Source organism: Bufo bufo, chromosome 4 (genome assembly GCF_905171765.1).
Source record: "Bufo bufo chromosome 4, aBufBuf1.1, whole genome shotgun sequence".
Lineage (NCBI taxonomy): Eukaryota > Metazoa > Chordata > Amphibia > Anura > Bufonidae > Bufo > Bufo bufo.
The window spans coordinates 54,535,800-54,824,157 of NC_053392.1; the positions used below are offsets into that span (position 1 = coordinate 54,535,800).

At 45.7% G+C, this 288,358-nt stretch overlaps 1 protein-coding gene across 1 annotated transcript; it reads right to left on the minus strand.

Moving 5' to 3' along the window:
• Positions 1 to 20,614: 20,614 nt before the first annotated feature.
• On the minus strand, positions 20,615 to 140,646 carry LOC120997248 (cytochrome P450 2K6-like). The gene is made up of 9 exons (XM_040427253.1): positions 140,473 to 140,646; positions 103,926 to 104,088; positions 82,720 to 82,869; positions 80,806 to 80,966; positions 80,440 to 80,616; positions 24,411 to 24,552; positions 22,601 to 22,782; positions 22,182 to 22,323; positions 20,615 to 20,904 (listed from the first exon to the last, which is right to left on the minus strand). Exons 1-9 carry the CDS (start codon positions 140,644 to 140,646, stop codon positions 20,726 to 20,728), a joined length of 1,470 nt encoding a protein of 489 aa, XP_040283187.1. The 3' UTR covers positions 20,615 to 20,725.
• Between the last annotated feature and the right edge of the window lie 147,712 nt (positions 140,647 to 288,358).

Sequence of the window (288,358 nt, forward strand, 5' to 3'; positions counted from 1 at the left end):
CCTTACATCTGGTGGCATTAGAGGCAGAGCTTGTTAAGAACTCATTTGCATCCCTTCTCTCCCAGAATTCCAGAGGAGCATGGATGGCCTATAAGTCTACTAACACTGATTAAGGTGCTCTCTCACTAAGGAGAGTTAGTTCCCCCCTGACTCGGACACAGGTCTCTCGCCCAGTTAAGCCAATACTCTCTGCTCTGCACTGATGAGGGGGCAATCACCCTGAAACAGCTGCCTGCAGATGAGGTGCTGGCTTATTTATTATCCAAGTCATGTCAAAAGGCTTATTTTAAGAGCTGAACATTCACTTAGAGGATAGCTGCATTTCATCTGGTGATATTAGAGGCAGAGCTTGTTAAGAACTCATTTGCATCCCTTTCCTCCCACATTGTGCCCCCTTCACAGTAGTTATGACCATACTGTGTCTACTTACAGTAGTTATAACCCTACTGTGTCTGCTTACAGTAGTTATAACCCCACTATACCTCTTTCACAATAGTTATGCCTACATTATGCCCCCTTACAGTAGTTATAACCATACTATACCTCTTTCACAGTAGTCATGTCCACATTGTGACCCCTTTACAGTAGGTATACCCACACTATGACTCTTTCACAGTAGTTATATCCACATTATGCCCCTTTACAGTAGTTATGTCCACATTGTGCCCCCTTCACAGTACAGTAGTTATCTCCACATTGTGTCCCCTTCACAGTAGTTATGCCCCCCTTACAGTAGTTATACCCACACTATACCTCTTTAACAGGAGTTATGTCCACATCGTGCCCCCTTCACAGTAGTTATGCCCCCTTACAGTAGTTATACCCACACTATACCTCTTTGACAGTAGTTATGCCCACATGATGCCCCCAAACAGCAGTTATGCCCACATTGTGCCCTATTCTGGCAAAATTAACAGATATGCTATTTGCACCCTTGCTAGTAATTTTAGATCTCTCTAATAGGGATGAGCAGACCCGTGGATGTTTGGGTTCACCAGGTTCGGCCGAACTTCGGGTCAAAATTCGGGTTTGGGACCCGAACTTGACCTGAACTCTAACCCAAACCCGGACCCCATTGAAGTCAATGGGGACCTGAACTTTAGTGCACTAAAATGGCTGTAAAATAGTCATAGTAAGGTTTAGAGGGCTGCGAAAGGAAGAAAAATGGGGGTAAGAGCAGGACAGATGCCCTGCAAACAAATGGGGATAGGGAAATGACTTAAAATAACAGAATAGAAAATAATAAAAAATAATAATCTTGAACTAGGAGGCGGAGGTCAAAGTGTAGTAGGAGGTTGAGGAGGCTGTGGACGTGGCAGTGTAGGTGAAAGCGGTGGTGGAGGAGGAGGTAGCCAACACTGTTTTTGTTGTTTTTTATTAGTTTTTTTATAAATTTAGGGAGGCCCAAAACCATTGGGAAATGAAAAAGAGAACGCAAAGAAAAAGTGCGCTGGAGTACAACAATGGCTGGGTGAGGCCGGTATACTTATCTACTCAGCACAAGGTATGGACAAATCCCTTGGGATCTATGCCTGGTGCATTTTAAAAAACGTGAGCTTGTCCACATTGGCTGTGGACAGGCGGCTGCGCTTGTCTGTGATCACCCCTCCTGCTGTGCTAAACACACGTTCTGACAATACACTGGCCACATGGAGACCCAGAAGTTGAATGGGGCAGACCCATCAGTCAGTACGTGTAGGCATGTGCACAAGTACTGTTCCACCATGTTGCTGAAATGCTGCCTTCTGCTAAGACATTCCGTATCAGCTGGTGGTGCTGGTTGTTGTGGCGTGCTGACAAAGCTTTTCCACATTTTGGCCATGCTAACCCTCCCTTCTGAGGTGCTGGCGGTGCCCCAGCTGCATTGACGACTTCCTCCTCCTCCTCAGCCTTCGCCTTGTGCTTCCACTGAGCCCCCGCTGTCAGGTGGGAATGCCATTAGAAGCTCGTCTACCAGAGTGTGCTTGTACTTGCACATCTTCCGATCACACTCCAGTGACGGAATTAAGGACAGTACGTTGTCCTTGTAGAGGGTTTCCAGCAGGGTGGCCACCCAGTAATCAGCACTCGTTAGAATGTGGGCAACTCGACGGTTGGCACTGGAGCATGTAGTCGCTCATGTGCGACCAGGCTGCCCAGAGGCAACAACAAGCTGTCCTCTGTGGGAGGTGTATCGTCTGTGTCCTCTGTATCCCCCCATCCACGCTCCATTGATGCCCATAAGCTGCTCTGGGTGCAACCCTGCTATGAACACGGTTCCTCCTCTTCATCATCTTCCTCCTCCTGCAGAACTATGCGCTGGCTGGACAGTTGTGTAACTGGCCTCTGTTGTTGCAGGAACCCACTCTCCGAGCCACTTGTGAATGACTGGCCTGATAACCGTGGAAATGAAATGATCCCTCTTCCTTCTCCTCTTGCTCCTGTGCCACATCCTCTTCCATAATCGCCCAAAGTGTTTTTTCAAGGAGACATAGAAATGGGATAGTAACGCTGAGGACGGAATCATCGGCACTGGCCATGTTGGTGGAGTAATCGAAACAGCGCAACACTGCACATACGTCCCGCATGGAGGCCTACTCATTGGTGGTGAAGTGGTGCTGTTCTGCAGAGCGACTCCCCCTTACATGCTGCAGCTGAAACTCCACTATCGCCTGCTTCTGCTCGCACAGTCTCTCCAGCATGTGCAAGGTGGAGTTCCACATTGTGGGTTCTTCTCATATAAGGCAGTGAGCTGGAAGGCTGAAGTTACACTGCAGCGCAGACAGGCGAGCAGCAGACTGCCGGTATTCAGGGAAACATGGGAAGGGGAAAAAACCTTTAATCACCTCTGGCCCCTTAAACCGTAATCATCAGAGCGGTATGCCCACCACTGGACTCCCAGCAGGCAAGTTAAACCGTAATCATCAGAGCAGTATGCCCACAGCTGGACTCCCAGCGGGCAAGCACGCCATCTGCTCCCACCATATCTCCGCTGTACTCAAATGCCGCCAGCTGTGACTTCATAAATAGGGATGAGCGAACCCGAACTGTATAGTTCGGATTCGTACCGAATTTTGGGGTGTCCGTGACACGGACCCGAACCCGAACATTTTCGTAAAAGTTCGGGTTCGGTGTTCGGCGCTTTCTTGGCGCTTTTTGAAAGGCTGCAAAGCAGCCAATCAACAAGCGTCATACTACTTGCCCCAAGAGGCCATCACAGCCTTCCCTTTTATTGGCATGGCTGTGATTGGCCAGTGCAGCATGTGACCCAGCCTCTATATAAGCTTGGGTCACATAGCGCTGCACGTCACTTTGCTATGATCAGTATAGGGAGAGGTTGCAGCTGCGACGTTAGGGCGAGATTAGGCAAATTAACTCCTCCAAAAGACTTCATTCTGTGATCGATCTGCAGCTGTGGATCATTGAAGTGCTATTATTGACTTGCTCACTTTTTTGAGGCTGCCCAGAGCGTTTTTAGATCACTTTTTTTCTGGGGTCATCGGCGGCCATTTTGTGACTTGTGGTGCGCCAGCACAAGCTATCACCAAGTGTATTTAACCATCGATAGTGTGGTTATTTTGTGCTATATCCTACATCAGCTGCAGGCTGAGCCTGTGTCACCGAAGTGCATTTAACCATCAACAGTCTGGTTATTTTTTGCCCATATACTACATCAGCTGTAGGCTGAGCCTGTGTCACCAAAGTGCATTTAACCATCGACAGTCTGATTATTTTTGGCCATATACTACATCTGGTGCAGGCTGAGCCTGTGTCACCCAAGTGCATTTAACCATCAACAGTGTGGTTATTTTTTGGCCATATATTACATCAGGGGCAAGTTGAGCCTGTCACCGAGCGCCTAAAAAATAGACCTGATATTTCTATTCAACCAAATCTGTACTGTTTTAGCTGGTCAAGTTATTTGTAGTGACCGTAAAAGCACACTTTTTTTTCTGGGTTGAAAAACCATTCCCAAATTTGCCATTCTCAAAATAACTAGTTTGTGGTATTTGAGGCCTACTTGAAATCTATCCCAAAAAGAATATCTTACATTGAAGCTAGTGATAGTGTCATTCAGAAAAACCTAAGACACACGCTAGCGTGCTGATAGAAATCTGATTCTGTGATTAAACCTATACCTGTCACACAGCGCAAAAAAAAACAGGCCTCACATCTCTATTTAACCAAATCTGTACTGTTTTAGCTGGTCAAGTTATTTGTAGTGACCGTAAAAGCACACTTTTTTTTCTGGGTTGAAAAACCATTCCCAAATTTGCCATTCTCAAAATTGTGGTGAACGGGAACAATGAGGAAAACATCTAATAAGGGACGCGGACGCGGACGTGGACATGGTCGTGGTGGTGTTAGTGGACCCTCTGGTGCTGGGAGAGGACGTGGCCGTTCTGCCACAGCCACACGTCCTAGTGAACCAACTACCTCAGGTCCCAGTAGCCAGCAGAATTTACAGCGATATTTGGTGGGGCCCAATGCCGTTCTAAGGATGGTAAGGCCTGAGCAGGTGCAGGCATTAGTCAATTGGGTGGCCGACAGTGGATCCAGCACGTTCACATTATCTCCCACCCAGTCTTCTGCAGAAAGCGCACAGATGGCGCATGAAAACCAAGCCCATCGGTCTGTCACATCACCCCCATGCATATCAGGGAAACTGTCTGAGCCTCAAGTTATGCAGCAGTCTCTTATGCTGTTTGAAGACTCTGCTGCCAGGGTTTCCCAAGGGCATCCACCTAGCCCTTCCCCAGGGGTGGAAGAGATAGAATGCACTAACGCACAACCACTTATTTTTCCTGCTGATGAGGACATGGGAATACCACCTCAGCACGTCTCTGATGATGACGAAACACAGGTGCCAACTGCTGCGTCTTTCTGCAGTGTGCAGACTGAACAGGAGGTCAGGGATCAAGACTGGGTGGAAGACGATGCAGGGGACGATGAGGTCCTAGACCCCACATGGAATGAAGGTCGTGCCACTGACTTTCACAGTTCGGAGGAAGAGGCAGTGGTGAGACCGAGCCAACAGCGTAGCAAAAGAGGGAGCAGTGGGCAAAATCAGAACACCCGCCGCCAAGAGACTCCGCCTGCTACTGACCGCCGCCATCTGGGACCGAGCACCCCAAAGGCAGCTTCAAGGAGTTCCCTGGCATGGCACTTCTTTAAACAATGTGCTGACGACAAGACCCGAGTGGTTTGCACGCTGTGCCATCAGAGCCTGAAGCGAGGCATTAACGTTCTGAACCTTAGCACAACCTGCATGACCAGGCACCTGCATGCAAAGCATGAACTGCAGTGGAGTACACACCTTAAAAACAAAGAAGTCAGTCAGGCTCCCCCTGCTACCTCTTCTGCTGCTGCTGCCTCGGCCTCTTCTGCTGCTGCCGCCGCCTCGGCCTCTTTCTCCGCCTCTGGAGGAACGTTGGCACCTGCCGCCCAGCAAACATGGGATGTACCACCAACACCACCACCTGTGTCACCAAGCATCTCAACCATGTCACACGGCAGCGTTCAGCTCTCCATCTCACAAACATTTGAGAGAAAGCGTAAATTCCCACCTAGCCACCCTCGATCCCTGGCCCTGAATGCCAGCATTTCTAAACTACTGGCCTATGAAATGCTGTCATTTAGGCTGGTGGACACACACAGCTTCAAACAGCTCATGTCACTTGCTGTCCCACAGTATGTTGTTCCCAGCCGCCACTACTTCTCCAAGAGAGCCGTGCCTTCCCTGCACAAACAAGTGTCCAGTAAAATCAAGTGTGCACTGCGCAACGCCATCTGTGGCAAGGTCCACCTAACCACAGATACGTGGACCAGTAAGCACGGCCAGGGACGCTATATCTCCCTAACTGCACACTGGGTAAATGTAGTGGCGGCTGGGCCCCAGGCGGAGAGCTGTTTGGCGCACGTCCTTCCGCCGCCAAGGATCGCAGGGCAACATTCTTTGCCTCCTGTCTCCTCCTCCTCCTACTCAGCTTCCTCCTCCTCTTCTTCCACCTGCTCATCCAGTCAGTCACACACCTTCACCACCAACTTCAGCACAGCCCGGGGTAAACATCAGCAGGCCATTCTGAAACTTATATGTTTGGGGGACAGGCCCCACACCGCACAGGAGTTGTGGCGGGGTATAGAACAACAGACCGACGAGTGGTTGCTGCCGGTGAGCCTCAAGCCCGGCCTGGTGGTATGCGATAATGGGCGAAATCTCGTTGCAGCTCTGGGACTAGCCGGTTTGACGCACATCCCTTGCCTGGCGCATGTGCTGAATTTGGTGGTGCAGAAGTTCATTCACAACTACCCCGACATGTCAGAGCTGCTGCATAAAGTGCGGGCCGTCTGTTCGCGCTTCCGGCGTTCACACCCTGCCGCTGCTCGCCTGTCTGCGCTACAGCGTAACTTCGGACTTCCTGCTCACCGCCTCATATGCGACGTACCCAGCAGGTGGAACTCCACCTTGCATATGCTGGACAGACTGTGCGAGCAGCAGCAGGCCATAGTGGAGTTTCAGCTGCAGCACGCACGGGTCAGTCGCACTGCGGATCAGCCCCACTTCACCACCAATGACTGGGCCTCCATGCGAGACCTGTGTGCCCTGTTGCGCTGTTTTGAGTACTCCACCAACATGGCCAGTGGCGATGACGCCGTTATCAGCGTTACAATACCACTTCTATGTCTCCTTGAGAAAAAGGGCGATGATGGAAGAGGAGGTGGCCGAGGAGGAAGAGGGGTCATTTTTAGCACTTTCAGGCCAGTCTCTTCAAAGTGACTCAGAGGGAGGTTTTTTGCAACACCAGAGGCCAGGTACAAATGTGGCCAGACAGGGCCCACTACTGGAGGACGAGGAGGACGAGGATGAGGAGGAGGTGGAGGAGGATGAGGATGAAGCATGTTCACAGCGGGGTGGCACCCAAAGCAGCTCGGGCCCATCACTGGTGCGTGGCTGGGGGGAAACACAGGACGATGACGATACGCCTCCCACAGAGGACAGCTTGTCCTTACCTCTGGGCAGCCTGGCACACATGAGCGACTACATGCTGCAGTGCCTGCGCAACGACAGCAGAGTTGCCCACATTTTAACGTGTGCGGAATACTGGGTTGCCACCCTGCGGGATCCCCGGTACAAAGACAATGTGCCCACCTTACTTCCTACACTGGAGCGTGATAGGAAGATGCGCGAGTACAAGCGCACGTTGGTAGACGCGCTACTGAGAGCATTCCCAAATGTCACAGGGGAACCAGTGGAAGCCCAAGGCGAAGGCAGAGGAGGAGCAAGAGGTCGCCAACGCAGCTATGTCACGGCCAGCTCCTCTGAGGGCAGGGTTAGCATGGCAGAGATGTGGAAAAGTTTTGTCACCACGCCACAGCTAACTGCACCACCACCTGATACGGAACGTGTTAGCAGGAGGCAACATTTCACTAACATGGTGGAACAGTACCTGTGCACACCCCTCCACGTACTGACTGATGGTTCGGCCCCATTCAACTTCTGGGTCTCCAAATTGTCCACGTGGCCAGAGCTAGCCTTTTATGCCTTGGAGGTGCTGGCCTGCCCGGCGGCCAGCGTTTTGTCTGAACGTGTATTCAGCACGGCAGGGGGCGTCATTACAGACAAACGCAGCTGCCTGTCTACAGCCAATGTGGACAAAAATTGTCCCTCCCTCCCTTTTGCGGTTATCATTGAGAGGCGGGTCGAGGTGCGCGGTTATGATCAGTTATGGATACTTGGTTATTCTGTGTTGCTTTTTCTATTTCTTCAGATCCCCCACTGGGAGTCCAGCAGTTTGGATATCGCTCCGATGATTTTGGCTTTGGAGAGCTGCAAATTCTGGTTGAGTTTATGAATAGAGTTGAGCGAACACCTGGATGTTCGGGTTCGAGAAGTTCGGCCGAACTTCCCGGAAATGTTCGGGTTCGGGATCCGAACCCGATCCGAACTTCGTCCCGAAACCGAACCCCATTGAAGTCAATGGGGACCCGAACTTTTGGGCACTAAAAAGGCTGTAAAACAGCCCAGGAAAGAGCTAGAGGGCTGCAAAAGGCAGCAACATGTAGGTAAATCCCCTGCAAACAAATGTGGATAGGGAAATGAATTAAAATAAAAATTAAAATAAATAAAAATGAACCAATATCAATTGGACAGAGGTCCCATAGCAGAGAATCTGGCTTCACGTCAGCAGAGAATCAGTCTCTTCATGCAATAGCAAAGAATCTGGCTTCATGTCAGCAGAGAATCAGTCTCTTCATGCCAAAGCAGAGAATCTGGCTTCATGTCAGCGCAGAATCAGTCTTCATGTCATAGCAGAGAATCAGGCTTCACGTCACCCACCACTGGAACAGGCCACTGTCACACATTTAGGCCCAGGCACCTAGGCAGAGGAGAGAGGTCCTGTAACAGAGAATCTGGCCTTATGTCAGCACAGAATCAGTCTTCATGTCATAGCAGAGAATCAGGCTTCACGTCACCCACCACTGGAACAGGCCACTGTCACACATTTAGGCCCCGGCACCCAGGCAGAGGAGAGAGGTCCTGTAACAGAGAATCTGGCCTTATGTCAGCACAGAATCTGTCTTCATGTCATAGCAGAGAATCAGGCATCACGTCACCCACCACTGGAACAGGCCACTGTCACACATTTAGGCCCCGGCACACAGGCAGAGGAGAGAGGTCCCGTAACAGAGAATCTGGCCTTATGTCAGCACAGAATCAGTCTTCATGTCATAGCAGAGAATCAGGCATCACGTCACCCACCACTGGAACAGGCCACTGTCACACATTTAGGCCCAGGCACCCAGGCAGAGGAGAGAGGTCCCGTAACAGAGAATCTGGCCTTATGTCAGCACAGAATCTCAGAATCTGTCTTCATGTCATAGCAGAGAATCAGGCTTCACGTCACCCACCACTGGAACAGGCCACTGTCACATATTTAGGCCCAGGCACCCAGGCAGAGGAGAGAGGTCCCGTAACAGAGAATCTGGCCTTATGTCAGCGCAGAATCAGTATTCATGTCATAGCAGAGAATCAGGCTTCACGTCACCCACCACTGGAACAGGCCACTGTCACACATTTAGGCCCCGGCACCCAGGCAGAGGAGAGAGGTCCCGTAACAGAGAATCTGGCCTTATGTCAGCGCAGAATCAGTCTTCATGCCATAGCAGAGAATCAGGCTTCACGTCACCCACCACTGGAACAGGCCACTGTCACACATTTAGGCCCCGGCACCCAGGCAGAGGAGAGAGGTCCCGTAACAGAGAATCTGGCCTTATGTCAGCGCAGAATCAGTCTTCATGTCATAGCAGAGAATCAGGCTTCACGTCACCCACCACTGGAACAGGCCACTGTCACACATTTAGGCCCAGGCACCCAGACAGAGGAGAGAGGTCCCGTAACAGAGAATCTGGCTTCATGTCAGCGCAGAATCAGTCTTCATGTCATAGCAGAGAATCAGGCATCACGTCACCCACCACTGGAACAGGCCACTGTCACACATTTAGGCCCCGGCACCCAGACAGAGGAGAGGTTCATTCAACTTTGGGTTGCCCCGCAATATAATGGTAAAATGAAAAAAAAAATAGTATTGAATGAGGAAGTGCCCTGGAGTAGAATAATATATTGTTAAGGGGAGGTAGTTAATATCTAATCTGCACAAGGGATGGACAGGTCCTGTGGGATCCATGCCTGGTTCATTTTCATGAACGTCAGCTTGTCCACATTGGCTGTAGACAGGCGGCTGCGTTTGTCTGTAATGACGCCCCCTGCCGTGCTGAATACACGTTCAGACAAAACGCTGGCCGCCGGGCAGGCCAGCACCTCCAAGGCATAAAAGGCTAGCTCTGGCCACGTGGACAATTTGGAGACCCAGAAGTTGAATGGGGCCGTACCATCAGTCAGTACGTGGAGGGGTGTGCACAGGTACTGTTCCACCATGTTAGTGAAATGTTGCCTCCTGCTAACACGTTCCGTATCAGGTGGTGGTGCAGTTAGCTGTGGCGTGGTGACAAAACTTTTCCACATCTCTGCCATGCTAACCCTGCCCTCAGAGGAGCTGGCCGTGACACAGCTGCATTGGCGACCTCTTGCTCCTCCTCTGCCTTCGCCTTGGGCTTCCACTGGTTCCCCTGTGACATTTGGGAATGCTCTCAGTAGCGCGTCTACCAACGTGCGCTTGTACTCGCGCATCTTCCTATCACGCTCCAGTGTAGGAAGTAAGGTGGGTACATTGTCTTTGTACCGGGGATCCAGCAGGGTGGCAACCCAGTAGTCCGCACACGTTAAAATGTGGGCAACTCTGCTGTCGTTGCGCAGGCACTGCAGCATGTAGTCGCTCATGTGTGCCAGGCTGCCCAGAGGTAAGGACAAGCTGTCCTCTGTGGGAGGCGTATCGTCATCGTCCTGTGTTTCCCCCCAGCCACGCACCAGTGATGGGCCCGAGCTGCTTTGGGTGCCACCCCGCTGTGAACATGCTTCATCCTCATCCTCCTCCACCTCCTCCTCATCCTCATCCTCCTCCACCTCCTCCTCATCCTCGTCCTCCTCGTCCTCCAGTAGTGGGCCCTGTCTGGCCACATTTGTACCTGGCCTCTGCTGTTGCAAAAAACCTCCCTCTGAGTCACTTCGAAGAGACTGGCCTGAAAGTGCTAAAAATGACCCCTCTTCCTCCTCTTCCTCCTGGGCCACCTCCTCTTCCATCATCGCCCTAAGTGTTTTTTCAAGGAGACATAGAAGTGGTATTGTAACGCTGATAACTGCGTCATCGCCACTGGCCATGTTGGTGGAGTACTCGAAACAGCGCAACAGGGCACACAGGTCTCGCATGGAGGCCCAGTCATTGGTGGTGAAGTGTGTCTGATCCGCAGTGCGACTGACCCGTGCGTGCTGCAGCTGAAACTCCACTATGGCCTGCTGCTGCTCGCACAGTCTCTCCAGCATGTGCAAGGTGGAGTTCCACCTGGTGGGCACGTCGCATATGAGGCGGTGAGCGGGAAGGCCGAAGTTACGCTGTAGCGCAGACAGGCAAGCAGCGGCAGGGTGTGAACGCCGGAAGCGCGAACAGACGGCCCGCACTTTATGCAGCAGCTCTGACATGTCGGGGTAGTTGCGAATGAACTTCTGCACCACCAAATTCAGCACATGCACCAGGCAAGGGATGTGCGTCAAACCGGCTAGTCCCAGAGCTGCAACGAGATTTCGCCCATTATCGCACACCACCAGGTCGGGCTTGAGGCTCACCGGCAGCAACCACTCGTCGGTCTGTTGTTCTATACCCCGCCACAACTCCTGTGCGGTGTGGGGCCTGTCCCCCAAACATATGAGTTTCAGAACGGCCTGCTGACGTTTACCCCGGGCTGTGCTGAAGTTGGTGGTAAAGGTGTGTGGCTGACTGGATGAGCAGGTGGAAGAAGAGGAGGAGGAAGCTGAGTAGGAGGAGGAGGAGACAGGAGGCAAAGAATGTTGCTCTGCGATCCCTGGCGGCGGAAGGACGTGCGCCAAACAGCTCTCCGCCTGGGGCCCAGCCGCCACTACATTTACCCAGTGTGCAGTTAGGGAGATATAGCGTCCCTGGCCGTGCTTACTGGTCCATGTATCTGTGGTTAGGTGGACCTTGCCACAGATGGCGTTGTGCAGTGCACACTTGATTTTATTGGACACTTGGTTGTGCAGGGAAGGCACGGCTCTCTTGGAGAAGTAGTGCCGGCTGGGAACAACATACTGTGGGACAGCAAGCGACATGAGCTGTTTGAAGCTGTCTGTGTCCACCAGCCTAAATGACAGCATTTCATAGGCCAGTAGTTTAGAAATGCTGGCATTCAGGGCCAGGGATCGAGGGTGGCTAGGTGGGAATTTACGCTTTATCTCAAATGTTTGTGAGATGGAGAGCTGAACGCTGCCATGTGACATGGTTGAGATACTTGGTGACGCAGGTGGTGGTGTTGGTGGTACATCCCATGTTTGCTGGGCGGCAGGTGCCAACGTTCCTCCAGAGGCGGAGGAAGAGGCCGAGGCGGCGGCAGCAGCAGAAGAGGCCGAGGCAGCAGCAGCAGAAGAGGTAGCAGGGGGAGCCTGAGTGACTTCTTTGTTTTTAAGGTGTTTACTCCACTGCAGTTCATGCTTTGCATGCAGGTGCCTGGTCATGCAGGTTGTGCTAAGGTTCAGAACGTTAATGCCTCGCTTCAGGCTCTGATGGCACAGCGTGCAAACCACTCGGGTCTTGTCGTCAGCACATTGTTTAAAGAAGTGCCATGCCAGGGAACTCCTTGAAGCTGCCTTTGGGGTGCTCGGTCCCAGATGGCGGCGGTCAGTAGCAGGCGGAGTCTCTTGGCGGCGGGTGTTCTGATTTTGCCCACTGCTCCCTCTTTATCTTTTGCTACGCTGTTGGCTCGGTATCACCACTGCCTCTTCCTCCGAACTGTGAAAGTCAGTGGCACGACCTTCATTCCATGTGGGGTCTAGGACCTCATCGTCCCCTGCATCGTCTTCCACCCAGTCTTGATCCCTGACCTCCTGTTCAGTCTGCACACTGCAGAAATACGCAGCAGTTGGCACCTGTGTTTTGTCATCATCAGAGACGTGCTGAGGTGGTATTCCCATGTCCTCATCATCAGGAAACATAAGTGGTTGTGCTTTAGTGCATTCTATCTCTTCCACCCCTGGGGAAGGGCTAGGTGGATGCCCTTGGGAAACCCTGGAAGCAGAGTCTTCAAACAGCATAAGAGACTGCTGCATAACTTGAGGCTCAGACAGTTTCCCTGATATGCATGGGGGTGATGTGACAGACTGATGGGCTTGGTTTTCATGCGCCATCTGTGCGCTTTCTGCAGAAGACTGGGTGGGAGATAATGTGAACGTGCTGGATGCACTGTCGGCCACCCAATTGACTAATGCCTGTACCTCCTCAGGCCTTACCATCCTTAGAACGGCATTGGGCCCCACCAAATATCCCTGTAAATTCTGGCGGCTACTGGGACCTGAGGTAGTTGGTACACTAGGACGTGTGGCTGTGGCAGAACGGCTACGTCCTCTCCCAGCACCAGAGGGTCCACTAACACCACCACGACCATGTCCACGTCCGCGTCCCTTACTAGTTGTTTTCCTCATTGTTACCGTTCACCACAATAAGAAAAATATTATTCGGGCCAATGTATTGAATTAAAATTCAGGCCTTTTTTTACAGACACCTAACACTGTCTGGCTATCTATTTAGGTACCATATTACACTAATACAGGCACAGAAGTAATGACAGATTTGGTTGAATATAAATGTGAGGCTTATTTTTTACGCGCTGTGTGACAGATATACCTTTAATCACAGAATTAGACTTGTATCTGCACTGTAGCGTGTGTGTTAAGTTTTTCAGAATGACACTATCAGCACTTTGAATCTAAGATATCCTTTTTGGGATAGATTTAAAGTAGGCCTGATATAGCAGAAACTACTTATTTTGAGAATGGCAAATTTGGGAATAGTTTTTCAACCCAGAACAAAAACTGTGCTTTTACGGTCACTAAATATAACTTTACCAGCTAAAACTGTACTGATTTGGAGGAATAGAAATGTCAGGCCTATTTTTTAGGCGCTGGGTGACAGGCTCAACTTGCCCCTGATGTAGTATATGGCCAAAAAATAACCACACTATTGATGGTTAAATGCACTTGGGTGACACAGGCTCAGCCTGCACCTAATGTAGTATATGGCCAAAAAATAACCACACTATTGATGGTTAAATGCACTTGATGAAAGCTTGACCCTGATGTAGGATATAGCAAAAAATAACCACACTATTGATGGTTAAATGCACTTGGGTGACACAGGCTTAGCCTGCACCTGATGTAGTATATGGCCAAAAAATAACCACACTATTGATGGTTAAATGCACTTGGGTGACACAGGCTCAGCCTGCACCTGATGTAGGATATATTGCAAAAAATAACCACTCTATTGATGGTTAAATGCACTTGGTGCTAGCTTGTGCTGGCGCACCACAAGCCGCAAAATGGCCGCAGATCACCCCAGAAAAAAGTGATATAAAAACGCTCTGGGCAGCCTAAAAAAAGTGAGCAATTCAATACCAGCACTTCAATGATCCACAGCTGGAGATCGATCACTGAATTAAGTCTTTTGGAGGAGTTAATCACTGCCTAATCTCGCCCTAACATCGCAGCAGCAACCTCTCCCTACGCTTGTATCAGCAGAGTGACGTGCAGCGCTACGTGACCCAAGCTTATATAGAGGCTGGGTCACATGCTGCACTGGCCAATCACAGCCATGCCAATAGTAGGCAAGGCTGTGATGGCCTCTTGGGGCAAGTAGTATGACGCTTGTTGATTGGCTGCTTTGCAGCCTTTCAAAAAGCGCCAAGAAAGCGCCGAACACCGAACCCGAACCCAGACTTTTACGAAAACTATACAGTTCGAGTTCGCTCATCCCTAGTCATAGGGTCTCAATACCGGAAAAAAACGCTTCCATTTTCTCCCCATTCATTGTCAAAGGGGACAAAACGTAACTGAACAGAACTGAATCCACCAAAATGCATTCCGTTCCATTTTCATACGTTTTTGCTGAACTCTGCCGGATCCAGCAAAAACACTAGTGTGAAAGAAGCCTAACAGAGGCTTGTTATCTGAAGTTACATCTGTTCAAAGTACTGTTCTTTTGCTTGCAGAATGCATCGCTTTGTGTGCTGTAAGTGTCAAGAACTTTTGTGTCTCCTTTACTGACAGTAGAAACTTAAGGCTACTTTCACACTAGCGTTGTTTAAATCCAGCGTTTAATTCCGACACCGGAACTGCCCGCCGGATCCGGAAAAACGTGTGAAAACTGATTACATTTGAATCCTGAGCAGGATTTTTATCACAATGAAAAATTGCATTGGAAAAAACGGATCCGCCATTTATGGACTTTACCTTTTTTTTCTAATTTTTCGGGTTTAACATGCAAAAGCCGGATCCAGTTTGACGGAACACACGGCGCCGGATCCGGCGTTAATGCAAGTCAATGGGAAAAAGGCCGGATCTGGCGTTCAGTCAAAGTGTTCAGGATTTTTGGCCAGAGGTAAAAATACAAAATGCTACGGTTTTCTGAAAAGCCTGATCAGTCAAAAATACTGAACTGAAGACATCCTGATGCATCCTGAACGGATTGCTCTCCATTCAGAATGCATGGGGATAAAACTGATCAGTTCTTTTCCGGATTTGAGCCCCTAGGACGGAACTCAGCGCCGGAAAAGAAAAAAGCTAGTGTGAAAGTACCCTAAGCATTGTGTACCTTTGTACACGGTAGTTGTGTTAGTGGTGTTTAGCTGTTTCAATTTCTTAGGTCTCTTATTTTTCTCCTTAAATGGAAACCTCACAAGAGAAGATACCATCTATCAAATTACAGATATATAAAGATGTAGAGAAATAGCAAGACATTTCAGTAACAAACAAATTAAACATTAAAGTGCTCAAATTAAATTAAAAAAAAGTTTCAGATTAGTTTTTTTTATTCATGTTTCTTAAAAATTCTGCCACCTAAAACATTACAACACCACGTTTTTTAAATAACTTTTCTTGATTTTCTTGATTAGACATAGTACATGTAGTACTCATAACCATGTAGTATCCTCATAACCATAACAGCCCATTCAATACACTTATCACATTAGTTGTTGTGACTAGTAAATGCATAAAAGAGTGTATTACTTTCTTGTTCTTCAGGTTTCCCATGGATATGCATTAAACTGAACAAAGATGTCTTACATGACATGTATTCATTCAAATAGATATATCTGAAATATTGGATATATTCGTGATAAGTGGATCGGTTCATCCTGCTATGGAGAAACCTGATTCGTTCATTATACACTGCTCAAAAAAATAAAGGGAACACAAAAATAACACATCCTAGATCTGAATTAATTAAATATTCTTCTGAAATACTTTGTTCTTTCCATAGTTGAATGTGCTGACAACAAAATCACACAAAAATTAAAAAATGGAAATCAAATTTTTCAACCCATGGAGGTCTGGATTTGGAGTCGCACTCAAAATCCGGTGGGACCACAAAGATATCGCGTTGTGGTTAAAGGTTACGGCGCCGGTTAGGGGGGGTCAGTCCTTTCGAGGGGAGGTGGGGGCAGGAGGCCAGTCAGGTTTTGCGTCAGCATCCGCGAAAGGGCTGTGCTTCCTGTTTAATGAGGGGGGATGCAAGTTCGGGGCAAAGTGCAAGTTTAAGCACGAGTGCTCAGCTTGCGGGGGGGCGCTTGAAGCGGCGAGGTGCTTTAAAGGGGGGAAGCATAGGGGAGGGGATAATTCTGGAAAAGGGGGAGACGCCGGTGCGGCTAGTAAGGATGGGTCCGTACCTCGATAGGTACCCGGATAGGGGAGCTGCAGAGTTGTTGAGGATTGGGTTTGCGTTTGGTTTTCGGATTCCGTTCGTTCCGTCCGAAGCTGTTTTGGTTAGGAAGAATTTGCGGTCGGCTATGGAGCACCCGGAGGTAGTCACGGAAAAACTGGAGAAAGAGGTTAGGTTGGGTAGGATGGCTGGCCCCTTTTTGGAGCCTCCTTTAGCGGGGTTGCGTTTGTCGCCCCTGGGGGTGGTTCCAAAGAAGGAGGTTAATAAATTTAGGCTGATTCACCATTTGTCCTTCCCTAAGGGAACGTCGGTTAATGATGGGATCGACCCGGCGATGTGTTCCGTGGTCTATACTTCATTTGATGCGGCAGTGGCATTGGTGAAGGGGTATGGGCAGGGAGCCTTGATGGCAAAGACTGACATTGAGGCGGCATTTAGGTTGTTGCCAGTACATCCAGATAGTCTGCATCTGTTGGGGTGTTTTTGGAACGGGGGTTTTTTCGTGGACCGTTGTTTACCAATGGGGTGCTCCTTATCGTGTGCTTACTTTGAGGCGTTTAGTTCATTTTTAGAGTGGGCAGTTCGGGACGCGTCAGGGTGCGAGTCGTCATCCATTATCTGGATGATTTCCTTTGTGTGGGTCCGGCCCGGTCCCGGGTGTGTTCAGTTTTGTTGAACACGTTGTTTGCGTTGTTTGAGGCGTTTGGGGTTCCGTTGGCGGGGGAAAAAACGATGGGCCCGGTTACGGAATTGAGCTTCCTAGGGATAGTAATAGACTCTGGGAGGATGGAGTGCAGGTTGCCATTGGATAAGGTGGAGGACCTTAGACAAGAAGTGGCGAGGGCGGGGAGATTGTCAAAAATCAAATTGAGGGATTTGCAGTCTCTTAATTTTGCATGCCGGGTAATGCCGATGGGGAGGATTTTCTGTAGGAGGCTGGCGGGCGCCACGGGGGGGGGTGCAAGCTCCTCATCATTTTGTTCGGTTGGGTCGGGAGTTGAAGGCTGATCTGAGGGTTTGGGGTATGTTTTTGGAGCAGTACAATGGGCGTTCTTTGTTCATGGAAGAGGTTAGTTCGTTTGATTTTGATTTGTTTTCGGATGCGGCGGGGGGTTGTGGTTTTGGGGTCTATTTGGGAGGCCAGTGGTGCGCGGGTAGGTGGCCGGACAGTTGGGTTAGGAAGGGATGGGTGCGCAACCTAGCGTTATTGGAGCTGTTTCCGATTGTCGTGGCGGTGTTGTTGTGGGGGGACCTTTTTCGCAATAGGACGGTTCGGTTCCACTGCGACAATTTGGGGGTAGTGCAAGCAATTAACAGTTTGTCGGCTTCCTCACCATTGGTTGTGCGGCTGCTACAGAAGTTGGTGCTGGAATGCCTGCTACTTAATGCGTGGGTCGTGGCGGTGCATGTGCCCGGTGTGGATAACTGTATTGCTGATGTCCTCTCTCGTTCGCAGTGGGACCGTTTTGGCCAGCTGGCTCCTGGAGTAGCGGAGGTGGGCCTGGAGTGTCCGGCGGGGATTTGGGAAGTCCTGGAACCACGGTGATGGGTTTGATTCGGTCATCCTTGGCGCCTGGGACGTGGGATAAGTATGCTGCAGCTTGGCGGGGGTGGGAAGAGTGGAAAGTGAGGTTGGGGGTGGGGGAGCGGAAGGATTTGGAGATCCCCCTGTTGTTGTTTATTGGACATTGTAGGGAGGAAGGATGGTCTGTCACCAGGATAAATGGCTGGATCGCGGGCGTGGCTTTTGGGTTTCGCTTGCGGGGTATGGTCGACGTGACTAAGGCTTTTTTGGTGAAGAGGGCATTGAAAGGGTTGGCGTAGGGATGGTACAGGGAAGGATTCTCGCCGCCCGGTGTCATTTTTGTTGTTGTTGCAGTTAGGGAGGACGTTGGCGGATGTATGCACATCGCCTTGGGAGGTGCGTTTGTTTCGCTTAGCGTTTTCATTGGCATTTTTCGGGGCGTTGAGAGTGGGGGAGCTGGTCTGCCCGGCAACAGATAGGTTGGGGGGCCTGTTGTGTGATGATGTAGATGTTTTTCTGGACCGGATGGAAATAGTTTTGCGGCGATCCAAGACAGATGTGGAAGGAAGAGGCAGGCGGCTGGTGTTGTTTAGTGTCCCGGATTGTGAGATGTGTCCTGTTCGCTGTTGGCGGGATTACGGTTGTGAAAGGGGTAGGGTGGCTACCCCCCTGTTGGTGCATGCGGATGGGGCTTTTCTGTCTAGGTTCCAGTTCACGGCAGTTTTCAGACGGTGCTTGGTTCAGTTGGGTCTGGGGGAAGCGGGATATGCGAGTCATTCTTTTCGGATAGGTGCGGCAACAGAGGCGGCCAGATGGGGTTTGGGAGAGGAGGTCATCAAGAGGATTGGGAGATGGGAGTCAGTGCGGTTTAGGTCCTATGTGCGCTTGGAGGGGCTTGGGGGGTGGTGACTTGTCGTGAAGTAAGTCTTGTTAGGATGTGGGGAGTTTGCCAATTGATTTTGTTTTCTGTTATGTTTTCGTTTCTTTGCAGGTTCCGGTCCGGCGTTGGTTTGGGTGCTAGGGCACTCCTACGTTTTCTGGGGAGCTCTCCGGGCGGCGGTTCGGCCTAATGGCCAGCAGCTCGGTTTGGCGCGGGATGTGGCAGTGGTAAGGTGGATAGGCAGGCGGGGCATGATGTGGAAGGGTATGTTGCCGGAATTTCATCAGTTTGTAAAGCAGGGTAGGGCTCCGGATGTGCTTGTATTGCATGTGGGGGGCAATGATCTGTGTGCGCGTCCTTCACGGGAGTTGGTGAAGGATGTTAAATTTGACCTGCTCAGATTGTGGTCCCTATACCCGGGCATTGTGACGGTCTGGTCGGACATGGTGCCACGGACGGTTTGGAGGGGGGCCCGCTCAGTGGAGGGGGTGAACAGGGCGAGGGTGAAGGCAAACAGGGCAATAGGTAGGTTTATGGCTAGGAATGGGGCATTGGCGGTCAGGCACCGAGAGCTGGAGAAGGGTGTTGGTGGCTATTGGCGCAGTGATGGGGTTCACCTGAATGCGCTAGGGATAGACATGTGGTCTTTGGTTTTGCAGGAAGGCATCGAGGTTGCGGTGCGGGTGTGGAGGGACGCCAAGGCTTAAGAGGTCAAGCCTAGACTTCTGTGGCGGTGGGAGGTCCTTGGAGTCGGTGGGTTATCAGAGGACGAGGATGGGAGGGCCCCACGGTGGGGGCTGGACTCCCATGGTTGCTTGGCGGCTGTGGCGGGATTGTTGGGGTGTGTCAACCGTGGTGCTTCCGAGCTAAGGTGCAACGGCTGGAGGTAAGGTTGGCCACCCCGGCATGGTTTCCAAGTTTTTCAGGGCTTCAAGGACCTCCCCCTGGGTTAGGTTAATGTTTATATATGTATGTTTGTTTAATAAAAGGCTGCTGTGGCCAATTTATCCATCCAGGTGTCAGTGTTTTTATTTGAAGGGAAGAAGGTTGGAGAGAGAAGTAGAGGAGGGATGGTGTGGAGGGCAGCCTGAGAAGAGGGGGTCGAATGTAAGTAACCAGTACCCTGTCAAGAAGGAGCCGGACTGAGGGCGCAGCATAGGGGGAGGCGAACATGACAGGGGGTGGTTTAAGGAGACCCCTCCCTGGTCATGGTTAGGGATTGGTGGGTTTGAGTTAGTGGGAGGGGTTAAAAGGGATTCGAGGCAGGAGACAGGGGCCATTTTGTGTGCACTGACCCCCACCCACCCACCCCTGTGTTGGGAGAGGGATGAGGGGCTGTGCTCTTTGGGAAATAGCTGTCGGTATGGGATTTTGGGTTGTGTGTTGTTATGCATAATGAGGGTTCTATATAAAAAAAAAAAAAAAAAAGGAAAAGGCGAAGAATGAAGAAGGATGAAGAAAGAAGGTTATTGTCGCGGCGGCTTAGATTGGCGGTGGGAGGTCCTTGGAGTCGGTGGGTTATCAGAGGACGAGGATGGGAGGGCCCCACGGTGGGGGCTGGACTCCCATGGTTGCTTGGCGGCTGTGGCGCGATTGTTGGGGTGTGTCAACCGTGGTGCTTCCGAGCTAAGGTGCAACGGCTGGAGGTAAGGTTGGCCACCCCGGCATGGTTTCCAAGTTTTTCAGGGCTTCAAGGACCTCCCCCTGGGTTAGGTTAATGTTTATATATGTATGTTTGTTTAATAAAAGGCTGCTGTGGCCAATTTATCCATCCAGGTGTCGGTGTTTTTATTTGAAGGGAAGAAGGTTGGAGGAGAAGTAGAGGAGGGATGGTGTGGAGGGCAGCCTGAGAAGAGGGGGTCGAATGTAAGTAACCAGTACCCTGTCATGGTTTCCTGACATCTACTCTAGATATCTGGCTAAAAGTTTGTCAAAAACATATTTTTTTTTTTTGAATGTTTGTAAAAGACTATGGCATGAAGGATTGATGTAAACCAAAGTCTATCTACGTGGTACAGCACACATTGTATAAGGCTTGGGGCCATTAGTAAACCCAAGTCCTGGAGTAAGGTCCAGTTCTGCTCCTGGTGGTGAATGGAATATGAAATTTTGCAACAGTGACGTAAAGAAGATAAATAGCTCCATCTCAGCCAAGCTCTTTCCAATACAACTTCTTTTTCCTAGAAAGTAATACAAATAAATACAAGAATAAATAATGAAAATAATTTTTGCTTTGCTTTTTTAAACTTTTTTCTAATTTGGTTCCATTTCAACCAGGCATGCTATACCTGCAGCCCTCCAGCTGTTGCAAAACTACAACTCCCAGCATGCCCGAACAGCCTACAGCTATCAGCCTACAGAAGGGCATTGTGGGAGTTGTAGTTTTACAACAGCTGGAGGGCCGCAGGTTGAGCATGCCTGATCTAAACCAATGGGTCAAAAAGAAGCAATTCCACAGAAGTTTTTATAATTTTCTTTTTTTATTATCTGTGTTAATTATGATTGTAATTAATTGAACAGGTTGGTACTGATAAGAAACTATTCTAAGGCTACATTCACACGTCCGTGTTGTGTTGCGGACCCGCAAATCGGGGCCGCGCTCCGCAATTGCGGCTGCAGACAGCACACTGTGTGCTGTCCGCATCCATTCCGTCCCCATAGAGAATGAATGGGTCCGCACCCTTTCCGCAAAATTGCGGAAAGGATGCGGACCCATTTTGCGGACGTGTGAATGGACCCTAAGGTTGAGTTCACACTTTAGTTTTTTGGTCAGTTATTTCCATCAGTGATTGTGAGCCAAAACCAGGAGTGAAGCCTATTCAGGGATAAGGTATAATGGAAAGATCTGCACCTGTTCTGTGTTTCTGACTCGCACCTGGTTTTGACTCACAATAACTAATCAAAATAACCAATTGAATAACTGAAGCCTCATGCACACGACTGTGTGCCGGCAAGCCCTGTGCTGCGGCCGCAATTTGCACAGGCACAGACAGTAGGGCAGATGCATGCGGACGCCGACCCGTTCACTTGAATGGGGTCCGGAATCCACATCCGACGGTCCGCACCATAGAAAAGTAGTGCATGCACTACTTTTTTCCAGGGCGGAGGAACAGACAGAAACCCCACGGAAGCACTCCTTAGTGCTTCTGTAGGGTTCAGTACCTCCGTTCTGCACTGACCTTCCGGAATGGGTCCGCATCCGTGATGCCGGGTGCATACAGGCGGTTCCTGTGTATTGTGGACCTGCTGTTTACGGGCCGCAATACGGCCAAGGCTGGGCAATGGCCGTGTGCAAGAGGCCTAAGTCTGTAATAGTTATCAAGGCATTACATCCGTTAGTGCCCACACATGCCTTTGAATACTCCTGTCCTAACAATATTTTATAGTTTAATGATAAGTCTAAAGCAATACAGGGACCTGATCCCTCTGAAGCAAAAGTCAATTTTATTGAAGTTACCCAGTGAGAATGGTATGAAGGCATCTTTCTTTGTAAGTTTTCCATTGGAGTCAAGAAAATGTTCTGGATAAAATTCGTCTGGTTTCTCAAAGAACGCTTTATCTCTGAGAGCCGAATGAAGGAGCGTAATCACAGTTGTTCCCTGAAAGCAAAAATGAGCAAAAATAATAATAGTAAGACATTTTGGAATAGAATAATTTAAATCTAAGCATTATATTGTCAGTGTCCACAGAGTTAGTTCTGCTTAGCATTGTACAACCTATAGGCCACTGCCTTCCAGGTTCCTACCACCAATTACCCATTAGTCTCCTCACATTTTTTTCCAGACAGTCTAACCAGGGACTATGGCTGAAATGACCATACTGTAATTTGACTTTTGAAAAGCCTAAGAGGAAAAAAAAATGATAGAGCTACAGTACCTCTGGAATAAAATAGCCTCTAAATGTAAAGTCTTCAGTAACTGAACGGAAAGTAATTGGTGAGAGATCCGCAAATCTGAGAATTTCATGGATGACGGCATCTGTATACGGCATTTGTTTTCTATGCTCCATTTGAGGGCAGGCTGATCCGATCACTCGTTCAATTTCATTTTGCACTTTTTCTGTCAACGCATAGATGTATAAATATGTGCACCTTAAAATGCATGTTAACACATTTATATAATTTATGGAATTACACGGAGAATACTATCACATCCAGAGCACTCTGCATCCGTTGCTCTGGTCCGTGGCCCCGCAAAAATTATGAGTTCTGTCCTATTCTTGTCCGTTTTGCGGACAAGAATAGGCATTTCTATAATGAGCCTCCTGTTCCGTTCCGCAAATTGCGGAAGGCATATGGGCGGCATCCGTTTTTTGCGGATCTGCAATTTGCGGACCGCAAAAAATGGCATGGTCGTGTGAACAAGCCCTTACACCGAGAATACTATCAATCACTGATAACACCTCCCCATGTACAACTATTAGTGACTGACAGCTATCTGTATAGACACTTACACAGAGAATGCTATCAATCATTGATAGCACCTCCCAGTTTACAACTATCAGTGACTGACAGCTATTTCTGTATACACACTTACACAGAGAATGCTATGAATCTCTGATAACACCTTTCCCATCTACAGCTATCAGTGACTGACAGCTATCTCTGTATACACACTTACATAGAAAATGCTATCAATCACGGATAACCCCTCCCCATGTACAACTATTATTGACTGAAAGCTATCTCTGTATACACACTTACACAGATAACACTATGCATTATGGAAGCGCTCATTAGTACAGTAGGACCAGGGAGCGATGAATACAGCACTCCTTGTGATGGTTCTGTACTCACCACTCCCTGGTCTTCTGCTAACACCGCATGCTGTCCTGTGTCCTGCACACAGCGTGAGGACGCAGGCACACTCTGTGACTTAATGCTGTGTAATGTTGGGTCACAGAACAGCAAAGCAGGAAGAAAGCAGAATCTCAGGGAAGGTTGAGCCAACTGGAACAGGAGAGATGTTTTAATATTTTTTTTCCCTTTGATCTGTGGACTAATCTAAGGTCTGATTGGGGTCAAATTTACATTGGGGTCTGATCTGAGGTCTGATTGGGGATCAAATTTACATTAGGGGTCTGATCTAAAGACTGACTTATCATTGGGGCCCTGATCTGAGGTCTGATTGGCGGTCTGATTAACTTTGGGGTTCTGAGCTGGGGTCTAATTACCATTTGGGGTCTGAGTTTGGGACTAATTCACATTATGGGGTTTGGCTTGTGGTCTAATTAACATTGGGGGTCTGAGTTGAGGTCTAATTAATATTGGTAGTCTGGGCCAGGGTCTAATTACTGTAACATTGGGGGTCTGAGGTCTGGTCTGAGGTCTGATTAACATTGGGGGTCTGATCTGAAGTCAGATTGGGGGTCTAATTTACATTGATCTGAAATCTGATTGAGGGTCTAATTATCATTGATGGTCTGATTGGGGTCTGATTAAAATAGGGAGTCTGAGCTAGGGTCTAATTAACATTGGTTGTCTGAGCTGGGGTCTAATTAACATTGCAGGTCTGAGGTCTGATTAGAGGTCTGAGCTGAGGTCTAATTAACATTGGAGGCCTGATCTGAGGTTTGAATAACACTGGGGGTCTTATCTGAAGTCTGATGCTAAATTCCCCCCCCCCCCCTAATTTTCCTCCTCTAAAACATGCGTCTTATAGGACGAAAAATATGGTATATTTCTTACTCTGAATTTCCGGGTATTTCATCATGAGCAGAATAGCCCATCTCAGTGTGGTTGCCGTGGATTCCACTCCAGCTGAAAACATATCTACCATCAAACCAGTCAGATTATCATTGTGGTAATACTGTGTGGATTCTGGATTTCCCTGTAAAATAAGAGAAACATCACAAATACAGAATACTAAAGACCAGCATTTGACATGCAGCTCTTAATAGAAACCCTGGTGAAGGAAGATCCAACTAATTTATTAAGAGGTGCATGCCTATTAATAAATGTGTCACACATTTTCCTGCTTGTGTGCCGGAACAGAAATCTACTCCAGCCAAGAGATGAAGTACATTTCTGGTGTAATTTGCTCCAGCTTTCTGACACACATGTATATAAATGAAGAAGACCATGGGACTCCTGCCAAAGCCTGCCTCTTCCCACTCATACCGCACCGTCCTTTTGGAAAAGAGGTGAGGGCATCAGTAAAAGAAAAAGGTCGTACATTTTTATAAGAAACAACACTTGCACCAGAATTTATGACTTTTCTATGCCAGAAAAGTAGCCTAGATTGTGAGGGCATGAACCTTATTGTCTTCAAACTAGACTTTTTTAACTGGAATGTTCATTTATATAACAGGGAATAATCTATGGGTTTGCTCACTTTGGTTGGTTTGGTGTTTGCCGGCACCTTTTTCAAAAAGTAAGTATTAGGAACTAGAGATGTCCCGAACTATTCGCCGGCGAACAGTTCCCGGCGAACATCGCTTGTTCGCGTTCGCCGAGGACGGCGAACATATGCGATGTTGGGTCCGCCCCCTATACGTCATCATTGAGCAAACTTTGACCCTCTACCTCACAGTCAGCAGACACATTCCAGCCAATTAGCAGCATACCCTCCCTCCCAGACCCTCGCACCTCCTATCAAAAAGCAAGGACAGCATCCATCTTAGATTCCTTCGGAAGCTGCAGTGTTAGTGAGAGGAGGGACAGTGCAGCTGCTGCTGATTTAATAGGGAAATCGATAGTTAGGCTAGTGTATTCGGTGTCCACTCCAGTCCTCAAAGACTCATCTGATCTGCTGTAAGGACAGCGTCCTGACAGCACCCCAAAAAGCCCTTTTTAGGGCTAGTACATCAGTCTGCTTTATTTTTTTCATTGTAATCTAATTGCAGTTGCCTGCCAGCGTGTGTGTCAGGCCTACAGCGTGTACTGTGCCCACTACTGCCAGTGCCCAGTGCCACCACTCATATCTGGTGTCACAGTAGCTTGCATTAACCACTTCCCATCTGGGCCCTTTGCCCCCTTCCTGACCAGGCCAAATTTTGCAAAACGGACATATCTCACTTTATGTGGTAATAACTTTGGAACGCCTTTATTTATCCAAGTCATTCAGAGATTGTTTTCTCGTGACACATTGTACTTCATGATAGTCATAAATTTGAGTCAAAATATTTCACCTTTATTTATGAAAAAATCCCAAATTTACCCAAAAATTTAAAAAAATCGCAATTTTCTAAATTTCAATTTCTCTGCTTTTAAAACAGAAAGTGATACCTCATAAAATATTTATTATTTAACATTCCCCATATGTCTACTTTATGTTAGCATCATTTTGGAAATGTCATTTTATTTTTTTAGGACGTTAGAAGGCTTAGAAGTTTAGAAGCAATTCTTCAAATTTTTAAGAAAATTGCCAAAACCCACTTTATAAGGACCAGTTCAGGTCTGAAGTCACTTTGTGGGGCCTACATAGTGGATACCCCCATAAATGACCCCATTGTAGAAACTACACCCCTCAAGGTATTCAAAACCGATTTTACAAACTTTGTTAACCCTTTAGGCGTTCCACAAGAATTAAAGGAAAATGGAGATCAAATTTTTACATTTCACTTTTTTGGCAGATTTTCCATTTTAATCAATTTTTTTCTCTAACACATCGATGGTTAACAGCCAAACAAAACTCAATATTTATTACCCAGATTCTGCGGTTTACAGAAACACCCCACATGTGGTCGTAAACTGCTGTATGGGCACACGGCAGGGCGCAGAAGGAAAGGAACTCCACATGGTTTTTAGATGCCATGTCCCATTTGAAGCCCCCTGATGCACCCTTACAGTAGAAACTCCCAAGAAGTGACCCCATTTTGGAAACTAGGGGATAAGGTGCCAGTTTTATTAGTACTATTTTTGGGTACATATGATTTTTTGATCATTCAATATAACACTTTATGGGGCAAGGTGACCAAAAAATTGGTTGTTTTAGCACAGTTTCTATTTATTTATTTTTACAGCGTTCACCTTAGGGGTTCAGTCAAGTGACATTTTTATAGAGCAGATTGTTACGGACGTGGCGATACCTAATATGTATACTTTTTCTCATTTATTAAAGTTTTACACAATAATAGCATTTTTGAAACCAAAAAATTATGTTTTAATGTGTCCATGTTCTGAGAGCTATAGTTTTTTTATTTTTTGAGAGATTTTCTTATGTAGGGGCTCATTTTTTGCGAGATGAGGTGACGGTTTTATTGGTACCATTTTGTGGGACATACACGTTTTTGATCACTTGGTGTTGCACCTTTTGTGATGCAAGGTGACAAAAATTGCTTGTTTTGACACAGTTTTTTTTTTTTTTTTTTTACGGTGTTCACCCGAGGGGTTAGGTCATGTGATATTTTTATAGAGCTGGTTTTTACGGACGCGGCAATACCTAATATGTATACTTTTTTTTATTTGTTTCACTTTAACACAATAATAGCATTTTTGAAACCAAAAAAATGATGTTTTAGTGTCTCCATGTTCTAAGAGCTATAGTTTTTTTATTTTTTGAGAGATTTTCTTATGTAGGGGCTCATTTTTTGCGGGATGAGGTGACGGTTTTATTGGTACCATTTTGTGGGACATACGCGTTTTTGATCACTTGGTGTTGCACCTTTTGTGATGCAAGGTGACAAAAATTGCTTGTTTTGACACAGTTTTTTTAATTTATTTTTTACGGTGTTCATCCGAGGGGTTAGGTCATGTGATATTTTTATAGAGCTGGTTTTTACGGACGCGGCAATACTAAATATGTCTATTTTACTTTATTTTTTCAATTTTTAATTTTTTTTTTTATTCCTAACTTGGGAACTTTTTTTTTTTTTACATGTGAAACTTTATTTTATTTGATTTTTTCAACCCTTTATTTTTTTTTTTTTTTTTTACACTTTTCGTCCCCCATAAGGTCATACAAGACCTCTGGGGGACATTTGCTTCACTTTTTCTTTTTTTTTTCACAGTTGATTTCTCCTGTAACTGGGGCTGAGATAGTAGCCCCAGTTACAGGACAAATGCACCCCTATAGAGGCTGTACAGCAGCAATCCAGCGCTGTACAGCCTCAGTGCAGGGCTGATCGAGGTCTCTGAGAGACCTCACACAGCTCCTGCACTCTCCGGTCCCGGCGGTCACATGACCGCCGGGCCGGAACAGGAAGCGCAAAGCGCTTCCTGCTCTGCAGACACAGCGCTCGGTGAGCGCTGTGTCTGCAGCGATCGTGAAGGCAGGGACACCTGGGCACTGTCCCTGCCTTGTCTTAGGGTTGCCCTGCTGTCACTGACAGCGGGCAACCCGATCAGCAGCTGCACGATTAGCGTGCAGCTGCTATTTCTGACAGGACGTTTTAAAACGTGCTGTCAGAAATAGACATAGAAACATAGAAACATAGAATGTGTCGGCAGATAAGAACCATTTGGCCCATCTAGTCTGCCCAATATACTGAATACTATGGATAGCCCCCGGCCCTATCTTATATGAAGGATGGCCTTATGCCTATCCCATGCATGCTTAAACCCCTTCACTGTATTTGCAGCTACCACTTCTGCAGGAAGGCTATTCCATGCATCCACTACTCTCTCAGTAAAGTAATACTTCCATATATTACTTTTAAACCTTTGCCCCTCTAATTTAAAACTGTGTCCTCTTGTGGTAGTTTTTCTTCTTTTAAATATGCTCTCTTCCTTTACCGAGTTGATTCCCTTTATGTATTTAAAAGTTTCTATCATATCCCCTCTGTCTCTTCTTTCTTCCAAGCTATACATATTAAGGTCCTTTAACCTTTCCTGGTAAGTTTTATCCTGCAATCCATGTACTAGTTTAGTAGCTCTTCTCTGAACTCTCTCTAGAGTATCTATATCCTTCTGGAGATATGGCCTCCAGTACTGCGCACAATACTCCAAGTGAGGTCTCACCAGTGTTCTGTACAGCGGCATAAGCACTTCACTCTTTCTACTGCTTATACCTCTCCCTATACATCCAAGCATTCTGCTGGCATTTCGTGCTGCTCTATTACATTGTCTTCCCACCTTTAAGTCTTCTGAAATAATTACTCCTAAATCCCTTTCCTCAGATACTGAGGTCAGGACTGTGTCAAATATTCTATATTCTGCCCTTGGGTTTTTAGGCCCCAGGTGCATTATCTTGCACTTATCCACATTAAATTTCAGTTTCCAGAGTTCTGACCATTCTTCTAGTTTTCCTAAATCCTTTTCCATTTGGCGTTTCCCTCCAGGAACATCAACCCTGTTACATATCTTTGTGTCATCAGCAAAAAGACAAACCTTACCAGCGAGGACTTTTGCAATATCACTTATGAAGATATTAAACAAAATCGGTCCCAGTACAGATCCCTGTGGAACCCCACTGGTAACATTACCTTGTTTTGAATGTTCTCCATTGACTACAACCCTCTGTTGTCTGTCACTCAGCCACTGCCTAATCCACTCAACAATATGGGAGTCCATGCTCAATGACTGCAGTTTATTGATAAGTCTTCTATGTGGGACAGTGTCAAAAGCCTTACTAAAATCTAGATATGCGATGTCTACTGCACCTCCACCGTCTATTATTTTATTCACCCAGTCAAAAAAATCTATAAGATTTGTTTGACATGATCTCCCTGAAGTAAACCCATGTTGTTTTTCATCTTGCAATCCATGGGATTTTAGATGTTCCACAATCCTATCCTTTAATAGGGTTTCCATTAATTTGCCTACTATTGATGTCAGACTCACTGGTCTATAGTTGCTCGATTCCTCCCTACTACCTTTCTTGTGAATGGGCACGACATTAGCCAATTTCCAATCTTCCGGGACGACTCCTGTTACTAATGATTGGTTAAATAAATCTGTTAACGGTTTTGCCAGCTCACCACTAAGCTCTTTTAATAATTTTGGGTGTATCTCATCAGGCCCCTGTGACTTATCTGTCTTCACCTTAGACAGCAAACTTAGAACATCTTCCTCTGTAAAGATACATGCATCAAACGATTTAATAGTCATTCTTTCTAGTGGAGGTCCTTCTCCTTTTTCTTTTGTAAAAACTGAACAGAAGTATTCATTAAGGCAGTCGGCTAGCCCTTTATTCTCTTCTACATACCTTCCGTCCTTTGTTTTTAATTTAGTTATTCCTTGTTTTAATTTCCTTTTTTCATTTATATATCTGAAGAATGTCTTATCCCCTTTTTTCATAGACTGAGCTAGTTTTTCTTCTGCCTGCGCTTTAGAAGTTCTTATAACTTGCTTGGCCTCTCTCTGCCTAATCTTGTAGATTTCCTTATCTTCATTGCTCTGGGTTTTTTTATAATTACAAAATGCTAGCTTTTTATTTTTAATGATTTGGGCCACTTCTGCTGAGTACCACATTGGTCTCCTCCTTTTTTTGCTTTTACTGACGAGTCTAATGCAATTTTCTGTTGCCTTCAATAATGCACCTTTTAAGTAGTCCCATTTCTCCTGGACTCCATGTAATCCGTTCCAGTCTGATAAGGACTCATTTATGACTAATTTCATTTTTGAAAAGTCTGTTTTTCTAAAATCTAAAACTTTTGTTTTTGTGTGGTGGGACTCTTTCACAGTTCTTATATTAAACCACACTGACTGGTGATCACTAGATCCCAAGGTTTCGCCTACAATGACATCATATACCGAATCCCCGTTTGTGAATACCAAATCCAAAATGGCCTCCCTCCGGGTTGGCTCCTCAACCACTTGTTGTAGAGATAACCCCAGTAGGGAATTTAGAATATCTGTACTCCTGGTAGAACTTGCTATTTTGGTTTTCCAGTTTATATCTGGAAGATTGAAATCTCCCATAATGATAACTTCTCCTTTCATTGTCATTTTAGCTATTTCTTCAACTAGTAGATCATCTAGTTCTTTAACTTGACCAGGTGGTCTATATATCACACCTACACGAGTTACTGCATGGTTAGCAAACTGCAACGTAACCCAAACTGACTCTATGTTGGCCTCACCAACTTGTATTAGATTAGATTTAATGCTATCCTTCACATACAGGGCCACTCCTCCTCCTTTCTTGCCTTCTCTGTCTCTTCTGTATAAAGAGTACCCTGGTATGGTTATGTCCCAGTCATTTCTTTCATTAAACCATGTCTCCGTAACAGCCACTAAATCTACATTCTCAGATGCCATTATTGACCCAAGTTCATTGATTTTTTTACCTAAACTGCGAGCATTTGTAGACAGGACTCTGAGCTTATCATTTCTTAACCTCAGTGCTTCTGGCCTGTTCTGGCATTGTTTCGGGGGGCAATTGGACTCTTTTATTTTCACTCTTTTGCCCCCCCCTTCCTAGTTTAAATACTCTTTCGCAAATTCTTGGAGTTGTTCACTAAGTACATTTGTTCCTTTGAGAGAAAGATGCAAACCATCTTTTTTGTACAGTTCCTTTCTATTCCAAGTAGAGCTATCATGAGAAACAAAGCCAAATCCTTGCTCTTGACACCATTTACCAAGCCATATGTTGAACTCCTTTATGCGCCTCTGCCTATCATTCTGAACATTATGCACAGGCAGAACTTCAGAAAATGAAATGGTGGATGCAAAATCCTGTACGTCATTACCAAGTGTGATAAAAGATTTTTTCACCTCTGACACTTCATTGCAAGCCAGGTCATTTGTCCCTAGATGGACAAGAACATCCACGTCCCCTTCCTGCTTTGCTTGCTTAACAATATTAATAATACGTCTATCTCTTCTAGCAGTAGCCCCAGGGAGACATCTCACAAAACCATTTTCTTTAAGCTCCACACTTCTTATGATTGAATCACCCAGCAACAGCTGCATCCTTTGAGACTTCACTTTATCTTTTTTGTTGCATACATTAGACATAGGAGTCGATGGTTTCTCACCCTCTGTGCTTGAGTCCATATCCATGTTGTCCTTACATTCTGAGAGTGCTGCAAATGAATTATGGAGAACCACCGACTGTGGGACATGTCTTCTATCCACCACTCTAAGACTTCCAGAACCTACATTAACCCATCTGCCATTTCTGGGGGTCCTCTGTGGCAGTGGCATTGCAGCAGTCCTAGCTGGAGTTTGTTTAACAGATAATTTAAATATTTCAGCTTTCAAAAATGCAATTTCCTGCTGCAGTAAGGAGAACTGTCTACAGATCTGACAGCATCCGAATCTCCAAAGAGTGGAACATGAAATAAATGCACAACAATTCCTGCACTGAACCAAGTCTGCCATTTTAAAGAGGAGAAAAAAATAAAAAAATAAATTTGTAACTTTAAATCAAACAAATCTTACCTTTTTTTTTTTGTATTGTTTCCACCTTCCAGCCTACCTCCTGACTATCTCCTGCAATATCTCTTCACTGTACTTAATGTAGTACTTGAAGCTAGTACTTTCAGCTAATGAATTAGGCCAGCTAATGAGTCTGTCTCTATATATACACACACTCCTTCCCAAACTCCTCCCCCAGCAACAAATGTAACACCTTAGTGAGCTAGGCTCATTAGCAAACGCACAATAGCAAACAGCTGACCGAATTCCTTACCTCTTCTCAAGCAATGATCAGCAAAAACAACACAGATGAGCCAGTTGGAGACTCTAAGCCAATCTCTTGCAGTATCTCTTGAATCTCTTCAGTCTGCTGCAATATCTCTTTACTAGTACTTAATGTAGTACTTGAAGCTAGTACTTTCAGCTAATGAATTAGGCCAGCTAATGAGTCTGTCTCTATATATACACACACTCCTTCCCAAACTCCTCCCCCAGCAACAAATGTAACACCTTAGTGAGCTAGGCTCATTAGCAAACGCACAATAGCAAACAGCTGACCGAATTCCTTACCTCTTCTCAATCAATGATCAGCAAAAACAACACAGATGAGCCAGTTGGAGACTCTAAGCCAATCTCTTGCAGTATCTCTTGAATCTCTTCAGTCTGCTGCAATATCTCTTCACTGTACTTAATGTAGTACTTGAAGCTAGTACTTTCAGCTAATGAATTAGGCCAGCTAATGAGTCTGTCTCTATATATACACACACTCCTTCCCAAACTCCTCCCCCAGCAACAAATGTAACACCTTAGTGAGCTAGGCTCATTAGCAAACGCACAATAGCAAACAGCTGACCGAATTCCTTACCTCTTCTCAAGCAATGATCAGCAAAAACAACACAGATGAGCCAGTTGGAGACTCTAAGCCAATCTCTTGCAGTATCTCTTGAATCTCTTCAGTCTGCTGCAATATCTCTTTACTAGTACTTAATGTAGTACTTGAAGCTAGTACTTTCAGCTAATGAATTAGGCCAGCTAATGAGTCTGTCTCTATATATACACACACTCCTTCCCAAACTCCTCCCCCAGCAACAAATGTAACACCTTAGTGAGCTAGGCTCATTAGCAAACGCACAATAGCAAACAGCTGACCGAATTCCTTACCTCTTCTCAATCAATGATCAGCAAAAACAACACAGATGAGCCAGTTGGAGACTCTAAGCCAATCTCTTGCAGTATCTCTTGAATCTCTTCAGTCTGCTGCAATATCTCTTTACTAGTACTTAATGTAGTACTTGAAGCTAGTACTTTCAGCTAATGAATTAGGCCAGCTAATGAGTCTGTCTCTATATATACACACACTCCTTCCCAAACTCCTCCCCCAGCAACAAATGTAACACCTTAGTGAGCTAGGCTCATTAGCAAACGCACAATAGCAAACAGCTGACCGAATTCCTTACCTCTTCTCAAGCAATGATCAGCAAAAAAAAAAAAAAAAAACGTCCACCCATAGACGTCCACCCATAGGACGTTTATATCCTATGGGCGGACGTGAGGCGGTTAAAAAAAACAAAAAAAAACTTTTTTCACTGTAATCTAATTGCAGTTGCCTGCAAGCGTGTGTGTCAGGCCTACAGCATGTACTATGCCCACTACTGCCAGTGCCCAGTGCCACCACTCATATCTGGTGTCACAGTATCTTGCATAAAAAAAAAAAAAAATAATTTCACTGTAATCTAATTGCAGTTGCCTGCAAGCGTGTGTCAGGCCTACAGCGTGTACTGTGCCCACTACTGCCAGTGCCCAGTGCCACCACTCATATCTGGTGTTACAGTAGCTTGCATTAAAAAAAATATATATATACTTTTTTCACTGTAATCTAATTGCAGTTGCCTGCCAGCGTGTGTGTCAGGCCTACAGCGTGTACTGTGCCCACTACTGCCAGTGCCCAGTGCTCATATCTGGTGTCACAGTAGCTGTTTTTTTTCACTGTAAGATAATTGCAGTTGCCTGCAAGCGTGTGTCAGGTCTACAGCGTGTACTGTGCCCACTACTGCCAGTGCCCAGTGCCACACTCATATCTGGTGTCACAGTAGCTTGCATTTAAAAAATAAATAAAAATTTCTTCACTTTAATCTAATTGCAGTTGCCTGCAAGCGTGTGTGTCAGGCCTACAGCGTGTACTGTGCCCACTACTGCCAGTGCCCAGTGCTACCAGACATATCTGGTGTCACAGTAGCGTGCATTTAAAAAAACAATTTTTTTTTTCACTGTAATATAATTACAGTTGCCTGCAAGCGTGTGTGTCAGGCCTACAGCGTGTACTGTGCCCACTACTGCCAGTGCCCAGTTGCACCTCTCATATGTGGTGTCACAGTAGCTTGCACGCATAGTACAACTAATCAAAAAAAAAACGACAGGCAGAGGCAGGCCACCCGCAGGGGTCGTCGTGGTGCTGTGAATTCCTTTGGCCCTAGAATAATGCCCAGTGTTCAGAGGCCACATACCCTGAACTCGAAAAGTTCTGAGGACATAGTTGACTGGCTTACACAGGACACCCACAGCTTCCGCTCGGAAACCTTGACGCACCATCCTCCTCCAGCTCAGCTTCGGGCACCTCTCAAGTTACCACTTGCCCGCCTGCCGCCACCACCAACACTAGCACCACAGCTGCTTCACTTGAACTGTCAGAGGAGTTATTTGCACATCAGTTGGAAGAAATGAGTGATGCTCAACCATTATTGCCAGAGGATGTAGATAACAGGGATATGTCTCAGTCAGGCAGCATTGCACACATGGACGTACAGTGTGATGATGATGATGTTGTACCCGCTGCTGCTTCCTTTGCTGAGTTGTCAGATGCAAGTGAAGCGGTTGATGATGACGATGTGTCCGTGGATGTCACGTGGGTGCCCGCTCGAAGAGAAGAAGAACAGGGGGAAAGTTCAGATGGGGAGACAGAGAGGAGGAGGAGATGAGTTGGAAGCAGGGGGAGGTCGTCGCAAGGAGCTAGTGGCACAGTCAGACAGCATGTATCGGCACCCAGGGTCAGCCAGACAGCACGCCACTCAACGCATGCTGTTGCCACCACCATAATGCCGTCATTGCAAAGCTCAGCAGTGTGGCATTTTTTTGGTGTGTCTGCCTCTGATAACAGCGATGCCATTTGCAACCTGTGCCAAAAGAAACTGAGTCGTGGGAAGTCCAACACCCACCTAGGTACAACTGCTTTGCGAAGGCACATGATCTCAGATCACAAACGCCTATGGGATCAACACATGATGAGTACAAGCAGCACACAAACTCAAAGCCACCATCCTCCTCCTGGTCCAGCATGTCTCAGCCACGTCAACCACTGCTGTCCTCCTTGCCCCCTCTCAAACATCCGCCACTCCGCCTCACCTTCAGCAGTTCCTGCTCATCTGCCTACAGTCAGGTGTCTGTCAAGGAAATGTTTGAGCGTAAGAAGCCAATGTCACAGAGTCACCCCCTTGCCCGGCGTCTGACAGCTGGCTTGTCGGAACTCTTAGCCCGCCAGCTTTTACCATACAAGCTGGTGGAGTCTGAGGCCTTCAAAAAATTTGTAGCTATTGGGATACCGCAGTGGAAGGTACCCGGCCGAAATTTCTTTTCACTAAATGCAATCCCAAACCTGTACTCTATTGTGGAAAAGGAAATCATGGCATGTCTGGCACACAGTGTTGGGGCAAGGGTCCATCTGACCACTGATACCTGGTCTGCAAAGCACAGTCAGGGCAGGTATATCACGTACACTGCGCATTGGGTAAACCTGCTGACGGCTGCCAAGCATGGAATGCGTGGCTTTGCAGAGGAGTTGGTGACACCGCCACGACTTGCAGGCAGGCATGCTGCCACCTCCTCTACTTCTCCTACTCCCTCCTCTTCGCTAACCTCCTCGGCTGAGTCCTCTTCTGCTGCTGCGTCTTGCTCCACATCAACTGCACCCCCCCAGCTCCCCAGGGGCTATTCCACATCCCGGATACGACAGTGTCACACCGTCTCGGGGTTGACTTGCCTGAAAGCGGAGAGTCACACCGGACCAGCACTCCTGTCCGCCCTGAACGCACAGGTGGATCAGTGGCTGACTCCGCACCAACTGGAGATCGGCAAAGTGGTGTGTGACAACGGAAGCAATTTGTTGGCGGCATTGAATTTGGGCAAGTTGACACATGTGCCGTGCATGGCACATGTGTTGAATCTGATCGTACAACGCTTTGTGCATAAGTACGCAGGCTTACAGGATGTCCTGAAGCAGGCCAGGATGGTGTGTGGCCATTTCAGGCATTCCTACACGGCCATGGCCCACTTTTCAGATATTCAGCGACGAAACAACATGCCAGTGAGGCGCTTGATTTGCGACAGCCCGACACGTTGGAATTCAACACTCCTAATGTTCGACCGCCTGCTCCAACAAGAAAAAGCCGTCAACGAGTATTTGCATGACCGGGGTGCTAGGACAGCCTCTGCGGAGCTGGGTATTTTTTTGCCACGTTACTGGACGCTCATGCGCAATGCCTGTAGGCTCATGCATCCTTTTGAGGAGGTGACAAACCTAGTCAGTCGCACCGAAGGCACCATCAGCGACCTCATCCCATTTGTTTTCTTCCTGGAGCGTGCCCTGCGAAGAGTGCTGGATCAGGCCGTTGATGAGCGTGAAGAGGAAGAGTTGTGGTCATCATCACTACCAGAAACAGCCTTATCAGCATCGCTTGCTGGACCTGTAGCAACGCTGGAAGAGGAGTCTGAGGAAGAGGAGTCAGAGGGGGAATGTGGCTTTGAGGAGGAGGACGACCAACCACGTTGTCACCTATCTGGTACCCGTGGTGTTGTACGTGGCTGGGGGGAAGAACAGACCTTCAATGACATCAGTGAGGACGAGGAACGGGACATGAGTAGCTCAGCATCCAACCTTTTGCAAATGGGGTCTTTCATGCTGTCATGCCTGTTGAGGGACCCTCGTATAAAACAAGTAAAAAAAATATGCTTTAGGCCTCATGCACACGATCGTATTTGAGTTAGATCGTGAAACTCAGATCCGACAGTATATTCTAACACAGAGGCGTTCCCATGGTGATGGGGACGCTTCAGGTTAGAATATACTAAAAGAACTGTGTACATGACTGCCCCCTGCAGACCCCCCCTCCCTCCCCCCTGTATTTAACCCATTAGTGGCTAGTGCGGCCGGCCCCACCTCCCTCCCTTGTATTTAACACATTGATGGCCAGTGCAGCCGGCCCCCCCTCCCTCCCTTGTATTTAACACATTGGTGGCCAGTGCGGCCGCCCCCCCCCCCTCCCCCCCTAATTAAAATGACCGACCCCCCATCATTGGTGGCAGCGGAGAGTTGCGATCGGAGTCCCAGTTTAATCGCTGGGACTCCGATCGGTAACCATGGCAACCAGGACGCTACTGCAGTCCTGGCTGCCATGGTTACTTAGCAATTTTATAAGCATTATACTTATCTGCGATGTTTGTGACTGGCCGGGCGCTCCTCCTACTGGTAAGTGAAAGGTCTGTGCTATAAGCAATGCGCCGCACAGACCTTTCACTTACCAGTAGGAGGAGCGCCCGGCCGGTCACAGACATCGCAGATAAGTATAATGCTTCTAAAATTGCTAAGTAACCATGGCAGCCAGGACTGCAGTAGCGTCTTGGCGGCCATGGTAACCGATCGGAGCCCCAGCGATTAAACTGGGACTCCGATCGGAACTCTCCACTGCCACCAATGTGGGGGTCGGTCATTTTAATTAGGGGGGGAGGGAGGGAGGGGGGGCCGGCCGCACTGGCCACCAATGTGTTAAATACAAGGGTGGGAGGGAGGGGGGGAAGGCCGCACTGGCCACCAATGTTTTAAATACAAGGGAGGGAGGGGGGGCGGCCGCACTGGCCACCAATGTGTTAAATACAAGGGAGGGGGGGCCGGCCGCACTGGCCACCAATGAGTGAAATACAGGGGAGGGAGGGGGCTCCGCACTGGCCACCAATGAGTTAAATACAGGGGGGGAGGGGGGGGTCTGCCCCCCAACGCCTCTGTGTTAGAATATACTGTCGGATCTGAGTTTTCACAAAGTGAAAAATCAGATCTAAAAAGCTTTTATGCAGATGGATCAGCAGCCTACGGACAAGGATAACGGACGCAGATGGCAATCTTGTGTGCATCCGTGTTTTTTCACGGACCCATTGACTTGAATGGGTCCGTGAACCGTTGTCCATCAAAAAAATAGGACAGGTCATATTTTTTTGATGGACAGGAAACAGATCACGAATGCGGCTGCAAAACGGTGCATTTTCCGATTTTTCCACAGACCCATTGAAAGTCAATGGGTCAGCGAAAAAAAATGGAAAACGGAACAACGGCGGCGGATGCACACAACGGTCGTGTGCATGAGGCCTTACACAGCGTATAAGGGTGATGTCACAGCACAACGGGAATCTAACAGGGGAAGAGGTGAAAGTAATCCTCCTCCTACCACGACCACGCCGGCAATGACAGGACGCTTTACAGATGTGTTGTTGATGGAGGACATGCAGAGCTTTTTAAGTCCTACGCATCGCCACAGCCCTTCGGGGTTCTCCCTCAGAGAATGACTCCTCCGACAGGTAGCAGACTACCTCGCCTTAACTGCAGATATCGACACTCTGAGGAGCGATGAACACCTTGACTAATGGGTGTGCCGGCATGACCTGTGGCCTGAGCTATCCCAATTTGCGATAGAACTTCTGGCCTTCCCTGCTTCAAGTGTCCTGTCAGAAAGGACCTTTAACGCAGCAGGAGGTATTGTCACTGAGAAGAGAAGTCGCCTAGGTCAAAAAAGTCTAGATTACCTCACCTTTATTAAGATGAATGAGGCATGGATCCCGAAGGGACTGACAGTGGGGGATGCATTTGCCTAAGAAAGGCCTGATGAGATGCCTTGGGCTATAAAATGGTCCACACGCTGCTGTATTTAATCTCTGCATGCCGTATGACTTGCGTGACTTCTCCGCCACCAACTAGGGTTCAAGCCGCAATGTTTTAGTGCACTTTCTGCCTGGAAAACATAAATTTTTCCGGCCGCTGCTACAGCAAAGAGTTGTCAATAGTTGACACACTCATGACATAAATTTTATTCCTCTATGCGTCAATCTTGGTGTAGTGATGACTGTGCTCGTGCGCACGTTTGAGAGATTGCAATCGATGGCAATCGAAAGGTCTGTGCGGCGCATGGCTGCAACATTACCTAATTTTTCAGGCATGGGTACATGCCTAATTTTTCTGGTGCTGCACTGTGGCTGCAAAAACAAAACAACAAAAAAAAGGCACATACATGTGTCAATCCCCCTTCGTGATCGTTACCTTGTTGTGGTGAAGGGGCTTGCGTATCACAATGAAGCGATCACCTCTATGAGTGTGTTGGCAATGGCAATGTTGGCACACCCCAGATGATAAGGTCGTTGCTTCATTGTGAACAGACCAAAAGCGATCGGCTGGATAATTTTGCATAGAAAAAACATTAATTTTCTTTGTGATCATCTAAGGTGATCATTAAAGCCTACTAGGCCAACAATGGGCCCACACTGCAGAATCATTGTTTTTTGGGTCACTTAACTGTCACTGAACTACCTCAGCACGACCATAGGCTTTGAAAAACCGCCATCGATTGCAATCTCCCAAACGTGCGCACGAGCACAGTCATCACTACATCAAGATTGCCGCATAGAGGAATAAAATTTATGTCATGAGTGTGTCAACTATTGACAACTCTTTCCGGTTGTCTAAACTCTATTCCATACACGTCCCCTGATAGGGGACGTAACAGGGATTAAACTGATAGGAATAGTACTACTTAACATACCACTTATATTGGGATTGCATAGTACATTGCACGGCGCACGCGCAGTGCCCCAAATTGGAAGTAAGAGGACCAACCAAGCATCTTTTTCCATCTCCCAGTTCCTAAAATCTATTCCATACACGTCCCCTGATAGGGGATGTAACAGGGATTAAACTGATAGGAATAGTACTACTTAACATACCACTCATATCTGGTAGCACAATAAATTGCACGGCGCATGCACAGTGCCCCAAATTGGAAGTAAGAGGACCGACCAAGCACCTTTTTCTATCTCCCGGTTCCTAAAATCGATTCCATACACCGGCCCCTGATAGGGGACGTAACAGGGATTAAACTGATAGGAATAGTACTACTTAACATACCACTCATATCTGATAGCACAGTAAATTGCACGGCGCACGCGCAGTGCTCGAAGTTGGAAGTAAGAGGACCGACCAAGCATCTTTTTCCATCTTCCGATTCCTAAAATCTTTTCCATACACGTCCCCTGATAGGGGACGTAACAGGGATTAAACTGATAGGAATAGTACTACTTAAACACACCACTCATATCTGGTAGCACAGTAAATTGCACGGCACACACACAGTGCCCCAAATTGGAAGTAAGAGGACCGACCAAGCATCTTTTTCCATCTCCCGGTTCCTAAAATCGATTCCATACACCGGCCCCTGATAGGGGACGTACCAGGGATTAAACTGATAGGAATAGTACTACTTAACATACCACTCATATCGGGTAGCACAGTACATTGCACGCGCGGTGCCCCAAATTGGAAGTAAGAGAACCGACCAAGCATCTTTTTCCATCTCCCGGTTCCTAAAATCTATTCTATACACCACACCGGCCCCTGATAGGGGACAAAACAGAGATTAAACTGGTAAGAACAGATTTTTTTAATAAAAAAAAAAGAGCACAGCCTCTGCGGAGCTGGGTATTTATGCCCTTTATGGATTAAAACCCGAATCTGCGTCAACTATGCAATTTTCCATGGCAGTTTTGCCATGGATCCCCCTCCGGCATGCCACAGTCCAGGTGTTAGTCCCCTTGAAACAACATTTCCATCACTATTTTGGCCAGAAAGAGTCCCTGTGGGCTTTAAAATTCGCCTGCCTATTGAAGTCTATGGCGGTTCGCCCGTTCGCAAACATTTGCGAAAATTCACCGTTCGCGAACGGAAAATTTTATGTTTGCGACATCTCTATTAGGAACGAGAGCTTGTAAATGCTTAGTTATCAAAAAAAGTAAGAATAACTTTTTGTTGAGGTTCTTGGATGAGCCGGCGATCAATTCCAGCACTGCTTCCTCTTCATTACACTGCCTGTTGTCTCGGAAGTGCAGCATAATTACATGTACTCGCTCCATTCACTTGAATGGAGAGAGTACTTGTAATTGCACTATGCCACCGCTACCGGGGAAACAACCTGTAGTGTAATGAAGAGGAAGCAGCTGCCTGGAGCACCGCCTCCTCTTCAAACAACCACTGTCGATCAGATATTGATGACTAGAGATGAGCGAATTTCTCAAAAATGTGATTCTCAAAAATTAGATTTGATCGGAATTTATTTGCGGCGAATCGCGTTAAAAAACTGCTTTTTCCTGGCTGCAGAGAGCCTGTATAGTGGTGTAGAACACTGTGCCTTGCAGTAACACGCATAGGGAGTCTGCTGTGGTAGTGAAACAATACTATGAGTCAGTATGAAACACACATGACAGGCGTCGCTCTTAGAATCACTGCACACTTCACTTATTTGGGCAGTTACGGGGTCAAAACTGACCAAATTACTCAAGTGTCAACTCAGCCTTACAGGTCAATGTTAGCGCCAGTTATAAAGAACTGTGCAGAGGCCCAAAATCCCACTGTAGTGTGAAAGAGCGTACTCCTTGTACACCGTCTTCAGCTGATTCCACACAGATGTCTATAGAACCTGTTCGATGAAACGCTTATACAAGTAGAGCCCCCCTGACAGAGTGGAGAGGGTGTCAGCAGTAACTTTGTGTTGACATCACTAATTATTTTGCCCTTCCTCTGATCCATCAAAACAATACCCCACAAAAAACGGATCCTTTCTGTTGAACATCCGCATTCACTTGGTCAGCAATTGGTCAGTAATCCATCAGTATTGCTAAAGCCAAAGAGAAACAGAAGTGGATCCAAAACAGAGATGACATATGAATGGAATATTTGCATGTCTTCTGTGTTTTGTACCCACTTCTGCTTTTGGATACCAAATCATAACCCAATTCTGATGGGACCATACAGGGGCCATACAGCTGCTAGATAGGACACTATACAGGATCTGTTGTGCGTCTCATTTTTCCATCCTTCTGAGAGATCAGAAGAAGGGTCAAATAAATGATGATGTCAACCAGGCCAAAAGGCAAAATAGTGGTCATGGAGTGGGGAGAACAGCTTGAGAAGTCTAAGAAGTAGCCCAATGACATAGTGTAGCAGCAGCATGAGGAGACTACAAAGTGGCCCAGTGACATAGCGGGGAGGTGGCAGAAGCAGCAGCATTAGGAGACCACAGAGTGGTCCATTTACATAGTGTTGAGGTGGCAGCAGCATGAGGAAGCCACAGAGTGGCCCAGTGACATAGTGTTGAGTAATCAGCAGCATGAGGAGGCCACTGAATGGCACGGTGACATAGTGTGGAGATGGCAGAATCAGCAGCATGAAGAGGCTACAGAGTGTCCTAGTGACATAGTGTTGAGTTAGCAGCAGCATAAGGAGGCCACAGAGTGGCCTAGTGACATAGTGTAGAGTTAGCAGCAGCATGAGGAGGCCACAGAGTGGCCCAGTGACATAGTGTTGAGTTAGTAGCAGCATGAGGAGACCCCAGAGTGGCAAGGTGACAGTGTGGAGGTGGCTGCAGTAGCATGAGGAGTAGAGATGGCCTTGAGGTTTGCCCGGCAGTTGTTTTCCGGCGAACTTTGCGTGTTCGCGATTCGCAGAACATGCGAACATATGGAGATATTCACGCCCGCCATATTCTTTTACATTGTGAAGGACTTTGACCCATGACACATCCATCAGGTGGTATAGGACAGCCAATTGAGACGTTTCAGCACATGGACACACCCCCTACCTTATAAATAAACCTGATCTGACCGCCATTTTACATTCATTGTTTTGCCAGTGTAGGGAGAGGTTGCTGTGTGGAGCAGGGACAGGCTGTTAGGGACAACAAACGCTAGCTAATTGGGTCATAAAAGTCCTTTTAAGGACTGGTATAGGTGTGCTATCGATAGGTGTAATACACAGAGGGGTGCAATATACTTATAATATACTTTTATAATGAGTCAAAAACACAGATCTATATAGTGATCACCTGGAAGTCAGGGGCCTAGGGGCTTACCATGGCCATTTTTATATAGGGTAAGGTCCCGGATGGGGTCGCTCTTATCAGGGCGGGTGGTCTGTGGTTAGGCTATCAGGGCCAGAATAGCACCCCCTATAGGGCAATATCATGGACAGTTCTTTGCCCACCCTCTCCTTCAATACCACATCATCATCTAGCCCAGGGATAGATGTGTTTTGCTTTCCTTCTGGGATTCATGGATGTGCACTGGAACCCCCCGGATTGTGGTAGGACATATGATTTCTGATTTAGTGCTGCCGAGCACTTGTTATTGCCTACCACATCTATGCTTTTTGCTAAACTTTAATAATTTTATTTATTTTCATTTTGAGGAATATCTTTTCCATTCACACGTCCGCAAAATGGGTCCGTATTTTTCGGAAAGGGTGCAGACCCATTTATTTTCATTGGGGCCGGAATTTGCTGTCCGCATCTGCATTTGCTGATTCGCATCCGCATTTGCGGATCCGCACTTCCGCATCCGTGCTTCCGTTTCCGCCAAAAAATAGAACATGTCCTATTCTTGTCCACAATTGCAGACAAGATTAGGCATTTTCTATTATAGTGCCGGCGATGTGCGGTCCGCAAATTGCGGAATGCACATTGCCGGTGTCCACGTTTTGCGGATCCGCAAAACATTTACGGACGTGTGAATTGACCTTCATAGTAACATTATTAACCCCTTTAATACACAGACATATTTCACCTTAACCCCTTTGGGACACAGCCTTATTTCACCTTAAGGACCAGGCCGTTTTTTGCAAATCTTACCAATGTCAATTTAAGTGGTGATAACTTTAAAACGCTTGGACTTATCCAAGCCATTCTAAGACAGTTTTTACGTCACATATTGTACTTCATGACACTGGTAAAATGAAGTCAAAAAAATAAAATTAATTTTTATTTATAAAAAAAATACAAAATTTAGCAAAAATTTTTTAAAAATGGCAAATTTCCAAGTTTCAATTTCTCTACTTCTATAATACATAGTAATACCTTCAAAAATAGTTATTACTGTCACGAGGGTGTCAAGAGCCACGCCTGACTCCATTATACCCGGGGTCAGGAAGTCGCAGCGGGTGGCTGCGCGCTCTATGTCTAAAAACAGTGCTGTTTATTAATGGTAGCTTTCTGGGTTTGCCTTGCAATCCTTTTTGGCTCACTCAGGGATCCGTAGCTTCTCCTCCTCAGCTGTTTCTTGTCCAGCAATCCCAACCTCCTTATATTCCCATCTCCCACTTCTCTGGTTGCCAGATATAGAGCTTCCTGCCTGGACTTCTATACTGACCCACTGGAGCTGTGTAGCTGTGTTCCCTGGTTGTTGTTCCAGAACGTTACCCTCCGGATCCCTGTTGGCCCTTGGTGGTCTGCTGTTGTCGCCCACCTGGGATTAAATGTTTGTCTGTATTGTCTGTCCTCTCCTTGGTGTTTTCCTCTTAGTGTCAGTGGTGCGGACTAGTGATCCCACCGCCCCGTTCACTACACAGGGCTCATCTTAGGGAAAGCCAGGGTTTAGGCACGTGATCGGCATACGGGTGAGGAACCCGTCTAGGGACGTCAGGGCAGTCAGGTGCCAGCCGCAAGGTGAGTCAGGGGTCACCATCTTTCCCTCTCCCTTGGACAGGGCTTTCCCATTTCCCTCCCTTTGCGTGACGCCGGTCATTACAATTACTTTACATTCCCCATATGTCTACTTCATGTTTGTATCATTTTGGGAATGATATTTTATTTTTTGGGGATGTTACAAGGCTCAGAAGTTTAGAAGCAAATCTTGAAATTTTTCAGAAATTTTCAAAAACCCAATTTTTTTATACCAGTTCAGGTCTGAAGTCACTTTGCGAGGCTTACATAATAGAAACCACCCAAAAATGACCCCATTCTAGAAACTACACCCCTCAAGGTATTCAAAACTGATTTTACAAACTTTGTTAACCCTTTAGGTGTTGCACAAGAGTTATTGGCAAATGGGGATTAAATTTGAGAATACATTTTTTTTGCCAAATTTTCAATTTTAACCCATTTTTTCCACTAACAAAGCAAGGGTTAATAGCCAAACAAGACTGTATCTTTATTGCCCTGACTCTGCCGTTTACAGAAACACCCCATATTTGGTCATACACTACTGTACGGCCACACAGTAGGGGGTAGAGGGAAAGGTGCGCCATATGGTTTTTGAAAGGCAGATTTTCTGGACTGGATTATTTACACCATGTCCCATTTGAAGACCCCCTGATGCACCTCTAGAGTAGAAACTCCCTAAAATTGACCCCATCTAAGAAACTACACCCCTCAAGGTATTCTAAACTGATTTTACAAATGTCGTTAACCCTTTAGGTGTTGCACAAGAGTTATTGGCAAATGGGGATGACTGTATCTTTATTGCCCTGACTCTGCTGTTTACAGAAACACCCCATATGTGGTCGTACACTACTGTACGAACACACGGCGGGGCATAGAGGAAAAGGAGCGCCGTGTGGTTTTTGGAGGGCTGATTTTTATGGACCGGTTTATTTACACCGTGTCCTGTTTCAACTCCCCTGATGCACCCCTGGAGTATAAACTCCCTAAAAGTGATCCCATTTTGGAAACTACGGTATAAGGTGGCGGTTTTGTTGGCACTATTTTTAGGGTACATATGATTTTTGGTTGCTCTATATGACATTTTTGTGAGGCAAGGTTCCCAAAAATTGAAATTCTGAAATTTCATCTCCATTTGCCATTGACTGTTGAGGAACACCTAAAGGGTTAATAAAGTTTGTAAAATCAGTTTTGAATACCTTGAGGGGTGTAGTTTCTTAGATGGGGTCACTTTTAGGGAGTTTTTACTCTAGAGGGGCATCAGGGGGGCTTCAAAAGGGACATGGTGTCAATAAAAAAGGCCATCAAAATCGGCCTTCCAGAAACCATGTCGGTCCTTTCCTTTTGCGCCCTGCCTTTTACTGATACAGCAGTTTACGACCACAAATGTGGCATTTCTGTAAACTGCAGTATCAGGGTAATAAATATTAAGTTTTGTTTGGTTGTTAACCCTTGCTTTGTTACCGGAAAAAACGGATTGAAATGGAAAAGTGCCAAAAAATAGCTGTTTTGGCACTGTTTTTAATAATTTTTTTTGACCGTGTTAATCTGGGGGGTTAGGTCATGCAGTATTTTTATAGAGGAGATTCTTACAGATGCGGCGATACCTAATAAGTCTACTTTTTTAACAATTATTTAGGTTTTAGACTATATTATCCTTTTTGATACAATTTATTTTTTTTGATATCCCTAAAGTGAGCAGGCACCTTGTTCCGACCACTGCCCGCCGCGCGGCGGTGATCGGAAATACATAGGACGTACCGGTTCGTCCTGTGTCCTTAAGGATCGGGACATTAGGGCGTACCGGTACGCCCTATGTCCTAAACAGGTTAAAGGTTACGTTTTATCTTTATGTGCCTTCCTTGTACAATGTTATAATATACTTTCTATGTTAGAAAGTATATTGTAGTGCATTTGTATTGTGCGGCAGTTGTGTGCGGTTCTGCTGCAATGCTGCAGGTATATAGAGGGACAAGCGTTATTGGAACAAATAATTTCTACTGGTGTGATATACCAGTCGCCCCCCAAAAAAACTGATTGAAGCGGGGTGTTATATACCAATATACTTTCTTTATAGTGCATTTGGGTACTGTATAGTGCATTTGCGCATGCGCGTACGCAAAAATAATATTGACGATATTTTGCATTGAAAAAAATTATGAATGGAGATCGCAAATTCGAATAAAACATCTGGTATGTCACTGTCCATGTTGTGGGACTATTTGTGCATGTCTAGTAATTATTACTTGGCTGCAAATATGAGCTGAAGGTTTTTCAGGTTCGCCTGAAATTAAAATGAATGGGACCCGCCGCAAGCTGGCCCAGAGATAGAGATGTCCCGAATAGTTTGCCGGCGAATAGTTCCCGGCGAACATAGATTGTTCGCGTTCGCCGGGGCGGGCGAACATATGTGATGTTCGGTCCGCCCCTATACATCATCATTGAGTAAACTTTGACCCTGTACCTCACAGTCAGCAGACACATTCCAGCCAATCAGCAGCAGACCCTCCCTCCCAGACCCTCCCACCTCCCGGACAGCATCCATTTTAGATTCATTCTGAAGCTGCATTCTCAGTGAGAGGAAGGACAGTGCTGCTGCTGCTGATTCAATAGGGAAAGCGTTAGCTAGGGCAGTGTTCTGTGTCCACAGACTCATCTGCTGTAAGGACAGTGTCCTGACAGCACCCCAAAAAGCCCTTTTCAGGACTGGTACATCAGTCTGCTTTTTTTTAATATATATATATATATATATATATATATATATATATATTGCAGTTGCCTGCCCGTGTGTGAGAGGCTGCAGGCTCAGTCACAGACAGTACTGTGTGCACACCATTCATACAGGGTGTGACAGAAAATACCTTGCAGATAAAAAAAAAATTATATTTAATATTTTTCTGTGATATAATCACAGTTGCAAGCCAGTGTGTGTCAGGCCCACACAGACTGTATTGTGGCCACTGGCTAGTGGCTAGGCTTCCACTCATACCGTTACAGGGTGTCACTCACTCACAAATACCTTGCAGATAAAAAAATATTCTATTTAATCTTTTTCTGTGATATAATCACAGTTGCAAGCCAGTGTGTGTCAGGCCCACACAGACTGTACTGTGCCCACTGCCCACCACTTATATAGGGTGGCACAGTACCTTGCACGCATAGTAACACTTATCTAATAAAAAATGACAGGCAGAGGCAGGCCACCCCGCAGGGGCCGTCGTGGTCGTGGTGCTGTGATTTCCACTGACCCTGGAATAATGCCCAGTGTTTAGAGGCCACGTACCCTGAACCCAAAAAATTCGGAGAAAATAGTTGACTGGCTTACACAGGACACCCAATCTTCAACAGCTTCCGCTAAGAACCTTGACGCACCATCCTCCTCCAGCTCATCTTTGGTCACCTGCTCTCAAGTTACCACTCTCCCGCCCGCCGCCATCACCACCACTACCACCAAGGCCACCACAGCCGCTTCACTTGATCCCTCAGAGGAGTTATTTACACATCAGTTGGATGAAATTAGTGATGCGCAACCATTATTGCCAGAGGATGGAGATAACAGGGATATGTCTCAGTCAGGCAGCATTACACACATGGACGTACAGTGTGATGATGATGATGATGATGTTGTACCCGCTGCTGCTTCCTTTGCTGAGGTGTCAGATACAAGTGAAGTGGTTGATGATGACGATGTGTCCGTGGATGCCACGTGGGTGCCTGCTCGAAGAGAAGAAGAAGAGGGGGAAAGTTCAGAAGGGGAGACAGAGAGAAGGAGGAGACGAGTTGGAAGCAGGGGGAGGTTGTCGCAAGGAGCTAGTGGCACAGTTAGACAGCATGTATCGGCACCCGGGGTCAGCCAGACAGCACACCAATCAACGCATGCTGTTGCCACCACCAGAATGCTGTCATTGCAAAGCTCAGCAGTGTGGCAATTTTTTTGTGTGTCTGCCTCTGACAACAGCGTTGCCATTTGCAACCTGTGCCAAAAGAAACTGAGTCGTGGGCAATCCAACACCCACCTAGGTACAACTGCTTTGCGAAGGCACATGATCTCACATCACAAACGCCTATGGGATCAACACATGATGACGAGTAGAAGCAGCACATAAGCTCAAAGCCACCATCCTCCTCCTGGTCCAGCATCTTCAGCCACGTCAACCACTGCTGTCCTCCTTGCCCCCTCTCAACCACCCGCCACTCCGCCTCTCACCTTCAGCAGTTCCATCTCATCTGCCCACAGTCAGGTGTCTGTAAAGGAAATGTTTGAGCGTAGGAAGCCAATGTCACAGAGTCACCCCCTTGCCCGGAGTCTGACAGCTGGCTTGACGGAACTCTTAGCCCGCCAGCTTTTACCATACCAGCTGGTGGAGTCTGAGGCCTTCAAAAAATTTGTCGCTATTGGGACACTACAGTGGAAGGTACCCGGACGATTTATTTTTTTCAAAAAAGGCAATCCCAAACCTCTACTCAGTGATTGAAAAGGAAGTCATGGCATCTCTGGCATACAGTGTTGGGGCAAGGGTCCATCTGACCACTGATACCTGGTCTGCAAAGCACGGTCAGGGCAGGTATATCACCTACACTGCGCATTGGGTCAACCTGCTGATGGCTGCCAAGCATGGAATGCGTGGCTCTGCAGCGGAGTTGGTGACACCGCAACGACTTGCAGGCAGGCCTACTGCCACCTCCTCTACTCCTCCTACTCCATCCTCTTCGATAACCTCCTCAGCTGAGTCCTTTTCTGCTGCGGCGTCTGGCTGCACATCAACTGAATCCCCCCAGCTCCCCAGGGGCTATTCCACATCCCGGATACGACAGTGTCACGCTGTCTTGGGGTTGACTTGCCTGAAAGCATAGAGCCACAACGGACTAGCACTCCTGTCCTCCCTGAACGCACAGGTGGATCAGTGGCTGACCCCGCACCTACTGGAGATCGGAAAAGTGGTGGTGTGTGACAATGGAAGCAATTTGTTGGCGGCATTGAATTTGGGCAAGTTATCACTTGTGCCGTGCATGGCACATGTGTTGAATCTCATCGTACAAGCTTTGTGTCTAAGTATCCAGGCTTACAGGACGTCCTCAAGCAGGCCAGGAAGGTGTGTGGCCATTTCAGGCGTTCCTACACGGCCATGGCGCACTTTTCAGACATTCAGCGCCGAAACAACATGCCAGTGAGGCGCTTGATTTGCGACAGCCCGACACGTTGGAATTCAACACTCCTAATGTTCGACCGCCTGCTCCAACAAGAAAAAGCCATCAACGAGCATTTGTATGACCGGGGTGCTAGGACAGCCTCTGCGGAGCTGGGAATTGTTTTGCCACGTTTCTGGACGCTCATGCGCAATGCCTGTAGGCTTATGCGTCCTTTTGAGGAGGTGACAAACCTAGTCAGTCACACCGAAGGCACCATCAGCGACCTCATCCCATTTGTTTTCTTCCTGGAGCGTGCCCTGCGAAGAGTGTTGGATCAGGCTGTAGATGAGCGTAAATAGGAAGAGGAAGAGTTATGGTCACCATCACCACCAGAAACAGCCTTGTCATAATCGCTTGCCGGACCTGCGGCAACGCTGCAAGAGGAGTATGAGGAAGAGGAGTCAGAGGAGGAATGTGGCTTTGAGGAGGAGGAAGACCAACCACAGCAGGCATCCCAGGGTGCTCATTGTTGTCACCTATCTGGGACCCGTGGTGTTGTACGTGGCTGGGGTGAAGAACAGACCGTCAATGACATCAGTGAGAACGAGGAACGGGAAATGAGTAGCTCGGCATCCAACCTTGTGCAAATGGGGTCTTTCATACTGTCATGTCTGTTGAGGGACCCTCGTATAAAAAGGATGAAGGAGAACGACCTGTACTGGGTGGTCACGCAACTAGACCCCCGGTATAAGCAGAAAGTGGCGGAAATGTTACCAAATTACCGAATGTCAGAAAGGATGCCTCAGTTCAAAACAAAACAAAAAAATATGCTTTACACAGCTTATAAGGGGGATGTCACAGCACAACGGGAATCTAACAGGGGAAGAGGTGAAAGTAATCCTCCTCCTACCACGACCACTGCGGTAAGGACAGGACGCTTTACAGATGTGTTGTTGATGGAGGACATGCAGAGCTTTTTCAGTCCTACACATCGCCACAGCCCTTCGGGATCCAGCCTTAGAGAACGACTCGACCGACAGGTAGCAGACTACCTCGCCTTAACTGCAGATATCAAAACTCTGAGGAGTGATGAACCCCTTGACTACTGGGTATGCAGGCTTGACCTGTGGCCTGAGCTATCCCAGTTTGCGATAGAACTTCTGGCCTGCCCCGCTTCAAGTGTCCTGTCAGAAAGGACCTTCAGTGCAGCAGGAAGCATTGTCACTGACAAAAGAAGTCGCCTCGGTCAAAAAAGTGTTGATTACCTCACCTTCATTAAGATGAATGAGGCATGAATCCCGAAGGGACTGACAGTGGGGGATACGTTTGACTAACAAAAGGCCTGATGACATGCCTTGGCCTCAAAATGGTCCCCACGCTGCTGTATTTAATGTCTGCATACCGGATGACTTTCTTGAATTCTCCGCCACCAACTAGGGTTCAAGCCGCAATGTTTTAGTCACCTTTCTGCCTTGAAAACATAAATTTTTCCGGCAGCTGCTACAACAGCGGCTGCAACAATAACATTATTTTTTTAGGCATGTGTACATGCCTAATTTTTCTGGCCTCTGATGCTGCACTGTGGCTGCAAAAACAAAACAAAAAAAAAGTGTCAATTTCCTTTTGTGATCGTTACCTTGTCATGGTGAAGGGGCTTGCATATCACAATGAAGCGATCAACACCTCTATGAGTGTGTTGGCAATGTTGCCACACCCCAGATGATAAGGCCGTTGCTTCATTATGATCAGACCAAAAGCGATCGGCTGGATAATTTTTCATAGAAAAAACATAAATTATTATTATTTTGTTGTATGGGTGGGTTTTTAATACATAAAATAAAAAAATCATAATAAAGTCTCTTAATAGTTTATTAGAAATAATGCAGACAATTTAAAAAATCCCCATCACTTCCAATACAAAGCAAGTACAAAGCTCAGAACTAAATTATTGCAGGATGTCGTAATGGTTCGTTAATTCGACAATGGTTAATCAATTCGACACATGTGCCCGGATAGGGGACGTAACAGGGATTAAACTGATAGGAATAGTACTAGTTAAGACACCACTCATATAGTGTGTCACAGCACATTGCTCCGTGCACGCGCAGTGCCCCAACTTGGGAGTAAGAGGACCGACCAAGCTTCTTTTTCCATCTCCCGGGTTCCTAAAATCAATTCAGTTTGGTGTATCAGAGTTTGGTCTGTCACTGTGAAGGCAGTCGAAGGTACCTGGCCTAAATTTTTTTTCACAAAAGGCAATCCCTGATATGGGACGTAACAGAGATTAAACTGATGAGAATAGTACCACAGAAAATACCACTCATATCGGGTGTGACAGTAAATTGCACGGCGCAGACGCAGTGACCGTGGCATGGATTCAAACAAAGGGGAGGGAGCCAGCCTTTTTTTAACCATCTCCCCGTTCGAAAAATCCATTTAATAAATGGATCCCAGATTGGGGACCATACAGGGATTAAACTGATGAGAATAGTACTACAGAAAATACCACTCACGGGTGTGACAGTAAATTGCACGGTGCAGACGCAGTGACCGTGGCGTGGATTCAAACAAAGGGTAGGGAGCCAGCGTTTTTTTAACCATCTCCCCGTTCGAAAAATCTATTTAATAAATGGACCCCAGATTGGGGACGTAACAGGGATTAAACTGATGAGAAGAGAGAACTACAGAAAATAACACTTATATCGGGTGTGACTGTAAATTGCACGGCTCAAACGCAGTGACCGTGGAGTGGATTCAAACAAAGGGGAGGGAGCCAGCGTTTTTTAACCATCTCCCCGTTCGAAAAATCAATTTAAGAAATGGATCCCAGATTGGGGACCATACAGGGATTAAACTGATGAGAATAGTACTACAGAAAATACCACTCACGGGTGTGACAGTAAATTGCACAGTGCAGACGCAGTGACCGTGGTATGGATTCAAACAAAGTGGAGGGAGCCAGCGTTTTTTAACCATCTCCCCGTTCAAAAAATCAATTTAATAAATGGACCCCAGATTGGGGACGTAACAGGGATTAAACTGATGAGAATAATACTACAGAAAATACCACTCATATCGGGTGTGACAGTAAATTGCACGGCGCAGACGCAGTGACCGTGGCGTGGATTCAAACAAAGGGGAGGGAGCCAGCGTTTTTTTAACCATCTCCCCGTTCGAAAAATCTATTCAATTCACCTTTCAGGGACCCTTGGTGTTGTACGTGGCTGGGTGGAGGAAGAAACCTTCAATGACATCAACGGGACATGGCTAGCTTGGTATCCAACCTTGTGCAAATGGGAAGTTTGCGGTTGGGCAAATGGACTGTTAGTGGTTGTTTGCAGTGCATTAAAAGGGGAGTTTGGTCTGTCAATGTCTGTGAAGCGGGTGTAACCCTTACACTACCTGATCGATACAACATCATTCCTGATCGTATACACACACTGGATGTTTTAAACCACGTTGTTCAAAAAAAATTTGATTGTTAGGTGATTTATGCCCTTTATGGATTAAAATCCAACTCTGCATCAACTATGTAATTTTCCATGGAAGTTTTGCCATGGATCCCCCTCCGGCATGCCACAGTCCAGGTGTTAGTCCCCTTGAAACAACTTTTCCATCACTACTGTGGCTAGAAAGAGTCCCTGTGGGTTTTAAAATTTGCCTGCCTATTGAAGTCTATGGCGGTTCGCCCGGTTCGCCCGTTCGCGAACATTTGCAGAAATTCACGTTCGCCGTTCGCGACATCTCTACCCAGAGACAGAGTTGTGAGTTGGCAGCAGCATGAGGAGACCACAGAGTAGCCCAGTGACATAGTGTTGAGGTAGCAGCAGAATGAGGAGACCACAGAGTGGTGATTTGGTAGCAGCATGAGGAGACCACAAGTGGTAAAGTGGCAGCAGCATAAAATGACCACAGAGTGGCACAATGACATAGTGTGAAGGTGGCAGCAGCTGGAGGAGACCACAGAGTGGCCTAGAGACAGAGTTGTGAGTTGGCAGCAGCATGAGGAGATCACAGAGTGGCAAGGTGACATAGTGTGGAGGTGGCAGCAGCATAAAGATTCCACAGAGTGGCACAATGACAGAGTGTGGAGGTGACAGCAGCATCATGAGGAGACCACAGACTGACCCAGAGACAAAGTTGTGAGTTGGCAGCAGCATGAGGAGACCACAGAGTGGCACAGTGACATAGTGTGGAGGTGGCAACAGCAGTGTGGGCTTTTTTTTATGTGTCAGCTGCTGACAATAGTGTTGCCATCTGCAGCCTGTGGTGTTAACGCATAAGTGGCGGTAAGCCCAACACTCCAGCAATAAGAAGGCACCTAGCCTTTAATCACCAAGCCCAGTGGGAGCAACTCCGTCAGAACCCACAAAGCCACACTCCCGGCGCTCCATGTCCTGCCTCTTCTCCTTCTTCTCTCTCCTCCCATTTGTCCTCCACCTTCCACCGTGCCGTCGTCGTGTTCATCAGGCAGAAGGCAGGCTTCTGTGGCACCAAATGTACAAACATAAAAATTTGATGATGCCAGATAACCCTCTTGCCAAACGGCTGACCGCTGGCTTGTCTGAACTGCTAGCCTGCCATCTACTGCCATATAAACAGATGGACTCGGAGGCCTTTATAAAATTTGTGGCCATTGGCACACTGCAATTGAAGGTCCCTGGACGGAAATATTTCTCCCAGAAGGGCATCCCAGAGCTATTTTGCCACGTTCAGCGGCAAGTGAATATATCTCTGGCACACAGTGTCGGTGTCAAGATACATCAGACTACAGACACGTGGTCTAGCAAACACGGGCAGGGAAGGTGCATAACTTACTGCCCACTGGGTGAACCTTCTGACAGCCGTCAAGGCTCTCGTGTGGATTTGGTTTTACCGCCAAGGATTGCATGCAGGCCTGCCTCTTCTTCTCCTCCACCTACTCCACCCTCCGTCTCCTCCTCAGCTGACTCCTTCTTTTCCACTGCTACCGCCTCTTCCCCCAAGCTCCCGAGAACCTATTTGACGTCCCAGCTGAGACGTTGCCATGCTGTGCTGCGGCTGTTGTGCCTGGAAGCCAAGAGCCACACCGGTCCTGCACTGCTTTCGGCATTGCAATCATAGGCCGATCAGTGGCTAACCCTGCTCAATTTGACAGTTGGTAAAGTGGTGTGCGACAACGGTGCAAATCTGCTGAGCGCGCTGAAACAGGGAAAAATTAAACACGTGCCGTGTATGGCACACATCCTGAACTTAGTCATGCAGCGATTCATTGCCAAATACCCCGGGGTTCAGGACGTCTTGCGGCAGGCCAGAAAAATCTCTGGCCATTATAGAAGATCTTACACGGCCATGGCTCGCCTTGCTGACATTTATTGGTGACACCACTTGCCCGTCAGACGTCTTATTTGTGACAGCCCGACGCGCTGGAACTCCACCTTGTGTATGCTTGATAGGCTGCTCCAGCAGAAACTTACTATTAACTACTACCTGTACGAACTCTGATGCAGGACAGGTTCTGGGGAGCTTGGTTTTTTTCACGGCCCCAGTCACATCATACCTTACGCCTTCTTTCTGGAGCGTGCATTGCATTGTGTCATTGATCAAGCTGTCGAGGAGCAGGAGCTTTAAGATGAGAAAGTCGCAATGCTGAATGAATTCCCAGGGGGGCTACTCCATCTGAGTCAGCAGGAGTCTGAAGAGGAGTCAGAGGAGGATAGTGGCTGGGGGGAGGAGAACCAAGAAGAGCAGGCTTTGAGTGGGACTTTGGTGTTGTCCGTGGCTGGGGAGAGGAGACTGAGGACGACATTCTCCTGGGCGTTGAGCAGAAGCCAGGGTGCTCCACTGCTTCCAGTTTACTGCAAATGGGGTCCTTCATGCTCCAGTGTTTGAAGAGGGACCCCCGTATAAAAAGCATAAAGGGCAAGGACCAGTACTGGGTGGCAACGTACTTAGACCTCCTGTATAAACACAAAATAGTGGACATGTAAACAGCATCACAGAGGGCTAGCAGAATGCAGCATTTCCAGGCCTTGCTGCGAGAGATGCTGCATTCTGCTGTTGCAGGCGCTGGCAGAGGAATTTCCACCCAAAGAGAAACAGGTGCGGGTACCAATCATAACGCACCTGCAAGAAGAGGGCGGTTTGAAGATGTGTTGGTCACTTTGGATATGAGATGATTTTTGCAGCCAACCCATCGACAGCCGACCTCCAGATCCAGCCCCAGGGAACGCCTAGACCGACAGGTGTCCGACTACATCGGCTTAACGTTCTATGTGGATGCTCTGAGAAGCGAGGAACCCCTGGACTACTGGGTGTGTAGGCTTGACCTGTGGCCAGAGCTGGCACAATTTGCCATGGAACTCTTGGCCTGCCCCTCGTCGAGTGTCCTGTCCGAAAGGACATTCAGTGCAGCAGGAAGGATTGTGACCTATAAGCGCACTCGCCTAGCTCACGACAGTGTGGACTACCTCACATTTCTAAAAATGAATGAGGCATGGATCTCGGAGGAACACCTGTGACGGCCACGTGTAATTGAATTTCCTCATGCCAGCTGTGACACAGTGAAAGGTTTGGTCTGGGAAAACAAGTATTTTTCTCCCAGCATGTGCTGCTGGGCTGATATACAGCCAGGTGAGCTAAAAAATACCGGACCATTTTTTTAATACCGGTGCGGGTTTTGGCAGCACTTGGCTATCCTTAAATAGGAAGAAGCTAGGTCTCTGTGTTGGGATATGGGAGCCTTTTGTCTGGATGAAGACTTGCTATCAGCAAGGTCTCTTTGAGGCAGAATTGCCGCATCGTGTGAATTACCACCAACACCGCAAGGTGACTTTTTGTTTGAATATGAATGCTTGTATTGTCACTTGCCTAAAGTGTGAATAAAACACTGAACTGTTTGATCCAAAGAACTTGTTGTTCCCTCTATATTGCGTCCGCAAATCCTGTCTACCAGAGCGAGTCCCCACAATTGGTGGAGGATGCGGGCAAGAGCAGTGAGGCTGGCGTGAACGCCAATATTTTTGGTTTCTGCATTTTTCAGGCACGGTTGTATGTTGCACATTAAACCAGCTATGTTACAACCAGTGCCCCACGACAAAATGGAGGCTGTTCTGAAGGCCCTCATGGAGGCTAATCTGCAGCAGCGAGAGACAAACCTGCTGCAACGTGAGGCTAATAAACAGCAGCAGGAGACTAACCAGCTGCTGCGACACGTGATGGCTTTGCAGACAGCAGGAGCAACATCGAGGATCCACAATGCCCGGAAAGCAGTCCGTGCCGCGATTCCTAAGATGATCCCCGCAGACGACATCAAATCCTACCTGGCGATGTACGAGAAAATGGTCATCAGGGAAAAGCTACCCCGTGACCAGTGGGCTGAGGTCGTCGGTTCATTCCTGGCATCCGAATTCCCAGCGGGTGTATTTCGACATGCCGGACAATCAAGCGGCCGACTACCAAAAAGTAAAGGGTGAGATTTTGGCAAGACTGGGGGTGAATGTGTTGGTCCGGGCCCAGCGGGTACATCAGTGGGGGTTTAAGCCGGGTGATCCTGCGAGGACCTAGTATTATGACTTACTCCACCTCTTGCAAAAGTGGCTACAGCCTGATGTGCTGAGTCCCCCGGCTATGCTGGATAGACTATTAGCCGATATGTTCTGGAGGTGTCACGGCTGAGGATGGGGGAAATCCACAGCCGTGCGATGACAGAAGATGTTAGGCGGCTCGGCCAGGACGACAGGATTAGGGAGCAGGTCACCTCCTAACACATCCCTAACCTGACCCTAACTCCTAGCTGCATGGGCCGACCTTGAAGGTAGGAGGGCCCATGCTCAGGAACCTCGGATCCCTAACTCACCCTCCGTCCGGTCCCTTAACTAGGAGTCAGGGTAAGACAGCCTGTTCCTTCTCAACACGGAGGAAGAGGGGTCTCACTGGCCAAGCTGCAAGGAATGGAGGATCACATACAACATACAGATATGACCGGCGAACTAAAGAAGTTCCACACGTACCTGTCACAGCCACGCTGACTGGAACCCATGCATGCACTACTCATGTCTACAGAACACAAAGGGACATAACACAGATAACACACAGGTAACCAGGAAATCCATAGTTGCACTAAACAGGAAACAAAGGGAAACATCAACTGAACATCAAGACAAACTTCACAGATAAACCTATGACCACAAGGGTGGCCCCCACTGGCAGGTGATATACACAGGAGGCTGCTCCAGCTACACATGGCTGAAGCAACCCACTGAGACATGCCAAACACTGAGGCTATATTGGCCTAAGAGGCCACACCCAACAGTCAGACACACCCCGTGACTCACACACACTGAAAGGGAGTTAACCCTTCCAGCACCAGGGAAGGGAAACATAAAACTTAAAGGAACAGTGTCCAACACAACAAACACACTGTGGTTGTTGCCGCAGGCAACGACATGGGTGACAGCCATGTCCTGGGAGTCAGCCCCAAAGGCCAGGACACTGCCACCACATGTACACATAACCAAACGTTGCCACGGGCAACCACAGTGCAGGAAAGGTGTCCGTGCACACCACACACTACACAGAGTGCACACAGACAAACGACAGTGCATACATACACGCACACAAACTCCAAAGGGACCGCACACATACCTGTTGTCCGCAGCAACCGCACTTGAGGCCAACAACATCAAGCCTCAAGCTGCGGTTGAAACAACAACCCAAACCGCGGGCAACAGTATGCGGCTCCCAAGGAGTCACGGCCAAAACCGTGGCCGTGACACTCCCACCCCTCAAAGCCCCCCCACCAAAAAAAAAAAAACACGTGAGGGACTCACACAAGGGGATGGGAGAAGGGGACGTCCACTCTCAGACACGGTTCCCAAAAAGTCGCTGTCAGCTGCATCCTCTCCCAGCACACAACTCAGCCAGTCCGACGAGGCCTGCAGCCCGCACCAGCGACAAAGGGGGGAGAACCACAGAGAGATGAACGAGGGGACTCTCCACACACGTCCCCACTCCAGTCGCTGCCAGCAGACACTCCAAACCAGCACGCAGCCGGACCATTTACGGAGTGCTGCCAGCAAACGACCAGAGATGGGAACATGGATAGGGACGAGGGATCACCAACACGGACACGGAAGGTAAGGTGGCGGGGAATAAGCCACCAACCGTGCCGTTAACGGTGATCCCCCCGGAACGCTCTCCCTCCGGAGAACGCGCATGCAGGCCACACCCAACAGTCAGACACACCCCGTGACTCACACACACTGAAAGGGAGTTAACCCTTCCAGCACCAGGGAAGGGAAACATAAAACTTAAAGGAACAGTGTCCAACACAACAAACACACTGTGGTTGTTGCCGCAGGCAACGACATGGGTGACAGCCGTGTCCTGGGAGTCAGCCCCAAAGGCCAGGACACTGCCACCACATGTACACATAACCAAACGTTGCCACGGGCAACCACAGTGCAGGAAAGGTGTCCGTGCACACCACACAATACACAGAGTGCACACAGACAAACAACAGTGCATACATACACGCACACAAACTCCAAAGGGACCGCACACATACCTGTTGTCCGCGGCAACCGCACTTGAGGCATACAACATCAAGCCTCAAGCTGCGGTTGAAACAACAACCCAAACCGCGGGCAACTGTATGCGGCTCCCAAGGAGTCACGGCCAAAACCGTGGCCGTGACACTCCCACCCCTCAAAGCCCCCCCCCCCACCAAAAAAAAAAAAAACGTGAGGGACTCACACAAGGGGATGGGAGAAGGGGACGTCCACTCTCAGACACGGTTCCCAAAAAGTCGCTGTCAGCTGCATCCTCTCCCAGCACACAACACAGCCAGTCCGACGAGGACTGCAGCCCGCACCAGCGACACAGGGGGGAGAACCACAGAGAGATGAACGAGGGGACTCTCCACACACGTCCCCACTCCAGTCGCTGCCAGCAGACACTCCTAACCAGCACGCAGCCGGACCACTTACGGAGTGCTGCCAGCAAACGACCAGAGATGGGAACATGGAGAGGGACGAGGGATCCCCAACACGGACACGGAAGGTAAGGTGGCGGGGAATAAGCCACCAACCGTGCCGTTAACGGTGATCCCCCCGGAACGCTCTCCCTCCGGAGAACGCGCATGCAGGCCACAAGAGGATGGCACTGCATGCTGCACCCTCTTTCGAAGGTGTGCACCCGCACACCAAACAAACACACCGGTGCCAAAAAATCAGGGGGACGCCAAACGAGGCAACGGTGAAGGGATGGCGGGGAAACGCCACTCCCCGCGCCGTCAGAGGCGAAACCCCCAGAACGCTCTCCCTCCGAAGAGCGCGCATGCACCCCAAAAGCATATGGCGATGCATGCTTTACCCTCTTTCGAGGGAACGCCAAATGAGGAGCCTTTGTGGTCATACTGTCACGGCTGAGGATGGGGAAAATCCCCAGCCGTGCGATGCCAGAAGAAGTTAGGCGGCTCAGCCAGGACGACAGGATTAGGGAGCAGGTCACCTCCTAACACATCCCTAACCTGACCCTAACTCCTAGCTGCATGGGCCGACCTTGAAGGTAGGAGGGCCCATGCTCAGAAGGAACAGGCCGTCTTACCCTGACTCCTAGTTCAGGGACCGGACGGAGGGTGAGTTAGGGATCCGAGGTTCCTGAGCATGGGCCCTCCTACCTTCAAGGTCGGCCCATGCTGCTAGGAGTTAGGGTCAGGTTAGGGATGTGTTAGGAGGTGACCCGCTCCCTAATCCTGTCGTCCTGGCCGAGCCGCCTAACTTCTTCTGGCATCGCACGGCTGGGGATTTTCCCCATCCTCAGCCGTGACAGGAGGGCTTTGCCATACCCTCTCCAGCACTGGATCGGTGAGGTGTCTCCTGGCAATACCCTTGAGATGGTGGACCTGGTGGAACGCTATGAAGCTACCAGGAATCAAAAGGAGGGTTCTGTTGGGAGGGGGTTCGGCAAACCCCAGAAATCTCCACCCCAGGCCCGGAGATTTGAGCCGATAAAACCCACCCAGGATGTACCCACGGCGGACCTGGCTCAGATAGTCTTGCTGGTGGTGTCAGGAGCCTGGCCATGTAAGGGCTGACTGTCCCCATCGGGTTGAGCCCATGGACACTAACTATGGCTACCATCAGTCACTATATACCAGGAGGCTGTGTGCAACAGGTACACCAGAGTCTCTAGATCACTGGAAGTGGGAGACATTCCGGCGGAGGCTCTACTGGACTCAGAGAGTCTGGTAAGGGCTACCCTGGTGCGGTCCACTGAGTATACTGGCTGGAAATTTGGAGTGATGCGCATCCACGTAAACTTAAAAGACTACCCCACCGCGCTGGTGTCTCTAACCACGGTGGCCGGTAGATGGACCCACGAGGTGGCTGTCGCCACAAATGTACATTATGAACTCATAATAGGGAGAGACTTCCCGGGCTTCTCGGCACTGTTGACTGCTATGAGAGTGACTGATAGCCATGAGACAGGGGTAACCCTAGCAGAGTGGCCTAGCTCAAGGGGGAGACCAGAACTCTGGGAACCTGAGACCGAAGGGCCAGCGGTATGGGTGACCGCCACTTCGGTGGAAGCGGGGGAGACAACCCTGCTAAGTGTGGTGGTGGGAAACATCGAGGACTTACCGCCGGTTCATGAATTGGCAGACCTCAATGTCTCCGGGGATAATTTTGGTACCATCCAACATCGGGACCCAACTCTATCCCGCGCCTGGAAAAATGAGTTAATAGTAGATGGTGAACCACAACAACCTGGGGCAGAGTCAGTGTTTCCCCGTTTTGTGGTTCATCAAGATATGTTGTATCAGGTAAAACAACTATGGGGTGAGCCTATTGAACATTTGGTGGTCCCCAAGGCTTACTGCAAGCTTGTGTTAGATCTAGGCCACCAACACATTCTCGGGGGTCACTTGGGGCTGCAGAAAACTCAGGATCGTGTTTGACAGCGGTTTTACTGGCCCAGCATATTCAAAGAAGTGGAAGAGTTTTGTAAGTCTTGCCCGACCTGCCAGAAAACTAGCCCCCAGCCACATTTCCGTAGTCCTCGAAACTCTCCCGATTATCCCGAAGTACTGTTTGACCGAATAGCTATGGACCTCATAGGCCCAGTACTGAAGTCCGCAAGAGGGCATCAACACATCTTAGTCATTCTAGACTACATCACTCGGTACCGGAGGCGGTGCCATGGCGACATACCTCGGCCAAACTCATAGCTAAGGAGTTAATGGAGATGTTTTCAGGAGTAGGACTACCAAAAGAGGTTCAGTCTGGTAGAACGGTTTAACCGAACATTAAAAAATATGTTGAAAAAGGTAGTGTCTAAAGATGGGAAGGACTGGGACCTCCTTCTGTCCTATCTCATGTTTGCAGTGCGAGAGGTACCCCAGGCCTCTACTGGGTTGTCCCCCTTCGAACTGCTATATGGCAGACACCCTCTCGGTCTCCTGGACGTGGCCAAAGAGGTGTGGGAACAACAACCCACTCCACATAAAAGTGTCATTGAGTATGATGCAAGATCAGATAGACACAGTGTTTCCTCTTGTTAGGGAGCATATGGAGGAAGCTCAGCGAGCACAGAGTCGGGTCTATAATCAGCAGGCTCGGGTCCGGATATTTAACCCGGGTGATCGGGTTTTGGTTCTGGTGCCGGCCGTGGACAGTAAGTTCTTGGCTAGGTGGCAGGGGCCCTATAAGGTACTCGAAAAAATTGGTGATGTAAACTACAAGGTACACCAGCCAGGGCGGCGAAAGCCGGAGCAGGTTTACCATGTGAATTTACTCAAACCGTGGAAAGATAGGGAAACCGGTACAGAAGACAGCCCGTGGCTGGGTTTTCTAGGAGAAGTACCGGCCCCTCTGTCTGATGCAAGAGAGGCGGCTGCCACAGTAAAAATTGCTAACAGCCTCTCCTCTAAGCAGACTCAGGAGGCCAGGGAGTTCATTAGTCGGAACACGGATGTGTTCTCGGGCCTCCCTGGACGCACTTCCATAATCCAGCATGACATTGTCACTGAGCCTCAGGCAAAAGTCGGAATAAAATCATACCGGGTGCACGAGGCTCAGTGACAAGCCATATCGGAGGAGGTGCAGCTGATGTTGCAGTTAGACGTCATTGAGGAGTCAAAAAGTGAGTGGGCCAGTCCTATAGTATTGATACCCAAGCCGGACGGGACGCTGCAGTTTTGTAACGAATTTTGAAAACTTAACGAGGTTTCCAAATTCGATGCGTATGCCCCGGGTGGATGAGCTCATGGAGAGGTTAGGACAAGCCCAGTATTTTTCTGTTTTGGACCTCACGAAAGGGTAATGGCAGGTGCCCTTAATGGAGGTTAAAAAGAGAAAACTGCCTTCATCACGCCTGAGGGGCTGTATCAATATAAGGTATTACCCTTTGGTCTACAATGCGCCCTCCGCCACTTTTCAGCGACTAATAGACATTGTGCTTCGTCCACATCATCGGTACGCTTCGGCTTACCTGAATGATATTGTCATCCACAGTACCGACTGGGAAAGTCACCTACCCAAAGTGCAGGCTTTAGTGGACTCCCTTCGGAAAGCTGGCCTAACCGCTAACCCAAAAAAATGTGCGATAGGGTTAGAAGAGACTAAGCACCTGGGGTATGTCATTTGGCGCGGAGTCATCAAACCCCAAGTGAACAAAATAGAGGCGATACGGAATTGGCCCTGGAATACCATGCAATTTCACGATATTAATAACAAATAGAGGGGCACTCCGTATAAGGGAACAGGAGACGGCAGTATAAAGTATTAGTATTTAATATACATAGCATCAAACAATCATAAAAACATCCATATCATAGTAAAATGAAAAACCAACAGACAAGGTGGAAAAGGGTCCTGGAAATGGCCAAAGATGGTAGAAGTTCAAAAAGTTCATGAACAATGAACACTCCCCACAGTGACAGTCATTCACAGCGGATCTTAATGCTCTGTACAAGGATCCAAGCAGCACAATCTGGCAGCTTCAATTAGATGGTTACAATGTAATGTACTGCCCAATTTCGGAGCTCCAATGTAGAGGGACAAACAGTAATGTCCAATCCTGGGAGGATTCTCTATTCAGATGGATAGAAGATAGCAAAAATTCTCTTACCCCACTCCGTCACTGGGCTCAGCGTAGTGTATCAGAGAAACAGCCGGTCACAGCTACAAACGCGGTGTCCCACGTGGTATAGAGTCTAACCGTGACGTCTCACGTGACTCCTCGGCTGAGGCGGTGGTGACGTAATCAGTCTTTCTCAAAGATGCAGTCTCAATGCAAGACAGATTGTATAGGTGAACTCGACCGCCGTTGTTTCTTCTTGATCACTTGTGGTTACTTGGGGGGAACGGCTCACTGTCCCAACTGGCCCAAACGCGTTTCAGGGTATACACCCCTTCCTCAGTGGTGAAGACAGTGAGTACTATGCAGCATTTTATATCATCCCAAGAGACCAGCCATAGGTGGGGCTGATCTAATTGGGACATCACAAAAACCCGATATGGATTCAATTAGATACGGTTTCTCAGACCCTATACCTCCACAGCAACTAGTCCTGCACAATGGTATCATAACTAATATCAAAAACCATATATAAAATAATATGGATGTCAGAATCGTACACATGATAAAAATGCACAAGAGACGCATATGTCATAATATGTACTTACAATGCACCTAAAATGCGTTCCATCAAACAATAATAAAAACCTTTATTAAAAAAATATATAGATTGGTGTTCCATACTTTATACTGCCGTCTCCTGTTCCCTTATACGGAGTGCCCCTCTATTTGTTATTACTATTTTTGTCCCACCTAGACCGTACGGTCTGGGTGGACCGAGAGGTGAGCACCCACATCCATTCAGTCTATAGGTTGAGTCGCTGATTTATATCACTTTTTATTCGTCTTATCCACCCTCCAGTTGTGCTCCCTATAGACCGCAATGGATATTTGGGAACATATTAATAGCAAATTTAAGAAAATATTTTTAATGATGAAGGAAATGCTGGATCAAATTATTTGAGATCTAATAGTGATGTTTTTAGAGATTTGGAGAAACTTCTCCAGAGACAGTTACGCAACAAGTGGGAGGTGACCTCACTCTCCTACTTTCTGCAAAAGGGGATTATTCCAAAAGGTCTAGCCCTAAATAAAACCCCAGCAAGTGATCTAGTGAATGATATGTTTAGAGAGGAGTGGGACACCTTTCTGAAAGCCCAGTCAGTCTGCTTGATACAAATGATAATCAAGCGACGGCAAGAGATATCTAGTGAACTGGGCGAACAGATTACTAAGATTAAAAAAGAACTGGAACAGTTCCCTACTGGGGAAGATACTAAGGGCTGGCATGACAGAATTTGTAAAAATTTGGATACCCTTGAAAAAGAAATTATATATAAAAAAAACTAGAAAATTGAAAAATCAGTATGGGAGTGTCGCCAATGGCAACAATGGTTATGTTCAGGAAAGAATCAATGGCAATACAGAGACACATAGATCCACGAATGATATTAATGATATTACACAACAGGAATCACTGATTGCAGTCACCAATAGATATGAGGCACTGTCATCGCCTCTTTTTTTAGATGGGACTCCTCCACACCATCGTCCCAAAATGAAACATATACGGACACCCTCCCCACCAAAGAGACACGGGATTTCACAAAGAGATGTAGATCACAAACACGACTACAACTTAAGACATCGGTACCCGGAATATCGGGACAACCAGATAAGGACACCAGGAGTGAGATACAATCACAACCAGACACGATATCCTCAATCACACAATCAACAAGACGAATTATATCACAGGGGTCAACAAACACGCAGACACGCGGAAAGATACGAAGAGGCAGACATGCCAAAAAGAAAAAATTATCACAATCCACCGAGGAAACATCAAACATAATTAACATTAGTTCTATCACACTCACAGAGGCACAGACACTTCTTCTGAATAAGGGTCTGAAGTTTTCTCCGACCAGAGCCTTGGACAAATTCTCCACATATGTGGGCATTGAGAAGTTCATACGTAGGCTCTGCTTGAAGAAATACTTCCTTAAGAACCCGGCTATTGATACGGCCCTGGATGTTCCTAGTGTCGGGAGATATTCCCATACTGACCTAAGAGTAAGATCTAAAAAATATCCAAGGCAGGAAATGAGTGGGGAAATGGTCACCTTTAAGACTAATATAGAAAAAGAGCTAAGATCATTGAAGGGTCGCACTCGGAATCCAAATTTGACTAAAATGGAACGCGATGCGATCCAAGAACTACAGGATACAAAAGAGATCACTATTAGACCTGCCGACAAAGGTGGAGCGGTAGTTATTTTAGATACAGAAGCATACAGGGAAGAATGTTTTAGACAGTTGAGAGATGGTACTACATATCATAAACTCAAAGGTGATCCCACAGAGGAATACCATAGGAAATTGAAGACACTTTGTGAAAAGGGAATAACGGCGGGATTCCTGCAGGACCATGAGGCCAGATATATTCTAGAAACACAAAAAAGAATTCCCGTATTCTATTGTCTTCCTAAGATCTATAAAGATCTAAAATGTCCCCCAGGAAGACCAATAGTATCGGGAATTGAATCTATCTCATCTAATCTGTTGCGGTATATTGACCGCTGGCTTCAGCCTCTGGTCAGGACCACTGCTTCCTACATTAAAGATACTACGGATATTGTTAAATCACTTGAATCTCTGGAATGGAATGAGGGCTGGCTGTTGGGCACACTTGATGTGAGCTCCCTTTACACCGTGATTGAACACAAAATGGGCATTGACGCCCTAATGAAACAGTTTCAAAGGGACAATACTTTGAAGAATGAACAACTAATGTTCATCCTGGAAGGAGTAGAATATATTCTCTCACACAACTATTTTGCATTTGAACGGGATTTTTATCTCCAGCTGACCGGGACCGCCATGGGCACCAGATTCGCCCCCAGCTATGCCAATCTCTTCCTGGCCCAATGGGAGTATGAGACCATCGGGCCTAGGTTGGGGGGGAGTCTGGTGCTGTGGCGTAGGTATATTGACGACATCGTGTTCATTTGGAAAGACACACAGGAGTCTTTGGATGACTTTCTGGTAGAAATCAATGCGAATGAGAGAAATTTAATATTTACCCCCAGGATTAGTCAAAAAGAAGTTGAGTTCCTAGACATTAGGGTAGTGACAGAGGGATGCACTATTAAATGTAGTACTTTTGTGAAGGAGGTAGCTAGGAACAGCTTCATACGCTTTTCCAGCTGCCATCTACCTAAGTGGCTATTGAATATACCAGTCAGCCAATTTAGGCGATTGAAGTGTAATTGTACTGACCAAAGACAATTTGAAGAAGAAGCCACTACCCTCAGCCAACAGTTTTTGGATAGAGAATACCCCGACCAGACAGTTAAAAAAGCCTTGGAAAAAGTCAGGAATATGAATAGACAGGATTTTTTTGTCCAGAAATGTACATCTCCAACCGATGAGGTATTAAGGATGATTCTACCCTATCACTCACAGTACCGACAGGTAGAAAAAATCATTGGGAAACACTGGTATCTCCTCTTAGATGACAAGATTATAGGGTCATCGCTCACCCGAGATCCAAGAATTACCTATACAAGAGCCACTACTTTGGCAGCAAAGGTAGCACCCACATTGAAAAATATCAAGAAAGGTTTAACTGAAGGCCATAACTGGTTAACCACTGGAGGTTTCCATAGATGTGGGCGGTGTGGAAATTGCAAGGTGACAAATTTTGCGAGGAAAACTACCAGTGTTACCTCTACTCAAAATTCCTTCAGGTTTGACATTAATGATTGCCTGACTTGTGATTCGACCGACGTCATCTACCTGTTACAATGTGGATGCCGTAAACAATACATAGGGAGGACCAAGAGGACACTAAAGAAGAGAGTGGCAGAACACATGGCTAATATTAGAAAAGGTTATGTATTACACTCCCTCTCGAAACATTTCAAGGACATACATAATTGTGATACTTCGTCCTTGACTTTTTTCGCATTGGAGAAAGTCAAGAAACCGTGGAGAGGTGGCAACCATGTGGCCGCTATGTCCAGACAGGAGTCCCGCCGTATTTTCGAATTCGAATCCCTGATTCCCAGGGGCCTCAATGCTGAATGGGAGTTGTTTGGACTCCTTTGAGGGATGGGGGGTGAGCCGGGTGGTGATGGAGATTCAGAGTTTGGCTGTTCCTCATCACTCTGTTCCTTCCTCCCTGCCCTGCTCCCCTCCCTTTTTCGACCTATACAAACCTTCTGTAGGAATTAGACAGAGATCTATGCCCTCAATCCTGATTTGATGAAAGGAAATCTCCCTGTATGCTTCTGGACCTCCTAAAGGGTGGTTTTTATCGTTTTTTAGTGTTTTTGAAGAAATCGCATCAAAAACGCATCGAAAACGCACCTGACCGCATGTGCGTTTTTTGTGCGTTTTTTAGTATTTTCACGATTATTACATCCGTAGTGCCATCTATATGTTTTGGATATGTGTATATTATTTTGATACTTATATAATTCAATACTTTATGGTGACATGATTTGGAACACCAATCTATATATTTTTTTAATAAAGGTTTTTATTATTGTTTGATGGAACGCATTTTAGGTGCATTGTAAGTACATATTATCACATATGCGTCTCTTGTGCGTTTTTATCATGTGTACGATTCTGACATCCATATTATTTTATATATGTTTTTTGATATTAGTTATGATACCACTGTGCAGGACTAGTTGCTGTGGAGGTATAGGGTCTGAGAAACCGTATCTAATTGAATCCATATCGGGTTTTTGTGATGTCCCAATTAGATCAGCCCCACCTATGGCTGGTCTCTTGGGATGATATAAAATGCTGCAAAGTGCTCACTGTCTTCACCACTGAGGAAGGGGTGTATACCCTGAAACGCGTTTGGACCAGTTGGGACAGTGAGCCGTTCCCCCCAAGTAACCACAAGTGATCAAGAAGAAACAACGGCGGTCGAGTTCACCTATACAATCTGTCTCGCATTGAGACTGCATCTTTGAGAAAGACTGATTACGTCACCACCGCCTCAGCCGAGGAGTCACGTGAGATGTCACGGTTAGACTCTATACCACGTGGGACGCCGCGTTTGTAGCTGTGACCGGCTGTTTCTCTGATACACTACGCTGAGCCCAGTGACGGAGTGGGGTAAGAGACTTTTTGCTATCTTCTATCCATCTGAATAGAGAGTCCTCCCAGGATTGGACATTACTGTTTGTCCCTCTACATTGGAGCTCCGAAATTGGGCAGTACATTACATTGTAACCATCTAATTGAAGCTGCCAGATTGTGCTGCTTGGATCCTTGTACAGAGCATTAAGATCCGCTGTGAATGACTGTCACTGTGGGGAGTGTTCATTGTTCATGAACTTTTTGAACTTCTACCATCTTTGGCCATTTCCAGGACCCTTTTCAGGTAAGCCAAATTCTTATGATCTGTATAAACAGTAACGGGGTGAGAAGCCCCCTCCAACCAGTGACGCCATTTCTCAAAGGCCAACTTTATAGCCAGCAACTCTCTATCTCCCACATCATAGTTCCTCTCGGCGACCGAGAGCTTCTTAGAAAAAAAAGCACACAGGACCCACTTGCCAGGAGAAGAACCCTGCGACAGCACCGCTCCCACCCCCACCTCTGATGCATCCACCTCCACCACGAATTGCTGAGACACATCGGGCTGCACCAGAATGGGAGCAGACGCAAAACACTCCTTAATAGTCGGAAAGGCCTGTAATGCCTCCTCCGACCAAACAGAGACGTCAGTGCCCTTCTTTGTCATATCAGTCAGAGGTTTAAAAATGGTGGAATAGTTCAGAATAAATTTTCTATAATAGTTAGTAAACCCCCAAAACCACATCAAAGCTTTCTGATTCTCTGGTCGGTCCCATTCCAGAACCGCCCGGACCTTTTCGGGGTCCATACGGAAACCAGAGTCGGAAAGCAGATATCCCAAAAACGGAAGCTCCTGCACCGAAAACACAAATTTTTCCAATTTGGCATATAATTTATTCTCCTAAAGGATCGTCAAAACCTGTCTCACATGATCCTGATGGGTCTTCAGATCAGGAGAGTAAATTAAAATGTCATCTAAGTAAACTACCACGAACCTCCCCACCAAGTGATGAAAAATGTCATTGACGAATCTCTGAAATACCGCTGGCGCGTTCGTCAACCCAAAAGGCATAACCAGATTCTCAAAATGACCCTCGTTCGTATTGAAGGCTGTCTTCCACTCATCCCCTTCCTTGATTCTGATCAGATTGTAGGCCCCTCTCAAATCCAACTTGGAGAACACCCTGGCACCAACAATCTGATCAAAAAGGTCGGAGATCAAAAGAAAGGGGATACGGATCCCGGACCGTAATACAGTTCAATTCCCGAAAATCCAAACACGGTCTCAGTGATCCATCCTTTTTCTTAACAAAGAAAAAACCTACTGCCACCGGAGACTTAGATGGCCTAATATGACCTTTTGCCAAACTCTCGGCGATATACTTTCGCATGAGCTCTCTTTCAGGTTGGGAAAGATTGTAAAGGCGAGACTTTGGCAATTTAGCTCCTGGGATGAGATTAACAGGACAATCAGTCACGATGAGGGGGCAATTCCTAAGTCCCACCCTCCGAAAAGACATCCGCAAAGTTTGAGAGATATTGTGGTAGAACCGCAGTGGACACCCCAGAGATAGATGTGCCAAGACAGTTCTCCGAACAAAACTCTCCCCAACCAATAATTTGTCTTGCCTGCCAATCAATAATTGGATTATGTTTTGTCAACCACAGTAAACCTAGGACTATAGGAGCAGGCAAATTCCTCATGACAAAACAAGAAATAAGCTCTACATGTGAATCACCCACCCTCAACTGAATACCATGTGCAATATGAGTGAGACTCCTTTGAGAAAGAGGTGAAGAATCTATTGCAAACACCGGAATCTCCCTTTCTAAAGTGCACGTACTTAGACCCAGATTTTGAAGGAAAAGAAAGTCAATAAGGTTTAGCCCAGCACCACAGTCAATGAATACCTCAACAAAAATTTTTCTTGAGTCTAGCGCCACCATAGTTGGAAGGAGAAAACGAGAATTACAGGGAGCTTGTATGTTTGCTTGTTCCACTACTCCATTCACGCTACCAAGAGTCAGGACGGGTTTTTTTTTTCTTTCATATCATCACGCGGTTTAACAAAAGGACAAGCAAAAACAAAATGGTCACTTTTACCACAGTAGTAACATAATTTATGTAATCTCCTAAAGTTTCTCCTACCAGAACGAAAAGATATCTGACCCAACTGCATGGGTTCCTCCCCTACCCCAGAGTTATAAGTAATATCACCCTGGGCAGCAGGTGAGACAAAACCACACGCAGAAGGGATCCCTTGCACGGAGGGACCCTTACACCTCTCTCTGATACGTCTATCCAACCGTATAGCCAAAGACATAGCATTCTCTAGAGTATCCGGGTAAAAGCCAGGGCATCTTTCAACCTCTCAGATAACCCCTGACAAAACTGACTACGTAACGCGGGGTCGTTCCACCCCGACCTAGTAGCCCATCTCCTAAACTCTATGCAGTAAACCTCTGCAGTATGTTCACCCTATAATAAGTTAAATCAATCCCAGGGCTTTGAAAAATTCCTCCACCGACCGGAGGGCCAGAGAACCGGGCGGCAGAGAAAAAGCCCAGGATTGAGCGTCCCCTTTAAGCAGAGACATGATTATACCAACCCTCTGACTTTCATCACCTGACGAAAATGGACGCAGTCGAAAATACAATTTGCATGACTCTTTAAAGCGAAAAAAATAATCTGCACCCCCTGTAAATTTCTCGGGAAGAGCGACTTTAGGCTCCCCACCAATTTGACCTGCACCTGATGCCAGAACACTCTGACACTGTGTGACCGAACTACGCAGATCCGCAACCTCTAGGGATAATCCCTGCATGCGGTCAACCAGTGCATCAATTGACACCATCACAAAACCGCTAAATAATGGCAGTCACAGTATGGCGGGTTATAATGTCACGGCGGACAGTATCCCAGATATACAGACAACCAAATAAACAAGTGTCTAGGCAAGATGCTGGGCAATGGTCACCTCCTAGCATATCCCTGACTTCTGTCCCTACACTGCTAAGCCCACATTCAGACCTTGATGGTAGGAATAATGTGTCCTCGTGCCTGGACTGCAAACACCCTAGAATCCCTGAGATGGTGAAAGGGGAGAAGGGGCAGAAGACACACAAACAGCCTAGACCGCAAATAAAAACAGAAACCAAACTTATCTGAGCTGGAACAGACAATCCTTCCTTCCTTGAATCCAAGGCCAGACTGAATTCTATAACCCGCGCGGCCCTCTGGGAGTGAAGGCAATTTAAGCCAATGACCCCACCCAGAGCACCTGAAGGAAGGCTGATCCAGCATGATTCCAAAACAAAACAAAACAAATGGTTAGACACGTGCTGCCAATCTGACAGACCTCCGCACACCGTCCGAGCAGGGCATGACAACAAGTCAATGATGGTTCGTTGGGATGATCGGGCAGTAGAGACTTTCTCCGCTATGAAGTCGGCCCTGTGCGGGTCCCCGGTTTTGGTGACACCCGACTTCAAAAGGGAGTTTATAGTACAGACTGATGCCTCCGAAGTAGGCCTCGGTGCTGTACTGTATCAGGAAGTCAACGGGGAGGAGCATCCCATTGTCTTCCTCAGCCGTAAGCTCACCCCGGCCGGGACTCGGTATAGTGTAGTGGAGAGTGAGAGCCTGGCTGCCAAGTGGGCACTAGAATCTCTCCACTATTATTTATTGGGGAGAAAATTCTGCCTGGTGACTCTCAAGTGGATGAGCCAGGCCAAGGACAGAAATGCCCGTGTCACCCGATGGTTTCTCTCCCTACAAAACTTTAAGTTTTTCAGTGGAACACAGGGCAGGCCAGTTACAGGGAAACGCGGATGCCCTGTCCCGGGTACACTGTCTGGTATGTGTTCACGACCGCAGGGTTGAACAAAGGGGGGGGTATGTGACAGAGTGAGAGGTTTGGTCTTGGAAAACAGGTATTTTCCTCCCGACATGTGGTGCTGGGCTGATTTTTCAGCCAGGTGAGGTCAAATAACGGACCGGATTTTAAATGCCGATCTGGGTTTTGGCAGCACCTGGCTGTCCTTAAATAGGCAGCTGGGCTCAGAAACCAGGTCTCTGTGTTGGGATCTGGGAGCCTTGTGTCTGGATGAAGGTTTGCTACCTGTTTGGCGTGAAAACAGGTTGGTGCTTCTATCAGCAAGGACTCTGAGGCAGAATTGCCACAAAGTGTTAATTACCACCAACTCTGCAACGTGACTTTTTGTTTGAATATGACTGTTTGTTTTGTCACTTGCCAAAAGTGTGACTAAAACACTGAACTTTTTGATCCAAAGAACTTGTTGTTGCCTCTATACTGCGTCCGCTAATCCTGTCTACCAGAGCGAGTCCCCACACAGCCCACACATATCCGCCACCACCCAGAACAAAGAATGGTCCTTGTCTTATGTATATACAGTGGCATAAAAGACCTTTTCTGTCAGGTGAATGCCTAATTTTTGGGGCCTGTACTGGCCGACAGTAAAATTTTTATCCAGTGACCGCCTAATGTACCTCCAGCCACATCATCACAAGTTCTTTTCAGTCAGGTGAATGCCTAATCTTTGGGGCCTGTACTCCCATGGCCAAAAATAAAATTTTTCTATGCTCCAGCAAGGCACATTTTTAAGAGTTTCCCTTTAAGACGCATAAAAATGGCCCCTGATTAAAATATATATTTTTGCAAATGATCCCCCTCTGGTCTGTCACTGTCCATGTTGTGGGACTATTTGTGCACTTCTAATAAGTATTTGGTGCCTGCAAATATGACCTGAAGGTTTTTCAGGTTCGCCTGCCATTAAAGTCAATGGGGCCCGCCGCGAATGCGCGGTTAGCGAACACGCGTCAGCGAACCGTCCCGGCCGATGTCACTATTTCCTAGCACTTTCTCTGGCGCCTGCTAACGTCTCTCCCTGCACTAAATACACTGGCAAATGGCTGAGGCTATTTATAGGGCTGTGACATCACAGGGTTGGCTGGCTGCTGATTGGCTGCATGCATGACATTGTGGGTGATTCCTCGTTTCTAGAGTTCTTTGCTCCATGTTCTAATATGTGCAGTAGCCATTTCTGGAAAAAATGTGATTCATTACCACGAAGCGTCAGTAAATTCGGATTCGGTGCAAATCTAATTTTTCCTGAAATTTGGATTGAATTCCACTTCGTCAACTTCGATTCGCTCATCTCTGATGATATGACCTATACTGAGGATAGGTCATCAATAGAGTTGAGCAAACACCTGGATGTTCGGGTTCGAGAAGTTCAGCCGAACTTCCCGGAAATGTTCGGGTTCGGGATCCGAACCCGACCCGAACTTCGTCCCGAACCCCATTGAAGTCAATGGGGACCCGAACTTTTGGGCACTAAAAAGGCTGTAAAACAGCCCAGGAAAGAGCTAGAGGGCTGCAAAAGGCAGCAACATGTAGGTAAATCCCCTGCAAACAAATGTGGATAGGGAAATTAATTAAAATAAAAAAAATAAAAATTAACCAATATCAATTGGACAGAGGTCCCATAGCAGAGAATCTGGCTTCACGTCAGCAGAGAATCAGTCTCTTCATGCCATAGCAGAGAATCTGGCTTCATGTCAGCACAGAATCAGTCTTCATGTCATAGCAGAGAATCAGGCTTCACGTCACCCACCACTGGAACAGGCCACTGTCACACATTTAGGCCCCGGCACTCAGAAAGAGGAGAGAGGTCCCGTAACAGAGAATCTGGCCTTATGTCAGCACAGAATCAGTCTTCATGTCATAGCAGAGAATCAGGCTTCACGTCACCCACCACTCGAACAGGCCACTGTCACACATTTAGGCCCCGGCACCCAGACAGAGGAGAGAGGTCCCGTAACAGAGAATCAGGCGTTATGTCAGCACAGAATCAGTCTTCATGTCATAGCAGAGAATCAGGCTTCACGTCACCCACCACTGGAACAGGCCACTGTCACACATTTAGGCCCCGGCACCCAGACAGAGGAGAGGTTCATTCAACTTTGGGTTGCCCCGCAATATAATGGTAAAATAAAAATAAAAATAGGATTGAATGAGGAAGTGCCCTGGAGTAGAATAATATATTGTTAAGGGGAGGTAGTTAATATCTAATCTGCACAAGGGATGGACAGGTCCTGTGGGATCCATGCCTGGTTCATATTTATGAACGTCAGCTTGTCCACATGGCTGTAGACAGGCGGCTGCGTTTGTCTGTAATGACGCCCCCTGCCGTGCTGAATACACGTTCAGACAAAACGCTGGCCGCCGGACAGGCCAGCACCTCCAAGGCATAAAAGGCTAGCTCTGGCCACGTGGACAATTTGGAGACCCAGAAGTTAAATGGGGCCGAACCATCAGTCAGTACGTGGAGGGGTGTGCACAGGTACTGTTCCACCATGTTAGTGAAATGTTGCCTCCTGCTAACACGTTCCGTATCAGGTGGTGGTGCAGTTAGCTGTGGCGTGGTGACAAAACTTTTCCACATCTCTGCCATGCTAACCCTGCCCTCAGAGGAGCTGGCCGTGACACAGCTGCGTTGGCGACCTCTTGCTCCTCCTCTGCCTTCGCCTTGGGCTTCCACTGGTTCCCCTGTGACATTTGGGAATGCTCTCAGTAGCGCGTCTACCAACGTGCGCTTGTACTCGCGCATCTTCCTATCACGCTCCAGTGTAGGAAGTAAGGTGGGCACATTGTCTTTGTACCGGGGATCCAGCAGGGTGGCAACCCAGTAGTCCGCACACGTTAAAATGTGGGCAACTCTGCTGTCGTTGCGCAGGCACTGCAGCATGTAGTCGCTCATGTGTGCCAGACTGCCCAGAGGTAAGGACAAGCTGTCCTCTGTGGGAGGCGTATAGTCATCGTCCTGTGTTTCCCCCCAGCCACGCACCAGTGATGGGCCCGAGCTGCTTTGGGTGCCACCCCGCTGTGAACATGCTTCATCCTCATCCTCCTCCACCTCCTCCTCATCCTCGTCCTCCTCGTCCTCCAGTAGTGAACCCTGTCTGGCCACATTTGTACCTGGCCTCTGCTGTTGCAAAAAACCTCCCTCTGAGTCACTTCGAAGAGACTGGCCTGAAAGTGCTAAAAATGACTCCTTTTCCTCCTCTTCCTCCTGGGCCACCTCCTCTTCCATCATCGCCAAGTGTTTTCTCAAGGAGACATAGAAGTGGTATTGTAACGCTGATAACGGCGTCATCGCCACTGGCCATGTTGGTAGAGTACTCGAAACAGCGCAACAGGGAACACAGGTCTCGCATGGAGGCCCAGTCATTGGTGGTGAAGTGGGGCTGATCCGCAGTGCGACTGACCCGTGCGTGCTGCAGCTGAAACTCCACTATGGCCTGCTGCTGCTCGCACAGTCTGTCCAGCATATGCAAGGTGGAGTTCCACCTGGTGGGCACGTCGCATATGAGGCGGTGAGCGGGAAGGCCGAAGTTACGCTCTAGTGCAGACAGGCGAGCAGCGGCAGGGTGTGAACGCCGGAAGCGCGAACAGACGGCCCGCACTTTATGCAGCAGCTCTGACATGTCGGGGTAGTTGCGAATGAACTTCTGCACCACCAAATTCAGCACATGCGCCAGGCAAGGAATGTGCGTTAAACCGGCTAGTCCCAGAGCTGCAACGAGATTTCGCCCATTATCGCACACCACCAGGCCGGGCTTGAGGCTCACTGGCAGCAACCACTCGTCGGTCTGTTGTTCTATACCCCCCCACAACTCCTGTGCGGTGTGGGGCCTGTCCCCCAAACATATGAGTTTCAGAACGGCCTGCTGACGTTTACCCCGGGCTGTGCTGAAGTTGGTGGTGAAGGTGTGTGGCTGACTGGATGAGCAGGTGGAAGAAGAGGAGGAGGAAGCTGAGTAGGAGGAGGAGGAGACAGGAGGCAAAGAATGTTGCCCTGCGATCCTTGGCTGCGGAAGGACGTGCGCCAAACAGCTCTCCGCCTGGGGCTCAGCCGCCACTACATTTACCCAGTGTGCAGTTAGGGAGATATAGCATCCCTGGCCGTGCTTACTGGTCCACGTATCTGTGGTTAGGTGGACCTTGCCACAGATGGCGTTGCGCAGTGCACACTTGATTTTATCGGACACTTGGTTTTGCAGGGAAGGCACGGCTCTCTTGGAGAAGTAGTGCCGGCTGGGAACAACATACTGTGGGACAGCAAGCGACATGAGCTGTTTGAAGCTGTCTGTGTCCACCAGCCTAAATGACAGCATTTCATAGGCCATTAGTTTAGAAATGCTGGCATTCAGGGCCAGGGATCGAGGGTGGCTAGGTGGGAATTTACGCTTTCTCTCAAATGTTTGTGAGATGGAGAGCTGAACGCTGCCGTGTGACATGGTTGAGATGCTTGGTGACGCAGGTGGTGGTGTTGGTGGAACATCCCATGTTTGCTGGGCTGCAGCAGAAGAGGTAGCAGGGGGAGCCTGAGTGACTTCCTTGTTTTTAAGGTGTTTACTCCACTGCAGTTCATGCTTTGCATGCAGGTGCCTGGTCATGCAGGTTGTGCTAAGGTTCAGAACGTTAATGCCTCGCTTCAGGCTCTGATGGCACAGCGTGCAAACCACTCGGGTCTTGTCGTCAGCACATTGTTTGAAGAAGTGCCATGCCAGGGAACTCCTTGAAGCTGCCTTTGGGGTGCTCGGTCCCAGATGGTGGCGGTCAGTAGCAGGCGGAGTCTCTTGGCGGCGGGTGTTCTGATTTTGCCCACTGCTCCCTCTTTTGCTACGCTGTTGGCTCGGTCTCACCACTGCCTCTTCCTCCGAACTGTGAAAGTCAGTGGCACGACCTTCATTCCATGTGGGGTCTAGGACCTCATCGTCCCCTGCATCGTCTTCCACCCAGTCTTGATCCCTGACCTCCTGTTCAGTCTGCACACTGCAGAAAGACGCAGCAGTTGGCACCTGTGTTTCGTCATCATCAGAGACGTGCTGAGGTGGTATTCCCATGTCCTCATCATCAGGAAACATAAGTGGTTGTGCGTTAGTGCATTCTATTTCTTCCACCCCTGGGGAAGGGCTAGGTGGATGCCCTTGGGAAACCCTGGCAGCAGAGTCTTCAAACAGCATAAGAGACTGCTGCATAACTTGAGGCTCAGACAGTTTCCCTGATATGCATGGGGGTGATGTGACAGACTGATGGGCTTGGTTTTCATGCGCCATCTGTGCGCTTTCTGCAGAAGACTGGGTGGGAGATAATGTGAACGTGCTGGATCCACTGTCGGCCACCCAATTGACTAATGCCTGTACCTGCTCAGGCCTTACCATCCTTAGAACGGCATTGGGCCCCACCAAATATCGCAGTAAATTCTGCTGGCTACTGGGACCTGAGGTAGTTGGTTCACTAGGACGTGTGGCTGTGGCAGAACGGCCACATCCTCTACCAGCACCAGAGGGTCCACTAGCACCACCACGACCATGTCCACGTCCGCGTCCCTTATTAGATGTTTTCCTCATTGTTCCCGTTCACCACAATTTTGAAAATGGCAAATTTGGGAATGGTTTTTCAACCCAGAACAAAAACTGTGCTTTTACGGTCACTACAAATAATTTGACCAGCTAAAACAGTACAGATTTGGTTGAATAGAAATGTGAGCCCTATTTTTTTTGCGCTGTGTGACAGGTATACGTTTAATCACAGAATTAGACTTGTATCTGCACGGTAGCCTGTGTGTTAAGTTTTTCTGAATGACACTATCAGAACCTTGAATCTAAGATATCCTTTTTGGGATAGATTTAAAGTAGGCCTGATATAGCATAAACTACTTATTTTGAGAATTGCAAATTTTGGAATAGTTTTTCAACCCAGAACAAAAACTGTGCTTTTACGGTCACTACAAATAATTTGACCAGCTAAAACAGTATAGATTTGGTTGAATAGAAATGTGAGGCCTATTTTTATTGCGCTGTGTGACAGGTATTCGTTTAATCACAGAATTAGACTTGTATCTGCACGATAGCGTGTGTGTTAAGTTTTTCTGAATGACACTATCAGCACCTTGAATCTAAGATATCCTTTTTGGGATAGATTTAAAGTAGGCCTGATATAGCAGAAACTACTTATTTTGAGAATGGCAAATTTGGGAATAGTTTTTCAACCCAGAACAAAAACTGTGCTTTTACGGTCACTACAAATAACTTGACCAACTAAAACAGTACTGATTTGGAGGAATATAAATGTCAGGTCTATTTTTTAGGCGCTGGGTGACAGGCTCAACTTGCCCCTGATGTAGTATATGGCCAAAAAATAACCACACTGTTGATGGTTAAATGCACTTGGGTGACAAAGGCTCAGCCTGCACCTGATGTAGTATATGGCCAAAAATTAACCACACTGTTGATGGTTAAATGCACTTAGGTGACACAGGCTCAGCCTGCACCTGATGTAGTATATGGCCAAAAATTAACCACACTGTTGATGGTTAAATGCACTTGGGTGACACAGGCTCAGCCTGCACCTGATGTAGTATATGGCCAAAAAATAACCACACTGTTGATGGTTAAATGCACTTCGGTGACACAGGCTCAGCCTGCAGCTGATGTAGGTTATAGCAAAAAATAACCACACTATTGATGGTTAAAAGCACTTGGTGGTAGCTTGTGCTGGCGCACCACAAGCCACAAAATGGCCGCCGATCACCCCAGAAAAAAGTAATATAAAAACGCTCTGGGCAGCCTAAAAAAAGTGAGCAATTCGATATTAGCACTTCAATGATCCACAGCTGGAGATCGATCACAGAATGAAGTCTTTTGGAGGAGTTAATCTGCCTAATCTCGCCCTAACGTCGCAGCTGCAACCTCTCCCTATGCTTGTATCAGCAGAGTGACGTGCAGCGCAACGTGACCCAAGCTTATATAGAGGCTGGGTCACATGCTGCACTGGCCAATCACAGCCATGACAATAGTAGGCAAGGCTGTGATGGCCTCTTGGGGCAAGTAGTATGACGCTTGTTGATTGGCTGCTTTGCAGCCTTTCAAAAAGCGCCAAGAAAGCGCCGAACACCGAACCCGGACTTTTACGAAAATGTTCGGGTCCGTGTCACGGACACCCCAAAATTCGGTACGAACCCGAACTATACAGTTCGGGTTCGCTCATCCCTAGTCATCAATATAAACAGGCTGCACAATCCTTTTAATTTTTATGGCAAGGAATGACTCTCCAATTAATTGCAATTCATCTGATCACCGTCATAACAATCTAAAATTAATGTAATGTAATGTAATGCAGCAAACCTTGTAAATACCAAAATTTGTGTCTTTCTCAAAATGTTGGGTCACGACTGTAGAGTACTGAATCCACACTTTTTCTTTAGTCAAGCGATTTGCATAATTAATTAAAAAGATTGTGGTATGTTTTGATAATTTGTTTTATTGCTGCATTTGTTTGCTGATGCATAATTTATCATACCTCTTGTTGCTTGGCTAAGAAGGTATCAACAAGGTTCCGTTGGTCATTTACGTCCAGTTCTTTCCTCTGTTTTCTAAAGGTTTTTCTTACAAAGCTCTTAAGCTCCTTCATATTTTCACTCATTGTTCTGTGAGGTCCGGGCAGCCATTTAAACAGAAATGGATAACTATTGTACAGCTACAACATACATGAAATACAAATACATATTTTACAAATTGAACTAAATGAGATAGAGACATATTGAATGCAAAGTCATGAAACAGATATAAGACAGACAGGCAGACGACAGATAGACAGATCGATAGATAGACAGATAGAGAGAAATATACAAAGATAGATAGACAATAAACTGTAAGAACCACTTACCATGACCCAGGGACTGTTGAGAAGTTTTGTATTTTCAGTGACTATAGCCAAAAGCCTCAGTATGGTTGGATCTTCATAATCATATCTTTTATTCAGCAGTATAGTCACAATTATATTGGTTACAGCAGCTTTAAAAATCGCCTGATTATCACAGGGCTTTCCTGAAAAAGAAAAAAAAAAAAACATGATTTTCATTTTTTAACAGATTTTCTTTGCATTTGTTTCACACACCAGATTACATGATGTTGATACCCAGAATGTGCACCTGAGAAGTCACCTCAAATAATAGGTGCATGTTACTCTATCTTATATCCATGGAATGTTATAAATGTCTAATAGGTGCTGGTGGTGATAGGTCTTATAGATGACTCCCCTTTGCAACATTAGGTGGCTGTCTGCAAAGAGAGGTAGTAGCTAAAGGAATTGTTTCAGTAAGTCCCATATACTTCATAGGCATGGGCATAGCTATACGGGGTGCAGAGGTAGCAGTAGCTACCGGGCCCAGGAGACTGAGGGGGCCCAAAGACCCTTCTGCCACATAAGAAGACATCAGTGCTATAGATAGTGCATGCTGGTCAAGTTACACCTCTGGCTTTAGGGAAGGGGTTAGGTCAAGAATTTGGCATGGGGGGTGGGGGTGCCATTAAAATTTTTGCCTCAGGCAGCACAAGGGCTATGTGCTTCCCTGCCCCTGGCCACAGAGCACTAAGGGAAGGGGGCCCCAAGCTGAACTCTTGCACCAGGGCCCATCAGAGTTTAGCTACGCCCCTGTTCATAGGGGAGAGACAGGTTCATTCGTAACCAGTTCTACATAATAGACAGACCCTTGTTACATTTAAAGGAATGGAAGGTGTGCCAGAGAAGTATATTAAATGTGTATTCCAGTGGTGAACAATAATTGTCATGGCGGGAGCAGTGTACCCTGAATTACCTGTTCCCAGAAATGGACAAAATCAATACAATACCAAGCCAGAGTCCAAACCAGGAAGAAACATCAAGTTTTGAGTTCAAATCATCAGACAAAGGTCAAGGTCCAAATCAGAGGTTGAGAATCCAGTAGGTAATAACGCACAATGAAGGTGCACTTACACCAACAGATTATCTGACCAATTTCAGTCCAATCAGACCAAAAGTTGGTGTGTATAACAAAAGATCTGTGTGTGTAAATGGCCATCTGACCAATGATTGGTCAGAAAATATGTCAGATAATCTGTTGGTGTGAATGCACCCTAAGTCTAGTGAGGCAATCCAGGAAGATAACACCAATCACAGACAACGTGTGGCCAGCAGGCTGCCTGCTTAAACTTCTGTCCAGTATCACATGACTGATGACATCAGCGTACCTCTTATTGGCTGTCGCCTCCTGAACCAGAAAGCCCAACTTTGTTGTCTTGATAACTGTATGCAGACGGAACTGCCTGATGAGGAGCGCGCGGCAGGAAGAACATGACTGTTATCCTCTATACACAGGATAGAACTGTGGGGGCTTTCCGCTGGCACCCCTATCGATCAGGAGAACAGGGAACCTGTACCCCATGGAGCGGCCACTCCGTCAACTTTCATTTGTTATTTTTGTAATGGAAAATTCTTAATTTGTTTCACAACTTGTATTTATTGAATAGAGTGCTTGGTTTTAATCCTTTTATGTGAAACATGTAACCGTTGACCCCTACAACCAGGGAGGCCCCAAAATAGGTTGCATTTTGAACATTGAAGCTATTAATCTGAAACATTCCATGAATATTATCCTTGATGACAGAACCAGCAAGCAAGATCCTATTTTCTAACTGTTAACTATATAACAGAGATGACTTTGCCAAATATGTCTTTAGGCAGAAAACCCCTTTAACGACCATAGGCACCATATTTTATGGGGTGATGAACTACTAAGGAAGTGATGAATTATCCACTCACCTTCATACAATCTTATTTTCTGAGTTAGGAATTCCGACTCTTCAATGATCTTATCTTGAATGGTTTTTTTCCCCATTCCATAATCTCGTAAGGTTGAGAGTGTAAATCTTCTCATCGCTTTCCAGTTGTCTCCATTGGAGAAGACAACACCTGAATGAAATGGATATGTAGAATGTGATACATAATGTCTACAAAAGAGCATAGTTAGGGGATGGCAAACCCCATTTCATAAGGAGCCCCTTAGGATGGGAACCCTGAAAGCAGACTGAAGCTATTCACTATTTAATATTGTGGTATTATTTGGGACTTGAATGGCAGTACTATGTGGAAACTATATGACAGTGTTAGGCTACTTTCACACTAGCGGTACGGACCTCCGGCAGGCTGTTCCGTCGGGTGATCAGCCTGTCAGATCCGCCCTGCCGTTAGTGAAAGTGTGCCCCCGGACTGCCGCTCCATCCCCATTGACTATAATGGGGACGGGGTTGGAGTTCCGGCGGAGGCACGGCAGCGCACGGCGAGAGGCTGCCGGAATAAATGTCAGACATGTCGTAGTTTTATTCCGGCAGCCTCTCGCCGTGCGCTGCCGTGCCTCCGCCCCACCCCCATTATAGTCAATGAGGACAGAGCGGCAGTCCGGGGGCACACGTTCAGTAGCGGCAGGACGGATCCGACAGGCTGTTTACCCGACGGTAAAGCTAGAGTGAAAGTAGCCTTATATAGGATCTTTAAGGTTTAATTATTTTAGAGATTGAACAAACATTTTGAGATTCGTTTTGCTTCAGGTTCACCAAATTTTTCAAAATGTTCGGTTAAGTCCTAATTTGATTCTACCTGAACTAAAATAAGTCCAATAACCTGAAAATTGGAATATGACACCCTCCCATCTCCTATGATGTTTCCCTTTTCATACATTTTTTAAGACTTTTTCTCTGCTCCTTCCCTAGAACATAATGACACCAATAGCAAATAATGTCACGGTGACACTAACATATATCTAAACACATGGTAAACACATAGCTGATGGTTTTTAAAATCACCTCACCGTCATGTGCTTTTTCATTCCATTGCTGCTAAAAATAGCTTTTTACATAAGTCGATTGTGTTTAAACACACACAATGCTATTGGAAAGAAGACAATGTCTTGTTTGAGAACCAAGCTTCCATATATTATGCCAAGGGGGCAGAATGTCTGCCCATACGACACGCACAACTGTTACTTGTCAGAGAAAAGAGTGGCTCATTGGGTCCAAGCTTCCAAAAATGATATGTTCAAGGGGCATTCCGAGATTGCTCTTTTATATTTCACTAGCAGAGGGACCCGACTTTGCATGGGTATATTTCATCTATACCATCTATATATTCATCTATAATTCAGTGACATCTACAGTACCCCTCCCCTTTAATAGTGACCTCCTCAATGGCCTGCCCTCCTAACAGTAACATCCACAGCGCCCTCCCCTTTAACAGGGACCTCCACAGCGACCGCCCATTTATTAGTGACCTCCACAGTACCCCGTCTCATTAACAGTGATTTCCACAACAACCCGCCCCCTTAACAGTGACCTCTACAGTACCCCACCCCTTAACATTGACCTCCATAGCGGAACATCCCCTTAACTGTGACCTCCACTGCTGCAGGGAGAAAGTCAACCCTCCCTCCCACCCATGCAGCTGACAGAAGTTGATTTTTTAAATCCCTGCCGGCTGCAGAGTGGGAGAGGGCGTGGCCTAACTGGATCGTGGGTATGGCTTAGCGGGACCCGGGAATGGGGTTATTAAGTACGTCTTTTGCCTGCCCCCTTAACTGTGACCTCCACAGCACTCCGCTTCTTTAACAGTGTCATCCACAGCGCCCTGCTCCTTAAAAAGCTGACTTACAGCAGTGAAAAAAAATGGCTGGGTAGTTATGGAAACCTGGTGTAAAACTGTGTGTATGTGGAGACTAAGGGCCTGCGAGCTTCTATTGGCTGATAAGGGTCATGTGACCAGGCTTCTATTGGCTAATGCATTTTTTGGGAATATCTCAGGAACAATATGTGCTAGAGAGCTGAGATCTGGTCTAAATCCTCCCCGGACACCTGATGAACGCGTGTGCCAAATTTTGTGATTTTAAATTCGATGGTGCAGATGCCTTTAGCTGACATACACACACACATACAAACACTCAGATTTATATATTAGATGGTTTCCCACCTTGCAGTGGCGTACATAGAAAAGTAAGGGCCACATAGCAAGGATCAAACCAGGCCCCTCACACAGGACAGAAGGGTTTCTGCCTAAACCCCATTCAATGACAATTGGGCCATTTTTCCACTGCTTCATTTGCTAAAAGATGTTCCTTTAGAGGGTAGAGTCCTGACCAAGTTTTTTCATCCAGTAGAGGAGGAGATAATCCCAACTAAGACTGGGCCCCCTCTTGCCCTGGGCCCCATAGCAGTTGCATGGTCTGCCGCTATGGTAGTTACACCCCTGCCACCTTGCTATGTATTGTACCTTCGTAATATACATTTAAGTTTCTTTTGGGCTTGAGATCGTCAGCTGAGCCACATGGTATGCCCTCTGCACATCGTCCTTGCTCCCAGAACAAGTGTCATTCATTGTGCACGTGTTTCAGGTGCTCGATTTCTACCCACCATGGACATGTCAATCAGCGGTGATGACGCTTTCATGAAATGCCCCCTTGCCCTCCTTGACCACTACCACCACCAAGCCAGCAACGCTTGATATCAGCAGTCAGTACCAGTGGCTGCCTGACTGTACTTATATATTATGTTGTGACAGCTTCTGCACAGATTCAATACTTGCTATTCTGCCATCAGGGACACTCAACACTGCCACCATCCACTGCATCTACTGGACTGCATCATAACAGACCATATAGTTTTACTTTGGTGAAAGGAACAGAGCTCAATATGTTGCAGGGTCTATTTATTTCTCTAAAGTAAAATTTTATGGCATCCAAGTGGGCAGACAGCCTTACCTCTTCTTCTGAAGCATGACATTGTATGTGTGTGTGCAGTGGAGTAGCATGGGGTGGGCGGTTGCTAATAATAAGCATGGGGTGGGCGGTTGCTAATAATAATAATAATAATATAATAATAATAATAATACAGAGGGGGTTATTATAATATACAGGGGGGAAATATTATGGGGAATGGGGGACTATCTGTATGGCTCTAGCACAGTATTGGGGGGCAGCAGGATGACAGTGTTGAGAGGAGAGGATGATAGTAAAGTGAGGAATCAAAAAAAAATTCTGTGAAACTCTGCAGAGACGAGAAGCGGCTGAAAGAAGGTATCATGGTGGTCTTATCTCCGTATGAGGATGTTGAGGAAAGAGTCTACATCCCAGAAGACGTCATTGGATGTAACAGGTATGGTGCTGTATTCTACTGTATATTTAATAGCGATGTATGTAACGTGCATCCAAATATCTGTTTCATGGTAGGGTCGTAGGGAGGAGATTGAGAATTTGGCCCGCACTGCCGCAGACTGGCCCCAGACTTCAGGTCACACTGTGTGTGTTCTGAATTCTGGGTCCTCACACCCATCTACCACATTATCTGTACTCAGAAAGTGTTATCTGAGGAGTTACGTAGGACTGCAAGTTACATCTACTACATTATCTGTTAAAAGGGGCGTGCCCAGTGGCTAGGGGGGGTGCAATTTTTGGCTTGTGCCGGGTGCTGGAAACCTACACTACGCCACTGCGTAGGAGGCAACAGGAGATCATGGAAATTGCCTGGCAGAGATCCCACACTTCTGATACTGTGCCTGAAGTATAACTTTGTCTTTGTGTCTTCATGTATTGGTCTTCCTAGTCTACACAGCAGCCACGGGGTTAGTTACTGGAGCAGGATGGCTGCTGCTTATCACCTATCTGTGTTCCAGACAGACAACAACTTCAGGGCAATGTTTTGTGTCCTCCATCGCCCTTGCCCCGTCACAGACTTCTGCACACCTACTGTCTCTCTTCTAGTTTACACAAGCTATGTCTCCCCAATAACTCCTGATATCAGTGACATATGATGTAAATGTCTCAGGAGGTTATATCAGTACTGGAAAGTTATTATATGATATATGATGTAAATGTCTCTGGAGGTTATATCCAGGGGCGCACTGCCTCAGATGGCATGATCCCAGACTCAAGTGGGGTCGTGTCACGGCTGAGGATGGGGAAAACCCTCAGCCGTGCGGTGCCACGAGATGTTAGTGGCTGCTCGGCCAGGACCACAGAATTAGGGAGCAGGTCACCTCCTAATGCATCCCTAATCTGACCCTGACTCCTAGCTGCATGAGCCGACCTTGAAGGTAGGAGGGCTCATGCTCAGGAACCTCGGATCCCTACTCACCCTCCGCCGATCCCTGTACTAGGAGCTGGGTAGACCACCTGTTCCTCCTGGATACAGAGAAACAGGAGTCTAAACTGGCCAAGCTATAAAGACAGGGGAAACAGAAACAGACATATGGCAATGGCAGGTAAGTGAGACAAGTACCACACCTACCTGCCACCGACACAGAGCCTGGAACCCATGTATAAGTGCTGCTGTCCACAACAACACAAGAGACACAGCACACAACACACATCAGACGGGAGACCAGGAAACCATATGCTGCAATAAATAAAGACCAAAGAAACATCTACTTAACACCATACATAAAGCTTATGACCACAAGGGTGGCCCCCACTGGCAGATGGTATAACAGGAGGATGTCTCCAGCAACCATGGCTGAAGAACCCCTCAGCTAACTGAAAACAGCAGAGGCTTTATAGCCCAAAGTAGCCACACCCACACTCAGACACACCAGGTGATCACACACACAAAAGGGAGTTAACCCTTCCAACACAAGGCAAGGGAAGACGGCCACTTAAAGGGGAAGTACACACATAAACACACACTTCACCTGTTGCCGCGGGCAACGGCATGCATGGCAACCATGTCCTGGGGATCAGCCATAGGGCTGAGACACTACCACCACATGCACACAACACCACACGTCGCCATGGGCAACCAAGTGAAGGAAAGTGTCACAAAACACACAATAGGCCGTGACAGGTCGGCAGCAGGGCCGTGGGAAATGAGCGCTTCCATTGTGAAAGTGCTCTTCTTTCTATATTCAACTGTATCGCCAACCTCTGGACAGCGATACTTTCTAATGCTGTTGTGGGGCATTGCATCAATGTCTCCCTGCCCTGTTCCCTCTGATAGACTTCAGACCTAGTGCCTGCAGCCTATCAGAGGCTGGTGCAGGTGACCTGATGATGTCTCAGCTGGCAAGCATATACCACAGGACCCGCATCGCTAGCAGCCACATGGAGGTAATTAATTTAGTTAATTTTTTTCATTTGGCAGCATGTTGTTGGGCTACTATAGGGAAGCTGAGGAGAGGAGCACTATGGGCACACTAAATTGGGGCACTATGGGGACATTGGCTCTACTGGAGGCACTAAGAGTTGGTAATTTTGTACTGGCACACAGAAGGGGACATTGGCTCTACTGTGGCACTATGGGGACATTGGCTCTATTGTGGGCACTCAGAGGAGGTATTGTTTGTACTCTAATGTGGGGGGGGGATTTTTGTACTAGCACAAACTATAAAAGGTCTTTTTTTTCTACAGGCACACATTATAAGGGCGTGATTTTTGTACTCACACACATTATAAGAATTATTACTAGTGGGGGCTATGGGGAACATGATTACTATTATGGGCACTATTGGGGCATTATTATTTCTGGGGCACAGTGTGGACATTATTACTATTGGGGCTCTTTAAGGACACTGTTACTACAAAATGCACTCTGGCAGAGAATTATTACTATTTGGGGACAATATTACTGTGAGGTGCACCCTGGCACAGTATCAGCATTGCTAAATTATTTTTGGGGGACACTATGTTTGCAACGCTATTACTGTCAGGAGCACTATTTGCTGAGTGAAGTTACTTTTTAGGGTAATGTGTACCAATAAATATTGCAGGGGGTTAGGGCTGCAGTAAACAATTATTTTAGTAATCGAGTATTCTATCAATTATTTTTTACTAGAGTTGAGCGAACCCGAACTGTAAAGTTCGGGTTCGAACCGAACTTTAGGGTTTTCGGCACCCGGACCCGAACATTTACGTAAAAGTTCGGGTTTGGTGTTCGGCGATTTTTATGGCGCTTTTTGAAAGGATGCAAAGCAGCCAATCAACAAGCGTCATACTACTTGCCCCAAAAGGCCATCACAGCCATGCCTACTATTGGTATGGCTGTGATTGGCCAACTGCAGCATGTGACCCAGCCTCTATTTAAGCTGGAGTCACGTAGCGCCGCCCGTCACTCTGCTCGGATTAGTGTAGGGAGAGGCTGCAGCTGCTGTGAGGGAGAGATCTGGGAGAAATCTTATCAAGAACTGGTTTATGTACTCAGCGATCTACAGAAAAAGTGTTTTGTGGGTGCAGTGCACAATTTTTTAAATCCTGCCTTGAGCCAACTACTGCTTTTTTTTCTTCAGTTAGTCAATATCAATACATGATCGGCAGCCATTTTATGCAACGATAGTGCACCAGCATAGGCTATCTGCAAGTCCAGAAATACAGCTTTGGCATACTGGGGTGAAAAACCCCTCCAATATACTGCACATCTGGGATTAGACAAGCATACAGTGGGATGCGAAAGTTTGGGCAACCTTGTTAATCGTCATGATTTTCCTGTATAAATCGTTGGTTGTTACGATAAAAAATGTCAGTTAAATATATCATATAGGAGACACACACAGTGATATTTGAGAAGTGAAATGAAGTTTATTGGATTTACAGAAAGTGTGCTATAATTGTTTAAACAAAATTTGGCAGGTACATAAATTTGGGCACCACAAAAAAGAAATGAAATCAATATTTAGTAGATCCTCCTTTTGCAGAAATTACAGCCTCAAAACGCTTCCTGTAGGTTCCAATGAGAGTCTGGATTCTGGTTGAAGGTATTTTGGACCATTCCTCTTTACAAAACATCTTTAGTTCATTCAGGTTTGATGGCTTCCGAGCATGGACAGCTCTCTTTAAGTCACACCACAGATTTTCAATTATATTCAGGTCTGGGGACTGAGATGTTTATTCCAGAACATTGTACTTGTTCCTCTGCATAAATGCCTTAGTGGATTTTGAGCAGTGTTTAGGGTCATTGTCTTGTTGAAAGATCCAGCCCCGGCGCAGCTTCAGCTTTGTCACTGATTCCTGGACATTGGTCTCCAGAATCTGCTGATACTGAGTGGAATCCATGCGTCCCTCAACTTTGACAAGATTCCCAGTCCCTGCACTGGCCACACAGCCCCACAGCATGATGGAACCACCACCATATTTTACTGTAGGTAGCAGGTGTTTTTCTTGGAATGCTGTGTTCTTTTTCCTCCATGCATAACACCCCTTGTTATGGCCAAATAACTAAATTTTAGTTTCATCAGTCCACAGCACCTTATTCCAAAATGAAGCTGGCTTGTCCAAATGTGCTTTAGCCCACCTCAAGCTGCACTTTTTGTGCTGTGGGCGGAGAAAAGGCTTCCTCTGCATCACTCTCGCATACAGCATCTCCTTGTGTAAAGTGCGCCGAATGGTTGAATGATGCACAGTGACTCCATCTGCAGCAAGATGATGTTGTAGGTCTTTGGTGCTGGTCTGTTGGTTGACTCTGACTGTTCTCACCATTCGTCGCTTCTGTCTATCCGAGATTTTTCTTGGTCTGCCACTTCGAGCCTTAACTTGAACTGAGCCTGTGGTCTTCCATTTCCTCAATATGTTCCTAACTGTGGAAACAGACAGCTGAAATCTCTGAGACAGCTTTCTGTATCCTTCCCCTAAACCATGATGGTGAACAATCTTTGTCTTCAGGTCATTTGAGAGTTGTTTTGAGACCCCCATGTTGCTACTCTTCAGAGAAAATTAAAAGAGGAGGGAAACTTACAATTGACCCCCGTAAATACTCTTTCTCATAATTGTATTCACCTGTGTATGTAGTTCAGGGGTCACTGAGCTTACCAAGCCAATTTGAGTTCCAATAATTAGTTCTAAAGGTTTTTGAATCAATAAAATGACAACAGTGCCCAAATTTATGCACCTGCCTAATTTTGTTTAAACAATTATAGCACACTTTCTGTATATCCAATAAACTTCATTTCACTTCTCAAATATCACTGTGTGTGTCTCCTATATGATATATTTAACTGACATTTTTTATCGTAACAACCAACGATTTATACAGGAAAATCATGACGATTAACAAGGTTGCCCAAACTTTCGCATCCCACTGTGGGCGACTGTCACATTTAGGACAGAAATACAGCTTTTTGGTTAGGGTGAAAAAACCCTCTAATATACTGCACATCTGGTATTAGACAAGCATAAGTGACTTTCACATTTAGGCCATAAATACGGCTTTTGCATACTGGGGTAAAAAAGCCTCTCATATACTGCACATCTGGGATTACACGCGCATAAGTGACTGTCACATTTAGGACATAAATACGGCTTTGGCATACTGGGGTAAAAAACCCTCTAATATACTGCACATCTGGGATTACACGTGCATAAGTGACTGTCACATTTAGGACAGAAATACAGCTTTTTGGTTAGGGTGAAAAAAGCCTCAAATATACTGCACATCTGGGATAAGACGTGCATAAGTGAGTGTCATATTTAGGCCACAAATACCGCTGTCATATAGAGTTTAAAAAAAGAAAAATAGAGTGCAATACCCTACATCAGGGTTTATAATTGCGATTAATTATTTTTAACATACTTAACCACTTTTTACTTTGCTTTGTAAACGCTCACTATGAGACAAACATCTAATAAGGGACGTGGTCATGGTCGTGCTGGTGGTGTTGGTGGAGCCTCTGGTGCAGGGAGAGGACGTGGCCGTTCTGCCACAGCTACACGTCCTACTGAACCTACTACCTCAGGTCCCAGTAGCCGCCAGAATCTACAGCGATATTTGGTCGGGCCTAATGCCGTTCTAAGGATGGTAAGGCCTGAGCAAGTACAGGTGCTAGTCAATTGGGTGGCCGACAGTGGATCCAGCACGTTCACATTATCTCCCACCCAGTCTTCTGCAGAAAGTGCACAGGTGGCGCCTGAAACCCATGCCCATCAGTCTGTCACATCACCCCCGTGCATATCGGGGAACCTGTCTGAGCCTCAAGTCATGCAGCAGTCTCTTATGCTGTTTGAAGACTCTGCTGGCAGGGTTTCCCAAGGGCATCCACTTAGCCCTTCCCCAGGGGTGGAAGACATAGAATGCACTGACACACAACCACTTATGTTTCCTGATGAGGACATGGGAATACCACCTCAGCACGTCTCTGATGATGACGAAACACAGGTGCCAACTGCTGCGTCTTTCTGCAGTGTGCAGACCGAAAAGGAGGTCAGGGAGGAAGACTGGGTGGAAGACGATGCAGGGGACAATGAGGTCCTAGACCCCACATGGATTGAAGGTCGTGCCACTGACTTTCAGAGTTCGGAGGAAGAGACAGTGGTGAGACCGAGCCAACAACGTAGCAAAAACGGGAACAGGGTGCAAAAGCAGAGCAGCCGTCGCCAAAACAGTTCGCCTGCTACTGGCCACCGTCACCAGGGACCGAGCACACCAAAGGCAGCTTCAAGGAGTTCCATGGCATGGCACTTCTTCACACAATGTGCTGATGACAAGACCCGAGTGATTTGCACGCTGTGCCATCAGAGCCTGAAGCGAGGCATTAACGTTCTAAACCTTAGCAAAACCTGCATGACCAGGCATCTACATGCGAGACACGGGCTGCAGTGGAGTAAGCACCTTCAAAACCAAGAAAGGGCTCAGGCCCCTCCTGCTCCCTCTTCTGCTGCTGCCTCAGCCTCTTCCTCGGCCTCTGGAGGAACGTTGGCACCTGCCACCAACAACACCACCTCCGTCACCAAGCATCTTCACCATGTCACACGGAAGCGTTCAGCTCTCCATCTCACAAGCCTTTGAGAGAAAGCGTAAATTCCCACCTAGCCACCCTCGATCCCTGGCCCTGAATGCCAGCATTTCTAAACTGCTGGCCTTTGAAATGCTGTCATTCAGGCTGGTGGAGACGGACAGCTTCAAACAGCTTATGTCGCTTGCAGTCCCACAGTACGTCGTTCCCAGCCGCCACTACTTCTCCAGGAGAGCCGTGCCCTCCCTGCACAACCAAGTATCGGATAAAATCAAGTGTGCACTGCGCAACGCCATCTGTGGCAAGGTCCACCTAACCACAGATACGTGGACCAGTAAGCATGGCCAGGGACGCTATATCTCCCTAACTGCACACTGGGTAAATGTAGTGGAGGCTGGGCCCCAGGCGGAGAGCTATTTGGCGCACGTCCTTCCGCTGCCAAGGATCGCAGGGCATCATCCTTTGCCTCCTGTTGCCTCCTCTTCCTACTCGGCTTCCTCCTCCTTTTCTACCACCTCCTCATCTGGTCAGCGACAGACCTTCACCACCAACTTCAGCACAGCCCGGGGTAAACGTCAGCAGGCCATTCTGAAACTGATGTGTTTGGGGGACAGGCCCCACACCGCCCAGGAGTTGTGGCGGGGTATAGAACAACAGACCGACTAGTGGTTTCTGCCAGTGGGCCTAAAGCCCGGCCTGGAGGTGTGCGATAATGGGCGAAATCTCGTAGCAGCTCTGGGACTAGCCGGTTTGACGCACATCCCTTGCCTGGCGCATGTGCTGAATTTGGTGGTGCAGAAATTCATTCACAACTACCCCAACATGTCTGAGCTGCTGCATAAAGTGCGGGCCGTCTGTGCGCGCTTCCGACGTTCTCATCCTGCCGCCGCTCGGCTGTCTGCTCTACAGCGTAACTTCGGCCTTCCCGCTCACCGCCTCATATGCGACGTGCCCACCAGGTGGAACTCCACCTTGCACATGCTGGAGAGACTGTGCGAGTTGCAGCAGGCCATAGTGGAGTTTCAGCTGCAGCACGCACGGGTGAGTCGCACTGCGGAACAGCAGTATTTCACCACCAATGACTGGGCCTCCATGCGAGACCTGTGTGCCCTGTTGCGCTGTTTCGAGTACTCCACCAACATGGCCAGTGGCAATGACGCCATTATCAGCGTTATAATACCACTTCTATGTCTCCTTGAGAAAACACTAAGGCCCCTTTCACACGGGCGAGTATTGCGCGCGGATGCAATGCGTGAGGTGAACGCATTGCACCCGCACTGAATACCGACCCATTCATTTCTATGGGGCTGTTCACATGAGCGGTGATTTTCACGCATCACTTGTGCGTTTTGTGAAAATCGCAGCATGCGCTATATTCTGCGTTTTTCACGCAACGCAGGCCCCATAGAAGTGAATGGGGTTGCGTGAAAATCGCAAGCATCCGCAAGCAAGTGCGGAAGCGGTGCGATTTTCACGCACGGTTGCTAGGAGACGATCGGGATGGAGACCTGATCATTATTTTTTTCCCTTATAACATATAAGGGAAAATAATAGCATTCTGAATACAGAATGCATAGTAAAACAGCGCTGGAGGGGTTAAGAAAATAATAATAATTTAACTCACCTTAGTCCACTTGATCGCGTAGCCCGGCATCTCCTTCTGTCTCCTTTGTTGAATAGGACCTGTGGTGAGCATTAATTACAGGAACAGGACCTTTGATGACGTCACTCCGGTCATCACATGGTACGTCACATGATCTTTTACCATGGTGACGTACCATGTGATGACCGGAGTGACGTCATCAACGGTCCTTTTCCTGTAATTAATGTTCACCACATGTCCTATTCAACAAAGGAGACAGAAGGAGATTCCGGCTGCGCGATCAAGTGGACTAAGGTGAGCTAAATTATTATTATTTTTTTTTTTAACCCCTCCAGCGCTAGTTTACTATGCAGTCTGTATTCAGAATGCTATTATTTTCCCTTATAGCTATGTTATAAGGGGAAATAATACAATCTACAGAACACCGATCCCAAGCCCGAATTTCTGTGAAGAAGTTCGGGTTTGGGTACCAAACATGCGCGATTTTTCTCACACGAGTGCAAAACGCATTACAATGTTTTGCACTCGCGCGGAAAAATCGCGGGTGTTCCAGCAAAGCACCCGCACATTTTCCCGCAACGCCCGTGTGAAAGAGGCCTTAGGGCGATGATGGAAGAGGATGTTGCCCAGGACGAGGAGGAGGAAGAGGTGTCATCTCTAACACTTTCAGGCCAGTCTTTTAGAAGTGGCTCAGAAAGAGGATTTTTGCAACAGCAGAGGCCAGGTACAAATTTGGCCAGCCAGGGCCCACTACTGGAGGACGAAGAGGAGGAGGATGAGGAGGAGGATGGGGATGAAGCATGTTCACAGCGGGGTGGTATCCAATGCAGCTCGGGCCCATCACTGGTGCGTGGCTGGGGGGATACGGAGGACACAGACGATACGCCTCCCACAGAGGACAGCTTGTCCTTACCTCTGGGCAGCCTGGCACACATGAGTGACTACATGCTGCAGTGCCTTTGCAACGACTGCAGAGTTGCCCATATTTTAACATGTGCTGACTACTGGGTGGCCACCCTGCTGGATCCCCGTTACAAAGACAATGTGCCATCCTTAATTCCCTCACTTGAGCGTGATAGGAAGATGCGTGACTACAGGCACACGCTGGTAGATGCGCTCCTGAGAGCATTCCCGACTGACGCCGGGGGACAAGTGGAAGCACAAGGCGAAGGCAGGGGAGGAGGAAGAGGTCTCCAATGCAGCTGTGTCAGCACCAGCACCTCAGAAGGCAGGGTTAGCATGGCCGACATGTGGAAAAGCTTTGTCACCTTGCCGCAACAACCGGCCCCAACTGCTGATATGGAGCGTGTTAGCAGGAGGCAGCATTTGAACAACATGGTGGAACAGTACCTGTGCACACGCCTACACGTACTGACTGATGGTTCTGCCCCATTCAAGTTCTGGGTCTCCAAATTGTCTACATGGCCAGAGCTTGCACTGTACGCCTTGGAAGTGCTGGCCTGCCCTGCAGCCAGTGTACTCTCTGAACGTGTATTTAGCACGGCAGGAGGCGTCATTACAGACAGGCGCAGTCGCCTGTCCACAGCCAACGTGGACAAGCTCACGTTCATTAAAATGAACCAGGCTTGGATCCCACAAGACTTGTCTGTACCTTGTGCAGAATAGACATTTATACCATCATCAAACATACATTCTTGTACTCAAGTCAAGTGCAATGATTCTTTGTTTTCTTTTTTTTTATTTGTCCCAATATTTTGGGGGCTACCTACCCCAATAAAAAATAAAAAAAAACATTGTTGGCTACCTCCTCCTCCTCCATTGCTGCCTCCACCTACAACACCACATTCACCGCCTCCTCAACCTCCGACTCCATATCCACCTCCTTCTCTGAGTTGCAGGTTAATAATTTGTAATTTTTTGTTATTTTACTTCATTTTAACTTATTTCCCTATCCACATTTGTTTTCAGAGCAGTTGCCATGCTCTTAAGCACATTTTACTGCCTTTTACATCCCTCTAGCCTTTTCAAGGACTATTTTAGAGCCATTTTAATTTTAAAAAAGTGCCAATTTTAGTGCCCTAAATTGAAAAAAATCTTATTTTTAATTGTCGGGTGACATTTTACCATTTTTGCCGTATACAAACCCCTGCTGTGACTGGGTGACAGGGGCCTAAATCTCTCAAAATCCTCTGTTCTATTGCTGGGTGACAAGATCCCCCTTTTGCCGTGAATGAACCCCTGCTCTGCATTGCTGACAGGGAACAAAATCTCTCAAAATCCTCTGTTCTATTGCTGGGTGACATGAACCCCCTTTTGCCGTGAATGAACCCCTGCTGTGCCTGGCTGACAGGGGCCTAAATCTCTCAAAATCCTCTGTTCTATTGCTGGGTGACATTGTAACATCCTGAAGTATGTCACTAAACTTCTGTTTCCCCGCTGCATTATGTTAGGTGTGTATGTATTTCCATCTGGTGTAATTTAACTGTGCATTTCCATTATGTGTATTTTCCAAGCCTGTTATATACATATTTTCTGTAATTTCCATGTGCACCAGCAGGTGGCAGCAATGTGTTTAGTTCAGTTTAGTATAGCTAGACTGGAATAGTTCGTTCCAGTGTTTAGCTCCCCCTCTTCTAGGAGCAGGAGTGGGCTGGTCCCACGCCCTGCAGCAAGGGAGGGAAGAAACCAGTTAGATCCAGTGTGTACCAGCCACCCCGGCTAGGGGAAGGCTGTGTTAGTAGGAGCCCCCAGAAACAGGGATCCCAAGACAGGATCGAGCCTCGGCTGGGGCCAAGATCACTCTTCCCAGCCTGAGCCATCAGCCTCAGCTGGTTGACAAGAAAAACAGCCATCTCCAGCCTCCAGGAAGAAGCATTCCCTGTGAGCCAAGCTGTGAGTACATATCCAGAGACCAGGAGAAGCCAAATTCCTCCTCAGCTAGTCAGGCCCATATCAAGCAGAAGACAGACAGAGCAGAAGATAGATTCCTGCCATATTGTCCAGGCATATGATAAGAAGCCGCTGTGCGGCTGCTGGGTCCCATTGCCTGCTGGAGCGGTGTGGAGGCGCGGTGGTCGCCGCACGGAGCCGCGCCATGGTTAGAGTAGGTTCCCACTTAAACAAGAGGCAACCTTGTCGCGGTAAGTGGGCCTATGCTCTTTGATCAAACTGTATACTAATTGCCTCTTTTAGTGCACAGCAAATGATTGATAACAGTGCTGTATAGCCATGTTTTATCATAAGAAATGCTGATATTTGTAAACAATGGTCATATCAGAAGCATAGGAATGAGGATGTGCGATTTAGATTCACTCTACACATTAACAATATGATAAGAAGCAGAAGAGATATTGATCCCTGCCACATATTGCCAATACCTGCTGGGACCTAAAGGACTATTGCTGTAACTTGTATGGATTTATGCTGCCATTCAGTAACGACAAGTTGAATTATATCACAAGTCTGGATCTCATTTACTGCTACCAAGTTCCTCAATTACTCCTATTAACAACACTCTATTTATTGCAAGTGAGCCAGGATCCAGGAGTGCAGCCCTACCAAGGTAGAAGACACCGTTGACACTACACAGAGACATTATCCCCCTCTGGCATTCCTCACCTAGTACGTGAGTTATAACATTTTAAAGGGTCTCATCCAGCATGGAGGCAGGGCAGAGGGCTGGATGTAGTGTGCGATCACATTTGCATTTTCCGTTTGTATATGTATTTCGCCATAGTGATGTGCACCTACATACGGGTTGTGCGGACTCAACCCCCCACATTTTTTTCTTTGTAGTATATATTGGAGGCGTGGCGATCTCCTTGGAGTCATTGCACACCTGACCAGTCAATCTGTCCTGGAGGCTGGTTTTAAAGTCAGTATAAAACTGAGTCTGCTTATATAGAACCTACTAGTAGCCATTTGGCTCCAGGAGAAGTATATGGTGGGCTCAGCATGCATGTTGGTACTTGCATCCCTGGATCCGATGAAAGCTGTAATGGCACCGGACGGGGTTAAAAGTAGATTGTGCTTGGCTTGCATGCTGACCTGCATTCCCTGGATTTTATGTGGCTGTCATGGCCCATAAACAGGTAGGAACAAGTTTTAGGGACCTTTCAAATGAGACGACCTTGACGCGGTGAGTGGCTTATTACGCTTTGGCCAAAATGTACACCAATGTCTCATCCAGCATGGAGGCAGGGCAGAGGGCTGGATGTAGTGTGCGATCACATTTGAATTTTAACATTTTAAAGGGCCCTGAGACTATAACCTGCGCACATTGCAATTGGCGTCACAAACTAAAAACTATTAATATTGCGCCAGTGTGCATTAGTTACAATTCGGCTTACTGCAACATGAAACCCCTTTTGCCGCGAATGAACCCCTGCTCTGCATTGCTGGCAGGGGCCTAAATCTCTCAAAATCCTCTGTTCTATTGCTGGGTGACATGAACCCCCTTTTGCCGTGAATGAACCCCTGCTCTGCATTGCTGACAGGGAACTAAATCTCTCAAAATCCTCTGCTCTATTGCTGGGTGACATGAACCCCCTTTTGCCATGAATGAACCCCTGCTGTTCCTGGCTGACAGGGGCCTAAATCTCTCAAAATCCTCTGGTCTATTGCTGGGTGACATGATCCCCCTTTTGCCGTGAATGAACCCCTGCTGTGCCTGGGTGACAGGGCCGAAATCTCTCAAAATCCTCTGTTCTATTGCTGGGTGACATGAACCCCCTTTTGCCGTGAATGAACCCCTGCTCTGCATTGCTGACAGGGAACAAAATTTAGTGAAAACATCTGTTACTGATCCGAAGATGCGCGACTACAAGCGCACGCTGATGATAGCATTCCCACCTGACAGCGGGGGCACAGTGGAAGCACAAGGCGAAGGTAGAGGAGGAGGAAGAGGTCGCCAACGCAGCTGGGGCACCGCCAGCACCTGAAAAAGCAGGGTTAGCATGGCCAAAATGTGGAAAATCTTTGTCAGCCTTGGAGGTGCTGACCTGCCCTGCAGCCAGTGTATAGTGTGAACGTGTGTTTAGCACGGCAGAGAGCATTATCACAGGCCGCAGCCAATGTGGACAAGCTTACGTTTATTAAAATGAACCAGGCATGGATCCCACAGGACTTGTCCGTACCTTGTGCAGAATAGACATTTATACCAGCCTCAACAATCCATTCTTGTACTCAAGTGCACTTATTCTTTGTTTTATTTTGTTATATGTCCCAAAAATAAAAAATAGCACAAATCAGTGTTGGCTACTTATTCCTCCTTCACCGCCGCTTCCACCTAAACCGCCACGTCAACCTACACTGCCACATCCACCCATCCACCGCCTCCTCAACCTCCTACTTCTAGATCCAGATTGTTACTTTTAATTTTTCTGTATTTTCTGTTATTTTAAGTCATTTCCCTATCCACATTTGTTTGCAGAACAATTGTCATGCTCTTAAGCACATGTTGATGCCTTTTGCAGCCCTCTAGCGCTTTCCAGGACTATTCTAGAGCCATTTTAGTGCCCAAAAGTTCGGGTCCCCATTGACTTCAATGGGGTTCGGGTTCGGGGTCAAGTTCGGGTCACGTTCGGGTCCCGAACCCGAACTTTTTTTTCAAGTTCGGCCGAACCTGCCGAACCCGAACATCCAGGTGTCCGCTCAACTCAAATTTTTATGATTAATCGAGTACTCAAATAATAAAAAATTTATTAATAGACTGTTTTCCTTTATAAAAACTCATCAGACCCCCTGCCATCAGTCCTCAACACCCTTTTTTTCCCCCTGTGCGATCAGCCCAAGTGCATCAGTTCCCCCAGTGCCATCAGCTCCACTATCCCCCCAGTGCCATAAGCCCCCCCCCACCCCAGTGCCTTCAGCTCCACTCCCCCAGTGCCATCAGCCCCTTCATGCCATCCATTGCCATGTCCCCCACTCCCCCAGTGCCATCAGATCAGCCCCTCCATGTCCCCCACTGCCATCAGATCAGCCCCTCCATGTCCCCCAGTGCCATCAGATCAGCCCTTCCAAGTCCCCCAGTGCCATTAGATCAGCCCCTCCATGTCCCCCAGTGCCATCAGATGAGCCCCTCCATGTCCCCCACTCCCATCTGCCCCTCAATGTCATCCATTGCCGGCTGTCCCCCTTCAGTGCCATGTCCCCAGCGCCAGTAAAATAAAATACTTTCCTTTCCTGTAGGAGCGCCACTCCACAGCTCCTTCCTATTCTTCTCCGTGCGCTGCACTGGACCCTGCCATCACACAGCGTCGGGTCATAGTGTGCACTTACGTGCACTATGACCTGACAATGTGTCAGGATCCAGTGCAGCGCGGAAATGGCCGGCGGGTGACCACAGATCAGTAAGTAATAGCAAGCGCTTCACTCCTGCTCCGTGGTCACATGACACAAACCAATCCTCGATGCATGATTTTTTTTGTATCAAATTACTCGATTCAATCGAGTAATCGTTTCAGCCCTACAGGGGGCCCTATCTGTGTTCTACTAGTATTTCCAGGGGATTATCAGTTTCTGCAGTTTAGTTTCGGGGAGCACAGCGAGAACAGTATTAGGGTGGCAAGATGATGTGTTCAGAAGGTGGGAGGATGATGGAAAAGTAGGACTCTAAGATGTCTGTTTGTCAAACTCTTCTGCATAGTTGTATTTTGTAGCACTGTATGTAATGTTAGGAGGGAAAGGGCAAGGTTGAGAATTTTCTACTATGGAGGGGGCACAGAGGGCATTACTACTGCAAAGGAGCATAGAGGGCATTACTACTACAAAGGGGCACAGAAGGCATTACTACTATTAAGAGGGTACAATGGACATTACTACTATGAAGGGGGGACTATGGGCATTACTACTGTGAAGGGGGCACAATGGGCATCACTACTGTTGAGGCAGCACAATGGATAGTACTACTTTGGAGGTGGCACAATGGACATTACTACTGTAGAGGGGGTACAATGGACATTATTACTATGGAGGTGGCACAATGTACATTACTACTGTAGAGGGGGCACAATGGACATTACTACTGTGAAGAAGGCACAATGGGCAATACTACTGTGAAGGAGGCACAATGGGCATTACTACTATGAAGGGGGCACAATGGGCATTACTATTATGAAGGGGGCACAATGGACATTATTATTATTAAGGGGGCACAATGGGCATTATTATAATAAAGGGGACACAATGGGCATTATTACTATGAAGGGGGCACAGAGAGCATTACTACTGTGAAAGGGGGTGTGCATAACTGTTATGGGGAACAGAGTGTGCATTATTACTGTGAAGGGGCACAATGGGCATTACTACTGTGAAGGGGCACAGGGAGTGCATTACAAGTGTGCAGGGGGCACAGATAGGGCATTACTACTGTGAAAGGGCCACAAGGAGGGCATTACAACTGTGAAAGTGGCATAGATAGGGCATTTTTACTGTGAAAGGGGCAAAGAGAGGGCATAACTACTGTGAGGGGGGCATAATGAGGGCATAACTGCTGTGAAGGGGGCAAAATGAAGGGATAAGTACCGTGAGGGGGCACATATCTGGACAAAACTACTGTGAAGGTTGTACAATGAGGGCAATGGAGTACAATTTTTTTAAAGTATTGCAGGAAAAGTGTTCCAGAGCAAGGACCCGCCCCGTGTGCCAAACACCCTAGGCACGCCACTGTTAGAGTGTTATAACAGGAGCAGCTTATATCAGTCATATATGATTTAAATGTATCAGGATGTAACTGGAATATGATGTGGTAGTAGACCTATAAGTTGGCGCTGTGGGTGGCTGCCCTTATTTCACACATTCTGGCATGATAATAACATTGCAGCAGGGCCACTGTCTGACGTGATGTTTGTTGCAGTGAATGAGTATGGTATTATGTGTGTGTGTATATATATATATATATTTACTGTATATATAAAGGCTGATAACAGCAAACAGGAGTGAATGAGCACTGTGTTATGCATACTGTGCCTTGAAAAAGTATTCATACCCATTGAATTTTACCACTTTTTTTTTAATGTTATACCCGCAAACCTAAATGTATTTTATTGGGATTTTATGTTATAGACCAACACAAAGTAGCAAGTATGTGTATCTGTAATAAATAAAAATCTGAAAAGTGTGGAGTGCTTTTTTACTTAACCCCCTGTACTCAGATACCCCTAAATAAAATCCAGTGTGACCAATTTTCTTCAGAAGTCACCTAATCAGTAAATAGAGTCTATCTGTGTGTAATTTATTCTCAGTATAACTACAGCTGTTCTGTGAATGCCTCAACATTAGTGATACAAATAGCATCATGAAAACCAAGGAAACCATCAGACAGGTCAGGGATAAAGTTGTGGTGAAGTGTATAGCAGGGTTAGGTTATAAAAAATATCCCAAGCTCTCAACATCTCACGGAGGACTGTTCAATCCATCATCTGAAAATGTATTGCACAGCTGTAAACCTACCAAGACATAGCCTCCAACTAAACTGACAGCTCAGGCAAGTAGATCACTAATTTGAAAAGCAGCCAAGAGGCCCATGGTCACTGTGGAGGAACTGCAGCGATCCACAGCTTAGGTGGGGCTATGTGTGTACTCCACATATCTGGCCTTTATGGAAGAGTGGGAAGAAAAAAGCCATTTTACAAAGCAAGCCATAACAAGTACTGTTTGCAGTTTGCCACGAGCAATTTAGGGATCACGGCAAACATATGGAAGAAGGTGCTCTGGTCAAATAAGACCAAAGTTGAACATTTTGGCCTATATGCAAAACGCTATGTGTGGTGGAAAACTAACACTGCACATCTTCCTGAACACACCATCTGCACTGTGAAACATGGAGGTGCCAGCAATATTCTGTGGGGATGCTATTCTTCAACAAGGATAGGGAAGCTGGTAAGAGTTGATGGGAAGGAGGATAGAGCTAAATACAGGGCAATCCTGGAGGAAAACCTGGTAGAGGCTGCAAAAGACTTGAGCCTGGGGCAGAGGGCAACAACCCTAAACATGCAGCCAGAGCTACAATGGAACGGTTTAGATCTAAGCATGTTCATGTGTTAGAATGGCCCAGTCACAGTCCAAACCTACTGTAAATCCCATCAAGAATCTGTGGCAAGACTTGAAAATTGCTGTTCACAGATGTCTTCTATCCAATCTGACTGATCTTGAGCTATTTTGCTAAAATTTTCAGCATCTTGATGTGCAAAGCTGGTAGAGACAAACCCCAAAAAGACTTACAGCTGTGATTGCAATGATAGCACTTTCCAGATTTTTTGTTATTAAAAATTTTGAAAACCATGTATCATTTTCTTTTCTCTTCTCACATACACTGCTTACTACTTTTTGTTGATCTATCACATACAATCCCAACAAAATACATTTAAGTCTGTGGGTGTAACAAGAAAAAAATATTGAAACGTTCAAGGGGTATGAATACTTTTTTAAGGCACTGTACAGGTAAGATCTACCCCATCAGCATTTCAGTGCAACAGACAGCCTTGCAGAAGGAAAAAAAGCCCATGGTGTACCCACTATACATAACAGAGCCACACTCTTGTACATATTCTCTAGACACATCCACAAATTGCATATAAGCTTATTACTTATTTTGCCCTAGTCTGCAGGAAGTAAACAGAGGAGCACAACCCTGAATGATGGATCTTGAAGGCAGCAGCTTAAAGCATAATGGGAAGGCAGAACTCACAAGTTCAGGGCACAGACTCACCAATGTCTTGTGTAAAGAATGAAAATATTGGAATATGTGGTTTTGTGGTCAATATTTCAGCATGGTTGGTGAAAGCATCTTTAATGGTGTCATAACCACTTAGGACGATTGATTTTGATGGTCCAAGCTTGATACTGAAGACTTGACCATATTCCTTAGACAACTGTGAAAACAGGAATGATTATATAGTTACCAAATGAGCTAAGATATTATTTGCAGCATTCTATGTACGTCTATAACTAGAGATGAGTGAAGTTTAAAAAAAATTCAATTCGGCAGCTTCGCCAAAGTCCGACAAGAAATTTGATTCATTCCAAATTCATTTGTCACAAATTGCTAAAAATTAGGTATACCCAAGCCACTCTACCTTAGGTTTTGTCCACAAGGAGCGGCTATGCTGCAGGCGGATTACCGTCATGCTGCGGTGAAGAACCATGTGGCCAATTAGCCCACAGCTGCCTTTCATTTAATGATGAAGACCAAACGATATAGTAGGTCTTCATTGTCAATGGCTATGTGGCACCTTTAATACATCTTTAAACAGGGGCTGTACCCATTTCTCCAACCACAGCGCTCTCCTGCCCTACAGGTGGGGGCCCTTCTTCTGCCTTCTGCTTTCCTCCTTTTCCACATCATCTAATATTGATGACAATATGTCATCACGAACATCCAGAAACTCCTCTCTCTAGGACATGGAGACTTTGAAAGATGATTTGGAAGAAGTAAAGCCAGCACAAGATGTGGATGTTTATCATTTAGACCTTACCCCCAAGGGGTGCAGACTGGATAGAACTGGTTGGCACACTGGCACTGGAATAACAAAGATTTCCATCTTATTGGTATTGGATTACATATATTAGTTTACATCTGATGTAGGAATAAGTAAATGTAGCAAAAAATAAGCTAAACTGATGCAGAATAAGTGCACACTCCCTGCAGTCTCCCCGCAGTCTTACTGGACTCTCCGTCTCCAATAATCTTCTATTAATAGTTTTCAACAACACTGTCACTAGCGCGTGAGCACTTGCCACTTGCCTCTCCCTATGCTCAGCTCACAGGAAAATGGCCAGAGACCATGCGGGATGAAGGTTTTATAGGGCTGTGACATCACAGAGGATGACTATCTGTGGATGACTGGCTGTAGGGCTTTATGGGTGATATTGCATTCCCGTGCTTGTCTCCTCTATTCTTAAAGTTTTGCTTTGTAACACCTGCAGCCGCCATTTTAGGAAAACCTGATTCGTTACCCAAAATTTTCCTAAACTTTGGACTGAATTCCGCTTTGAATGCTTTGCTTCACTTAATACTATCTAGAACATGTGGCTGGTTAATACTATTTCATGAATTCTTCCAAACCTTATGGTCAGGATCTTACCCAGCCAGGTTCCTCTGAAAGTCTGTTTTAGAAGGATTACCATGTCTGAAAATTTCCAAACTATTAAAATATGAAAATATTTTTCCTATGCACTGTATGTCAAAACGGAAAAAGAAATACACTAATTTAACATTTTTTGTTACCTTGTCCCCCCCAAAAAATGAATAAAGATAAAGAGTGATTAAAATTTTGTCATCACCCAAAAATGGCACTGATAAGGAAATTAGCACTCTAGTATTCTGATGGGAATACTTTTCTAATTTTCAAGTGTTAAAGGTTGGGTACTCCACCCAACTTTGGATTAATGACCTCCCAGAGGCCATAGAAATCACACTGTGCCAATCACAAAAATAAGAGAGAAATCCCAAATAGTGACACTGAGGTCCTGTGAGCTACCAGTGGATGAGACTGATTTATCATGTGGTAGTTAGTATACTATGAAGCTGTAGTGCTCACTGACATCTTGGGAATGCCTAAGACCATGTGCCTAAACACAGCCATAGGACACTTTACTGCCTGTCCTAGGAAGCCACAATGTGTGAGGGATGTCCCAACCCCATACTTTGCAACCAGTTACCGTGACAAAACAGTGCGCTGGTAATTTATAACAATTATAAGGAAAGAAATAGAGTCACCTGTAAGAGAGGGATTTGCTATGTCTCTTGCAGCCTAAGTCCCCCGAAGCAAGACCCAGTGAGGAGGAGAAGATTAGGAAGGTATGGGGTTATACTGTATATCTGGGAGAAATAGAAAGTGGTGTATGTCTAGAACTATGGCCGAAGATGCCATAGGTGTAATACAGTTGTACTGCCTTAAGGATGAGAGAGATGTTTGCAGACTATATCCTGTTATGCAAAAATGTAACCTGGACCTTAACACTGATAATAGGAGAACATGTAAAAACACCAAAAGGGAAAGATTAGGGAATGGCGGAAAAGGTCCTGTTAGTCAAATTTCTATATCTCTTCCAGCATCATTGAAACTTAGGCAGGGTACTGGCTGTCTTTAGAGAGACCACCCTGTATGAAGAGTCACTGGAAGTGCTCCACAGTATGGAGACTTACTGGCAACTCTCCACAGGAAAACAATATGCAAGAGGTATCTCTCAATTAAAGAGAACCATTACACTACTGCCATCTTGTGGAAGTGGCTCCCTATGAGTATAAAATCTAATTTTGTTTTCCCATAGAGCATTGCCAAGAAGTCTCCATACCATAAACTTCTGATAATACACACACACACATGTGCCTGGAGGTGGTTTGGACGGCGAGGTAAGACTACTTTCACACTTGCATTTGTAATTCCGGTATTGAGACCCGGCAGAAGATCTCAATAACGCAATTAAACAGTTCTGTTTAAAAATTATGATTTTGGGGGGGAACGTGGCCTATAGCTGGATGGTGTAGACGTGATTCGTCACGGCTCCTGCGGATGGGATCTAATCCTACCCCATCCACCGCATTAACATCGCCACAGTGCCCCAATTCCTGCAGTCCTGCGCTCCACTCATCACCCAACACCGTTTGAACCAAGTGGGGAGCTTCTACGACCCAGGCGGCCCGAGATACATTTGCGGCCTAACCAACCAGACAGATCCCCGGCCTCGATTTTGAGCCGCGGTGCGGCCCGAGTGCCAGCGCTCCATGCCAGAGACCCTCTGATCCATCTTTGGACCCCAGCGGGGCTCGGAGGGGATTGAGCGGAGACCAAGCACCATCAGGTCAGTGCTCTCCCCCTGCCTCCCCTCACTCACCGGGTCAGACGAGGAACATCGCCATAGCGGCGGCGCCATCTTGGAGATCGCGTTATTCTTCTCCAGCATCCTCCCACGAGGGAGCAGAAGTTCTCTGTGCCCGCCGTCTACCGGATCCACGTTAGGGGTGAGTGATTCACAGTGAGAGCCCCTAGCTAAGTGCCCTGGGCTGGAACCCACTCCACATCCCCAGCCAGCTAATATATCATAGGGCTTCAGCCCTCAAAAGCTTCTGCCAATCACAGCAGAGTTTGCAAAAATCAGTACAGCAGCAGCACTGCTACATTTCCTTAAAGGCACAGCCTTCATTTTTTACAGTACCCTTTCCTGAGAAGGAGAGATCCACACAGGATCACCATATACCTGATAGAAGGCACAGCCTTGATTTTTTTCTGAAACATCTCCTGGAAAGCTAAGGAATGGATGTATAACACCACACCAATCTGGAGGGAAAGATAACCTGTTTTCATGTAAATCCTCTAAAATAGCATTACCCTGGGGCGCATGCACGAAGTTCACGGGGGCGGATGTGTGCTGAGTGAGCTCTGTGCCTGCCACTGCTGGAGTGCTGTGAAGCGATGCCTAGCAGCTCCATGAGCATTGACCAGAGCTTCTAGCCTACCAAGACGATGACTAAAACCAAGAAATCGGGTGCCCAGCCAACTTCCCAGCCTCTATGCCAGTCCGCTTCCAAAATGGCGACCCCGTCCACCCCAGATTCTAATGAGGACTCTAATCAGGGAGTACCGGGATCCCAATCGCCGGCCCCAGCCTCACCCCCTGCATCTCCACCGAGAGACCACTTTGAAAACATCAGACAAATGTTCCAGGATGGACTAGCCCAAGCAGGAACTGAGTTTTCCGGCCAAATTCACAACCTAGGCCAACGTGTCGCTGATGTTGAAGCGAAGGCCGAAAGCATGATGCTATAGCAGCGGACCGGCATGATATTGATGCCCACGCAGCGCAAATAGAGGCCTTGGAGCTTAAATTGGAAGATCTAGAAAACCGCTTCAGGATGGCGAACCTTCGTATCCAAGGGGTACCGGAGAGTCTCATCTCATTGCATCAAACAGCATCAGAGCTCTTTAAGACTCTGCTGCCCCAACAGGACGTTTCACTGTTCCTTATTGACAGAATACACAGGGCTCTGGGCACTCCAAAGAATCCCCATCCCCAGGGACATTGTGCTGAAACTCCACTATATGGAAGCCCGCAACAAGATTCTTCTAACGGCCCACAATCTCCAGGCCTTCCTCCCACAGCAAAGTTGTTTTCTGATTTAGCACCCTCAACTCTAGGTCGCCGCAGAAATATGAATCATCACATTGGCCATCCAACAAGCCCAAGTACGCTACCGATGGGGCTTTCCTTTTTCTCTGACTTTTACCCACAGCTCCAGGACCTATTTGGTCCGCTCTTTGGAGGAAGGTAAAGAAGCCCTATTCATAGCGGGAATCCCTACGGAGACGCAAGCGCCTCTACCTCAGAGGACCCCGAGACCAACGAGATTTTGGTCCAACAAAGCACGCCCATCGATGAGATCCAGAGTGGGACCCCAGAACTGATCATATTACATCTCCCACTTCTCCTGGGACTGCACTTATCTGATGGGTAGGATCTGAGCCAATGGCTCCTAACAGTCCTCCCACACCCTAAGAAGGTTCATGGCCGGGCCTCTCGAGGTGGTGAATCCATGTTTTGGTCACTATCCTCTATATACCCTCTGGTCAATGTTGTTAGAAAAATATGGTAGCCCTGTAGTGGCAGGATTATCATGTTGCCTTATATTTCCTAGTCTGGGGGACCAACGCCTTGGTACCCCCACTCCAGACCTACTGAGTTGTTTTGGTTCTTCATTTTTTTTTTGTTCTCTGCTCTGTTCTAGTTATAACAGTGTTTTTGCATGGTATCCTTTGATGCTTTCCATTATGCTACATGGGGATTTGATTATGTGGATTCGGGGGAGAAATGGCAGTGGGGGTGGGAGGGGGTGGTGTGAGAGTGAGTACTCCCGTACTTGCTCTTCTCCTGCGATTATCAGTTCTTTATCATGTGTCGCATAATCTCACATAATGTTAGGGGGTTTAATTCACCCCACAAGCATAAAAAATCTTTTTTCGACTATCTAAAACACTGCCCTGATATTGTTTGTCTGCAGAAGTCTCACTTCTCCACCACCTCGTCCCCCTCTTATATTCATTCTCAGTACTCTACCTTCTGTACTGCTTTATCTACATACAAGACAAAGGGTGTGGTTACTCTCTTTAAGAATAATTTCCCCTTTCAGGTTAAACAGACCAATTCAGACTCTGATGGTATATACCTGATTATTATAGGCACCCTTCATGATACATCCATTTGTGTCGTAAACTCTTACTCCCCTAATGAGCACCCCATTCATTTTTTCAAGAATTTAGCTGAAATAATTGAACCTCTAGAATACCAATATCTTGTATGGTGTGGGGATTTCAACTTTGTACTGAACACCACTCTGGACAGGTCACACACATCGGACTCACACCACACATGAGAGCAAAAACAGATCATTAGCGACACTATGCACCAACTCTCTCTCTCTCAGACACTTGGAGAGAGCACAATGGATCAGCTAGGGGATACACTTTCTAATCATCAGCTCACAATTCCCATACTTGAATTGACTTAATTATTTCCTCAGCTAATGCACTCCATCTTCTCCTATATAGTAGACACATTGTCTTAGCTTGGTCTGACCACGATGTTGTTTTTTCTGTTTTTGACTTCACGCCTAGAAGGTCGCTTCCTTTTTCTTGGTGCCTCAATGAAGCCCTGCTTTCAGACCTTGCAGTCGTCCAGACTCAGATTGCCACTGACTTGACCAATTTCTTCACTGAGAACACAGTGCCTGATTTCTCTCCACACTGGGTATGGTTAGCCCATAAGGCTTTTATCAGAGATAAATGAATAGCTATTGGGTCAAAAAAGAAAAAAGATAGAGGACAGGCACAGTCCCAATTAGAGTCTAAGCTAGCTAGACTAGTCCACGCTCACCAACAACACTCATCCTTATACCTCCAACAGGCCATCAAAGCCACTAAGTTGCAACTAGACTCCATCTTGTCACATAGGACTGAAAAAGCCTTACGCTGGACCAAAGCTAAGTACTATAAATGGGCCAATAAACCTGATAAATTATTGGCTAGGAAGCTCAAATCCCAGCAACCTATTAACCAAGTCCTGCGGATTCAAACAAAAGAAGGCCAAGTCACTAGTAACCCTAACCATATATATAAGACCTTCAATGATTTTTATCAAGCCCTTTATAAACACCGAAACCCTCAAATGCCTGCACTAACTAACGCCTTCTTCTCCAAAGCCAACCTCTCTAAACTTACCTCTGACGCTCTTCTACAGCTCAATAGGGAGGTATCAGCTGAAGAAGTTGAGATGACCCTTAAAAACCTGAAATTAGGAAAGGCCCCTGGGCCAGATGGTCTGACTGCACTTTACTTTAAGAAATTCTCCCCAATCCTTATTCTGCACACAAGAACCTACTGTAATCATCTCCTCCAGGGTAATGCAATGCCGGATAAATTCCTGAACTCTCTTATAACAGTTATCCCCAAGCCTAACAAGAATCCTTTGTCCCCAGCTAATTATAGACCGATCTCTTTATTAAACCTTGATGCAAAGATCTTCACATCAATTCTAGCTAGCAGATTAAACCTTTTACTTCCACTCTTGATCCATCCCGATCAAGTTGTATTTATCCCTCAAAGAGAAGCCCCTGATAATGTTCGCAAAATTCTCAATGTAATCTCTTGGTCACATCTGCATTAACATCCTCTAACCTTACTTTCATTGGACCTAGAAAAAGCATTTGATTGCCTTGAAGACGTGCATGATTGCCCCATTTTCCTGGCCTGCATTGTTTTGGGATACAAATCCTATCCCTACTGACCTTAAATACAAGGTCCTATTGCCTTTCTACGCTATCCAACTATGGCGATCAGTCCGTTTTAAGGCTGGCCTCCAATCCAGGCCCGCTCCCCTCACTTCTCTACTGACTAACCCGGCCTTCCCACCTGGGATGGACTTGAGTGGTTTCTCATGGTGGTCCGCCAATCGCTTGACAAAACTGCATGACTTCCTTATTGCTGGTAAATTACCATCTGCAGATCAGTTAAGGTCTAAATATTCTATTCCCACATCTGAAAGCTATAGACTGATTTTGTCATTTTGGCGGTCCATTGTGGGGACTATCTCATCCATTTCCTGATCTCCTTTTGAACGTTTTATCTTACATTCTTTTAGAAGAGTAGGACTGATATATATTCTCTATTGTTGGTTTAATACTCCATCCAGTGATATCAAGCTGCCCTATATGTTAAACTGGGAGGAGGACATCCATTGCTCAATGTCTTTAGCTAGATGGCACACGTGTTGTGAAACTATCGCCAGGGGCAGCTGGCAAATATCCCTGGTGGAAACTTCTCTTAAGGTCCTCCACAGGACCTATTTAGTACCCAAAAGGCTACATCATATATATCCATCGGTCTCACCTCTTTGTTTCCGAGGCTGCAGCGCTACTGGATCAATGTACCATATATGGTGGGCATGCCCTGTAGCTAGCTCGTTTTGGTCAGGAGTTTGCGCAGTCTTGTCGGACGTTTTAGGCATCAATTTCCATAAGACCCCATCGGTTTGTCTCCTTGGAGATAAGCCTGTAAGCTTAAAATATGCCCCATTTAAATTGGCCCAACACTTTCTGCTCGCGGAGCGCATTCACATAGTGGCCAAATGCCGATCCAACACCCTCTGTCTTTCTGAGGTTGTGCAGCGGATGGATAGAGAGGCCATATATGAAAAAATTGCAGCCACTATGGGGGATACGATAGAATAATACTCAAAACTCTGGCAGTCGTGGCTGACCTCCTCCCACACTTTTAACAGGATACCCTACTTGTCATTATAAAGTTGGTTAGAGGTTCTTGACCCCCCCATATGGTACACTCTGCCTGCAACACCTGCCCCCTCTATGTGGCTAAGAATTCCAAAAAGCCTTACTTTTAACAGGATACCATGTTTTTGTTATCTGTTGTATGTGAATCTATTGATTTTATTGTTATTGTTATTATTATTATTTTGTTGTTCTCTTGCTCACCAATCCCTGGTTGCTTGATACTACATGCATAAAACTATACGCTTATCATTAACCGCCTCCTGCGTGAGGTGCAATTCTGTAATATTTATTTTGGTTGTGTAACCGTACCTTTAATAGAGTTGAGCGGACACCTGGATGTTCAGGTTCGACGGGTTCGGCCGAACTTCACAAAAAAGTTCGAGTTCGGGACCCGAACTTGACCCCGAACCCCATTGAAGTCAATGGGGACCCAAACTTTTGAGCACTAAAATGGTTTTAAAAATGTAATGGAAAGGGCTAGAGGGCTGCAAATGGCATCAAAATGTGGTTAAGAGCATGGCAAGTGCTCTGCAAACAAATGTGGATAGGGAAATGACTTTAAATAATATAAAATACGTAAAAATAAAAAATAATAATCTTGATCTAGGAGGACGAGGTCCATATGGATTAGGAGGTTGAGGAGGCGGTGGATGTGGCGGTGTAGGTGGAAGCGGCGGTGGAGGAGGAGGAGGTAGCCTACACTGCTTTTTGGTTTAAAATTTATTTTAATTTTTTTAAATTAGGGTACACCCCAAAACATTGGGAAATATAACCTATGATAACCCCCTCCAGTCGTGCTAAACACACGTTCAGACAATACACTGGCTGCAGGGCAGGCCAGCACCTCCAAGGCGTAAAGGGCAAGCTCAGGCCATGTGCCCAATTTGGAGACCCAGAAGTTGCAGGGGGCAGAACCATCAGTCAGTTCGTGTAGGCGTGTGCAAACATACTGCCCCACCATATCGCACGTCCCCGTGATGTTCACGATCCAATTGGATATCTGCTCTATCAACTTTCAATGTTCTTTTCTGCGCCTACCATGTTGATCATGGTTAGCGGCGAATCAGGATTCCACCCCGGAGAGAGAGCGTGAGAAAGAGAGACCACATCCAAGGGAGATCAATGGATGAAATGTAATTGTGATCGAGCGGAAATGTGGGAGAAGATATTAAAATGGAAGAATTGAAGGAAAGGAGGGGGCGCGCGGCAATTACCCACTCCCAACTCGGGGAGGTAGTGACGATAAATAACAATACAGGACTCTTAAGATGCCCTGTTATTCCCTATAATTTTTTATTAATCATTCAAATGTCACTGGGGTAATTTGGATTTGGAAACGTTAGCCAGGAGAGGCTCTGCTGCCGCTTTGTTCACTCTAGATAACTTCTGCCTGGTTGCACGTTCCTGTGACGTCCACCATCCATTTGGATATCTTCTCTATAAACTTTCGATGTTCTTTTCTGAGCCTACCATGTTGATCACGGTTATCGGCGAATCAGGGTTCCATGCCAGATAGGCAGCGTGAGAAAGGGAGACCTCATCCAAGGGAGGTCAATGGCTGCAATGGGTTGAAGCGGAAATGTGGGACAAATTATTAAAGCAGAAGGATCGAAGGAAAGGGCCTGGATGCTCCTGCTCCTCCTCTCCTGTCACCTGTGTAAAAAAAATAAATTCTCTACGCATTGCTTGTGTTTAAAAGTCCTCCTCCTCTAGCTCAGCCCCCACAGGGCTCATGTGGCCGTGAGATGTAGTCACCAAGTCAGATTACGCAGCATGTGCTCCAGGACATGAATCAGTGGAATGACGTTGTTAATTTCATAGTCCTGGCAACTGACAAATAAAATGGCCTTCTTAAAGGGCCCAAGCAAACGGCAGGTGTCACGCATAATCTGCCACTGGCTAACATCGAAGTTACAAAGGGGAGTACCTCTGTCCGACTGTATTATCAAGAAATCGTACAGGGACTTTCCCTGTTCATATAATCGGTCCAACATATTGTCACCGCCAGCTCTCTGAGAAGCTGTGGCAGACGTTCTTCTGTACCTCTTGCATGATGTTTTTTGTTTTGGTTTCACTTTGTCATCTCTTTTCCTTCTCCCAGCTGTCATCTATTTACACTGATTGCCTCCCTTTATATTCCCTCCCATACTGCTTCACTTTGCGGTTTATACTACTTCCTGGATTGTGTTCACTGCAAGAGGCTGCAACTGCTGGTTCCTCAGATAAGTCTTTTCCTTTATTTGTGTTTCCGTGCTGGCTTGATTCTAGGTGACACTGACTCCCTCCGTATTAAGTGCAGGGAGCCGGTGGTCGTGTCCCCTCACTATTATAGGGTTTTCAGGTGTCACTCAGTCTAGGTACGAGGGCATGCAATTTTCTATCATAAAGATCATTGCATGAGCAAAGCAGTCAGGGAGAGCTCTAGGGGGTTTATAGGGCTCACCCATATGTTCCTTAGTTTGGGATCAATTCAGTCGGATGTTTATTTATAACTTCCAGTTTTCTGCAACATCATCCGTGACACTTATGGAGGGTGGAATTCCAACGTGTGGAAATGTCGCATATCAACCTATGTTGGGAGACGCCGGTGTGCCGTTGCAGCTCAACGAGGGTGTGCTTTGCGGTGTATGAGTGGCTGAAGTGCATGCAAAGTTTTCTGGCCATATTCAGGATGTCTTGCAGATGGGGTGAAGACTTCAGGAACCGCTTTACAACCAGATTGAACATTTGTGCATTGCAGGGCACAAGGCTCAGCCCTCCTTGACACTATGCCGACACCATGTTCTTCCCGTTGTCGGTCACCATGATTCCGATTTTGAGTTGTCGAGGAGAAAGTCAGGATTCGATTTCACAGAGTAGTTCCTCCCCTGTGAGACTCCTTGCCCTGCACATGTGGTATGCTGGAGGAGCACTGTGAATTGTAACTGCAGTGGAGGCTGAGGACATGGTGGAGGATGAGGAGGCATAAGCGGACATTGTCGCAGGACCAACGGCGTGACAACGTGGAGGCGGAAACATAGAAACATAGAATGTGTCGGCAGATAAGAACCATTTGGCCCATCTAGTCTGCCCAATATACTAAATACTATGGATAGCCCCTGGCTTTATCTTATATGAAGGATGGCCTTATGCCTATCCCATGCATGCTTAAACTCCTCCACTGTATTTGCAGCTGCCACTTCTGCAGGAAGGCTATTCCATGCATCTACTACTCTCTCAGTAAAGTAATACTTCCTGATATTACTTTTAAACCTTTGCCCCTCTAATTTAAAACTATGTCCTCTTGTAGCAGTTTTTCTTCTTTTAAATATTCTTTCCTCTTTTACCTTGTTGATTCCCTTTATGTATTTAAAAGTTTCTATCATATCCCCTCTGTCTCGTCTTTCTTCCAAGCTATACATGTTAAGGTCCTTTAATCTTTCCTGGTAAGTTTTATCCTGCAATCCATGTACCAGTTTAGTAGCTTTTCTCTGAACTCTCTCCAAAGTATCAATATCCTTCTGGAGATATGGTCTCCAGTACTGAGCACAATACTCCAAATGAGGTCTCACTAGTGCTCTGTAGAGCGGCATGAGCACCTCCCTCTTTCTACTGGTAATTCCTCTTGCTATACACCCAAGCATTCTGCTAGCATTTCCTGCTGCTCTGTGACATTGTCCGCCTACCTTTAAGTCTTCTGAAATAATGATCCCTAAATCCCTTTCCTCAGATACTGAGGTTAGGACTATATCACTGATTTTATATTCTGCTCTTGGGTTTTTACGTCCCAGGTGCATTATCTTGCACTTATCAACATTAAATTTTAGTTGCCAGATTTTTGACCATTCCTCTAGTTTTCCTAAGTCCTTTTCCATTTGGTGTATTCCTCCAGGAACATCAACCCTGTTACAAATCTTTGTGTCATCAGCAAAAAGACACACCTTACCATTGAGGCCTTCTGCAATTTCGCTGACAAAGATATTAAACAATATGGGTCCCAGAACAGATCCCTGAGGTACCCCACTGGTAACAAGACCTTGGTCTGAATATACTCCATTGACTACAACCCTCTGTTGCCTGTCCCTCAGCCACTGCCTAATCCATTCAACAATATGGGAGTCCAAGCCCAATGACTGCACTTTATTGATAAGCCTTCTATGTGGGACAGTATCAAAAGCCTTACTAAAGTCTAGATAAGCGATGTCTACTGCACCTCCTCCATCTATTATTTTAGTCACCCAATCAAAAAAATCAATAAGATTAGTTTGACATGATCTCCCTGAAGTAAACCCATGCTGTTTTTCATCTTTCAATCCATGGGATTTTAGATGGTCCACAATCCTCTCCTTAAGTATGGTTTCCATTAATTTCCCCACTATTGATGTCAGGCTTACTGGCCTATAGTTGCCTGATTCCTCCCTACTACCTTTCTTGTGAATGGGCACAACATTTGCTAATTTCCAATCTTCTGGGATGACTCCTGTTGCCAGTGATTGGTTAAATAAATCTGTTAATGGTTTTGCTAGTTCACCGCTGAGCTCTTTTAATAGCTTTGGGTGTATCCCATCAGGCCCCTGTGACTTATTTGTATTAATTTTAGACAGTTGACTTAGAACCTCTTCCTCTGTAAAGACACATGCGTCAAAAGATTCATTAGTCTTCTTTCCCAACTGAGGTCCTTCTCCTTCATTTTCCTTTGTAAAAACTGAACAGAAGTATTCATTGAGGCAGTCAGCTAGTTCTTTATCTTCTTCCATATACCTTCCTTCTTTTGTTTTTAATTTGGTAATTCCTTGTTTTAGTTTCCTTTTTTCATTTATGTATCTGAAGAATGCCTTATCGCCTTTTTTCCCTGACTGAGCTAATTTCTCTTCTGCCTGTGCTTTAGAAGCTCTTAGAACTTGTTTGGCCTCTCTCTGCCTAATCTTATAAATTTGTCTGTCATCCTCGTTTTTTAATTCCTAAATGCTATCTTTTTGTTTTTAATGATTTTGGCCACTTCTGCTGAGTACCACAGTGGTCTCTTCCTTTTTTTGCTTTTTCTGACAAGCCTAATGCAATCTTCTGTTGCCTTCAATAGTGCCACTTTTAAGTAGTCCCATTTCTCCTGGACTCCAATGAAACTGTTCCAGTCTGATAGGGACTCGTATACCACTAATCTAATTTTAGAAAAGTCAGTTTTTCTAAAATCTAAAACTTTTGTTTTTGTGTGGTGTGACTCAGTCACTGTACTTATAGTAAACCACACTGACTGGTGATCATTAGATCCCAAGCTTTCCCCTGCAGTAATATCAGATACCAAATTCCCATTTGTGAATACTAAATCTAAAATGGCCTCCTTCCGGGTTGGCTCCTCCACTACTTGCTGTAGAGATAATCCCAGTAGGGAATTTAGAATATCTGTACTCTTGGCAGAACTAGCTATTTTGGTTTTCCAGTTTACATCTGGAAGATTGAAGTCTCCCATAATGATAACTTCCCCCTTCAATGTCATTTTAGCTATTTCCTCAACTAGTAGATCATCTAATTCTTTGACTTGGGTAGGTGGTCTATATATAACACCTACACGAGTTACCTTATGATTATCAAGCTGCAAGGTAACCCAAACTGACTCTAAATTGTTCTCGCTAACTTGTATCAAATTCGATTTTATGCTATCTTTCACATACAGGGCCACCCCTCCCCCTTCTTGCCTTCTCTGTCTTTCCTGTATAGAGAGAACCCTGGTATTGATATATCCCAGTCATTACTCCCCTTGAACCACGTCTCAGTAACAGCCACTACATCTATATTCTCAGATGCCATTATAGCCTCAAGCTCATTGATCTTATTCCCTAGACTGCGAGCATTTGTAGACAAGACTCTGAGCTTGTCATTTCTTAACCTTTGTGCTACTGGCCTCTTCTGGCATTGTTCCGGGGGGCAGTCGGACTGCTGGATTATCACTCTTTTGCCCCCCTTTCCTAGTTTAAATGCTTCTTAGCAAATACTTGGAACTGTTCACCGAGGACATTCGTTTCCTTGAGAGAAAGATGCAAACCATCTTTCTTGTACAGTTCTTTTCCATTCCAACAAGAGCTATCATGAGACACAAAGCCAAACCCTTGGTTCAGACACCATTCACCAAGCCATACATTAAATTCCTTAATGCGCATCTTCTTGTCATGCTGAAGGTTATGCACAGGCAAAACTGCAGAGAATGAAACAGTTGATGCAACCTCCCGTATATCCTTTCCAAGTGTATGAAAAGCTTCTTTCACCTTTGAAACCTCATTGCAAGCCAGATCGTTTGTCCCAAGATGGAGAATAACATCCACTTCCCTTTCCTGCTTTGCTTGCCTAACTATATTTAAGATCCGTCGTCTATCCCTGCTAGCGGTAGCACCAGGGAGACATCTCACAAAACCATTCTCCTCAAACTTCACACCTCTTATGATGGAATCGCCCACCAACAGCTGCCTACTATAAATCCTCACCTTCTCCTTTTTGTCTTTGGCTGCAGTCTTGCATACTTTAGGCATGGGAGATGATTGTTTCTCACCCACTGTGCTTGAGCCATCCTCCATGTTGCTCTTGCACTCTGAAAGTGCTGCAAATGAATTATGGAGAGCCACAGACTGTGGGACATGCCTTCTATCCACATCTCTCAGTCTACCTGAACCTACAGTAACCCATCTTCCATTTCTAGGGGGCCTCTGTGGCAGTGGCATTGCAATGTTCTCAGCCTGAGTTCTTTTAGTGGTTAATTTAAAAATCTCGTATTTCAAAAAGGTAATTTCCTGCTGCATTATGGAGAGCTGTCTACAGATCAGACAGTATCCAAACCTTTGAAGAGTGGATCCTGAAATAAAAGCACAACAATTCCTGCACAGAACCAGATCTGCCATTGTAAAGAGGGGAAAGATTTTAAACAAACAAATCTTACTTGTTTAGATTGTATCCACCTCCAGATTACCTCCTGAGTATCTCCTGAATATCTCCAATGCACTTATACAGCAGCACTTGAACTAGCAGCCTTGGAAAAGCAGCAAGCGAGAGACGTCAGCAGACGCTAGGGACAGTGCTAGGGAAAACGTCATTGTGCTGAAAAAACTATTTACAAGTTCAGGGAAAGATTATTCAAGGTGTAGGGGAAGGATAGGGAGGCATTATCTACACTATAAAAGGAGAACAGGGTCCAATAGGAGAGTAAAGCCTGGGTAATAGGAGCAATTACTATTACACCTTGCTGAACTAATTGGGGATCCTAGTTGCAGTTATACTGCTTCTTTTAGGTTGTTTGCACTATATGATACATCCCTAATTCCAGCAAACCTTGCTTGTGATTGGAGTGCAAGTTCTGTGTGATACAGCCATTTTAGGGTGTATTAATAGGAAAGATACGTACGTCCTATTAGCTGTTCTGCTGTGATTTTATATTGTTTTACATTTTTTGGGGGGGTGTATTAATAGGAATAAAAAGGAAAAAATATATGTCATAATTGCCGTTCAGCTGTGAAGTTACATTGTACTACAGCCATTTAAGGATGTAATAATAGGAAACATACATCCCATTAGCTGTTCTGCGGTGAATTGTGATTGTTATATTTCTTTTTTTGGGGTGTAGTAATAGGAGAAAGAATATGTCTTAATTGCCGTTAATTGTGGTGAAGTTACATTGTACTACAGCCTTTTTTGTGGGGTATTATCTTAGTTTTAATTTAATTATTTTATAATGCAGTATGTCAGACAGACAGGTGACAGGCCCTTCAAAGGGAATGGGCAGTGGCCAAAATGTTTCTGTCACAGGCAGCAGAAGAAGGGGGGGTTGCATCAGGATTCGTAGCGAGAGGCCTGAGCTCCCGGTGTCATCTAGTGGTCGTGTCTAGACCAGCAATCCAGTGGTGCTAAAATGGTTGACTCGGTCTTTAACTTCATCTCAAGTGACATCAGACAACCCCAGTCAAGAGTCGGTCGGTTCCTCTGACACGACTCTTAGTTGGCATGGCCAGGGAGCCTGCCCTGTGCCCCCACCTCTCATAAACCTTCCCTTGTCATTTTCAGTCCCCTCAGTGCGAGAATTATTATATGCTGATGGCTCGGCTCCACTTTTTAGCGAGGACAAGCTACTAGAGGACAGTCAGCAGCTGCTGCCCAGCCAAGATTTGGAGGAGACATCCGCCCCTACCTCCGGTAGGCAGGCAAGTAGTGATGATAAGAGTCGCATGGAAGCAGGTGTTGCGAGCGGTCAGGCTCCTGGCCCTGAGACCGTTGAGGGGGACATCAGTGACGTGCAGACAGTAGCGGATGATGATGATTTAGCCGATCGCACTTGGGAGCCAGGTAAAGAAGGGGCTTCATTATTATCATCAGGAGAAGAGGATGGCAGCTTGCGCATGAGGCAGCGGCTAAGCCAGCAGGGTGGTAGCGTGGCTGTGGGTCAGCAGGGTGGCAGCAGTGGGAGGTCGGGAGCCAAACGTGCCCGGGGTAGACCAGCTGTTTCGCAGGAGCCTACCGGCCTAGAAAGGTATGGGTGCAGGGGTTCACGGAGGCAACAATAGCAGGCATAGGTCACGGACAGATCTAAATTCCCCTCGGAAACAGGGAAACAGAGAAAAAACAGAGCGCACAATAGGGTAGTATGTTCAACCGGATGAAAATAACAGAGTGAGAAATATCCAAACTCACCTTATAGGGGTGTGCTCCGGCAGGCACAACTCTACTGTAGATTTAGTGGAAATAAGACCTTTGAACCAGGATTGCAGCTGCAGATTTTGTAGTCTCTTGGATGGGATGTCCAGTCCCCCAAAAGAAATTCGTAGGTAAAGAATAAGAAGTTCTGCATCGGCGCAAAATCACTAGTGGAAGCGGTCTTAATAGATGGATTCTTCTTGTTTTAATAGGAAACAACGCGTTTCGGGGATCAGAGACTCCCCTTCATCAGGTTTCACAAGCATATAACAATTACTACAATATTTATAGATAAATTCTTTCTAAAAACCTACAAAAGGATGCACCTGGGTGACGCCCCTTGTGGGAGGAGCCATCACCAGGTGTCATCCACAATTACAAACTTTCATGGCATTGATAATATTAGGTGGAAATGGTTATCTATAGACAATTCAATACCTTATAGCTAGAATCGCATCTTTATTCTATTGTAATTCCCAGCTGATCGTTTTTTATATACAAGATATAACATGTAGCTCCCGGTCATGTGATCGCTAGTGTAAGTGTCACATGACTCGGGAGTCCGGAAGTGCTGATTTCCTCAACGCCGCTCTCATCTAGCTGAAGGGAGAGAGGGCGGAAGTAGCGATACTTAGATCGCTCAGGCGGCGCATGCCCACATGAGCCGGCAGCTGGGATGTCACATGATCGCAGATGTGCGATCATGTGACCCGTTGTCTTGCAGCACAGACTTTAGTACATACTGGGGATCTATATATTTTTTTATAGAGATGAGACTAGTTTTAAGCTTGTTTAGGAGTATATATATATATAAAACATTTAAAGGAGGAGAATATATTTAATAGCCAGTATTATAGTTCATAAGATGTTTGTACAACTCAAATGAATTATCTAAAGTTATAATTATAAAAAAAAGGGGGGGGTGAGTTCATATATATCTGCGGTTCGAACGATATAGGGTAAAGTTATGATAAATATAAATATATATATATAAAATTGAATACAGACATATATATATAAAATAAATATATATATAAAATATGCATAAAAATCATACATAAAAATATATATAAAAAATTATATATAAAAAAACACATATAAAAAAGATAATAATAATAATAATAATAAAAAAAAATAATAACTATTAGTATCCTTTCCCTTTATAAGTTAATTTCAAAGGCCTCATTGAGCCTATACGGATTAAGGCTATTAATTTTAAAAATCCAATACATCTCTCGGCGTCTAATGTATTGGACGTCTGTTTGGAGATGTATTGGAATGAGTTCAATCGGTGTTATAGTGCGGAATGTTGGGGGGAAAATGCCATACTTGGTGGTGTGGCAATTTTTTGTTAGGCCACCGGAGGAGGTGAACATGGCCATTTGCACAATTTGTGGCCAGAAGATGAAGCATGTCAAGGGTGTCAATGTTGGCACCACGGATCTGCATCAACACATGCAGTTTCACCATAAAGTGGCCTTGCAGAAATGTGGCTCCGATGTGGTGGTCCTGCCTGCCGCAGCAACTGCTGCATCACCCAGTGGCACGCAACCAAATTCATGCAGTCAATGCTCCACCACCTCAGCTGAAGGCAGCTGTCTGGCCTTCCTATCATCTGTTAATCATAAAGCTCCTGCTCCTCATCCTCCCACTCCTCGTCAGTCATTCTGTCAGCAATCGATCACCGAAGCGATTGCCAAGAGACAACAGTATGCGTGCACTCATCCAACGGCGCAGAAGCTGAACGCGGTCCTGGCCAAGTTGCTGGTGCTGCAGTGCCTCCCTTTCCAAGTGATGGACTTGCAGAAATGTGGCTCCGATGTGGTGGTCCTGCCTGCCGCAGCAACTGCTGCATCACCCAGTGGCACGCAACCAAATTCATGCAGTCAATGCTCCACCACCTCAGCTGAAGGCAGCTGTCTGGCCTTCCTATCATCTGTTAATCATAATGCTCCACCACCTCAGCTGAAGGCAGCTGTCTGGCCTTCCTATCATCTGTTAATCATAAAGCTCCTGCTCCTCATCCTCCACTCCTCGTCAGTCATTCTGTCAGCAATCGATCACCGAAGCGATTGCCAAGAGACAACAGTATGCGTGCACTCATCCAACGGCGCAGAAGCTGAATGCGGTCCTGGCCAAGTTGCTGGTGCTGCAGTGCCTCCCTTTCCAAGTGATGGACTGCACCTTTGAGAGAACTGATGGCTTGTGCCGAGCCGAGGTGGAGAGTCCCAAGCCGTTATTTCTTTGCGAAAAAGGTAGTACCAGCCCTGCACTCATATATAGAACAGATGGTGGGCCAGTCATTGAGCCTGTCGGTGTCTACCAATGTGCACAGCTGCGCCAACATGTGGAGCTGTAACTACGGTCAAGGACAATATACAGATGTAGCAGGGTTAACACACAAACTCTTAACTCAAATTTTTTAACTCATCACGTTATCTTAAAACAAAAGCCATTAAAAAACAATTGAAGGTGTTTGCATAACTCATTTAGTTTAGATAACACGTCTCATAAAGCATGTGTGTCAACTCTATTACATATGTATGTCCTTTACGGCCCACTGGATAAATGTGTTTCCTACACAGTCACACCAGCAACTTGGCCAGGTGACGCCGCTTGACAGGAAGATGCGCATTAAGGAATTCAATGTATGGCTTGGTGAATGGTGTCTGAACCAAGGGTTTGGCTTTGTGTCTCATGATAGCTCTTGTTGGAATGGAAAAGAACTGTACAAGAAAGATGGTTTGCATCTTTCTCTCAAGGGAACGAATGTCCTCGGTGAACAGTTCCAAGTATTTGCTAAGAAGCATTTAAACTAGGAAAGGGGGGCAAAAGAGTGATAATCCAGCAGTCCGACTGCCCCCCGGAACAATGCCAGAAGAGGCCAGTAGCACAAAGGTTAAGAAATGACAAGCTCAGAGTCTTGTCTACAAATGCTCGCAGTCTAGGGAATAAGATCAATGAGCTTGAGGCTATAATGGCATCTGAGAATATAGATGTAGTGGCTGTTACTGAGACGTGGTTCAAGGAGAGTAATGACTGGGATATATCAATACCAGGGTTCTCTCCATACAGGAAAGACAGAGAAGGCAAGAAGGGGGAGGGGTGGCCCTGTATGTGAAAGATAGCATAAAATCGAATTTGATGCAAGTTAGCGAGAACAATTTAGAGTCAGTTTGGGTTACCTTGCAGCTTGATAATCATAAGGTAACTCGTGTAGGTGTTATATATAGACCACCTACCCAAGTCAAAGAATTAGATGATCTACTAGTTGAGGAAATAGCTAAAATGACATTGAAGGGGGAAGTTATCATTATGGGAGACTTCAATCTTCCAGATGTAAACTGGAAAACCAAAATAGCTAGTTCTGCCAAGAGTACAGATATTCTAAATTCCCTACTGGGATTATCTCTACAGCAAGTAGTGGAGGAGCCAACCCGGAAGGAGGCCATTTTAGATTTAGTATTCACAAATGGGAATTTGGTATCTGATATTACTGTAGGGGAAAGCTTGGGATCTAGTGATCACCAGTCAGTGTGGTTTACTATAAGTACAGTGACTGAGTCACACCACACAAAAACAAAAGTTTTAGATTTTAGAAAAACTGACTTTTCTAAAATTAGATTAGTGGTATACGAGTCCCTATCAGACTGGAACAGTTTCATTGGAGTCCAGGAGAAATGGGGCTACTTAAAAGTGGCACTATTGAAGGCAACAGAAGATTGCATTAGGCTTGTCAGTAAAAGCAAAAAAAGGAAGAGACCACTGTGGTACTCAGCAGAAGTGGCCAAAATCATTAAAAACAAAAAGATAGCATTTAGGAATTATAAAAAAAAACAAAACGAGGATGACAGACAAATTTATAAGATTAGGCAGAGAGAGGCCAAACAAGTTCTAAGAGCTTCTAAAGCACAGGCAGAAGAGAAATTAGCTCAGTCAGGGAAAAAAGGCGATAAGGCATTCTTCAGATACATAAATGAAAAAAGGAAACTAAAACAAGGAATTACCAAATTAAAAACAAAAGAAGGAAGGTATATGGAAGAAGATAAAGAACTAGCTGACTGCCTCAATGAATACTTCTGTTCAGTTTTTACAAAGGAAAATGAAGGAGAAGGACCTCAGTTGGGAAAGAAGACTAATGAATCTTTTGACGCATGTGTCTTTACAGAGGAAGAGGTTCTAAGTCAACTGTCTAAAATTAATACAAATAAGTCACAGGGGCCTGATGGGATACACCCAAAGCTATTAAAAGAGCTCAGCGGTGAACTAGCAAAACCATTAACAGATTTATTTAACCAATCACTGGCAACAGGAGTCATCCCAGAAGATTGGAAATTAGCAAATGTTGTGCCCATTCACAAGAAAGGTAGTAGGGAGGAATCGGGCAACTATAGGCCAGTAAGCCTGACATCAATAGTGGGGAAATTAATGGAAACCATACTTAAGGAGAGGATTGTGGACCATCTAAAATCCCATGGATTGAAAGATGAAAAACAGCATGGGTTTACTTCAGGGAGATCATGTCAAACTAATCTTATTGATTTTTTTGATTGGGTGACTAAAATAATAGATGGAGGAGGTGCAGTAGACATCGCTTATCTAGACTTTAGTAAGGCTTTTGATACTGTCCCACATAGAAGGCTTATCAATAAAGTGCAGTCATTGGGCTTGGACTCCCATATTGTTGAATGGATTAGGCAGTGGCTGAGGGACAGGCAACAGAGGGTTGTAGTCAATGGAGTATATTCAGACCAAGGTCTTGTTACCAGTGGGGTACCTCAGGGATCTGTTCTGGGACCCATATTGTTTAATATCTTTGTCAGCGAAATTGCAGAAGGCCTCAATGGTAAGGTGTGTCTTTTTGCTGATGACACAAAGATTTGTAACAGGGTTGATGTTCCTGGAGGAATACACCAAATGGAAAAGGACTTAGGAAAACTAGAGGAATGGTCAAAAATCTGGCAACTAAAATTGAATGTTGATAAGTGCAAGATAATGCACCTGGGACGTAAAAACCCAAGAGCAGAATATAAAATCAGTGATATAGTCCTAACCTCAGTATCTGAGGAAAGGGATTTAGGGATCATTATTTCAGAAGACTTAAAGGTAGGCAGACAATGTCACAGAGCAGCAGGAAATGCTAGCAGAATGCTTGGGTGTATAGCAAGAGGAATTACCAGTAGAAAGAGGGAGGTGCTCATGCCGCTCTACAGAGCACTAGTGAGACCTCATTTGGAGTATTGTGCTCAGTACTGGAGACCATATCTCCAGAAGGATATTGATACTTTGGAGAGAGTTCAGAGAAGAGCTACTAAACTAGTACATGGATTGCAGGATAAAACTTACCAGGAAAGATTAAAGGACCTTAACATGTATAGCTTGGAAGAAAGACGAGACAGAGGGGATATGATAGAAACTTTTAAATACATAAAGGGAATCAACAAGGTAAAAGAGGAAAGAATATTTAAAAGAAGAAAAACTGCTACAAGAGGACATAGTTTTAAACTAGAGGGGCAAAGGTTTAAAAGTAATATCAGGAAGTATTACTTTACTGAGAGAGTAGTGGATGCATGGAATAGCCTTCCTGCAGAAGTGGCAGCTGCAAATACAGTGGAGGAGTTTAAGCATGCATGGGATAGGCATAAGGCCATCCTTCATATAAGATAAAGCCAGGGGCTATCCATAGTATTTAGTATATTGGGCAGACTAGATGGGCCAAATGGTTCTTATCTGCCGACACATTCTATGTTTCTATGTTTCTATGTTTCCTTGCACTAAGCACACTGGAAAATAGCAGAATCCAAGATGGCTGAGGCTATTAGTAGGGCTATGACATCACAGTGGCTGGCTGACTGCTGATTGGCTGCATGCATGGCATTGTAGGTGATCCTTTTTTCCCAGAGTTCTTTGCTCCATGCCCTAACATGTGCAGCAGCCATTTTAGTAAAATAATTTGATTCGTTACCACGAAGCGTGAGGAAATTCAGCTTTGATGCAAATCAAATTTTTCCTGAAATTCGGATCGATTTCCACTTCATCAACTTCAATTCACTCATCTCTAGTTATAGTATTCAGGTTATTCACGGCCTAATGGAATTGCTTATCTATTAAACTAAGTGGGCAACCGAATAAAGGTTATATTACACAGTTTATTCACCCTAATTTGAGAATAAAGACGTAATAGAATTGCTCATCTATTAAATAAGGTGGCCACCTAAATAAAGGTTAGATTACACAATTTATTCACTCCAATTTGAGAATAAAGACGTAAAAGAATTGAACCAGTCAAAATGGGGGCATTTAGACCTTCCGAGAGGGAGAAAAAAATGGGCTTCTATAGAGACATGCTGTGCAGTAATTTGGTTGTTGCGTATGAGTGTCATCCCCCATTCCCAGGAAGGTCAGACCAGGGGGACCCTCTGTGCGGACACTCCACTGTCATGACGGTGAGGGGGGCAGGAGCAGCACCAGCTCTATATGCAACAACTTCAGTCCAGAGTCTATGATCAGCAGTTTTCTTCAGCCACCTACTGAAGAAACCATCCAGCAGCAGCAGGACATGCAGCAGAACCTCAATCAGCAGGTGGTGGCATACTTGGACTGCACCCTGTCAACCATGATCCAAAATTCCCTGGGCCTTCAAACTTGAAGTGTGGCCGCAAGTGGCCAAGTTTGCCATGGGCATGCTTTTCTGCCCAGCCAGTAGTGTGCAGCAGGGTCATAGTTACCCCTAAGAGAACTCACCTTTCCTCCCAAAATGTTGAGAGCCTAACCTTCATAAAGATGAATAAGGGGTGGATCAGGATTTCCAGATACCAGTGCCTGATGCAACAGAATAGATCATTCTGCCACTAATGATCATACTGTAGTGTGCTGCCACACCAGAATATTCTGCAAAATGGGCAAATATTTCTATCACATTTTATTGCTGTTTTGGACCAAAAATACTGACCAAATACTGACCGTGTAAAAGAGGTCTAATGCTCAATTCGCATCCATTTTGGCCATTTACATCTAAAATCAGATTTTTTAACAAGGAAAAAAGTCCTGCAGGACTTTAATGGCCTCTTTCACGCATTCAGTATTTGGTCTGTATTTGTTTAGTAATTGTAAGCCAAAAGCAGGAGTGGGTCCAAAACCCGGAAGAGCTACAAATATTTCTATTATATTTTATCTCTGTTTTGGACCCACTCCTGATTTTGGCTTAGAATTACTGATCAAATAATGACCGTCTGAAAAGGCTTTATGGATGCTCAAAATACAGGCTTTTTGTTTCTGTTCTTTGGATGGATCAGAAGAATGGAAAAATAAGCAGTGATGTGAAAACAGCCTTACTGACACTGCTGCCCCCACCCACCTATTGTCACTGTGACTGCCGCTGCTTCCATCATCCCCACTCAGTTATGGCACCGCCATTTGAATTTTGGGGCACTGCACAGCTAAGTCCACGGCGATTAATTAAATCTGACGGTAACAGTGACCTGTAATACTGGCACACTAAATCTACAGCTAACAGAAGAGATGAAAAAGCATGTGTTTGGATGGCCAGAATGTGCATTAATAGAACGCTGCCTCCTTTTCTTTATTTTTTTCCACTGAGGAGCCATTTTTACACAGCTCTCTGGGCTTTGCTTTACTGAAGGCTGCTGTATGCTTTTCTTTTCTTTTTAACAGACAGGATTAGCTATGAATCTTGGTACAGTGATGTAGATGGTGATACATTATAGCTGTAATACTGATGGCACAGTACCTACAGAACGGATTAAAGTGGCCACTTTCATAACCCCCAAGAGCAAGACAGTGGGGCACAATACTACAACACACAGAAAGGAAACCAACATCTATATAAGGCCTCATGCACAAAAAAGTGTGTTGGCTGTTCCGTGCATTGGGGACCGCAATTTTCAGTCCTCAATACATGGGCACCATCTGTGCATTTGCTGCAGACGGATGCAGACCCATTCAACTTGAATGGGCTGTGATCCATCCGCACCGCAAAAAAATAGAACATGTTCTTTTTTTTTTTTGCAGTGCAGAGGCACGGAGAGAAACCCCCCAGAAGCACTCCGTAGTGCTTCTGTGGGGTTCTGTGCCTCCGTTCCTCACCACTCCTTCCAGATTGCAGACCCATTCAAGTGAATGGGTCCACATTCAAGATATGGTATGCACGCAGCCAGTACCCACATATTGTGGATTCACTGTTTGCAGGCCACAATATGGGCAAGGCCGGGTAATAGCCATGTGCATGAGGCCTAACACTGTCAGCCACATTAAAGTAGAATTCAGTAGATAAATCATTGCTTTACTCACCTAACTTGCTTATGTTATTTAACTCCATTGCTAAATTCCTCCTACAGTTATTGAACATTACAGGGAGGAAGTAGAAAAGATAATTATAACCCCCAGCATGTCCAGGCTGTTGTTATGTGATATCAGAGAATATTACTGGGAGGAGGCATAAAAGGAGATGACTACAGCTCCCAGCAGGATACCATACTATTCTAAATACTTGTGCAAATACTGTTTTATCTAGTATGTTTTATCCATATATAGTATATATGGATGGCACATATATTTTGCATAATGATTAGGTGAGTTTTGTAATTTTTGATACAGGCCAATTAATCATGATATTTATTTAAAGAGGACCTTTCACCGATTATGACACTATGAACTAACTATACAGACATGTAGAGCGGCGCCCGGGGATCTCACTGCACTTACTATTATCCCCGGGCGCCGCTCCGTTCTCCTGCTATGCCCTCCGGTATCTCCGCTCACTAAGTTATAGTAGGCGGAGATTCCAGTCACTAAGTTATGGTAGGCGGAGTCTGCCCTTGTTCTGCTCTAGCGCTGGCCAATCGCAGCGCAGAGCTCACAGCCTGGGAGGTTATTTTCTCCCAGGCTGTGAGCTCTGCAATGCGATTGGCCAGCGCTACAGAAGAACAAGGGAAGACTCCGCCTACCATAACTTATGGAACGGAGATACCGGAGGGCATAGCGGGAGAACGGAGCGGCGCCCAGGGATAATAGTAAGTGCAGTGAGATCCCCGGGCGCCGCTCTACATGTCTGTATAGTTAGTTTATAGTGTAATAATCGGTGAAAGGTCCGCTTTAAGTACAGTGGTCCCTCAAATTACAATATTAATTGGTTCCAGGACAACCATTGTATGTTGAAACCATTGTAAGTTGAGTAATCGGTTATAAAGCCTCAAAGTGTCATTCAAGATAAGAGAAAATTAAGATATAGGGTCCATTCAGGTAAGTGTTTTGTGGATTTGCAAATTGCGGATCCACAAAACACGGACAATAGCAATGTGCATTTCGCAATTTGCGGACCGCACATCACCGGCACTGAAATAGAAAATGCCTAATCTTGTTCGCAATTGCGGACAAGAATAGGACATGTTCTATTTTTTTGCGGAAACGGAAGCACGGATACGGAAGTGCGGATCCGCAAATGCGGATGCGGAGCAGCACATTCCGGCCCTATTGAAAATGAATGGATCTGCAATAGTTCTGCAAAATTGTGGAACGGATGCGGACCCATTTTGCGGATGTGTGAATGGGGCCTTAAAGGGGTTGTCTGAGTTATGAAAATTAAAGATATAGCACTGTAAATCTGATTGTCAGTGATATACAGGGTGGGCCATTTATATGGATACACCTTAATAAAATGGGAATGGTTGGTGATATTAACTTCCTGTTTGTGGCACTTTTCAAGATGGGTGGTGACCATGGCGGCCATTTTGAAGCCAACTTTTGTTTTTTCAAAAGGAAGAGGGTCATGTGACACATCAAACTTATTGGGAATTTCACAAGAAAAACAATGGTGTGCTTGGTTTTAACGTAACTTTATTCTTTCATGAGTTATTTACAAATTTCTGACCACTTATAAAATTTGTTCAATGTGCTACCCATTGTCAATGCAACCCTCTTCTCCCACTATTCACACACTGATAGCAACACCGCAGGAGACATGCTAGCACAGGCTTCCAGTATCCGTAGTTTAAGGTGCTGCACATCTCGTATCTTCACAGCATAGACAATTGCCTTCAGAAGACCCCAAAGATAAAAGTCTAAGGGGGTCAGATCGGGAGACCTTGGGGGCCTGCAGTGTTGCTATCAGTGTGTGAAGAGTGGGAGAAGAGGGTTGCATTGACAATCCAACACAATGGGCAGCACATTGAACACATTTTATAATGGTCAGAAACTTGTAAATAACTCATGAAAGAATAAAGTTACGTTAAAACCAAGCACACCATTGTTTTTCTTGTGAAATTCCCAATAAGTTTGATGTGTCACATGACCCTCTTCCTATCGAAAAAACAAAAGTTGGATTCAAAATGTCCGACTTCAAAATGGCCGCCATGGTAACCACCCATCTTGAAAAGTTTCCCCCCTCACATATACTAATGTGCCACAAACAGGAAGTTAATATCACCAACCATTCCCTATTTATTAAGGTGTATCCATATAAATGGCCCACCCTGTATAACTAAGCTAAGCAAGTTTTAGGCAAAAAAAATATCTATTTCCTCATTTCCCTGGTTCTCTTCTGGCCCTTTGTTTACTTGAAATAATAACAATCTCTGCCCCTCCCCCTGCACTGCTAAGGAAGTAAATACAAGCAGTGATGGTCAGTTCGCAGTGTTTTTCCAGCGAACACATGCGGGCTGCCATCTTTAGTAAGGTAGACTCACCCGTCCGGCGATGCACAGGTAAGCCCTTACCTGTGACTGTGCCGGGAGTCGGTCTGAAATCAAATGCAGTCACCGGGAGCAGGCAGTTCCGAGAACAGCCCGATGAAGGCTCCCGGCGGCTGTTCTCGGAACTGCCTGCTCCCGGTGACTGCATTTGATTTCAGACCGGCTCCCGTTACAGGCACAGGTAAGGGCTTACCTGTGCATCGCCGGACGGGTAAGTCTACCTTACTAAAGATGGCAGCCTGCATGTGTTCGCTGGTGAACACTGCGAACTGACCATCACTGAATACAAGTACTGCACTGAGTGACATGTCTGCCTGCTGGGAGAATCAGCAGCATGTTGTATGTGTAGGACTACAAGTCCCAGCTGTACAATGACATTGCTGATACACACAGGATCTTCCCCCTACCTGTAATGCTCTGCAGAACTTCTCTTTCAGCTCCTGTGCCCAGCATTTGTCTCCTCACTGCCTGCAGCTACACAGTAAACACTTCAACCCTGAGCATAGGCGTGCGCAGCCTATTGCATTAGGGTGTGCACCCAAAAGCACAAACACACGCCGTGCGAGTGTGTATGTATGTATGTACAGTACAGACCAAAAGTTTGGACACACCTTCTCATTCAAAGAGTTTTCTTTATTTTCATGACTATGAAGGCATCAAAACTATGAATTAACACATGTGGAATTATATACATAACAAACAAGTGTGAAACAACTGAAAATATGTCATATTCTAGGGATTAATGCTTTGCACACTCTTGGCATTCTCTTGATGAGCTTCAAGAGGTAGTCCGCTGAAATGGTCTTCCAACAGTCTTGAAGGAGTTCCCAGAGATGCTTAGCACTTGTTGGCCCTTTTGCCTTCACTCTGCGGTCCAGCTCACCCCAAACCATCTCGATTGGGTTCAGGTCCGGTGACTGTGGAGGCCAGGTCATCTGGCGCAGCACCCCATCACTCCCCTTCATGGTCAAATAGCCCTTACTTTCAAAGTTTTCCCAATTTTTCTGCTGACTGACCTTCCTTCATTTCCTTAGCTGCTTTTTTCAAATTCTAACAGTCTATTCAGTAGGACTATCAGCTGTGTATCCACTTGACTTCTTCTCAACGCAACTGATGGTTCCAAACCCATTTATAAGGCAAGAAATTCCACTTATTAAACCTGACAGGGCACACCTGTGAAGTGAAAACCATTTCAGGGGACTACCTCTTGAAGCTCATCAAGAGAATGCCAAGAGTGTTCAAAGCAGTAATCAAAGCAAAAGGTGGCTACTTTGAAGAACCTAGAATATGACATATTTTCAGTTGTTTCACACTTGTCTGTTATGTATATAATTCCACATGTGTTAATTCATAGTTTTGATGCCTTCAGTGTGAATCTACAATTTTCATAGTCATGAAAATAAAGAAAACTCTTTGAATGAGAAGGTGTGTCCAAACTTTTGGTCTGTACTGTATATATTATATACACATACACACATATACAGTATATATACACAAATACACTAAGGGGTATCAGGGTACATTATTATACAGGGGTAATATAACTAAGGGGTATCAGGGAAAATTATACAGGAGTAATATAACTGAGGAGGGCTATCAGGGACATTATACAGGGATAATATAACTTATATTATAAAAGTTTTATTACCGATTTATCATGTCCCCTGAGATAGCCCTCCTCAGTTATATTATCCCTGTATAATAATGTACCCTGATACCCCTTAGTTTTACCCCCTGTGTAATTTACCCTGATCCCTCAGTTATATTACCCCCTGTATATATGTCCCCGATAGCCCTCCTCAGTTATATTACCCCCTGTAATTTACCTCGATACCCCTCAGTTATACGGTATCATATAACTGAGGGGTATCAGGGTACATTATACAGGGGTATAAATGAGGAGGGGTAGTAAGTAGCAGGGAACATACCTTATGCGTTAACTTAACGTTATATTATTATTATTATTATTATTATTAACCTCCTGCCGCCTCGCTAACGCCGAAAGGCGTGATTGCTGCGGCGCTCCCAGGTCACACTAACGTCAATAGGCGTCATCTCGCGTGAGCCGAGATTTCCTGTGAACGCGCGCACACAGGCGCGCGCGTTCACAGGATCGGAAGGTGAGCGAGTGGATCTACAGCCTGCCAGCGGCGATCGTTCGCTGGCAGGCTGCAGATGCGATTTTTTTAACCCCTAACAGGTATATTAGACGCTGTTTTGACAACAGCGTCTAATATACCTGCTACCTGGTCCTCTGGTGGTCCCTTTTGCTTGGATCGACCACCAGAGGACACAGGCAGCTCAGTAATAAGTAGCACCAAACACCACTACACTACACCCCCCCTGTCATCTATTAACCCCTTATTAACCCCTGATCACCCCATATAGACTCCCTGATCACCCCGCTGTCATTGATCACCCCCCTGTCATTGATCACCCCCCTGTAAGGCTCCATTCAGACGTCCGTATGTTTTTTAAGGATCCACGGATACATGGATCGGATCCGCAAAACACATACGGACGTCTGAATGGAGCCTTACAGGGGGGTGATCAATGACAGGGGGGTGATCACCCCATATAGACTCCCTGATCACCCCCCCTGTCATTGATCACCCCCCTGTAAGGCTCCATTCAGATGGCCATCTGTTTTTTACGTATCCACGGATACATGGATCGGATCCGCAAAACACATACGGACGTCTGAACGGAGCCTTACAGGGGGGTGATCACCCCATCTAGACTCCCTGATCACCCCCCTGTAATTGATCACCCCCTTGTAAGGCTGGCTCCATTCAGAGGTCCGTATGTGTTTTGCAGATCCACGGATCCATGGATCGGATCCACAAAGCACATACGGACGTCTGAATAGAGCCTTACTGGGGGGTGATCAATGACAGGGGGGTGATCACCCCATATAGACTCCCTGATCACCCCCCTGTCAATGATCACCCCCCTGTAAGGCTCCATTCAGACGGCCATATGTTTTTTACGTATCCACGGATACATGGATCGGATCCGCAAAACACATATGGACGTCTGAATGGAGCCTTACAGGGGAATGATCACCCCATATAGACTCCCTGATCACCCCCCTGTCATTGATCACCCCCTTGTAAGGCTGGCTCCATTCAGAGGTCCGTATGTGTTTTGCGGATCCGATCCATGTATCCGTGGATCTGTAAAATACATATGGACGTCTGAATGGAGCCTTTCAGGGGGGTGATCAATGACAGGGGGGTGATCACTCCATATACACTCCCTGATCACCCCCCTGTCATTGATCACCCCCCTGTAAGGCTCCATTCTGACATTTTTTTGGCCCAAGTTAGCGGAAATTTTTTAAAATTATTTTTTCTTACAAAGTCTCATATTCCACTAACTTGTGTCAAAAAATAAAATCTCACATGAACTCACCATACCCCTCACGGAATCCAAATGCGTAAAATTTTTTAGACATTTATATTCCAGACTTTAGGGCCCCTAAAATGCCAGGGCAGTATAGATACCCCACATGTGACGCCATTTCGGAAAGAAGACACCCCAAGGTATTCCGTGAGGGGCATATTAAGTCCTTGAAAGATAGAAATTTTTGTCCCAAGTTAGCGAAAAGGGAGACTTTGTGAGAAAAAACAAAAAAAATCAATTTCCGCTAACGTGTGCCAAAAGAAAAAAAAAATTTCTATGAACTCGCCATGCCCCTCATTGAATACCTTGGGGTGTCTTCTTTCCAAAATGGGGTCACATGTGGGGTATTTTTACTGCCTTGACATTTTAGGGGCCCTAAAGCGTGAGAAGAAGTCTGGGATCCAAATGTCTAAAAATGCCCTCCTAAAAGGAATTTGGGCCCCTTTGGCATCTAGGCTGCAAAAAAGTGTCACACATCTGGTATCGCCGTACTCAGGAGAAGTGTTTTGGGGTGTCAAAACTTGTGACAAAAAATAAAAACTTCTATGAACTCACTATGCCCATCACGAAATACCTTAGGGTGTCTTCTTTCCAAAATGGGGTCACTTGTGGGGTAGTTATACTTCCCTGGCAATTTAGGGGACCTAATGTGTGCGAAGTAGTTTGAAATCAAAATGTGTAAAAAATGACCTGTGAAATCCTAAAGGTGCTCTTTGGAATGTGGGCCCATTTGCCCACCTAGGCTGCAAAAAAGTGTCACACATCTGGTATCGCCGTACTCAGGAGAGGTTGGGCAATGTGTTTTGGGGTGTCATTTTACATATACCCATGCTGGGTGAGATAAATATCTCGGCAAAAGACAACTTTTCCCATTTTTTTATACAAAGTTGGCATTTGACCGAGATATTTATCTCACCCAGCATGGGTATATGTAAAATGACACCCCAAAACACATTGCCTAACTTCTCCTGAGTACGGAGATACCAGATGTGTGACACTTTTTTGCAGCCTAGGTGGGCAAAGGGGCCCACATTCCAAAGAGTACCTTCAGGATTTCACAGGTCATTTTTTACACATTTTGATTTCAAACTTCTTCCCACACATTAGGGCCCCTAAAATGCCAGGGCAGTATAACTACCCCACAAGTGACCCCATTTTGGAAAGAAGACACCCCAAGGTATTTCGTGATGGGCATAGTGAGTTCATGGAAGTTTTTATTTTTTGTCACAAGTTAGTGGAATATGAGACTTTGTAAGAAAAAAAAAAAAATCATAATTTTCCGCTAACTTGTGACAAAAAATAAAAAGTTCTATGAACTCACTATGCCCATCAGCGAATACCTTAGGGCAGTGTTTCCCAACCAGTGAGCCTCCAGCTGTTGCAAAACTACAACTCCCAGCATGCCCGCACAGCCAAAGGCTGTCCGGGCATGCTGGGAGTTGTAGTTTTGCAACAGCTGGAGGCACACTGGTTGGGAAACACTGCCTTAGGGTGTCTACTTTCCGAAATAAGGTCATTTGTGGGGTGTTTGTACTGTCTAGGCATTGTAGAACCTCAGGAAACATGACAGGTGCTCAAAAAGTCAGAGCTGCTTCAAAAAGCGGAAATTCACATTTTACGTACCATAGTTTGTAAACGCTATAGCTTTTACCCAAACCATTTTTTTCTTACCCAAACATTTTTTTTTATCAAAGACATGTAGAACAATAAATTTAGAGAAAAATGTATATATGGATGTCGTTTTTTGTGAAAAATTTTACAACTGAAAGTGAAAAATGTCATTTTTTTGCAAAAAAATCGGTAAATTTCGATTAATAACAAAAAATTTCAGCAGCAATGAAATACCAGCAAATAAAAACTCTATTAGTGAGAAGAAAAGGAGGTAAAATTCATTTGGGTGGTAAGTTGCATGACCGACCAATAAACCGTTAAAGTTGTGGAGTGCCGATTTGTAAAAAAGGGCCTGGTCACTAGGGGGGTATAAACCTGTGGTCCTTAAGTGGTTAAAGCGCCATTCATTCCATAGCGCTGTACATATGATAAGTGGTGCACATACAGAATACAGACAATTGCACTAATCATAAACAAGACGCGTTACAAACTGGTACAGAAGGAGAGAGGGCCCTGCCCGTGAGGACTTACAATCTACATAACTAACTTATATGTGTAACATCCCAGAGTATGTCACTAAAACTCTGTCACCCAGCTTCATGATGTGAATGTGTTAATATCCTATGTAATCTGACATTGTACTTATCTGTATTGAATGTATTTGCTGTAATTCCAAATGTACACCCGCAGGTGGCAGCAATATGCAGATAGTCTGTAGGACAGTTTAGTATACCTAGACTGGATTAGACCATTCCAGGCTAGCTTCCCCCTATCTGAGGAGGAGTGGAATGTTCCCACATCCTACTTCAGAGGGAGGACAGAATGTTCTAGCAGTGTACCAGCCACCCCCTGTTGGGGTAGGCTGTGTGAATAGGAGCTCCCAGAAAACAGGGATCCCAACCAAGGATTCAGGCCTAACCTGAGGCCCAAAGCAACCTTCCCAGCCTGAGTTCCTTACCTCAGCTGGATGACAAAGAAAGCAGCAACTTCAGAACTACTAGATCTCCAGGACGAAACCACCATTCCCTGCGAGCAGTCCTGTAAGTACAGATTCCAAATACAAGGAGAGGATAAGTACCTCCATAGCTAGTCAGGCCCAAACCAAGCAGAACCCAAGACAGAGCAGAAGACAGATACCTGCCAGATCTATAGGCTTATGTACTAGATGCAGAATATATATATATATATAATTCCTGCCACATATTGCCAACACCTGCTGGGACCTAAAGACTATTGCTGTAAATTGTATGGATCTAAAGCTGCATATAACATACCACCAAGTAAAGACAAGTTGGACCCTATTCTCTGTGTGGAATTCCATCATTCCTCCATTACTCCTATTTACAACACTCAATTTTGTTGCATGTGAGCCAGGATACAGGAGTCCAGCCGTACTACAGGTAGGAGACACCATTGACACAATACAGAGACAATATCCCCCTCTGGCATTCCTAACCTAGTACGTGTGCTCATACCATCTTAAAGGACCCTTCTACAGTACCTGCGCAAGCTGCAACTGGCGTCACAAACTTAGTTACACCTAAATCTGACCCACTACATAGCAGCCCCAATAACCCAGTGTCCTGCTCATTGCATATGGGGGGTGACTCTCAGCCAGGGCAGAGTTCCAGTGCCGTGGCGTGGGTTGCCAGCACCCGGAGCAAGCCAAGTATTGCCCCCTCCTCCAACCTATGGACACACCCCTTTTTTACAAATAATGCAGTACATGTCACCTACAGTCCTATGTAACACCACAGATAAAACAGTGATAAATGAGTACAAATAATGTAGGATATATTACCTGCAGTCCAATGTAACACCACAGATAACAGTGATAAATGAGTACAGATAATGTAGGATATATTACCTGCAGTCCTATGTAACACCACAGATGACACAGTGATAACTCTGCCTTCAGTCCCTCCAACATACAGTCCCATGTAAAATTCAAAACTCCCCCTGCCGTCAGCCCTTCCAGCATACAGTCCCCATGTAAAATAATATCACCCCTCCTGCCTTCAGCCCCTCCAGTATACAGTCCCATGTAAAAAAACATCACTCTCTCTGCCTTCAGCCCCTCCAGCATAAAGTCCCCGTGTAAATAATATCACTTCACCCCCTCTCTTCAGACCCCTCTAACATACAGTCTCCAGTACAAGGATTATTCGTCCTCTCTTCAGCCCCTGCAAAAAGCCCCCCAAGTACACATAACAGTAAATCTTCTCCTCCACATACTGACCTGCAGCTTCTGCTCCTCTCTCCAACAACGTGCTTTGTTGAATCTCCTGCACATCTTGAGGCCCCGCCCCCTGTATGATGAGACTCCGGCTCTTCCTCCAACATCAAACCTCCCTGGAGCAACTCCATTCTAGCGCTCTACTGTCTCATAGGCTTCAGACCACTAGCCTGAAGCCTATGTGAAGGATTGGATCAGGAGTTGGCAGATGGCAGTGCAGCACAGAGGTAATGATTAGGGTGTGACCAGGCACACCCGGCACACCCCGTGCGCACGCCTATGGCCCTGAGTCTGTGCAGCTGAGGGGGTTAAGAATCCTGGCAGAGAGCAATAAGCAGCAGCCAGCAGTGCAGGGGGGTGTGGCCTGCACAGTGACGTCTGGTGTACAGATCTCTCAGGCTTGTACACGAACATTATCAGAGCAGGGAGAGAAGCTGACATCATAGGTCATGTGACCCTCAGTAAAATCTGAGAAACCAGCCACTGGAGATAAAGAGACCTAATTGGAAAGCTGTTACATTTGCCTAGTTAGAAATATAGAATAAAAAAATAACTCAGACAACCCCTTTAAGAAAAATAAGCAGATAACTAAGATAAAACAAGTCCTTACACATAACATTCAGGACTAGCTGCTTACTAGCAGCTAATACAGCAATTTAACCAGATAAGTGAACCTTCACTGGTTGGATCTGAGTCTGAGATATTGTATGTTGAGTCTAGTTTCAACTTACGATGGGTCAGAAAAGACCATTGCATGGTGAAAATATTGTATCCTGAGGCCATTTTATCTTGAGGGATCACTTGGATTATATGGTACTCTGTCTGTCCCGTCCTTTATGGATTATTTTTATTTTTGGATTTCATTATTTTATAAAAAAGTTTTTGTATCGCTGTAGCCCAAAACCCATAACTTTTTTATTTTTCATTCTAAGAAGCTTTGTGAGGGCTTAATTTATGCGGGACGACTTGTAATTTTTATTGGTATTATTTTGAGATGTATAAATCCTTTTTTTATTGCATTTGCTTTTATTTTTTTTGTGGCAAATAATCAACTGCCCTGTGCGCTGGGGAAATCTCGCGCCATTCACTATTCAGCGCAGGCGCAGTGAGGAAGCCGGCAGCTGGCGAGCGCCCTTCACTCACTGCGCCTGCGCCGAATACTGAAATGGACGGCGTAGGCTCAAGATTTTCATGGCAAACAGGGCCGGCAGTAGGAAACCAATGCTGCCTGGCCCTGTCAATCTAGTGTAGCACGGCGTGGCCAGAGATGGGAGAACGGAGCCTACTTCTCCCATACCCAAATAAGAAAGCTTAGAACTGTGATGTCTAACCTCCGGCACTCCAGCTGTGGTAAAACTACGACTCCCAAGAAGTACACTTGCTTGGCTGTTCTCAGAACTCCACAGGAATGAATGAAGCATGCTGGGAGTCGTAGTTTCACCACAACATGTTATATATTGGATTCTCCATTTACTTAACAATGGCCCACAATTACTTCTGTTGTTCCACCAGAATTCTTTTTGATTTAAATCAATTTAGAGAATTTTAATATTTGCTCCAAAATGAGCAGATGTCTGCACCTTTTTCTTGATGCGTTTCAGAAGTGTCCGAAAAAAGGAGGCATGTATGCTCCAGCTTTTTTATAATGGCGTGCACTACCTTTTTGCCACATAAAAAGAAGACATAATGGTAGTCTAACCTTGAGCTGGCGTTAGTAATAGAAACTGTCTACTTCATGCCGGATGCAACAAATCACCCAAGTACTACTGTAAGTAATTTGGTGCATTCTGTGACTGCCTGGTCTATGTACATAACTATGAGAGAGCATTAGTACATCATCCCCAGCATGGACATTCAGAATTACCTGCATAAATGTTCTGTAGGGTTTATTTCCATCCACAATGTGCATATTACCAATGATCGGCAAAGGCGGTGGTCCAGGTGGGAAATTTTTAGAACTTCCTTGTTTATTCTTCTTTAAAGCACTAGCCAAAAATAGGATGACAACGACGGAGAAGAGAAGAATAACCAGATCCATGGTGAATAAAACTTCTGTAAAGTATTAAGATGAGAGACCGAGAACAAGTTTAGGTTTGAAAATAAATAATGAATAATAGAACTATTGATTAGATTATATATAGATAGTAGATAGATATGAGCTATAGATATGAGCTATAGATATGAGCTATAGATATGAGCTATAGATATGAGATAGATAGATAGATAGATAGATAGATAGATAGATAGATAGATAGATAGATAGATAGAATTTGAGAATCTATAAAAACAAACTATTGAGTGACATTGTTTAGATTACATTGTATTCCAGAAGAAGAAAATCAAGAAAAGTTGGTCCTGCGTGGATCCAGTCTTCTCTTTCTATCTGAAGGACTTTTATACTGGATTATAGAATTACAATATCAATAGCTCCACCTCCATAAAGCCTACACTGGAAATGAAAATGTCAACAGTGTTTATCTTCCACAGTGTGTCAAACTCAGTGGAACGTTCTGTATAATGTATGACTGTGAGAATATTTAATTTATTGATTATTATTTATTTTATGCAATTATATAGCACTGACATATTCAACAGGCCCTTTACAGACATTAGCATCACTTGCTTTCTCCAATGGGGCTCACAATCTAAGTTCCCTATTGTTATGTCTTTGGAGTGTGGGAGGAAACCCACGCAAACACGGGGAGAACTTACAAACTCCATGCAGATGTTGTCTTTGGCCAGAATCAAACCCAAGACCCCAGCATTGCAAGGCACCAGTGCTAACCACTGAGCCACCGTGCTGTCCATACAGTAATGAATATACTAATATTCTCAGTCCAGCTGTCCGGGGAACCTGAATGCAGATGGGGCAGAGTTTGTGTGTGTGTGTGTGTGTTTGGGAGGTACAAGAAAGCCCTGGGAAGGGGACTGAATGTGTGTGGGTGTATTTTACTTACAGAGCATATGGACATACCTCCTAGCCTTTGAAAATCAGAAAGAGAGACAATTGCATTGGCACATTTTTCAATACTAAGCCACACTTTTAACTCTGCCCAATGCCTATCTATACATGTCCAATCCCACCCAGTCCCCTTAGTGCCCCCAGATGGTAATTATTCTCCTTTTGTGCCCATATTATGCCACCTTCACAGTAGTCATGTCCACATTGTGCCCCAGTCAGGGGGGAGCTAACTCTCCTTAGGGAGAGAGCACCTTAATCAGTGTTAGGAGACTTATAGGCCATCCATGCTCCTCTGGAATTCTGGGAGAGAAGGGATGCAAATGAGTTCTTAACAAGCTCTGCCTCTAATGCCACCAGATAGCTGCCTTACATCTGGTGGCATTAGAGGCAGAGCTTGTTAATAACTCATTTGCATCCCTTCACTCCCAGAATTCCAGAGGAGCACGTATGGCCTATAAGTCTCCTAACACTGATTAAGGTGCTCTCTCACTAAGGAGAGTTATTTCCCCCCTGACTCGGACACAGGCCTCTCGTCCAGTTAAGCCAATACTCTCTGCTCTGCACTGATGAGGGGGCAATCACCCTGAAACAGCTGCCTGCAGATGAGGTGCTGGCTTATTTATTATCCAAGTCATGTCAAAAGGCTTATTTTAAGAGCTGAACATTCACTTATAGGATAGCTGCCTTTCATCTGGTGGCATTCGAGGCAGAGCTTGTTAAGAACTCATTTGCATCCCTTCCCTCCCACATTGTGCCCCCTTCACAGAAGTTATACCCATACTATACCTTGTTCACAGTAGTCATGTCCACATTGTGACCCCTTTACAGTAGGTATACCCACACTATGATTCTTTCACAGTAGTTATATCCACATTATGCCCCCTTCACAGAAGTTATGTCCACATTATGCCCCCTTCATAGTTGTTATGTCCATATTGTACCTCCTTCACAGTAGTTGTTTCCACATTATGCCCCCTTCACAGTACAGTAGTTATCTCCACATTGTGTACCCTTCACAGTAGTTATGTCCCCCTTACAGTAGTTATACCCACACTATACCTCTTTGACAGTAGTTATGCCCACATTGTGCCCTCTCACAATAGTTATGACAACATTGTGCCCCTTTCACAGTATTTATGCCCACATTGTGCCCTATTCTGGCAAAATTAACAGATGTGCTATTTGCCCCCTTGCTAGTAATTTTAGATCTCTCTAATAGGTATGAGCAGACCCGTGGAGGTTTGGGTTCACCGGGTTCGGCCGAACTTCGGGTCAAAGTTCGGGTTTGGGACCTGAACTTGACCTGAACTCTAACCCAAACCCAAACCCGGACCCCATTGAAGTCAATGGGGATCTGAACTTTAGTGCACTAAAATGGCTGTAAAATAGTCATAGTACGGTTTAGAGGGGTGCGAAAGGAAGAAAAATTGGGGTAGGAGCAGGACAGATACCCTGCAAACAAATTTGGATAGGGAAATTACTTAAAATAACATAGAATAGAAAATAATAAAAAATAATAATCTTGAACTAGGAGGCGAAGGTCAAAGTGGAGTAGGAGGTTGAGGAGGCGATGGACGTGGCAGTGTAGATGAAAGCGGCGGTGGAGCAGGAGGTAGCCAACACTGTTTTTGTTGTTTTTTATTCGTTTTTTTATAAATTTAGGAAGACCCAAAACCATTGGGAAATGAAAAAGAGAACGCAAAGAGAAAGTGCGCTGGAGTACAACAATGGCTAGGTGAGGCCGGTATACTTATCTACTCAGCACAAGGTATGGACAAATCCCTTGGGATCTATGCCTGGTGCATTTTAATAAACGTGAGCTTGTCTACATTGGCTGTGGACAGGCGGCTGCGCTTGTCTGTGATCACCCCTCCTGCTGTGCTAAACACACGTTCTGACAATGCACTGGCCGCAGGGCAGGCCAGCACCTCCAAGGGGTAAAGGGCAAGCTCAGGCCATGTGCCCAATTTGGAGACCCAGAAGTTGAATGGGGCAGACCCATCAGTCAGTACGTGTAGGCATGTGCACAAGTACTGTTCCACCATGTTGCTGAAATGCTGCCTTCTGCTAAGACATTCCGTATCAGCTGGTGGTGCTGGTTGTTGTGGCGTGCTGACAAAGCTTTTACAAATTTTGGCCATGCTAACCCTCCCTTCTGAGGTGCTGGCGGTGCCCCAACTGCGTTGACGACTTCTTCCTCCTCCTCCTCAGCCTTCGCCTTGTGCTTCCACTAAGCCCCCGCTGTCAGGTGTGAATGCCATTAGAAGCTCGTCTACCAGAGTGTGCTTGTACTTGCACATCTTCCGATCACACTCCAGTGACGGAATTAAGCACAGTACGTTGTCCTTGTAGAGGGTATCCAGCAGGGTGGCCACCCAGTAATCAGCACTCGTTAGAATGTGGGCAACTCGACGGTTGGCACTGGAGCATGTAGTCGCTCATGTGTGCCAGGCTGCCCAGAGGCAACAACAAGCTGTCCTCTGTGGGAGGTGTATCGTCTGTGTCCTCTGTATCCCCCCATCCACGCTCCATTGATGCCCATAAGCTTCTCTGGGTGTAACCCTGCTATGAACACGGTTCCTCCTCCTCATCATCTTCCTCCTCCTGCAGAACTGTGCCCTGGCTGGACAGTTGTGTAACTGGCCTCTGTTGTTGCAGGAAGCCACCCTCCGAGCCACTTGTAAATGACTGGCCTGATAACCGTGGAAATGAAATGATCCCTCTTCCTCCTCCTCTTGCTCCTGTGCCACATCCTCTTCCTTTATCGCCCAAAGTGTTTTTTCAAGGAGACATAGAAACATAGAAACATAGAAACATAGAATGTGTCGGCAGATAAGAACCATTTGGCCCATCTAGTCTGCCCAATATACTGAATACTATGGATAGCCCCTGGCCCTATCTTATATGAAGGATAGCCTTATGCCTATCCCATGCATGCTTAAACCCCTTCACTGTATTTGCAGCTACCACTTCTGCAGGAAGGCTATTCCATGCATCCACTACTCTCTCAGTAAAGTAATACTTCCTTATATTACTTTTAAACCTTTGCCCCTCTAATTTAAAACTGTGTCCTCTTGTGGTAGTTTTTCTTCTTTTAAATATGCTCTCTTCCTTTACCGAGTTGATTCCCTTTATGTATTTTAAAGTTTCTATCATATCCCCTCTGTCTCTTCTTTCTTCCAAGCTATACATATTAAGGTCCTTTAACCTTTCCTGGTAAGTTTTATCCTGCAATCCATGTACTAGTTTAGTAGCTCTTCTCTGAACTCTCTCTAGAGTATCTATATCCTTCTGGAGATATGGCCTCCAGTACTGCGCACAATACTCCAAGTGAGGTCTCACCAGTGTTCTGTACAGCGGCATAAGCACTTCACTCTTTCTACTGCTTATACCTCTCCCTATACATCCAAGCATTCTGCTGGCATTTCGTGCTGCTCTATTACATTGTCTTCCCACCTTTAAGTCTTCTGAAATAATTACTCCTAAATCCCTTTCCTCAGATACTGAGGTCAGGACTGTGTCAAATATTCTATATTCTGCCCTTGGGTTTTTACGCCCCAGGTGCATTATCTTGCACTTATCCACATTAAATTTCAGTTGCCAGAGTTCTGACCATTCTTCTAGTTTTCCTAAATCCTTTTCCATTTGGCGTTTCCCTCCAGGAACATCAACCCTGTTACCTATCTTTGTGTCATCAGCAAAAAGACAAACCTTACCAGCGAGGCCTTTTGCAATATCACTTATGAAGATATTAAACAAAATCGGTCCCAGTACAGATCCCTGTGGAACCCCACTGGTAACATGACCTTGTTTTGAATGTTCTCCATTGACTACCACCCTCTGTTGTCTGTCACTCAGCCACTGCCTAATCCACTCAACAATATGGGAGTCCATGCTCAATGACTGCAGTTTATTGATAAGTCTTCTATGTGGGACAGTGTCAAAAGCCTTACTAAAATCTAGATATGCGATGTCTACTGCACCTCCACCGTCTATTATTTTATTCACCCAGTCAAAAAAATCTATAAGATTTGTTTGACATGATCTCCCTGAAGTAAACCCATGTTGTTTTTCATCTTGCAATCCATGGGATTTTAGATGTTCCACAATCCTATCCTTTAATAGGGTTTCCATTAATTTGCCTACTATTGATGTCAGACTCACTGGTCTATAGTTGCTCGATTCCTCCCTACTACCTTTCTTGTGAATGGGCACGACATTAGCCAATTTCCAATCTTCCGGGACGACTCCTGTTACTAATGATTGGTTAAATAAATCTGTTAACGGTTTTGCCAGCTCACCACTAAGCTCTTTTAATAATTTTGGGTGTATCTCATCAGGCCCCTGTGACTTATTTGTCTTCACCTTAGACAGCAAACTTAGAACATCTTCCTCTGAAATACATAGAAGTGGGATAGTAACGCTGATAGTAACGATAGTAACGCTGAGGAAGGAATCATCGTCACTGGCCATGTTGGTGGAGTAATCGAAACAGCGCAACACGGCTCATACGTCCCGCATGGAGGCCTACTCATTGGTGGTGAAGTGGTGCTGTTCTGCAGAGCGACTCCCACTTATGTGCTGCAGCTGAAACTCCACTATCGCCTGCTTCTGCTCGCACAGTCTCTCCAGCATGTGCAAGGTGGAGTTCCACATTGTGGGTACTTCTCATATGGGGCGGTGAGCTGGAAGGCCGAAGTTACACTGCAGCGCAGACAGGCGAGCAGCTGGAGGGTAAGAACACCAAAAGCGTGCACAGACAGCGCACACTTTCTGCAGTAGCTCTGACATATCGGGGTAATTTCTCAGGAACCTCTACACCACCAAATTCAGCACATGCACCAAGCAAGGGATGTGTGTCAAACTGGCTAGCCCCAGATCTGCAACAAGATTTTGCCAGTTATTGCACACCACCAGGCCAATCTTGAGGCTCAGCGGTACCAACCACTTATCAGTCTGTTGTCCCATGCTCGTCCACAACTCCTGCGTGGTGTGTTTTTTTCCCCCCCAAACAGATGAGTTTCAAAAATGCCCGCTGTCGTTTTCCCCTGGCTGTGCTGAAGTTGGTGGTGAAGGTGTTACGCTGAGGAGGCGGTACAGGAGGGGGCAGAGTAGGAGGAGGAGGAGGCAACAAGAAATGTCCTGCAATCCTCGGTGGCGGTAGGACATCCGCCAAACTGCTATCCGCTTCAGGCCTAGCCGCCACTGCATTTACCCAGTGTGCAGTTAGGGAGATATAACGTCCCTGCCCGTGCTTACTGGTCCACGTATTGGTAGTTATGTGGACTTTACCACAGATGGCGCTGCGCAGTGCACACCTGATTTTGTCCGCCACTTGGTTGTGCATGGCAGGGATTGCTAGCCTGGAAAAGTAGTGGTGGCTGGGAACCACGTACTGTGGGCCAGCCACCGCCATAAGGTTTTTAAAAGTCTCTGTCTCCACCAGACGAAATTACAGCATTTCAAAGGCCAGGAATTTTAAAATACTGGCATTCAGGGCCAGGGATCGCAGGTGGGTAGTTGGGTACTTCCTGTTTCTCTCCAGTGTTTTTGGGATGGACAGCTGAACGCTTCCATGGGACAGTGTGGACATCCTGGGTGATGGTGGTGGAGGTGGTGTTGTTGCTGCCACATCCTCTGTTTGTGGGGTGGCAGGTGCCACTGTCACTCCAGAGGGGGAGGAAGAGGCCGAGACCGGAGCAGAAGAGGGAGCAAGAGGAGCCTGATATCGTGCTTTGCATTTAGATGCCTGGTCATGCAGGTTGTGCTTAGGTTTGTAAAATGTATGCTTCGCTTCATGCTCTGATTAAACAGCATGCAAACCACTCGCGTCTTGTCGTCAGCACATTGTCTGAAGAACTGCCACGCCAGGGAACTCCTTGGAGCTGGCTTTGGTGTGCTCAGTCCCTGGGTGCGGTGGGCAGGTGAGTTGAGGCTCTGAGCGGACACGGAACGGACCCCATTATAGTCTATGGGGTCTTTAGGCTCACTTACGCTCAGTTAGGTGTCAGTTATCTGCAGAATCTGTCCTTTCCGTTCTCTTGCTCCTTAACGGAGCCAGAGAAAGGAAAGGAGAAACGGTGATGTGTGAACGAGCCCTTACTTATATTGCACAAAAATAAAAAGCTGCGCATATTTGAACAAAAAAGCCTTCAAGTTCAACAGGTTTCTTAACTGTAAACGGTTAAATGGAATCTGACAGCTGTCATCAACTTTATGCTGCCCAGTGCCCATACTAACGGCAGCATAAAAGAGAGACAGGTGAGTTGATTTCATCAGTCTGTGTAGTTTAAAAGTAAGTGGTTGCCGAAAACCAACTTCACAATCATTGCAGACTGAGCCTGGAAAAGAGTCACGGCCCCCTGAGAAGAGTCCTGGTTATTTATGAATTCCTGCTCTCCTGCCCACTAGAGATATCGCAAACATAAAATTTTCCGTTCATGAACGGCGAACGCGAATTTCCGCAAATGTTCTCGAATGGACGAACCACCATAGACTTCAATAGGCAGGCGAATTTTAAAACCCACAGGGACTCTTTCTGGCCACAATAGTGATGGAAAAGTTGTTTCAAGGGGACTAACACCTGGACTGTGGCATGCCGGAGGGGGATCCATGGCAAAACTTTCATGGAAAATTACGTAGTTGACGTAGAGTCGGGTTTTAATCCATAAAGGGCATAAATCACCTAACATTCCTAAATTGTTTGGAATAACGTGCTTTAAAACATCAGGTATGATGTTGTATCGATCAGGTAGTGTTAGGGTTATGCCCGCTTCACAGTGACAGATCAAACTCCCCGTTTAACGCACCGCAAACAACCGCAAACAGTCCATTTGCACAACCGCAAACTCCCCATTTGCACAAGGTTGGATACCAAGCTAGCCATGTCCCGTTCCTTGTCCTCACTGACGTCATTGAAGGTCTCTTCCTCCACCCAGCCACGTACAACACCAAGGGTCCCTGAAAGGTGACAACAAGCCCCCTTGGACGCCTGCTGTGGTTGGTCTTCCACTTCCTCAAAGCCACCTTCCTCCTCTGACTCCTCTTCTTCAGACTCCTCTCTCTGCGTTGCCGCAGGTCCAGCAATCGACGACGACAAGGCTGCTTCTTTTTTTTTTTTTTATTGATAATTTTTATTTTCATAAAAAACATATATGGAAAAAACAAGTAACAATACAGGTATATACAGTACAGACCAAAAGTTTGGACACATCTCATTCAAAGAGTTTTCTTTATTTTCATGACTATGAAGGCATCAAAACTATGAATTAACACATTTGGAATTATATACATAACAAACAAGTGTGAAACAACTGAAAATATGTCATATTCTAGGTTCTTCAAAGTAGCCACCTTTTGCTTGGATTACTGCTTTGCACACTCTTGGCATTCTCTTGATGAGCTTCAAGAGGTAGTCCCCTGAAATGGTCTTCCAACAGTCTTGAAGGAGTTCCCAGAGATGCTTAGCACTTGTTGGCCCTTTTGCCTTCACTCTGCGGTCCAGCTCATCCCAAACCATCTCGATTGGGTTCAGGTCCGGTGACTGTGGAGGCCAGGTCATCTGGCGGAGCACCCCATCACTCTCCTTCATGGTCAAATAGCCCTTACTTTCAAAGTTTTCCCAACTTTTCGACTGACTGACCTTCATTTCTTAAAGTAATGATGGCCACTCGTTTTTCTTTACTTAGCTGCTTTTTTCTTGCCATAATACAAATTCTAACAGTCTATTCAGTAGGACTATCATCTGTGTATCCACCTGACTTCTCCGCTACGCAACTGATGGTCCCAATCCCATTTATAAGGCAAGAAATCCCACTTATTAAACCTGACAGGGCACACCTGTGAAGTGAAAACCATTTCAGGGGACTACCTCTTGAAGCTCATCAAGAGAATGCCAAGAGTGTGAAAAGCAGTAATCCAAGCAAAAGGTGGCTACTTTGAAGAACCTAGAATATGACATATTTTCAGTTGTTTCACACTTGTTTGTTATGTATATAATTCCACATGTGTTAATTCATAGTTTTGATGCCTTCAGTGTGAATCTACAATTTTCATAGTCATGAAAATAAAGAAAACTCTTTGAATGAGAAGGTGTGTCCAAACTTTTGGTCTGTACTGTATATCACATGCATTACATAGACATATTCATGATAGAGTTTGCTTGCTAACGATGTTACAGGTCGTAAGATATACAAGCACCTGGTATGTAGAAATAACAGCCTAAGGTAGAAAGATGATGCACCTTAAAGGTAAAGGAAAGAAAGAGGGAGAGGGGGGGGAGAAGGGTGGGAGGGGGGGGAATTAGGGGGGATTAGTTAGACAGGAGGAAGAGTCCGTAAAATCTTGAGGTACTAAGCAGCTAACATGTGAGTATTATGTGTAGTGTCTGAATTTCTTCCAAGGATTCCATATATTAAGAAAAACAGACCTTGTTCTTAGCTCCCAATGAGAGATCTCCTCCAACCTATAGATCTGATCTATCTTAGCGTACCAGCTCTCAAGACTGGGGGTGTCTGAGGTAAGCCAGAGTCTTGGGAGGAGTAATCTAGCGGATCCCAGCACCTGTGAAGTGAAAACGATTTCAGGGGACTACCTCTTGAAGCTCATCAAAAGAATGCCAAGAGTGTGCAAAGCAGTAATCCAAGCAAAAGGTGGCTACTTTGAAGAACCTAGAATATGACATATTTTCAGTTGTTTCACACTTGTTTGTTGTGTATATAATTCCACATGTGTTAATTCATAGTTTTGATGCCTTCAGTGTGAATCTACAATTTTCATAGTCATGAAAATAAAGAAAACTCTTTGAATGAGAAGGTGTGTCCAAACTTTTGGTCTGTACTGTATATCACATGCATTACATAGACATATTCATGATAGAGTTTGCTTGCTAACGATGTTACAGGTCGTAAGATATACAAGCACCTGGTATGTAGAAATAACAGCCTAAGGTAGAAAGATGATGCACCTTAAAGGTAAAGGAAAGAAAGAGGGAGAGGGGGGGGGGAAGGGGGGGGGAATTAGGGGGGATTAGTTAGACAGGAGGAAGAGTCCGTAAAATCCCGAGGTACTAAGCAGTTAACATGTGAGTATTATGTGTAATGTCTGAATTTCTTCCAAGGATTCCATATATTAAGAAAAACAGACCTTGTTCTTAGCTCCCAATGAGAGATCTCCTCCAACCTATAGATCTGATCTATCTTAGCGTACCAGCTCTCAAGACTGGGGGTGTCTGAGGTAAGCCAGAGTCTTGGGAGGAGTAATCTAGCGAATCCCAGCATAAGGGAGAAAAGGGATGCCTTATTTTTGGGAATTTTTTCTGGATCCCCAAGGTGAGGAGAGTTAATTCTGAAGTACAAGCAATAGAAGTTTGACAAATTCTGTTTGTAATTTTCACTATCTCTTCCCACCATGGTTTGATCGCGCCGCAGGACCACCAAATGTGCAAGTGGGAGCCTTTTTTCCGCTTTACACCTCCAACAAAGGTCGGAAGAGTCTTTATTATAAAGGCAAGTTTTATCTGGGGTTTTATACCAGCGAGATAGGATCTTGTAGCTGTTCTCCTGTGTTCGGGTGCATCTGGAGATCCTATGCGGAGCAATCAACATGGAGGAGATCTCCGAGTCTGACAGGGAGAGTTGCAAATCTCTCTCCCACAATCCCACTATGGCTGGTTTAGGATCAGAAACTGTAGATTTCAGGTTTCTATATATTGTAGAAATAGGTTTGGAGGGATAAAGGGAAGTGCTTAGTAATTCTTCGAACCAGGAAAGTTCTCTTTGGGACGGGGTGTTTTTAAGTGAGAAGAGGATTTCTGTTTTGAGAAATCTCAGTGGAATGGGGTTACAGTTTTTTATTTTAAGAAGCTCACAAGTTTTTGGTCAGGGGGTAGTGTCCCATCTCCCTACGGGAGTGTCAGAGAGTCGTAGGGAGGCGGGAAAGCATTCTCTAAGTTCTCTAGGGGCTAGGGAAACTATGTCTCTAATAAGTAGCAAAGGGGAAGGTAGGTATATGGATCCTTCTCTATCTGAAAACCATCTCCATGCCTTAAGAGTGTTCCTAATCAATGAGTTAGGGATAAGGCGCAGACTGGGAGGGGGTTTACCCGACAGTAGGAGTGCCCGCAAGGGAGTATTTAAAAATGAGTTTTCCAGGACAAGCCATGACTTGGTGGAGGGGGACCTAATCCAGTCAACTATCCTGGATAGAAGGATGCCATGGTGATGGGAACGCTTCAAGTTAAAATATACCATCGGATTGGAGAAAAATCTGATCCTATGGTATATTAACTCCTGACTTTACATTGAAAGTCAATGGGGGACGGATCCGTTTGCATATTGTGTCAACGTCAAATGGATCCGTCCACATTGACTTGCATTGTAAGTCAGGACGGATCCGTTTGGCTCCGCACGGCCAGGCGGACACCAAAACGACTTTTTTTTTCATGTCCGTGGATCCTCCAAAAATCAAGGAAGACCCACGGACGAAAAAACGGCCACGGATCACAGAAAAACGGAACCCTTTTTTGCGGACCGCAAAAAAAAAACGGTCGTGTGCATGAGGCCTTAAACAGAGAGATACCTTGTGGGGATTTGACGCTTTGGACATATCGGGAGTCTATCCTCTGTTTTATCCTCCGAATCATATACTTAGAAGCCTTATTGCCATGGGCGTAAAACTTCTGTTGGGATGATAAAAAAATATTTTGCTGAACACTCGTTCAAGAGGTTCTTGAGTTCTGATCTAAGAGTCAGGAGTTCCGATAGGTGCCGAGCAAGATGAGAATGTTTATGCTGTTTTTCAAGTATGTGTATCCGTGACAGGAGATGGTTTAGTTTTTTCTTTTTTGAGGAATGAACAAAGGCTTATGAGTTTACCCCTAATATAGGGTTTATGGGCATTCCATAACGTTTGGGGGGAAATATCTGGGGTGTTGTTGATGGAAAAGTATTCCTCAAGATGGGAGGCAATCTGGGACCTATGCGTAGTGTTGCTTAGTAAGGATTCATTGAAGCGCCAGTTTGGGGCTCTAGAGGGGTTTGTTAACAAATGTAGTTCGCAAGTTATAGGGGCGTGATCGGATAGTGTGATGTTTCCAATCTTAGCTAATTTACATAATTGTAGTTTTTCTTTGGGGATAAACACATAGTCAATCCTAGTATATGTGTCATTAGCCAGTGAATAGTAGGAAAAAGTTAAATAGTCTAACCTGTAGGGCTTTAAGACCTCTGGTGGAAACTGAGGAATTTTTAGAGGATGAGTATATCAATGGGTTGAGGGTTAGATTAAAGTCGCCCCCTAAGATTAAGGTGCCCTCTATATGTTCCCCCAACAGGTTCAGGAGGGAAAGGAACCAATCTAGCTGGCCGGAGTTGGGGGCATAAACATTTACTAAGGTGAAGACCTGTTGGCCTATTAATCCCTTCAGGATGAGGTATCTACCATCCGGGTCCGGGATTTGCATCTGGAAAGTAAAAGGAAAATCCTTGCGGAAACCTATACTCACTCCCCTTGAGGCAGCGCCACTAGCTCCACAATGGTACCACATGGGGAATTTGGCGTACGATAGATTGGGGTAATGGCCATGTCTGAAGTGAGTCTCCTGGAGGAAAATCACAGAGCTATTTTCTTTTCTCAGCAATGAAAAGATTCTGCACCTTTTGGAGGGTGATCTTAGTCCCTTAACATTGTAGGAAACCAGGTGAACTTCCGCCATTATCTTATGTAAAATGTGGGAGGCGAGGTATGGAAGGAGGTCCACCTGGTCCTCTTAAGGAAGGCGCTGCCTGGCAGGGCGAGAGTCAGGGGACAAGAGTGCACTATGTAAATACCATGTTTGGTAGGGGGAAAAGACAAAATGTGCAAAGTAAAAAATCTTACTTCCGGTATTGAAAAAGTAGAGGAACACCTTCTTAGGCATGGATGAAATATACCTGTCACAGTGGAAAAAAATAATAACAAGTAACAAAAAACATAACAAGAACTTGTAGGTAAGCTCAGATGTGAAATTACTGTTTGAGTAGGTTAGTACAGAAAACAGTAACAATGGGGGGGGAATAAAGACATAACGTCATTTTGGTAAGTAGATAGAACCCTCAAGGGCTAATACTACTGGATTGGAGAGGTCAGAGACCTGAGATAATAAGGATTTTCATTTATCCGGCAATGAAAGTCTCTTAGGGGTAGACGCCAGGTATCCTCTCTTGTTTTTCTGTGATCTTGGAGTGCGCAGGGACTCCCAAGGGGATACTGCAGGCAGAGGCGTCAGAGATGATAAGTTCTGGACTATCTCCCAATTTTCTATGTCCAGAGGGGAGATTTTCAAATGAGCGTAGGTTTTCTCTAGATCACAATAGGAGGAAATGGTGATGCGACGGCCGTCATGAAGGAACGACAGACCAAACGGGAAGGACCAGCGGTAAGCGATATTATGCTGACGGAGCCATTCCGTTAGTGGTTTCATGGATCTGCGTTTCTTCAAGGTGGACTGTGCTAGATCTTGGTAGAGAGCGATAGTATTATTCTCCCATCTCAGCGGTTCAGCTTGCCTAGCCCCAGACAATATGGCCTCCTTGACTGGGAAGTGCAGAAATTTGCAAATAACGTCCCGTGGGGGTTCTGAGGTTTAGGGCGAAGGGCTCTGTGCGCTCTTTCAATGATTACTTTGTGGACTGAGTCCGGTCCCAGGATTTGGAGACAGATCTGAATGACAGCTTGTGGGTAGAGATGAGCGAACTTCTGTTTTAAGTTCGGCGTCTAAAGTTCGGCTTCCGGTTAGCGGAGGATCCCGATATGGATTCCGAATTCTGTTCTGGTCCGTGGTAGCAAAATCAATAATGGCCGATTATTGATTCCGCTACCACGGACCACAACGGAATTCGGAATCCATATCGGGATCCTCCGCTAACCGGAAGCCGAACTTTAGACGCCGAACTTAAAACAGAAGTTCGCTCATCTCTACTTGTGGGACATCCACTGGGGACACAGACTCAGGTATGCCTCGGAAACGCAGATTGTTTCTCCTGCCTCTATTTTCCTGATCCTCGATAGCTGAGTACAGGGAGTTAAGGTGCCTTTGGCATACAGACAAGCTGTTAGCAGCTTCCGATTGATGAGTAATGATGGCCGCTTGATTCTCTTCCAGGGCCTCCACCCGTCTACCTATGTGACGGACATCTTCTTTGATAGAGGCGAGGTCCAGGCTGAGGGGACCCAGGGCGTCTAGCAGTGCCTCTTTGAGGGAAGAACGGGAGATGGGGAGGCTATCAGGGTCAGGGGAGTTATCTCTTACCCCATCTAAGTCGGCCGTCTCTCTGGCTGGTCTGGAGTTGCCGCCTCTTGGAGTGCCGGGCGCCATCTTAGGTTCCTTGTTCACTGCAATAGCCGCCGCTTTTTTAATAAAACGATCCATATCGCCGGGCTGGCTGGAAGAACGGGCTTGACTCGCTTGGTCAGAAGGCTTTTGGCCACCTATCTTGACCATTTTAGTCACCAGTAGGGCTGTTTAAACAGGCTTGAGGGTAAAATCAACAGGAGAGCAGCGCTTCACATGACCGTTCGGCTCCGGCGCTAGCTCCACCCCCCCACGAAAAGGCTGCTTCTGGTGGTGATGGTGACCACAACTCTTCCTCTTCATGCTCATCTACGGCCTGATCCAACACTCTTTGCAGGGCACGCGCCAAAAAAAAACGCATATGGGATGAGGTCGATAATGTTGCCTTGGGTTTGACTGACCAGGTTTGTCACCTCCGCAAAAGGACGCATGAGCCTAATCTCTGTTTTGTCCCCTATCAGGGGCCGGTGTATGTAATAGATTTTAGGAACCGGGAGATGGGAAAAGATGCTTGGTCGGTCCTCTTACTTCCAATTTGGGGCACTGCGCGTACGGCTTGCAATCTACTGTGCGACCAGATATGAGTGGTGTGTTTAAGTAGTACTATTCCTATCAGTTTAATCCCTGTTACGTCCCCTATCAGGGGACATGTAATAGATTTTAGGAACCGGGAGATAGGAAAAGATGCTTGGTCGGTCCTCTCACTTCCAATTTGGGGCACTGCGCATACGGCTTGCAATCAACTGTGACACCAGATATGAGTTGCGCTGGTGACACTATGCACTTACAGCAGGGCCTTAAACACACAAACACGTGCAGGCAACTGACTGCTATTTATTCACAGTCAAAATTGTTGTTTTTTAAAAAATGTAATCTACTGTTACACAAGATATGAGTTGCGCTAGTGACACTATGCACTTGCAGCAGGGCCTTAAACACACAAACACGTGCAGGCAACTGACTGCTATTTATTCACAGTCAAAACTTTTGTTTTTCTTTAAATGTAATCTACTGTTACACCAGATATGAGTTGCGCTGGTGACACTGACACTATGCACTTGCAGCAGGGCCTTAAACACACAAACACGTGCAGGCAACTGACTGCTATTTATTCACAGTCAAAATTGTTGTTTTTCTTTAAATATAATCTACTGCTACACCAGATATGAGTTGTGCTGGTGACACTGACAATATGCACTTGCAGCAGGGCCTTAAACACAGAAACACGTGCAGGCAACTGACTGCTATTTATTCACAGTCAAAATTGTTGTTTTTCTTTAAATGTAATCTACTGCTACACCAGATATGAGTTGCGCTGGTGACACTATGCACTTGCAGCAGGGCCTTAAACACACAAACACGTGCAGGCAACTGACTGCTATTTATTCACAGTCAAAATTGTTGTTTTTCTTTAAATGTAATTGGTGGCCCCCCCCCCCCTGTTTTCCTACCCCTTTTAATATATACTTCCTCTGATGCCCGTTCCGGTGGGGCATGCAGGGGTTAATGTAGGGATCCGGTTAGGAGAGTGGGCGGTCAGCCCGGAGGGCATATATGCCACTGTCCCGCCTTCCCTCTTCCTCTTTGAGCTGAAGCGCTTTGTCCCTCCCTCCCTCCCCTGTGAGTTGATAGTGTGGTGTTTTGTTCGGATGGTGTGCTCAGAAGTGATTCAGGGGAACGGTTATATAGGCAAAGTGCCTCTTTGGAATGTTTAAAGTCACAGCTGGCGGCTAGTTATTGCAGCGTAAAGGTGTTGGAGGAAAAATGGGCGTATCCGCCCGCTGGGATACCAGCGGCTGGCGGAGAGCACGGTTCAAGGGTATGGTTTTGCCGTTTGAATAAAGCTGTGGCCGATTACCACCCAACAAAATAAAAGGTTAAAAGTTGAACGGTGTCAGTGTCGTTATTAAAGGGGTTAGTTGGGGTTGGTATGCTGGGGCTAGAGGAAGGTTTGGAGTTCCCATTCCTTATGGTGCCAACAGTCCTACTGTGACACCAGATATGAGTTGCGCTGGTGACACTATGCACTTGCAGCAGGGCCTTAAATACACAAACACGTGCAGGCAACTGACTGCTATTTATTCACAGTCAAAATATTATTATTTTTTAAATGTAATCTACTGTGACACCAGATATGAGTTGCGCTGGTGACACTATGCACTTGCAGCAGGGCCTTAAACACACAAACACGTGCAGGCAACTGACTGCTATTTATTCACAGTCAAAATTGTTGTTTTTCTTTAAATGTAATCTACTGTTACACCAGATATGAGTTGCGCTGGTGACACTGACACTATGCACTTGCAGCAGGGCCTTAAACACACAAACACGTGCAGGCAACTGACTGCTATTTATTCACAGTCAAAATTGTTGTTTTTCTTTAAATGTAATCTACTGCTACACCAGATATGAGTTGCGCTGGTGACACTATGCACTTGCAGCAGGGCCTTAAACACACAAACACGTGCAGGCAACTGACTGCTATTTATTCACAGTCAAAATTGTTGTTTTTCTTTAAATGTAATTGGTGCCCCCCCCCCCCCCCTGTTTTCCTACCCCTTTTAATATTTAATATATACTTCCTCTGATGCCCGTTCCGGTGGGGCATGCAGGGGTTAATGTAGGGATCCGGTTAGGAGAGTGGGCGGTCAGCCCGGAGGGCATATATGCCACTGTCCCGCCTTCCCTCTTCCTCTTTGAGCGGAAGCGCTTTGTCCCTCCCTCCCTCCCCTGTGAGTTGATAGTGTGGTGTTTTGTTCCGATGGTGTGCTCAGAAGTGATTCAGGGGAACGGTTATATAGGCAAAGTGCCTCTTTGGAATGTTTAAAGTCACAGCTGGCGGCTAGTTATTGCAGCGTAAAGGTGTTGGAGGAAAAATGGGCGTATCCGCCCGCTGGGATACCAGCGGCTGGCGGAGAGCGCGGTTCAAGGGTATGGTTTTGCCGTTTGAATAAAGCTGTGGCCGATTACCACCCAACAAAATAAAAGGTTCAGTGTCGTTATTAAAGGGGTTAGTTGGGGTTGGTATGCTGGGGCTAGAGGAAGGTTTGGAGTTCCCATTCCTTATGGTGCCAACAGTCCTACTGTGACACCAGATATGAGTTGCGCTGGTGACACTATGCACTTGCAGCAGGGCCTTAAATACACAAACACGTGCAGGCAACTGACTGCTATTTATTCACAGTCAAAATATTATTATTTTTTAAATGTAATCTACTGTGACACCAGATATGAGTTGCGCTGGTGACACTATGCACTTGCAGCAGGGCCTTAAACACACAAACACGTGCAGGCAACTGACTGCTATTTATTCACAGTCAAAATTGTTGTTTTTCTTTAAATGTAATCTACTGTGACACCAGATATGAGTTGCGCTGATGACACTGTGCACTTGCAGCAGGGCCTTAAACACACAAACACGTGCAGGCAACTGACTGCTATTTATTCACAGTCAAAATTGTTGTTTTTCTTTAAATGTAATCTACTGTGACACCAGATATGAGTTGCGCTGGTGACACTGACACTATGCACTTGCAGCAGGGCCTTAAACACACAAACACGTGCAGGCAACTGACTGCTATTTATTCACAGTCAAAATTGTTGTTTTTCTTTAAATGTAATCTACTGTTACACCAGATATGAGTTGCGCTGGTGACACTGACACTATGCACTTGCAGCAGGGCCTTAAAAACAGAAACACGTGCAGGCAACTGACTGCTATTTATTCACAGTCAAAATTGTTGTTTTTTTTAAATGTATTCTACTGTGACACCAGATATGAGTTGCGCTGGTGACACTATGCACTTGCAGCAGGGCCTTAAACACACAAACACGTGCAGGCAACTGACTGCTATTTATTCACAGTCAAAATTGTTGTTTTTCTTTAAATGTAATCTACTGTGACACCAGATATGAGTTGCGCTGGTGACACTATGCACTTGCAGCAGGGCCTTAAACACACAAACACGTGCAGGCAACTGACTGCTATTTATTCACAGTCAAAATTGTTGTTTTTCTTTAAATGTAATCTACTGTTACACCAGATATGAGTTGCGCTGGTGACACTGACACTATGCACTTGCAGCAGGGCCTTAAAAACAGAAACACGTGCAGGCAACTGACTGCTATTTATTCACAGTCAAAATTGTTGTTTTTTTTAAATGTATTCTACTGCTACACCAGATATGAGTTGCGCTGGTGACACTATGCACTTGCAGCAGGGCCTTAAACACACAAACACGTGCTGGCAACTGACTGCCATTTATTCACATTCAAAATTGTTGTTTTTCTTTAAATGTAATCTACTGTGACACCAGATATGAGTTGCGCTGGTGACACTATGCACTTGCAGCAGGGCCTTAAACACACAAACACGTGCAGGCAACTGACTGCTATTTATTCACAGTCAAAATTGTTGTTTTTCTTTAAATGTAATCTACTGTGACACCAGATATGAGTTGCGCTGGTGACACTGGCACTATGCACTTGCAGCAGGGCCTTAAACACACAAACACGTGCAGGCAACTGACTGCTATTTATTCACAGTCAAAATTGTTGTTTTTTTAAAAATGTAATCTACTGCTACACCAGATATGAGTTGCGCTGGTGAAAGTATGCATTTGCAGCAGGGCCTTAAATACACAAACACGTGCAGGCAACTGACTGCTATTTATTCACAGTCAAAATTGTTGTTTTTCTTTAAATGTAATCTACTGTTACACCAGATATGAGTTGCGCTGGTGACACTGACACTATGCACTTGCAGCAGGGCCTTAAACACAGAAACACATGCAGGCAACTGACTGCTATTTATTCACAGTCAAAATTATTATTATTTTTTAAATGTAATCTACTGTGACACCAGATATGAGTTGCGCTGGTGACACTATGCACTTGCAGCAGGGCCTTAAACACACAAACACGTGCAGGCAACTGACTGCTATTTATTCACAGTCAAAATTGTTGTTTTTCTTTAAATGTAATCTACTGTGACACCAGATATGAGTTGCGCTGGTGACACTGGCACTATGCACTTGCAGCAGGGCCTTAAACACACAAACACGTGCAGGCAACTGACTACTATTTATTCACAGTCAAAATTGTTGTTTTTTTTAAAATGTAATCTACTGCTACACCAGATATGAGTTGCGCTGGTGACAGTATGCATTTGCAGCAGGGCCTTAAACACACAAACACGTGCAGGCAACTGACTGCTATTTATTCACAGTCAAAATAGTTGTTTTTCTTTAAATGTAATCTACTGTGACACCAGATATGAGTTGAGCTGGTGACACTGGCACTATGCACTTGCAGCAGGGCCTTAAACACACAAACACATGCAGGCAACTGACTGCTATTTATTCACAGTCAAAAATTATTATTTTTTTAAATGTAATCTACTGTGACACCAGATATGAGTTGCGCTGGTGACACTATGCACTTGAAGCAGGGCCTTAAACACACAAACACGTGCAGGCAACTGACTGCTATTTATTCACAGTCAAAATTGTTGTTTTTCTTTAAATGTAATCTACTGTTACACCAGATATGAGTTGCACTGATGACACTGTGCACTTGCAGGGCTTGAAACACACACGTGTGCAGGCAACTGACTGCTATTATATTACAGTCAAAAAAGTTTTTTTTTTTTTTTTTTTAAATGCAAGCTACTGTGACACCAGATATGAGTGGTGGCACTGGGCAAGTGGGCACAGTATACACTGTGAGCCTGACACACACGCTGGCCGGAAACTGCAATTAGATTACACTGGGGAAAAAAAAGCAGACTGATGTTCTAGCCCTAAAAAGGGCTTTTTGGCGTGCTGTCCTTATAGCAGAGATCAGATGAGTCTTTCAGGACTGTAGTGGACACTAAATACACTAGCCTAGCTATCGATTTCCCTATTAAATCAGCAGCAGCTACACTGTCCCTCCTCTCACTAAGAATGCAGCTTCTGAATGAATCTAAAATGGATGCTGTCCAGGAGGTGGGAGGGAGGGTATGATGCTGATTGGCTGGAATGTGTCTGCTGACTGTGAGGTACAAGGTCAAAGTTTACACAATGATGACGAATAGGGGGCGGACCGAACATCGCATATGTTCGCCCGCCGCGACGAACGCGAACAAGCTATGTTCTCCGGCAAATCGTTTGGGACATCTCTACAGCCCACCTGCTGATGACTGACAGTCTTCTACCTAGCTCCCTTTTTGTCTAGGAGAGAACTGCCAATCATCAGCAGGTGGGCAGGGAGAGCAGGAGATTATGGATAACCTGGACTCTAAGTACTCAGGTAGATTTGACTCTTTTCAGGGCTTGGGCTGCAATGATTATGATGCTGGTTCTCAGTAACCACTTACTTTTAGTTAATGAGTGACACACCGCTGAAATCAGATTATTTGTCACTATTATGCTGCCGTCTGTGAGGTCAGCATAAAGGTAAAGACACCATGGTTCCCTTTAAATATACAACAAATTGCAAACTTGCAAATCAATATGTAGTGCGACTGAACATCAGTGTTTATGCGCCTTGCGTGTTGTCATTACATTTAATATCTCCTTATTGGTTCAGTCCAGAGGACCTGAGCGTTACTTTAGCAAGATCGCACCCTCACTGAATAGTTTTATTAAAATTCTACTTTATTGATATATCCTTTAAAATCACTTAGTGTTAGACAAGGAACTCAAAAATGTGATTAAAATTACCTAGGGAGGTCACGTCCCTTCCCTCTAACCTGAACTCCCTGAGTATTTTTAATCACATTTTTGAGTTCCTTGTCTAACAGTAAGTAATTTTAAAGGATATATCAATATCAATAAAGTAGAATTTTAATAAAACTATTCAGTGAGGGTGCGAAAGTAAAGCTCAGGTCCTCTGGAGTCGCCAATAAGGAGATAATAAATACAGGAGTATAGCGTTGCACGCCTCCTGAGGGGTCCTGTCATTACATTTAATGCACATCAGCCAAGGTTTTTTGCCAGGAACACAAGTTTTTCCACAGTCTCGGGCTTCAGTGCAGATCGGTGGCATGTTACTATATTGCCACTGGTGCTGAATGCCCTTTCTGAGGGGGCACTTGTGGCAGGAATGCAAAGATATTTCTTGGCTAGGCTTGCCACTCTGGGAAAATTATCCTGGTACAGCCTCCACTACTCCAGTGGGTCAGCTTCTCCTTCTACATCCAGTGCCTGCAGGTAACTCTTAAGCTCAATTTCAATCGCTTCTCTGTCAGTGAGGGCAGCTGGGCCAGGCTAAGCGGATGCATTTTTGAAAAAGCTGCCTAGACTTCCTTTACTCCTCTTGGGTTCTCTCTGGGCTTCTCCAGCAGCTCCTGTGCTTGTGTGTGATGGTGATGACTCTGCTGCTGCCTTTGTGAAGATGAACTCTTTTCGGTCATCTGCTATATATGATGATCTGAAGTGTGGGTCGACCAAGGAGGTCATCAGTTGTAGGGTCTGAGTACTTCTCATTTAAATACTTGAGAATGTCTCTCTTCATGTCCTTCGTCAGGTCCTGGTCAATGTCATCATCTGCTAGAGGAAGAACTGTGGTGTTTAGAAGGTGGAGCACAGGTTTGACATACGATACACTCACATACTCTTCTCCAGACAGAGCATCTGTGAACTCCAACAGGAGACTGGGGGTCTTGTTCATAGATTCTAACACATCAATGTCCTGCCAAGTTGGTACCAGGTGCCTGGTTTTCCTGTCTGCTTTCAGGACCTGTGATATGGCCTTTTCTTGTTCAAGCAGCCGCTGAATCATCTGTTGTCGAGACCCCCATCTTGTTGGTGTTTCAGTGATGAGACGGTGAGGAGGCAGGTTTAGCTCAGCCTGGGCATTAGCCATTTCTCTCTTCCTTTTCCAAGTGTAAGAAAAGGCACTCACTATTTTCTTGCATATGCCAATGGCATGTTCAACACAGGCATCTTTCACACTTCTCTCTAAGGACAAAATTGGAAGATATCATTAGCACATCAACCCCAGTGCATAATGTAACTAGTCTAGATCTAAAAGAAACGTTTACCTACCGATGGCGAGGTGGAGCCTGTGACCAAAGCACTGAAGTCTTGTCCAGCCGTTCATTTCTACTGCTTTCATAATATTTGCGCCATTGTCGGTGGTTATGCAGACTTGTAACTCTTCTTTAAGTCCCCATGACTCCAGAGCTTCCTTCAATCCCTGAGATATCAGTTCACCTGTATGATCCTCGGGGAAATAAGCTGTCTGTAGGCATCTGCTGCACAACTTCCACTCGTCATTGATGAAGTGGACTGTGAGACTAATGTAAGGCTCCATTGTGCGACTTGACCACAAGTCCGTAGTAGTTGCATAGTATTTTATGCTCCAGAGTTCTTTCTTCACTTGCTCGCGTACTTTGTCATACAGTTTGGGCACTTCAGTTTGGCTAAAGTGTTTGTGGCTAGGTACCTCATAACGTGGATCGAGTGTCTTAATCATGTTCTGAAAGCAGCTTTTTTCCACTGTAAGAAAAGGCACCATGTCCTTAGACAGGTACAGGGTAATGGCATTTGTAATATCAATCCACCGCTGATTTCTTTTGTCATAAGGAGTGCATTTAGAAAATGCTTTCACAATATCAGTCTGCAGGTGTGTAGGGGCAGGGCCACCTTTTTTCTTTTCACTTGACTGACTGGCCGTTTGTGGAGGATGGCACAGTTTTTGGCTATCTTCGTATTCCAAATCGTGCTTCACTGTGAGGTGATGAAACAAATTGGTTGTATTCCCTCTCTTTGCTATTATTGTCGCCCGGCATAGTTTGCAGATTCTATTTTTCTGTTCCACATCCGACCCCTTAAACCCAAACCAGGTCCATATGACCGACGTCGCACTGGTCTTCTTTATGAGCACCTCCTCCTCTTCCTCCCCACATGTAAGCTCCTTCATGTAGTTGACCAAAACAGGCACAGCTTGATGACATCTAGGGCACCTGCAGGAAACGATTATTTTGTCTCTAATAAGACAAACCTTCTCTTAAGACTTAAACTATTACTAATGTATTGCTAATTGCTTTCTAAAAACAATATTTGTATGTGCCTGTGGTATAGCAAATCATCAGCCCCATGCCATTTTCCATGAGTCAGCATCAGCCCCATGGCATTTGCCAATTTCCATCATCAGACATGTCCCCCAGAGCCAGTGCCATCAGCCCCATGGCATTTGCCATCATCTATCAGACTGTCTGATGATGGCAAATGCCATGGGGCGCTGATCTGATGGCACTCACTCACTGCTGAAGGACACATGTCTGATGATGGCAAATGCCATGGGGTGCTGATCTGATGGCACTGGCTCACTGGGGGACACATGTCTGAATAAGACATGTGTCCCCCAGTGAGCCAGTGCCATCAGATCAGCGACCCATGGCATTTGCCATCATCAGACATGTGTCCCCCAGCAATGAGCCAGTGCCATCAGATCAGCCCCATGTGGCATTTGCCATCATCAGACATGTGTCCCCCAGCAGTAAGCCAGTGCCATCAGATCAGCCCCATGTGGCATTTGCCATCATCAGACTCCATGTGTCCCCCCTGCTATATATTCAGACAGAGCTGCCGGTCTCAGTGCCATCAGAAGATGATCAGGTTCTGGCCATCCTTTGCAAAAAGATCCTTTCCTTATCCACCCCCCCCCCCCCCTCAACTCCGATCCTCCAGCAAGAGTCCCCGCCCCCCCACAAGAGTCGCTGTTATTATGCTTACCTTTCCTGCAGGGTGCTCGGCAGCGGCCGGCTAATGGAGTCCGCAGATGTGGCGTCTTCTTCAAGCACTGGGCGGGACCTGACTGACGTCACATACAGCGTCAGCAAAGCGGGCTGACGCTGTGTGCACGCTGGCCCTGGCCAGTACAGCGCGGTGCAGATTCGGGAGGCCAAGGAGCGGAGAGCCAGAAGCTTCTGCGCAATCATTCACTATGTGGTCATATCACAGGGCGGCGATATAGGCGATATACACAAAATCCATATTGTGGCACATATCATATCGCCAATATCGCAATATCGCCAATATCGCCCACCCATAGTGTAATGTATTGTAGTGAGAGAGGAAAGCAAGTGAATGGAGGAGAGAAACAGGCCTTATCGACTATGTAGCTGCAATTTCTTTCCTCCGGGACCTGATCAATCCTGGAGAGGACAAACTAACAGTAGTTGCAGCAGCTTAGCACTGGACATTAAGTATACGTCTAAATACAAAGCAAGACTAGTGAAGGTTAGAGCTGAGTCTGGCCTATGGACTTCACAAGCACAAGTGACCAAGAGTAACTTTCCAAGTTCCTGGACACAGCTGGATGACCAAGGTGCCAAGTTGTCCTTATTTACTAGAGGCCATCCGGGATATAGTGAACCTGAATACTTCAGGAGAGCATCCTGCAAATAATGTCGCAGAGAGTGTAACGGTCACGTCCACACACACACAGAGGGGGGAGGATGGTGACCACTGCGCTCCACCCTCACCCCTGGCCCTGCCTACTTGCCTCACGAGTCCTGATGACAGGGGACAACTGGACGGCAGTCCCTAACTTAGAATATGTGCTGGGAGGACAGACAAGACAAATAACGGATCGTGAACGGACCGGGTCAAAACCAAGAGAGCAACGCAGTACAGAGGGATAAGCAAAGAATGGTCAGTAGAAGGAGAGTAGAGAAGTACAACAGGAGTCCACAAAGAATAGTCAGGTGGAAGCCGAGGTCAAAATAACAGGAGGGATGCGCAGTACAGGAGGAGCAGGCAAAAGATCGTCAGGGAACAGGATCAGGTAAGCATACAGGAATCAAACAAATCGCCAGGAACCTAAATTAACAGGCAACCTGTGGCCAGCAGGCTGCCTGTTAAATACTAGCTAGCTGGGGTCATGTGACGTGGCAAGCGTCACATGACCCGCTCCAGGAAGTACAGCTGAGCACCGAGTGCCCAGCTCGGTGCTCAGACCTCCGCCTGGTTGCTGGGGGAACTGGGGATGCCGGCCGCGCGGAGGAGACATGTGCGGCCGGTCCATCCCGCCCCCTATCACCAAGTAGACGAGGACGCTGTGTGCGTCCTCGCTCCTGCACAGAAACGGGACGCCGGCGGCTCTGAGGAGAGCGAGAACCCCGGCGTCTCGTGACAGTACCCCTATTTTTATGCGGGGCCACCGGACTCAAGACTTCAGGCGAAGGCCTTTCAGGGTGTTCTAAATGAAATTTTCGAACAAGTCTAGGAGCATGAACCTCCCTAGCAGGTATCCAAGATCTCTCTTCAGGTCCATACCCCTTCCAGTGAATCAGGACCTGCAAGGAATTACGCACCTTCCTGACATCCACTATTTTGGACACCACATACTCGACAGCATAATTTACAAGAACCGGCAGAGGCGAGGCTTTCGATGGTACTATAAGTTCAAAATAATTTTTAAGTAGAGATTTATGGAACACATTATGAATGTGGAATGACTCGGGCAGCTCCAACCTGAACGATACCGGGTTAATCACCTCCGTGATCTTATATGGTCCAATAAAACGAGGAGCAAATTCTTTAGAATCTACCTTGAGAGAGAGATTCTTGGAGGACAACCATACCTTATCCCCAACCTGAAAATTCACCCCCCTTGAACATCTCCTATCGGCCTTGAGTTTTTGAGAACTTTGAGCCTTTTCTATGTTCATTTGAACCCGGGCCCAAACTGTGCACAGTTCAGAGGAGAGCCTATCCGCCTCAGGGTTAGAGGAGGAGACGGATGACCCAGAATGAAAACGGGGATGGAAACCATGGTTACAAAAGAAAGGTGAAACCCCAATAGAAGAATTAACACGGTTATTCAAAGCAAATTCAGCCAATGGAAGGAATTTAACCGATAATTTCTAGTCATCAGCAACATACAACCTCAAGAATGGTTCCACAGACTGATTAAGGCATTCAGTCTGCCCATTACTCTCAGGGTGGTAGGCGGAGGAAAAAGACAATGAAATTTGACATTTTTGACAGAAGGCCCTCTAGAATTTGGACACAAACTGCACACACCTGTCAGAAACAATATTATCCGGGATACCATGTAATCGAACAATTTCTTTCACAAAAATAGACGCCATGGTTTTGGCATTCGGGAGTTTAGACAGGGGAATGAAATGGACCATCTTGCTAAACCTATCAACCACTACCCAAACCACAGTCTTACCCTCCGCCGGCGGTAGGTCAGTTATAAAGTCCATCGAGATATGGGACCAGGGTCTACTGGGAATGGGTAGGGGTCATAGGTTTCCAGCAGGGCGAGTCCTAGGTGTCTTGGACCTGGCACAAATCTCACAGGCTGACACCTAGGACTTGAGGAAAGGTGGTTGAGCGGCACTCCTTTATATAGTTGGCGGTGCTCAGTGGTAAAGGTGCATATAATTTATATCAAAAAGCCACGGCACTCTATAGCTGCTTTTAAGTTGCTTGTTTTATTTCATTATATATCTTTTTTCATTTTTATATCCATCCAAAAATAAGCCACTGGCCAACGTTTCGGTCTAGTCTTAGACCTTGTTCACGGCCTAATATATAAACAAGTAAATGTTTTAAATTAATGTTTAAATATATACAACAATAGAAAATAGTTCTTTGTCAAATAACATAATATAGTTGACAATGTATTGATAATTATGTCATTATTGGGAAGAAAATCTCTATCATATAAAAGAGAATACAAAAACGGACCAAAATCATATAAGCATATGTATCTTCAAGTGATCTATCAATAACATAGTATGGCACAGGGTGAGAGCAGTAGTCTAAAATGGGACGCTGTAATAGGTATATCCAGATAGTGGTGACGTAGGGTATCTGTGGAATCCAAACAGTATAATATTAGGTAGAGACTAAAATAGTATTCTAATCATGTAGGTGATACAAATAATGTAGTTCAGACCACTTAGATATGATGCCGATAGACTTAGATATAGATATAATGCCAGATAAAGGTAACATAAACACATTATATCTATATCTAAGTCTATCGGCATCATATCTGAGTGGTCTGAACTACATTATTTGTATCACCTACATGATTAGAATACTATTTTAGTCTCTACCTAATATTATACTGTTTGGATTCCACAGATACCCTACGTCACCACTATCTGGATATACCTATTACAGCGTCCCATTTTAGACTACTGCTCTCACCCTGCTATGAAGATATTTGCTGGTAGGATGGATTCAGGCGGTGCCTCAGTAGGTTGAAAAGCATGGAAGCTCCGAGATAATGCATCCGCCTTCACATTTTTACTTCCCGGCCTGAACGTAATGGAGAAATCAAAACGAGTAAAAAACAGAGCCCATCTGGCTTGACGAGGATTCAACCTCTTAGCAGACTCGAGAAACATTAGGTTTTTATGGTCAGTGACAACAGTTACACAATGCCTTGCCCCCTCCAAAAAATGCCTCCACTCCTCAAATGCCCATTTAATGGCCAGCAGCTCCCTATTCCCTATGTCGTAGTTTCTCTCCGTGGGAGAGAATTTCGTGGAAAAGAAGGCACATGGTCTCAGGTTAGTGAGGCTAGCAGGACCTTGTGAAAGGACTGCTACTGCGCCGTCCTCGGACGCATCCACCTGCACAATAAAAGGTCTCTCCTGATCAGGCTGGATCAGAATGGGAGCGCTACTGAATGCCTTTTTTAATGTTTCAAATGAAGAAATGGCCTCAGTAGAACAATTCTCCAAATCCGCCTCTTTCTTAGTAAGGTCGGTCATCGGTTTAGCAATTACAGAAAAATTCATAATAAATTTACGATAGTAATTGGCGAAACCTAAGAACCGTTGTAAGGCCTTTAAGGATGAAGGCCTTACCCATTTCTTAATTGCTAGTACCTTACCAGGATCCATCTTAAAGGCGTGAGGAGTCAGGACATGCCCTAGAAACAATATCTCCTGTACACCAAAGACACATTTCTCTTGTTTAGCGGATAGCTGATTCTCCCTCAACACCTCTAATACTTGTTTAACATGAGACACATGAGATTCGAAATCAGGAGAGAATATCAAAATGTCGTCAAGATAGACAATAACAAATTTACCTAAGAACTCCCTAAGAATATCGTTCATAAAGTTTTGGAACACAGCTGGGGCATTGCTGAGTCCAAAAGGCTCACCTGATATTCAAAGTGTCCTGCCGGAGTATTGAACACCGTTTTCAATTTGTCTCCCTGCTTGATTCGGATTAGATTGTATGCCCCTTTCAGGTCAATCTTGGTAAACCAGCTTGCCCCCAGAACCCGGTTAAATAAATCCGGAATCAATGGGAGGGAGTATCTATTCTGGACAGGGATTTTATTTAATCTCCGGTAATCAATACAAGGCCTAAGACCACCATTAGGGATGAGCGAACCCGAACTGTATAGTTCGGGTTCGTACCGAATTTTGGGGTGTCCGTGACACGGACCCAAACCCGAACATTTTCGTAAAAGTCCGGGTTCGGGTTCAGTGTTCGGCGCTTTCTTGGCGCTTTTTGAAAGGCTGCAAAGCAGCCAATCAACAAGCGTCATACTACTTGCCCCAAGAGGCCATCACAGCCTTGCCTACTATTGGCATGGCTGTGATTGGCCAGTGCAGCATGTGACCCAGCCTCTATTTAAGCTGGAGTCACGTAGCGCCGCACGTCACTCTGCTATGATCAGTATAGGGAGAGGTTGCAGCTGCGACGTTAGGGCGAGATTAGGCAGATTAACTCCTCCAAAAGACTTCATTCTGTGATCGATCTGCAGCTGTGGATCATTGAAGTGCTATTATTGACTTGCTCACTTTTTTGAGGCTGCCCAGAGCGTTTTTAGATCACTTTTTTTCTGGGGTGATCGGCGGCCATTTTGTGACTTGTGGTGCGCCAGCACAAGCTATCACCAAGTGTATTTAACCATCGATAGTGTGGTTATTTTGTGCTATATCCTACATCAGCTGCAGGCTGAGCCTGTGTCACCGAAGTGCATTTAACCATCAACAGTCTGGTTATTTTTTGGCCATATACTACATCAGCTGCAGGCTGAGCCTGTTTCACCCAAGTGCATTTAACCATCAACAGTCTGATTATTTTTTGGCCATAAACTACATCAGCTGCAGGCTGAGCCTGTGTCACCGAAGTGCATTTAACCATCAACAGTCTGGTTATTTTTTGGCCATATATTACATCAGGGGCAAGTTGAGCCTGTCACCCAGCGCCTAAAAAAAAGACCTGACATTTCTATTCAACCAAATCTGCACAGTTTTAGCTGGTCAAGTTATTTGTAGTGACCATCAAAGCAGACTTTTTGTTCTGGGTTGAAAAAGCATTCCCAAATTTGCCATTCTGAAAATAACTAGTTTGTGGTATTTCAGGCCTACTTGAAATCTATCCCAAAAAGAAAATCTTACATTGAAGTTATTGATAGTATCATTCAGAAAAACCTAAGACACACGCTAGCGTGCTGATAGAAGTGTCATTCTGTGATTAAACCTATAACTGTCACACAGCGCAAAAAAAAACAGGTCTCACATCTTTATTCAACCAAATCTGCACAGTTTTAGCTGGTCAAGTTATTTGTAGTAACCGTCAAAGCAGACTTTTTGTTCTGGGTTGAAAAAGCATTCCCAAATTTGCCATTCTGAAAATAACTAGTTTGTGGTATTTCAGGCCTACTTGAAATCTATCCCAAAAAGAAAATCTTACATTGAAGTTATTGATAGTATCATTCAGAAAAACCTAAGACACACGCTAGCGTGCTGATAGAAGTGTCATTCTGTGATTAAACCTATAATTGTCACACAGCGCAAAAAAAAACAGGTCTCACATCTCTATTCAACCAAATCTGCACAGTTTTAGCTGGTCAAGTTATTTGTAGTGACCGTCAAAGCAGACTTTTTGTTCTGGGTTGGAAAAGCATTCCCAAATTTGCCATTCTGAAAATAACTAGTTTGAGGTATTTCAGGCCTACTTGAAATCTATCCCAAAAAGAAAATCTTACATTGAAGTTATTGATAGTATCATTCAGAAAAACCTAAGACACACGCTAGCGTGCTGATAGAAGTGTCATTCTGTGATTAAACCTATAACTGTCACACAGCGCAAAAAAAAACAGGTCTCACATCTTTATTCAACCAAATCTGCACAGTTTTAGCTGGTCAAGTTATTTGTAGTGACCGTCAAAGCAGACTTTTTGTTCTGGGTTGAAAAAGCATTCCCAAATTTGCCATTCTGAAAATAACTAGTTTGTGGTATTTCAGGCCTACTTGAAATCTATCCCAAAAAGAAAATCTTACATTGAAGTTATTGATAGTATCATTCAGAAAAACCTAAGACACACGCTAGCGTGCTGATAGAAGTGTCATTCTGTGATTAAACCTATAACTGTCACACAGCGCAAAAAAAAACAGGTCTCACATCTCTATTCAACCAAATCTGCACAGTTTTAGCTGGTCAAGTTATTTGTAGTGACCGTCAAAGCAGACTTTTTGTTCTGGGTTGAAAAAGCATTCCCAAATTTGCCATTCTGAAAATAACTAGTTTGTGGTATTTCAGGCCTACTTGAAATCTATCCCAAAAAGAAAATCTTACATTGAAGTTATTGATAGTATCATTCAGAAAAACCTAAGACACACGCTAGCGTGCTGATAGAAGTGTCATTCTGTGATTAAACCTAAAACTGTCACACAGCGCAAAAAAAAACAGGTCTCACATCTTTATTCAACCAAATCTGCACAGTTTTAGCTGGTCAAGTTATTTGTAGTGACCGTCAAAGCAGACTTTTTGTTCTGGGTTGAAAAAGCATTCCCAAATTTGCCATTCTGAAAATAACTAGTTTGTGGTATTTCAGGCCTACTTGAAATCTATCCCAAAAAGAAAATCTTACATTGAAGTTATTGATAGTATCATTCAGAAAAACCTAAGACACACGCTAGCGTGCTGATAGAAGTGTGATTCTGTGATTAAACCTATAACTGTCACACAGCGCAAAAAAAAACAGGTCTCACATCTCTATTCAACCAAATCTGCACAGTTTTAGCTGGTCAAGTTATTTGTAGTGACCGTCAAAGCAGACTTTTTGTTCTGGGTTGAAAAAGCATTCCCAAATTTGCCATTCTAAAAATAACTAGTTTGTGGTATTTCAGGCCTACTTGAAATCTATCCCAAAAAGAAAATCTTACATTGAAGTTATTGATAGTATCATTCAGAAAAACCTAAGACACACGCTAGCGTGCTGATAGAAGTGTCATTCTGTGATTAAACCTATAACTGTCACACAGCGCAAAAAAAAAACAGGTCTCACATCTCTATTCAACCAAATCTGCACAGTTTTAGCTGGTCAAGTTATTTGTAGTGACCGTCAAAGCAGACTTTTTGTTCTGGGTTGAAAAAGCATTCCCAAATTTGCCATTCTGAAAATAACTAGTTTGTGGTATTTCAGGCCTACTTGAAATCTATCCCAAAAAGAAAATCTTACATTGAAGTTATTGATAGTATCATTCAGAAAAACCTAAGACACACGCTAGCGTGCTGATAGAAGTGTCATTCTGTGATTAAACCTATAACTGTCACACAGCGCAAAAAAAAACAGGTCTCACATCTCTATTCAACCAAATCTGCACAGTTTTAGCTGGTCAAGTTATTTGTAGTGACCGTCAAAGCAGACTTTTTGTTCTGGGTTGAAAAAGCATTCCCAAATTTGCCATTCTGAAAATAACTAGTTTGTGGTATTTCAGGCCTACTTGAAATCTATCCCAAAAAGAAAATCTTACATTGAAGTTATTGATAGTATCATTCAGAAAAACCTAAGACACACGCTAGCGTGCTGATAGAAGTGTCATTCTGTGATTAAACCTATAACTGTCACACAGCGCAAAAAAAAAACAGGTCTCACATCTTTATTCAACCAAATCTGCACAGTTTTAGCTGGTCAAGTTATTTGTAGTGACCGTCAAAGCAGACTTTTTGTTCTGGGTTGAAAAAGCATTCCCAAATTTGCCATTCTGAAAATAACTAGTTTGTGGTATTTCAGGCCTACTTGAAATCTATCCCAAAAAGAAAATCTTACATTGAAGTTATTGATAGTATCATTCAGAAAAACCTAAGACACACGCTAGCGTGCTGATAGAAGTGTCATTCTGTGATTAAACCTATAACTGTCACACAGCGCAAAAAAAAACAGGTCTCACATCTCTATTCAACCAAATCTGCACAGTTTTAGCTGGTCAAGTTATTTGTAGTGACCGTCAAAGCAGACTTTTTGTTCTGGGTTGAAAAAGCATTCCCAAATTTGCCATTCTGAAAATAACTAGTTTGTGGTATTTCAGGCCTACTTGAAATCTATCCCAAAAAGAAAATCTTACATTGAAGTTATTGATAGTATCATTCAGAAAAACCTAAGACACACGCTAGCGTGCTGATAGAAGTGTCATTCTGTGATTAAACCTAAAACTGTCACACAGCGCAAAAAAAAACAGGTCTCACATCTTTATTCAACCAAATCTGCACAGTTTTAGCTGGTCAAGTTATTTGTAGTGACCGTCAAAGCAGACTTTTTGTTCTGGGTTGAAAAAGCATTCCCAAATTTGCCATTCTGAAAATAACTAGTTTGTGGTATTTCAGGCCTACTTGAAATCTATCCCAAAAAGAAAATCTTACATTGAAGTTATTGATAGTATCATTCAGAAAAACCTAAGACACACGCTAGCGTGCTGATAGAAGTGTCATTCTGTGATTAAACCTATAACTGTCACACAGCGCAAAAAAAAACAGGTCTCACATCTCTATTCAACCAAATCTGCACAGTTTTAGCTGGTCAAGTTATTTGTAGTGACCGTCAAAGCAGACTTTTTGTTCTGGGTTGAAAAAGCATTCCCAAATTTGCCATTCTAAAAATAACTAGTTTGTGGTATTTCAGGCCTACTTGAAGTCTATCCCAAAAAGAAAATCTTACATTGAAGTTATTGATAGTATCATTCAGAAAAACCTAAGACACACGCTAGCGTGCTGATAGAAGTGTCATTCTGTGATTAAACCTATAACTGTCACACAGCGCAAAAAAAAACAGGTCTCACATCTTTATTGAACCAAATCTGCACAGTTTTAGCTGGTCAAGTTATTTGTAGTGACCGTCAAAGCAGACTTTTTGTTCTGGGTTGAAAAAGCATTCCCAAATTTGCCATTCTGAAAATAACTAGTTTGTGGTATTTCAGGCCTACTTGAAATCTATCCCAAAAAGAAAATCTTACATTGAAGTTATTGATAGTATCATTCAGAAAAACCTAAGACACACGCTAGCGTGCTGATAGAAGTGTCATTCTGTGATTAAACCTATAACTGTCACACAGCGCAAAAAAAAACAGGTCTCACATCTCTATTCAACCAAATCTGCACAGTTTTAGCTGGTCAAGTTATTTGTAGTGACCGTCAAAGCAGACTTTTTGTTCTGGGTTGAAAAAGCATTCCCAAATTTGCCATTCTGAAAATAACTAGTTTGTGGTATTTCAGGCCTACTTGAAATCTATCCCAAAAAGAAAATCTTACATTGAAGTTATTGATAGTATCATTCAGAAAAACCTAAGACACACGCTAGCGTGCTGATAGAAGTGTCATTCTATGATTAAACCTATAACTGTCACACAGCGCAAAAAAAAACAGGTCTCACATCTCTATTCAACCAAATCTGCACAGTTTTAGCTGGTCAAGTTATTTGTAGTGACCGTCAAAGCAGACTTTTTGTTCTGGGTTGAAAAAGCATCCCAAATTTGCCATTCTGAAAATAACTAGTTTGTGGTATTTCAGGCCTACTTGAAATCTATCCCAAAAAGAAAATCTTACATTGAAGTTATTGATAGTATCATTCAGAAAAACCTAAGACACACGCTAGCGTGCTGATAGAAGTGTCATTCTGTGATTAAACCTATAACTGTCACACAGCGCAAAAAAAAACAGGTCTCACATCTTTATTCAACCAAATCTGCACAGTTTTAGCTGGTCAAGTTATTTGTAGTAACCGTCAAAGCAGACTTTTTGTTCTGGGTTGAAAAAGCATTCCCAAATTTGCCATTCTGAAAATAACTAGTTTGTGGTATTTCAGGCCTACTTGAAATCTATCCCAAAAAGAAAATCTTACATTGAAGTTATTGATAGTATCATTCAGAAAAACCTAAGACACACGCTAGCGTGCTGATAGAAGTGTCATTCTATGATTAAACCTATAACTGTCACACAGCGCAAAAAAAAACAGGTCTCACATCTCTATTCAACCAAATCTGCACAGTTTTAGCTGGTCAAGTTATTTGTAGTGACCGTCAAAGCAGACTTTTTGTTCTGGGTTGAAAAAGCATTCCCAAATTTGCCATTCTGAAAATAACTAGTTTGTGGTATTTCAGGCCTACTTGAAATCTATCCCAAAAAGAAAATCTTACATTGAAGTTATTGATAGTATCATTCAGAAAAACCTAAGACACACGCTAGCGTGCTGATAGAAGTGTCATTCTGTGATTAAACCTATAACTGTCACACAGCGCAAAAAAAAACAGGTCTCACATCTTTATTCAACCAAATCTGCACAGTTTTAGCTGGTCAAGTTATTTGTAGTAACCGTCAAAGCAGACTTTTTGTTCTGGGTTGAAAAAGCATTCCCAAATTTGCCATTCTGAAAATAACTAGTTTGTGGTATTTCAGGCCTACTTGAAATCTATCCCAAAAAGAAAATCTTACATTGAAGTTATTGATAGTATCATTCAGAAAAACCTAAGACACACGCTAGCGTGCTGATAGAAGTGTCATTCTGTGATTAAACCTATAACTGTCACACAGCGCAAAAAAAAAACAGGTCTCACATCTCTATTCAACCAAATCTGCACAGTTTTAGCTGGTCAAGTTATTTGTAGTGACCGTCAAAGCAGACTTTTTGTTCTGGGTTGAAAAAGCATTCCCAAATTTGCCATTCTGAAAATAACTAGTTTGTGGTATTTCAGGCCTACTTGAAATCTATCCCAAAAAGAAAATCTTACATTGAAGTTATTGATAGTATCATTCAGAAAAACCTAAGACACACGCTAGCGTGCTGATAGAAGTGTCATTCTGTGATTAAACCTAAAACTGTCACACAGCGCAAAAAAAAACAGGTCTCACATCTTTATTCAACCAAATCTGCACAGTTTTAGCTGGTCAAGTTATTTGTAGTGACCGTCAAAGCAGACTTTTTGTTCTGGGTTGAAAAAGCATTTCCAAATTTGCCATTCTGAAAATAACTAGTTTGTGGTATTTCAGGCCTACTTGAAATCTATCCCAAAAAGAAAATCTTACATTGAAGTTATTGATAGTATCATTCAGAAAAACCTAAGACACACGCTAGCGTGCTGATAGAAGTGTCATTCTGTGATTAAACCTATAACTGTCACACAGCGCAAAAAAAAACAGGTCTCACATCTCTATTCAACCAAATCTGCACAGTTTTAGCTGGTCAAGTTATTTGTAGTGACCGTCAAAGCAGACTTTTTGTTCTGGGTTGAAAAAGCATTCCCAAATTTGCCATTCTAAAAATAACTAGTTTGTGGTATTTCAGGCCTACTTGAAATCTATCCCAAAAAGAAAATCTTACATTGAAGTTATTGATAGTATCATTCAGAAAAACCTAAGACACACGCTAGCGTGCTGATAGAAGTGTCATTCTGTGATTAAACCTATAACTGTCACACAGCGCAAAAAAAAACAGGTCTCACATCTTTATTGAACCAAATCTGCACAGTTTTAGCTGGTCAAGTTATTTGTAGTGACCGTCAAAGCAGACTTTTTGTTCTGGGTTGAAAAAGCATTCCCAAATTTGCCATTCTGAAAATAACTAGTTTGTGGTATTTCAGGCCTACTTGAAATCTATCCCAAAAAGAAAATCTTACATTGAAGTTATTGATAGTATCATTCAGAAAAACCTAAGACACACGCTAGCGTGCTGATAGAAGTGTCATTCTGTGATTAAACCTATAACTGTCACACAGCGCAAAAAAAAAACAGGTCTCACATCTCTATTCAACCAAATCTGCACAGTTTTAGCTGGTCAAGTTATTTGTAGTGACCGTCAAAGCAGACTTTTTGTTCTGGGTTGAAAAAGCATTCCCAAATTTGCCATTCTGAAAATAACTAGTTTGTGGTATTTCAGGCCTACTTGAAATCTATCCCAAAAAGAAAATCTTACATTGAAGTTATTGATAGTATCATTCAGAAAAACCTAAGACACACGCTAGCGTGCTGATAGAAGTGTCATTCTGTGATTAAACCTATAACTGTCACACAGCGCAAAAAAAAACAGGTCTCACATCTCTATTCAACCAAATCTGCACAGTTTTAGCTGGTCAAGTTATTTGTAGTGACCGTCAAAGCAGACTTTTTGTTCTGGGTTGAAAAAGCATTCCCAAATTTGCCATTCTGAAAATAACTAGTTTGTGGTATTTCAGGCCTACTTGAAATCTATCCCAAAAAGAAAATCTTACATTGAAGTTATTGATAGTATCATTTAGAAAAACCTAAGACACACGCTAGCGTGCTGATAGAAGTGTCATTCTGTGATTAAACCTATAACTGTCACACAGCGCAAAAAAAAAACAGGTCTCACATCTCTATTCAACCAAATCTGCACAGTTTTAGCTGGTCAAGTTATTTGTAGTGACCGTAAAAGCAGACTTTTTGTTCTGGGTTGAAAAAGCATTCCCAAATTTGCCATTCTCAAAATTGTGGTGAACGGGAACAATGAGGAAAACATCTAATAAGGGACGCGGACGCGGACGTGGACATGGTCGTGGTGGTGTTAGTGGACCCTCTGGTGCTGGGAGAGGACGTGGCCGTTCTGCCACAGCCACACGTCCTAGTGAACCAACTACCTCAGGTCCCAGTAGCCAGCAGAATTTACAGCGATATTTGGTGGGGCCCAATGCCGTTCTAAGGATGGTAAGGCCTGAGCAGGTACAGGCATTAGTCAATTGGGTGGCCGACAGTGGATCCAGCACGTTCACATTATCTCCCACCCAGTCTTCTGCAGAAAGCGCACAGATGGCGCATGAAAACCAAGCCCATCGGTCTGTCACATCACCCCCATGCATATCAGGGAAACTGTCTGAGCCTCAAGTTATGCAGCAGTCTCTTATGCTGTTTGAAGACTCTGCTGCCAGAGTTTCCCAAGGGCATCCACCTAGCCCTTCCCCAGGGGTGGAAGAGATAGAATGCACTAACGCACAACCACTTATTTTTCCTGATGATGAGGACATGGGAATACCACCTCAGCACGTCTCTGATGATGACGAAACACAGGTGCCAACTGCTGCGTCTTTCTGCAGTGTGCAGACTGAACAGGAGGTCAGGGATCAAGACTGGGTGGAAGACGATGCAGGGGATGATGAGGTCCTAGACCCCACATGGAATGAAGGTCGTGCCACTGACTTTCACAGTTCGGAGGAAGAGGCAGTGGTGAGACCGAGCCAACAGCGTAGCAAAAGAGGGAGCAGTGGGAAAAATCAGAACACCCGCCGCCAAGAGACTCCGCCTGCTACTGACCGCCGCCATCTGGGACCGAGCACCCCAAAGGCAGCTTCAAGGAGTTCCCTGGCATGGCACTTCTTCAAACAATGTGCTGACGACAAGACCCAAGTGGTTTGCACGCTGTGCCATCAGAGCCTGAAGCGAGGCATTAACGTTCTGAACCTTAGCACAACCTGCATGACCAGGCACCTGCATGCAAAGCATGAACTGCAGTGGAGTAAACACCTTAAAAACAAGGAAGTCACTCAGGCTCCCCTGCTACATCTTCTGCTGCTGCCGCCTCGGCCTCTTCTGCTGCTGCTGCCGCCGCCTCGGCCTCTTCCTCCGCCTCTGGAGGAACGTTGGCACCTGCCGCCCAGCAAACATGGGATGTACCACCAACACCACCACCTGCGTCACCAAGCATCTCAACCATGTCACACGGCAGCGTTCAGCTCTCCATCTCACAAACATTTGAGAGAAAGCGTAAATTCTCACCTAGCCACCCTCGATCCCTGGCCCTGAATGCCAGCATTTCTAAACTACTGGCCTATGAAATGCTGTCATTTAGGCTGGTGGACACACACAGCTTCAAACAGCTCATGTCACTTGCTGTCCCACAGTATGTTGTTCCCAGCCGCCACTACTTCTCCAAGAGAGCCGTGCCTTCCCTGCACAAACAAGTGTCCGATAAAATCAAGTGTGCACTGCGCAACGCCATCTGTGGCAAGGTCCACCTAACCACAGATACGTGGACCAGTAAGCACGGCCAGGGACGCTATATCTCCCTAACTGCACACTGGGTAAATGTAGTGGCGGCTGGGCCCCAGGCGGAGAGCTATTTGGCGCACGTCCTTCCGCCGCCAAGGATCGCAGGGCAACATTCTTTGCCTCCTGTCTCCTCCTCCTCCTACTCAGCTTCCTCCTCCTCTTCTTCCACCTGCTCATCCAGTCAGCCACACACCTTCACCACCAACTTCAGCACAGCACGGGGTAAACGTCAGCAGGCCATTCTGAAACTCATATGTTTGGGGGACAGGCCCCACACCGCACAGGAGTTGTGGCGGGGTATAGAACAACAGACCGACGAGTGGTTGCTGCCGGTGAGCCTCAAGCCCGGCCTGGTGGTGTGCGATAATGGGCGAAATCTCGTTGCAGCTCTGGGACTAGCCGGTTTGACGCACATCCCTTGCCTGGCGCATGTGCTGAATTTGGTGGTGCAGAAGTTCATTCGCAACTACCCCGACATGTCAGAGCTGCTGCATAAAGTGCGGGCCGTCTGTTCGCGCTTCCGGCGTTCACACCCTGCCGCTGCTCGCCTGTCTGCGCTACAGCGTAACTTCGGACCTCCCGCTCACCGCCTCATATGCGACGTGCCCACCAGGTGGAACTCCACCTTGCATATGCTGGACAGACTGTGCGAGCAGCAGCAGGCCATAGTGGAGTTTCAGCTGCAGCACGCACGGGTCAGTCGCACTGCGGATCAGACCCACTTCACCACCAATGACTGGGCCTCCATGCGAGACCTGTGTGCCCTGTTGCGCTGTTTCGAGTACTCCACCAACATGGCCAGTGGCGATGACGCCGTTATCAGCGTTACAATACCACTTCTATGTCTCCTTGAGAAAACACTTAGGGCGATGATGGAAGAGGAGGTGGCCCAGGAGGAAGAGGAGGAAGAGGGGTCATTTTTAGCACTTTCAGGCTAGTCTCTTCAAAGTGACTCAGAGGGAGGTTTTTTGCAACACCAGAGGCCAGGTACAAATGTGGCCAGACAGGGCCCACTACTGGAGGACGAGGATGAGGAGGAGGTGGAGGAGGATGAGGATGAGGATGAAGCATGTTCACAGCGGGGTGGCACCCAAAGCAGCTCGGGCCCATCACTGGTGCGTGGCTGGGGGGAAACACAGGACGATGACGATACGCCTCCCACAGAGGACAGCTTGTCCTTACCTCTGGGCAGCCTGGCACACATGAGCGACTACATGCTGCAGTGCCTGCGCAACGACAGCAGAGTTGCCCACATTTTAACGTGTGCAGACTACTGGGTTGCCACCCTGCTGGATCCCCGGTACAAAGACAATGTGCCCACCTTACTTCCTACACTGGAGCGTGATAGGAAGATGCGCGAGTACAAGCGCACGTTGGTAGACGCGCTACTGAGAGCATTCCCAAATGTCACAGGGGAACCAGTGGAAGCCCAAGGCGAAGGCAGAGGAGGAGCAAGAGGTCGCCAACGCAGCTGTGTCACGGCCAGCTACTTTGAGGGCAGGGTTAGCATGGCAGAGATGTGGAAAAGTTTTGTCACCACGCCACAGCTAACTGCACCACCTCCTGATACGGAACGTGTTAGCAGGAGGCAACATTTCACTAACATGGTGGAACAGTACCTGTGCACACCCCTCCACGTACTGACTGATGCTTCGGCCCCATTTAACTTCTGGGTCTCCAAATTGTCCACGTGGCCAGAGCTAGCCTTTTATGCCTTGGAGGTGCTGGCCTGCCCGGCGGCCAGCGTTTTGTCTGAACGTGTATTGAGCATGGCAGGGGGCGTCATTACAGACAAACGCAGCCGCCTGTCTACAGCCAATGTGGACAAGCTGACGTTCATAAAAATGAACCAGGCATGGATCCCACAGGACCTGTCCATCCCATGTGCAGATTAGATATTAACTACCTCCCCTTAACAATATATTATTCTACTCCAGGGCACTTCCTCATTCAATACTATTTTTAATTTCATTTTACCATTATATTGTGGGGCAACCCAAAGTTGAATGAACCTCTCCTCTGTCTGGGTGCCGGGGCCTAAATGTGTGACAGTGGCCTGTTCCAGTGGTGGGTGACGTGAAGCCTGATTCTCTGCTATGACATTAAGACAGATTCTGTGCTGACATAAGGCCAGATTCTCTGTTACGGGACCTCTTTCCTCTGCCTGGGTGCCTGGGCCTAAATGTGTGACAGTGGCCTGTTCCAGTGGTGGCTGACGTGATGCCTGATTCTCTGCTATGACATGAAGACAGATTCTGTGCTGACATAAGGCAAGATTCTCTGTTACAGGACCTCTCTCCTCTGTCTGGGTGCCGGGGCCTAAATGTGTGACAGTGGCCTGTTCCAGTGGTGGGTGACATGAAGCTTGATTCTCTGCTATGACATGAAGACAGATTCTGCGCTGACATAAGGCCAGATTCTCTGTTACGGGACCGCTCTCCTCTGTCTGGGTGTCGGGGCCTAAATGTGTGACAGTGGCCTGTTCCAGTGGTGGGTGACGTGAAGCCTGATTCTCTGCTATGACATGAATACAGATTCTGCGCTGACATAAGGCCAGATTCTCTGTTACGGGACCTCTCTCCTCTGCCTGGGTGCCTGGGCCTAAATGTGTGACAGTGGCCTGTTCCAGTGGTGGCTGACGTGAAGCCTGATTCTCTGCTATGACATGAAGACAGATTCTGTGCTGACATAAGGCCAGATTCTCTGTTACGGGACCGCTCTCCTCTGTCTGGGTGCCGGGGCCTAAATGTGTGACAGTGGCCTGTTCCAGTGGTGGGTGACGTGAAGCCTGATTCTCTGCTATGACATGAATACAGATTCTGCGCTGACATAAGGCCAGATTCTCTGTTACGGGACCTCTCTCCTCTGCCTGGGTGCCTGGGCCTAAATGTGTGACAGTGGCCTGTTCCAGTGGTGGGTGACGTGAAGCCTGATTCTCTGCTATGACATGAATACAGATTCTGCGCTGACATAAGGCCAGATTCTCTGTTACGGGACCTCTCTCCTCTGCCTGGGTGCCTGGGCCTAAATGTGTGACAGTGGCCTGTTCCAGTGGTGGCTGACGTGAAGCCTGATTCTCTGCTATGACATGAAGACAGATTCTGCGCTGACATAAGGCCAGATTCTCTGTTACGGGACCTCTCTCCTCTGTCTGGGTGCCGGGGCCTAAATGTGTGACAGTGGCCTGTTCCAGTGGTGGCTGACGTGAAGCCTGATTCTCTGATATGACATGAATACAGATTCTGCGCTGACATAAGGCCAGATTCTCTGTTACGGGACCTCTCTCCTCTGCCTGGGTGCCTGGGCCTAAATGTGTGACAGTGGCCTGTTCCAGTGGTGGGTGACGTGAAGCCTGATTCTCTGCTATGACATGAATACAGATTCTGCGCTGACATAAGGCCAGATTCTCTGTTACGGGACCTCTCTCCTCTGCCTGGGTGCCTGGGCCTAAATGTGTGACAGTGGCCTGTTCCAGTGGTGGGTGACGTGAAGCCTGATTCTCTGCTATGACATTAAGACAGATTCTGTGCTGACATAAGGCCAGATTCTCTGTTACGGGACCTCTCTCCTCTGCCTGGGTGCCTGGGCCTAAATGTGTGACAGTGGCCTGTTCCAGTGGTGGGTGACGTGATGCCTGATTCTCTGCTATGACATGAAGACTGATTCTGTGCTGACATAAGGCCAGATTCTCTGTTACAGGACCTTTCTCCTCTGTCTGGGTGCCGGGGCCTAAATGTGTGACAGTGGCCTGTTCCAGTGGTGGGTGACGTGAAGCTTGATTCTCTGCTATGACATGAAGACAGATTCTGCGCTGACATAAGGCCAGATTCTCTGTTACGGGACCTCTCTCCTCTGCCTGGGTGCCTGGGCCTAAATGTGTGACAGTGGCCTGTTCCAGTGGTGGCTGACGTGAAGCCTGATTCTCTGCTATGACATGAAGACAGATTCTGCGCTGACATAAGGCCAGATTCTCTGTTACAGGACCTCTCTCCTCTGTCTGGGTGCCGGGGCCTAAATGTGTGACAGTGGCCTGTTCCAGTGGTGGGTGACGTGAAGCTTGATTCTCTGCTATGACATTAAGACAGATTCTGCGCTGACATAAGGCCAGATTCTCTGTTACGGGACCTCTCTCCTCTGCCTGGGTGCCTGGGCCTAAATGTGTGACAGTGGCCTGTTCCAGTGGTGGCTGACGTGAAGCCTGATTCTCTGCTATGACATGAAGACAGATTCTGCGCTGACATAAGGCCAGATTCTCTGTTACGGGACCGCTCTCCTCTGTCTGGGTGCCGGGGCCTAAATGTGTGACAGTGGCCTGTTCCAGTGGTGGGTGATGTGAAGCCTGATTCTCTGCTATGACATGAATACAGATTCTGCGCTGACATAAGGCCAGATTCTCTGTTACGGGACCTCTCTCCTCTGCCTGGGTGCCTGGGCCTAAATGTGTGACAGTGGCCTGTTCCAGTGGTGGGTGACGTGAAGCCTGATTCTCTGCTATGACATGAATACAGATTCTGCGCTGACATAAGGCCAGATTCTCTGTTACGGGACCTCTCTCCTCTGCCTGGGTGCCTGGGCCTAAATGTGTGACAGTGGCCTGTTCCAGTGGTGGCTGACGTGAAGCCTGATTCTCTGCTATGACATGAAGACAGATTCTGCGCTGACATAAGGCCAGATTCTCTGTTACGGGACCGCTCTCCTCTGTCTGGGTGCCGGGGCCTAAATGTGTGACAGTGGCCTGTTCCAGTGGTGGCTGACGTGAAGCCTGATTCTCTGCTATGACATGAATACAGATTCTGCGCTGACATAAGGCCAGATTCTCTGTTACGGGACCTCTCTCCTCTGCCTGGGTGCCTGGGCCTAAATGTGTGACAGTGGCCTGTTCCAGTGGTGGGTGACATGAAGCCTGATTCTCTGCTATGACATGAATACAGATTCTGCGCTGACATAAGGCCAGATTCTCTGTTACGGGACCTCTCTCCTCTGCCTGGGCCTAAATGTGTGACAGTGGCCTGTTCCAGTGGTGGGTGACGTGAAGCCTGATTCTCTGCTATGACATTAAGACAGATTCTGTGCTGACATAAGGCCAGATTCTCTGTTACGGGACCTCTCTCCTCTGCCTGGGTGCCTGGGCCTAAATGTGTGACAGTGGCCTGTTCCAGTGGTGGGTGACGTGATGCCTGATTCTCTGCTATGACATGAAGACTGATTCTGTGCTGACATAAGGCCAGATTCTCTGTTACAGGACCTCTCTCCTCTGTCTGGGTGCCGGGGCCTAAATGTGTGACAGTGGCCTGTTCCAGTGGTGGGTGACGTGAAGCTTGATTCTCTGCTATGACATGAAGACTGATTCTGCGCTGACATAAGGCCAGATTCTCTGTTACGGGACCTCTCTCCTCTGCCTGGGTGCCTGGGCCTAAATGTGTGACAGTGGCCTGTTCCAGTGGTGGGTGACGTGATGCCTGATTCTCTGCTATGACATGAAGACAGATTCTGTGCTGACATAAGGCCAGATTCTCTGTTACGGGACCTCTCTCCTCTGCCTGGGTGCCTGGGCCTAAATGTGTGACAGTGGCCTGTTCCAGTGGTGGGTGACGTGAAGCCTGATTCTCTGCTATGACATTAATACAGATTCTGTGCTGACATAAGGCCAGATTCTCTGTTACGGGACCTCTCTCCTCTGCCTGGGTGCCTGGGCCTAAATGTGTGACAGTGGCCTGTTCTAGTGGTGGGTGACGTGAAGCCTGATTCTCTGCTATGACATGAAGACAGATTCTGTGCTGACATAAGGCCAGATTCTCTGTTACAGGACCTCTCTCCTCTGTCTGGGTGCCGGGGCCTAAATGTGTGACAGTGGCCTGTTCCAGTGGTGGGTGACATGAAGCTTGATTCTCTGCTATGACATGAAGACAGATTCTGCGCTGACATAAGGCCAGATTCTCTGTTACGGGACCTCTCTCCTCTGTCTGGGTGCCGGGGCCTAAATGTGTGACAGTGGCCTGTTCCAGTGGTGGGTGACGTGAAGCTTGATTCTCTGCTATAACATGAAGACTGATTCTGCGCTGACATAAGGCCAGATTCTCTGTTACGGGACCTCTCTCCTCTGCCTGGGTGCCTGGGCCTAAATGTGTGACAGTGGCCTGTTCCAGTGGTGGGTGACGTGATGCCTGATTCTCTGCTATGACATGAAGACAGATTCTGTGCTGACATAAGGCCAGATTCTCTGTTACGGGACCTCTCTCCTCTGCCTGGGTGCCTGGGCCTAAATGTGTGACAGTGGCCTGTTCCAGTGGTGGGTGACGTGAAGCCTGATTCTCTGCTATGACATTAAGACAGATTCTGTGCTGACATAAGGCCAGATTCTCTGTTACGGGACCTCTCTCCTCTGCCTGGGTGCCTGGGCCTAAATGTGTGACAGTGGCCTGTTCCAGTGGTGGGTGACGTGATGCCTGATTCTCTGCTATGACATGAAGACAGATTCTGTGCTGACATAAGGCCAGATTCTCTGTTACGGGACCTCTCTCCTCTGCCTGGGTGCCTGGGCCTAAATGTGTGACAGTGGCCTGTTCCAGTGGTGGGTGACGTGAAGCCTGATTCTCTGCTATGACATTAAGACAGATTCTGTGCTGACATAAGGCCAGATTCTCTGTTACGGGACCTCTCTCCTCTGCCTGGGTGCCTGGGCCTAAATGTGTGACAGTGGCCTGTTCTAGTGGTGGGTGACGTGAAGCCTGATTCTCTGCTATGACATGAAGACAGATTCTGTGCTGACATAAGGCCAGATTCTCTGTTACAGGACCTCTCTCCTCTGTCTGGGTGCCGGGGCCTAAATGTGTGACAGTGGCCTGTTCCAGTGGTGGGTGACATGAAGCTTGATTCTCTGCTATGACATGAAGACAGATTCTGCGCTGACATAAGGCCAGATTCTCTGTTACGGGACCTCTCTCCTCTGTCTGGGTGCCGGGGCCTAAATGTGTGACAGTGGCCTGTTCCAGTGGTGGGTGACGTGAAGCTTGATTCTCTGCTATGACATGAAGACTGATTCTGCGCTGACATAAGGCCAGATTCTCTGTTACGGGACCTCTCTCCTCTGCCTGGGTGCCTGGGCCTAAATGTGTGACAGTGGCCTGTTCCAGTGGTGGGTGACGTGATGCCTGATTCTCTGCTATGACATGAAGACAGATTCTGTGCTGACATAAGGCCAGATTCTCTGTTACGGGACCTCTCTCCTCTGCCTGGGTGCCTGGGCCTAAATGTGTGACAGTGGCCTGTTCCAGTGGTGGGTGACGTGAAGCCTGATTCTCTGCTATGACATTAAGACAGATTCTGTGCTGACATAAGGCCAGATTCTCTGTTACGGGACCTCTCTCCTCTGCCTGGGTGCCTGGGCCTAAATGTGTGACAGTGGCCTGTTCCAGTGGTGGGTGACGTGATGCCTGATTCTCTGCTATGACATGAAGACAGATTCTGTGCTGACATAAGGCCAGATTCTCTGTTACGGGACCTCTCTCCTCTGCCTGGGTGCCTGGGCCTAAATGTGTGACAGTGGCCTGTTCCAGTGGTGGGTGACGTGAAGCCTGATTCTCTGCTATGACATTAAGACAGATTCTGTGCTGACATAAGGCCAGATTCTCTGTTACGGGACCTCTCTCCTCTGCCTGGGTGCCTGGGCCTAAATGTGTGACAGTGGCCTGTTCTAGTGGTGGGTGACGTGAAGCCTGATTCTCTGCTATGACATGAAGACAGATTCTGTGCTGACATAAGGCCAGATTCTCTGTTACAGGACCTCTCTCCTCTGCCTGGGTGCCTGGGCCTAAATGTGTGACAGTGGCCTGTTCCAGTGGTGGGTGACGTGATGCCTGATTCTCTGCTATGACATGAAGACAGATTCTGTGCTGACATAAGGCCAGATTCTCTGTTACGGGACCTCTCTCCTCTGCCTGGGTGCCTGGGCCTAAATGTGTGACAGTGGCCTGTTCCAGTGGTGGGTGACGTGAAGCCTGATTCTCTGCTATGACATTAAGACAGATTCTGTGCTGACATAAGGCCAGATTCTCTGTTACGGGACCTCTCTCCTCTGCCTGGGTGCCTGGGCCTAAATGTGTGACAGTGGCCTGTTCTAGTGGTGGGTGACGTGAAGCCTGATTCTCTGCTATGACATGAAGACAGATTCTGTGCTGACATAAGGCCAGATTCTCTGTTACAGGACCTCTCTCCTCTGCCTGGGTGCCTGGGCCTAAATGTGTGACAGTGGCCTGTTCCAGTGGTGGGTGACGTGAAGCCTGATTCTCTGCTATGACATTAAGACAGATTCTGTGCTGACATAAGGCCAGATTCTCTGTTACGGGACCTCTCTCCTCTGCCTGGGTGCCTGGGCCTAAATGTGTGACAGTGGCCTGTTCCAGTGGTGGGTGACGTGAAGCCTGATTCTCTGCTATGACATGAAGACTGATTCTGCGCTGACATGAAGCCAGATTCTCTGCTATGGCATGAAGAGACTGATTCTCTGCTGACATGAAGCCAGATTCTTTGCTATGGCATGAAGAGACTGATTCTCTGCTGACGTGAAGCCAGATTCTCTGCTATGGGACCTCTGTCCAATTGATATTGGTTCATTTTTATATTTTTAATTTTAATTTTAATTCATTTCCCTATTCACATTTGTTTGCAGGGGATTTACCTACATGTTGCTGCCTTTTGCAGCCCTCTAGCTCTTTCCTGGGCTGTTTTACAGCCTTTTTAGCGCCCAAAAGTTCGGGTCCCCATTGACTTCAATGGGGTTCAGGTTCGGGACGAAGTTCGGGTCGGGTTCGGATCCCGAACGCGAACATTTCCGGGAAGTTCGGCCGAACTTCTCGAACCCGAACATCCAGGTGTTCGCTCAACTCTAACCACCATCCTTTTTCTTAACAAAGAAAACCCTGCTCACATAGGAGAGACAGAAGGTCTAATAAGCCCTTTACCAAGGCTCTCCTTAATATAATCTCCCATGGCCTTGCGTTCGGGCTTAGAAAGATTATAAATTCACCCCTTATTAAACTTGACCCCCTCTACTAGCTCTATGGCGCAATCATAAGGTCTATGGGGGGGGGGATAGAACCTCCGGAGTTGGTGATGAGAATACATCAGAATATTCCCTGATGACTGTGGGTAATGTATCAGACTTTACTGAGACCCCAGCCTGTACCACGGACAAGCACGAGTCACACTTAGGTCCCCATCTCACAAACTTCCCCTTGGACCAATCTATAGTGGGGTTATGTAATCGGAGCCAAGGCAACCCTAGTACCACCTCAACCGGTAAGTTCTCCAGGACTAAAAGGGAACATCTCTCTGAGTGGCACACACCCACGGTTAGAGAAACCTCTGAGGAACATGACCTCACCGTATCACCAATCAGGGGAGTAGCATCCATAGCCATGACATGGATAGGTGTAGGTAAAGCAAACATTAGAATACCCAATTTAACAGTGTACTCAGAGTCAATAAAGCTGGCCGCTAAAAAAGAATCAATAAAGGCCTTACCCGGCCATTTATTTACCCCCAGAGAAATCGTTATGGGTACCAAAAGCTTACATTTAGTAAAATCAGGGTGCACCTGGTCTTTAGGTTGCCTTGCCTTAGGAGACTTGACAGAGAGGACCTTCTTAGGACACTGGTTGATCCAATGGTCAGGATCTCCACAGTAGAAGCACTCTCCACGTCTGCGGCGAAGATTCACTCGGGTCATGCCAACCTGCATGGGTTCCTCGGTGGAGACCTCAGCATTGTCTCTGGGATAGGCCTCTGGCTGGACCACCATCTGAGAAGAGAACTGTCGTTGCTGTCATCTTTCTCTAACCCGTCGGTCAAGTCCGACAACAAGGGTCATCATCTCCTCTAAGGTCTTTGGAAGTTGATAACTGACTAGCAGATCCTTTAACCCCTTAAGGACTCAGCCCTATTTCACCTTAAGGACTTGGCCATTTTTTGCAAATCTGACCAGTGTATCTTAAAGTGCTGATAACTTTAAAATGCTTTGACTTATCCAGGCCGTTCTGAGATTGTTTTCATCACATATTGTACTTCATGACAGTGCTAAAATTGGGTCCAAAAAGTTAATTTTTTTACATAAAAAAATACCATATTTACCAAAAATTTTGAAAAATTTGCAAATTTCAAAGTTTCAGTTTCTCTACTTCTGTAATACATAGTAATACCCCCAAAAATTGTGATGACTTTACATTCCCCATATGTCTACTTCATGTTTGTAGCATTTTGGGAATGATATTTTATTTTTGGGGATGTTACAAGGCTTAGAAGTTTAGAAGCAAATCTTGAAATTTTTCAGAAATTTACAAAACCCAATTTTTAGGGACCACTACAGGTCTGAAGTCACTTTGCGAGGCTTACATAATAGAAACTGCCCAAAAATGACCCCATTCTATAAACTACACCCCTCAAGGTATTCAAAACTGATTTTACAAACTTCGTTAACCTTTTAGGTGTTGCACAAGAGTTATTGGCAAATGGGGATGAAATTTGAGAATTTCATTTTTTTGCCTAATTTTCCATTTTAACCCATTTTTTACACTAACAAAGCAAGGGTTAACAGCCAAACAAGAATGTATCTTTATTGCCCTGACTCTGCCGTTTACAGAAACACCCCAGATGTGGCCGTAAACTACTGTACGGGCACACAGTAGGGCGTAGAGGGAAAGGTGTGCCGTATGGTTTTTGGAAGGCAGATTTTGCTGGACTGGTTTTTTTGACACCATGTCCCATTTGAAGCCCCCCTGATGCACCCCTAGAGTAGAAACTCTATAAAAGTGACCCCATCTAAGAAACTACACCCCTCAAGGTATTCAAAACTGATTTTACAAACTTTGTTAACCCTTTAGGTGTTGCACAAGATTTAATGGAAAATAGAGATACAATTTCAAAATTTCACTTTTTTGGCAGATTTTCAATTTTTATATTCTTTTTTCCAGTTACAAAGCAAGGGTTAACAGCCAAACAAAACTTATTATTTATGGCCCTGATTCTGTAGTTTACAGAAACACCCCATATGTGGTCGTAAATCGCTGTACGGGCACACGGCAGGGCGCAGAAGGAAAGGAATGCCATACGGTTTTTGGAAGGCAGATTTTGCTGGACTGTTTTTTTTGACACTATGTCCCATTTGAAGCCCCCCTGATGCACCCCTAGAGTAGAAACTCCAAAAAAGTGACCCCATTTTAGAAACTACGGGATAGGGTGGCAGTTTTGTTGGTACTAGTTTAGGGTACATATGATTTTTGGTTGCTCTATATTACACTTTTTTGTGCGGCAAGGTAACAAGAAATAGATTTCTTGGCACGTTTTTTTTTTTTTATTTACAACATTCATCTGACAGGTTAGATCATGTGGTCATTTTATATAGCAGGTTTTCACGGACGTGGCGATACCTAATATGTATACAATTTTTTTTATTTATGTAAGTTTTACACAATGATTTCATTTTTAAAACAAAAAAAATGTTTTAGTGTCTCCATAGTCTAAGAGCCATAGTTTTTTTTCAGTTTTTGGGCGATTATCTTAAGTAGGGTCTCATTTTTTGCGGGGTGAGATGCCGGTTTGATCGGCACTATTTTGGGGTGCATATGACTTTTTGATCGCTTGCTATTACACTTTTTGTAATGTAAGATGACAAAAAATGGCTTTTTTTACACCATTTTTATTTTTTTTACGGTGGTCACCTGAGGGGTTAGTTCATGTGATATTTTTATAGAGCCGGTCGATACGGACGCGTCGATACCTAATATGTATACTTTTTTATTTATTTAAGTTTTACACAATGATTTCATTTTTGAAACAAAAAAAATCATGTTTTAGTGTTTCCATAGTCTAAGAGCCATAGTTTTTTCAGTTTTTGGGCGATTATCTTGGATAGGGTATGATTTTTGCGGGGTGAGATGCCGGTTTGATTGGCACTATTTTGGGGTGCATATGACTTTTTGATCGCTTGCTATTACACTTTTTGTGATGTAAGATGGCAAAAAATGGCTTTTTTTACACCGTTTTTTTTTTTTTTTTTTACGGTGGTCACCTGAGTGGTTAGTTCATGTGATATTTATATAGAGCCGGTCGATGCGGATGCGTTGATACCTAATATGTATACTTTTTTTTATTTATTTAAGTTTTACACAATGATTTCATTTTTGAAACAAAAAAAATCATGTTTTAGTGTTTCCATAGTCTAAGAGCCATAGTTTTTTCAGTTTTTGGGCGATTATCTTGGGTAGGGTATGATTTTTGCGGGATGAGATGACGGTTTTATTGGTACTATTTTGGCATACATGCGACTTTTTTGATCACTTTTATTACCTTTTTTGGGAAGTAAGGTGGGCAAAATTTCAATTTTCTCATAGTTTTTATTTTTTTATTTTTATGGCGTTCACCGTGCTGGGAAATTAGCATGACCGTTTTCTAGATTAGGTCGTTACGGACGTGGCAATACCTAATATGTGTAGTGTATTTTTTTTTTATTTTTTTTTATTCAGTGATAAATGTGTTTTTTTTTTTAATCGTAACTTTTTTCACTTTTTTTTACATTTTTTTGACCCAGACCCACTTGGTTCTTGAAGATCCAGTGGGTCTGATGTCTGTATAATACAGTACAGTACACTATATAGGGTACTGTACTGTATTTTACTTACACTTTGTCTGAACAGATCTATGCCTTTAGCATAGATCTGTTCAGCACCATGGACAGCAGGATGCCTGAGAAGGCGTCCTGTTGCCATGGGAACCTTCCCCGTCTGCTCAGTTGTAGCCACAACTGCGCAGATGGGGAAGGGTAAGGACGGGGCTGTCTGGGGGCTCTCTCCCTCTCCCATCGGGGGGCTGCAAAGGCACAGCAGCCCCCTGACGGGAGAGGGAGGGTGCTCCCTGAGCTGTTAACCTTTTCCATACAGCGGTCCGTACGGACCGCTGTATGGAAAGGGTTAAACGGCTGACATCGCATCACCGATGTCAGCCGTTTATACCGGGGTGTCAGCAATGTGCTGACACCCTGGTATACCCACTGGCCACCAACAATTATTCAAGGGGAGGCGGGCGGGGGATCGCGATCCCACCTGCCGCACCGCCCGCCTCCGGCACCTCCCGCGACACCCCCCCTGCACCACCCGCCCACATAATATCATTCGAGGGTGCAGGGGGGGTTAATAAAACTTTATTTCGGGCATTTTAAAGTTTGATCAGAATCGGCTAAAAGCGCAGCAAACCGCAGGTCTGAATTGACCTGAATTGACCTGCGGTTTGCTGCGATCGCCAATACGGGGGGTCACATGACCCCCCCCCGGCGTTGTGACAGGATACCGGCTGAATGATTTCAGCCGGCATCCCATTCGGATTAACCCCCGGGGCGCCGCAATCTTATTTTAAACTCATGACGTACCGGTACATCATGGGTCCTTAAAGAGACACTGACAGGCCCAAAAAGCATATTTAGGTATATATATGACAGTACAGGTCTTATAAAGTGTATTAGAATCATCTAAGTAGGCTAACAGCCGAACAGGGAGGAAGCGTTTAACCAGAGCTCCTGCTTCAAATCCTTCATCCTGCGACATCCAGGAGATTTAATAGCAAGAAGCTACGCCAAACAGGTCCTGCTGGATCATAAACACCAACCGGATCACTTTAAGTCCTGTATCGGACATTTAAAAGCGATTTAAAAGCGCAAGGAGCCGAATTCCATCTGCGGCCTAGCTGAAGTGCCGAAGCCTCGGACTTGCACTACAACTTTTCGCTCAGACGATAACCAGCGCCAACCCGACAACAGGGCCCATCACAAGGAGCACTCCTAACTCCAGATGGAGACTGCCTACCGGTAAGAAGAACCCTTTGCCATACCGTATTAGGCGTTGTACCGACTCCGGGCCCTGGGGACACTTGCTGTATTACATGTCGGCTATTGTGTAACATCAGCGGTTTAAAGCAGAGCGGATCCTCTTTATACTGATCCAAGAGGAATACCTCCCAGAGTAACCCCCGACCTGCTTGGCACACTCCTACCTTATTAAATCGGGTGCTATAAGTTCCACAGAAGAAGGTAACTACACAGTCCGTACGCTGCATCTGCTGCGATTCGGCAGTGTCCGGAGTTCACGCTTCCTCAAGATTCCATCCCCTGAGAGCTCCACCGCAGAGTATTAGGATCGATCAACTTTGCAAACCTAGCCATATCTAGGTTCTGTTCTAATAAGATCAGTGATCTTTCCTCTTTGCCCCCCCCATCCACATCCACACCCCCCTCCCCCCCCCCCCTTCCCTTCCAATTCTAAGCACTATTCAATATTCATTCCTGGCAATTGAAGTTATATGGGAGAAGACCTGCTTCTAACATTTAAAGGGACAGTGCAATAATATAACCCTTAGAAGCAAATAAAAATTTCCACTGTTCCTCTACATTCCATCACCTATAAGTTCATAATTTATTTTCCAAGTAACCAAACAGAGGAATAGATGATGTAATAATTGCCAATTTGCACCAATTACGGTCACAGGTGATAAAGTTTTTAAAAGTGGTTTCCAAATACCAGCACCTATGGTAAAGGTAGGAAGATACAGAGGTACCAGCCAAGAACCCCATAATCCTACTAAACCTCCACACCTGTCTCAACCTGGCCTGGACAAGTTTATAATGAAGAAATCACAGATTCCCCTGGGAGCACAAGCCTCTACTCCTAAAGGAGCCATACAGAAGTCCACTACACGCTCGCAAGAAGGAGATAGTGAATATGAAGATGTCACAGAGCCCACTACAGAATTACCATTGTCCAGATCATTTATTTCCAGAGCTCTGTCGGATGCTTTAAACCCAGTACTTGAAGAGCTGTCTGATATTAAAAGAGAAATGAGGCAAATTGGAAATAGAGTTGAGGTTCTTGAATCCACACAAACAGCTATTACTAATTATACCAAACAGGCTTCTGAAGTTTTCTCCAAATATCAACAGCATATCAATCACCTCCATGATTATATTGAAGTTTAAGATAATAGAGGCAGGAGGAACAATATTCGCTTTAGGGGCATACCCGAATCAGTTGCAAATGAAGCTATTCATAAAGCAGTTGAAGAAATATGCAAATCCTTGCTTGCAGAAGACCCTCCTAGTCCTGTTATTATCGAAAGGGCACACAGAGCCTTGCGTCATAAGCCAAAACCAGAAGACCCTCCAAGAGATGTAATCTGCAAGCTACTGAATTTTGCCCAGAAAGAAGCAATAATGAAGAAAGCTAGAGAAATGGAGAGTATTGAATATAGAGACGCTACAATCCAATTATTTCAAGATATTGCACCTGTAACCTTAAACAAAAGACGCATGCTGAAACCTCTAACAGACCATTTAAGACACAAGAGGATTGCTTTCAGATGGTTGTTCCCCTTTGGAATGCTTATAACCTGGAGAGAGAAAAGATACACCATAAGAACACCAAAAGATCTACCAGACGTTCTTGCTGCTCTAGGAATTACGGACATAGACGTCCCTGACTGGTCTATTGCTACAGATGTCCTTATACCATCTGAAGTTCCACCCCCAAACACATGTAAAGCCTTGAAGAACAAAAGAAGACAAGGAAAGATGACTCCTAGACGTCTCATGGCAGATGAAGACTGAAACTACTCCAAATAGAGGACTTGTTCTCATACTTACAAAGAGGTTACTAAGTTGCTCTACAAATTATTATTTTTTTTTCTCCTCTTTTACATTATAGAGAGAATTAAATAATTCTCAAGATCTGGATGTGCAGAATGGGACCTTTCCCCCTCTGTATTACCGGGGAGGGCACCTATTCTGCAACTTCAGATTAATACCTAGAGCTACTTGGTAAAGCCCTTTATCTCACACTAGTTGTTATTACCACTGTTATCACTTGAATTAATAGCAGTTAAAATATATAATTACTTAATATCACCTGTGCCGTACATGACTTGTACTAAAAAAGAAAAGAGTTTGTTCCAAAACCTGCTAAATTATCTTTCAGGTCCCCCTTTAGGACCTAAAATGTACATGTTCCCGTCCTCTCTCTCTTTAGAGATATCTCGGGTAGGGTTACTAAGTATGTTACTTATGTTTAACCTTTGCTTTGCTTTTTATGTATTTAGAATGGTTCTACCCCCACCCTCATCCTCATCCTTACTCATTCCAGTACCTAGAGTACCATTGAATACCTACAGAAGATTTGAATGCCCTGTGAAAACAGATTGGAGCACCTCACCAGTGAGTAAATTACATACGCTAGATCTCACACCCACTTCTCTCCATGGCGGAACTTAGAGTAGCTACATATAATGTGAGGGGCTTTAAGTCTCCTGTGAAGAGAAGTCAAATCATTAATCAGCTAAACAGAGAAAAAGCAAACATATTATTCCTACAGGAAACATACTTTAAACACAATAAAATACCAGAGCTATCCAAGACAAAATATAATCTTTGGTTCCATAACTCCTCACCAGCTTCTAACAAATCTGGAACTAGCATAGGAATACATAAAAACACTGACTTCCTACACATGTCAACTATATCAGATGATGAAGGGAGATATCTAATGGTTAAAGGGAAAATCAACTCCCTAACATACACGTTGGTCAACATTTACACTCCCAACATTGCACAAAAGAAATGGTTTGACAAATTCTGGCCAGAATTTGAAGCCTTCAGGGAAGGACTAGTCATAGTAGCTGGAGATCTTAATGTGACGCTTAATCCTCGCATTGATTCCTCAACAGGTAAATCAGCTCTCCCAAACAGTTTCTTAAACCTCATAAAAAACTCCCTGTACAAAAACTCCCTAGTAGATGTTTGGAGAGCTCTCAACCCAAAAGAAAAGGATTTCACCCATTTCTCTGCCCCACATAAATCTTACCAAAGATTAGATTATATATTATTCCCAGCCAATAACCTACATCTTTGCACAGAAATCAAAATAGGTCCCATTTTACACTCAGATCATGCACCAGTCTTTTTAACCTTCAAGCCACCTAACTTATCACCCAAATATTTCAATTGGCGTCTGAACGAAACCTTATTAAGCTCTACAGATATAAACTCAGCTATAAACAAGAAATTAAAGGATTACTTTGCTGATAATATACAAGGGGAAACGTCCACACAATTTATTTGGGAGGCGCACAAAGCAGTAGTCAGAGGAGAGTTTATTTTACTTGCAGCAAATCTAAATAAAACTAGGCAAAAAAAGACAAATTAACTGTTCTCTAAGATATCCAAACTAGAATGCTCCCACAAACGTACTAAGAAAAATGACATCCTAGACAAACTTAACAGGGCTAAAGAAGAATTGAAAACCCATCTAAATTGCCCAAATCAGCAAAGTTATATCTAGCCTTAAAGCAAAAATTCTTTGCGCATGGTAATAGATCTACCAAATTTATGATTGCAATGCTACGACAACAAAAAAGCAAATCTAGAATAGCAGGTATCAAAACATGCGGCCAGCCTTTACACTAAGACGACACCGCCATTGCTCAGGCTTTTCATGACTTCTATACAGAACTCTACAATATTAATGTGGCAGAGTCAGACACAACCAAGCAGGAGAAAAGTGAACTTACCTTTGACTTTCTGAGTAAACTTGAATTACCAAAACTTAATGAAGATCAGAAACTTAAATTATGCTCTGCAATTTCGGAGAAAGAGGTCATGGAAACTCTGAAAACAATTGCTAAAGGGAAATCTCCACGACCAGATGGACTGCCAGACATATATTACGCAACATTTAAAGACATCCTGGTTCCCCATATGGCCCAGGTATATAATACAGCTCTAAAAGGCACACCCTTCACCCCTCAAACATTAAATGCGCATATTACGTTAATCCCCAAACCCCAAAAAGACCATACACTCTGCTCTAGTTACAGACCCATTTCTTTACTGAACTTAGACCTAAAAATTTACGCTAGAATCCTTTCAGCCAGAATTAAACCCCTTCTCCAAGACTTGATTAACCCTGACCAGACAGGCTTTGTTTTGGGCAGAGAAGGTAAAGACAGTAGGTACAAAATTATTAATACTATTTCCCTAGCTAAAAAGAATAAAACACCTATTGTACTGCTCGGGACAGATGCTGAAAAAGCCTTTGATAGAGTGGCTTGTCCTTTTATCACCAGCACCCTAGAAAAATTTGACTTCCCAAAAATATTCATCAAAGCCATCTTCTCAATGTACACCTCACCATGTGCTTATATAAAAGTGAATGACATCCTGTCCCGGGCAGTACACATTAATAATGGAACCAGACAGGGCTGTCCATTGTCCCGGTTATTATTTATTCTGTCAATGGAACCTCTCTTACAAGCCATAAGACAAAACCCCGGCATTAAAGGTCTAAACTGCGGCACCCTAGAGATAAAACAAGCCGCATATGCGGATGACCTTTCATTGGCAATCTCAACCCTCGACAAGCTTTCCCCCTTTTAATTGATACCTTGAGCAGATTTGGTGATATATCCAATTTCAAAATCAATATCTCAAAATCACAAGCGATGGGCATACTCTATTCCCATAAAACCCTAAATTGTCTAGAGAAAGACTCCCCCTTCCAATGGACAAAAAGCTCATTGAAATTCCTGGGTGTTAATATTCCACCTGATCTTAACAGGTTATTCAGTCTAAACTATACTCCACTTATAAATTCCATACCAAATATACTGAGTTCCTGGAAACCTACATTTATATCCTGGCTAGGACGGAAAAATATGTTCAATACCTTAATTTTGCCCAAAATCACATATCTCATACAGGTACTCCTAATCAAACTCCCAAAACATTTCTTGTCTGCCTTTAGAAAAATTTGCTCTAAATATATATGGGGAAATATAAAACCTAGGATTTCGCACAACATTCTTCAACTACCCTTTACCAAAGGAGGAATTGGCTTCCCTTCCTTAGACAAGTATATCACAGCTGTTCATCTAAGCAGAATCATAGATTGGGTAAGACACCCAAAACATAAAGCTTGGATTTTCTTGGAAAAAGAACTAACTCAATTCCCACTAAAAAGCCTAGTATTCGCAGACCCTCAAAGCACCCCAATTATAGATAAAGATAATACCCTAGTTCAGGCCACATTATCGATCTGGAAAACAAAACATATAAGAGATACATGCTCAAAATTCCCTTCTCACTTAAGCAACCTTAACGACCTTCTCATTACCACTGGGGAAGGATTTACAACCTTACCAGCACAAATACGCAACAGTAATTTAGCGCCTTCTGATCTTCTAGACCCAGACGGTGCAATTTTAAATTTGCAAGCTATGAAGGAATGTTTTGGCATAACTAAACTGAATTGTTTACAGCACAGCATCATATCGAAGTCCCTAAAAAGAATACTATCACAAGACTCTCTGACTAGGGAACCCTCCTGATTTGAAAAATTTATATCTCAATCACAGACTCCAAAGAAACTTATCCACACAATAAGCAGGAACTTAGTACATAATGAAACACCAAAATCTCTCTACTTTTTGAGAGAATGGGAAAGAGATTTAAATATTCAGCTCTCATTAGAGGATATTAAAGACATACTACTCTCCCCCAAATTATCCTCAAGATGCTCTAACATTCAAGAAAACACATATAAAGTGATATCCAGATGGTATCTTACACCTGTTAGATTAAGCCAAATGTACAGCACCACATCTGATCTGTGTTGGAGATGCCTTAAGGAGAGAGGCACCTTCTTACACATCTGGTGGTCCTGCCCGTTTTTACAAATATTCTGGGATAGGGTTTTTACACACATCAATTGCATCTTAGACAGAGATGAATCAAAGATCATTAGTTGCCCCAAAATTGCCTTGCTAAACATTCTGCCAAACTCAATGATCCTATCTGAGAAAAGTCTCCTTAGATCGCTTATAGCGGCAGCTAGACTTATCGTAGCTTCAAATTGGAAATCACAAGGTCCTCTGTCTGAGATGCTCTGGATGCATAAAGCTGCTTCTATTTCCAGACTAGAAGAATTATCTCATTGGGAATTGAGATCACATCACAAATATATGAAAATATGGTCTCCCTGGCTCAAATGGAGATCCTCAAATCCTTAATTTATGTTTAGGCTCTCGTATTCACAAAATCCTATAAGCAGATAACCTTCTCATTACAAAATAGATCTATCGTACTTGATGCTCCAGACCCCCCCCCCTCTATACATGGTATTCTCATATCTTGATTCATATCTTGATCCATATAGGTACTTAATCCTTCCCTTCCCCCCCCTCCCCATCTCTATCCTCCTCCCCTTATTGTATGTTTGTACCTTAATGTTATCAGGTACTTTGATGTTACTTTAATTGGCTCCGCCACTGTAATAACAAAAAGACGTATTGGCATATCACTGCTTCCACATACAAAATCCTTTTCTAAAAGAAATCTTAAAGGATGAGGATGTATCCATCATTTGGTCATAGTTGCTATAGGGTTTCACCCTCCCACCTTTCTCCCTAGGTTCCGCCTTTAAATTTTCAATATGCTAAGCCAATTTCCCTCATATGATTATAGATCCTGTGCCTTTGATCTCTATGCGACCTCTCGTACTATTGATATTATTATTATTAATAGTATTGAGCTCTTACCTCCCTTTATTTGCTTAATGTGGGCGTAAAAGTCCCTTATTATCTAATTAGATATGGTGACAGCTCGCTATTTGTGACTGTGCATTAACAGTTTATGTAATACTGTCATACATCATTGTAAGTGGCTATCGCATCCTTGATTTGCTGATTGTTTGTAACCCCCTTTATTGAAAACAATAAAAAGATTTTAAAAAGAAAGAATCATCTAAGTATCCCCCCTGTCCACCTTATAAATACAGTAAAATGAAGTTTTATAACCTGCTTGAATTGTGTTCAATCTGCCCAAGGGGCGGCGTTTCATCTCAACTTGCGCCCAGCCAGCCTCGCCCCAACTGCCGTTTGAAGCGCCGCCCAGCTCATCAATATTCACTTTGCTGGGCGGCACACTAATCCGCACTAATCATATCGCGCCTGCGCACTAATTAACCCCTTTTCAGCTGTAACAGAGCAGCGCTCTGAAGCGCTGCTATGAACTGTGCCCGGCGCATGCGCATAAAGCAGAGGCTGCATCGGCCTCTGAGAATCAGACTGTGCGCAGGCGCGATGCGATCCCGGCCAGTGGGGGTGCTGGGCGCATGCGCTTAAGATGAGCCGGAGGCCGATGCCTATAGTATTGTATTGGGCATGCGCCGGATCTTGCGTCGGGGACACTAGTAGCCGCCCAGCAAAGTGAATATTGATGAGCTGGGCGGCGCTTCAAACGGCAGTTGGGGCAAGGCTGGATGGGCGCAAATTGAGATGAAACGCCGCCCCTTGGGCAGATTGAACACGATTCAAGCAGGTTATAAAACTTCATTTTACTGTATTTATAAGGTGGACAGGGGGGATACTTAGATGATTCTTATACACTTTATAAGACCTGTACTGTCATATATATACCTAAATATGCTTTTTGGGCCTGTCAGTGTCCCTTTAAGGACTCGGGAAACATGCCGTACCGGTACGTCATGCGTCCCTAAGGGGTTAAGTTATCAGACAGACCAGACCTAAACTGTCTCTTAAGGGCTGGTTCGTTCCATCCTGAGAGGACACACCACCTTCTGAATTGGGTGCAAATAATACTCCTCTGGCAGGTAGATTGCCCTGAACCAGTGCCTTTAGAGCCGTCTCGGCTACCAGAGCCCTGTCTGGTTCATCATAGAGGGTACACAGGGCCTGAAAAAAAACCTCCACAGATGTTAAACAAATGGCACCAGCAGGTAAAGAGAATACCCAGTCCTGGGGATCACCGTGTAGTCGGGAAATGATAATGCCCACACGTTGACTCTCGGGGCCAGAGGACACGGGGCACAAACGGAAGTAAAGTTTGCAATTCTCCTTGAAGGAGAGAAACTTTTTTCTGGTCTCCGGAAAAGGGTTCTGGGAGCTCAATCCGGGGCTCAAAATGCGGACTGGAGGCCTGAGGAGTGGAAGAACCTTGTCCTAACTCAAAAGAACTGAGTTTTTCCCCTAGCTCCTCCACCATCTGCGTCAGGTTAGAGACATGGTCAGTCAGGGTCACCAGAGGATTCATTATACAGTGGTTATTAGGCCTGTTAATCTGTAACGGTCACATCCACACACACAGGGGGGAGGATAGTGACCACTGCGCTCCACCCTCACCCCTGGCCCTGCCTACTTGTCTCACGAGTCCTGATGACAGGGGACAACTGGACGCCAGTCCCTAACTTAGAATATGTGCTGGGAGGACAGACAAGACAAATAACAGATCGTGAACGGACCGGGTCAAAACCAAGAGAGCAACGCCGTACAGAGGGATAAGCAAAGAATGGTCAGGAGAAGCCGGGGTCAAATACCAGGAGTAGGGTTGTCCCGATACCGATACTAGTATCGGTATCGGGACCGATTCCGAGTTTTCTCGGCGGTACTCAGCCGCCGATACCCCGCCCCGATACATAAATAGAATACTATGGGCGTAACTAGGGGCGGGGCCCGGTGCAGTCACTGTACTCTTACACCGGGCCCCGCCGCTCACCGAAGTATTTATAAACGTGAATCCTTATCCTGTTGTTAAGTTGAACTAACGCTGCCCTCTCCCATGTTCCCCTGTATCCCCACAGCACTTACTTAAGCTTCCATAGCAGGCAGAGCAGACGGCAGCAGTAACGTCACTCACTGACGTAGAGCGCCTGCTCCGCCCACTTTATGAGTGAAGCAGGCGGAGCAGACGCGCGACGTCAGTGAGTGACGTTACTGGTGCCGTCCGCTCTGCCTGCTATGGAAGCTTAAGTAAGTGCTGTGGGGATACAGGGGAACATGGGAGAGGGCAGCGTTAGTTCAACTTAACAACAGGATAAGGATTCACGTTTATAAATACTTCGGTGAGCGGCGGGGCCCGGTGTATTGGGGGACACTGTTATGAGGGGGATCTGTGGATGACATATAGCAGTGTCATCCACAGATCCTCCCCATAACAGTTCCATCCACAGATCCCCTATAACAGCACCATCCACAGATCCCCCACCAAATAACAATGCCATCCTCAGATCCCCCCACCCCATAACAATGCCATCCACAGATATCCCACCCCATAGCAGTACCATCCACAGATCCCCATAACAGTGCCATCCACAGATCCCCCATAACAGTGCCATCCACAGATCCCCATAACAGTGCCATCCACAGATCCCCCATAACAGCACCATCCACAGATCCCCATAACAGTGCCATCCACAGATCCCCCATAACAGTGCCATCCACAGATCCCCCATAACAGTGCCATCCACAGATCCCCATAACAGTGCCATCCACAGATCCCCATAACAGTGCCATCCACAGATCCCCCATAACAGCACCATCCACAGATCCCCATAACAGCGCCATCCACAGATCCCCCATAACAGTGCCATCCACAGATCCCCCATAACAGTGCCATCCACAGATCCCCCATAACAGTGCCATCCACAGATCCCCCATAACAGTGCCATCCACAGATCCCCCATAACAGTGCCATCCACAGATCCCCCATAACAGTGCCATCCACAGATCCCCCATAACAGTGCCATCCACAGATCCCCCATAACAGTGCCATCCACAGATCCCCATAACAGTGCCATCCACAGATCCCCCATAACAGTGCCATCCACAGATCCCCCACATGACAGTGCGTCATCCACAGATCCACAGATCCCCCAAAACGGTCACATGACATTTAAAAAAAGTATCGGTATTCGGTATCGGTGACTACTTGAAAAAAAGTATCGGTACTTGTACTCGGTCCTAAAAAAGTGGTATCGGGACAACCCTAACCAGGAGAGTAGAGAAGTACAACAGGAGTCCGCAAAGAATAGTCAGGTGGAAGCCAAGGTCAAAATACCAGGAGGGATGCGCAGTACAGGAGGAGCAGGCAAAGGATCGTCAGGGAACAGAATCAGGTAAGCATACAGGAATCAAACAAATCACGAGGAACCTAAATTAACAGGCAACCTGTGCCAGCAGGCTGCCTGTTAAATACTATCTAGCTGGGGTCATGTGACATGGCCAGCATCACATGACCCGCACCAGCAAAGTACAGCTGAGCACTGAGTGCCCAGCTCGGTGCTCAGACCTTGCCTGGTTGCTAGGGGAACTGGGGACGCCGGCCGCGTGGAGGAGACATCACCAAGGAGACGAGGACGCTGTGCGCATCCTCCCGCACAGAAACGCGACGCCGGCGGCGCTGAGGAGAGCGAGCGCCCCGGCATCTCGTGACAGAGAGTTTGCCTGCCACGAGGGAGAAACTCCCTTATTGGATAGAAAACAGTATATTTAGTACCTGAGTGCTATGGAAAGTGTGAGTACATGCACTACTACCCCCATCGGCCCACCGTAGCCTCACGTGTTACCCCTGCGGACCTGGTCACCGCATCAGCACATTTCCTAAAGAACTGACATGCCAGGGAACTTCTTTTAGCTGGCTTTGGTGTGCGCAGTCCTTCAGAGCGGTGGGCAGTAGCAGGTGTAATGGCTAGGGGCCAGCTGCTGTGGTTTTGCACCCTGCTGCCTCTTTTCCTGTGTGGCTTGTGCTGCTTGACCACCACCTCTTACTCCGAACTTCACACTTCACTAGGATGACCTTGATTCCATATGGGGTCTCTGACCTCATCATCCTCCACATCATCTTCCACCCACTCCTCACCCCTGCCCTCCTCGTCAGTCTGCACATTGCAGAAAGCTGCAACAGTTGACATACGCGTTTCGTCATCATTATCAGAGACATTCTGCGGTGGTCTTCCTATGTCCTAATCCTCAAACATAAGTTGTTGGGCATCAGTGCACTCAATCTCTTCCATTTCTGGGGCACGGCTAGGTGAATGGCCCATGGAACCCCCAACCAGCAGAGTCATCAAAAAGCGTAAGTGACTTCTGCATGACTTGGGGCTCAGACTGCTTGGCGGATATGCAAGGGGTTCAGATGGAAGACAGAAGCCAGTGGGCTGCAGGAGCCATCTCTTTGCTTTCAGCAGGGGACCGGGTGGGAGACAATGTGAAGGAACTGGAGGCCCTCTCAGCAATCCAATCTATTACCGCCTCTACTTGTTCTGACCTCACCATTCGTACAATGGTATTTGGGCCTACAAAATGATGCAGAACGTCTTGTTGCCTGCGTGCACCAGAGGAAGATGTTTCATTTGGGAGCGTAGCTGGCACATATTGACCAGATCCTCTCTCCCTCCACCAGAAGCTCCACCAACACCAGCAGCACCACGACCACGGCCACGTCATTTATTTGATGCTCTCCTCATTCTTTGAGGTCACCCACAAAATTGACAGACAAACAATTGTATTTATGTATCACGGGTACAAATGAGATGTATCTCATCCTAAAAATGGGTTTATGTCACCCATAGAATTAACAGACAGATTGTATTGTATTTCCATGTCACGTATGCAAAGGAGGTGCATCTCACCCCAAAAAATGGCTATAGGTCAGATACAGAATTAACAGCCAGATGAACAATAGTATTTCTGTGTTACCCCTGGAGAACCTTATTTTAGACTGCATCCAGAGCATTATTGCAGACTGCAACCTGAGACTTTTTGCAGACCACACCAGAGCATTATTGCCTAACACTGTCCCTCACTTGAGCTGTGTCATGTCCCTACACTAGGTAGAGCAGAATGCCGGTGCCATGCTTGATCTGGCATTTATACAGGCCGGGTCACGTGCTGCGTCGGCCAATCACAGCCATGCCAATACTAGGCATGACTATGATAGATTCGAAGTGCCCACAGCTAAAAAGCTTCTTGATTGGCTGCTCTACAGCCTTTCAACAAACCTTATTCAGCATATGAACACCAAACCTGGTGCCCGAACCCTTGATGTTCGGTATGAACCCAAAAATTTACAGTTCGCTCATCCCTAAAGGTGAGTCAATGGAACTCAAAAAAACATTCCAATTTCCAGGATATCTTTCCCAATTAAAGCAGCTTTTTTTTTTTTTTTTATTAATTATCTTTATTAATTGATGTATCAAAGCAAATTACAGTACAAAAAGGATTAAATAAATAATCCCCAACTTCAATATTTTTTCCCCTTATCCCCATTCCCTACACCCACCCCCCTCCCCGTACCTGTGATGCGTAAAAAAAAAAAAAAAAAAAGAAAAGAGGAAACGGTCATTACAACTGATCAAATCTTCCATCCACCCCATATCTTAATCCACTTCTCATCAGCTTCCCTGTTTATACATGATTTGCTCATAGTTTTTTACCTTATTAATTAAGTTTATCCATATATTTATCTCTGGAGTATGTCGAGCAAACCAGGTCCGGCTAACCAGGACTCTCGCCAGCAGCAGTATCCTACCTAAGAAGATCTTTTGATACTTATGGCTATTTATTTGGGAAAAATCGTTGAGCAGAAACACTTGTGGTTCAAAGGGGATTCGTATTTTTAGTTTGTAGGTGGTGAAGTTATTAATGCTATTCCAGTATTTTTTAAGTTCTGGGCAGGTCCAGATCATATGAAGATAGTCCGCACCTGGGGTGTCACATTTAGGACAGTTAGACGTGTCTCTTAGCCCACATTTATTCATCCATATAGGGGTGATATATAGTCTGTGACAAATATTAAAATGTAGTAGTAGACCATGGTTAAAGTTCTGGGATAATGAACCTAGATTCCCAAAAATATTCTCCCACCCTTCTGATTGTATATTCGGACAATCAATCTCCCACGCTCTTTGTCCTGGTGACTGTGTTTCACTAAACCGTGCCTTAAAGGGAGTCTGTCACCACATTTGAGCATATTAGACCGATCAAATAGGGTTATATGATCCACCCAGAACTTAAAAACTGTACCTTTGTTGTGGAAAACTGACTTTTCTTTGAGCCGAAAATGAACTTATAAGGTTATGTTAATGAGCCCTCTCAAGTGCCCAGGGCGGTCTCTCAATCCTCGGAGCCCCAGGCAGCACCTCCTCAACGGCTCATCACCCCGCCCTCCGTGCGCCTCTGCCCGCCCGTTTACTCCCCTCCCCTGTCCTTTTCCAATGCGGCTGTGCGGTCCAAATCGTAGCGGGCGCATGCGCAGTAGGTATCGCGATGCCCTGCCAGGAGCGGGCATCGCATTGCGCATGCGCCCGCTACGATTTGGACCGCACATCGTAGCGGGCGCATGCGCAGTAGGTATCGCGATGCCCTGCCAGGAGCGGGCATCGCATTGCGCATGCGCCCGCTACGATTTGGACCGCACAGCCGCATTGGAAAAGGACAGGGGAGGGGAGTAAACGGGCGGGCAGAGGCGCACGGAGGGCGGGGTTATGAGCCGTTTAGGAGGTGCTGCCTGGGGCTCCGAGGATTGAGAGACCGCCCTGGGCACTTGAGAGGGCTCATTAACATAACCTTATAAGTTCATTTTCGGCTCAAAGAAAAGTCAGTTTTCCACAACAAAGGTACCGTTTTTAAGTTCTGGGTGGATCATATAACCCTATTTGATCGGTCTAATATGCTCAAATGTGGTGACAGACTCCCTTTAAGTAATAGCTTATATATATTTGAAATCTTCATTCTAGGCCGTGTCCTCCCTGCCCAATTATTCAGAAAGGATGAACTATCTATATCCAACACCAGTTTATCGTCCAGGCTAGATAATGCTGAACGCAATTGAAAATACCTAAACCATGAAAAGTTTTCTATATTATGTGATATCTCTATAAATGGCTTAATCTCTCTGCCCCTAACTACCTGTGAAATATACAAAATTCTATTCTTTTGCCAAAATGTATCAAGTGCAATACCATCTAACCTTTGTAAGTGTACATTATGCCAAAGAGGCGTGAATATAAGTGAACCCTTTACCTTTAACCATGTCCTAGTAGTAGCCCACACTTTCAAGAACAGCTTTATAGTCTCTCTGTAGCCCCGCTCATAGGTCTTCAGTAGCCCGGATTCCAACAGAGTAAATATATTGTTATGAGCGTAGCTCTCTACTAACTTCCCTAAGAGTGCACTGTTTTCTGATTCATAGCACGTCAATAACTGGGCAGCAATAAAGTACCCTTTAAGGTAGGGGAGATTTAAACCCCCGCACTCCAGTGACTTATACAGATATTCCAACTTTATTCGAACTCGTTTTCTTCCCAATATTAAATCATTGATTATTCTTTCCATAAGTTTAAAATATTTATCTTCTATTCAAATAGGTGTGTTCCTAAGCACATAGAGAAATTGTGGAAGTATCACCATTTTGACCAGTGAAACTCGGTCAGCTCTAGATAGGGGAAGTCTCAGCCAAATCCCTAGTTTTGCTCTAGTTTTTGTTATTATGGGGATCAAATTAAGTTGTACAAAATTTTCAACCCTGGGTGATATAGTCAAACCCAAGTATTGAAAAGTGTCAACAATGTCCAACTGTGTCACAAGAACCTCTTTCTGTGGCAGGGGGTCTACCGGCATCAAACTGGTCTTAGACCAGTTTATAAGAAGACCGGACACCTCACCAAATGATTTAACCATTTGAATAATTCTAGGGAGAGTTGTTTCCGTATGGTCTATAAAAAAAGAACATTGTCCGCATATAAGGAGATACGGTCTTGCACTCCTAGCGTACCAAATCCTTTAACCTGATCATCCTGTCTAATGGCTATCGCAAGGGATTCAATGTAAATATCAAATAACAGTGGGGATAATGGGCAGCCCTGACGATCCCATTAATACTCAGTTTTGCTTTGGGAGATCTATACAATAGTTTAAGGATGCCTATAAATCTTTCCCCGAAGCCCATCCTTGCCAGAACTCTCCAGAGGAAGCGCCAGTCCACCCTGTCAAAGGGCTTAGAGGCATCCAGTGACAGGATGGAGCGAGCGGTCCCCCCAGGGGCCTGTATATTAGCAAAAAGCCGATGCAGATTATGATGCGTACCCTTATTTTGAATAAAGCCATTCTGATCTGGATGGACAATGGAGGAAATAACCCTAGAGAGCCTTGTGGCCAGAATCCTTGCAAGAAGCTTTACATCTGCATTAAGCAGTGAGATTAGTCTATATGATTCTAGCTCTGTAGGATCCTTTCCTTTTTTTGGAATTAGTATTAAGGCTGATTTCAGCCTGTATTTGTGGGCAGGGCGTTAGCTCCCTATATATACCTGCCAATTCCTTCCCTCAGGTGGTGTGTCTCACTTGCATCTGTAGGAAGAGCCACACCTAGCTGCCCAGCAAGCTTCACGTCTGTTTTTTCTCTTCAGTACGATTCTCTGCACAGTGCGACTTTCCTGAGAGAAGTTTTCGTTCTCAAGAGGAGCCACATCCAGCTGCCGGCACGTGCAAGCATCACGGTTGTTTCAAAAGTTTCGGTTCGCTACACGGTATAGTGCAATACTTAAACAGTTTTTCCGGTCTGTCACCAGGTAAGTACTTGTCCAATGGAGCGTGCCGTATACTTGCGGCCACGGGTCGGTCTCCCCTTCTCGCGGATGGCGTGCGGTTCACGGTGGAACGCACACGTGACCGCCGGGCCTCCACAGGCATGTTGAGCCGAGCGCCGAAGAAATGACCCTCCTGTACACGTCCACCGCTCGCTCTGCCTTCCGGAGCTCCTACGGTGGCAGGAAATGGGCAGTCGGGGGTAGCTATGTTTAGTTAGGGAAAGAGTACAAGTCTAGGTTCCCCTTGAAAGGCACACACGTCCGTCCACTCCAGGCTCGCACTTGGGGACAGCACATCCCAGTCCTAGCAGGGTCGCAGGCACGGGGGTCCCCCTTCCCCTCCCTGCAGCGGCCATGAGCGCGCCACATGTCCATTCGGAAATATCCGCCCCAGTTTAAAAAAAAAAAAAAAGGGATAATTAAATCATTGCCCCAGCAGAGACGCTATATAGCAGAGGCGGCACAGGTGGGAAGCAGTGGGCATTGTTGCCGGCGTTACGCCAAGCTGCGGCAGCCCAGCTTCCAGCCTGTGTCAGGGGCAATTTTGGTGTGCGTATTTACATATATTAATCAACAGCACATGGGCCAGTAAGCTACTTGGTCCCTGCAGGTCAGAATTGTGTCTCGGCATGGAAGCAGGGATTCTCTGCCAGCAGGTGCCAGGGGTACAAAATTGCGCGTGGCAGGCTCCCCGTTTTCCAAACGCAGATTTGGCTGGGAAGATTCGTCAGTGGCGCGCGATCAGTTTAGTTACCACATATACTGCGTACTTAAATTATCTGTCGCCTGGACCACTCAGGCCAAGATCAATGTTGTACATCACCTGGATCGTCCAGGCCGTGTTTAATGTTGTATGTCACCTGGATCGTCCAGGCCAACTTTAGCGTTGTATGTCACCTGGATCGTCCAGGCCGAGTTTAACGTTGTATGTCACCTGGATCGTCCAGGCCGAGTTCAGTGTTGTATGTCACCTGGATCGTCCAGGCCGAGTTTAACGTTGTATGTCACCTGGATCGTCCAGGCCGAGTTCAGTGTTGTATGTCACCTGGATCGTCCAGGCCAACTTTAGCGTTGTATGTCATCTGGATCGTCCAGGCTGAGTTCAGTGTTGTATGTCACCTGGATCGTCCAGGCCAACTTTTGCGTTGTATGTCATCTGGATCGTCCAGGCTGAGTTCAGTGTTGTATGTCACCTGGATCGTCCAGGCCGAGTTCAGTGTTGTATGTCACCTGGATCGTCCAGGCCGAGTTTAGTGTTGTATGTCACCTGGATCGTCCAGGCCGAGTTCAGTGTTGTATGTCACCTGGATCGTCCAGGCCGAGTTCAGTGTTGTATGTCACCTGGATCGTCCAGGCCGAGTTTAACGTTGTATGTCACCTGGATCGTCCAGGCCGAGTTTAACGTTGTATGTCACCTGGATCGTCCAGGCCGAGTTTAACGTTGTATGTCACCTGGATCGTCCAGGCCGAGTTTAACGTTGTATGTCACCTGGATCGTCCAGGCCGAGTTTAACGTTGTATGTCACCTGGATCGTCCAGGCCGAGTTTAACGTTGTATGTCACCTGGATCGTCCAGGCCGAGTTTAACGTTGTATGTCACCTGGATCGTCCAGGCCGAGTTTAACGTTGTATGTCACCTGGATCGTCCAGGCCGAGTTTAACGTTGTATGTCACCTGGATCGTCCAGGCCGAGTTTAACGTTGTATGTCACCTGGATCGTCCAGGCCGAGTTTAACGTTGTATGTCACCTGGATCGTCCAGGCCGAGTTTAACGTTGTATGTCACCTGGATCGTCCAGGCCGAGTTTAACGTTGTATGTCACCTGGATCGTCCAGGCCGAGTTTAACGTTGTATGTCACCTGGATCGTCCAGGCCGAGTTTAACGTTGTATGTCACCTGGATCGTCCAGGCCGAGTTCAATGTTGTATGTCACCTGGATCGTCCAGGCCAACTTTAACGTTGTATGTCACCTGGATCGTCCAGGCCGAGTTCAGTGTCTTATGTCACCTGGATCGTCCAGGCCGAGTTCAGTGTTGTATGTCACCTGGATCGTCCAGGCCGAGTTCAGTGTTGTATGTCACCTGGATCGTCCAGGCCGAGTTCAGTGTTGTATGTCACCTGGATCGTCCAGGCCGAGTTCAGTGTTGTATGTCACCTGGATCGTCCAGGCCGAGTTCAGTGTTGTATGTCACCTGGATCGTCCAGGCCGAGTTCAGTGTTGTATGTCACCTGGATCGTCCAGGCCGAGTTCAATGTTGTATGTCACCTGGATCGTCCAGGCCGAGTTCAGTGTTGTATGTCACCTGGATCGTCCAGGCCGAGTTCAGTGTTGTATGTCACCTGGATCGTCCAGGCCGAGTTCAATGTTGTATGTCACCTGGATCGTCCAGGCCGAGTTCAATGTTGTATGTCACCTGGATCGTCCAGGCCAACTTTAGCGTTGTATGTCATCTGGATCGTCCAGGCCGAGTTTAATGTTGTATGTCACCTGGATCGTCCAGGCCAACTTAACAGTGTATGTCACCTAGATCGTCCAGGTTCAGCTACCACTGATACCATGTCACATCATTTATCTTGCCTCTGGGTCCCGCCAGGATGAGCCAAATGCTGGGCGACAACTGGACCTTCAATTTAGCCATTGTTGTTTCCACGCCATATGTCATATTGAGTCCGCCACACCCCACTCCAGGCCATCCGGGCTCGGTTCTTAGTTAGGAGTCTCCCGGATGGTCAAGGGGTCTCACGGTCCTTATCCTATCCCCACGGGTACGTTATTCAGTTTACTTTATGTTTCCCCCAGATTCCTAGAAGCGTCTCTGGCCATTATCATTCTAAAAGCAGGCAAAGCCCCGCAAGGAGATGCCCGACGCGGACCCCACGGGTGCCACAATCCCAGCATACAACACCCCAGTGATGGATTAGAATCTCTGATCTCAACAGCAAAACACCTCATAACACAATCATTAGCCCCAAATATGTCCAGGAATTATAAAGCGGGGTTGAAAGCGTTTGAGAGATTTAGACTTCTCTATTCTCAGGGCGGCCGCGACGAAATATCTTACTTACTGGCGTTCATAGCCTTCTGCCATTCCCAACAAAAGCTCTCATATAATACTATCAAATTATACCTAGCAGGCCTTCAACTCCATTTTATGCTCAGTAATCCGGGTTGTTCTTCTATCTTGTCCAACCAGGTCATCAAGGCGGCCCTCAGGGGAATACAGGAAAATGCAAAACAGGCTGCCACCCGCAGACAGCCGGTGTTCGGCAAGCTGTTCAGGGATTTGTCTTCTGCCCTGGACGGCGATCCTTTTTGGCCCTTGACCAGCACGGTCATCTAAGCGGCCATGTTCTAAGTTTTTACGGCTTCCTCCTGCCAGGAGAGTTCACTGGCAGCTCTCCGAGACCCGCAAAGAACAACTGTGGTGGCACTATAACTATTATGTACTCAGCATTCCGTCAACCAAAACAAACCAGACAGGGCCATCCACGGAAATTAAATATTTCCCTACCCGGAATAATTGGTGTCCAGTCCAGATCCTCAATAAATTATTGTCCCTGTTGCAGACAGCGCCTCCTGCCCTTCAAGAACAAACCCCTCACTTCAAACCAATTCACGTCCCACATCCGCTCTCTGGCGGCAGGTCTGGGGTACGACCCAGGAGCCATTTCGGGTCACTAGTTCCGTATTGGGGCGGCATCGTCAGCTTCGAAACACCAAGTCCCCGCTCACGTTATTCGATCCATGGGGCGCTGGAGGTCATCTTGCTTCAACAGATACATTCCGAATCCACACCGGGAAATTTCTCAAGCTTTTCAGTCGTTGGCGTTATAGGTCATGCGGGCTGGAAGAATATGAATAAACCAGTGTAGACAACATAGCGTACTTGTCTTTTTGCCCTCTCCAGGCTTACCCACGCCCGTGGCTTCCGGCACAACTCAGCCATAGTTCAGGTTCGGCATGCCTTACCCACGTCCAAGACGCATTTAGCCCTGCCCATAAGTATTAAGGCTGATTTCAGCCTGTATTTGTGGGCAGGGCGTTAGCTCCCTATATATACCTGCCAATTCCTTCCCTCAGGTGGTGTGTCTCACTTGCATCTCCCTCCCACCCCTTTTTTCACACACTCCAATAGGGTACGCCCTCTCCAGGCTTACCCACGCCCGTGGCTTCCGGCACAACTCAGCCATAGTTCAGGTTCGGCATGCCTTACCCACGTCCAAGACGCATTTAGCCCTGCCCATAAATGTTATTATGGCTTCCATCATTGAATCTGGCAATTTCCCATCCTCCACCGATTCAGAAAAGACCCCCAGCAGTCTAGGGAGAATAGACTCCCCATATTTATTATAGAATTCGTATGGGAGTCCATCTGAACCGGGGGTAGAGTTAGCCGAACACAATTTGATAGCCCCCTCAAGTTCCTGAGTCGAAAACTCTAGTTCGAGTGCTTTCTTTTAAGTCTCAGTAATAGTTGGAAAAACCAAGGCATCGAGATAGGAATCCATCTTATCGTCTGTGATCTTAGATTCAGCTTTATACAGATCCAGGAAGTAGTCCACAAAGGCCTTCTCTACCGGACCCTGACCACTAACCATCCTACCATTAACCAATCGGACATTATTTATATATTTTTTGGAATCTTCACTTGAGATTATTCTGGACAAGAAATTCCCAGGTCGCCCTGACTCTATAAAGTATTTTTGCCCTTTGAAAAATAGGCTCTGTTGGGCCTTGTCCAACAAAAAGTTAGAGTATGCTTGTGTGGTCCTTTGCATATTTTCCCTATTCTCCTCCGTCTTATTCATATAAAAGGATTGTTCCACCAGAGATGCAAGTTCTTCTAAGTTTTTCTGTTTTTTCCCGTACTCCTTTCTGAGGTTCGCAATGTTACTGACCATCATTCCCCTCATATACGCTTTAAAGGTGTCCCATACCACTTGAATTTTTGCTGAGCCATAGTTGTTATCCCAAAATCGGCTAATTTCGTTCTGCATTATTTCATGTCTCTTTATTACTGATAACCAATAAGGGTTTAATCTAAAAGGGGGTCTTTGTGTGTGTCTTTCCTGAGTTAGGGAGAATTCAAGGAGTAACGGGGAATGGTCCGAGATTGACCTTGTTTCATATTTCATTCGCTTTACCAATTTCACATATTTACTATTTATCAATGCAAGATCTATTCTGGACATAGATTTACCTGCTTTACTAAAGCATGAAAAGGCCCTTTTCCCCTGTCCTAAGTGTCCCCAAACATCTTCAAAGCCCGCCTCAGAGCAAAACCGTGCAAGGGGAGACCCCTGAACCGGACTGTCTCCCTTGACACTCGTAGAGACCCTATCACATAGAGGATTAATGACACAGTTGAAATCACCAATGATCAGTGTTGGACACTCTGGCCATTTATCCATAAATAATAGCAGAGAGTTGAGAACTGAAAAGGAAAATGGCGGTGGAATATAGACGAAAGCCAGAATACATATCTTCCCCCTTAACCTACAATATAGGAAGATAAATCTCCCCTGCTGGTCTACAGAGGATGCCTCGCACACAAAATCAATCACTCTATGTATCAAAACAGTAACACCTCTGGAATAGCTGGAAAAGGTAGAATGATACGTATGCGCAGCCCATCCCCTGCCGACCACCCTGGAGGTCTCTCCAGTAAGATGAGTTTCTAGCAGGCATACTATTGCTGGGAGGTGGACCTGTGTCAAATCAAAGACCGCTTGTCTTTTTCCTCTATCCCCCAAACCGCGTACATTCCAAGCGAGAATTCTAATAGACATTATCAAAAGCGGCTAGGAGGGATAGAGGGAAATAAATAAATAAATAAATAAATAAATAAATAATACGCACCACAGCCCAGCTCCCACCCCCCATACAAATAATCCGCCACATGTTGTAGCAGATTTCTCTCCTGTGACCATCCCTCCCTCACTCCTCCCTGCCCGACTCCTCCCAACTATGTGACAAAAAGAAAAAACAAATATATATATTTTGCTGGTAAAAAAAAACAAAAAAAACAAGGAAAAAGCCCTAAAGCAGTTATCGTTTCCAGAATATCCTAGAGCAGCTGAGTCACATGTCATTGTGTTCAAGCCAATCCGCGGCTTTATCCGGAGTATCAAAAAAAAGGATTGTGTCCTTAAAAATAATCCGGAGTTTTGCTGGAAACATAAGGGAATATTTGATGTCCCTTTCTCTTAATTTCCTCTTTACCATCATAAATGAGCGTCTTTTTTCTTGGATCTCTTTTGAGAAATCAGGGAAGAAGGCCAATCTATTTCCGTTATATATAACTGGTGGGCATTCCCTGGCCCTTCTCAATAGCATATCTCTGTCCCCAGTGGTCAATAATCTAACTAGAAATGTCCGTGGTTGTCTCCCAGGGGTTGGTTTGCCACCTGGGACCCGATGAGCTCTTTCTATCATAAATAAAGAAGAAAACTGATCCCTCCCAAAGTTCTCCAAGATTACCGTCTGTATAAATTGTATTGAATTCTTTTCTTCGGCGCCCTCTGGAACCCCCAGGATTCTCACGTTATATCTTCGCGATCTATCCTCTTGGTCCACCACCTTTTTTTTCAGAGAATTAAATTCTGTCTTCAAAGTGGAGATTTCAGTATTTGTTGTTTGGGATTCATTCTGTATAAGAGCCATGGCGCTCTCCACATTCTTGACCCTGTCTCGAATTTTAGACATGTTGTCTCTAATCAATCCCACATCAACTTGGATGAACCCAAGCTGCGTTGTAATGCCCTGTATTAGGTCCCCATTTTGTTTTACCGCCAACAATATTTCTTTTAACGGAGAGGGGCTACCATTGAGCATATCTTCTCCCTCCATTCTCTCATCCTCTTGAGAGTGTCCAGAGGCCTTTTGTGATTCTATTTCCGTTCCGCCAGAATTATCATTTTTTTTAGAACTACTGTCCTTTTGTCCCCCCCTTGTATTCACCCTTGGAGACCTCAAGAATTGGTCTATTTTTGTCGCTTCAAAGGTTTTGGCGTTCGGTTTCTGACCAGACAGGTCCACCGAGCGCCTACTATTTTTTGGGGCCATTTTTTTATTTATTTCCTCTTTTTTTTTCTTTCCTTTCCCCTTTCCATCCTTTTTCTCCCCTTTCCTTTTCTTTTTTCCTCCCCCCTTCCTCTTTCCTTTTTTCTTTCTTTTTTTTTTTTCTCCCTCTTTTTTTTTTTCCTTTTTCCTTTTTTTCCCTTTTTCTTCTTTCCTCCTTCCTCTTTCTCTTTCCCCCTTTTTTTCTCTCTTTTTCGTTCCTTCTCTTTTCCTCCTTTTTCTTCTTTTTTTTTCTCTCTCTTTTCTTTCTTTCTTTTCTCTCTTCTTCTTCTTCCTTCCTTTTTTTTCCTTTTTTTTTCCTTCTTTCCCCTTCTCCCTCTCCTCCTCCCTTTTACAACTACTTCTTTACTTCTTATTTCGTCTTCTTCTTCTCCCCCTTTTTTTTTTTTTTTGTTATAATCACGTTTCCCCTTTTTTTCTTTTTAAATAGTTAATAGTTACTATAGGAGGGAAAGTGACATAGGCGGAACCCAAAGGGAGCCAGAGGGAACAAACAAGAACACGGGGGGAGGAACAAACAGGAACCATCTCACCAGCTTTTTCCACTCCTTGGTAGTCCGAGTATCCTGAAGGACTTCACCTGGACTTACAGCGGAGGACCCCTCAATCCAGGAATCACTGGAGCAGAGCAGAGCAGAAGGATGTAGAGGCCACGGACGGAGGAGCAGGCCTTGCTCCTATAGGCAGTCGGAGTCGTAGGGCACAGAGCAGGAGAGTACTATCACCGGCAGAGACCGGAGAGCCAGAAAACACCCACAACCCAACAATCAGGGGTCCGAAGCGCAACAGGAGTCAGCCGACTATGCTTCTCTCCGGCAACCAGGAGGCAGCAGGAACCGGAACGGCAGAAACGAGCAAGGAGGGGAGCAAGGACACGATCCAGCCGTCTTTCAAATCGGTTAGTCCCAGGGATGAGGCAGGGGAGACAGGAGACAAGGAGATCAGGAAAACAGGTGGACCAGCGAGGAGAATCAGGTGAGCCGGAACAAAAAAGCAACGCCGCTGAGGCACCGCTAGGGAACAGGCGGGGTCGGGGGTTAGGAGAACGAAAGGGGGTACAAGCACAAAACACTCCCTAGGTCCGTTAAAGCATAAGCGGCCAGGAAGACGCCAACATCAGCGGGATAGCGAAGCAGCGAGGCAGCAGGGCAGCGGGGAGGAGGGAGAGCGTGACGCACTACGTCTACGTCATCACGTCAACCCACGGGCGATTCCAATTAAAGCAGCTTAGAAGTGTGGGTTCCCTCCACAGGCACAAATCTGCTGTAAGCTTCTCACAATCCTATATGACTACAAAAAAAATTAAAGTTTAAAATGGTAAAGGAAACGTATTATTCTATGAAATAAAGTCTGCAGCCGACTGAGCATGGTGAAAGAGCTCCTGTGGCTTAGCTATTTATATAGCCCTTTTAATGTTCTTTCATAGCCAAACCACACATATTATACTTCGTCCTCACAGTTAAATCCACTACAAAACGGAAAACTTTGTGGACACCAGCTCTGGGTAAGAATCGGCCTCTTTCAGCATTGCGGCCTAGCCTTGTGGATAGACATGGCCTAAAATACCATCTAGGCCCGGCGGCGTGCGCACGCTGATCAGCGAGAGGGGGACAAGACCTGGGGGCTCACAAGTTTTTACCAAACTTACCACCCCAGCCTGAGGGTGTGTTCATGAACTGGAATGAGGCCTGTAGTTTTTGCATCCGTGCTGTTGATCTATGGCTGGAACCGAGCAGAGTGAACAAGATAGCAGCGTGGAGAGACTGAACCGGAGGTCCGCAATCTACAGATAACATCTACCTTGCCCACCGGTGCATGGGCCCTTGCGGTAACGCTTACTGTCAGCTACAGTTGAGTCACATCACAGGGGTACCCGTCGCCCACAACACGCGGTCCTGATCTGCACTATTAAGAAGAATGACGGTAGCCACTGGGGTGAGAACACAATCTAACATTATAACTCTGTGGATGTCCCCTCTCCCTGCTTAGGACGAGACTGTGAAAAAGGACTTAACTATACCAACACCTGCATTGTACTGGCCCTCATTCACTCACCTCTGCTACTTTCTACTTCTATTTTTTGGCATTTTTTAATCATTTTCTTTCTCCTTTTTTAAGCTAGCGCCACATCTAAGTGCTTTACTGCTCCGATTAGCTATTTACAAGGTACCATAGCTCCACCACTTGGAGGATCAAGATAATCGAGGCAGGAGAAACAATGTACGACTGAGAGGAGTACCTGAATCTGTAGCCCCAGAAGCAGTCCCTAAAGCTGTCACAGAAATATGCAAATCCCTACTACCTAGAATCCTAGAATGGGCACACAGAGGCTTACACCCTAAACCTAAGCCTAGTGACCCTCCTAGGAGAATCATCTGCAAGTTCTTAAACTTCTCACAAAAAGAACTGGTGATGAAGAAGGCTAGAGAATGCACCAATAATAAATATGAAGGATGAACTATCCTGCTATCTTGCCTTCCAATAGCTCTTTCCCTTTGGGATGATGATCTCTTGGCAAGATAAAAAATTAATCATCAGGTCCCCAAAAGAACACCCGGACGTCTTCGCAGCTTTGAAGATTGAAGATCTGGATATCCCGGATTGGTCAGCAATCAACGATGTCTGTATTTCACCTGAGATCTCCCCTCCAAAACTGTGGGAGACTGTCAGTTATGGCAAAGCTCAGAGAATTAGAAAGAAACAAGAAAGCTGACACCTTGTCGCATTCTCACCGATGGAGATTGAGGGACTTTATTTGTAGTGGTAATGGCTACATAGAGATCTACTGTTTGTTATAAGTATATATTATGCCCCCACCATGTGCACTCCTTCTCCCGCACTCGGTCATACAGACACTGAGGCCTGGAAGACAGATAGTAAATAGGTCCTCATGCTGTGGGTGCTGCGCAGGGGTTCACATAGGTAAGAGAGGCATTAGGGTTTTTACATGTCTCTAGATAGAATTTGAATATATACTCGGTGGTTAAGGTAACTTTGACCTCCCCAACCTAATCACTCCTTTCATATTTTATACAAGTTCTGCATTTTCCTATTATATGATGTTTAGTTTCTTCCTATTTTGCACCACCTAGTTCGGTTCTGGTGTACGAACCTAGTAAGGTTAACTCAGGAGATCAGAGGTCTCCTTCCGGAAAACATTGTTTGGAGGAAGGGTGTTAATATCTTTTGTGATGTTCCTGTTTTTATTTAGATTACAGTCTGCCTACTCTTCCCTTTTTACTCTCCATTTTCCTGGCCCGTGGAGGTTGATACACCAGCCCGGTTGGCGAAATTTGCTAAACTGAGAAGCTTGTATCAGGGTATGCGTACATGGCTCTTATCTTTACTCTCCCATTATATATCACATGACTAGTGTGCATTTAGTGACTTAAGCCTCATGCAGACGTCCGTTGAACACGGTCCAAGAGATAGCGGACTGGCATTGCAGGAGCGCACGGCGTCATTTGTTGCTACGACGCCGTGCGCTTTGTGCTGCCGCAGCATACAGTAATACGCTCGTATGATCTATACGAGTGTATTACTGTACTGCGGCGGAGGCACAAAGCGCACGGTGCCGTGCGCTCCTGCAATGCCAGTCCGGTATCTCACGGGCCGCGTTCCATGGACGTCTGCATGAGACTTTACAATGTTAGACATCTAAAATCCCGACCTAAACAAAGCCACATTCTCTGACACTTTTATAAGGAAAAAGTACAAATCATGTTCTTTCAGGAAACATATTATAAACATGGCGAGTCCCCTGATCTGCATGCTCATCATATAATCTCTGGTATCATAGCACATCCTCACATTCTAACAGACTGGAAGTTAGCATAGGTTTTCATAAGCATATTATTTCACAGTCAAAGAACTAAAGCAGATGAAGACGGCAGATTCCTTTTTGTAAAAGGCTGTTTAGACTCAAAGATGTGTACCTTTGCCAACTTTTATGCCCCGAATATAGCCCATTGGCAATGGTTTTCTAACAGGATGCCATTACTGGAGGATTTTAGAGAGGGAATTACCATAGTTGCTGGGGATTTGAATCTGTCGCTGGAACCGACACTGGACTCATCTACGGTTAAATCAGCTGTACCATACAAATCTCTGGCGGCTATAAGAAAAAAATTATGCGCCAGAGCACTCTGTTAGACATATGACGCTCTTTACACCCGACAATAAAAGATTACACTCATTATTCTGCCCCACACAACTGTTATCACAGGTCAGACCATGTATGTTGCGAACATAAAATTTTCCGTTTGCGAACGGGGAACGCGAATTTCCGCAAATGTTCGCGAACGGGCGAACCGCCATAGACTTCAATAGGCAGGCGAATTTTAAAACCCACAGGGACTCTTTCTGGCCACAATAGTGATTGAAAAGTTGTCTCAAGGGGACTAACACCTGGACTGTTGCATGCCGGAGGGGGATCCGTGGCAAAACTCCCATGGAAAATGACGTAGTTGACGCAGAGTCAGATTTTAATCCATAAAGGGCATAAATCACCTAACATTCCTAAATTGTTTGGAATAACATGCTTTAAAACATCCAGTGTGTGTATACGATCAGGTATGATGTTGTATCGATCAGGTAGTGTAAGGGTTACGCCCGCTTCACAGTGACAGACCAAACTCTGACAGACCAATCTCCCCGTTTAACGCACCGCAAACAATCGCAAACAGTCCATTTGCACAACCGCAAACTCCCCATTTGCACAAGGTTGGATACCAAGATAGCCATGTCCCGTTCCTTGTCCTCACTGACGTCATTGAAGGTCTCTTCCACCACCCAGCCACGTACAACACCAAGGGTCCCCGAAAGGTGACAACAAGCCCCCTGGGACGCCTGCTGTGGTTGGTCTTCCACCTCCTCAAAGCCACCTTCCTTCTCTGACTCCTCTTCTTCAGACTCCTCTCTCTGCGTTGCCGCAGGTCCAGCAATCGACAACGACAAGGTTGCTTCTGGTGGTGATGGTGACCACAACTCTTCCTCTTCATGCTCATCTATGGCCTAATCCAGGACTCTTCGCAGGGCACGCTCCAGAAAAAACGCATATGGGATGAGGTTGATGATGTTGCCTTGGGTTTGACTGACCAGGTTTGTCACCTCCGCAAAAGGATGCATGAGCCTACAGCCATTGTGTATGAGCGTTCAGTAACGCGGCCGAAAAAATACCCAGCTCCGCAGAGGCTGTCCTCTTTTGTTTAAATTTTAAAAAATCTGTTCTTAACAGTTTAATCTCTGTTTTGTCGCCTATCAGGGGCCGGTGTATGGAATAGATTTTAGGAACCGGGAGATGGAAAAAGATGGTTGGCCGGTCCTCTTACTTCCAATTTGGGGCGCTGCGCGTGCGCTGTATTGTGCTACCCTATATGAGTGGTATGTTAAGTAGTACTATTCCTATCAGTTTAATCCCTGTTACATCCCCTATCAGGGGCCGGTGTATGGAATAGATTTTAGGAACCGGGAGATGGAAAAAGATGCTTGGTCGGTCCTCTTACTTCCAATTTGGGGCACTGCGCGTGCGCCGTGCAATGTACTGTGCTACCCTATATGAGTGGTATATTAAGTAACATAGTACATAAGTAACATAGTAACATAGTACATAAGGCCGAAAAAAGACATTTGTCCATCCAGTTCGGCCTGTCATCCTGCAAGTTGATTCAGAGGAAGGCAAAAAAAACCTGTGAGGTAGAAGCCAATTTTCCTCACTTTAGGGGAATAAAAAATTCCTTCCCGACTCCAATCAGGCAATCAGAATAACTCCCTGGATCAACAACCCCTCTCTAGTAGCTATAGCCTGTAATATTATTACACTCCAGAAATACGTCCAGGCCCCTCTTGAATTCCTTTATTGTACTCACCATCACCACCTCCTCAGGCAGAGAGTTCCATAGTCTCACTGCTCTTACCGTAAAGAATCCACTTCTATGTTTGTGTACAAACCTTCTTTCCTCCAGACGCAGAGGATGTCCCCTCGTCACAGTCACAGTCACAGTCCTGGGGATAAATAGATGATGGGATAGATCTCTGTACTGACCCCTGATATATTTATACATAGTAATTAGATCTCCCCTCAGTCGTCTTTTTTCTAACGTGAATAACCCTAATTTTGATAATCTTTCAGGGTACTGTAGTTGCCCCATTCCAGTTATTACTTTAGTTGCCCTCCTCTGGACCCTCTCCAGCTCTGCTATGTCTGCCTTGTTTACAGGAGCCCAGAACTGTACACAGTACTCCATGTGTGGTCTGACTAATGATTTGTAAAGTAGTAGGAATATGTTCTCATCACGGGCATCTATGCCCCTTTTGATGCAACCCATTATCTTATTGGCCTTGGCAGCAGCTGCCTGACACTGTTTTTTGCAGCTTAGTTTGCTGTTTATTAAAATTCCTAGATCCTTTTCCATGTCAGTGTTACCGAGTGTTTTACCATTTAGTATGTACGGGTGACTTGCATTATTCCTTCCCATGTGCATAACTTTACATTTGTCAGTGTTAAACCTCATCTGCCACTTATCTGCCCAAGCCTCCAATCTATCCAGATCCCTCTGTAGTAGTATACTGTCCTCTTCAGTGTTAATTACTTTACACAGTTTAGTGTCATCTGCGAAAATTGATATTTTACTATGCAAGCCTTCTACAAGATCATTAATAAATATATTGAAGAGAATAGGGCCCAGTACTGACCCCTGAGGTACTCCACTAGTGACAGTGACCCAATCTGAGTGTGTACTGTTAATAACCACCCTCTGTTTTCTATCACTCAGCCAGTTACTTACCCACATACAGATGTTTTCTCCCAGTCTGAGCATTCTCATTTTATATACTGACCTTTTAGTAGTATATAAGTAGTACTATTCCTATCAGTTTAATCCCTGTTACGTCCCCTATCAGGGGCCGGTTTATGGAATAGATTTTAGGAACCGGGAGATGGAAAAAGATGCTTGGTTGGTCCTCTTACTTCCAATTTGGGGCACTGCGCGTGCGCCGTGCAATGTACTGTGCCACCCTATATGAGTGGTGTGTTAAGTAGTACTATTCTTATCAGTTTAACCCCTGTTACGTCTCCTATCAGGGGACATGTATCGAATAGATTTTAGACAACCGCAAAGAGTTGTCAATAGTTGACACACTCATGACATAAATTTTATTCCTCTATGCGTCAATCTTGGTGTAGTGATGACTGTGCTCGTGCGCACGTTTGGCGGATTGCAGGCAATGGCAGTTTTTCAAAGCCTATGGTCGTGCTGAGGTAGTTCAGTGACAGTTAAGTGACCCAGAAAACAATGATTCTGCAGTGTGGGCCCATTGTTGGCCTAGTAGGCTTTAATGATCACCTTAGATGATCACAAAGAAAATTTATGTTTTTTCTATGCAAAATTATCCAGCCGATCACTTTTGGTCTGTTCACAATGAAGCAACGACCTTATCATTATTATTATTATTATTTATTATTAAAGCGCCATTCATTCCATAGCGCTGTACATGTGATAAGCGGTGCACATACATAATACAGACAATTGCACTAATCATAAACAAGACAAGTTACAAACTGGTACAGAAGGAGAGAGGGCCCTGCCCGTGAGGGCTTACAATCTACATGGTATGGGAGAAGGACACAGTAGGTGCGAGTTAAGTTGGTCATGGCGGTATAGAGGCAGCAGGGTCACTGGTTGTAGGCTTGTCTGAAGAGGTGGGTTTTCAGGTTTCTTTTGAAGGATTCCAATGTAGGTGAGAGTCTGATATGTTGGGGTAGTGAGTTCCAGAGTATGGGGGATGCACGGGAGAAATCTTGGAGTCGATTGTGGGAAGAGGCGATAAGAGGAGAGGAGAGAAGGAGGTCTTGTGAGGATCGGAGAGTGCGTGTGGGGATGTATCGGGAAAGTAGCTCCGAGATGTATGGAGGGGACAGGTTATGGACGGCCTTGTATGTATTTGTTAGTAGTGAAGGGATTGGCAGAGGGGAGAGGCAGAGGAGTAATAGGGTGAGAGGTGGATTAGTCGGGCAGCAGAGTTGAGGATAGATTGGAGGGGTGCGAGAGTGCTAGATGGAAGGCCACAGAGGAGAATGTTGCAGTAGTCTAGGCGGGAGATAATGAGGGCATGTACAAGAATTTTCGCAGAATCAAAGTTAAGGAAAGCACGGATGCGGGAGATGTTTTTGAGTTGGAGGCGGCAGGTGGTGGAAAGAGCTTGGATTTGCGGTCGGAAGGAAAGTGCAGAATCAAAGGTCACTCCATCATCTGGGGTGTGCCAACATTGCCATTGCCAACACACTCATAGAGGTGGTTGCTTCATTGTGATATGCAAGCCCCTTCACTACAACAAGGTAACGATCACGAAGGGGAATTGACACATGTATGTGCCTTTTTTTTGTTTTGTTTTTGCAGCCACAGTGCAGCACTAGAGGCCAGAAAAAATTGGTATTGTTGCAGCCGCTGCTACAGGTTGGGGATTGCCTTTTGTGAAAAGAAATTTCAGCCTGGGTACCTTCCACTGCGGTGTGCCAATAGCTACACATTTTTTGAAGGCCTCAGACTCCACCAGCTTGTATGGTAAAAGCTGGCGGGCTAAGAGTTCCGACAAGCCAGCTGTCAGACGCCGGGCAAGGGGGTGACTCTGTGACATTGGCTTCTTACGCTCAAACATTTCCTTGACAGACACCTGACTGTGGGCAGATGAGCAGGAACTGCTGAAGGTGAGAGGCGGAGTGGCGTGTGGTTGAGAGGGGGCAAGGAGGCAGCAGTGGTTGACGTGGCTGAAGATGCTGGACCAGGAGGAGGATGGTGGCTTTGAGTTTGTGTGCTGCTTGTACTCTTCATGTGTTGATCCCATAGGCGTTTGTGATGTGAGATCATGTGCCTTCGCAAAGCGATTGTACCTAGGTGGGTGTTGGACTTCCCACGACTCAGTTTCTTTTGGCACAGGTGTCAAATTGCATCGCTGTTATCAGAGGCAGTCACACAAAAAAAATGCCACACTGCTGAGCTTTGCAATGACGGCATTCTGGTGGTGGCAGCAGCATGTGTTGATTGGCGTGCTGTCTGGCTGACCCAGGGTGCCGATACATGCTGTCTGACTGTGCCACTAGCTCCTTGCGATGACCTCCCCCTGCTTCCGACTCGTCTCCTCCTCCTCTCTGTCTTCCCATCTTAACTTTCCCCCTGTTCTTCTCTCTTCGAGCGGGCACCCACGTGACATCCACAGACACATCGTCATCATCAACCGCTTCACTTGTATCTGACACCGCAGCAAAGGAAGCAGCAGCGGGTACAACATCATCATCATCACACCGTACGTCCATGTGTGTAATGCTGCCTGACGGAGACATATCCCTGTAATCTACATCCTCTGGCAATAATGGTTGCGCATCACTCATTTCTTCCAACTGATGTGTAAATAACTCCTCTGACAGATGAAGTGAAGCGGCTGTGGTGCTAGTGTTGGTGGTGGCGGCAGGCGGGCGAGTGGTAACTTGAGAGGTGCCCGAAGCTGAGCTGGAGGAGGATGGTGCGTAAAGGTTCCGAGCGGAAGCTGTAGAAGATTGGGTGTCCTGTGTTAGCCAGTCAACTATGTCCTCAGAACTTTTCGAGTTCAGGGTACGTGGCCTCTGAACACTGGGAATTATTCTTAGGCCAAAGGAAATCACAGCACCACGACCACGACGGCCCCTGCGGCAGGCAACTGCAATTATATTACAGAGAAAAAATTGTATTAATTTTTTATCTGCAAGCTACTGTGCTACCAGATATGAGTGGTGGGCACTGGCAGTGGGAACAGTACAGTCTGTGGGCCTGACACACACTGGCAGGCAACTGCAATTATATTACAGAGAAAAAATTGGATTACTTTTTTATCTGCAAGCTACTGTGCCACCAGATATGAGTGGTGGGCACAGTATACTCTGTGGGCCTGACACACTGGCAGGCAACTGCAGTTATATTACAGAGAAAAAATTGTATTACTTTTTTATCTGCAAGCTACTGTGCCACCAGATATGAGTGGTGGGCACTGGCAGTGGGCACAGTACACTCTGTGGGCCTGACACACACTGGCAGGCAACTGCAATTATATTACAGAGAAAAAATTGGATTACTTTTTTATCTCCAAGCTACTGTGCCACCAGATATGAGTGGTGGGCACTGGCAGTGGGCACAGTACACTCTGTGGGCCTGACACACACTGGCAGGCAACTGCAATTATATTACAGAGAAAAAATTGGATTACTTTTTTATCTGCAAGCTACTGTGCCACCAGATATGAGTGGTGGGCACTGGCAGTGGGCACAGTACACTCTGTGGGCCTGACACACACTGGCAGGCAACTGCAATTATATTACAGAGAAAAAATTGGATTACTTTTTTATCTCCAAGCTACTGTGCCACCAGATATGAGTGGTGGGCACTGGCAGTGGGCACAGTACACTCTGTGGGCCTGACACACACTGGCAGGCAACTGCAATTATATTACAGAGAAAAAATTTGATTACTTTTTTATCTCCAAGCTACTGTGCCACCAGATATGAGTGGTGGGCACTGGCAGTGGGCACAGTACACTCTGTGGCCCTGACACACACTGGCAGGCAACAGCAATATATATATATATATATATATATATAAAAAAAAAAAAGCAGACTGATGTACTAGCCCTAAAAAGGGCTTTTTGGGGTGCTGTCAGGACGCTGTCCTTACAGCAGATAAGTCTTTGAGGACTGGAGTGGACACAGAACACTGGCCTAGCTAACGATTTCCCTATTAAATCAGCAGCAGCAGCAGCACTCTCCCTGCTCTATCTAACACTGCAGCTTCAGAATGAATCTAAGATGGATGCTGTCCTTGCTTTTTGATTGGAGGTGGGAGGGTCTGGGAGGGAGGGTATGCTGCTGGTTGGCTGGAATGTGTCTGCTGACTGTGAGGTACAGGGTCAAAGTTTGCTCAATGATGACGTATAGGGGGCGGACCGAACATCGCATATGTTCGCCCGCCGCGGCGAACTGAACAAACGATGTTCGCCGGCGAATAGTTCGGGACATCTCTAGTCACCAAGTGCCTATATAAAAGTGAATGACATTCTATCCCTGGCAGTCAAAATTAATTATGGGACCAGATATGGATGCCAATTATCACCCATTTTGTTTATACTGACTTTAGAACCCTTCCTACCCTTCGAATTGATAGGTACTTAAGGGTTGTGATGTCATTGTATGCTCTGCGGCTCTCTGAACTTGCGTTCCTAACTGTTTGTTATTATAACTTGGGAAATTATAAAAAGCTTTATAAAAAGAGACTGGCCGATTCATCACTTCACCTCCCACAAAAAATTAAATAATATAGTATGAATACAAAATGACAGATGGTCCTGCAAAAATTGAGCTCCCACACAGCTCCATACACATAACTACAAAAAAGGTCAGAATATGACAAGTTTTTTTCTTTTTTCTTTTCTTTTTGGTATTAAAACACAATAACAACTATAAATATGTGGTATCACTGTAATTGTACTGACCTGGACAAAGAAAGTAATAGGTTCGTTTTAGGCTAGTTTCACACTAGCAGCAGTTTTCTCGGGCAGGCTGTTGCGGCGGGGGAACAGCCTGCCGGATCCGTGCTGCTGCTAGTGCATCGTGCCACCGGAAGTCCGCTCCGGCACCATTGAGTATAATGGAGCGGGCCGGAGGTCCGGCCACAGCACGGCAAACATGCCGAGAGGCGACCGCAATAGAACTACGACAAAACTAGTATAACTGTTGTGGAATTGTGTTTTTTTTCCAACTTCACTCAATTTGGAATTTTTTACAGCTCCTCGCTATATCATATGCAATACTAACTGATGGAATTAGAAAGTGCAACTTGTCCCACAAAAAACAAGCCCTCATACAGCTATATGAACGGAGAAGTAAAAAGGTTATGGCCCTGGAAATGCAGGGAGTAAAAAATGAATATGCAAAAATGAAAAAATCTTCTAGGCTGAATGAGAGTTTAGAAACAGAGCTTTATTTAATTAGAATGGTGTCATGTGTGCATCCTGGGACAGATACACCAGTTAGTCAAGTAAACAAACCATCATCTGCTCAATGATAATATCAATGTAACTTGCTGGTGGGAAAGGTAAATACAAAGATTATGATCTTTTTTTAAAGGGAAAGTGAGACTGTGGAAAAAAGGATTAGTATTAATTAGAGATCGCCAAATTGTTTGGGAAAAATTAGGTTGGCTCCGAATTTATTTGCAGCAAATTACATTAAAAAAACGTCTATTTCCTAGTTGCAGAGAGCCTTTATAGTGGTGTAGAACACTGTGCCTTGCAGTAAGGCTACTTTCACACTCGCGTTTGGTGTGGATCCGTTCAGATAATACAACCATCTGCATCCGTTCAGAACGGATCCGTCACAATAATACAACTGCATGCATCCGTTCAGAACGGATCCGTTTGTATTATCTTTAACATAGCCAAGACGGATCCGTCTTGAACACCATTGAAAGTCAATGGGGGACGGATCCGTTTTCTATTGTGCCAGATTGTGTCATAGAAAACTGATCCGTCCCCATTGACTTACATTGTGTGCCAGGACGGATCCGTTTTGCTCAGTTTCGTCAGACGGTCACCAAAACGCTGAAAGCAGCGTTTTGGTGTCTGCCTCCAAAGGGGAATGGAGACGGAACAGAGGCAAACTGAGACAAACTGATGCATTCTGAGTGGATCATTTTCCATTCAGAATGCATTAGGGCGAAACTGATCCGTTTTGGGCAGCTTGTGAGAGCCCTGAATAGATCTCACAAACGGAAATTCAAAACGCCAGTGTGAAAGTAGCCTAACACACATAGGGAGTCTGCTGTGGTAGTGAAATTATACTGTGAGTCAGTATGACATGCAGATGACAGGTGTCGCTCTTAGAATCACTCCACACTTCACTTATTTGGGCAGTTACGGGGCCAAAACTGACCAAATAACTCAAGTGTGAACTCAGCCTTACAGGTCGATGTTAGCGCCAAGAAGAAGTGCACTCCTTTTACACCGTCATCATCTGATTCCACATAGATTTCTACAGAACCTGTTCTATTAAACGCTTATACAATTAGAGCCCCCCCCCCGACTGAGTGGAGAGGGTGTCAGCAGTAAGTTTGAAAAAAATAAAATGGCTGCACACCATTATACATACAAAGAATAGAGCTAAGAAATGGGGGTCATTCTAAATAAAAGTGGTACAATACCTACTATAAATGAGTCAATTGAAGCTCTTAGCGCACATATTTGATCAAACGTGTGTCGGGCCCATCTACCAGGCGTCAAGGTGGCTCAGGGCCGTCTTTACCAAGGGGCAAAAGGGGCAGCTGCCCCGGGCCCAGTTGCTCCTGGGGGGCCCAAGGCAGCTGCCTCTTGAGCCCTGCTAGCCACTGCCCCGGGTGTCAGGCTGTCAGCTACACAGGGGGTGCTGCCATGCCATGCCTGCCAGCACTCCAGCCAGCGAACTGTGTCTGTGAGAGCTGTGAGTGTGATCTAGGACCTTAGATGACATCATCACCATGTGACCAGTAACCTAGCAATATTACTGGTCACATGGCTATGAGGTCATCACAGGTCCTATCAGGAGTATTGCAGGAGAAGTTTTTAACTGTGGACTGGAGCTTTTTTTGTGAAGATTACATCAGAAAAAGGTGACAGGGGCTGCTATGCTAATATACTGTAAACTACCCTATAGTGGGGTGCTGTATACTGTGGGGTGCTGTATACTGTGGGGGGCTGTATACTGTGGGGGGGGCTGTATACTGTGGGGGGGCTAAATACTGTGTGGGGGGCTGTATACTGTGGGGGGCCTGTATACTGACTGTGGGGGGCTGTATACTGTGGGGGGGACTGTATACTGTGGGGGGGGTCTGTATACTGTGGGGGGGCTGTATACTGTGGGGGGGCTGTATACTGTGTGGGGGGCTGTATACTGTGGGGGGGCTGTATACTGTGGGGGGCCTGTATACTGACTGTGGGGGCCTGTATACTGACTGTGGGGGGCCTGTATACTGTAGGGGGGCCTGTATACTGTGGGGGGGCTGTATACTGTGGGGGGGCTGTATACTGTGTGGGGGTCTGTATACTGTGGGGGGGCTGTATACTGTGGGGGGCCTGTATACTGACTGTGGGGGGCCTGTATACTGACTGTGGGGGGCCTGTATACTGTGGGGGGCCTGTATACTGTGGGGGGCCTGTATACTGTTGGGGGCCTGTATACTGTGGGGGGGCTGTATACTGTGTGTGGGGGGGCTGTATACTGTGTGTGGGGGCTGTATACTGTGTGGGGGGGTGTATACTGTGTGGGGGGGGTGTATACTGTGTGGGGGGGCTGTATACTGTGTGGGGGCTTGTATACTGTGTGGGGGCCTGTATAGTGTGGGGGGGCCTGTATAGTGTGGGGGGGGCCTGTATAGTGTGGGAGGCCTGTATAGTGTGGGGGGCTGTATAGTATGGGGGGCTGTATACTGTATACTGTGGGTGCTGTATATTGTGGAGTGCTATACTGCTGTACTGTATACTGTGGGGGCTGTATACTGTATACGGTGAGGTGCTATACTGCTCTACTGTATACTGTGAGGTGTTGTATACTGTGGGGTGCTGTATACTGTGGGCTGCTATACTGCTCTACTATATACTGTGGGGTACTGTATAGTGTGGGGTGCTATACTGCATACTGTGTGGTGCTGTATACTATAGGGTGCTATACTGCATACTGTGGATTGTTGTATACTATAGGGTGCTATACTGCATACTGTGGGGTGCTGGGGTGCACTGTAACACTAGGGTGAGCCGAGCCCTGGTCTCCTTCCTGCAGAGCGGTGCCCACTTCCAGCCTGTGCCCAGCTGCCCAGAGCACTGATCCTGAGCCGCTGGAGTCTTCAGAACTGGAAGTATTTACAGTCATTCACTGTACTCTACCAGATGTGTGGATTTTTTTGTGTGTGTTGTGGTGGAGGGTGTGATTGCCTGCTAAGGTGTGGGAAGGCGGGATCCAGGGGGCCCAAGTAAATTTTTGCCCAGGGTCCAATCAATATTAAAGACGGCCCTGAAGTGGCTTCCGCAGATGGGTCCCTAACACTAGTATACTGCCTCTCTTTGGACTTACCTAACCCTACAATATTCAGGGCAGTGTAGGAACCAGCTACATACGTACTCTTCTCAGAAGCCCCAGGTAGATGGGCGTGTTTAGTCTAAAAAAGGGTGCTACCCTCAATTAATACTACAAGAAAATTTAGACTAGAACCTTCAGAATTATAGGTGCATATCTATGAAGCAAACATGATTATAAAAAAGAAAATGGCTGCACACCACTATACATACAAACAATAGAGCTAAGAAATGGGGATCATTCTAAATAAAAGTGATACAATACCTACTATAAGTGAGTCAATAGAAGCTCTTAGCGCACATATTTGATCAAACGTGTGTCGGGTCCATCGCCCATCTACCAGGCGTCAAGGTGGCTTCCGCAGACAGAAGTAAGTTTGTGCTGACGTCACTGATAATTCACAGAGTCTGTAGGTGACGGCAGCATCAGGAGGCCACAAAGTGGCACAATGAAAGTATGGAGGTGGCGACAGCATCAGGATGCCACAGAGTGGCAAGGTGACATAGTGTGGAGGTGGTGGCAGAATAAGGAGGCCACAGATTGGCAAGGTGACATAACGTGGAATTGGCAGCAGCATGAGGAGACCACAGAGTGGCAAGGTGACATAGTGTTGAGACATCGGCAGCATCACAGAGTCTGTAGGTGGCAGCAGCATCAGAAGGCCACGGAGTGGCACAATGACAGAGTGTAGAGGTGGCTGCAGCATCAGGAGGCCACAGAATGGCAAGGTGACATAGGGTGGAGGTGGCGGCAGCATCAGGAGGCTATAGAGTGGCAAGGTGACATAATGTGGAGTTGTCAGCAGCATGAGGAGACCACAGAGTGGCAAGGTGACATAGTGTGGAGGTGGCAGCTGCATGAGGAGACCACAGAGTGGCAAGGTGACATAGTGGTGAGGTGAAAGCAGTATGAGGAGGCCACATAGTGACCCAATCACAGAGTCTGTAGGTGGTGGCAGCATCAGGAGGCCACAGAATGGCAAGGTGACATAGTATGGAGGTGGCGGCAGCATCAGTAGGAGCAGCATGAGGAGACCACAGAGTGGCAAGGTGACATAGTGTGGAGGTGGGTGGCAATAACAGTATCCGCTGAAGATGGTGTGTGAAAGAAGGAGAACTTGGCATCAGATGTGTGGCCTCAGGCGGGTGGCAGCATTGAATAGTAGCAGAAGCAGGTAGCCAAAATAAACCAGTCTCTTTTGTCAAAGTGTTAATTTGGCACCATGGATGATCTAGTCTGATGCATCAGGAATTGGTGGGTGGAAATCCTGGCTGATCCACAACTGATTCATCTTGACAAAGGGCAGTCTCTCCACATTTTTGGTGGACAGGCGAGTTCTTCTTGGGGTTACTATGGCCCCCGCCACACTAAACACCTGCTCTGATGCCACACTACTAGCCGGGCAGGACAGCTTTTCCAGGGCAAACTCTGCCAGTTGCCGCCACAAATCCAGTTTGGCTGCCCAGTAGTCCAGCGGATATTCAAGGTCGGCTGGCAGGGTGCACTCCATGCCATCACCTGCTGGTTCAGGTTCTGCTCTAGGTCTAGCTGCTGGTGAGTAATTTCTTCGCTATGCGGGTAAAGAAAGCTGCTCATAAGTGACTGTAGACTCAGGCTGCTGCTGATAGAGCTGGTACTGCTCCTGCCACCCCTCCCCTCCTTAGCAGCCATGGCAGTGGAACGTGAGCACAGAGGGCCCCCCCGGTCAGACCTGCCAGAGGATGGACGATGGTGCAAATAGGCAGCGGCCATCTGACTACATAGGATGTCTCTATAGTAGTTCAGTTTGTCCTCCCTCTCAGCGGGTGTAAAAAAGGCCCCCATTTTGGACCAGTAGCAAGGGTCCAACAAGGTGGAGAGCCAGAAGTCCTCCCTCTGCTGAATGGTGATAATTTGGTTGTCACTTCCCAAGCAAGTGACCATGCAGCAGGCCATTTGCGCAAGTGACTCAGAGGGACTCTCTGCCTCTATCTCCACTGCATACTGCCACGGTGTGTCTGAGACCTCTGCCTCATCTTCCTCATCTCCCTGTAGCTCCTCTGAATGCTCCTGCTCCTCCTCTCCTGTCACCTGTGTAGCAAAACCACCCAGTTCGCTAGACATTGCTTGTGCTCCAATGTCCTCCTCCTCCTCCAGTTCAGCCCCCACAGGGCTCATGTGGCCGTGAGATCTAGGCGCCACGTCTCCAGTCCCCTGACCAGACAGATTTACCAGTATCTGTTCCAGGACATGAAGCAGTGGAATTGTTGTAGAAGAGGATGTCTCTAACCTCCACTCAAACCACAAGTGGGGTGGTGGGAGAGAGAAAAGGGGCGCACAGTAGGGTAGTATGTTCGAGCAAATTGAGATATAAAAAAAAGAGAAAGGCTCACCTTATTGAGTTGTGCTAGTGATAGGCACAACTTTATTGTAGATGTATAAATGAGATATAGTCCGATTCCACATGACTGCAGCTGCAGAAAATGTCTCTCCTGGAAAGGGTGTTCAATCCTCCAGAGAGTGCTTGTCACGGAGAAAGTACTGCAGTGGCGCAAATTCACTGATGAAGATGGACGTGGAACTTCAAGTTGAATGATTCCTTTTATTCAATGGAAGCGCATACACATGTAAACAACGCGTTTCGGGGACAAACTGTTCCCCTTTATCAGGTTCCCCTGATGAAGGGGAACAGTTGGTCCCCGAAACGCGTTGTTTACATGTGTATGCGCTTCCATTGAATAAAAGGAATCATTCAACTTGAAGTTCCACGTCCGTCTTCATCAGTGAATTTGCGCCACTGCAGTACTTTCTCCGATGAAGCAGTGGAATGACAATGTTCATCCCATAGTCCTGGCGACTGACAAATAACGTGGCTTCCTCAAAGGGCCTAAGCAAATGGCAGGTGTCACGCATGAGCTGCCATCGAAGTTACACAGGTGAGTACTACTGTCCACTTGGTTCATCAAGAAATAGTTTATGGCCTTTCTATGTTCGTATAGTCAGTTCAACAAATGGAGGGTGGAATTCCAACAGGTAGAAACGTCACATATAAGCCTTTGTTCGCGGGTGCCGTTCTGCCGCTGCAGCTCAAGGAGGGTGTGCTTTGCGGTGTATGAGTGGATGCAAAGTTTCCTGCCCTTTTTTAGGATATCTTACAGATGGATGGAAGACTTCAGAAACCTCTTGACAAGCAGATTGAACACGTGTGCCATGCAGGGCGCATGGCTCAGCCATCCTTGATGCAGCACCGACAAAATGTTCTTCCCGTTGTCGGTCACCATGGTTCCGATTTTGAGTTGTCGCTAAGAAAGCCAGGATTTGATTTCTTGCTGAAGGAAATGGAGCAGTTCCTCCCCAGTGTGACTCCGTTCACCCAGGCAAACGAGGTGCAGAACAACGTCACACTGCTGTGCCCTGCACATGTTGTATGCTGGAGGGGCACTGTGCATTGTCTCTCCAGTGGAGGCTGAGGACACGGTGGAGGATGAGGAGGCAGAGGCGGATATTGTCGCTGGACCAACAGCGTGGCAACGTGGAGGCAGAAGCGGCGTCACCTGGCCAAGTTGCTGGTGTGGCTCTGCAGGAACTACAGTACATTCACCCAGTGGGCCGTAAAGGACATGTATTGTCCCTGACCTTAGTTACAGCTCCCCACGTCGACACTGCCATGCACTTTGGCAGACACTGACAGGCTCAAGGACTGGCCCACCTTCTGTTTTATATATGTGTGCAGGGCGAGGGAAAGCGAGGGACTGCGTCACCAGCAACTTGGACAGGAGCACATTCAGCTTCTGTGCCGTTGGATGAGTGCAAGCATACTGTTGTCTCTTGGCAATCGCTTTGGTGATCGATTGCTGACAGAATGCGTGATGAGGAGTAGGAGGAGGAGCAGGAGCATCAGGACCGACAGATGATGGAAAGAACAGATAGCTCCCTTCTGCTGAGGTGGTGGATCCTTGACTGCCAGAGACCAGGTGCGTGCCAGTGGGTGGTGTAGTGGTTGCTGCGGCAGGCTGGACCACCACATCGGAGCCACGGTTCTCCCAAATTCTACATACGGCCACGTTCACCACGTCACTGATATCCTCCTCAACCGTTTTTGGGTCAGGAGCCTGTCCACTGTCAACACCAGCTTCCACGCTACTCTCCTCATCACTATTTGCCCGCCTAGCGGAGGAAGAGGCAAATATCTCCTCCACATCTTGGCTGGGCAGTAGCTCTTCCTTGCTGAAAAGAGGAGCAGAGCCTGCAGCATATACCGTATTTTTCGCCCTTTAAGACGCACTTTTCCCCCCAAAAGTGGGAGGAAAATGGCAGTGCGTCTTATGGGGCGAATGCTGCTTTTTACACTGATACACCGCCGACCGCATGCTGCACAGCACGGCCGGCATGTGTATCACCAAGGAGGGAGTAGGGGCTGGGGGCTGGCATCTAGTTTTGTAATGGCAGCGGGGCCAGGTGCAGTCACTGTATTCTATTGCACCGGGCCCCGCTCACTGTACTAAACGTATCTACGGTAACTGCAGGCAATGTTTAACTATAGAATATGTTCGATCCAGCAGCCTGTACTTACGACCGCAGGAGACAGGAGGCTGGGCGGGCGGGCACTGGCAGCGTAACTTCCTACGTCCCGTGCCTGCTCCGCCCACTTTATGAAAGAAGCAGGCGGCGCGGGCACGTGACGTAGTGAGTTACGCTGCCAGCCTCCTGCCTCCTGCCTTCTGCCTCCTGCCTGCTATAGTCGTAAGTACAGGCTGCTGGATCGAACATATTCTATAGTTAAACAATGCCTGCAGTTACCGTAGATACGATTAGTACAGTGAGCGGGGCCCGGTGCAATAGAATACAATGACTGCACTGGGGCCCCGCTGCCATTAAAAAACTAGTGTAGATGCCAGCCCCCACCCCCTGTATTGGGGGTCATTCACAGTGGCTGACACTGTTATGAGGGGGATCTGTGGATGACAAATAGCATAAGATGTTATTTATCTGTCATCCACAGATCCCTCATAGCAGTGTCATGCCATCCACAGATGCCCCCATAACAGTGCCATCCACAGATCCCCCATAATAGTGTCATTCACAGGCTACCATTAGTTCAAAGCCAACCAAAAGCACGCCTTTTGGTTTAAAATATATTTTTTTCTTATTTTCCTCCTCAAAAACCTGCGTCTTATAGGGCGAAAAATACAGTAATACTTCTCGTGGTGACGGAACACAAAAAGGCAGAGGCAGGTTGAGGACAGGTGAGGGCACAGGCCCTGCTCCCGAGCCATGCCAACTAAGGGTTGTGTCTGACGAACTTACTGACTCTTGGCTGGGGGTGTCTGATGTCACTTGCGACGAAGTCGAAGATCGAGTCAACCATTCAAGAACCGCTGGGTTGCTGGTCCCGACACAATCGCTAGCTGACATTGGTAGCTCAGGCCTCTGGAATTAACCCCTTCTGCCACGGCCCATTACTCTGCTGCGACCTCTGCCTGCGCCAGAAACATTTAGGACTCTGCCACTCCCCTGTGCAGGGCCTGGCACTTCTCTGTCTGACATACTGTTAGATCAAATAACCAATTGTTAGATCAAATATTTTTTATTTTGGCACTAATACACAGCGAACAGGGCTTTAGAATATATCACTGCACCGCTAAACAGCAAATAGGCAATTTTTTTAAAACTGTTACAGAACACAACAGGTATTTCAAAAGATAAGTGCAACTCTGAACGGCGAATATATATATATTTTTTTTAATACATGGCAAATTGGGCTCTAGAGTATAGCACTGCACCGCACAAGGGCAATTAGGCCCTAGTTTTTTACACTTTTACATAACACAACAGGCTTTTCAACAGATAAGTGCATATTTGTATTAAGCCAATAATACACGGCAAACTGGTGGGCTGTTAAATATCTCACTGCACCGCTGAACGACAATTAGGCCCTAAGTCTTTTCTATTTTTACACAAAAGGCTTTTCAACAGATAAGTTCAATGATGAACGGCGAATATATTTGTATTTCGCCAGTAAAACATGGCAAACTGGGCTGTCAAATATCTCACTGCACTGGTGAACAGCAATTACACCCTCATTTTTTTCTATTTTTACACAAAAGGCTTTTCAACAGAGAAGTGCAACGCAAAACGACGAATATAATTATATTTCTCCAGTAATACACGACAAACTGGGCTGTTAAATATCTCAATGCACCGCTGAACGGCAATTAGGCTCTAATTCTTTTCTTTTTTTCCACAAAAGGCTTTTCAACAGAGAAGTGCAATGATGAATGGCGAATATAATTTTATTTCGACACTAATGCACAGCAAACTGGGCTGCAAAATATCTCACTGCACCGCTGAGCAGCAAAGATATTTTTCCTTTTGCCACTAATACACTCAAAAAAGGGCTTTAAAACAGATAACTGCACCGCTAGGCGGCAAAGATATTTTTCTTTTTCCACTAATACATGCAAAAAAGTGCTTTAAAACAGATAACTGCACCGCTGAGCGGCAAATATATTTTTTATTTTTCCACTAATACACAGAAAACGGGCTTTAGAACAGATAACTGCACTGCTAGGCAGCAAAGATTTTTTTTTTTATGTTTTTTTCTATCATTGTCGCTAGCGCCTGCAGACACGTCTCTCCTTGACTAAGTACACTGGTAAATGGCAGAATCTAAGAGGACTGCACTATTTATAGGGCTGTGACATCACAGGGCTGGCTGGCTGCTGATTGGCTGCATGCATGGCATTATGGGTGATCCCACCTTCCCAAAGTTCCTTTCTCCATGTCCTCAGTCACACGTGCAGCAGCCATTTTAGGAAAAAATTTGATTCGTTACCACGAAGCGCGAGGAAATTCACAGTCGGTGCGAATCAAATTTTTCCTGAAATTCGGAACGAATTCTACTTCATCAGCTTAGATTTGCTCATCTCTAGTACTAATCTCTAAAAACAGTGCAGGGAATAGATGTAAATAATGTAGTAAGATGTGATGTGGTTTAAGGCCTGGGAGCAGAAATGAAGACTGTACAGATTACTATAAATTACAAAAAAAAGAATCAGGGCTGTATTAGACCTGCAGAGGGGCCAGATCATCGTTAAAAAGCGTTTGTAGGAACGCTCGTTGGCGAAGTTCTGCCTGTGTAAAGGTGCTGCCAATTACCCAATGCTTGTTCATTGGACAATCACAATTGTCGGGACAGAATGCTTTCTTCCCGACAATCGCCAGCCTCATGTGAAGGTGTAATACAACCCTGAAACAAAGCACTGTAAAATCAAAAAAAGAAGAAAAAAGACAATTGCTAGAAAGGCAATTGTGAGGACAATACAGGCTAAAAGACGATTTCTGTAACATATAGTCGTGGCCAAAAGTTTTGAGAATGACACAAATATTAGTTTTCACAAAGTTTGCTGCTAAACTGCTTTTAGATCTTTGTTTCAGTTGTTTCTGTGATGTAGTGAAATATAATTACACGCACTTCATACGTTTCAAAGGCTTTTATTGACAATTACATGACATTTATGCAAAGAGTCAGTATTTGCAGTGTTGGCCCTTCTTTTTCAGGACCTCTGCAATTCGACTGGGCATGCTCTCAATCAACTTCTGGGCCAATTCCTGAATGATAGCAACCCATTCTTTCATAATCACTTCTTGGAGTTTGTCAGAATTAGTGGGTTTTTGTTTGTCCACCCGCCTATTGAGGATTGACCACAAGTTCTCAATGGGATTAAGATCTGGGGAGTTTCCAGGCCATGGACCCAAAATGTCAACGTTTTGGTCCCCGAGCCACTTAGTTATCACTTTTGCCTTATGGCACGGTGCTCCATCGTGCTGGAAAATGCATTGTTCTTCACCAAACTGTTGTTGGATTGTTGGAAGAAGTTGCTGTTGGAGGGTGTTTTGGTACCATTCTTTATTCATGGCTGTGTTTTTGGGCAAAATTGAGAGTGAGCCCACTCCCTTGGATGAGAAGCAACCCCACACATGAATGGTCTCAGGATGCTTTACTGTTGGCATGACACAGGACTGATGGTAGCGCTCACCTTTTCTTCTCCGGACAAGCCTTTTTCCTGATGCCCCAAACAATCGGAAAGAGGCTTCATCTTTGCCCCAGTCCTCAGCAGTCCATTCACCATACTTTCTGCAGAAGATCAATCTGTCCCTGATGTTTTTTTTGGAGAGAAGTGGCTTCTTTGCTGGCCTTCTTGACACCAGGCCATCTTCCAAAAGTCTTCGCCTCACTGTGCGTGTAGATGCGCTCACACCTGCCTGCTGCCATTCCTGAGCAAGCTCTGCACTGGTGGCACTCCGATCCCGCAGCTGAATCCTTTTTAGGAGACGATCCTGGCGCTTGCTGGACTTTCTTGGACGCCCTGAAGCCTTCTTAACAAGAATTGAACCTCTTTCCTTGAAGTTCTTGATGATCCTATAAATTGTTGATTGAGGTGCAATCTTAGTAGTCCTTGCCTGTGAAGCCATTTTTATGCAACGCAATGATGGCTGCACGCGTTTCTTTGCAGGTCACTATGGTTAACAATGGAAGAACAATGATTTCAAGCTTCACCCTCCTTTTAACATGTCAAGTCTGCCATTTTAACCCAATCAGCCTGACATAATGATCTCTAGCCTTGTGCTCGTCAACATTCTCACCTGAGTTAACAAGACGATTACTGAAATGATCTCAGCAGGTCCTTTAATGACAGCAATGAAATGCAGTGGAAAGTTTTTTTTGGGATTAAGTTAATTTTCATGGCAAAGAAGGACTATGCAATTCATCTGATCACTCTTCACTTTTCACCTTCCTGCCCAGGCCATTTATTGCAAATCTGACATGTTTTACTTCATGTGGTAATAACTTTGGAACACTTTTATTTATCCAAGCCATTCTGAGATAGTTTTCTCGTGACACATTGTACTTCATGACAGTCATAAATTTGAGTCAATATATTTCACCTTTATTTATGAAAAAATCCCAAATTTACCAAAATCTTTCAAAAATTTGCAATTTAAAAAATTTCTATTTCTCTGCTTTTAAAACAGAAAGTGATATCTCATAAAATATTTATTGCTTAACATTCTCCATATGTCTACTTTATGTTTGCATAATTTTGTAAATGTCATTTTATTTTTTGCGGACGTTAGAAGGCTTAGAATTTTAGAAGCAATTCTAAAGAAAATTAAGAAAATTTCCAAAACCCACTTTTCAAGGACCAGGTCTGAAGTCACTTTGTGGGGCTTACATCTTACATAATAGAAACCCCCCATAAATGACCCCATTGCAGAAACTACACCTCTCAAGATACTCAGAACTGATTTTACAAACTTTGTTAACCCTTTTAGGTGTTCCACAAGAATTAAAGGGGTTGTCCGAGGTATTTTTTTGTTCTTTATATGTTCCTAACTGGGCAAATGTAACAGCTTTCCAATTAACTCACTTTATCTGCAGTGCCTGGTTTCTCAGATTTGACTGAGGGTCACATGACCTGTGATGTCAACTTCTCTCCCTGCTCTGATAAACTTTGTTTACAAGCTTGTAAACGAGACATTACTATGCTGGCCACGCCCCCCTTCACTGCTGGCTGTCTGCTCTATCCTAGGATTCTTAACCCCTTCAGCTGCACAGACTGGCTAGCTGCAGCAGGCAGTGAGGAGACAATTCTGGGCACTGGAGCTGACATACTAGAGAGAGCATTGTACAAGAAGGTAGGGGGGAGATCCTGTGTGTATTAGCAGTGTCATTATACAGCTGGGACTTGCAGTTCTACACTTACAAGTTGCTGTTGATTCTCCCAGCAGGCAGACATATCACTCAGGGCAGCTCTTGTATCCACTCCCTTAGCAGTGTCATTATATAGCTGGGACTTGTAGTCCTACACATACAACATGCTGCAGAGTCTCCCAGCAGGCAGACATGTCACTCAGGGCAGCTGTACTGACCGGCGTCACGCACAGGGAGGGAAAAGGGAAAGCCCTGCCCAAGGGAGAGGGTAAGGTGGTGACCCCTGACTCACCTTGCAGCTGGCACCTGACTGCCCTGACGTCCCTAGACGGGTTCCTCACCCGTGCGGCGATCACGTGCCTAAACCCTGGCTTTCCCTGAAATGAGCCCTAGATAGTGAACGGGCCGGTGGGATCGCTAGTCCGCACCACTGAACTAAGAGGGAAACACCAGGGAGAGGACAGACAACACAGACAAACACATACACCCAGGTGGGCGACCACAGCAGTCCACAAAGGTCCAACAGGGATCCGGAGGGTAGCGTTCTGGATCAACAACCAGAGAACGCAGTAACACAGCTCCAGAGGGTCAGAATAGATGTCCAGGCAGGAAGCTCTATATCTGGCAACCAGAGAAGTGTGAGAGGGGAATATAAGGAGGTTTGGGAGTGCTGGACAAGAAACAGCTGAGGAGAAGGAGCTACAGATCCCTGAGTGAGCCAAAAGGGTTTGCAAAGCAAACCCAGAAAGCTACAATAAGGAAACAGCCCTATCTTACATAGAGCGTGCAGCCAACCGCTGCGACCTCCTGACCCCGGGTACAACGGAGTCAGGCGTGGCTCTTGACACCCTCGAGCAGCGCGAGTACTCAATGGACTCCCTCACCCGCCGCAAATCCCTTCTATGCCGCGGTCAGCTTGTACAGCTATCAGGGACTGCTGGGCCCCTGCAGTGATCACCATGACGTGATAGTACGTCAAAATGCGGGAACGCACCTGCCACCATGACGTACTATTACGTCATATGTCGGGAAGTTAATTATCTACCTTAATCTGTTTAAACACACCTCTTTCTATTATTAACCCTTTCACTCTTACCTTATTATTTTATTCTATTAACTAGGCTCGGACTGGCCCACCGGGGAGGCGGGGGATTCCTCAATGGGACCCCAGCCTCCTGCTCTCAGAGATATGGTAAGATGGGGTACTGGTGTAAATTGTTCTGGAGGCCCCGCAGTATCTTCTAAACTTCTCAGCTGCTGGCAGTGAAGGAGGAGAGAACATGTCTGGCCATCCTCCTGCCCTCCCTGCTTTCAGAAAACTGGCTACTGGAGAGAAGGACTCCTCTGCAGTGCTGGGCTGATTTCTCAGGTGTGTGACAGTTGTGAGCTGTAGGAGACTGTAAGGGGGAAATAGGGGATTTGTTTATAGTAGACTCAGATCTGTGTATGTGTTCTGCTCTCTGCGGAGTTCAGAGTGGCATTCGGGGGACTCTGCCCTAGGTCCCACCAATGCCTCTGCTTTAGGTGCACCCTCATAAGTGCCCCAGCTCCAGATGCCCCCCAATGCCCCACTCTAAATGAACCCCTAATATTGCATCTTTTCCAGTTGCCCGCCTCTGCTCCAGGATCACCACTATTACCCTGCCTCAGATGACCCTAATGCCTCTGCTTTAGATGCACCTCCATTAGTGCCCCAGCTCCAGATGCCCCCACTCTAAATGCACCTCTAATATTGCCTCTTCTCCAGTTACTCCTGCTCCAGGATCCACACTACTACCTTGCCTCAGGTGACCCTAATGCCTCTGTTTCAGTTATGACACTCCGTTTGTGCCCTTTGCTCACGTTGCTCCTCTAGCACCTTTGCTTGGGCTTTGTTAAAGGTTATGACCTGCAAAGGGGGTTTGACTTATGACTGAAAAATTCTGCACAGTGAGTCACATTCTCCAGTATTGACACAAATGGTTTACATGGTGGTAGTGATGATATTCCGTATTTACAGGCATCACTGCTGCCATGTAAAGAGATACTGGTGGTGAAGTGGTGGAGGATTTAAAGGGGTTGTCCAGGTTTTCAAGTTATCCTCTCCACACTATAGGGCATAACTATATGATTAGTGGGGTCCGATTCTGCGACCCCCACTGATCCCAGGAACGGGTTCTGTCCCCCCTTTTTGATGATGTGGCAGGCCACACATACGTTCTACTAGTCCATTTGTTCTCTTTGGGACCACTGGAAATAGCAAACAATAGTGAAAGGTAACCTCAAATAATACTTAACTTGTATTATGCCTTCTGATTAAAAAGTCATGCTAGTGCACATACCAATTTGAAAGCACACCTAGGTGCTAGAAATGACTTGCTGCATTGTTCTGGAGGAGTGTAAACAATTGTAAAGGGTCTATCTAAAAGACTGGGGTAGGGAGGAGTGGGATCCAAGTGCTGGGTCTCTGCCCCTATATGTCCCTATTCTCAACTCAACAAAAAACACTACACAGGGGGCAATACACATTCACCCTTGCAAGGGCAACCCCTCTGTGACACTCCTACCTACCAGGATATCCCTCTGTGTCTGCAACACGCCAGACCTGCAGGGTATAGTGACAGTGAGGTCACGGTATGGGCAATCGAGGGTTACTCACTTTTCTGAGGAGAACCTTGGGCAGGCATGCAGCAGTGAAGGAGAGGTAGACACTAGTTCCTCTGGGGCACACTCTGTAGTTAGGGATCAGGCCTGATGTTGTGTGAGGTGCCCTGGGTGTTGGAGGTGTTTTGAGTGCCTTAGGTAAGGTCCCTTTAAGATTCGTGACGCCAGTGCCTGTAACGGTGGCACACCGATTTGTAGGAGGATTAATAGAGTACGCAGTTGGTAAACCAAACGTTGCTTTACTTGGTGGAAACAGTCCAACTTTTTACATGCAGTTGCAGTGGTATATAATGCAGTCCTTTATCATACAAATGCACAGCAGGTTTACTTCACAGCAGGTTTCAATCTTGCAAGATACTTGGAGGGCAAACAATTAATACTTTGCAGTGCAATGCTGCTCTATCCCCTTCAGCTATTCTAGCTGGCTGGATCCCAAGGCCCGGATGCCTAATTGCTGGCTTAAATCCTTGGTACAAAATCCTTCCTCCAGTATTGGCACTTGCTCAAGGTTACAATACCTTCTTTTCCTAGCTGTACTCGGTGCTGGCTTTAAAGGTGGCTGCAGGTTTCTCCCAGGAGGTGCTCTCCTACTACTGGGGTATCTCAACTGTGTTGGCTGAATAACTGGTCTCCAGGCAGGCTGTACTCTTCATAGCCTCCTAGGGCAACTAGAAACCAGGACTGTCTAGCTGCATGTCAGGAGGAGGCCCTCAGCATATCTCGGGCTGGTGCCTTCTCACTTCTGTCTCCACAGACTCCTGACTATGAACTAACTCCTCCCTGTCTGGGCCTGGACATTTATACTAGGGGCTCCCTATCTCCCTCTAGTGTCTGGGATGCCTAACTACACCCTAATAGGCCTGCTATGCATAATACAGGGGAAGCATTGCATGAAAAAACACATAGAAAAATACATTAAATGCATAATCAAATATAAGATCACTGTCCCTTGTGAGGAGAAGTAACACACAAACCAACTGACCCTTGTGTAGTGCCCACGCCTACCTAGTGGGACACTACATACCCCACGCTATGACGTTGCCCGTCCTCGGCGCAACATGAAGGGGCCCTGCCCAGCTGGATACTGCACCGGAAAAAGAGAAATAAGGCAAAGCAGGAAAAATACATCTACATTTGCAAAACACATTATATGTATACATCAGGCAGTTCCACTGGCTTAGGAGCACGTTCAGTGAAAAGGGGCGTCGTTCTCTTCTCTCAGGATAATGTAAGGGAACAGGGGCGCTGACCTGGAGCAGCGTATCAATAATACCAGGATAGTCCATATAATAATTTAAGTGCAAATTGTCCATAATAGAACAGTAGAAAAAATGCAAAACAATTAAAAGTTCTTGGAGGCTCAAAGAACAAACATGAGTCCGTACCCAGGTTCCTTTCTTATTCAGTGAAAGTGATAAGTATAGCCACCTACCAATCAAGGACAGAGGTATAAGATCACAGAGGCTCACATACAATGGAGTCCATCTCTGGGCACATTTCTTCAAAGCAGTGGCGTAGCTATAGGGGTCGCAGCGGTCGCAATTGCGACCGGGCCCCTGAGTCAGGGGGGCCCACAGGGCCCCCTCAAGCCAGGAGAACGCAGCCGCAGCTGAATAACTAAAATACGATTTACAGGGGGCGGAGCGGAGGCCGAGAGGAGAGGCCCTGCGTGACGCGCACTGTGCAGGGCAGCTGCGCAGGCGAAGTGAGGAGGAGGGGCCGGGGGAGCGGCTTCAATTGAGGTGCGACGCAGGACTTAGTCACGTACCTCACTGTGACCTCCTGCGTCGGATCTCGCGAGATGACGCGGCGCGGGAAGGCACAGTGAGCGAGGTATTGGTGACCGCCTGTACCAGGATGCCACAAGCTGTGAAGGAGAGAGAGGTAAGTATTATTTTTTATTTTTTTTATGTACCCTACGTTCTACCCTTATTGCAGAGGCACTGGGGGCACGAGAGGAGGACCACTGACAGTACTCAGTCAGTGGACATCATAGTATTAATAAGAGTGGAGACTGGAGAGACTATCATTATATTAATAATAAAGAGGGGGCTATCATATTAACAACAAGGGGGCCACTACATTAATAACAAAGAGGGGGTCATTATATTAATAAAGAGGGGGCCATTATATTAATAACAAAGAGGGGGCCAATACATTATTATTAATATAATGGCCCCCTCGTTGTTTATATAATGGCCCCCTCTTTATTATTAATGTAATGGCCCCCTCTTTATTATTAATGTAATGGCCCCCCTTTTTATTAATGTAATGGCCCCCTCTTTATTATTAATGTAATGGCCCCCTCTTTATTATTAATGTAATGGCCCCCTCTTTATTATTAATGTAATGGCCCCCTCTTTGTTATTAAAGAGGGGCCATTATATTAATAATAAAGTGGGGGCCATTATATTAATAATAAAGTGGGGGCCATTATAATATACAGGGGGAATAATATTATGCGGAATGGGGGACTATCTGTCTGGCTCTAGCACAATATTGGGGGCAGCAGGATGAGTTGTTGAGACACCAGGAAGGAGACGATGAGAGTAAAGTGAGGAACCTAAAAAATAATCTGTGAAACTCTGCAGAGACGAGAAGCGGCTGAAAGAAGGTGTCATGGCGGTCTTATCTCTGGATGAAGACGTTGAGAAAAGTGTACATCACACGAGACGTCACTGGATGCAACAGGTATTGTGCGGCATTCTCCTGTAATAATATTACCCATGCACATATCTGTTTCTCGGTAGGGTAAGGGGTATATAGAATTTGACCCACACTGCCGCATCCGGCCCCAGACTTCAGGTAACACTGTGTTCTGAATTCTGGGGCCTCACACCCATCTACAACATTATCTGTACTCAGAGAGTTATCACTGTGTTACATAGGACTGCTAGTGATCTACTACAGTATTTGTTAAAAGGGGCGTGCCCGGGGTAGGGGGGGGGCACCATTTTTTGCTTTCCCCGGGTGCAGGCAACCCACGCTACGCCACTGCTCTCCTATCCTGTGAGTGTGACTGCGACTGCGAGACACACTGACTGACCTGACTGACTTACTGAGGTGAGCGTCCGACCGACCGGGGTCCTGGTCCGGTCGGTCCAGTGAGTGAGTGACTGCGACTCTGTGTCTGTCCTGAGTGAATCCAGGCTCTGACCCGCCTGGTGGGAGCGCCGGTGAGATTGTATTAATAAGCCCCATGCCAGGGGGTCCCTGATGTATTAACTGACCAATAACATAGAGATCCCAGTGCCAACTGCCTTGCTGGTGAACGATTGGCATATACTTCTGCTGTGGAGTAGGGGGGGCCCAAATTGAACTCTTGCACCAGGGCCCATGAGCCTATAGCTACGCCCCTGCTTCAAAGTAGCAATATCTCAGAGGCTCATGTGCATTTGAGTCTATCCCTGGGCGCATTTCCTTGGAATTTAAGTTGCATAATAAAATGACAGCACATAAAAATAGCCCACATTATTCCAATGGCATATGTAAAAATAAGTGCTGCAATACCCTTAATCAACCTGAAAAGGGGGTTAAAAAGGGTTAAAGGTGCAACGTAAAAATAGGCACAACTTGGCTCAATCATTGAAGAAGCAGGCAGGAGGTCCTGTAAACAACATGGCTTTGCTGCAATTGGTATTTCAGTGGGCGACCATACCACTGAGCCGTGGGTAACTGGCAGCAGCAACAAAGGACCAAAACAAAGGACTCCTGTCCTGGAAGGGTTAAATCATCAGCAATAAGGTCCCTTGGCAAAAGAAATAAATTAATGGCCTAGCAGGCCAATTCACAGGGGCGGATCAAATTCACTTTGCATCATAGTGGTGCTCCCTGGCTCCGCTTGCAGATGTGGCCTGTAGTAAGCATCAACAGGCGGATGTGCCCACAACACAGTATTGGGGGGCAGCTGCAGCATAAAGGGACCCCTAATAGGTATTGGCCCCATAGGCCTAGGGGTGATCACGGTTGCTGACCGCACTGGTGCAGGCATGACAATTGTGGGCTGCTGCACTGGCCTGGGTACCGCTGCCGCAAGCGGTCCGGTGGGTTCCGTGACAACTGATTCTGCACAGCGGGATATAGTGTCAGAGGGCCTCCTTGGGGGCCTCAGTGCAGCCGCAGTCGCAGTAGGTGGCCGGCTGGTAGGGACAGGTACCCTTACCTCTGACCCAGCGATGTCCGAGTATTGGAGTCGAACCTCATCCTTTCTAGGTGGCGTCCGGATTCTGGCGGTGGCAATTCGGCGTAGTTCCCGCAGCTTTTCTTCCAGACGGACGATCTGGTCATCCAGACTCTCGGATTCGGGATCGCTTTCCTCCGATGTCGCCGCCGGCACTTGTAAAGTAGAGGGCGCATCCTGCGCAGCCGCTGCAGGTTCAGGTGAGGCGTCCGCTCTTTTACCCTTTCAGATGTTGTCCAGGGTCACGTGGAATCTCTCCAGGTTCTCTAGCTCTTTAATAGTTTTCTCCCGGCGAGGCAGCTCAGGGGACGGATATGGGCTCACCCACTTCTCCACTACCGTTGGTTGCCAGAATACGTTCGGGCCAATGAAAGAGCCTCGCTCTTGAAAGGCATGATGGGCCGGTTCTGGAGAGCGCGCTGGTTCACGCTCGCAGCCAGTGTAGTCCTCATCAGCTTCCCAGTCCTCCGGTTCTTTCCTAGGACGGGTCACGGCAGTGTCATATGGGCCTCGCAGGCCCTCGGCAGGGGTGAACTCCACTTCCTCTCCCTCACGGAGGTTATGCATGTACTCCGAGAGGTAACTCCGCTTGACGGACCTCCGATTTACGTACAAATCTCTGCCGGTGGTATAGTCCTGGATAAAACCGTAGCCACGGTTCTTGTCAAAGGCCACAACCAATCCCTTTCTCCTTTCCAGGCGGGGTTGTGTGTCGGTGTGGCGCTCATGAACGGTCTTTGCCAGTTCCTCATAGTAGATCTTGGTCTTGGTAGTTTTCTTTATGGCGGCCTCCTGGATCTCTGCCATCAGCGCCGACCATTTAAACAAGGGCTGGAAAATGTCTCTCCAGGAGCCATAGTAGTTCTCCGGGTGCGTCCTCGGTGGCGGGCAGACGGGTCTCTCCGATCCCGGAGAGTAGGCCGGTGGAGCGTCCTCTTGCTCTACACCAATAACATCCATTTTCAACAGATCAGGCGTGGACATCCCAGCAGAGCAGTCTTCACTCTTCAACATGCTCGATCCTTCTCTGGAGAGCGACAGGGTGGCGCCAATAATTTCAGACAGATCCTCCCATTGCACTGGGAGGCCGCCCCCCAGGTACTCCAGTATGGGGAGGCGGAGTCCATTTCTGCAGACATGCAAATGTCCAGACAGGGCGGTGGCGCAGACATATAGCCTTTCCCGCACTTTTTAGCAGAAGGCGCCAATTCTTCCCGCCAATTTAGTATGAAGATGACGCAGCAAATAAATCCAAGCAAGCTAAGCGGCCATCTTGAGCAAAACGCTGTCTATTCACTGACAGCAAGCGGTGGCTTTACAACAGCAAAACAGTCCATAAAAAGCACAGTTTCACACCGCAAATTATTACAGTTCTTTGGCCCAGCAATTTTCCAATAAAGCAATAGGGCTTAGTCACTTTTAAGGCAAATAACGACACACAGTTTTTGTATCCTCAATGGCGCAGGAATGATCGTATCCTGTTTGTGACGCCAATTTATGCAACATGCCAGACCTGCAGGGTATAGCGACAGTGAGGTCACGGTATGGGCAATCGAGGGTTACTCACTTTTCTGAGGAGAACCCTGGGCAGGCATGCAGCAGTGAAGGAGAGGTAGACACTAGTTCCTCTGGGGCACACTCTATAGTTAGGGACCAGGCCTGATGTTGTGTGAGGTGCCCTGGGTGTTGGAGGTGTTTTGAGTGCCTTAGGTAAGGTCCCTTTAAGATTCGTGACGCCAGTGCCTGTAACGGTGGCACACTGATTTGTAGGAGGATTAATAGAGTACGCAGTTGGTAAACCAAACGTTGCTTTACTTGGTGGAAACAGTCCAACTTTTTACATGCAGTTGCAGTGGTATATAATGCAGTCCTTTATCATACAAATGCACAGCAGGTTTACTTCACAGCAGGTTTCAATCTTGCAAGATACTTGGAGGGCAAACAATTAATACTTTGCAGTGCAATGCTGCTCTATCCCCTTCAGCTATTCTAGCTGGCTGGATCCCAAGGCCCGGATGCCTAATTGCTGGCTTAAATCCTTGGTACAAAATCCTTCCTCCTGTATTGGCACTTGCTCAAGGTTACAATACCTTCTTTTCCTAGCTGTACTCGGTGCTGGCTTTAAAGGTGGCTGCAGGTTTCTCCCAGGAGGTGCTCTCCTACTACTGGGGTATCTCAACTGTGTTGGCTGAATAACTGGTCTCCAGGCAGGCTGTACTCTTCATAGCCTCCTAGGGCAACTAGAAACCAGGACTGTCTAGCTGCATGTCATGAGGAGGCCCTCAGAATATCTCGGGCTGGTGCCTTCTCACTTCTGTCTCCAAAGACTCCTGACTATGAACTAACTCCTCCCTGTCTGGGCCTGGACATTTATACTAGGGGCTCCCTATCTCCCTCTAGTGTCTGGGATGCCTAACTACACCCTAATAGGCCTGCTATGCATAATACAGGGGAAGCATTGCATGAAAAAACACATAGAAAAATACATTAAATGCATAATCAAATATAAGATCACTGTCCCTTGTGAGGAGAAGTGACACGCAAACCAATTGACCCTTGTGTAGTTCCCACACCTACCTAGTGGGACACTACATGTCCCTACGCTGCGCCAGTCGACTGCCCAGCTTCGTCAGGGAATGAGGAGTAGCAGGGGAAATCCTAGTATATATAGACAAACAAATGTCCCAATACACAAAACACTTGCCCAACGCGTTTCAGTGGCCGTTAAGCCAAATCATCAGGGGACTAACAACGAACAGCAAGCTAGCCATGAATTGACAAGATGGTTAAATATAGCTTAAAAGCACAGTTGATATCAGCAAAATTTCAACAATTCATGTCCAAACTCATAATACTTAGCTCCAGAGTTCAGGCGGAGTCATAGGTCAGGTGAGGAGGAACAGTCAGATGAATTCCGTTCACTCGACTCAAAAATGGAGACCCATAATTTCACAGAGCTATCTGGTGTCCAGTCAGGTCTCCAGCGGCAGCGTATGGCAACAGCCACTGGAAATAGCCAGCACTGTACTGTGCCATCTCCAGCGACCCCATAGAGAATGGATGGAGAGGCAGGGCATATGCTCGACCTGTCACTCAATCAAGAAGGGGGATCAGTGGGGGCTCTAGTGCGGTGCGGTACATCGCTCTGCTGCTTTCGACTGCACTGCACGATCCCCAGAGATTATCTACACCCTTGCTGTCTCCCCGCCTACGGTACCTTTGCTTTGCTGGATGGGTTTGAATTGCCTGGTTGACCTCTGGAGGCGGAACGGCAGGCGAGCTGTGGCGGCTGGATCATGGTGCCAGAAGCTGGATCGCTGAAATCCTGAGCGTTTGGAGAACTCCCCGCCCCCCCCCCCCCACTCCGTCCATCGCGCCTGTATCCCCCCGACCTCCCAGGATCAGCCTTGATGTAAGACGTACAGAGGCCGGTCTTGAGGGGACTTTGGCTGGATTACAGATGTGTGGGCTCTGCTAATTGGCCGCATGCTAATATACTAACTGGACTTTGAAATCTACTGCTAATCATCTGTCTGGACTGCTAACATAGAGGCGTTAACCACACTAACCGTGGGACATTGGGGAAGTCTTCAAGGGTGCCAATTATACTTATTGGAACTTATATTAGCTGGAAGGCATTCCTAATTGTGTTACCGTATCAAATGGGCTATGCGAGCGGTTGCGGTGGGAAAACATATATATGACCTTAAACCGCCTGCTGTGGGTTGCAACCTAGCTTGTGTCCCTTCATGATCGGCTGCACATATACTGAAATAATCCTTCTTGTTAGCACTTTAGTGCGGTCTGTGGGTAGCCGGTCATGTATAGGACTAATAAGAGGAATGTTGTTTGGAGTTAAAGGGTTGTGGGCTTTAATAATCAGCATCAAGACTTTTAGTTAACGGCACCTAGGGTGTGCTGGGCTACTACTTCTGCTATTATTTTGGTGTGGTGTATCATGGAAGGGAAAATGACTAGACAGGGAGCAGGAAAAAAGGGGAGGGGGCAACCTGAATTAAACACTTCAATCTCCCCAATGGTTAAAAAGGCTGAAAGGTCTAAACAACAGTTACTGATTAATATGCGAGGACAGATTAGCCCCCCTAAGAAAAAAAAAGGGTGACACGTCTTTAGACCAGCAGCAAGGCAGCACCCGGCAAGAGACAGTCTAACTAAAAGCTATGCATGTCGTTTTTTAAGTCCGGGGAACCTCTCGCCATGCGCTGCCTTTTTTCTGCTGTAAGTTTGCTATAGCCACCAACATTTCTACATCATGTTAACCACCCAAATTTTATTTATTATTGTTTGAAAGGTAAATATTAGATTTAATGTTACCGTTATAAGATCAGATTATATGCTTGTTTTTTTTTTTATATTGCAGCGCATGTTGTAGCGGAATATTAGCTGTAAAGTTACCGTTATAACATCTGATCATATGCTTGTTTTTTTTTATATTGCAGCGCATGTTGTAGCGGAATATTAGCTGTAAAGTTACCGTTATAACATCTGATCATATGCTTTTTTTTTTTTTTTTACATTGCAGAGAATGCTTGAGCGGGGATATGACCAGACCCGCTGACATGTTGAAAAAAGAAGAATTGTGCGCAGGATTGCGTATGAATTGTGGCGGGAGCACGATGGCCAGCATAAACGGCTGACCATACTCAAAAAATGGTCAGATTTAAAGAGGAGGCATGCGGCCAGAATCAGGGAAATCCGGGACCAAATTTGTCCAGGTATAATGATTACAGAGTGTTGGTGAAAGATACAAAAGTAATGTGAAGCAAATGTACATTTATGGTCGCATTTTTATTTTAAAACTTATTAAAATTAGTTGTTATAGGTGTTACTTTGTACAGACTGACACAACAGAGGTGTGGCAGGTGTCTGAGGAAGAGGAGGAGGAGGCGCAGCCCGGGCCCTCAGGTCAGCCACCTGCCCCTAGCCCCCCAGAGGACGCAGAGTCCATGGAGGGACCTGAGGGCGGACCCTCAGCCCAATCTCCTTCCCTCACCAAATTGTCTGAAGATGAGGATGACAATGCGGAGGTAGCGACCACCCCCCCATCAGGAGGGTAATTATGTACTATGGCTGTTTTAAATCAATCACTGTTCACACAAACGAACACATGTCAGTTTAGTCTTCACCACAGGCATACTTTCTTTGACCAAGCAATAATAATAATTTCAACGCTTTAAAATGAATCTTTGTTCACGACACACACATTGGATAACCTAAATTCCCACACTTACATTTAGAGGCATTAACAAAAAAGTACTATCTCCACACTCTTTACAGTCTATGTGAGGTCTGGTTCCCCTCTTGGATTGTTTTGCATTGTGATCGTCAATCGACACTGTATTTGAACCACACGGTAATGAAAACCACAAGCTGTAGTACGGGTGTAACCTGTCCCACCCAATGTCTCTGTTCACTCTTAAAACACATACCCCATTTCTAGAGTTGAGCGGGCACCTGGATGTTCGTGTTCGACGGGTTCGGCCAAACTTCGGAAAAAAGTTTGAGTTCAGGACCCGAACTTGAACCGAACTTGACCCTGAACCCAAACCCCATTGAAGTCAATAGGGACCCGAACTTTTGAGCACTAAAATGGCTGTAAAAATGTCATGGAAAGGGCTAGAGGGCTGCAAATGGCGTCAAGATGTGGTTAAGAGCATGGCAAGTGGATAGGGAAATGACTTAAAATAACATAAAATACGTAAAAATAAAAAATAATAATCTTGATCTAGGAGGACCAGGTCCATATGGAGAAGGAGGTTGAGGAGGCGGTGGATGGCGGTGTAGGTGGAAGTGGCGGTGGAGGAGGAGGAGGTAGCCTACACTGCTTTTTGGTTTTAAATTTATTTTTATTTTTTAAAATTAGTAGACACCCCAAAACATTGGGAAATATAACCCTCCAGTCGTGCTAAACACACGTTCAGACAATACACGGGCTGCAGGGCAGGCCAGCACCTCCAAGGCGTAAAGGGCAAGCTCAGGCCATGTGTCCAATTTGGAGACCCAGAAGTTGCAGGGGCTGACCCCTGTCAGTAAGTTCGTGTAGGCATGTGCACACTTACTGCCCCACCCACCATGTCGCACGTCCCCGTGATGTTCACGATCCAATTTGATATCTGCTCTATCAACTTTCGATGTTCTTTTATGCGCCTACCATGGTAATTATGGGTGGCGGGGAATCAGGGTTCCAGGCCGGAGAGGGAGCGTGAGAAAAAGAGACCAAATTTAAGGGAGATAAATTTATTTAAAAGAATTGGGATCAAAAAGTAATGTGGGAAAAGTTATTGAGGCGCAAATGTGGGACAAATTACAGAAGCCCAAATGTGGGCCAAAAGAGTCAAGTGGAATTGTGAGAAAAGCTATTGAGGCGCAAATGTTGGCCAAAAGAGTATAGCGGAAATGTGGGACAAAGAATTGAAGCTTAAATGTGGTACAACTTGCTTAAGTTTAAGCATTGAATCAAAGGAGGTGGCGCGCATCAATTAAAGAAGCATTTCAGAAATTTTATTCCCCGTCACCTATGCAGAGCAGGGGTTTATTCACGTCTAAAATTGTATAATGTCAACCCAAGAATGTAACAGAAAAATTACAGAAATGTATTAACCTGTCTACTTGGTAGAGCAGGGGTCTATGACAGAAAACAATTGTTTATTGTCACCCAAAAATGTAAAATAAAAATTATTGAAATTTATTAAGCTGTCAACTAGGTAGAGGAGGGGTATATTACACCCAAAAATCGGTGAATTTGACCCTAAAATGTAACTAACAAATGTTATATTTTTTTTTTACCGGTCTAATAGGTATAGCAGTGGTACATCACACCAAAAAATTGCTGAATTTTACTATAAAATGTAACTGCCAATTTATTTATTTTTACCGGTCTACTAGGTATAGCAGTGGCACTTCACACCAAAAAATTGCTAAATTTTACCAGAAAATGCAACTGACATTTTTTTATTTATTTTTTAACCGGCCTACTAGGTATAGCAGTGGTACATCACACCCAAAAATTAGTGAATTTCACCATAAAATGTAAGAGACATTTTTTTTTATTGTTTAACCCGTCTACTAGATATAGCAGTGGTACTTCACACCCAAAAATTGTTGAATTTCAACTGAAAATGTAACTGACAAATATATATTTTTTTTAACCGTCATACTCTAGGTATAGCAGTGGTACTATACACCCAAAAATTGTTGAATTTCACCCGAAAATGTTAATGACAATTTATTTTATTTTTTTAACTGGCCTACTAGGTATAGCAGTGGTACTATACACCCAAAAATTGGTTCATTTCACCAGAAAATGTTAATGACAATTTATTTTTTATTTTTTTAACTGTCATACTAGGTATAGCAGTGGTACTATACACCCAAAAATTGGTTAATTTCACCAGAAAATGTTAATGACAATTTTTTTTTTTTTTTTAACCGTCATACTAGTTATAGCAGTGGTACTATACACCCAAAAATTGGTGAATTTCACCAGAAAATGTTAATGGAGGAGGACGAGATAGCTAACACAGGTTTTTGGTTTTAATTTAATTTTGTAAAATTAGGGTACACTCCAAAAGAGTGTGAAATATCCAAAATACAAACATGAGCAATTGCGCTGCAGTATAACAATGGCTGCTTAGTGCCGGTATACATGTCTATTCTGCACAAGGTACGGACAAGTCCTGAGGGATCCATGCCTGGTTCATTTTAATGAACGTGAGCTTGTCCACATTGGCTGTGGACAGGCGGCTGCGCTTGTCTGTGATGACGCCCCCTGCCGTGCTAAACACACGTTCAAAGAATACACTGGCTGCAGGGCAGGCCAGCACCTCCAAGGCGTAAAGGGCAAGCTCAGGCCATGTGTGCAATTTGGAGACCCAGAAGTTGAAGGGGGCAGACCCGTCATTCAGTACGTGTAGGCGTGTGCACACATACTGCTCCACCATGTTGCTGAAATGCTGCCTCCTGCTAAGATGTTCCATATCAGCTGGTGGTGCTGGTTGTTGTGGCGTGCTGACAAAGCTTTTCCACATGTCGGCCATGCTAACCCTGCCTTCTGGGGTGCTGGCGGTGCCCCAGCTGCGTTGGCGACCTCTTCCTCGTCCTCTGCCTTCGCCTTGTGCTTCCACTGTGCCCCCGCTGTCAGGTGGGAATGCCACCAGCAGCGCGTCTACCAGCGTGCGCTTGTACTCGTGCATCTTACGATCACGCTCCAGTGAGGGAATTAAGGACGGTACGTTGTCCTTGTAACAGGGATTCAGCAGCGTGGCCACCAAGTAATCAGCACAAGTTAGAATGTGGGCAACTTGGCGGTTGTTGCAGAGACACTGCAGCATGTAATCGCTCATGTGTGCCAGGCTGCCCAGAGGCAACGAAAAGCTGTACTCTGTGGGAGGTGTATCGTCTGTGTCCTCTGTATCCCCCCATCGACGCACCAGTGATGGCCATGAGCTGGTCTGGGTGCCACCCTGCTTTGAACATGGTTCCTCCTCCTCCATCTCCTCCTCCTCATCCGCCACCTCCTTATACTCCAGAACTGTGCCCTGGCTGGACAATTGTGTACCTTTGGTTTGTGGGTGCAGGAACCCACCCTCGGAGCCACTGGGGAATGACTGTCCGGAAACCCTACGAAATGATCCTTCTTCCTCCTCCTCCTATGCCACATCCTCTTCCATCATCGCCAGGAGCGTTTTTCAAGGAGGCATAGAAGTGGGATAGTAACGCTGAGAACGGCGTTATCGGCACTGGCCATGTTGGTGGAGTACTCGAAACAGCGCAACAAGGAACACAGGTCTTGCATGGAGGCCCAGTCATTGGTGGTGAAGTGGTGCTGTTACGCAGAGCGACTCACCTGTGCGTGATGCAGCTAAAACTCCACTATCACCTGCTGCTGCTTGCACAGTCTGGCCAGCATGTGCAAGGTGGAGTTCCACCTTGTGGGCATGTCGCATATGAGGCGATGAGCGGGAAGGCCGAAGTTATGGTGCAGCGCTGACAGGCGAGCAGCAGCAGGGTGACATGTCGGGGTAATTTTTAAGGAATCTCTGCACCACCAAATTCAGCACATGCGCCAGGCAAGGGATGTGCGTCAAACCGGCTAGTCCCAGAGCTGCTACGAGATTTCGCCCATTATCACACACCACCAGGCCGGGCTTGAGGCTGACTGGCACAAACCACTCATCGGTCTGTTGTTCAAGGCCCGGCCACAGCTCCTGCGCGGTGTGGGGTTTGTCCCCCAAATAGATAAGTTTTAAAACTGCCTGCTGTCGTTTACCCCTGGCTGTGCTGAAGTTGGTGGTGAAGGTGTTACGCTGACTGTATGAGGAGCTGGTAAAGGATAAGGAAGCAGTGTAGGAGGAGGAAGCAACAGGAGGAAAACTGAAGCGCCCTGCAATCCTCGGTGGTGGAAGGACATGCGCCAAACTGCTATCCGCCTCAGTCCCAGCCGCCACTGCATTTACCCAGTGTGCTGGTATGGAGATATTACGGCCCTAACCGTGCATACTGGTCCACGTATCTGTAGTCAGGTGCACCTTGCCACAGATGGCGTTGCGCAGTGCACACCTGATTTTGTCCCCTACTTGGCTGTGCAGGGAAGGGATGGCTCGCCTTGAAACGTAGTGGCGGCTCGGCACGACGTTCTGTGGGACAGCCACCGCCATAAGGCCTTTAAAACTATCCGTCTCCACCAGACAGAATGACAGCATTTCAAATGCCAGTAATTTAGAAATGCTGGCATTCAGGGCTAGGGATCGCGGGTAAATAGGGGGGTACTTCCTCTTCCTCTCCAGCGTTTGGGATATGGAGAGCTGAACGCTTGCGTGAGACATTGTGGAGATGCTTGGTGACCCAGGTGTTGGTGTTGCTGGCAGATCCTCTGTTTGCGGGGTGCCAGGTGGCACTCTCACCCCAGAGATGGATGAAGAGGCCGCGACTGCAGCAGAAGAGGAAGCAGGAGGAGACAGAGGCCTTTCTTGGTATTTGAGGTGTGTACTCCACTGCAGCTCGTGCTTTGCACTTAAATGCCTGGTCATGCAGGTTGTGCTCAGGTTGAGAATGTTTATGCCTCGCTTCAGGCTCTGATTGCACAGCGTGCAAACCACTCATGTCTTGTCGTCAGCACATTGTCTGAAGAACTGCCATGCCAGGGAACTCCTTGGAGCTGGCTTTGGTGTGCTCGGTCCCTTGCTGCGGTGGGCAGTAGGAGGTGTACTGTCTAGAGGACTTCCGCTCCACTTTTGCACCCTGCTCCATCTTCTGCTGTGCTGGTGGCTCTGTGCGACCACCGCCTCTTCCTCCGAACTACATAGGTCACTCGCATGACCTTGATTCCATGTGGGGTCGAGGACCTCATCGTCCTCCACATCATCTTCCACCCAGTCTTCACCCCTGCCTTCCTTGTCGGTTTGCACACTTTCGAAAGCCCCAGCAGTTGGCACCTGTGTTTCGTCATCATCCGAGACATGCTGCGATGGTCCTACCATGTACTCATCTTGAAAGATAAGTGGTTAGGCATCGGTGCAATAAATCTCTTCCACTTCTGGGGCAGGGCTAGGTGGATGTCCTTGGGAAACCCTGCTAACAGAGTCATCAAAAAGCAGAAGAGACTGCTGCATGACTTGGGGATCAGACTGCTTGGCTGATTTGCAAGGGGGTGAGGTGAAAGACTGAAGGACATCGGCTGCAGGTGCAAACTGTGGTCTTTCAGCAGGAGACTGGGTGGGAGACAATGTGAAGGAACTGGATCCACTGTCAGCAACCCAATCTACTATCACCTGTTCTTTTTCAGGCCTCACCATTCGTAGAGCAGCATTAGGCCCGACCAAATACTGCTGCAGGTTTTGTCGCCTACTCGCACCTAAGGAAGGGGTTTTATTGTGCGTGTAGCTGGCACTGATCGACCACGTCCTCTCCCTGCAACAGAAGCTCCACCAGCAGCACCACGACCTGGGCCACTTCCCTTATTTGACGCTCTCCTCATATTTTTTAAATTTAGAATCTTGCACTAAATGGGTGTTTAATTAATAGTAGAATAGAATGACAGTATGTAAAGGGTGTATCTCACACGGCCTGATACAGACTAGGTCTCAATAAAAGATTTTTTTGCCCAAAATGGCTGTATTTCAAATGCCTAATTCAAAATCCTGTATGTACAGGTGGTATCTCACAGGGCCTGAACCTCTGTAGGCCTGCAGTAAATATATCTTTGCACAAAAAGTCTGTATTTCAAATGGCTGTATTTAAAATGCCTAATTCAAACCCCTGTATGTAGAGGTAGTATCTTAGAGGGCCTGAAACTCTGTAGGCCTACAGTAAATATATCTTTGCACAAAATGGCTGTAGTTCAAATGGCTGTATTTCAAATGCCTAATTCTAACCCCTGTATGGAGAGGGGGTATCTCACAGGACCTGAACCACTGTAGGCCTGAAGTAAATATATCTTTGCACAAAAAGGCTGTATTTCAAATGGCTTTATTTAAAATGCCTAATTCAAACCCCTGTATGTAGAGGTAGTATCTCAGAGGGCCTGAACCTCTGTAGGCCTGAAGTAAATATATCTTTCCGAAAAAGGCTGCATTTCAAATGGCTGTATTTCAAATGCCTAATTCAAACCCCTCTATGTAGAGGTAGTATCTCAGAGGGCCTGAACCTCTGTAGGCCTGCAGTAAATATATCTTTGCACAAGATAGCTGTATTTAAAATGGCTGTATTTCAAATGCCTAATTCAAACCCCTGTATGTAGAGGTAGTATCTCAAAGGGCCTGAACCTCTGTAGGCCTGAAGTAAATATATCTTTGCACAAAAAGGCTGTATTTCAAATGGCTGTATTTCAAATGCCTAATTCAAACCCCTGTATGTAGAGGTAGTATCTCACAGGACCTGAACCTCTGTAGGCCTGAAGTAAATATATCTTTGCACAAAAAGACTGTATTTCAAATGGCTGTATTTCAAATGCCTAATTCAAACATCTGTATGTAGAGGTAGTATCTCAGAGGGCCTGAATTTCTGTAGGCCTGCAGTAAATATATTTTTGCACAAAAAGGCTGTATTTCAAATGGCTGTATTTCAAATGCCCAATTCAAACCCCTGTATGTAGAGGTAGTATCTCAGAGGGCCTGAACCTCTGTAGGACTGCAGTAAATGTATCTTTGCACAAAATGGCTGTATTTCAAATGCCTAATTCAAACCTCTGTATGTAGAGGTAGTATCTCAGAGGGCCTGAACCTCTGTAGGCCTGCAATAAATATATCTTTGCACTAAATAGCTGTATTTCAAATGGCTGTATTTCAAATGCCTAAATCATACCTCTGTATGTAGAGGTGGTATCTCATATGGCCTAAACCTCTGTAGGCCTGAAGTAAATATGTCTTTGCACAAAATGGCTGTATTTCAAATGGCTGTATTTCAAATGCCTAATTCAAACCCCTGTATGTAGAGGTAGTATCTCAGAGGGCCTGAACCTCTTTAGGCCTGCAGTAAATATATCTTTGCACAAAAAGGCTGTATTTCAAATGGCTGTATTTCAAAAGCCTAATTCAAACCCCTGCATGTAGAGGTAGTATCTCAGAGGGCCTGAACCTCTGTAGGCCTGTAGTAAATGTATCTTTGCACAAAATAGCTGTATTTCAAATGGCTGTATTTCAAAAGCCTAATTAAAACCCCTGTATGTAGAGGTAGTATCTCAGAGGGCCTGAACCTCTGTAGGCCTGAAGTGAGTATATCTTTGCACAAAAAGGCTGTATTTCTAATGGCTGTATTTCAAATGCCTAATTCAAACCCCTATATGTAGAGGTAGTATCTCAGAGGGCCTGAACCTTTGTAGGCCTACAGTAAATATATCTTTGCAGAAAAATGGCTGTATTTCAAATGCCTAATTCAAACCCCTGTATGTAGAGTTAGTATCTCAGAGGGCCTGAACCTCTGTAGGCCTGAAGTAAATATATCTTTGCACAAAATGGCTGTATTTCAAATGGCTGTATTTCAAATGCCTAATTCAAACCCCTGTATGTAGAGGTAGTATCTCAGAGGGCCTGAACCTCTGTAGGCCTGAAGTAAATATATCTTTGCACAAAATGGCTCTATTTCAAATGGCTGTATTTCAAATGCCTAATTCAAACCCCTGTATGTAGAGGTGGTATCTCACAGGGCCTGAACCAGTGTAGGCCTGCAGTAAATATATCTTTGCACAAAATGGCTGTATTTCAAATGGCTGTATTTCAAATGCCTAATTCAAACCCCTGTATGTAGAGTTAGTATCTCAGAGGGCCTGAACTTCTGTAGGCCTACAGTAAATATATCTTTGCTGAAAAATTGCTGTAATTCAAATGGCTGTATTTCAAATGCCTAATTCAACCCCTGTATGTAGAGGTAGATTATCAAAATTAGGGTTATTCACGTTAGAAAAAAGACGACTGAGGGGAGATCTAATTACTATGTATAAATATATCAGGGGTCAGTACAGAGATCTATCCCATCATCTATTTATCCCCAGGACTGTAACTGTGACGAGGGGACATCCTCTGCGTCTGGAGGAAAGAAGGTTTGTACACAAACATAGAAAAGGATTCTTTACGGTAAGAGCAGTGAGACTATGGAACTCTCTGCCTGAGGTAGAGGTGATGGTGAGTACAATAAAGGAATTCAAGAGGGGCCTGGATGTGTTTCTGGAGCGTAATAATATTACAGGCTATAGCTACTAGAGAGGGGTCATTGATCCAGGGAGTTATTCTGATTGCCTGATTGGAGTCGGGAAGGAATTTTTAATCCCCTAAATTGAGGAAAATTGGCTTCTACCTCACAGGTTTTTTTTGCCTTCCTCTGGATCAACTTGCAGGATAACAGGCCGAACTGGATGGACAAATGTCTTTTTTCGGCCTTATGTACTATGTTACTTATGTACTATGTTACTATCTCAGAGGGCCTGAACTTCTGTAGGCCTGAAGTAAATATATCTTTGCACAAAATGGCTGTATTTCAAATGGCTATATTTCAAATGCCTAATTCAAACCCCTATATGTAAAGGTAGTATCTCACAGGGCCTGAACCAGTGTAGGCCTGCAGTAAATATATCTTTGCACAAAAAGGCTGTATTTCAAATGGCTGTATTTCAAATGCCTAATTCAAACCCCTGTATGTAGAGGTAGTATCTCAGAGGGCCTGAACCTCTGTAGGTCTGAAGTAAGTATATCTTGCACAAAAAGGCTGTATTTCAAATGGCTGTATTTCACATGCCTAATTCAAACCCCTGTATGTAGAGGTAGTATCTCACAGGGCCTGAACCTCTGTAGGCATGAAGTAAATATATATTTTCACAAAATGCCTGTATTTCAAATGACAGTATTTCAAATGTCTAATTCAATTCCCTGAATGTAAAGGTAGTATCTCAGAGGGCCTGAACCTCTGTAGGCCTGAAGTAAATATTTCTTTGCACAAAATGGCTGTATTTCAAATGCCTAATTCAAACCCCTGTATGTAGAGGTAGTATCTCACAGGGCCTGAACCTCTGTAGGTCTGAAGTAAGTATATCTTGCACAAAAAGGCTGTATTTCAAATGGCTGTATTTCACATGCCTAATTCAAACCCCTGTATGTAGAGGTAGTATCTCACAGGGCCTGAACCTCTGTAGGCATGAAGTAAATATATATTTTCACAAAATGCCTGTATTTCAAATGACAGTATTTCAAATGTCTAATTCAATTCCCTGAATGTAAAGGTAGTATCTCAGAGGGCCTGAACCTCTGTAGGCCTGAAGTAAATATTTCTTTGCACAAAATGGCTGTATTTCAAATGCCTAATTCAAACCCCTGTATGTAGAGGTAGTATCTCACAGGGCCTGAACCTCTGTAGGCCTGAAGTAAATATATATTTTCACAAAATGCCTGTATTTCAAATGACTGTATTTCAAATGTCTAATTCAATTCCCTGAATGTAGAGGTAGTATCTCAGAGGGCCTGAACCTCTGTAGGCCTACAGTAAATATATCTTTGCACATAATGGCTGTATTTCAAATGGCTGTATTTCAAATGCCAAATTCAAACCCCTGTATGGAGAGGGGGTATCTCACAGTGCCTGAACCTCTGTAGGCCTGAAGTAAAAATATCTATGCACAAAAAGGCTATATTTCAAATGGCTGTATTTCAAATGCCTAATTCAAACCCCTGTATGTAGAGGTAGTATCTCACAGGACCTGAACCTCTGTAGGCCTGAAGTAAATATATCTTTGCACAAAAAGACTGTATTTCAAATGGCTGTATTTCAAATGCCTAATTCAAACATCTGTATGTAGAGGTAGTATCTCAGAGGGCCTGAACTTCTGTAGGCCTGCAGTAAATATATTTTTGCACAAAAAGGCTGTATTTCAAATGGCTGTATTTCAAATGCCCAATTCAAACCCCTGTATGTAGAGGTAGTATCTCAGAGGGCCTGAACCAGTGTAGGACTGCAGTAAATGTATCTTTGCACAAAATGGCTGTATTTCAAATGCCTAATTCAAACCTCTGTATGTAGAGGTAGTATCTCAGAGGGCCTGAACCTCTGTAGGTCTGCAATAAATATATCTTTGCACAAAATAGCTGTATTTCAAATGGCTGTATTTCAAATGCCTAAATCATACCTCTGTATGTAGAGGTGGTATCTCATATGGCCTAAACCTCTGTAGGCCTGAAGTAAATATGTCTTTGCACAAAATGGCTGTATTTCAAATGGCTGTATTTCAAATGCCTAATTCAAACCCCTGTATGTAGAGGTAGTATCTCAGAGGGCCTGAACCTCTTTAGGCCTGCAGTAAATATATCTTTGCACAAAAAGGCTGTATTTCAAATGGCTGTATTTCAAAAGCCTAATTCAAACCCCTGCATGTAGAGGTAGTATCTCAGAGGGCCTGAACCTCTGTAGGCCTGTAGTAAATGTATCTTTGCACAAAATAGCTGTATTTCAAATGGCTGTATTTCAAAAGCCTAATTAAAACCCCTGTATGTAGAGGTAGTATCTCAGAGGGCCTGAACCTCTGTAGGCCTGAAGTGAGTATATCTTTGCACAAAAAGGCTGTATTTCTAATGGCTGTATTTCAAATGCCTAATTCAAACCCCTATATGTAGAGGTAGTATCTCAGAGGGCCTGAACCTTTGTAGGCCTACAGTAAATATACAGTGGGGGAAATAATTATTTGACCCCTCACTGATTTTGTAAGTTTGTCCAATGACAAAGAAATGAAAAGTCTCAGAACAGTATCATTTCAATGGTAGGTTTATTGTAACAGTGGCAGATAGCACATCAAAAGGAAAATCGAAAAAATAACTTTAAATAAAAGATAGCAACTGATTTGCATTTCATTGAGTGAAATAAGTATTTGAACCCTCTAACAAAAAAAGACTTAATACTTGGTGGAAAAACCCTTGTTTGCAAGCACAGAGGTCAAACGTTTCTTGTAATTGATGACCAAGTTTGCGCACATTTTAGGAGGAATGTTGGTCCACTCCTCTTTGCAGATCATCTCTAAATCCCTAAGGTTTCGAGGCTGTCTCTGTGCAACTCTGAGCTTGAGCTCCCTCCATAGGTTTTCGATTGGATTAAGGTCCGGAGACTGACTAGGCCACTCCATGACCTTAATGTGCTTCTTCTTGAGCCACTCCTTTGTTGCCTTTGCTGTATGTTTTGGGTCATTATCGTGCTGGAACACCCATCCACGACCCATTTTCAGTTTCCTGGCAGAGGGAAGGAGGTTGTCGCTCAGGATTTCACGATACATGGCTCCGTCCATTTTCCCGTTTATGCGAATAAGTTGTCCTGTGCCCTTAGCAGAAAAACACCCCCAAAGCAAAATGTTTCCACCCCCATGCTTGACGGTGGGGACGGTGTTTTGGGGGTCATAGGCAGCATTTTTCTTCCTCCAAACACAGCGAGTTGAGTTAATGCCAAAGAGCTCTATTTTGGTCTCATCAGACCACAGCACCTTCTCCCAGTCACTCTCTGAATCATTCAGGTGTTCATTGGCAAACTTCAGACGGGCCTGCACATGTGCCTTCCTGAGCAGGGGGACCTTGCGAGCCCTGCAGGATTTTATTCCATTGCGGTGTAATGTGTTTCCAATGGTTTTCTTGGTGACTGCGGTCCCTGCTAATTTGAGGTCATTAACTAACTCCTCCCGTGTAGTTCTAGGATGCTTTTTCACCTTTCTCAGAACCATTGACACCCCACGAGGTGAGATCTTGCATGGAGCCCCAGAGCGAGGTCGATTGATGGTCATTTTGTGCTCCTTCCATTTTCGAACAATCGCACCAACAGTTGTCACCTTCTCTCCCAGCTTCTTGCTAATGGTTTTGTAGCCCATTCCAGCCTTGTGCAGGTCTACAATTTTGTCTCTGACATCCTTGGACAGCTCTTTGGTCTTTCCCATGTTGGAGAGTTTAGAGTCTGCTTGATTGATTGATTCTGTGGACAGGTGTCTTTTATACAGGTGACTAGTTAAGACAGGTGTCCTTAATGAGGGTGACTAATTGAGTAGAAGTGTCTAACCACTCTGTGGGAGCCAGAACTCTTAATGGTTGGTAGGGGTTCAAATACTTATTTCACTCAATGAAATGCAAATCAGTTGCTATCTTTTATTTAAAGTTATTTTTTCGATTTTCCTTTTGATGTGCTATCTGCCACTGTTACAATAAACCTACCATTGAAATGATACTGTTCTGAGACTTTTCATTTCTTTGTCATTGGACAAACTTACAAAATCAGTGAGGGGTCAAAGAATTATTTCCCCCACTGTATCTTTGCAGAAAAATGGCTGTATTTCAAATGTCTAATTCAAACCCCTGTATGTAGAGTTAGTATCTCAGAGGGCCTGAACCTCTGTAGGCCTGAAGTAAATATATCTTTGCACAAAATGGCTGTATTTCAAATGGCTGTATTTCAAATGCCTAATTCAAACCCCTGTATGTAGAGGTAGTATCTCAGAGGGCCTGAACCTCTGTAGGCCTGAAGTAAATATATCTTTGCACAAAATGGCTCTATTTCAAATGGCTGTATTTCAAATGCCTAATTCAAACCCCTGTATGTAGAGGTGGTATCTCACAGGGCCTGAACCAGTGTAGGCCTGCAGTAAATATATCTTTGCACAAAATGGCTGTATTTCAAATGGCTGTATTTCAAATGCCTAATTCAAACCCCTGTATGTAGAGTTAGTATCTCAGAGGGCCTGAACTTCTGTAGGCCTACAGTAAATATATCTTTGCTGAAAAATTGCTGTAATTCAAATGGCTGTATTTCAAATGCCTAATTCAACCCCTGTATGTAGAGGTAGATTATCAAAATTAGGGTTATTCACGTTAGAAAAAAGACGACTGAGGGGAGATCTAATTACTATGTATAAATATATCAGGGGTCAGTACAGAGATCTATCCCATCATCTATTTATCCCCAGGACTGTAACTGTGACGAGGGGACATCCTCTGCGTCTGGAGGAAAGAAGGTTTGTACACAAACATAGAAAAGGATTATTTACGGTAAGAGCAGTGAGACTATGGAACTCTCTGCCTGAGGTAGAGGTGATGGTGAGTACAATAAAGGAATTCAAGAGGGGCCTGGATGTGTTTCTGGAGCGTAATAATATTACAGGCTATAGCTACTAGAGAGGGGTCATTGATCCAGGGAGTTATTCTGATTGCCTGATTGGAGTCGGGAAGGAATTTTTAATCCCCTAAATTGAGGAAAATTGGCTTCTACCTCACAGGGTTTTTTTGCCTTCCTCTGGATCAACTTGCAGGATAACAGGCCGAACTGGATGGACAAATGTCTTTTTTCGGCCTTATGTACTATGTTACTTATGTACTATGTTACTATCTCAGAGGGCCTGAACTTCTGTAGGCCTGAAGTAAATATATCTTTGCACAAAATGGCTGTATTTCAAATGGCTATATTTCAAATGCCTAATTCAAACCCCTATATGTAAAGGTAGTATCTCACAGGGCCTGAACCAGTGTAGGCCTGCAGTAAATATATCTTTGCACAAAAAGGCTGTATTTCAAATGGCTGTATTTCAAATGCCTAATTCAAACCCCTGTATGTAGAGGTAGTATCTCAGAGGGCCTGAACCTCTGTAGGTCTGAAGTAAGTATATCTTGCACAAAAAGGCTGTATTTCAAATGGCTGTATTTCACATGCCTAATTCAAACCCCTGTATGTAGAGGTAGTATCTCACAGGGCCTGAACCTCTGTAGGCATGAAGTAAATATATATTTTCACAAAATGCCTGTATTTCAAATGACTGTATTTCAAATGTCTAATTCAATTCCCTGAATGTAAAGGTAGTATCTCAGAGGGCCTGAACCTCTGTAGGCCTGAAGTAAATATTTCTTTGCACAAAATGGCTGTATTTCAAATGCCTAATTCAAACCCCTGTATGTACTGTAGAGGTAGTATCTCACAGGGCCTGAACCTCTGTAGGCCTGAAGTAAATATATATTTTCACAAAATGCCTGTATTTCAAATGACTGTATTTCAAATGTCTAATTCAATTCCCTGAATGTAGAGGTAGTATCTCAGAGGGCCTGAACCTCTGTAGGCCTACAGTAAATATATCTTTGCACATAATGGCTGTATTTCAAATGGCTGTATTTCAAATGCCAAATTCAAACCCCTGTATGGAGAGGGGGTATCTCACAGTGCCTGAACCTCTTTAGGCCTGAAGTAAAAATATCTATGCACAAAAAGGCTATATTTCAAATGGCCGTATTTCAAATGCCTAATTCAAACCCCTGTATGTAGAGGTAGTATCTCACAGGACCTGAACCTCTGTAGGCCTGAAGTAAATATATCTTTGCACAAAAAGACTGTATTTCAAATGGCTGTATTTCAAATGCCTAATTCAAACCCCTGTATGTAGAGGTAGTATCTCAGAGGGCCTGAACTTCTGTAGGCCTGCAGTAAATATATTTTTGCACAAAAAGTCTGTATTTCAAATGGCTGTATTTCAAATGCCCAATTCAAACCCCTGTATGTAGAGGTAGTATCTCAGAGGGCCTGAACCTCTGTAGGACTGCAGTAAATGTATCTTTGCACAAAATGGCTGTATTTCAAATGCCTAATTCAAACCTCTGTATGTAGAGGTAGTATCTCAGAGGGCCTGAACCTCTGTAGGTCTGCAATAAATATATCTTTGCACAAAATAGCTGTATTTCAAATGGCTGTATTTCAAATGCCTAAATCATACCTCTGTATGTAGAGGTGGTATCTCATATGGCCTAAACCTCTGTAGGCCTGAAGTAAATATGTCTTTGCACAAAATGGCTGTATTTCAAATGGCTGTATTTCAAATGCCTAATTCAAACCCCTGTATGTAGAGGTAGTATCTCAGAGGGCCTGAACCTCTTTAGGCCTGCAGTAAATATATCTTTGCACAAAAAGGCTGTATTTCAAATGGCTGTATTTCAAAAGCCTAATTTAAACCCCTGCATGTAGAGGTAGTATCTCAGAGGGCCTGAACCTCTTTAGGCCTGCAGTAAATATATCTTTGCACAAAAAGGCTGTATTTCAAATGGCTGTATTTCAAAAGCCTAATTCAAACCCCTGTATGTAGAGGTAGTATCTCAGAGGGCCTGAACCTCTGTAGGCCTGTAGTAAATGTATATTTGCACAAAATAGCTGTATTTAAAATGGCTGTATTTCAAATGCCTAATTCAAACCCCTGTATGTAGAGGTAGTATCTCACAGGGCCTGAACCTCTGTAGGCCTGAAGTAAATATATCTTTGCACAAAAAGGCTGTATTTCAAATGGCTGTATTTCAAATGCCTTATTCAAACCCCTGTATGTAGAGGTAGTTTCTCACAGGGCCTGAACCTCTTTAGGCCTGAAGTAAATATATCTTTGCACAAAAAGGCTGTATTTCAAATGGCTGTATTTCAAATGCCTAATTCAAACCCCTGTATGTAGAGGTAGTATCTCACAGGGCCTGAACCTCTGTAGGCCTGCAGTAAATATATCTTTGCACAAAAAGGCTGTATTTCAAATGGCTGTATTTCAAATGCCTAATTCAAACCCCTGTATGTAGAGGTAGTATCTAAGAGGGCCTGAACCTCTGTAGGTCTGAAGTAAGTATATCTTGCACAAAAAGGCTGTATTTCAAATGGCTGTATTTCACATGCCTAATTCAAACCCCTGTATGTAGAGGTAGTATCTCACAGGGCCTGAACCTCTGTGGGCATGAAGTAAATATATATTTTCACAAAATGCCTGTATTTCAAATGACTGTATTTCAAATGTCTAATTCAATTCCCTCAATGTAAAGGTAGTATCTCAGAGGGCCTGAACCTCTGTAGGCCTGAAGTAAATATTTCTTTGCACAAAATGGCTGTATTTCAAATGCCTAATTCAAACCCCTGTATGTAGAGGTAGTATCTCACAGGGCCTGAACCTCTGTAGGCCTGAAGTAAATATATATTTTCACAAAATACCTGTATTTCAAATGACTGTATTTCAAATGCCAAATTCAAACCCCTGTATGGAGAGGGGGTATCTCACAGGGCCTGAACCTCTGTAGGCCTGAAGTAAAAATATCTATGCACAAAAAGGCTATATTTCAAATGGCTGTATTTCAAATGCCTAATTCAAACCCCTGTATGTAGAGGTAGTATCTCACAGGACCTGAACCTCTGTAGGCCTGAAGTAAATATATCTTTGCACAAAAAGACTGTATTTCAAATGGCTGTATTTCAAATGCCTAATTCAAACATCTGTATGTAGAGGTAGTATCTCAGAGGGCCTGAACTTCTGTAGGCCTGCAGTAAATATATTTTTGCACAAAAAGGCTGTATTTCAAATGGCTGTATTTCAAATGCCCAATTCAAACCCCTGTATGTAGAGGTAGTATCTCAGAGGGCCTGAACCTCTGTAGGACTGCAGTAAATGTATCTTTGCACAAAATGGCTGTATTTCAAATGCCTAATTCAAACCTCTGTATGTAGAGGTAGTATCTCAGAGGGCCTGAACCTCTGTAGGCCTGCAATAAATATATCTTTGCACAAAATAGCTGTATTTCAAATGGCTGTATTTCAAATGCCTAAATCATACCTCTGTATGTAGAGGTGGTATCTCATATGGCCTAAACCTCTGTAGGCCTGAAGTAAATATGTCTTTGCACAAAATGGCTGTATTTCAAATGGCTGTATTTCAAATGCCTAATTCAAACCCCTGTATGTAGAGGTGGTATCTCATATGGCCTAAACCTCTGTAGGCCTGAAGTAAATATGTCTTTGCACAAAATGGCTGTATTTCAAATGGCTGTATTTCAAATGCCTAATTCAAACATCTGTATGTAGAGGTAGTATCTCAGAGGGCCTGAACCTCTTTAGGCCTGCAGTAAATATATCTTTGCACAAAAAGGCTGTATTTCAAATGGCTGTATTTCAAAAGCCTAATTCAAACCCCTGCATGTAGAGGTAGTATCTCAGAGGGCCTGAACCTCTGTAGGCCTGTAGTAAATGTATCTTTGCACAAAATAGCTGTATTTCAAATGGCTGTATTTCAAAAGCCTAATTAAAACCCCTGTATGTAGAGGTAGTATCTCAGAGGGCCTGAACCTCTGTAGGCCTGAAGTGAGTATATCTTTGCACAAAAAGGCTGTATTTCTAATGGCTGTATTTCAAATGCCTAATTCAAACCCCTATATGTAGAGGTAGTATCTCAGAGGGCCTGAACCTTTGTAGGCCTACAGTAAATATATCTTTGCAGAAAAATGGCTGTATTTCAAATGCCTAATTCAAACCCCTGTATGTAGAGTTAGTATCTCAGAGGGCCTGAACCTCTGTAGGCCTGAAGTAAATATATCTTTGCACAAAATGGCTGTATTTCAAATGGCTGTATTTCAAATGCCTAATTCAAACCCCTGTATGTAGAGGTAGTATCTCAGAGGGCCTGAACCTCTGTAGGCCTGAAGTAAATATATCTTTGCACAAAATGGCTCTATTTCAAATGGCTGTATTTCAAATGCCTAATTCAAACCCCTGTATGTAGAGGTGGTATCTCACAGGGCCTGAACCAGTGTAGGCCTGCAGTAAATATATCTTTGCACAAAATGGCTGTATTTCAAATGGCTGTATTTCAAATGCCTAATTCAAACCCCTGTATGTAGAGTTAGTATCTCAGAGGGCCTGAACTTCTGTAGGCCTACAGTAAATATATCTTTGCTGAAAAATTGCTGTAATTCAAATGGCTGTATTTCAAATGCCTAATTCAACCCCTGTATGTAGAGGTAGATTATCAAAATTAGGGTTATTCACGTTAGAAAAAAGACGACTGAGGGGAGATCTAATTACTATGTATAAATATATCAGGGGTCAGTACAGAGATCTATCCCATCATCTATTTATCCCCAGGACTGTAACTGTGACGAGGGGACATCCTCTGCGTCTGGAGGAAAGAAGGTTTGTACACAAACATAGAAAAGGATTCTTTACGGTAAGAGCAGTGAGACTATGGAACTCTCTGCCTGAGGAGGAGGTGATGGTGAGTACAATAAAGGAATTCAAGAGGGGCCTGGATGTGTTTCTGGAGCGTAATAATATTACAGGCTATAGCTACTAGAGAGGGGTCATTGATCCAGGGAGTTATTCTGATTGCCTGATTGGAGTCGGGAAGGAATTTTTAATCCCCTAAATTGAGGAAAATTGGCTTCTACCTCACAGGGTTTTTTTGCCTTCCTCTGGATCAACTTGCAGGATAACAGGCCGAACTGGATGGACAAATGTCTTTTTTCGGCCTTATGTACTATGTTACTTATGTACTATGTTACTATCTCAGAGGGCCTGAACTTCTGTAGGCCTGAAGTAAATATATCTTTGCACAAAATGGCTGTATTTCAAATGGCTATATTTCAAATGCCTAATTCAAACCCCTATATGTAAAGGTAGTATCTCACAGGGCCTGAACCAGTGTAGGCCTGCAGTAAATATATCTTTGCACAAAAAGGCTGTATTTCAAATGGCTGTATTTCAAATGCCTAATTCAAACCCCTGTATGTAGAGGTAGTATCTCAGAGGGCCTGAACCTCTGTAGGTCTGAAGTAAGTATATCTTGCACAAAAAGGCTGTATTTCAAATGGCTGTATTTCACATGCCTAATTCAAACCCCTGTATGTAGAGGTAGTATCTCACAGGGCCTGAACCTCTGTAGGCATGAAGTAAATATATATTTTCACAAAATGCCTGTATTTCAAATGACTGTATTTCAAATGTCTAATTCAATTCCCTGAATGTAAAGGTAGTATCTCAGAGGGCCTGAACCTCTGTAGGCCTGAAGTAAATATTTCTTTGCACAAAATGGCTGTATTTCAAATGCCTAATTCAAACCCCTGTATGTACTGTAGAGGTAGTATCTCACAGGGCCTGAACCTCTGTAGGCCTGAAGTAAATATATATTTTCACAAAATGCCTGTATTTCAAATGACTGTATTTCAAATGTCTAATTCAATTCCCTGAATGTAGAGGTAGTATCTCAGAGGGCCTGAACCTCTGTAGGCCTACAGTAAATATATCTTTGCACATAATGGCTGTATTTCAAATGGCTGTATTTCAAATGCCAAATTCAAACCCCTGTATGGAGAGGGGGTATCTCACAGTGCCTGAACCTCTTTAGGCCTGAAGTAAAAATATCTATGCACAAAAAGGCTATATTTCAAATGGCTGTATTTCAAATGCCTAATTCAAACCCCTGTATGTAGAGGTAGTATCTCACAGGACCTGAACCTCTGTAGGCCTGAAGTAAATATATCTTTGCACAAAAAGACTGTATTTCAAATGGCTGTATTTCAAATGCCTAATTCAAACATCTGTATGTAGAGGTAGTATCTCAGAGGGCCTGAACTTCTGTAGGCCTGCAGTAAATATATTTTTGCACAAAAAGGCTGTATTTCAAATGGCTGTATTTCAAATGCCCAATTCAAACCCCTGTATGTAGAGGTAGTATCTCAGAGGGCCTGAACCTCTGTAGGACTGCAGTAAATGTATCTTTGCACAAAATGGCTGTATTTCAAATGCCTAATTCAAACCTCTGTATGTAGAGGTAGTATCTCAGAGGGCCTGAACCTCTGTAGGTCTGCAATAAATATATCTTTGCACAAAATAGCTGTATTTCAAATGGCTGTATTTCAAATGCCTAAATCATACCTCTGTATGTAGAGGTGGTATCTCATAGGGCCTAAACCTCTGTAGGCCTGAAGTAAATATGTCTTTGCACAAAATGGCTGTATTTCAAATGGCTGTATTTCAAATGCCTAATTCAAACCCCTGTATGTAGAGGTAGTATCTCAGAGGGCCTGAACCTCTTTAGGCCTGCAGTAAATATATCTTTGCACAAAAAGGCTGTATTTCAAATGGCTGTATTTCAAAAGCCTAATTCAAACCCCTGCATGTAGAGGTAGTATCTCAGAGGGCCTGAACCTCTGTAGGCCTGTAGTAAATGTATCTTTGCACAAAATAGCTGTATTTCAAATGGCTGTATTTCAAAAGCCTAATTAAAACCCCTGTATGTAGAGGTAGTATCTCAGAGGGCCTGAACCTCTGTAGGCCTGAAGTGAGTATATCTTTGCACAAAAAGGCTGTATTTCTAATGGCTGTATTTCAAATGCCTAATTCAAACCCCTATATGTAGAGGTAGTATCTCAGAGGGCCTGAACCTTTGTAGGCCTACAGTAAATATATCTTTGCAGAAAAATGGCTGTATTTCAAATGCCTAATTCAAACCCCTGTATGTAGAGTTAGTATCTCAGAGGGCCTGAACCTCTGTAGGCCTGAAGTAAATATATCTTTGCACAAAATGGCTGTATTTCAAATGGCTGTATTTCAAATGCCTAATTCAAACCCCTGTATGTAGAGGTAGTATCTCAGAGGGCCTGAACCTCTGTAGGCCTGAAGTAAATATATCTTTGCACAAAATGGCTCTATTTCAAATGGCTGTATTTCAAATGCCTAATTCAAACCCCTGTATGTAGAGGTGGTATCTCACAGGGCCTGAACCAGTGTAGGCCTGCAGTAAATATATCTTTGCACAAAATGGCTGTATTTCAAATGGCTGTATTTCAAATGCCTAATTCAAACCCCTGTATGTAGAGTTAGTATCTCAGAAGGCCTGAACTTCTGTAGGCCTACAGTAAATATATCTTTGCTGAAAAATTGCTGTAATTCAAATGGCTGTATTTCAAATGCCTAATTCAACCCCTGTATGTAGAGGTAGATTATCAAAATTAGGGTTATTCACGTTAGAAAAAAGACGACTGAGGGGAGATCTAATTACTATGTATAAATATATCAGGGGTCAGTACAGAGATCTATCCCATCATCTATTTATCCCCAGGACTGTAACTGTGACGAGGGGACATCCTCTGCGTCTGGAGGAAAGAAGGTTTGTACACAAACATAGAAAAGGATTCTTTACGGTAAGAGCAGTGAGACTATGGAACTCTCTGCCTGAGGAGGAGGTGATGGTGAGTACAATAAAGGAATTCAAGAGGGGCCTGGATGTGTTTCTGGAGCGTAATAATATTACAGGCTATAGCTACTAGAGAGGGGTCATTGATCCAGGGAGTTATTCTGATTGCCTGATTGGAGTCGGGAAGGAATTTTTAATCCCCTAAATTGAGGAAAATTGGCTTCTACCTCACAGGTTTTTTTTGCCTTCCTCTGGATCAACTTGCAGGATAACAGGCCGAACTGGATGGACAAATGTCTTTTTTCGGCCTTATGTACTATGTTACTTATGTACTATGTTACTATCTCAGAGGGCCTGAACTTCTGTGGGCCTGAAGTAAATATATCTTTGCACAAAATGGCTGTATTTCAAATGGCTATATTTCAAATGCCTAATTCAAACCCCTATATGTAAAGGTAGTATCTCACAGGGCCTGAACCAGTGTAGGCCTGCAGTAAATATATCTTTGCACAAAAAGGCTGTATTTCAAATGGCTGTATTTCAAATGCCTAATTCAAACCCCTGTATGTAGAGGTAGTATCTCAGAGGGCCTGAACCTCTGTAGGTCTGAAGTAAGTATATCTTGCACAAAAAGGCTGTATTTCAAATGGCTGTATTTCAAATGGCTATATTTCAAATGCCTAATTCAAACCCCTATATGTAAAGGTAGTATCTCACAGGGCCTGAACCAGTGTAGGCCTGCAGTAAATATATCTTTGCACAAAAAGGCTGTATTTCAAATGGCTGTATTTCAAATGCCTAATTCAAACCCCTGTATGTAGAGGTAGTATCTCACAGGGCCTGAACCTCTGTAGGCATGAAGTAAATATATATTTTCACAAAATGCCTGTATTTCAAATGACTGTATTTCAAATGTCTAATTCAATTCCCTGAATGTAAAGGTAGTATCTCAGAGGGCCTGAACCTCTGTAGGCCTGAAGTAAATATTTCTTTGCACAAAATGGCTGTATTTCAAATGCCTAATTCAAACCCCTGTATGTAGAGGTAGTATCTCACAGGGCCTGAACCTCTGTAGGCCTGAAGTAAATATATATTTTCACAAAATGCCTGTATTTCAAATGACTGTATTTCAAATGTCTAATTCAATTCCCTGAATGTAGAGGTAGTATCTCAGAGGGCCTGAACCTCTGTAGGCCTACAGTAAATATATCTTTGCACATAATGGCTGTATTTCAAATGGCTGTATTTCAAATGCCAAATTCAAACCCCTGTATGGAGAGGGGGTATCTCACAGTGCCTGAACCTCTGTAGGCCTGAAGTAAAAATATCTATGCACAAAAAGGCTATATTTCAAATGGCTGTATTTCAAATGCCTAATTCAAACCCCTGTATGTAGAGGTAGTATCTCACAGGACCTGAACCTCTGTAGGCCTGAAGTAAATATATCTTTGCACAAAAAGACTGTATTTCAAATGGCTGTATTTCAAATGCCTAATTCAAACATCTGTATGTAGAGGTAGTATCTCAGAGGGCCTGAACTTCTGTAGGCCTGCAGTAAATATATTTTTGCACAAAAAGGCTGTATTTTAAATGGCTGTATTTCAAATGCCCAATTCAAACCCCTGTATGTAGAGGTAGTATCTCAGAGGGCCTGAACCTCTGTAGGACTGCAGTAAATGTATCTTTGCACAAAATGGCTGTATTTCAAATGCCTAATTCAAACCTCTGTATGTAGAGGTAGTATCTCAGAGGGCCTGAACCTCTGTAGGTCTGCAATAAATATATCTTTGCACAAAATAGCTGTATTTCAAATGGCTGTATTTCAAATGCCTAAATCATACCTCTGTATGTAGAGGTGGTATCTCATATGGCCTAAACCTCTGTAGGCCTGAAGTAAATATGTCTTTGCACAAAATGGCTGTATTTCAAATGCCTAATTCAAACCCCTGTATGTAGAGGTAGTATCTCAGAGGGCCTGAACCTCTTTAGGCCTGCAGTAAATATATCTTTGCACAAAAAGGCTGTATTTCAAATGGCTGTATTTCAAAAGCCTAATTCAAACCCCTGCATGTAGAGGTAGTATCTCAGAGGGCCTGAACCTCTGTAGGCCTGTAGTAAATGTATCTTTGCACAAAATAGCTGTATTTCAAATGGCTGTATTTCAAAAGCCTAATTAAAACCCCTGTATGTAGAGGTAGTATCTCAGAGGGCCTGAACCTCTGTAGGCCTGAAGTGAGTATATCTTTGCACAAAAAGGCTGTATTTCTAATGGCTGTATTTCAAATGCCTAATTCAAACCCCTATATGTAGAGGTAGTATCTCAGAGGGCCTGAACCTTTGTAGGCCTACAGTAAATATATCTTTGCAGAAAAATGGCTGTATTTCAAATGCCTAATTCAAACCCCTGTATGTAGAGTTAGTATCTCAGAGGGCCTGAACCTCTGTAGGCCTGAAGTAAATATATCTTTGCACAAAATGGCTGTATTTCAAATGGCTGTATTTCAAATGCCTAATTCAAACCCCTGTATGTAGAGGTAGTATCTCAGAGGGCCTGAACCTCTGTAGGCCTGAAGTAAATATATCTTTGCACAAAATGGCTCTATTTCAAATGGCTGTATTTCAAATGCCTAATTCAAACCCCTGTATGTAGAGGTAGATTATCAAAATTAGGGTTATTCACGTTAGAAAAAAGACGACTGAGGGGAGATCTAATTACTATGTATAAATATATCAGGGGTCAGTACAGAGATCTATCCCATCATCTATTTATCCCCAGGACTGTAACTGTGACGAGGGGACATCCTCTGCGTCTGGAGGAAAGAAGGTTTGTACACAAACATAGAAAAGGATTCTTTACGGTAAGAGTAGTGTTGAGCGAACAGTTCGAGCATAGTTCGGGTACGTACCGAATTTTGGGGTGTTCGTGACACGGACCCGAACCCGAACTTTTTCGTAAAAGTTCGGGTTCGGGTTCGTCGTTCAGCATGTATTTTGGCGCATTTTGAAAGGCTGCAAAGCAGCCAATCAACATGCATCATACTACTTGCCCTAAGATGCCATCGCAGCCATGCCTACTATTGGCAAAGCTGTGATTGGCCAAGTGCAGCATGTGACTCAGCCTCTTTATAAGCTTGTGCGCACGTCGGGACGTGCTCACTCCCGATGTGAATAGAACAGGGATAGACGCAGCTGATGCTAGGGCGAGAATAGGCAGGGATAATTGAATAACTGGAAGCAAATTTCTCTCCTCCACCTGTGATTCATCTGAACAACTGCAGCTGAGCTGCTTTTTTGATAGGGATTGGCTATTTTTAGATAGGCCAGAGTGATTTTTCCATCCACATGTACCTGGGCTGACCGCCGGCCGCCATTTTGCGACTTGTAGTGCTGCAGCAGAAGCTGCCACAGTGTGCATTCCAAAGCTCCAAACAAGTCAGACATCTACACCTGGGATTCAGACCAATAGCGATTTAGCAGCACAGTCCAAGGCTATTTTTTTTAAAGGTTGTGCAGACCATTTTGTGGCACATGTTACTGGGCTGATAGGCGGCGGCCATCTTGGGACTAGTGCTGCAGCACAATCTCTCCCAACGTCCATTAATCACTTGTAATAGTGGTCTGTGCCATAGAAATCCTACATCAGGGACTTGGGTGTGCTTGTGTCACCCCTACTAATACCAGTCCACCTGTAATCCATACAGTGAAAAGCCATAAAGTATTCCAGTGAGGGAATTTTTTTTTTATTTAAAAAAGGACAAGTTAGTTTATCTGGCGTTCAATATACTAGATACAGTTAGGCCTGCGTTTCATACATCTGGAATTAGCAAACTAATGTGCTGGGGTTGGGAAAACATATATGTACCCATACTAGAATCTGTCAAAGAAAGCGGTACTCACATATAACAGTCATTCCATCTGTAATCCATACAGTCAAAAGACTGAAAGTATTCCAGTGAGGGGATTTTTTTTATTTAAAAAAGGCCAAGTTAGTTTATCTGGCGTTCAATATACTAGATACAGTTAGGCCTGCGTTTCATACATCTGGAATTAGCAAACTAATGTGCTGGGGTTGGGAAAACATATATGTACCCATACTAGAATCTGTCAAAGAAAGCGGTACTCACATATAACAGTCATTCCATCTGTAATCCATACAGTCAAAAGACTGAAAGTATTCCAGTGAGGGGATTTTTTTTATTTAAAAAAGGCCAAGTTAGTTTATCTGGCGTTCAATATACTAGATACAGTTAGGCCTGTGTTTCATACATCTGGAATTAGCAAACTAATGTGCTGGGGTTGGGAAAACATATATGTACCCATACTAGAATCTGTCAAAGAAAGCGGTACTCACATATAACAGTCATTCCATCTGTAATCCATACAGTCAAAAGACTGAAAGTATTCCAGTGAGGGAATTTTTTTTATTTAAAAAAGGCCAAGTTAGTTTATCTGGCGTTCAATATACTAGATACAGTTAGGCCTGCGTTTCATACATCTGGAATTAGCAAACTAATGTGCTGGGGTTGGGAAAACATATATGTACCCATACTAGAATCTGTCAAAGAAAGCGGTACTCACATATAACAGTCATTCCATCTGTAATCCATACAGTCAAAAGACTGAAAGTATTCCAGTGAGGGGATTTTTTTTATTTAAAAAAGGCCAAGTTAGTTTATCTGGCGTTCAATATACTAGATACAGTTAGGCCTGCGTTTCATACATCTGGAATTAGCAAACTAATGTGCTGGGGTTGGGAAAACATATATGTACCCATACTAGAATCTGTCAAAGAAAGCGGTACTCACATATAACAGTCATTCCATCTGTAATCCATACAGTCAAAAGACTGAAAGTATTCCAGTGAGGGAATTTTTTTTATTTAAAAAAGGCCAAGTTAGTTTATCTGGCGTTCAATATACTAGATACAGTTAGGCCTGCGTTTCATACATCTGGAATTAGCAAACTAATGTGCTGGGGTTGGGAAAACATATATGTACCCATACTAGAATCTGTCAAAGAAAGCGGTACTCACATATAACAGTCATTCCATCTGTAATCCATACAGTCAAAAGACTGAAAGTATTCCAGTGAGGGGATTTTTTTTATTTAAAAAAGGCCAAGTTAGTTTATCTGGCGTTCAATATACTAGATACAGTTAGGCCTGCGTTTCATACATCTGGAATTAGCAAACTAATGTGCTGGGGTTGGGAAAACATATATGTACCCATACTAGAATCTGTCAAAGAAAGCGGTACTCACATATAACAGTCATTCCATCTGTAATCCATACAGTCAAAAGACTGAAAGTATTCCAGTGAGGGGATTTTTTTTATTTAAAAAAGGCCAAGTTAGTTTATCTGGCGTTCAATATACTAGATACAGTTAGGCCTGCGTTTCATACATCTGGAATTAGCAAACTAATGTGCTGGGGTTGGGAAAACATATATGTACCCATACTAGAATCTGTCAAAGAAAGCGGTACTCACATATAACAGTCATTCCATCTGTAATCCATACAGTCAAAAGACTGAAAGTATTCCAGTGAGGGAATTTTTTTTTTATTTAAAAAAGGCCAAGTTAGTTTATCTGGCGTTCAATATACTAGATACAGTTAGGCCTGCGTTTCATACATCTGGAATTAGCAAACTAATGTGCTGGGGTTGGGAAAACATATATGTACCCATACTAGAATCTGTCAAAGAAAGCGGTACTCACATATAACAGTCATTCCATCTGTAATCCATACAGTCAAAAGACTGAAAGTATTCCAGTGAGGGGATTTTTTTTATTTAAAAAAGGCCAAGTTAGTTTACCTGGCGTTCAATATACTAGATACAGTTAGGCCTGCGTTTCATACATCTGGAATTAGCAAACTAATGTGCTGGGGTTGGGAAAACATATATGTACCCATACTAGAATCTGTCAAAGAAAGCGGTACTCACATATAACAGTCATTCCATCTGTAATCCATACAGTCAAAAGACTGAAAGTATTCCAGTGAGGGAATTTTTTTTTTATTTAAAAAAGGCCAAGTTAGTTTATCTGGCGTTCAATATACTAGATACAGTTAGGCCTGCGTTTCATACATCTGGAATTAGCAAACTAATGTGCTGGGGTTGGGAAAACATATATGTACCCATACTAGAATCTGTCAAAGAAAGCGGTACTCACATATAACAGTCATTCCATCTGTAATCCATACAGTCAAAAGACTGAAAGTATTCCAGTGAGGGGATTTTGCTTATAAAAAATAATATATTTCATTGTGGTGCGAGTTGAATCGCAACAATGAAGAAAAATACTATTAAGGGACGAGGACGCGGTCGTGGTGGTGTCCGTGGAGCCTCTGTTGCTGGTAGAGGACGTGGCCGTTCGGCCCCAGGCGCACACAGTAGGGAACGAACTCCCTCAACTAGCCGGCAGAATGTACCGCAATATCTCGTGGGGCCCAATGCCGCTCTTAGGATGGTAAGGCCTGAGCAGGTACAGGCATTAATCGATTGGGTGGCCGACAGTGCTTCCAGCACGTTCACCACATGGTCTTCCACCCAGTCTTCTGCGGAAAGCGCACAGGTGGCACCTGAAAACCAAGCCTATCAGTCTGTCACATCACCCCCAAGCATATCAGGGAAACGGTCTGAGCCACAAGTTATGCAGCAGTCTCTTCTTCTGTTCAAAGACTCTGCTTCCAGGGTTTCCCAGGGGCGTCCACCTAGCCCTTCCCCAGTGGAGGAAGACATACCATGCACTGACGCACAACCACTTATGTCTCCAGATGAAGAGGACATGGGAATACCACCACAGCAGAGTCACCGACTCTCTGATGATGACGAAACACAGGTGCCCACTGCCGCGTCTTTTTGCAGTGTGCAGACTGAACAGGAGGAGGTCAGGGAGGGAGACTGGGTGGAAGACGATGCAGAGGACGATGAGGTCTTAGACCCCACATGGACTGAAGGTCGTGGCGATGACTTTCACAGTTCAGAGGAAGAGGTAGTGGTGAGACCGAGACAACAGCGAAGCCAAAGAGGGAGCAGGGGGCCAAAGCAGACGAGCCGCCGCCCCCAGAGTTCGCCTGCTACTGGACATCGCCAACAGGGACCCAGCCCCACAAAGGCAGCTTCAAAGAGTTCCCTGGCATGGCACTTCTTTAAACAATGTCCTACCGACAAGACCCGAGTGACTTGCACGCTCTGCCATCAGAGCCTGAGGCGAGGCATTAACGTTCTGAACCTCAGCACAACCTGCATGACCAGGCATCTACATGCAAAGCATGAACTGCAGTGGGGTACACACCTTAAAAACCAGGCACTCGCTGAGGCTCCCCCTGCTCCCTCTACCGCTGCTGCCTCGGCTTCCGCCTCGAGAGGAATGTTGCCACCTGCCGAGCAGCAAACAGAGGATGTGCCACCGACACCACCACCACCGCCACCGTCAACTAGCGTCTCCACTATATCACACAGCAGCGTTCAGCTCTCAATATCTCAAACCTTAGAGAGGAAGCGCAAATTCCCCCCGAGTCACCCTCGAGCCCTTGGCCTGAACGCCAGCATTTCTAAACTGCTGGCCTTTGAAATGCTGTCATTCCGGCTGGTGGACACAGACAGCTTCAAAAAGCTGATGGCCATGGCTGTCCCGCAGTATGTGGTTCCCAGCCGCCACTACTTCTCCAAGACAGCCGTGCCTTCCCTGCACATGCAAGTGTCCGATAAAATCAAGTGTGCACTGCGCAACGCCATTTGTGGCAAGGTCCACCTAACCACAGATACGTGGACCAGTAAGCACGGCCAGGGACGCTATATCTCACTAACTGCACACTGGATGAATGTAGTGGCGGCTGGGCCCCCGGCGGACAGTTCCTTGGCGCACGTCCTTCCGCCCCCTAGGATCGCAGGGCATCATTCTCTGCCTCCTGTAGCCTCCTCCTCCTACTCGGCTTCCTCCTCCACTGCTTCCACCAGCTTATCCGGTCAGCCACACACCTTCACCACCAACTTCAGCACAGCCCGGGGTAAACGTCAGCAGGCCATTCTGAAACTCATATGTTTGGGGGACAGGCCCCACAGCGCAAAGGAGTTGTGGCGGGGTATTGAACAACAGACCGACGAGTGGTTTCTGCCGGTGGGCCTCAAGCCAGGCCTGGTGGTATGCGATAATGGGCGAAATCTCGTGGCAGCTCTGGGACTAGCCGGTTTGACGCACATCCCTTGCCTGGCGCATGTGCTGAACTTGGTGGTGCAGAGGTTCATTCACCACTACCCCAACATGTCAGAGCTGCTGCATAAAGTGCGGGCCGTCTGTGCGCGCTTCCGCCGTTCACATCCTGCCGCTGCTCGCCTGTCTGCGCTACAGCGGAACTTCGGCCTTCCCGCTCACCGCCTCATATGCGACGTGCCCACCCGGTGGAACTCCACCTTGCACATGCTGGAGAGACTGTGCGAGCAGCAGCAGGCCATAGTGGAGTTTCAGCTGCAGCACGCTCGCGTCAGTCGTACTGCCGAACAGCACCACTTCACCACCAATGATTGGGCCTCCATGCGAGACCTGTGTGCCCTGCTGCGCTGTTTCCAGTACTCCACCAACATGGCCAGTGGCGATGACACTGTTATCAGCGTTACAATACCACTTCTATGTCTCCTTGAGAAAACACTTAGGGCAATGATGTTAGAGGAGGTGGCCCAGGTGGAGGAGGAGGAGGAGGATGAGGGCTCGTTTCTAACACTTTCGGGCCAGTCTGTTCGAAGTGGCTCAGAGGGAGGTTTGTTTAAGCAGCAGAGGACAGGTTCACAAGTCGCCAGCCAAGGCACTGTACTGGAGGACGAGGAGGAGGAGGAGGTGGAGGGGGACGAGGATGACGCAAGTTCACAGCGGGGTGGCAGCCCAGGCCCATCACTGGTGCGTGGCTGGGGGGATACGGTGGACGATGGCGATACGCCTCCCACAGAGGACAGCTTGTCCTTACCCATGGGTAGCCTGGCCCACATGAGCGAATATATGCTCCAATGCCTGCGCAACGACAGCAGAGTTGCCCACGTTTTAACGTGTGCAGACTACTGGGTGGCCACCCTGCTGGATCCCCGGTATAAAGACAATGTGCCCACTTTAATTCCTGAACTGGAGCGCGACCGTAAGATGCGCGAGTACAAGCGCACGCTGATAGAGGCGCTCTTGAGAGCATTCCCACATGTCACAGGGGAACAGGTGGAAGGTGAAGGCAGAGGAGTGGCAAGAGGTCGCCAACGCAGCTGTGTCACGGCCAGCTCATCTGAGGGCAGGGTTAGCATGGCAGAAATGTGGAAAAGTTTTGTCTCCACGCCACAGCTATCTGCACCGACACCTGATACGGAACGTGTTAGCAGGAGGCAGCATTTCACTAACATGGTTGAACAGTATGTCTGCACACCCCTCCACATCCTGACGGATGGTTCGGCCCCATTCAACTACTGGGTTTCGAAATTGTCCACGTGGCCAGAGTTAGCATGTTATGCCTTGGAGGTGCTTTCCTGCCCGGCGGCCAGCGTTTTATCTGAACGCCTATTCAGCATGGCAGGGGGCGTCATTACTGACAAGCGCAGGCGCCTGTCCACAGCCAACGTGGACAAGCTGACCTTCATAAAGATGAACCAGGCATGGATCCCACAGGACCTGTCCCTCCCTTGTGCAGAGTAGTCCTTATTAACTGCCTAAAACATGTCTTGTTGTGCTACGGGCCACTTCTTTATTTGATACAAATTTTATGAAACCCACAGTTGAATGAAACTCTTCTCTGTCTGGGCGCCGGGGCCTAACCAGATGAAAGTGGCCGGTTAAACTAACGGGTGACATGAAGCCATAACCTCTGCCATGCTACCTCTGTCTTCTGTCTGGGTGCTGAGGCCTAAGTCAAATAAAGCGGTCTTCTGCTGTGCTGGGGGATATGAAGCTAATCTCTGACCTCTCTCCTCTGTCTGGGTCCAAAGGCCTAAATCACTGAAAGAGGCCTTCTCCTGTGGTGTGTGATATGATGCCAGAATATGTGCTGTGGGGCCTCTCTCCTCTTCCTGGGTGCAGGGGTCAAATAAACTAAATTGTGGCCTACTCCTGTGGTGGTTGATATGATGCCTGATTCTCTGATGTGGAACCTCTCTCCTCTGTTTGGGTGAAGGGGTCAAAGTAACTAAATGGTGGCTTCTCCTGTGGTGGCTGATATGATGCCAGAATATGTGCTGTGGTGCCTCTCTCCTCTTCCTGGGTGCAGGGGTCAAAGTAACTAAATGGTGGCTTCTCCTGTGGTGGCTGATATGATGCCAGAATATGTGCTGTGGGGCCTCTCTCCTCTTCCTGGGTGCAGGGGTCAAAGTAACTCAATGGTGGCTTCTCCTGTGGTGGTTAGTATGATGCCAGAATATGTGCTGTGGGGCCTCTCTCCTCTTCCTGGGTGCAGGGGTCAAAGTAACTAAATGGTGGCTTCTCCTGTGGTGGCTGATATGATGCCAGAATATGTGCTGTGGTGCCTCTCTCCTCTTCCTGGGTGCGGGGGTCAAAGTAACTCAATGGTGGCTTCTCCTGTGGTGGTTGATATGATGCCAGAATATGTGCTGTGGGGCCTCTCTCCTCTTCCTGGGTGCAGGGGTCAAAGTAACTCAATGGTGGCTTCTCCTGTGGTGGCTGATATGATGCCAGAATATGTGCTGTGGTGCCTCTCTCCTCTGTCTGGGTCCAAAGGCCTAAATCACTGAAAGAGGCCTTCTCCTGTGGTGTGTGATATGATGCTGTCACAAGCAGACAGCTGAGAAGTTCTGACAGGAGCCGTTCAGATCCTCCCCCTTGAGTTTCTTTGTTTTGGTTTCTGTTCCTCACCTCGTTAGGCTATCTCAGCTGTCATGCAGTCAGACTCATTACCTCCCTTTATATTCTCCCCCATAAGGTAGTTGGGTGTGGCTGATACAACTTCCTGGAATGAGTGTGCATGCTGTCTTCAGCTCCCAACTACCAGTTCTCAGTTCGTCTGCAGATAAGTGTTGTTTTAGTATTTATGATTTTCTGTTGTCTGGATCCAGGTGACCCTGACTTCCTCCGTGTCTGTGTAGGGAGCCGGTGGTCGTGTCCCCTCACTATTGTAGGGCCTTCAGGTTCAGATAGCCGAGGTACGTGGATATGCCCCCTTTCACCTTTAGAGTGGTCGCATAGGCTGAGCAATAAGGGAGAGCGGCAGGTCGATTGCAGGGGTCTCCCTTTTTGTTCCTTAGTTGTGGATCCAGTGAGTCATCGTATGTTATTTGTATCATCTTGTTTCCTGTACACCATCCGTGACATTATCAGCCACCAAAACCGTCTAGCATGGATCCGGTTTCACTTTTGGCTGAACGCTTTCAGGGTCTTGCTTTGGAGGTAGCTGATCTCCGTAAGACTTTTTCTCAGTTTCAAGTGACCGGTTCAGCTTGCGTTCATGGAGTTTGTGCTGAGCCTAAGATTTCGCTCCCGGATACGTTTTCCGGGGGTAGTGAGAATTTTGTACGTTTTAGAGAGGCCTGCAAACTCCATTTTCGCCTTCTTCCCCATTCTTCCGGTGATGAAGAACGAAGGGTGGGCATCATTATATCGCTGCTCAGGGGTAATGCTCAGTCCTGGGCCTTTTCGCTGCCGGAGAGGGCACAACCCCTCCGTTCAGTGGATGAATTCTTTTTAGCCCTGGGTCAGATATATGATGATCCGGATCGTATTGCTCTGGCTGAGTCTAGACTACGTCTGTTATGCCAGGGTAAACAATCCGCAGAGATATACTGCTCAGAATTTCGGAGATGGGCAGCAGATACGGGTTGGAATGATGCTGCACTCCGAAGTCAATTTTGTTATGGTCTTTCTGAGGGATTGAAAGATGCATTTGCCTTTCATGAAAGACCTACCTCCTTGAATTCTGCTATGTCTCAGGCTGTTCGTATTGACAGGCGTCTTAGAGAAAGAGGAGAGATTTCTCCTTCTTATCATGCTCAGTCCCGGGACAGTGCAGTGGTGTCATTCTGTGCACAGGGGTCTCAGTCGCTGTCAGCCCCTTCTGAGCAGGAGCCCATGCAGCTGGGGTTGATTGCCTCTGACAATAGAGGATTCAGCCCGCAGGGGAGGGTTTGCTTTTGTTGTGGAGGTATAAATCATCTGGCAAATGTTTGTCCCTCTAGGAGATTCAGGCAGTTTTCTGGGAGTAATAAAGAGACAAAAAGGAAGAAATCTTTTAAGAATATTCCGTCTGTTACTATTGGCAGGGTTGAGGCGGAAATTGAAGAATTGTCTTTTGCTTGTAGTTCCCGTTTTGTCCTGCCCGCTAGGGTGGCGCTAGAGAGCAAGAGCATTTTTTGTGAGATTTTTGTGGATAGTGGAGCAGCTGTCAACCTCATTGATAACCAATTTGCAATAACTCATGGTTTCCAGGTTTGCACTTTGCGAAAAAATATTCCTGTTTTTTCTATTGATTCAGCTCCACTTTCTCAGAAATCATTAAAGGGCATAGTTCACAATATCCGTTTAATTGTGAATGATACTCATGTTGAGGATGTGTCATGTTTCGTCCTTAGCGGTTTGCCTACTCCTCTAGTGTTGGGGCTACCCTGGCTCTCTAAACATAACCCCACCATTGATTGGCCAGCGAGGCAAATAAATGGTTGGAGTGACTTTTGCAGAGAGAATTGCCTCATAATATCTATTTCTGAGGTTTCTACTAAAACTGTACCACCTTTCCTCTCTGAATTTTTGGATGTTTTCTCTGAGAGTGGAGTTCAGGATTTGCCTCCGCACAGGGAGTATGATTGCCCTATTGATCTCATCCCAGGTGCCAAGCTGCCTAAATCTCGTTTATACAATCTCTCCCAACCTGAGAGGGTCGCTATGCGGGCTTATATCTCTGAGAGTCTGAGAAAAGGACACATACGACCCTCAAAGTCACCTGTTGCCGCTGGTTTTTTCTTTGTTAAGAAAAAAGATGGTTCTTTAAGACCTTGTCTGGATTTCAGGGAGCTGAACAGTATCACTATTCGTGATCCGTATCCGCTTCCTTTAATCCCAGATTTGTTTAACCAGGTTGTTGGGGCGAAAGTCTTTTCCAAATTAGACCTAAGAGGGGCATACAACCTGGTTAGGGTCAGAGAAGGAGACGAATGGAAGACGGCTTTCAATACCCCTGAGGGCCATTTTGAGAATTTAGTTATGCCTTTTGGTTTGATGAATGCCCCAGCCGTTTTTCAGCATTTCGTCAACAGCATTTTTTATCATTTAATGGGAAAATTTGTATTAGTGTATTTGGATGACATTTTGATTTTTTCTCCTGATTTCAAATCTCATAAGGAACACTTATGTCAGGTCTTACTCATCCTGCGGGAGAATAAATTATACGCGAAACTGGAAAAATGTGTGTTTGCGGTTTCAGAGATCCAATTTCTGGGGTTTCTTGTCTCCGCTTCTGGTTTTCGCATGGACCCCGAGAAGGTCCGCGCTGTGCTTGAGTGGGAGCTTCCTGAGAATCAGAAGGCGCTGATGCGTTTTTTGGGCTTTGCTAATTATTACAGGAAATTTATTTTGAATTATTCCTCTGTTGTTAAACCACTCACGGATATGACCAGAAAGGGGGTAGATTTTTCTTCCTGGTCGGTAGAGGCGCGTAAGGCCTTTTCTGATATCAAGGAGAGTTTTGCTTCCGCTCCCATCCTAGTACAACCTGATGTTTCCTTACCCTTCATAGTTGAGGTTGATGCTTCTGAGGTAGGGGTGGGGGCGGTCTTGTCTCAGGGTTCCTCTCCTGCCAAATGGCAACCGTGTGCCTTTTTCTCAAAGAAGCTCTCCTCCGCAGAGAGAAATTATGATGTGGGAGATAGGGAATTGTTGGCCATCAAGTTGGCTTTTGAAGAATGGCGCCATTGGCTAGAGGGAGCCAGACACCCTATTACCGTGTTTACTGACCATAAATATCTGGCCTACTTGGAGTCAGCCAAGCGTCTGAACCCGAGACAGGCCAGATGGTCTTTGTTCTTTTCAAGGTTTAATTTTGTTGTTACGTTCCGCCCTGGGGTTAAGAATGTGAAGGCAGATGCCCTGTCACGTTGTTTCCCGGGAGGTGGGAATTTTGAAGACCCGGGTCCCATTTTAGCTGAAGGTGTGGTGGTCTCTGCTCTTTTTCCTGAATTGGAGGCAGAGGTGCAGGCAGCCCAGTCAGAAGCTCCTGATCTTTGTCCTCCTGGGAGGTTGTTTGTGCCTCTCGCTTTGAGACACAAGATTTTTAAAGAACACCATGATACGGTCCTTGCTGGGCACCCGGGGACAAGAGCCACACTGGATCTCATTGCTCGGAGATTCTGGTGGCCTGCGCTTCGTAAGTCGGTTGAGGGTTTTGTGGCAGCTTGCGAGACTTGCGCTCGTGCCAAGGTCCCTCACTCACGGCCATCAGGTCCTCTCCTTCCTTTGCCCATTCCTTCCCGTCCTTGGACACATCTGTCCATGGACTTCATAACGGACTTGCCTCGTTCCTCGGGGAAGTCTGTGATTCTGGTGGTGGTGGACCGTTTTAGCAAAATGGTGCACTTTATCCCTTTTCCCGGTTTGCCCAATGCTAAGACGCTGGCGCAGG

Excerpts from the sequence above, each read along its gene's own strand:
- LOC120997248 (XM_040427253.1), bottom strand. The coding sequence starts at position 140,646 with ATGGATCTGGTTATTCTTCTCTTCTCCGTCGTTGTCATCCTATTTTTG. Across the intron at positions 104,089-140,472 it reads CCTACAGAACATTTATGCAG|TTGTCTAAGGAATATGGTCA; the intron begins GTAATTCTGAAT and ends CTGTTTTCACAG. Across the intron at positions 24,553-80,439 it reads TCTTAGCCAAGCAACAAGAG|GGAAATCCAGAATCCACACA; the intron begins GTATGATAAATT and ends CTTATTTTACAG.